The 268585-nt window shown below is 42.5% G+C and overlaps 5 protein-coding genes and 1 non-coding gene across 13 annotated transcripts; 2 read left to right on the forward strand and 4 right to left on the reverse strand.

The window, feature by feature from the left end:
• The first annotated feature begins 1716 nt into the window (after positions 1-1716).
• ranbp3b (RAN binding protein 3b) lies at positions 1717-73193 on the forward strand. 5 transcript variants are annotated; one of them, XM_060906181.1, is made up of 17 exons: positions 1717-1773; positions 36944-37002; positions 42630-42666; positions 43525-43608; positions 43921-43992; positions 48511-48576; positions 49784-49897; positions 53491-53591; positions 56021-56137; positions 56232-56329; positions 56449-56524; positions 56676-56769; positions 61016-61167; positions 61426-61546; positions 61674-61816; positions 63473-63683; positions 71864-73193. In XM_060906181.1, the coding sequence occupies exons 1-17, from the start codon at positions 1752-1754 to the stop codon at positions 71911-71913; spliced, it is 1617 nt and encodes a 538-aa protein (XP_060762164.1). In that variant the 5' UTR covers positions 1717-1751; the 3' UTR covers positions 71914-73193. The 5 variants fall into 5 exon arrangements, with proteins under 5 accessions (XP_060762164.1, XP_060762163.1, XP_060762165.1 ...); XM_060906180.1 differs by having other exon boundaries at positions 1718-1773; positions 56018-56137; XM_060906182.1 differs by having other exon boundaries at positions 1719-1773; positions 49796-49897; positions 56018-56137.
• A 471-nt stretch (positions 73194-73664) lies between these two features.
• capsla (calcyphosine-like a) lies at positions 73665-78709 on the reverse strand. The gene is made up of 4 exons (XM_060905338.1): positions 78473-78709; positions 78106-78283; positions 77747-77956; positions 73665-73932 (listed from the first exon to the last, which is right to left on the reverse strand). Exons 1-4 carry the CDS (start codon positions 78544-78546, stop codon positions 73831-73833), a joined length of 564 nt encoding a protein of 187 aa, XP_060761321.1. The 5' UTR covers positions 78547-78709; the 3' UTR covers positions 73665-73830.
• A 25250-nt stretch (positions 78710-103959) lies between these two features.
• LOC132871222 (artemin) lies at positions 103960-186267 on the reverse strand. Of its 2 annotated transcripts, none has more exons than XM_060905340.1 (4): positions 185577-186267; positions 142409-143030; positions 106128-106398; positions 103960-105430 (listed from the first exon to the last, which is right to left on the reverse strand). In XM_060905340.1, the coding sequence occupies exons 3-4, from the start codon at positions 106369-106371 to the stop codon at positions 104994-104996; spliced, it is 681 nt and encodes a 226-aa protein (XP_060761323.1). In that variant the 5' UTR covers positions 106372-106398; positions 142409-143030; positions 185577-186267; the 3' UTR covers positions 103960-104993. The 2 variants fall into 2 exon arrangements, with proteins under 2 accessions (XP_060761323.1, XP_060761322.1); XM_060905339.1 differs by lacking the exon at positions 185577-186267 and adding an exon at positions 143338-143699.
• Positions 186268-193023: 6756 nt separating this feature from the next.
• Positions 193024-216557, reverse strand: abhd8a (abhydrolase domain containing 8a). 3 transcript variants are annotated; one of them, XM_060905343.1, is made up of 6 exons: positions 216301-216557; positions 211177-211205; positions 199192-199967; positions 198639-198809; positions 196644-196860; positions 193024-194074 (listed from the first exon to the last, which is right to left on the reverse strand). In XM_060905343.1, exons 3-6 carry the CDS (start codon positions 199947-199949, stop codon positions 193841-193843), a joined length of 1380 nt encoding a protein of 459 aa, XP_060761326.1. In that variant the 5' UTR covers positions 199950-199967; positions 211177-211205; positions 216301-216557; the 3' UTR covers positions 193024-193840. The 3 variants fall into 3 exon arrangements, with proteins under 3 accessions (XP_060761326.1, XP_060761325.1, XP_060761327.1); XM_060905342.1 differs by lacking the exon at positions 211177-211205; XM_060905344.1 differs by lacking the exons at positions 211177-211205; positions 216301-216557 and adding an exon at positions 204603-204690.
• Positions 216558-218259: 1702 nt separating this feature from the next.
• LOC132871731 (cathepsin Z) lies at positions 218260-243549 on the reverse strand. Its single transcript, XM_060906187.1, is given in 7 exon segments — positions 218260-219023; positions 223380-223545; positions 225945-226095; positions 226404-226583; positions 238707-238870; positions 243334-243476; positions 243478-243549. Coding segments are annotated over 7 exon segments (990 nt in total). The 3' UTR covers positions 218260-218909.
• A 7163-nt stretch (positions 243550-250712) lies between these two features.
• On the forward strand, positions 250713-250876 carry LOC132871999 (U1 spliceosomal RNA). The gene has a single exon (XR_009651365.1). It is a non-coding gene; the product is annotated as a U1 spliceosomal RNA (small nuclear RNA).
• The last annotated feature ends 17709 nt before the right edge of the window (positions 250877-268585 follow it).

Below are 268585 nucleotides of genomic sequence, written 5' to 3' on the forward strand. Positions count from 1 at the left end.
GCAACTAACTAGCCAATAGCATTTCAGAAATATGGCCCCGTGTTAAGGAAAAAAGCCCTCCTTGATTGACCAATCAGAATTGAGTAGTTTGGCCCTATGTATTATTATTATTATTATTATTATTATTATGATACAGGGGGCGGCACGGTGGTGTAGTGGTTAGCGCTGTCGCCTCACAGCAAGAAGGTCCTGGGTTTGAGCCCCGGGGCCGGCGAGGGCCTTTCTGTGCGGAGTTTGCATGTTCTCCCCGTGTCCGTGTGGGTTTCCTCCGGGTGCTCCGGTTTCCCCCACAGTCCAAAGACATGCAGGTTAGGTTAACTGGTGACTCTAAATTGACCGTAGGTGTGAGTGTGAATGGTTGTCTGTGTCTGTGTGTCAGCCCTGTGATGACCTGGCGACCTGTCCAGGGTGTACCCCGCCTTTCGCCCGTAGTCAGCTGGGATAGGCTCCAGCTTGCCTGCGACCCTGTAGAAGGATAAAGCGGCTAGAGATAATGAGATGAGATTATTATGATACATACTCTTCATTTCAGCAATGTATAATAATAATAATAATAATAATAATAATAATAATCTCATTACCTCTAGCCGCTTTATCCTGTTCTACAGGGTCACAGGCAAGCTGGAGCCTATCCCAGCTGACTACAGACAGAAGGCAGGGTACACCCTGGACAAGTCGCCAGGTCATCACAGGGCTGACACATTCACATGACACAGACAACCATTCACACTCACATTCACACCTACGGTCAATTTAGAGTCACCAGTTAACCTAACCTGCATGCCTTTGGGGGAAACCAGAGCACCCAGAGGAAACCTATGCAGACACAGGGAGAACACGCAAACTCCGCACAGAAAGGCCCTTATCGGCCACGGGGCTCGAACCCGGACCTTCTTGCTGTGAGGCGACAGCGCTAACCACTACACCACCGTGCAACTTAATAATAATAGTAGTATTGGCTGGCTTTTCTCGTGGTCTATCAGCTATATTCCATTCAGCTACCATGATATTGAACTTGTCTTCGATTCGCTAAATATCATGCTAGCTGAATGGAATATACTGTATCTGATAGACCATGAAAAAAGCCAGCCAATATTATCTAAATATTCCATTAAGACCAAAATCAACCAAAATAGATACTTTTAACTGTACACATACATGATATACTGTATTAAATCAGGGGTTTAATAATGAAAGGAATAACCATGTGCAGTATACAGCACATGTTCAAATGTTCAGCATTATATTATGTACACTTGCAGAATTGCACCACCTAGTGGTTGAGAGGATAAATGCACACATAGCTCCTCAAAATATCCAGTATGATGCTCTGCACTTCAATTTTAAACGTGATTTATGGAAGAAAACTCCAAAAGATTTTTTTAAAAAATATATATATAATTCATTAATTAATTAATTTTAAAAAAATCACAAACATAAAAGTAACATGCAAACTGCAGGCTTTAAACCTAACGCTTTAAACTTATCACACTGAATGAGAATCGAGTCAATAGAAGTACAGAGGTAAATTAGTTATAAATTGACTCATTTTTTAGCCAGAATAAATGCAAGCGCACTGTAGGAAAAAATATTTATCGAATGGAATATTGAAACTGTACAAAAACCTAAATAAATAAGAATAAAGCCGATTAAATATCTATTAATCTCTGTTTCTCGTTCAGCTTTTGTTTCTCTGCTAGAAATAACGCCCGTGTGCCGCGGTGCATTGTGGGTGTGCGCGGAGAAGTAAAATGGCGGACTTGGCAAACGAAGGTAGGCAAATGGGGCGAAGCAATGAAGCCACAAAACAAAAACATAAATGACTTTAAGAAGTGCAGAAGCAGATGTGTGTATGTTGTAAGAGTGGTGCGTTTGTTTTGGACTTCGGTTGTAAGATTTGGGTTTGGTTTGTTAGCCGGTTGCTAATTAGGTGGAGATGTTTTAGCTAGCATGGTTAGTGGTAACCTGTTAGCTTTAGCCTGGCTAAGTGAGTTAGCAGAGGTGCTAGCTCTGGTGAAATAGCCTCCTCCGGAGCTAGCTAATGTTCCGGGCCTTCCTTTCTGATTTTCTTTGATTTTAGGCGGGTACGGCTCTTTCACTAGTTCACACCGAGCCACTTGATTTAGTAGTCTAGTATTTATTTTATGTATTTCTTTTGGAGCATAGACACGCTTTAATGCAATGCAGGAACAAATGGTATGTTTTAAAACGGCGTGAATGTTGTGTTTTGTTTTAAAGGGTGTATTTGAGGTTTCGCGATGAATCGGTGATGTCAGGTGTGTGTGTGTTTGTGTGTGTGTGTGTGAGAGAGACAGACTGATTTGCAAGCGGTTTAACACCCAACAAGAGCGTATTATTATTATTATTATTATTGGTTAATATCTATTATTAGTTTGAAACCTGACTTATCTCCCAGACAGGCTTGCTTGCTTGCTTAGCTCTTGGCGAACATGAGCTGGATTAATGAATTTGTACTTGATCAAACCAATTCACATTTCTTACTGAATCTCAGGAAATGATCTTTAGTGTCTCAGGGTTTGTGATGTTAAATGGGAGGTAGGTGGGTGTTACTGATCATTAAATTAACCAACCAGACAGTCCAACATGTGTGCACACTTTTTTTTTTTTTAAATCTTTTTGATAAACGCGATCAGATTTATGATCAGAGGTATAAAGGAGCACTTTTGCATAGTTCACATAAACACGCTGAGTTTATTTTCTGAAATATGGAGCTCAGCTTGTGGCTAATCTTGTAGCTGCTTTTTTTTTTTTTTTTTAAGCTGGCTATGAGTGTAATAATACCCTCCCAGGTTGAACTAGGACATAAGATACGAGTTATAATTTGTATTAAGGGTGGTTGTGGCTCAACAGGTTAAGGTTCTGTGTTACTGATGAGTGGATCGGGGTTCGAGCCCCAGTGCTGTCAAGCTGCAACAATTGGCTGCTTTAACTCTATCAGATTCTATTTTATCTACACAGGATGTAAGAAAACTGACTTTTTTTTTTAAGCTGACTTTTTTTGTTTTATACATGACTTGCAATAGCAGCACGGTGGTGTAGTGGTTAGCGCTGTCTCCTCACAGCAAAAAGGTCCGGGTTCGAGCCCCGTGGCCGGCAAGGGCCTTTCTGTACGGAGTTTGCATGTTCTCCCCGTGTCCGCGTGGGTTTCCTCCGGGTGCTCCGGTTTCCCCCACAATCCAAAGACATGCAGGTTAGGTTAACTGGTGACTCTAAATTGACCGTAGGTGCGAATGTGAGTGTGGATGGTTGTCTGTGTCTATGTGTCAGCCCTGTGATGACCTGGCGACTTGTCCAGGGTGTACCCCGCCTTTCGCCCGTAGTCAGCTGGGATAGGCTCCAGCTTGCCTGCGACCCTGTAGTACAGGATAAAGCGGCTAGAGATAATGAGATGAGATGACTTGCAATACAAATCACTGTGTAAAATGAGGAATTTTAAACAGACTGTCACAAGACAGACGAGTCCTGAAATGTTGTCTGCCTGTCTAAAGGCCCGATCTCAGGCCCCGGAAGCTGAAGGAGTTTGGATGCCTGGAGATGGTTTCTCAGCTATTTCCAGACATATTTTTGTGATCTTCAAAGGCCAAATTACACTGGAAATTGAAGATAATTTGCAAGAAGAAGCCTTTGTCACATGCACACTCAAGCACATCCTCTGCATTTAACCCATCTGAAGCAGTGAACACATGCATGCGTGCACACGCATACTCAGAGCAGTGGGCAGCCATGCTGCAGCGCCTGGGGAGCAGTTGGGGGTTATGGCCCTTTTCCACTACCCTTTTTCAGCTCACTTCAGCTCGCTTCAGCTCACTTCAGCCCGACATGGCTCGCGTTTCGACTACCAAAAAACAGCACGACTCAGCTCGCTTCAGCCCTGCTTAGCCCCTAAAACTCGCACCGTTTTGGAGTGGGGTTGAAGCGAGCCAAAGCGAGCCGAGTGAGGCTGGAGGCGTGAGCAGACACTCCCCTGTGCGCTGATTGGTGAGGAGGAGTGTCCTCACATGCCCACACACGCCCCGCGAGCACGCTGGGATCTGTAAACACCGCAAACCCGGAAGGAGAAGAATTACGAATTACGAGAATTTCTGAAGCCTTATGTGCCTCACCTCATCTATACGCTCTTGCCAGTATCTGTTGGCGTTGTCGGTGACAACAAGCCACAGAACCAAGACCAGCAACACTAACGACTCCATGTCCTCCATGTTTATTGTTTACTATTCGGGTCGTGAGACTACCGCTTAAAAGATCACTGATGTCACTGTTTGCGCTGCTTAACGACATCACCTGACGTCCACCCACTTTCGCTAACTCCACCCAGTGTATCCACCCACTTCCAGCCAGCACGGTTCAGCGCGGTTGTAGTCGAAATGCAACTCCAACAGCCCCGCTCAGCCCGACTCAGCACGGCACGGCTCAGCCACGTTTGTAGTGGAAAAGCGGCATTAGATTCCTTGCTCAAGGGTACTTCAGCCCATGTTAACCTAACCGTATGTCTTTGGACTGTGGGGGCAACCGGAGCACAGGAAAGGCTGCTGGGTTCGAACCCTGAACCTTCTTGCTGCGAGGCGACAGTGCTAACCACTACACCACCGTGCTGCCCATGGTAGGGCTGTGCGATATGGGAAAAAATGAATATCCCGATACATTTTCTCCATTTCACGATACACGATATATATCTTGATATATTTAAATGTCCTCTAAAAGGACCCCATGAAATCTAACTTTTACTCTTTACTGTTTTCACTACAATCCCTGCAGATTAAATAACGTTCTTGGTTAACTTTACAGGTGGTTTTCAACAACACATTTTAAATTTTCATGTTAGTGATTAATCACAACTGAATTGAAATAAGACTATTTTTATTCAACAAAGATGTGGCACAAACTGCAAAAACAATCTTGAAAATTGCAACAAAGGGGCAATACAATACAGAGCTGCTCAGAGCTCAACCCAATAAAGTGCAAGCTCAACACGGAGAGACATTTAGCTTAAATAAGAAAAGTGCTCATTCATGAAATTATTTTAAAAAATAGATCTCCAAGCTATTAACCTGACTACTGAGAACCACTGGAACATTCACAATAGAGAGAGAGATTGAGGGAGAGAAGAGAGAGATCTGCAAAACATAATTTTTCTCTTTGCGCACTTTTGAACTGAATGTTTTCTGGCTCTGCCTCTCAGATGTGTATAATTCCGGTATTGCCTTCTCTGTAAAATGTCTGCGACCAGGCAACTCGTATTTGGGATCGAGTGTGTTTAGTAATTTTTGGAAGCCTGGTTTTTCCACTATACTAATTGGGATTATGTCTTCGGCAATGATGTTAGTGATTGCATCCGTTATAGCTCTCCATCTCTGACTCATTTTCTCATATGGGGTGGCTTTGGAGAACGAGGCCGCTATGGTCATTTGTTTAGCTTGTGGGGGGGTTAGCTCGTGGGCAAGTAGTTCAGAGTTTGAGACTCTTCATACTGTACCGGGTGAGTTTTCAGGTGATGGAACATATTTGTCGTGCTGCTGCCTTTCGTGATGACAGGATTTTTTGCACACTTTACAAATTGGCATTTGCTGTTCCACGTCCTCCTCGCAATATCCAAAAAACGCCAGATGACTGACCCCTTACTAGTTCTTTTAGGAACCAATTCCTCCGCTTCCATTTTTAATTTGTCGCTGAAATTGACAGCGCTTACACGGTAGCCTGTGCAGCACCAGCGATTGCACGAACTGAGTCAGCGCTGTAAACCGGAACTAGGAAATCTTCCCGCCGGCAGTGTTGCCAGATACTGCTGATGTTTTCCAGCCCAAAATATGTTCAAAACCCACCAAAATGCACTTAAAACCGCCCAATCTGGCAACACAACCAAAACCGAAATCTTCCCGGAAGTTCCTTTCAGCACCGAGATGTCGCCCGGGATTGGTTGGCGAGTGCATGATGTTATTGTTTTCTTTACCCTTAGGCAGCCTCTCACGTTACTGCCTGAGGGACAGGGAGAAAACCATCGGAAAATGTTTTAAACAAACGCAAGTCGGAAGATGACCATAAAATACTCGATAGTTACGATAATTTTATGTATCGCACACAGAATTTTCGGCGATATATCAAGTATATTTGATATATTGCACAGCCCTAGCCCATGGTGTCAAAATGTCAGAAGATTCAAGAAAAACGTGCTGAAAGTTCTACCCAAGAAAACAGTAGCACACACCGGTCAGTTCCATGTCGAGAAAAAAGTATGGGGAGCAGGGATGTTCCAGTTGCTTACAACTTACTGGTACTTCTATATAGGTACTATAATAGCACTCAAACGTTGTCACAAATGATTTTTTTTAATATGATGCTTATAATAAGTCTATAAGAAATGTAGTAATTACTAACAGTGCAACTCTTCTTACATAGAGTTAAAATTTTGAGTACGAGGTTTCAAGTAAGTTTGTAAAAAAATGACTCAAAACTAGACATAGTCATATCATTTGGTGTTGAAATGAAAATCTGCTGGACTAGAACTTAGAAAATAAAAACTATTAAAATATAAATCTACATCCTACAAAGCACATGTTAAGATGGAAAAAAACACTTCGTCAGGTTTCAAAACCTGTAGTAGTCTATTTTCTTTTAACGTTAGTAGTAAACCTACCCAGCTGATAACCGCGTCATGTGGCGTCAGGCCAGAATGCAGTCCGACTCTGATGAGAGGCGACTTGTCATTCATCTAGAGAGTGTCCGCAATCGGCCAATCACAGACTGTGTTACGACATAATATATTCGCCCAGTGTAATGTTTGGAAGAAATCTACTTCTAGTTTCGACCCATATCTTTACAATTTTCCATGGGCCATCCGGTTTGATGCTTTTCAAATACAGACAGACAAATGCGAAAATTACCAGTCAATGTCCATCGGTCGGGCCTTATTTCCCACACTGCAAAGTACTGTATCCGATCTGTAGATATCAGCATCCCAAGTGCAGGCCATTTTTCTGTAATGCTATTTGGATAACGAACATTAATGCTCCTCAATTTGGCCATGAACTCTGAGTATTCATGCACATGAGCATCCGGTCTAGCTCTGAATTCATTACTTTGCAATGAGATCTTTTTTTTTTTGCACCGGCCACTTAAAGTATTGCTGCAATAATGTCAGCTGCCTCTGTGTGTGGTGACAGGAAGGCTGTGTGTTTCTGGGTTGATGGGGAATCCATATAAACCAGTGCTTAGAGGAAACAAATACTGAGAGCATCCAATACACTGTTTACAAACCAAGTCACTTGGAGAAGTGTCCATGCAAGTGATCACAGACAGAACCTGCTGGTGTATACACTGTTCAGTTTGTAGTTTAGTTTGCATGAAAGAGCAACACCGGTGAAATCTGATGGGAAAAATATACAGCAAGAACACTTCTGATTATGGTCTTATCTGAGTCGAGACCAAAAATAATGTTTCTTCAGGGGAGAGAATAAAGCTGTGAGTTAACTTGGCACTAAGGGTGCTTGCACATATGAGTCTGATTCATAGAACAATTGCTTAAAAAAAAAAAAGAGACGCCACATGTTAGCCAAGGGGGGCATACTTGTGTGAAAATCTGATTGTTTTAGGTCATACAGTGGTGCTTGAAAGTTTGCGAACCCTTTAGAATTTTTCTATATTTCTGCATAAATGACCTAAAACAACAACAGATTTTCACAAGTCCTAAAAGTAGATAAAGAGAACTTAGTTAAACAAATGAGACAAAAATATTGTACTTGGTCATTTATTTATTGAGGAAAATGATCCAATATTACATATCTGTGAGTGGCAAAAGTATGTGAACCTTTGCTTTCAGTATCTGGTGTGACCCCCTTGTGCAGCAATAACTGCAACTAAACGTTTGCGGTAACTGTTGATCAGTCCTGCACACCGGCTTGGAGGAATTTTAGCCCGTTCCTCCGTACAGAACAGCTTCAACTCTGGGATGTTGGTGGGTTTCCTCACATGAACTGCCCGCTTCAGGTCCTTCCACAACATTTCGATTGGATTAAGGTCAGGACTTTGACTTGGCCATTCCAAAACATTAACTTCATTCTTCTTTAACCATTCTTTGGTAGAACGACTTGTATGCTTAGGGTCGTTGTCTTGCTGCATGACCCACCTTCTCTTGAGATTCAGTTCATGGACAGATGTCCTGACATTTTCCTTTAGAATTCGCTGGTATAATTCATAATTCACTGTTCCATCAATGATGGCAAGCCGTCCTGGCCCAGATGCAGCAAAACAGGCCCAAACCATGATACTACCACCACCATGTTTCACAGATGGGATAAGGTTCTTATGCTGGAATGCAGTGTTTTCCTTTCTCCAAACATAACGCTTCTCATTTAAACCAAAAAGTTCTATTTTGGTCTCATCTGTCCACAAAACATTTTTCCAATAGCCTTCTGGCTTGTCCACGTGATCTTTAGCAAACTGCAGATGAGCAGCAATGATGTTTTTGGAGAGCAGTGGTTTTCTCCTTGCGACCCTGCCATGCACACCATTGTTGTTCAGTGTTCTCCTGATGGTGGACTCATGAACATTCGCATTATCCAATGTGAGTGAGGCCTTCGGTTGCTTAGAAGTTACCCTGGGGTCCTTTGTGACCTTGCCGACTAGTACACACCTTGCTCTTGGAGTGATCTTTGTTGGTCGACCACTCCTGGGGAGGGTAACAATGGTCTTGAATTTCCTCCATTTGTACACAATCTGTCTGACTGTGGATTGGTGGAGTCCAAACTCTTTAGAGATGGTTTTGTAATCTTTTCCAGCCTGATGAGCATCAACAACGCTTTTTTCTGAGGTCCTTAGAAATCTCCTTTGTTCGTGCCACGATACACTTCCACAAACGTGTTGTGAAGATCAGACTTTGATAGATCCCTGTTCTTTAAATAAAACAGGGTGCCCACTCACACCTGATTGTCATCCCATTGATTGAAAACACCTGACTCTAATTTCACCTTCAAATTAATTGCTAATCCTAGAGGTTCACATACTTTTGCCACTCACAGATATGTAATATTGGATCATTTTCCTCAATAAGTAAATGGCCAAGTATATGAGTTTTGTCTCATTTGTTTAACTGGGTTCTCTTTATCTACTTTTCGGACTTGTGTGAAAATCTGATGATGTTTTAGGTCATATTTATGCAGAAATATAGAAAATTCTAAAGGGTTCACAAACTTTCAAGCACTACTGTATTTATGTAGAAATATAGAAAATTTTAATGGCGAATAAAGGTCACCCCAGACTCGCCTTTCTCGGTGAGTGGGGTCAAAACGATGGGTTCCTACCTAGTATTCATGTAAAATCCAAGAAATGTTCAACAAAAACTCCTTCCTCGTGCATATTGGGGGCCGCCATTGCAAAATGAAAATGAAACCAGAAATGACTGGAATCAGCGAGTGTCAACTTTGGGCATGTTCGACTGGCGCTGCTTGTGGGGAGAGATCGTTTTTAATTTGACCAAATTACATAGAAAATCTATCCTCGCACTTGCCAGATATCCTTTCCGGGGGGGGGCACATTTTAAAAATTTCATCTTTTTTGGTGCAATGTGGTGACTTCTGGAGCTGCAATTGAGCCTTCAAAAGGAATGAAAGAAAGCATTAATTTTAAGTGTGAATTATATTTTATTAACACAGATTTTATTTACTAACTTAATAAAGTGTTTATAACAAAGTTTAAATTTAGTTTCTTATTCATGATCCAGAACTTTACAAATCACTGTAATTATTAGTGGTGTCAACAATAATCGATTCGGCAATGCATCGCAATGCGGGGCATGGACGATTCAGCATCGATTCGGCAACATGCCAGATCGATTCAGCGTATTTAAAAAAAAAAAACTTCCGTGGGCATTTCTGGAGCAACATCACAGACATGCGCGGTCTGTAGCTGCACGCCAGTCGAGAGAGCACTAACTTAGCAAGATGGCTGAGGCGGAGGAAGAGGACTGCGAGAGACAGGTTATTATTAATGCACCCAAAGCTTGGAAAGCTGACATCTGGGCACATTTTGGATTCTACGAGGTTGATGGGAAAGTAGACAAGACCTGTGTGTAAAAAAGAAAGATCTGGTCTCATTCAAAGCACTAAAAAGCTGTAATTTGTTTTCTTTTTCATATTTGAAACTCTATAACATTCAATTTTATTTTGTTTAAAACAGGAGTGATACACACAACAGCCAATAAAATGTTGTTCAGTATCTGACTGCTTGTATTGCCTCATGACTACTGAAAAATTTGCCTTGCTTTCAGTAAAATTTTAACGCATCACAATGCATCGTAGAATCGGATTGAATCGAATCGTTACCCTCCGAATCGTAATCGAATTGAATCGTGAGGGCTGTGCCAATGCACACCCCTAGTAATTATCAATAAGATCTTCTACAAATTCCTGCAGTAAAAGCAGAAACCTTAAATTATAATTTGTAGTGCACTTAAGACAAAAATACAAATTGCTGCAATCGAGTCCTGTTACACAGAATACATCTTTACTATAAACAACAAAGATGACAAATGAGATTCAGCCAACTCTTAAGATTAATATTATGAAAAAATATATTTTTATATATATATATATATATATATATATATATATATATATACACAACTGAAAATAATAGATACCTGTAACAGGTTTTGATTTTATGAAATATACATAATGCAAAATGTTAGGAATAAACAGGAGTTAAAAATAAGTGAAATTGAAGTTACAAATGGAAGGAAACTTTCCTGTATTTACCTGAAATGTAAATACTGTTAACAAAAAAATTCAATAATAATGGTAGTTATGAAAGTACTATTTAAGATAATGTAAATCTTGGCGAAAGAGAAACCAATGGAAACTGAAAGCGTGAAAGTGATTATCATGCCATTACCACGTGAATAGTTTTTTATGAATGCGGAAGTGGGCTCTGAGCATGCCGAGTCTGGTGTGACTGAGGAAGGGGACAAGTTTTATGTTTCCTCTAATTTAAGTCATTTAAAAACCTATAATATTATTTGGCAGTGGGCACATAGGAAAGTGTAAAGTATAGTTTCTGTCAATATGTTTTATCATTCTTGTATGATTAAAAAAACTCGCAAAGATATTTATCTTCAAGTTTTAGAATGAGTACATGACCTACTCATTCTAAACCTGCCGAGCTTCGCTGGCGAAGCTCTTAAAAACTCGTAGTGTTTTGCTTCCATTCAAGCCTCGTTTCGAAGTCTGGCCAATAAGAACGCTACATTTTTTGCGGTAAATTTGATTTTCTCGATTTAACTTGCATGTATGAAAAGCACATGCCCCAGGAAACTGCTGACCAATGACAAAAATGTCCACAGAAATGCACAAAATTACTTCACAAAAGAGCAAAATTTTTGTTAGCACGGGTTAGTATAAAATTTATAGGCTGTGTTTGGGGATTTACCTGTTACCTGTCCTCCTCATGCCTGGTGGCACATAGGGCCTTCACATCGCTTTTCCACTTTTCCCTGTTCGCTGCCTTTGACCGCACCTCCTCCCAGGTCCTCCACCCCGCCTCGCCTCTCTCCTTCTCCACAGTCCTTCGCCATGTTGTTTTTGGTCTTCCCTGTTTCCTTTTGCCTTCTGGTGCCCAGGTCAATGCTACGTTGCAGTCGTTCTCTCTATCCTGCCTCAACACGTAATGTTCTGACATTCCAATTATCAATTCTCATTGCGTGTTTTGGGTGGACCAATGGCCTTCTCGGCCCAGGGGCGTCCAGATGGCTTTGGCCTCTGTGCGTCATACAATCCCTTCCATGAGATGCAGCCACGGTCTTCCCCCTATTAAGTAGATTTGCTCTGCTTCTGGTTTCTGTGATAGACTTTTTTTTTTATGGGAGAGGGTTATCAACCCTTTGCCCAATTCCCAACCTGGAGGACCAGGGGATCACTCTTCGTCTGGCCCCTACCTTTCGACCTGTCCGGCACGGGTGACCCTACCAGGAGCATAGCTCCAGCCAACATAGCTCTAGAGGTTACTGGGGCACGCAAACGCCCTCACCACGGTAAGGTGGCGATCCCAGTCGAGCATGGTTTGGGGATTTATGGCCGTGTTTTCTGATAATTGGCCATGTAAAAAAACGACTTGCTAGGTAAGCCTATGTTCGGTAGCCTGGCAAGCCAGACTAAATGTGAATATTTAGTCTGGCCTCGATCCGTAGACATTTCCGACGGGTGTGGGAGGAACAAACCGCTGTCTTTCAAACTGTCTCTGTGCCTATAGGCCAATGCTCTGACCAATCAGCGCAACAGTGACTGTGACGTAGTCAGAGCGCGCAGTGGGGGAGACCTTGAAATAAATAATTTTTCAAAATGCGTATTAATAAACAGGTTCTAGATATTAAGAAGTTTGGAGATAATGACCACAAGTTTGGAGTCTGTACCACATACTTAACATACACTTATTTTTTTCAAGTGTTTTGCAAGGGTTTGCTTAAACTGTTTTTGAGTTTTTATTTAGTGGTGTTTGGTGAAATAATTTCCCTTAAATTTAAAATAACGGGAAAATAAGAAACCAATCAAAAAGTAATGTTTCAAAGCTGATTATTAATTCTTCGTACTGCACAAACTAGCCCCATCCTTTTGGCTACGAGCGGAGCCAGCTGGTAGATCAGACTTTTGCCATAGCCGGTCAGCAAAACAGCGAAAACGTCCTTCTTGAAAAGGAATGAGCGGAGAGCCTCTTCCTGCTCATGTTTCAACGAAAACTCCAAGTCTAATTCTTCTAAAACTGATTCCAAAGCGGAGTCAAACGTGCGCTGTTCACTAGCCGTAGCCATCTTTCCTGTTGCGCTTTCTCCAGCGTCGCGCAGCTTTGTTGTCACTCCTGCAAAAGCCCGCCCAAAGAATCCAAACAAAAACCCTGCGTTGTGATTGGCGGGCATGATTTGATGCCCGGGGTGTTTTTGTTTATATGGTGCGAGGCTAGACCCACTCGCTAAGCAAAAATATTTTTGGCCGCTAGGCGGGTGGGTCTAGTTTACTAGGCTATATGTTCGGTATAGAAATCGCGATTTAAGCATGAGTTTATCGTAGTAGACCCACATTTTATTTATTTTATTTATTTAAAACATCATCCCATCTAGGACCCCTGTCCTGAAGATTTTCAGCATCCAAGGTCAGTGTGTCAGGCCTGTCAAAACAAAAGGGTAAGTCAGCACAGGAAATGATGAGAAATAACAAAATTATGAATGGAAATGTATTCTTATTGGATGGAAAAAAAAAGTCAAGATGTGTAAAACAAGTATTGGAGACAATACCTGAGCAGTTTTTATCAGTTAATTTATTTCAGCAATTTAAAAAATGATTAAGAATGAACACAGTGCTATCAAATGACATTGAAATATACAGAATCCATGCATCTGAGAGCTTTTTAAATGGACTCGCTGGCAGATCCAGAAACGTTGCAGTTTGTATATAGCACGGGGTGGTTTATCTAAAGTGTCCAAAAAACCCACCAGGGATCTCATGGAGCTATTCATTTGTTCTAATACTCATTTAGTTCATACATAAAGGAGTTAAGTTATATGGAACTTAAGAATACTTTATGAACAATTGTCAAAATGTCCTACACGTATACCACACACACAATTAAAGGGGAACTGAAGTCATTTTTAAACTTGCTTTATTTCTTAATTAACGTGTTATTACATTTTCAGTTTTATTAACCTTATATCGTGACTTGTATTGGCATATTATATTACGCTTATTGGCCTTTTTGGTTTTTAGCCACGTTGAACGTAGTTCGTATGGTCCACGGCAGGCATCGCTTATCCGCGTGATCTTCACGAGACTTGCGCGAGACTTCAAACGTGATGTGTCCGTGCTGCCATTTTGAAAACTGTTTGTTTACCCAGCGGCCAGATCGCCATATCATTCCAATTTAGATTAATTTCGAGACTTGCCAACTTCATCAGTGATGGAGATTATTCCATACGACTTCGAATCAACATGGAGTCGAGAAGAGTTGGAAAGACGACAGGATAAGGATGAGTCCGTCACACTGGTATTTACGCCATTCCTGTCACACAATTAAAACCTGCCAGATCAGGCGGCTGGTGGGTTTTCAAAATAATAAATACATGCATGTATTTTTGTGATAAATACATATTCTACTGAGCGTATTTCCCACATAATCCTCACTAAGTTTTCGGACAGCACTACAAAATGGCGTCCCCACTATATAGTAGGGGTGGGTATTGCCAAGGACCTCACGATACGATACGCATCACGATACTTGAGTCACGATACTCATCTCATCTCATCTCATTATCTCTAGCCGCTTTATCCTTCTACAGGGTCGCAGGCAAGCTGGAGCCTATCCCAGCTGACTATGGGCGAAAGGCGGGGTACACCCTGGACAAGTCGCCAGGTCATCACAGGGCTGACACATAGACACAGACAACCATTCACACTCACATTCACACCTACGGTCAATTTAGAGTCACCAGTTAACCTAACCTGCATGTCTTTGGACTGTGGGGGAAACCGGAGTACCCGGAGGAAACCCACGCGGACACGGGGAGAACATGCAAACTCCACACAGAAAGGCCCTCGCCGGCCCCGGGGCTCGAACCCAGGACCTTCTTGCTGTGAGGCGACAGCGCTAACCACTACACCACCGTGCCGCCCGAGTCACGATACTATATTGCGATATTCTACATAATTCACTGAAAAATGTAAACTGCATTATGCATCTTAAAATCCGAGTTGTATGTACATCAGATGATAGTGATAATTCATGGGACAAACGGAGTCAAAACAATGTACCGTATTTTTCGGACTATAAGTCGCACTTTTTTTTATGGTTCGGCTGTCCATGCGACTTATACTCCGGTGCGACGTATATATGTTTTTTTTTTTTTTCACCGCGGAATAACTGGAGCTGATGCTGAGTCTGACGACAGCCACGCAGAAGAAGAGGAAACGGCGCTTCATCTGCCGCTGGAGTTGGCAGAGTTGTTCAGAAGCGACACCGAGGATGAGGAATTCAATGGATTTGCTGATTTGGAGTGAAATCGTCAGCTTGATAAACTTGATTGACCTGTGTTTTATTATTAATGATAGGCCTATAGTTATTTAAATAAGTTATGTAGTGATTTTAGGCAGTGCTTAATTTGTGAAGTGGGAGGTCCCAGAACGCAGGAGGTGGGTGGGTCCGGCGACTTTAAAAAAAAAAAAGGCGGGGGATGGTTTACTATAACTTTACGCACACGCGCTTATTGTGTGTGTAAAATAATAATAATAATAATAATAATATCAGACATTATGATTTTAGAAAACGCTTTAGTGACAGTTACAGACAGTAATATGTCGTGATATTATATTATAAAATATTAATTTTTATTAGTCTATATATTAAATTATATATTACATTTATCTTCTAAAATAACAGACTGTACTCATCACAACCGGTTTATTTCACCATTGGAGATCAGATCACACAAGACATGAGTTAAATGACTCATTTCAAGGATTTAAGTAGGGGATTTAAAAGCGGTTGTTGTTTTTTTTTTTTTTCACTAGACGGTTGTTTTTCCTACCGTACCTGTCTTTGGAGATGATAAACCTATAGCCTACTTGACCTCTGATTTGATGAAATAAAATTCGACAAAAATGAAGAATGACACTCCTCGATGATGACTACAGCTTTAATAACACAGATGAAAGAGCCATGGGGCGATAATAAGCCCTACCGGTAAAAATATTCTAAAAGCAAACTGATTAATGCATCAGTAATAGGCTACTAATATTAGTTATAATAATAATATAGGCTATTAGTAATAACGATAGTGATAGTATTAAAGATAGTAGTAGATATTTAAAATAATCAGACTAGGCTACTTACAGGGCAAAGGGCGCGTTATCACTGCTCAGCTGTTCGTTTATTAAATAAACAATGCAGTCGCGCAGTAACCACGCGCCGCTTATCAGATACAATCACAGATTCTATGGATAGAATAACCCTTCAAAAAAGTGCGACTTATAGTCCGGTGCGACGTATATATGTTTTTTTCGTCTTCATAATGCATTTTTTGGCTGATGCGACTTAAACTCCGGAGCGACGTATAGTCCGGAAAATACGGTAATTCAAATTTTCCATGCCATTTTATTGTAACTATACAAGCGCAAGTTACAACATATTTGCAGGAACAACACACTGTCTGGAACACATTGAAAAGTGCAGTGTGCATCTTAGTCTCCCTGAGCACAATTATGAAACAAAGCGCAGTGTGGGTCAGTGTCCACACACTGAAACTGAATTGAAACCTCAGTGAATCACGTTTCTTCTGAACTTTGAGTAAATACTCAAAATAAAATGCAGTGTCTCACACACTAAAATTGAAAATGCAAAATAAAGTGCAGCTTCTTGCCTTTGGCCTTAAATGACAAAATTAAGTTCACAGTTACAGTAAGTCACACATCACTGAAGTAGACGGGAGGACTTTAGCGCTGTCCAGTGTAGTTTGCTTCGGGTCGGGTTTCGGTGGCTCCGGCTGAGCTAATATGTCGGGGTGGTGTCGTGCTAAGTAAGTTCGCAAGTTTGTTGTGTTACCTGAATATCTAATTGGAGCAAAACAGGTTTTTCAAAGTGTGTACTCTTTGTCCAGCTCACTGTTTTTTTTTCTCCTTTCCTTTGGAATCCAAAGTGCCTCCAAACATCTGCCTTAAAGTTCGGCGGCGTCTCTAGGTTTACGTTAACAGCCATGCTTGCTTGTTTTTTTTCCTCACTGCAACCACCGGGAAAAAAAGAGAAGACGAAGAGTGCCTTGCAGTGAGGTAGCGGCACAGCGACACCTTATGGAGTGGAGGTGCGGAAGTCATACTGGATTTACAACCCGTCTGAAACATGATTTATTATTTGAAAAAATATCGATATTCAAATTTTGAGTATCGATATTGAATCGGAAGACAAAGTATCGCGATATATCGCCGTATCGATATTTTTGCCCACCCCTACTATATAGTGCCCTATATAGTGAGTAGGGAGCGATTTCGGACACGGAAAACTTCCAGCTTGATTACGTCAGCATTCAAAAGAAGGCGCGCGCGTCTTTTGACAACGTTGGCAGATGTTGGTCACTTTGATTTCTGCTGTACGTTTTACTTCCGTCCTACGATGTCTCGCACAGGTCTAAGCGAATCTCGTTTACGGCCATTGCTTTGACATATGGACTGATATTACAGAGCATATTTCAAACACTCATAACTTGCTATAGCAGTGACAAAATAGCTATCAAAAATGCATTCCGATATTTAATAAAATGAGAAATGGAATTTTGATGATGATAAATTTGCCTTCAGTTCCCCTTTAAGTCACGTACGGGCCTGATACATGTGATGAGTGTTCAGCAGGTTTGCCGAGTGCTTCCTGAGAGGAAGAAATAAAAAAAAAAAAAGTTAGCCAATACGCTGTCTAAGCACCACTGAATATGATCAGTGTAAATCTCAACTGCAGGTAGTATTTTATTTATTTACTTTTTCCACACACGTAGAGATTAGTCAATTTGAATTTAACTCTGACGTATGTTTCCCCTCGGCGCATTTCATTTCTGCAGGTGAGAACACAGTTTTCACACTTGGACCAGAACAAGCATTCTGAGCCCGTCCAAACTCTCACTTGGTTCAACTGTCGTGAGAAAGTGACATGAACCAAAGAATGGTGTATGTTTTTGGTTGTGTAAAGCATTTCTGTGGAGATGCAGGCTACCAAACTGATCTGTGAGATGCAAACTGTAATGTAATGTGTTCTGGATGTTTGGATCGACAAGCAAAATTTAAAAATAAATGCTGGCTGGAATACCTAAACCTCACTATTTATTTAGCAATTTATTTAATTTATTCAGTGTTTGCTGTGCTCACTGTTTTGGGTGAAGGTTTGTTTACCTTTTTCCATCGCTGTATGTTTGTTTGACTTATGAATGCGAGTTTTACAGGAATGTTTTTACTTCCAAGGACTCTACAACCATGTTTTTTTTTTTTTTTTGGTTTGTATGTGAAACCAGTTTCACTCTGACTCAGCTGAATGGATGAATAGTTGTGAAAGGGCTCTTAAACACTATGCTATTATTGTAATTATAAAACAGGCATACAAGTGATTGGTAGTCTGTCAAAATGCATCATTGTGCAAACTCCTCTATCTGCTTTCAAATGGCATTAAGTGCGAGATAGCAGTTTGAGGTTTAACTACAGGACTCAACATTAACGGTAGTCCGACTGTCCAGGACAACCAAATTTTTGCGCTGGACAAGTCAAATCCTCTTCTGCATGTCCGACGGGACAAGTTGAATATTTGTTGAAAATCGCCGTATTTATTCCAGAGTTACAACCCCGATTCCAAAAAAGTTGGGACAAAGTACAAATTGTAAATAAAAACGGAATGCAATAATTTACAAATCTCAAAAACTGATATTGTATTCACAATAGAACATGGACAACATATCAAATGTCGAAAGTGAGACATTTTGAAATTTCATGCCAAATATTGGCTCATTTGAAATTTCATGACAGCAACACATCTCAAAGTTGGGATAGGATAAGAGGCTGGAAAAGTTAAAGGTACAAAAAAGGAACAGCTGGAGGACCAAATTGCAACTCATTAGGTCAATTGGCAATAGGTCATTAACATGACTGGGTATAAAAAGAGCATCTTGGCGTGGCAGCGGCTCTCAGAAGTAAAGATGGGAAGAGGATCACCAATCCCCCTAATTCTGCGCCGACAAATAGTGGAGCAATATCAGAAAGGAGTTCGACAGTGTAAAATTGCAAAGAGTTTGAACATATCATCATCTACAGTGCATAATATCATCAAAAGATTCAGAGAATCTGGAAGAATCTCTGTGCGTAAGGGTCAAGGCCGGAAAACCATACTGGGTGCCCATGATCTTCGGGCCCTTAGACGGCACTGCATCACATACAGGCATGCTTCTGTATTGGAAATCACAAAATGGGCTCAGGAATATTTCCAGAGAACATTATCTATGAACACAATTCACCGTGCCATCCGCCGTTGCCAGCAAAAACTCTATAGTTCAAAGAAGAAGCCATATCTAAACATGATCCAGAAGCGCAGATGTCTTCTCTGGGCCAAGGCTCATTTAAAATGGACTGTGGCAAAGTGGAAAACTGTTCTGTGGTCAGACGAATCAAAATTTGAAGTTCTTTATGGAAATCAGGGACGCCGTGTCATTCGGACTAAAGAGGAGAAGGACGACCCAAGTTGTTATCAGGGCTCAGTTCAGAAGCCTGCATCTCTGATGGTATGGGGTTGCATTAGTGCGTGTGGCATGGGCAGCTTACACATCTGGAAAGATACCATCAATGCTGAAAGGTATATCCAGGTTCTAGAGCAACATATGCTCCCATCCAGACGACGTCTTTTTTTTTTTTTTTTTTTTTTTTTAATTTAAGGGAAGACCTTGCATTTTCCAACATGACAATGCCAAACCACATACTGCATCAATTACAGCATTATGGCTGCGTAGAAGAAGGGTCCGGGTACTGAACTGGCCAGCCTGCAGTCCAGATCTTTCACCCATAGAAAACATTTGGCGCATCATAAAACAGAAGATACGACAAAAAAGACCTAAGACAGTTGAGCAACTAGAATCCTACATTAGACAAGAATGGGTTAACATTCCTATCCCTAAACTTGAGCAACTTGTCTCCTCAGTCCCCAGACGTTTACAGACTGTTGTAAAGAGAAAAGGCGATGTCTCACAGTGGTAAACATGGCCTTGTCCCAACTTTTTTGAGATGTGTTGTTGTCATGAAATTTAAAATCACCTAATTTTTCTCTTTAAATGATACATTTTCTCAGTTTAAACATTTGATATGTCATCTATGTTCTATTCTGAATAAAATATGGAATTTTGAAACTTCCACATCATTGCATTCCGTTTTTATTTACAATTTGTACTTTGTCCCAACTTGTTTGGAATCGGGGTTGTACATCAATAAAGTTCTAACAAAACTAGTTCGGTCCCCTCAGTGATCTGGCCGTGCTATCGTTTATGAAATTCTGGGGAAGCCAAGTTGTGTGTGTGTGTAAAAATGACCATGTCGTGATATCTAATTATGGATTATTAGACTCTGAAATTAATGAAAATCGGTCAAATGGCACTCAGATACCTCAATAAAATAAATATGTTGAATCTTCATGTCATTCAGACTTTTTATTGTATTTTTCTTTTTTTATGGCTCACATTAACCATCACAAATGTTGTAAAATATTTTGTAGGAATTTTATGACTGTGTCAAACTCGCTCACGGCCTTTCATTCACAACGTGATTTGTCACCCTTGTCATGTCCAACTTGTTTTCTTTGTTTCATTTTGTCAAAAGTAAGTGATAGACACCAATCCCAAAAAGATAAAGGGACAAATAGGAACCAAACAGTCCTAATGAAAAGAAAAAAAATACAAAGTAGCTCACCTGGTGACCACAGTGATGTCAAATTTCCTTGAACTTTTACTGGATTAATCAAGATTTAACTTTATTAGGTTCTAAAAACACACGCACTATTCTGGGATGCTGGATAGTTTTTGTTTATTGTTCAGTTAGTTTGAGTTTTATTGAAATTATGAAAGAATAGTGATAATCGTAACTCTATCTGCTTTTTGATAAACTTTGTTAATCGGGTTCACTGAACTAGTAAATACACAGTAATAAAAAGGTTATGGTCAGGACAAGTGAAAAATCTTGCTGCTTGTCCGACTGGATAAGTGGATTAAAAAGTTAAAGTCGAGCCCTGAACGAGGGTTCACCAGTTGAGAGATTCACATTGAGACATGATGTATTTGGATTTGTTTGAAAACATAACTTGATGTAAAAGTGTTCAACCCACAAAAACGTTCAGGTTAACCTGGTAAGGCCATTATTAAAAAATGTTCTGTTTCCGGTCCACCGGCCGGGTGAGTGCCGTTTGTGCGGTTGAAATTTTTTTTAACGCCGGTTTTTCAACATTTTTTTTCGAGTTTGTAAATCTAAAATCGAACTTGACGTTTACGCATTCCGTGCAGAATATAGAATCGAATCAGCTCTGCGCATGCGCCGTGCGGCACAGAAAAATGGCAGCCACCATGAAGGAAGGAGATCCGGAGTTTTCAAACATTTGCTTAAGTGTGAAATCGCAAAATGGTATTCTAGCGAACAACAAAGTAGTAAAGATTCAGAAAAACAAATCATTCAGTGATCATTTTAATAGTGTAATTTCATCCGAACTAGGCCTAACGGTTGATTTAGAACTACAAAAAGTCCGTGTGTCGGACCATCACAAACCGTTACTGGAAAATTCGTTTGATCTTGATCCATCCGAGACATTACAAACAGCTTTTGAGTTTTGTTATGCGAAATTCATTACCTACTTTGTTAATGACCCTGACAGATCTGTAGGAGAACCTAATAATAGATCTATTCAAAATGAGAAGGGAACTGAACAAAAAAATGCGTTTACGGAACTAATGCAGGTTGGCTGGACAGAATTAAAAACTGTGTCTGTAGCAAATAAAGTTTTTGTACAAGTTTCAGTTGATTAAACTGTCATTTTATTAAATGTCTGCTTTTGTAATAAAGTACTGAAAGAAAAAGCAAACACAGCATTGCGATTTCTTATCCATCCATATATAAATCCCTCCCTCCCTACTGAAAATGTTTTTGCTCACCCGGTGGACAGGAAATGGATTTTTTTTTTTTTTTTTAAGCATGGCCTAACATAGTCAGGCATTCAACTGTGCTCAGAATTAAAGAATCACATTAAAACTTGTATTCAAAAGTAATTATTATACACCAGTTGTCAGTGAAGTGATTCAGATTAAATGCAGATAGAGAAAGCGTTTCTGTAGGGTTTTTTTTTTTTTTTTGACACCATCTTGGTTTCATCTGACTGCTGAAGCCACAGTTTACCAAGAGCTCACAAACCATGTATGGGATCTCGTTCTTGAATACGTCAATCAGGAGAACACTGAAGGCCATCAACAAGTGGAGAAAATGGTACACCACAGTGAAATGACCAAGAATTGACTGAAGGACAAGATGAAAACTTGTCCGGGAGGCTGCTAAGAGACCTCCAGCAATAATAAAGGAGCCGCAGGAACATCTACAATTGCTGGTTACTCCCTGCATGTGGCAACAAGCTCTTGTGTTCATGTGTCTGGGCTATGGGGTAAAGTAGCCCTGAAGATAGAAGTCCTTTCTCACCAAAAAATCCATCCAAGGCCACAGAAATCACCCTAAATCATGTGGCAAATCAAGACAAAATATTTTGGACTTGAGACAAAAAGATGTTTGATGCAAAAACATGACCTCACCCAAAGAACACTATAGTTGCAGTGAAGCATGGTGGTGGAAGTAGGGCTGCTCGATTATGGAAAAAATAATCACGATTATTTCAGTCAATATTGAAATCACGATTATTCAAACGATTTTTTGAAACAATGCATTTATTCAGCATTTCTCTTTAAAAAAAAAACCTCTGTTATTGATCATTTACGTTCACCTTTCTTTCAAACTGAAGAATATAGTCTAGAAAAACTGAAGTTTGCGATGTATAAAACAAAATAAAAATATTCTTTTGACATAAGACAGAGAAAAACAAATGTACATGGCTGCATGTCTTTGGCTAAATAATATCCGATGGATGCTGAGAGTGCGTTGTGCCTCTCCGAACTCGTGGCATTGTAGAGAGTGGCTGAAATGGATGGCTGCATTGTCTTGCTGGTTGTGGCGGCATCGGCTTTATCTTTTTGCTTGTTTTTTATTGTTTCGTCGTGAATAACTTTATGGCTCAGTTTCAGGTGGTTGAAGAGGTTTGTAGTGTTGCCAAGAGGTGCAGATACTACCTTATTGCAAATCTTACACACGATGCGCTTCTGTTCCACGTCGGATTCTTCGAATCCAAAGTGATCCCATATTACAGATGTTTTTCGTCCCTTTTTGTCGACCAACAGATTCTGCCCTCCTTCTGTCATCTTGCGAGCCTACCTCGCGCCAAACAATTCACAATCTCTCCTCCTTTCAGCTGCATGAGTGGAGAGCCATAGAGACACACACACACTGCTTCCGCCGCGTGAGTGTTGTCGGCAAGTCTGCGCATGGGCCCGCGGGAAGGAAACGTATTGCGTGTGCGCGTCCCCGACAAATGGCAAAATAATCGTTTCAACTCGATTATATTAATTTTGAGATCGTTTGACACAAAAATCAAAATCGTGATTAAAATTCGATTAATTGCACAGCCCTAGGTGGAAGCATTATCCTATGTAAGCTGCTTCCGTTCAGCTGGGGCTGAGACTGTACTCCTGACAGAGGGAATCATGTACCCCATTCACACACTCTCTGAAAAGTGTTTATTTACTGCTGTAATGGTGTCATGTGGGAATAGGAGCAAAACGGTAAAGTCCTCATATCCTTAATGGGAATCTTTTGCCACAGCTCCAGTGGGAATTGGAACCATGGGACTAACGTTGCTGGTGGTGACGATGCATTTCCTACAGGTCTGAAATATACTAGTGGTTTCCTCTGGCAGAAAGAGCTGGTGTGACCTGCCAGCACAAAACTGGTCTACGCCACGTGATTTAACATCGTGTTGGAATCTGCTCCGCTTGTTTATAATTTTAATTTTTTTTAACTTGGAAGAGAAACACAATCTGGTTTTAAATTTTGAACTTGCGATTTCTGATGATGATGATGATGATAAAAACAAAAATGGCCTATTAATTTCTGTTGTTGACTCAAATAGAGACCAAATGTCCAAGGACCGTTGAGGTTCTTTTAAAAGTGTGTTAAAAAGGGGGGGCATTTTTAGAAAGCTGAATGTGCTGACTGGACTCAAGAGCTTCGTGTTGTCATGGTAACATTGATAATAACTTTTGTACACAGCTCTCTGTTTATGTGGTTGGCTATTTTGCCAAGCCTTCCAGCACAACTCGGTTCTTTTCAGTGTTCCGGTTTGTTGTTGTTATTTTGTTATTTTTATTTTTCGCTCTCAGAATGTTCTCGTTCTTCACTTATTTTCGCCAAATTAAAGTCCTGTCCACCCAAGTAAAGTCTATGGCTGAATCCGAATAATCGTTATAAACTAACATTGATTAACTACCTACTACCTGACTGTTACTGTATGTTCAGATACGTTTGTATACTACGAGCTGAGTAGATCATCCAGGTACCATTCAGTTACTATTAAATGTGCAGATTGTCTGAATATTATGACCTACTGATAAGGCAGTACGAGTATTCGGATGCAGCCTGTGTTTGGGAAACGCTATGCAAATGACGATGCAGTCATATTGCGACAGAACTACTGACACCTACACAATCTGAATACTCGTACCGCCTCACTGTAAAGCGACTGGCTGCAAATTTAAATCAACAAGGAAAGAAAACATTGGCAGATATGGCTGGAAACGGGAATGAATCATGCAAGTATGATATGTGGTCTCGCATATTTTACACGTTTTGCAGAGATGTGTGCTCCATCGCATCCCGTTAAATACAGTCAGGTGGGAATAAACAACACCCGTTACTGTTATGGATGACTGAGCCGAAAGGAGAATTATCATTTATCCCGTGGTGTTTTTTCCTGATACGTTAACAGGTTTTGTATGTGAAAGGGGCTGTGAATAGCTCCAAGAACCAGTACATTGTGGCACAAAACCAGCAGGTCTCTGTTAGACAGCTGAAGTTGAAGAAAAATGTCACCTTCCAGTATGATCTTGACTTGTAGCGCAAATCCAAGTCAGCTTCAGAAGATGACGATCAGAGGTGTGTGCACAGGAGATCCGCTCATAATTTGATTGATCTGGAGCAGTTTTGAGCGGAAGAGTGGAATAAAACTGCCAAATGTTAGTAGACTTTTACCCAAAAAAAACTGCTGTATTACAAGCAAAAGGTGCTTTACCAGAGTATTAGTTAAGGGGTGCAAACTGGTTATTGTAAGTTTTTAATTTTCCTTTTTTTTTTTTAAAACAAACCCTAAAACTTTTTTTTTTCAGTTGAATTTGCTGGGTGCAGTGTCACCTTTTTAAAGGTGGAAAAAGATCTGACATAACCTACACTTATAACATGGACGTGGAGACACTTTTTATAGGTCCTAGACAATGGTTGGAGGTGAAACATAGAATATCAACTTTAGAAGAACGACCCAAAAAGCAAATTCAATCTTCCTAGTGTCTAATTTGCACCTTTAAAATTGAATAAAACGGTTAAAATATACTGTTTTGCCCAATTTCTGAAGGTTTGTTTACATCTCACTTATGTGCACTTTCACCGCCAGGGGACCGTCGTCGTGACATCATTTAAGCCAAACAGACTGGGGGCAGTTCTGTGTTTACTTGCGAACCGAGCACACGTGTACGGACTTCGGTGGTGAGAGGTTGTGTAAAATATCTGAAAGCGATAGCAATTTTGAAGTAGGAACTCTCCAAATTGAATATCGAGAAGTGAAACCATAGATGTATGAACCTATGGCCGTCTTGAAGCAATCGGTGAACGTAGCTCACTGGTTTGACCGTGCGGCTTTGGAATCAGACAGCGACTCAGCCGACTCTGATCGCGGTGACCCCGGACCTCAACAAGACTCGCGCCCAAACGATTTATCCTGGTAGTTATGATAAATTCCTACTTTCGTCATGATACTAAATAACAGCCCTTTTGAAGAATAATTAAACCGCCCTCCCTAGTGGATATAGGGAATGATTACTTGACAGTGCGCCGGTAGGCCACATTAGCCTGCCATCTGTGGCATTATACTATTTATAGCCCACTTGAAGCAAGAAAATATCCCTTTGTCTCATTCCCACAATGATTGTACAGGATCCCTCAGGATTCTTGACTTATCAATTGCAAGCAAAAGTAAAAATGTTTACCTCCAATCTTCTCCTTTTTGCTTGAGCGTTGCTGCTGCGTTTCTTCTTTGACTGCTTGATTTTGTTTCCCGTGCACAATCCACTCTCTCCGCCTCGTCTCCTCTTCTGGAAAAAAACGACCCTCTGGCTTCATGCGCACAATCCACACACTCCGCCTCGTCTCCTCTTTCGCAAAAAGCCAACCCCGTCTCTCCACCTCTTCTCCTTTTTCAGAAAAAGCCAATTCTCTTGCTCCGCCTCTTCTCCTTTTTTGGAAAAAGCCAACCCTCTCGCTCCGCCTCTTCTCCTCTTCCGGAAAAAGCCAATGCACTCTCTCTGCCTCTTCTCCTCTCTCGGAAAAAAGGTAAAAACTTCTTCCTGAACCGGTCCCGTTGTTACAGTTCACTGCACAACAATAAGGCGTTTTTTTTTTTTTTTCTTTGGAAATTCCTGAGCGCACATCTGCACTCAAGCCAAACAGCAATGTAAGTAAACGGAAGTGGACTCAACTCAAGCGGTTTGTTTGTCTTGAATAACGTCACGCGCCGAGTGGTCACGAAAATAGCTGAACAGAAATTCGCCACGAACCGCGCTGTCGCCTCACAGCAAGAAGGTCCTGGGTTCGAGCCCCGTGGCCAGCAAGGGCCTTTCTGTGCGGAGTTTGCATGTTCTCCCCGTGTCCGCGTGGGTTTCCTCCGGGTGCTCCGGTTTCCCGCACAGTCCAAAGACATGCAGGTTAGGTTAACTGGTGACTCTAAATTGACCGTCGGTGAATGGTTGTCTGTGTCCGCCCTGTGATGACCTGGCAACTTGTCCAGGGTGTACCCCGCCTTTCGCCCGTAGTCAGCTGGGATAGGCTCCAGCTTGCCTGCGACCCTGTAGAACAGGATAAAGCGGCTAGAGATAATGAGACTTATTAACAATACTTCTTGGGACCAGAAGAAAATTACAGAGGGTTTTTTAACATATAAAGTTTCAAATGTGCATAAAATTAAAACCGTTGCCTATGAGCTTTAATGTATGACCAATAGGAAGCCATTTAAGACTTGCCCTGTGGTATTGCTTGGTAGCTAAAGTTTAGCTAATCTGGATTTTACAGTCTATTTCCTTTGCAGCTCGCAAATAATCATTTGGATCAGTGTTTAAGCCAAAGGGGAAAAATGTATTAATGTTTTGCTCTCCTTTCACATTACCAAGTTCCAAAGCAACAGACGACTGTTAAATTTGTGTGTGCATGTGAGAGAGCTTTGATTTCAGCAACAGTGCAACAAGTGACATTTTGAAATGAGATTTTCTCAATTCCGTGTTAGCTACGTTAGTACTTACCTGCTATTAGTTCTCTCTTTTTTTTTTTTTTTTTTTTTGTCTGACACAGTGGTTTCATCTTATCCTGTCCAGCAAAGACTCATTAATATGTGTATAGAAACTTTACAAAATAAAGCTTGGAAGGAAGTAGCAGAGATTGTTGGTGCCTCTGGTCAGTGGATGGAGCTCGTACAAGTAATCTGGCAACTTATTGCCATTTTTCACACTGGTCAGTGGATTGTTTGTGTTGGTTTTAGGAGCTTATACATGTGTGTGTATTTTTTAATGTGTGTGTGTATATATGCACACATTATATTTGTGTGTGAGAGATATGTATGCGTGTTATATATATGGTTTTCCGCAAAGCGTTTTAGTGTATCGGGCCCGATACGCTTAGTCGCTTTAGTTAAAATCCGATACGCTTAGATTTATACCGATACATTAAATTTCCTACCCACAAGTAACTAGATACATAGGAGAGCAAATAACATATCCATTTACATGATTGATTGATATTCGTGTTAAACAAGCGGTCTTTTTTTTTTTCCAATGTTTGTGTTGATTCTATCAAAGTAATATGTCCGCGTGGTATGATGTAAACAAACTGTAATCTCTTGGCTATGTCAAGATCACGTGTTCAAACCTTCCAATAAAAACATCGAAAGAAAACATCAGACATCCCGGAATTTTCCAATTCATTATAAGCGATCTCATTGGCTGCCGGTGTTGTCCCCCACCAGCCGGACAAAGCCGACTGATTTTAATCACAAAAGTTTGACCTAGTCTATTATCGTTATGGCTTCAATCAAAGATTGGTTGACTAAACATCAACAAACCCACGTGAGTGATGGCGCACAAAACCAGACAACTGTCACGACAACGAAAACGTCGTCAATTTTGATCACAGCGACTGGCTCAAAAAGTACTCGCTGGACAATTTGATCCACATCAGCATGGATGACAGCGAGATGGACTATGAGAGGGTTGCCCATCATTGGGCCAAGCAAAAGCCAAGGAGAATTAATCTGCTTTAAAGGAGCAGAAAACTTCATTCATTAGTTTGGGTTTGCAGAAAGATTATGTACTTAAACACTCTCATGAAGTGAAGTTGTCCAAATGTGTCAAATATACAGTAGCATAATTTCAAATAATAATCATAAGCATTTTTGGCAGTGTGATGTCACTGGGATCCATTTAACAAAAGGCGGCTCCAGATTATTGTTTTGTTAAAGGCTCACAGTGACATCACACTGCCAAATACGCTTATCATTATTATTCCAAATTATGCTACATTTTGGCACTTATTAACAAATTCTCTTCATGAACGTGTTTATAAGTACATAATCTTTCTGCAAACGTAAATGTATGAATTAAGTTTTCTTTTCCTTTAAATATGTTTTAATCTTGATCTAGTCTATTTAATAAAGTGCCAAATTTTAAACTTTATAATATGCAGTTGCCTTACTTTTTCTTTTCAGTATATCTTAGTTATACGTATATTATGGGAATTGCATCAGAAACATTCTAAATCATTACAGTTATAGTAATACAGCAACTTATTTTAAAGTGGTAGTTCTTGGGTTCAGATCCCTTTGTGATCAACAGGAGGTCATGATGATCGATTCTCTTCATTGGATTGTATAAGACGGAGCAAACCACTGTTCATATTTTCATGCACATTTTTGTTACAACACTACTTGATCATAGATAATTAAGGGATCCCTGTAGATTTTCAATCCATCATATACGTATATATCGTACGTATGGATGTGTATAGTTATAGGTAGGTGTATATGTATGTACTGTATATATGTATTGTCTGTGTGTATATATGCATAGCATAAGTATTTGTGTGTGTATATATATATGATTTGATTTGGGCGATATTATACCATGTTAGTATGTCTTGGTATGTTGGGGGTTTTTTTTGGTTTTGCTTTCTTTTGTATGTATAGTTTATGGTGGAAAGTGATGTTTGATTAACGGTGGTATAGAGGGTTAGGATTTGATAAGTTATTTACTTCTTCTTAATCCTTTCTGAACATTGTTATTGCCTTGTGGCTACGCTGTTCTGTTTGACGATGTTTTGATGATTACTTTTTTTTTTTTTTATATCTTCTTTACTGTTCGGAATAAAGCAATCAATCAATACCTCAGTAATCTGTAACAAAATAGTTTAACTTGCATGTTGAACTTTAAGGTGAAATTTCAAATGTGTATACATTTAATACTATTTAGGTCAGAAATCATTGAAACTCTGGTAAAAATCTATCCGATAATCATGTATCTAAAACCTCTCAGAGACCCTGAAAATGCACCTGAGAGCATCTATTTTCAAAAAATTTTCTGGGGGGGCATGGCCCCGGACCCCCCTAGTTTCACTTTGCGCCTTCGGCGCTCGCTTTCATGCTGTTGGCACTCAATTGTCTGTGTGTTATCATGCCAGAATTTAGGGCTTTAATTTTTTTCTGGGGAAAACACTAGTGATTAGCACTGTCGCCTCGCAGCAAGAAGGTTCAGGGTTTGAGCCCAGCAGCCTTTCCTGTGCTCCGGTTGCCCCCACAGTCCAAAGACATACGGTTAGGTTAACATGGGCTGAAGTACCCTTGAGCAAGGAATCTAACCCCCAACTGCTCCCCAGGCGCTGCAGCATGGCTGCCCACTGCTCTGAGTATGGGTGTGTATGCGCATGCATGTGTTCACTGCTTCAGATGTGTTAAATGCAGAGGATGTGCTTGAGTGTGCATGTGACAAATAACGGCGGCTTCTTGCAAATTATCTTCAATTTCCAGTGTAATTTGGCCTTTGAAGATCACAAAAATATGTCTGGAAATAGCTGAGAATGTATACAGTACTGGGCAAAAGTCTTCGGCGCATGTAAAGAAATACTGTAGACCAAAAACGGCTTTAAAAAAAAATGACGTTTTAAATATTATAAACGGCAGTAACCCATAATAAATGAAAGTCAGTATTTGGTGTGAGACGACCCTTTGCTTTGGGGGGAGGAATAGTAGTCTGAGGTACAATGAGTGCAGCTTTATAAGGAAATGAGCTGTAGGTTTTACTGAGCATCTTATGCCCCTTTTCCACCAAAGCAGTTCCAGGGCTGGTTCGGGGCCAGTGCTTAATTTGGAACCGGGTTTTCTGTTTCCACTGACAAAGAACTGGCTCTGGGGCCAGAAAAACCAGTTCTAGGCTAGCACCAACTCTCTGCTGGGCCAGAGGAAAGAACCGCTTACATCAGCGGGGGGGGGCGGAGTTGTTAAGACCGACAACAATAACAAGACCGTGAAAGGTCGCTATTTTTAAGCGACGAGAAGCAGCAGCTGTACAAATGCGAAGTCATCCATTATTATTGTTGTTGCTGCTTCCGCGTTGTTTTTGCTTCGATATTCGCGCCAAGGTTTATGCAAACGTAGCGACGTAACTGACGTATACAATGACATAACTGACGTATACAGCGATGTAATGACGTGTCTTCTCTTAGCACCGTGAGCTATGGAAAAACAAACTGGTTCTCAGCTGGCTCGCAAGTTGAACGAGTTGTGCACCAGCACTGGCCCCGAACCAGCCCTGGAACTGATTTGGTGGAAAAGGGGTATCACAGAACCAGCCCCAGTTCTTCTCGACACGTTTTGACTGTCACACTTGCTTCTTAATTTTGCACCAAAACCTAGTAGCCTTCATTATGTTTTTTCTTTTGTAATATGCTGCTCTGATACAGATGTTTTTTTGTTTTATGTTTTTTTCCTGTAACATTTTAATTTTGTGCTGGTAAATGAACGTTTGGAATTCTAAAATGTTTTTGTACTGACTTGATAATGTAGAAGTCATAAAATAGAAATCTATAACAAAGTTTGTGTGTGGGGGGGAAAAATAGGGTGCCTAAGAGTTTTGCACAGGACTGTGTATGTATGAGATATATATAATATAAAAAAATCCTGTCTAAATTTACACCCGCATTTTGAACCACGTTGACTGAACCTGGTCATGTAGTATAAGCTTTCATTTACAGCAGTTACAGCAACAGATGTATTACTACTGCTGTTAAAAATATCACATCAGGTCAGGCTGATCATGTGTCTTTGTTTATTTACAAAATGCAATGTGTATTCTAATCCCTTTTAACCATGCCAGAGTTTTATTAGGGCCATGGGTCATTCCTCGTGCTTAAAAAAAAGTTTACTTTAGAGGTCACTGGAGGGTTTGCTTTATGGCTTTGTGAGTAGGAGATTGATGGAGTTTGGAAAGTTAGGTATTAGGGCCTCTGCATGCTCTTGCGACAAGGCTTTCACAGATAGCTTTTCGCAGACAGTTGTAATTTATCGTTGAGCGGGGAGTAATAGGCGTGCGCGATGTTATTCACCGCCACAACGCAAGGGGGCGCGAAGTCGCTAGGAGTAGTTGGTGGGTGTGGTTAGTGGAGTGTTTATCCTCCGGTTACTTATAATGACTAGAACTGGAGTCGTATAGATGTACGTACTTCCTCACTTCCTCGATCAACCGCTCTTCGTGCTGCTCCAGCTTCGCTCGTGTTTTTAAAAATGGCGGTCGTGAAAACAAAACAAACCGGGAAAGTAGGGAAGCGGAAGTGCGTGTACAGCGGATGTAGAGTGGACCAATCAGAGCCCTCTTGTCTGCGACGCTGTCTGCGAGGCTTCTGCGGTGGTCACAATTTTTGGGAGGTGCGCGCAGAGCGTCTGCGAAGGTGGGGGGGGCTGCGCAGACACTATCTGCGACGCCATCTGCGAGGACTGCGTTGTCAGCATAAATTGGCCTTTAGTCAACTGCAGTGCAAATTCTGCATTGCATGCATAACTACTAAATGCGATATCACACATTTCCATGATGCACATCATATTTTTGCGTCATTACATCCACAGTGTTCCCGAAATATCGTCGGACACCAGTCATGACAGACGAAAAATTCAGTTGTCCTACATAATTAACATAAACGTCAGTCAACCTGACTGATAGCTATTGTAATTACTAATATAAACATCCAAATCTAAAACATGCCTGAATTGAACGTGAGGAAAAAAACCGCTCACAAATATCGTATTTATCGCAACTTAATAAACAAAGTTCTAATACTCCATGCATCGATGTCTCTACGCGGTTTCGCATACCTTAAATACACATCAGTGGTGCAGTTTTCTCGCAGCGACCTACTTAGTTCATTGAGAAGATACGTTATCGATCGATATGCTGTCTGAATGCTTTCGCACCATATTTGTTTACCTTGTCACTGTATGGATGGCTCTGATTGGTCTGTCTATTGAGGCCTCTCCCTTTATCCGATCAAAAGTCGCCTTACTACCTCTTTTGGTTGCTCGCTGTCAATGTCCATGCTGAATGCGGCCGGTAAAAGCGTGCATTTGGTTTTTTGGAAAAAATGCAAAATCGGACACCATCAAACCGCAAGTTGCTTTCAAAAGGAAAACATCTGTCAATTCTGAAGGGGGGGAAGCAGCATGTCGTCATTTTCAAGAGGCATGGCGAGTTGGGAGGCCTGATCTTGATGCAGGCTATGAGAGCTTTGATGAGCAGGATGAGGAAACCAACAACCATCTGCTTGAGAAATTCAGAAATGAGCTTTGATGTGTTCAATGATAAACTGATACAAAAAATATCATCAGTAACTGATCGTTTCAATGTGCTGGAAAGGACATTGTCGAATAGGACATTGTGGAATAAATAATAGTCCTTGATTTTCTTGCTTGTTTTCATTCATTTTACACAAAGCTATAATTGTCTGACAAGTTCTGAAAATGTCTGACATAGATCTGCCCAACGTCAGACAATATGACTGATGTTAAGGAAAGTTTTTCAGGAACACTGCATCCATATTAGGTGTCTGTGATTGTGTATTTTTTTTTTCTGTTTTTTTTTTTTTCTTTTTGCTTCCAAAAGTTCACAGTTCAGTAGTTTAAAGCCAGTACACACTGCATGTTTTTTTTTTTTTTTCTTTCTTCTTTTTAATTTTCAGTCCCCTTTCCAGTTGTGTCTCACTGACTGCCTCCAAAACTCCCCACTTCCCCATGTGAACCGTTCAGTTCCCAGAAAATGAGATTTTCTGAATCTGAGAGCAATCAGCAGGGCGCTGATATTGTCAAGTGTGTTTGATGTTTTTTCCTGATACTGTAAATCAAGTTGCAAGTACAGGGATCAGGAAACGATTAATGAGAGTCAGCGAGGAAATGAGTTCACCTGGAGTTATGCGCAGCAGATCCCTAAATCCAGTTTATCCTCTATCTGTTCATGTGGAGGGTGAGGGCGATGTGTAAGGGCAGTAATAACACTTCTATAAGAAATTATTCGTGATGCAGTGCACAGCACGCATCACTATTGTTCTACTATGTGTTTCTTCTTATTATTATTCATCTTCTGTACAAATTTTGATTGCGGATAACTCAGTAACCGTACATCGCACACCAGGCTTTTAGGCAGGATTTTTTTTTAGGGAGTCTAACTTTTTTGCAGGTGTCACTGTATGTGGCGAGGTGTAGCGGCGCGTTGAGCGCCGCTGGCACGAGTGTTTTAGGGGGTTCCGGGGGTACTCCCCCGGAAAATTTTGAAATTTCTAATGCTCTCAAATGCTATTTCCTTCATTTTGACAGCAAATTTTGAGCAATACAGCCAAGTGTTTTTGCCTTTGTTACAACATTCTTGTATCAATAGTAAGGCTGGACTGGGGGGAGGCATGTGTGCATGGAAAAATTCAAGCCAGATTCATTTTAGGTAAAACAACTTTCTTTAATGTCTTAATGTAAACAAAATGGTTTCACTGCAACAGTCCACTGGCAACAATATGTTTACAACCGCCTGGGGGCCTTGAGGTAGAATGACCCCAGTACTAATTCTAAACATTTCTATCTTGGTGGAATTGAGCAGCGCCCTATGGTGGCTGAGATATGACGAATGTGACAACCATAACTTGTGACAACCAACCCCGGTCATCCCTATTTATTCATGCAAGAAACCTGGCTGTCTAGTTATGGGATTGTGATAGTTTTTTGACATTCCAAGCCTATCAACAGTTACAGAAGAAAAAAAAAAACTTACATGAGTTCTCTTCTGAAAGAAGTTGGAAATCGTTGTTTGCCTTCCTCTTTTCTTCATTTTCTTCCTGTCATGCCCAAAAAACTCAGAAAAATCTATCTTCTATCTTCCTTACCAAATATCCCACGTGTTCGTCCTTTTCACGTGCGTTCTTTGGAATCCCAGCATCCTTTAGAACGTGTCGTATTTGATTATTGTTTAGCCTACTAGAAATACTACCCGCCGGCTCGACTACCACACTCTCCACTACGTAGCCTGTAATGTTGGGAAAATCTGCATGAAAATGTGTTATTTACTGTTAAAAGGATTTATTCGGGATAAATAACATGTCAGGTAAGGCCGGTTTTCTATAGACTACATTCCACATTTAGCTGCGGCAATATAGTCTACGGCTATATTGTCTGGATATTTATGCCAGTGTCTCCTAGGCATACATCTTTTCCCCCTCTGCTCTGGGAACGCATATTACAAGTGCTTTGTACACCAAATTTATTTAATAACCCATTTATTTATAACGAGGGCTCTCACAACTTTGAAATTAGTGCAGCCATAGAAACGCGTGTTTCTGTAGCTCTGCGGCGGGTGCCTATATTTTGTACTCTGGGCTCGTGCTGTTGCTATGGTAACCCTGGGCGTCTTCGGGAAAGACAGCTGTCAAAGCGAGACTTCTGAAATTTCCAAAATGGCGGTGTCAACAAAGCTTGTAGATCCTCGGAAAGCTCAGACTCGGCGATTTTTTAACATATTCAGCTAAGTTACCGGACATAACACGGGCGGAAATATTAGGGCGTCTTTAGGGCGTCGTACTAAAAAGTAGGGCGTCCAATTTCTTGTTTTTTTCAGTACAGGGCGTCGAAAAGACGCCCAGACGCCCCTCTATCTAAAAGCCTGTCGCACACGGACAAGCAATACATCAAAACGTGCGGCTCGATCGGACTCGGTGTGCTATTACTTCATACTTTATTTCCCATTCATTTCTATGGAGTTTCTTGAAAAACTGCACACATGCGTCTGAAACTTGGCACACTGTTACTTGACACACTCACGGTTCCTCTCAGTCAGTTTCAGCCCACTACCTCAAACTCTCTAGCGCCACCAACAGCTCGATCTCGCAGACTTGGATTATGAATAACTCCATAGCCGTTCATCGCATGCGGACAGGCAATATATCAAAATGTGCGGCTCGATCGGACTCGGTGTGCTATTACTTTGTACGTTATTGTGTGTGTGTTTTTTTTTTTTTTTTTTTTACGGCGTGAAAAAATCACCCAAAATTTCCCATTCATTTCTATGGAGTTTTTTGAAAACCTGCACATATTCGTCTGAAACTTGCCACACTGCTTCTTGACACACTCAACATTCCTCTCAGCAGCTTTCAGCTCACTACCTGCACCTCTCTAGCGCCACCAACAGCTCAAACTTCCAGATTTTGATTGCGAATAACTCAATACCCGTGCATCGCATGCAGGCAAGCAACATATCAAAACGTGCGGCTCGATCGGTCTCGGTGTGCTACTACTTCATAAGTTACTGTGTGCTTTTTTCGCGCCATAGGCGCGAAAAATCACCGGCTATTTCCCATTCATTTCTATGGAGGTCTTTGAAAAACTCCACACAATCGTCTGAAACTTGGCACACTGTTTCTTGCCACACACAGGGTTCTTCTGAGCAAGTTTCAGCTCACTACCTCAAACTCTCTAGCGCCACCAACAGCTCAAACTCGCGGGTGCATTTCAGCTTGTAACTTTTGAGCCGTTCGCCCGCCCGTTGGCGTGTCCTCACAGGACCTGGCTAAGCGCGCTGCATCACTCTCACGGTTTCCCCCAGGGGAACTGTTGCCTCTAGTTTGGCATGTTATACTCATGGTTGTTCAGGAACAGCAAAATATGTAAACGAACATGATTCATGCTGGTATACAGAATAAAAATGGGTACTTTTTTGCACTGTACTGTAGCTCCTTTGCAGAACAGAGTCCTTGCTCCTTCCTCCACATTTTTTTTTCTTCTCCAGTATTTTCTTCCGTTTCTGTACAAAATGGGGATATAGTCGCAAAGCCACATGATGGATAGCTCTCATTTTTATTTTCATGAGAAGGTAGATTTGGGGATAAAGCATGCTTTAGCAGGGGGACTGTATGTCCTGTATGGCCATGAAACAGTTGATGGTACACGAGTGAAGTTGTGTAGTGTGAATGTGTCAGCGATTCGGAGATTTTGAAAGTCATGTTGTGCGCATTCTGTTTAAACCGTGAGCATTTAATGCGTCCACCAGTGGAACAGGGGTTGAGTCTGTTTAATCTGTTCTTCTCATCTCCCAATGACGATTGGTCATAATCTGTAACCTTTTCTGATTGACAGCTTTTGAGAACGGACAAGTGCTGGTTGAAATAAACCCGGAGTCTGATTTAGGAAAAGGTTGCAAGCAGGCAGGATGAATTTAAGCACCCATGAATACTCTGTAAATTTGAGCAGAAAGATTCGTGCTCATGGATGAAACGATTGTGCTCTCAAATTTGTCATGAAAATAATCAGAACCACCAGACTTTACATTACATTTGGCGTTCTTGTTATGCCTATGAACAGGAATTATGCATTTGAAAGTTAAATGACTTTGACATTGTTGATTAGTGCATGCCAAATGACCCGATTTTAAACTGATGGTCACTTTTCGTTTGTTTGTTTGTTTTTGTTTGGTGTTTTTTTTTAGGAGAGAAGCCTGCCATAGCTCCTCCAGTATTCGTGTTTCAAAAGGACAAGGCACAGAAGGTAGGCTTGCTTTTAATTGTCTTTTTTTTTTTTTTTTTCCCTTCTATGAATTCACAATTTGGAGGTAAGAAAAGTGGAATGGGTTTACATTTTATGCCCTGGATGCTCTTAGTGGTTGTTCTTGCCACAGATCTTTGTGGCCTCAACGTGGACGCCTTATGTAAAGCTACTTTGCCATAATGACTTGCATAACAAATAAGGCCAGTAAAATGGAAATGAAATTCTCTAAGCAATAAATCTGAATAATTAGATTCTGTTTTTTGTTAAATGAATAAAATCTTACTTCAGCATTTGCCTTGATCCAGGAACGTTCATTAGTTAAGGCACAATGATGATTTGGTTTGGTTGAAGAGGTTATGAAGCACTCTGCTAAAGTCTGTCATGTTTTTAATGGTTATTGCTTGTCGCTCGGGTGCAGTCAGCGTGTTAGTAATATTTATCTAATTTCATATTGCAAAACTGTGACATTGATTTATAGCCTATATTATTAATCTCATCATCAATATCAAGTGAGGGCAGATTCAGTCCAATAGCAGTGAACATGTGACCCAATCAGAGCCTGTCTACATGACGACAAAACTACCTAGAAGGTAGGGCCTCCGATTTTCCGCGATCGCAGAAAACGGAGGGAAATCGCGGAAATTGGGGTCAGAAACGGAATTAGTGCTCAGAAACAGAATCTACAGAGTCCCTCTGGTGACATGGATGAAAAAAAAAATTCCGTGGCCATGAGTTAATAACGCATGAAAACGAGATGATTATTGGGTGGCCATGAATTAATAACGCGTGGCCATGAGATGATTCAAGTAGAGCCCTGCACTCCCGCGGGAGTCCCGCGAGACCCGCCACAAAGCAGTGCGGCGCGGGACAAATTTTGAAAGCTCATTGCGGGCGGGAGTGCACAATGTGGGCGCGGGCGGGAGCGGTGATGAGCTGCAGTCCCGCTAACTAAAAACGTGTTTAAAATAAAATTTATAAATTATTAATTTATGTCTGTCATATATAATTTGTGCTGGATATTTTATTTGGCATTAATAAAAACATTTTAAGATGCCTAAATTTGCAGAGAGAGTCAGATTGCCATTGATCACCCTAACGGGCAATCCTTTGATCACTCTAATGACTCGCCGTTCACACCCAGCCTCCAGTGACCCACACTAACATGATGCCTCAATGACACCTTAGATGAGCTGGTCATCAGAATTCTGATTCTGATCCAGGAGAGGATAAATATCTCTCGTACATTTCTGATTCCTTTCCTCTTCCGTGTTTGAGATCTCCAATCATGGCAGAAGAGCAGAGCTCTACGCACCACGGGAGAGCGCATACTTAAATGATTAGCCTACTTAAATTATTATTATTATTAGGTCTACATGCTGCCATTTCAACATTCCGAATTCAGAAACAAGGTAAATAATAACGAACGTGAGCTGTAGATATTTATGCTCAAATCCACTCAAAGTAGGGGGCGGGGCACCATCACGCTGTGTCAAGACAAGAACTTTCCTGAGAAGTAACGCGAACGTCTGCATCATGCGGGATTTGCAGGCGGGAGCGGGACAAAATATGGCGGGAGCAGGACTGAAAATCATAATTCTTTGCGGGAGTGGGCGGGAGCGGGACTGCACAATGCGGGTGCGGACGGGAGCGGGACTGAAAAATCCGACCCGCGCAGACCTCTAGATTCAAGTCCCAGCCTGATGGGATGATGTCGTTTTTGAGCGGCCGTCAATTGTGCAATAAATACAGGATTTATCCTGTATGATGAAATCTATAACTTCCCCGAGGTCAGCATATTGTCTACGTTTGAGCCCGTGCTTTTTGAGCAGCCGAATTAAGTGTCTCTTACTCAGAATTACTCCATGTCTAACTGCAGGTGGTTTAAGGATATCATTATAATTCATTCCTAGATTAAAATAAAACGAAATCAGATCGAACTTGTCCATATTTGCGGCTGAAGCTACTGATGCCAGAAAGTCAACAGTCTCAGTGTTGAAATGACTAACACTTCTCGTGGCCACGCGTTATTAATTCGTGGCCACCTAATAATCCTCTCGTTCCCACGCATTAAACAAGTCGTGACCACGGAATAGGATCTCGTTCCCACGCGTTATTAACGCGTGGCCACGGAATATTTTCAAGCACAAAGGAACTCCTAATGCTGGATTATAATGGTGATCTTGAAGGCAGATTTTGAACAGTCAGATTTCCATTAGTAGTTTGCACCAAGGCTTTTCAGTTTAACATTATATAATAGCAACTGATTATTTTCATGATTTAATGGTTTATGTTCTTAAATAAGAAGTTATGTTCCGAAGAATGATTTTCTATATAAAGAGTTTGAAGACTTGTGCATTATTAAATGAATAATTTACAGGCAAAATGTAAATTAAACTAATAATAGAGTTAACTGTTAAATAATTTGAATCATTTAAAGTATATATTAAATGGACACTGTCACACACTGTTAGACCTGTCGTTGCACTGAAAACATTGTAAGCATAACAAGGAATAAAAGTTTGAAAAAAATGGATAAAATGATAATTGAGATTTTTATTTAAATGTACATGTATAAAGAGTAAGGATAAAAGTATTAATATACAATATAAAGTTTTAAAGAAAATAGCAGGAGCCAGTCAACAATCAAGTTAACAGCAGTAATTAACTACAGTCTTAAATAAATGAAAGAAACGCATTTTCAGTGAAGTGAAATTTAGTGTTGATTCTAAGGTGCGTTAAGATATTAGACTGTGTACAGAAAGTTTAAAGCTTTTATATGAAGTTGTACTACAGCAGGCCAGTAAAGCAGGATTACAGGGATAGATGCACAAGGACAACAAACATGCAGATGCCTCCCAACACCAGTTACCTGAAACATAAAATTTCATGCATTTATTACCTGTACTTAAGAATTCTGATTCTGAATTATATATTTTATATGTTGAAAATCTAAAAATGCCAATTTAGTTGTCATTTGAGCATATAACTGAAACAAATAGTCTGAAATGGAATTAGCCATTCTCTGAAACGGAATTTAATGTTTTTTGAAATGGAAAATAGGAGGCTCTAATGGCCCTTTTCCACTACCCTTTTTCAGCTCACTTCAGCCCGACACGGCTCGCGTTTCGACTACCTTAGAGCAGCACGACTCGGCTCGCTTCAGCCCTGCTTAGCACCCAAAACCCGCACGGTTTTGGAGTAGGGCTGAAGCGAGCCAAACCGAGCCAAGTGGGGCTAGGGGCGTGAGGAGACACTCCCCTGTGCACTGATTGGTGAGGAGGAGTGTCCTCACATGCCCCGCGAGCACGCTGGGATCTGTAAACACCGTAAACCCGGAAGAAGAAGAATTACGAATTACGAGAATTTCTGAAGCCTTATGCGCCTCGCCTCATCTATACGCTCTTGCCAGTATCTGTTGGCGTTGTCGGTGACAACAAGCCACAGCACCAAGACCAGCAACACTAACGACTCCATGTTTGTTGTTTACTATCCGGGTCGTGAGACTACCGCTTAAAAGCTCACTGATGTCACTGTTTGCGCCGCCTAACGACATCACGTGACGTCCACCCACTTTCGCTAACTCCACCCAATGTGTCCACCCACTTCCAGCCAGCACGGTTCAGCGCAGTTGTAGTCGAAATGCAACTCCAACAGCCCCACTCAGCTCGACTCAGCACGGCACGGCTCAGCTCGACTCAGCACGGCATGGCTCAGCCCAACTCAGCCGCGTTGGTAGTGGAAAAGCGGCATAAGAAGGGTGCTCAGATACCCCGGTTCCAGGGCTGGTTCGGGGCCAGTGCTGGTGCTGGTTCACAACTCGTTCAACTTGCGAGCCAGCCGAGAACCAGTTTGCTTTTCCATAGCTTGCGGTGCTAAGGGAAGCCATGTCATTACGTCGCTGTATACGTCAGTTACGTCGTTGTATATGTCATTACGTCGCTGTATACGTCAGTTACGTCGCTACGTTTGCATAAACCTTGGCGCGAATATCGAAGCAAAAACAACACGGAAGAAGCAGCAGTGGCAACAACAATAATAATAATGGATGACTTCGCGTTTGTACAGCTGCTGCTTCTCGTCGCTTAAAAATGGCGATCTTTCGCGGTCTTGTTATTGTTGTTGGTCTTAACAACTCCGCCCTCCCCCGCTGACGTAAGCGGTTCTTTCCTCTGGCCCAGCAGAGAGTTGGTGCTAGCCTGGAACGGGTTTTTCTGGCCCCAGAGCCAATTCTTTGTCAGTGGAAACAGAAAACCCAGTTCCAAACTAAGCACTGGCCCCGAACCAGACCCGGAACTGCTTTGGTGGAAAAGGGGCAAGAGAGTGCAGACCTGACTACTTGTGTATCCCAGAGGATTACTGGTGCATCCTATTTCTACACTGACTGTTTTGTGACTATTGAACTTTTCTGCAATCTACTGGCATTGTTGAGCTCCGACTTCAAGGCCAAATGCCGTGTCTCACAATGTTGAAACTAAATTCGTGGATCTGCTCCAAACCTTAATGGGTTCTTCCTTGGTCCGTGGTACACCCTTTCACCAAGTTTCATGGAAATTGTGTCTATGTTTTGCGCAATCCTGGTTCCTGGCAGACAGACAAACTGCACCGAAAACATAACCTCATTGGTGGAGGTAACCATTGCTTCCTAGCTAGCAGGGGAATATGCTCCGAATTTGGATTTTCCATTGTGGTAATCCATTGGCAATCCTCAGATGTCATCCTCATTACAGGTCCCTTAAGGACCGTTTCAGATTTCCACAGTTGAGCTAGCTAGCTATTGAGATTATGTGGGTGAGAATATTGATTGATTTGGTTATTTGTCTTCAGACTGATATTCTTTACTAATATCCTTTTGCTGCAAAGCTGTTATTTAATTTGGCACAGTATTTTATGGAGTCCTCTCCGCTGTCTGGCATTTCGTCTATAGAGCTTGTCTATAGAGAACCAGTTTGTCAGAACTGCTTCTATGAGCAAGGGGTAATATGCAAAAGTGTTTAGGTTTTTTTTTTTTTTTTTGGTCCTATTTGGGGGGGGTTTGTTGACTTGGATGATGGTGCTGTTTGTGCTGTGGTCTCCTCAGCCAGTGGAACCATTTCTCTCGTAACCAGATGGACTGGGACCATCACCACACTGTACGGTCCAAATTCAGCTGACTATTGGCACAGATTGTGGGATTGTATGAGACTCGGCACAAAGGCAGCACTTGGTCAATTGTTTATTTGCAGGCAGGAAATGTTTGGCCTTGTACTGTGATTTATTGAGCTTTATACGGATTTATGCTTGGATGCTTGTAGTTTGTCCAAATGGGTACAAAACATGCATGTGTCCTTGAATTAATTTAATTCACTACCACCTTTTCATGTGTGAAGTGTGTGTGTGGGTTGGGTGGGTTTTTTTTGGGGGGGCCCTTTAATATTAAAACTGTCAAATGTAATAAAAAAAAAAAAAGCGAACATCTGCATTAAGTAATCAGTTCATTTGATTTCCATGTGGGAACCAGATACTTGTTGTTGTTGATAGATGGTTGATAGGAGCATAATATCTGGACACATAATTGCAGTGTTGGTTGGGCTTACAATTATATATTTTCTCATTAATGCCTCTCTCATGGCTTATTTTCTCCATTGCAGCGATCTGCTGATGGGTCCAGCGCAGAGGATGGGGAAGGTACGTCTGCTTAATTTTCTCTCTCAAGCCACATTTAGAGTTGGTTAGTACATTGTGTTACAAGCAATTATTCTGGCTTTTCAGAAACATTGATGAGGGACGTGCCAAATGTTATCAACGGTTTGTTCAAAGGGTGATGTTAAAGAAGTGGATAAATTCTCCACCACTCCGGTCAAATTGGCCATGCAGAGTACAAACGGAGTGTGTAGAAATCTGAGATGAGTTCCTGTTTGAGATCATAGACCGTATGTTCAAAATGAAGTTCCCTTCTTGAGCTTATTTCAGATATAAGAAATGTAGGAAATCTAGGTGGACCAACGATAACCGTAAGCATGGCACTGGGTTGAATGGTTTGGTTTAGCAGTCTAGTAGATAGACCCTGATATCACACTGCAGAATTTAAGCTGTTCGTTTTACCTTTGGTAATTGCAATGGTGGCCTGGCTTCGTACCTCGAGGGTCCCTGAGCTCAGGTTACTGTCTGTGTGGAATTTTGTTCCCTCTGGGTTCCCTGGTTTCCTCCTACCTCCCAAAAACATGCTTCTAAGTGGATTGGTGATTTCCAGTTGCCCCTTGGTGTGAATGTGTCTCGGGGATGAACTGGTGTCCCAACTGGGTGCATGCTCCAGATCTCCTGGGTCCCAAGCAGAAGATTAATGAATTAGTAAATAGCATTTTCACATGACAAAAGTATCAGTACAAGTCCTATTTTGTGAACTACTCCACTGATCAGCTAGTTAGGGACAGATCGTACAAACCAACCTGATTTAAGTTATGCATGCATCTTAACATGGTGCCAAAAAGTGAAATGTAATGTTATAAGCATTCTGGATTATAGTGGGTTTGTCTTGTCTTTTAGACTCAGACAGGGAGGATGAATACTGTCCTCCAGTGAAGAGAGAGAGAACCTCGTCCTTAACACAGTTCCCACCTGCACATTCAGGTAACGCAGCAACTGTAACATCGCTCAGATGAGCTCGTGATGTAATTTGATGTTTTGCTCCTGTACTCGGGTCTGACAGTGTTAATGTGTATTTATGTAAACGTCATGCTAATGCAAATATTGTTCTGTCGGTGAGGAGCAGCTCAATTCTTTGTTCTGTTTCTACAAGGTTCTTGGCCCTTCAGATGTGTGTTATTCTGATGTGACTTCAGCTCAGTGCTATCTGTCAGAAGTGTTAGCTCATTGTGATGTCCTACTCTCACTGTCTCTTCGTGTGTGTGTGTGTGTGTGTGTGTGTCTCTCCTGCTGCAGTTTCCAAGAATAATGTGTTTATGCCATCAAGTTTCTGTCAGTCTCCAACAGGCAACTCAGACTCAGAACCAGGTAAGACAGCATGTGAAGATATTTTTCCCATGTTACTCGGACTAGCTAATGCAAGTCAGTAGGTATAGACTGTTTTTGCTCTATTTTAATCTTATTCAAGATCAGTATGAAGTGATAGAAATTTTAATTGACTTTGCAGTTATATAATTGAGTTTCCTGTTAGTTTCACAGTGCCATACAACCCCAATTCCAAAGAAGTTGGGATGCTGCGTAAACTGTTTTATAAAAAAAAAAGAATGCGGTAATTTGCAAATCATGGAAACTCTATATTTCATTGAAATTGGTACAAAGACAACATATCAAATGTTAAAACTGAGATTTTTTTTGAAAAATATGTGCTCATTTTGAATTTGATGTCAGCAATACGTTTCAAAAAAGTTGGGACAGGTGTATGTTTACCACTGTGTTGCATCACCTCTACTTTTAACAACACTCTGTAAACGTTTGGGAACTGAGGAGACCAATTGCTGTAGTTTTGAAAGAGAAATGTTGTCCCATTCTTGCCTGATTATACAATTTCAGTTGCTCAACAGTTCGGGGTCTCCTTTGTCATATTTTGTGCTTCGTAATGTACCAAATGTTTTAAATGGGAGACAGGTCTGGACTGCAGGCAGGCCAGTTCAGCACCCGGACTCTTTTTTTGCTACAGAGCCGTGCAGTTTTATTATGTGCAGAAAGCAGTTTGGTATTGTCTTGCTGAAAGAAGGAAGGCCTTCCCTAAAAAAGATTTTGTCTGAATGGCAGCATATTGCTCTGAACCGTGTATCTATCATTCAGCATTAATGGTGTCTTCCCAGATGTACAAACTACCCATGTCATGTGTACGAATGCACTCTCATACCATCACAGATGCTGGCTTTTGAACTGTGCACTGATAACAAGCCGGATCCTCTTTAGCCTGGAGGACGTGGTGTCCATGATTTCTAAAAAGACTTTCTATTTTGATTTGTCAGACCTCGGGACAATTTTCCACTTCGCCTCAGTCCCATCATAAAAGAGCTCGGGCCCAGAGAAGGTGGAGGTGTTTCTGGATATTGATTATATCTGGTTTTAACTTGCATTTGTGGATGCAGTAATGAACTGTTTTCACAGACGATGGTTTTCTGAAGTGTTCCTGAGCCCATACAGTGATTTCCACTACAGACACGTGTCTGCTTTTAATGCAGTGTCTCCTGAGGGTCTGAAGATCACAGGCAACCAATGTCAGTTTTCAGCCTTGTCTCTTGCATACAGAGATTTCTCCAGATTCTCTGAATCTTTTAATGATGATATGTACCATAGATGCCAGTTTAGCACCCGGACTCTCTTACTATGGAGCCATGCAGTTTCAGTATGTGCAGAAAGTGGTTTGGTATTGCCTTGCTGAAAGAAGGAAGGCCTTCTCTGAAAAAGATGATGCCTGGATGGCAGCATATTGCTCTGAAATGTGTATATATCCTTCAGCATTAATGATCCCTTCCCAGATGTACAAGTTACCCATGTCATGTGCACTAATGCACCCTCATACCATCACAGATACTGGCTTTTATTTCTGACAGACTCGGCCTCTCTGGCATGCCCTTTTTTATACCCAATCATATTACTGACCTGTTGCCAATTAACCTAATTAATGGGGGGGGGGGGGGGTTGTTTTTTTTTTTTTTTTGCATCACACAACTTTTTCAGTCTTTTGTTGCCCTGTCCCAACTCTTCTGAAATGTGTTGCTGACATCAAATTCAAAATGAGCATATATTTTTCAAAAAAACAAAAACATTTCTGTTTCAACATTTGATATGTCGTCTTTGTACTATTTTCAATTAAATACAGGGTTTCCATGATTTGCAAGTTATTGCATTTTTTTTTTTTAAACAGTTTACACAGCATCCCACCTTTTTTGAAATTGGAGTTGTATGATGAAATTATTTTGAAATACGCACACCATATTTGTTCTGCTTTGGAGAGGAATCAGTGCTTCTCATGAAATGTACTCATTTTAGAGCAATGTCAGATGCAACACTTATCAACGACCTGTGTATGGCATGCTATAATGAAAACCAAAACCTTTTCACATCACTTATTCCGTATACCAGGCATGTCCAAAGTCCGGCCCAAGGACCAATTGCGGCCCGTGTTCAAATTTCCACCGGCCCGCAGCCTCTGTAATGAAATCAATAATAATATAAAATACACACGTACAAAAAAAGCTATTTTATATTTCACCAGAAGATCACAGCAGACCTGTGGCCGCACTCTCGCCGCGTGACCCTTGTGTGAACCTTTCCAGCCCATTTCTAAAATGGCGACTATAACTTAAAAAAAGGAAGATTGACAGCGAGGGCCGCCGCTTCCGGGACAAGTAGAAATTGGAGTATTTTTTTCACTGACATACGAAACAACTGTCTGCCTAATTTGCCAAGAGACTGTCGCTGTTTATCAAGAAATTCAGTATCGAGGCACTACCAGACGAAACGTGCTAACTCAACATGGCTCGACATACTTGTGCGAGAAGACATTCTCGGTTATAAACCTTAACAAGAACCGCGTGAGGACAAGACTAGGTGACTCTCACCTGCGTGACATCTTGCGCATCAAAACCACTGTCTTTGAGCCAGACCTGGCCTATTTACTGCAGTCGAGATCTCAGTATCACCCTTAACATTAGTGCAGGCAAGTTATTTGTTTAGTCTTCTGAGGTGAATAAATTCTAAAATCTCAGTGAATTGATTTGATTTTTTTTTTTGTGATGATCAAAACCACAGTTTTGAATATGCACGGAGTCTTTTCAATCCGTATATGATTTGTTCTTTCGTTTTTCAATTGACAATTAAACCGGGTCTCGTAAACCCGACAAATTAAATATTAAATCCAAATTCGTTCCAGCAGCACGTTTTTCCATTACGTATTTTTGATCCGAGTCTAAAATTTAAATAATGAAAAACGCGGCCTTTTTCGTTTTTGATATCCGACTTAAAATCAAATAACATTTTCGTTTTTGGATTTTTGATTGTCAATTGAAAAACAAAACAACAAATGATATACGGATTGAAAAGACTCCGTGCATATTCAAAACTGTGGTTTTGATCATCACAAAAAAATCAATTCACTGAGATTTTAGAATTTATTCACCTCAGAAGACTAAACAAATGACTTTTCTATGGCCCTCAGTGTTTTGTACTTCTGAATAAGATAACTGTTGGTGTTATTTTCCTGTTCACATGTTTTGAATTTAGAAGTTTACAGTGAGCATTTAACAGTGAATAATGTGTAATGTTTCAAATGAACCTAGATATGTTTAATCTCCCCGAAAAGTTTTTTTTTTTCCTGTCAGACTTCATTTTATGTAGTCTTCAAATATGAAAGGCAGAGTGATTTTGGTAAAAACTTGTTTAGATTTATTTGTGTTCTATGTGAAGAAATGAAAAGTATGCCATTTGCAATAAAAAATTTCATTAAATAGTTCATTTGCATTTAATGTTAATGGTTCAAAGAATGTCCCCACACATTTTCATCTCACCAAATCTGGCCCTCTTTGCAAAAAGTTTGGACACCCCTGCTGTATACTAAGAATACAACCAGCAAGGATTTGACAAAATGCGATGTAATCCACTTGGATATATTGTATGTAACTGGGTTCTGCCTCACATGAGCCAAAACTAAACGGCAAGTGCTTCACTGCGTCCTCCACATAGTATTATAGTCTCATTTTAATCACATGTCATAAGCGAATATAAACAATGCAAGCACAATGCCAGGATTAATTTCCTGTATCTGTTCCATCCAGCCAGCTTTTTATTTTTACACACTGATATTTCTGGCTGTCTTTGTAATTGAGGCAGCATGTTGTATGTAAAAAGACATTTTGAAGTTTGTGACAGTCCAAAAAAAGAAGCAAACTGATGTTCCATAGCAGCCAGACACATCTGTTCTGCAGAACTGACTGACTAATACATTTTGACATGACTCCTTGTTGATTGCATTTTCCTACGCTGCAATTCAATGAAATGCTTAACATTTATTTTAGTCTCTTTTGATGCTTTTTCTTTTTGTATGCTGCACGTGTTGTATTTCCTATTTTCTGCTGATTGTGCAAGATGTCTTTGCAGTATTTTTCCTTACTAAGCTAGTTTTATGCAGGAAAAGGCAATATCAGATTGCTATTTTGAAATTATCTCAAACACTTGTCAGGGCAATACTCATGTTTATTATCTTAGTTGTGACATGATTGCTCAGATTTGTACACGACCCAGAAATCGTTTATTGGTGAAGTAGGGAGGAAAATGCAAGAAGTGTTCTAGTTCTGTGGCTTCTCTGAGCAAACAGGCAGAACCAAATTATGCCTGGTTACCATTTTCGAGAGCGCAGGAATGTACTAAAGTAGGTTTCTAGCTCCAAAGGCTGTCCTTTTTATTTATTTATTTATTTATTTATTTATTTAATATAATGGAATTGACTAGGAAGCAGTAAAACTGTGATCGTTTGTAAGACAAACATGGTCTAACGCTGTCTTTTTGGTTTCTTTGCTGCTCTGACCCTTTTAGAGGAAAAGCCAGTTGGATTTCGGTTGAAACCTCCAACTCTGATCCATGGGCAAGCGCCGAGTGCAGGTAAGACTTGGTCATGTTTAAGTCAATTAACAGGAAGGGGTGTATTCGTAAAGGTTTCATGTCGATCGTGGGGGTATTTCAGTGCTGGTGGTGATATTCACCACACAAGTAATACAATACCACCATGGATTGAATTTGCACAGTTCTCAGTGAAGATGTACTGCATATATCATCCAAGAGTCACGTTTTAGAATAACACAGGCTCATACTGCTATTACCAGTTCATTTCGTAGTATTGGTGATGGGATTTTTCTTCACTGAATATCGACAGCGATTGGCCAAGGTCTGCGTGCTAAACTAATAAATGAAACTTTACTGCATGATGTGCTTCAAAATTAAAGACATTTAAAAAAAAAAAAAAAGGATGAAAATAAGCGTCACTGGTTTCATACCGCATGGGGACAAAAATCAAAATGCTTATGTGTGAGATCCTTTTTTTTTCCTTCTCATTTTCATTTTGTCTACACTACAGCAAAGACTGCCACATAAAGACTATGTAGATTGATAAGCTAATTAAATACAAATCCTGCCATTAATACACGATATAGATTTGCCAAGTGTGAGCATTGAGGTGTTTTGTTTTTCATGTACAAAATCAGTGACCTATTTATTTATGAAATTTTGTGTTTAGATTTTGCTTGAGTTTATATCGCATTTCCTCTTCGGTTTGGAAGTAGGAAAAAATGTCTGATTTAATTAGCTTGACCTCAGATTGAGAATATGAGAAGCGATTGGCACATTTGCATTTAGTACTTTGTGCTACCTCCATTTGCCAACATAAGAGCACTGAGTCTCCAATACTGCTCGATGAGAATACATCCAGAATACAGTGTTTTGCTGCCAAAAAGCTGTTTTCTTTTCCTGATTTGAACAGTTGCTTTGTGGTTAAATGTAAGAAAAGGCTTGCCCAGGGTGCCAATAATTCTGGAACTGAATGTGTATTAGTAGAATAACATAAATTGGGTATGCATTACATGATGCACAAATTCCGTGTGTATGTACTGTATGTATATTTTTATATTATATATTTTATATCTAATAAAGCAAATCTATTTATTATTGTGTCCCAGTACCTTTTGACAAGTTGTCATTATAATCATCTATGGCTGCTTTTGAATAATAATAATAATAAAAGGCTTCTCTTGTAGATTCCCAGCATTGGCTGGCTCTTGTAGGATGTTTGGTTTCCATTCCAATCCATTAGTAGGCTGTTTTTCAGGTGTACCCAGTCAGAAACCCAAGGAACAGCAGCGCAGCGTCCTGAGACCTGCGGTCCTGCAGGCTCCGCCCACCAAGACCCTCCCTGAGCCCAGCAAGAGCAGTGAGTGTACACACACGCACAACCAGCCTGCTGTTTCTCCATGTCCTTTACTCCCATACACCATATAGACCTCTTGCAGTCACGTGACCGAATCCCGGCTGGAATGTAAACAGCCGCCATCTTGTCGGTCAACAACACAGCTGAATATTGTTGCACTCGTATACAAAATGGATCAATTTCAACCGACGGACTGCACGGCTCATTTTTCTAATGAACAGATAACTAGATATATGTCTAAAATAAACGACCTACAGATTAGTGACCCTTATCGATTACCGGATGTAGTTTTCACGACCGTGTCAGTGGATATTGAACTGCCAGAGGTGGAATACCCAGACATGTATAATTACCTCATTAACTTTCCTTCGCTGTTCAGTGGTGAAGCACTGCATGCTTATAAATCTCTGGACAGTTATCTTTACAGAAATTCAGGATTTGTTAACCCCCCCTCAGATGTGGCGTCTTGTAAACAAGAAAATAACAATCCTCATTGGACGGGTAAGTCACTTAAGTATTGAGTACTAGTACTGATACCACATGGATATACTGGAATAAATACATGGCGAACCTGAGATGAAATGGTCACTGCACAGGCGCCAGTGATCGTTCTTTCCAGTCGATACCCATGCCTTGTTGTTGTTGTTTGGATCGGCCCGGCTAATAGCAGCAATCCACTTTGCACGCCTGTCAGGGTCCCGTGGCAGCCTATGAAACTTTCTTCCCGATTTCTGACCTCTCCTGTTGTGGCATTTATATGCCATACAACTCTCCGGCATTGTGGCACGGTAATATTTGCAGATTTGGGCGAAAAACAACGAAAGTCAGTGTCGGTAAATTGCGATGGCGGAAATATGGCGTTTGACCGACAAGATGGCGTCTGTTTACAATCTGGATCGGCTGTGACGTCACATGCAAGTGGACTATTCAGCTCTTCAGTGCTGTCTGTTTTTATTAGATTCATTGTAAAAGCTTTTTGGGAGGAGAAAAAAGATCACGAGGTGACAGTTCTCTCAAAGTAACCTTCCACAAAGTGCGATCGCTTGCAGAACATTCAGTGCTTTTGTTACACCTTGTAGGTTATTGTTCACTGTAGGTCTGAATGATTACATCTGCCTCAGTATTATATGATACACCGTGTATTGCTTTGTCATTGCAGCCCAAGGAAGAACATCGGGACTGTGGTGGCCATATAAAGTGTCTGATCATGTTAAATTAGCAATGACGGGCCATTTTTTTTAAAAAAGTAGCTGTCACTGTGTTGTGCAAGGTATTAAATTAAAGAGCGTGGAGATCTGAATTGAAAACTTAAGTTTGTAAATATGTCTTTAAAAAAAAAAAGTTATGAACGTTTGAAAATCCAGCATTTTTATAAAATTTCCATTTCTGTCCGTTGCCCCAGTCACAAACCAGCCATCATTTTCCATTCATGAAGAGAAAAATGCTGTCTGTTTTTATTAGATTCATTGTAAAAGCTTTTTGGGAGGAGAAAAAAGATCACAGTGGGGCAGCACGGTGTGGTGTAGCGGTTAGCACGGTCGCCTCACAGCAAGAAGGTTCTGGGTTCGAACCCAGCGGCCGGCGAGGGCCTTTCTGTGTGGAGTTTGCATGTTCTCCCCGTGTCTGCATGGGTTTCTTCCGGGTGCTCTGGTTTCCTCCACAGTCCAAAGACGTGCAGTTAGGTTAACATGGGGCGGCCTTGGGCTGAAGTGCCCTTGAGCAAGGTACCAACCCCCAACTGCTCCCCAGGCGGTGTGCGTGTTCACTGCTTCAGATGGGTTAAATGCAGAGGATGAATTTCACTGTACTTGAAGTGTGCATGTGACAAAGGTTTCTTTCTTTCTTCAAAAAAAAAAACCCTCAGTCAGAAATTAATAGACCAAAAAGCCAAAAATAAACAGATTTAGAATTTTGAGTATCAGGATAAGAATTGCAGATAAAGGCTGCTTCTTGTACGTCACAATTATGCACCTAGAAAGATTAAAAGTAATGCATCGATGAAATTGGTCCATCCTTTGTGTTTAAACATAAAAGCCAGAATTTACCGGGTATGTCCACTTTAAATTGTGGACACCGAGCATGACTACTGATGGTGGGGCTCGAATGCGCTGTGTATAAGAGGGTCAAACTTTTTGTTAATTCTCTTCAAAACAGTATTACTGATTTATTTATACACCACCTCATTTTTTTTCCTCCATGAAATAAATATTAGGAAAATCATTGATTTTTAGGAAGGATGCAACATTTACAAATTGTGAACACCGAGCATGACTAATGACGGTGGGGCTCGTATGCGCTGTGTATAAGAGGGTCAAACTTTTTGTTAATTCTCTTCAAAACAGTATCACTATTTGTACACCACCTCATTTTTTTTTTCTCCATGAGATAAATATTAGGAAAATCATTGATTAATTTTTAGGAAGGATACAACATTTTCCTCAGTGATCTGATCTTTCCCAGGCACTAGACAGGAAAGTGTCCAGATTTTATTGGAAAAATCAAGTCAGCATGAGAGATTCAATCACTAGGTGGGAATCACGAGTTTCAAGCTGATTTGAACCAACAGTGAGCGAGCTGGATGCAACAACAAACCACACGGACTGGTGACGAATATCACTAAAAAAGCCAAGATGGTGGCGCCCGTGAATTTGGTGTATTCCATTACGCAATGTTAAACACTTAAAGTAAAAGCTCATCACAGTGCCGCACAAAATTAACAATATATTCTGTAAATGTTGTTTATTCTTAAATTGACACTAGTTTTATGTAAACACTTTATGTAAAAACATGCTGTCCTCCCATACAGATGTATGGGAGGTTCATCAGTGCAGTGGCGTGCTGTTGAGCCTAGTTAAATACAAGTTGTTGGACATGATTGACTGTGGCATCAAGCTTTCATGCTATAAAAGTGGCATGGAGTATTTTTAATAAAAAACACGTTTTAGTTAGGGCAGCACGGTGGTGTAGTGGTTAGCACTGTCGCCTCACAGCAAGAAGGTCCGGGTTCGAGCCCTGTGGCCGGCGAGGGCCTTTCTGTGCGGAGTTTGCATGTTCTCCCCGTGTCCGTGTGGGTTTCCTCCGGGTGCTCCGGTTTCCCCCACAGTCCAAAGACATGCAGGTTAGGTTAACTGGTGACTCTAAATTGACCGTAGGTGTGAATGTGAGTGTGAATGGTTGTCTGTGTCAGCCCTGTGATGACCTGGCGACTTGTCCAGGGTGTACCCCGCCTTTCGCCCGTAGTCAGCTGGGATAGGCTCCAGCTTGCCTGCGACCCTGTAGAAGGATAAAGCGGCTAGAGATAATGAGATGAGACGTTTTAGTTAGAGACTTGAAGTCTGACCCTCTGGACAGTCGCATTCATTTTTGAGTTGTTATTCTCCATAGAGAAGCAGTATTAGTAAATTATCACCCAAATAAAGTCTGTGATGACCTGACGAGTTGTCCAGGGTGTACCCCACCTCTTGCCCATAGTCGTCTGGGATAGGCTCCAGCTTGCCTGTGACCCTGTACAGAATAAGCGGCTATAGATAATGGACGGATGGATACCCAAATTAAGTTGTATATACAGTATTAACTGGTGACTTTTCCCTTAATAGACTCGAGCTGTGGAACAAATGGAGTGGGCAAGTTTTCAGAGGCAGCTACAGAAGGCCGGGCGATTTTCCTGAACAACACTGAGAGCTCAGACAAATCACCGGTGAGCCTTTTTTTTTTTTTTTTTAACTGCTGTAAAGACTGGAGACCAAAGAAGGAGAGAAAGACCTGTATGTACTAGCTAGGCAGAGAAACAGGGAAGCGAGGGATGTACAGCAGGTAAGAGTGATGAAAGATGTAAATGGAAATGTGCTGACAAACAGAGTGCATTAAGAAGGTGGAAAGAGTACTTTGAGGATTTATTAAATGAGGAGAATCCAAGAGAGAAAAGGTCAGATTCATTGGAGACAGCAAATCAGGAAGCAGAGTAAGGATGAGGTGAGGGCGGCCGTGAAAAGAATGAAGACTGGAAAAGCAGTTGGACCAGATGGTATCCCGATTTGAGACTTGGAGATGTTTGGGTGAGATGGCTGTAGAGTTCCTAATGAGATTAGATTAGATTAAACTTTATTGATCCCTTTGGGTGGGTTCCCTCAGGAAAATTAAGAAAAAAAGCCCTCCTGGTAAATCCGCTGGTTGTTCAGAGCGGAAAGCTCGTCGACCTTATTCGGCAGCGAGTTCACATTCCCCATAATAACGGAGGGAATGCGTGGTTTGTAGCACCGCCGGTTGTCCGCTAGCCTAGCCTGTAGCTTAGCTCCAGCCTTGCAGCCCCTGGGTTTCCTCCTCAGCTCGGCCGGGATGGGGTGTCGTATCCCGGCTCGTCCCATTGTTTTCAGGGCCAGCAGCTCCTCTCTCGAATAAGTGAGAAAACTGGCTCCTGGTTGCGTGTTAAAATTAAATATATCCATGTTATATAGTAAAACACAGTCTTTGTAAGAAGAGCAGAAAAGTAAAAAAAAAAAAAAAGATGGAAAAAGAGGTTTAAAGAGCTAAAAACTACAGACCTACTGGAGAGGCAGCCATCTCACATAGTGCCCGGCTTGTCCTTGTATTAAACAGTTAATTTTAATAAGATCCTAGAGAATGAGAAAATGCCAAATGAATGGAGAAAGAGTGCGCTAGTCCCAATATACAAGAATAAGGGAGATGTACAGAGCTGCAGTAATTACAGAGGAATAAAATTGATGAGCCACACCATGAAGTTATGGGAAAGGGTATTGGAGGCGAGATTGAGAAGAGAGGTAGCAATCTGTGAACAGCAGTGCGGGTTTATGCCAAGGAAGAGCACGTTGGATGCAGTTTTTGCTTTAAGAATGTTAATGGAGAAGTACAGAGAAAGCCAGAGAAAGCTACACTGTGTGTTTGTAGACCTGAAGAAGGCATACGATGGAGTGCCGAGAGATGAGTCATGGTACTGTATGAGAAAGAGTAGAGTGAATGAGAAGTATATCAGAGTGGTGCAAGACATGTATGAGAACAGTGAAACAGCAGTGAGGTGTGCAGTTGGAACGACTGAATGGTTCAAGGTGAAGGTGGGACTCCATCAAGGATCTGCTTTGAGTCCTTTCTTGTTTGCCATAGTGATGGATAGCTCGACAGACGAAGCGAGGCAAGAGTCACCATGGAACATGATGTTTGCGGATGATATTGTGATATGTGGTGAAAGTAGAAAGGAGGTTGAGTTGGGTTTGGAGAGATGGAGGGATGCATTGGAACGAAGAGGAATGAAGGTGAGCAGTAGCAAAACAGAATACATGTGCATCACTGAGAATGGGGATGAGAGTGTAGTGAAGATGCAAGGAGTAGACGTAAAGAAAGTTGGTGAATTCAAGGGTCAACTGTGCAGGAAAATGGGGGCTGCGATAGTGAGGTGAGAAAGCGAGTGCAGGCAGGGTGGAGCAGTTGGAGAAGGATTTCGGGAGTCATTTGTGATAGGAAAGTCCCAGCAAAAGTGAAAGGTAAGATGTATAAGACAGTAGTGAGACCAGCTGTGATGTATGGATTGGAGACCGTACCCTTAACGAAGAGACAGGAGGCAAAGTTGGAGGTGGCGGAGTTGAGGATGTTAAGGTTTGTGATGGGAGTGACGAGATTGGACAGGATAAGGAACGAGCACATCAGAGGGACAGCAGATGTGGAGAGCTTGGGAATTAAGCTAAGAGAGATGAGACTGAGATGGTTTGGGCACATCCTGAGAAGAGATGCAGAGCATGTTGGAAGGAGAATGTTGAGGATGGAGCTGCCAGGCAAACGAAAACGAGGAAGGCCAAAGAGGAGATACATGGATGTGGTAAGAGAGGACATGAAAGTGGTAGGTGTGGTAGAGAAGGATGCGGAAGACGGAGCAATGGAGACGAAAGATCCGCTGTGGCGACCCCTAATCGGGAGCAGCCAAAAGAAGGAGGAAAAGCTCAACACACTGGCTCATAAACACACACACGCACACGTTTTCACTTGTCAAATAAATTGCTTAAACTGCTCGTGACTCACAGTATCTAACAATTCTATTGTTTTTGCTGTCTGTTTGTTTTTTCCTTGCATCATTGTTTTGTAAAATTCTGTTTCTGAAATGTAACTTTCTTGCAGAAGAAAGACAAGGAAGGAGGAGAGGATGACTTTGGAAAGACGGAGGAGAACACACAAAAGAAGGATGTTGTGGTTGACCCAGGTTTTGTATTTGGGCAGAATATCAAAGATCGAGCAAAGGTCAGTGAGGACTTGTGGACACTGGTGAAGTAACAAACCCGTATGATTTTATGCAGAATTTTTTTTTTTTTTTTTAATTTAATTTTCTCGGCAGTTGGACGAGAACAGCGCAGTCAGTGAATCTAAAGATGCCACACAGGACTCTCAGTCTGGGAGTACTAATTACTTCCTGCAGTATATGGGCACTTCAAGGTGACTCCTGCCTATCTGTTTGTCTTTATGCCTTTGGGGTGGTTTTTGGTTTTTCACATTCTGATTTAAATAGCGGTTTCTCAGTAATTGTCTAATTCTGATCATGTTTGGCTTCCCAGCTCTCTGAATGCCACGAACAACACAGACAAAGGAGCCAAGTTTGTGTTTGGCCAGAACATGTCTGAGAGAGTGCTGGTAGGATGAATGTACTACTGCAAAAATGTTGGCAACACTTAGTGGTTCTTGCTTCTAAATGTTACAAAAACAAAGAATCGAAATGCTGTAGCTTTTAGAGCAGCTTGACATGAGTGAATCTGAGGATCGTGTGTATGTGTGTGTGTTTCAGAGTCCTCCAAAAGGCGGTGAATCAGCAGCAGAGGGCTGTAAAGACACAGCTTCAGCATCAGAACCCTCGTCACAGGAGACCACCCCAGAAAAGAGTGAGTGCTCTTGGCTTTCATATTAGCTATATTAAAAAAAAAAAGACACATATTGTAATCGGGGACGGCTGGTCATGGCAGCATTTCAGTTCCATAAACATTAGAGATGCACCGATTGCAAAATTCTTGGCCGATACCGATTTCCGGTTTTTGAGGGGGTCTGACCTGCCAAAACCGGTTTTACCGATACCGATTTTCTATCTAAGAAATCATTATAATCATACAATAGACACCATGTTTACTTGGCTTGAGAATAAAACATCAAAAATAAGATATAGTGAGTTTCAACAGTGCCCCCTGAGCAGATTTATTTAGAACACTGACCATAACATTCAGTCCAGTTTACAGGTCAATATAGGAAAAAAACTAAAATATTAAGACAAACAAAAGATAAAGTGCACCATGCACACTTGAAAACTGGTTCTCTAAGTAAATCACATTTTAGGCCTTTTATTTCTTTTCACATAATAAGTGCAGGATTTAATATAGGCCTAGGATAAAAAAAATAAAGTGCACCACATGCTCTTGTCAATTGAAACTGGTTCTCATAACATTTTTAACATTTGCATTTGACCTCTCTTGACATCTCTAAATAAAAAAATAACATTGAAATTAACAGGTAGCTTTAAGTTGTGAACAAAGTGCTCTGTCCCACCCCCAGTGCAATCACTCAACCATCAATGGCAGGTTCTTCTTCACAAACAGCAGCATTTCTGCCTTCTCCCCAGAAAGCCTGTTTCTTTTCTCATCAAGGACATTACTAGCCAAGCTAAACAAGCGCTCACTATCAATACTTGTGCATGGAGCAGAGAGGTATGCTTGGGCAAGCGGGGCAAGTGCAGGGTAGTGTGTTTTGTTTTCACGCCAGTATTTTAGTACATCATTTACAGTTTCATCCTCAGATCTCTTGATGGGCAGCTCTGAGAGGTAACGCTGTAACTGAACAGATGCAGGGCGGCCTAGCAGGTGTTCCTCCTCATTGCTAGCATTCTCCATCAGTATCTCATCATGCACAGAAAGCAGTAGGCTTGCCCTTTTGGTTGGAGGTGCGATGGCAGGTTCCTCAGGAGGCTGATCAGGTGTGGGTCTGATGGCACTGGTGTCCACTCTGTCCAGCATGTTCAGAAGTACCCTTTTCACTTCATTTTTTGTTTCTGCTGAGAAGTAGCAAGTTTTGTATCTGTATCAACAGACAAAAGGATTTTTATATTACACAGACACATCAGCCAGACATAAACATAAATATTGTGCACTCTGTACATAGGCTACTGTACATAAGCAGGCATTAAAATGGCAACAAAAAATATGTTTTGACAAATAAAGGCTTTCTATTATTTTCTACTGGGCTAATAAACATCCTTAGTAGTAAGTTGTTACTTGCCTAGGATCCATAGCAGTGGCCACAAGGTACAGTGGATTCTTCTCGATGTCTGCAAACCGTCTCTGGACCGCTTCCAACAGCGTGGCCTTGGCAGTGCCCACACCACGGTCGGTGTCTGCTGCTCTCCCCAAAAGGCGCTTCAGTGCAGTGATTTCAGGGATGACGGACGAGGCGGTGGCTGACGAGGAGCTAATTGTCTTTGTGAGTTCCTCAAAAGGTTGAAGGATGCTCAACACATTCTCAATTAACTCCCACTGGTGTGTGGTGAATATTGTCGGCAGCTCGTGTTCTGTTGCGTATAAGCTCAAGGCGCGTTTTTGTTCCAACAGCGACTGCAACATGTAAAACGTGCTGTTCCAACGTGTCGGAACGTCTTGTTGCAAGCGTTTCTTGGGTTGACCCAACTCCTCCTGGATAACGTGGAGTTTCGAGTAGGCTAGCGGTGAGTGTTTGAAGTGCGTGACTATTCTCCTGCCTGTTGCCACGGCGTCGGTGATTGCGCGTTGAGATTGCAGTCCCTCATTCACCGCTAGCTGGAGTGTATGTGCCATGCACGGGAGACTGGCGAAGTTGCAGTCATCCAGTGCCTTGGTCATATTCCGAGCGTTGTCACGCAACACGACATGAACCCTCTTCTTGTCGATGTTCCACTCTGCCATCATTTTTTCAAATTTGGCTCGTAAATTGTCCGCAGTGTGGGAACCAGGGCATTCTTCACAGTATAGCAGGACTTGATGTAGCTCAAATTCATCATCCAGCCATTGAGCGGTCAGACTCAACATTGACATTAAGCTCACGTTAGAAGTCCAAATGTCCGTCGTGAAACTGATCGGAGATTTGGTGGCGTTGAGTAGCTTGCGTATATGGCTTGAAACCTTCTCAAACAACTCTGGCAGCGCTGTATCAGAAAAGTATCGCCTACTTGGTAATTTGTACCGTGGACTCAGGTGTTTAATCAGGTTGACGAAGCCTTTATCCTGCACTACGCTGAACGGCTGGTCGTCCAGTGCCATGTACTCCATTATTTTTCGAGTGGTGGCATTAGACTTCTCAACACTCGTGTCGAACATAGGGGCGACGGTGGGGTGTTGTTGCTGTGACTCAGGTACATCCCTCTTAGTCTTAGCACTAGCAGCCGTGTCTTCTTTATACTTGCTAAACAAGCATGGGTGTTTCTTTTCCAAGTGGCGTCTTAAGTTGGTTGTTCCATAAGTCTTAGGCGTTGATCCTCCACGGCTTACTTTAGACTTACAAGCATTACACATAGCCTGTTTCGGTTCGTCCTGGCACACGGTAAAATATGTCCAGATCAACGACATCTTTGTTTTGCTTTGGTTCAGTTTTGAGCCGTCCGCGTTGAGCTGCTGCGCATGCGTGTCAGCGTGACCGGCCAAAAACCGGAAATGACGACAGTGACCGGCCGGTCACCGATTGGGCCGATTGGATAGAAAACCGGCCTTTTTGATCGGCGGCCGATTGACCGGTGCATCTCTAATAAACATGCCAATGTGTCTTTGCGAAAAGCTGCACTTGCGGTTAGCCCTAATGCATGCCACATCTGCCGGGGGACAAGTATATCATCAAGTGTATAACTTGACATGACTGTAACTGATGGGCTACATGAATCTACAGTCTGGGCTAGAAAGAAATCAGCCGTAGCCTCTACTTCATACCATTTTGTGTGTTTTTATTTGCAGCAAATGGCAGTGCTGTTCTTGGTTCCACAAAAAGTCAGTGTTCGTACAGGTCCTTAAAGTCCATAAAAGTCCTAAAAAAATGAATTTGTAAAATTAAGTACTTAATTATCCATAAAATTGATGAAAATCTGTTAAAGTCAATAAAAGTCCTTAAAAATCAGGGTTTTTTTTCCGTCTCCCTTCTAATAACACATTTTTAATTTCCGAAAACGCTGTTCCCGCTGCCCCGATTCGCGCAAACGACCCTGTTTCACAGGCGAACTGCACTAGCGGTCAGGGGCTGAACAAAGTGTATAGTGGCGACCCCTGGTGTCTGCTTTTGAGAATAGCCCGGAACCACGTGGCGCTGTTCGGGATCAGTCCCGAACAGGGTCACGTGACTACTTCATATCAGCTCGGTCGCCCGCCATTGATGCGTATTAATGGAAACATGGATTAACAAAACATACGACTTTCAATCTGTCTATAACATGTATAGAAACATGCAGACTCATTAGAGAATTTATTCCATAACATAAGAATAGCAAGGGGGGGGGGTTCTGGGCCACCCTGTGTCAATTTAATACTTTTAGTTTCAATTGTTCCTGAACAAAATGAAAATCTTGTGAAATAAATTTTACTCTAAATGGAATGTTCTTTATATTTTTTATTTTTAGCCACTAACCATTTCCTCACCCACCGTTGAGGTTTTCTTAAAATCGTTTTAAATATCAGACATATCAGGAATTGCTGCACTTGTTGCAAGATTTGGTCAAGAAAAGTCCTTTAAGAGTCATAAAGAAAACAAGCAGACGAAGTGTGGGAAAACAAGCAAGTGATTTGTTACAATAGGCAATTTCACACCAGTGATATTCAGTTTTGGTCATTGGGTCCTTAAAAAAATGAAAATTGGTCCTTAAAAGTCATTAAAAAAGAAGCCTGAAAAACTGTGGGAACCCTGAGTCAGAAATAATCCACTTAGCCATTTGCTAGCGGTGAATAAGATGATGCGAATGTTGAAAACCTGAGCCTTATTTTGATTTATTCTTCTTGAAAGAGAGGGAGGGCTCAGCTCATGTATACCTTGACTAAAATACTGATTTAATACTCAATACTATGGGTTTTGATTTGACTAAAAGGATCTTAATAGGACAACAATGTGCATTCCCTCACTCTACTCCTATTCAAGGTGCATCTGAATACTGTGTGTGTCCAGATCACAACGTGACCGAATCTCTAGAGGAATCGGCAGCAGCGTACACCAAAGCCACGGCCAAGAAGTGCATTTTGGAGAAAGTGGAGGTCCGCACTGGTGAGGAAGCAGAGAGCAACGTGCTGCAGGTAAACTGCTACTTTCGTTTTGACGCAGAAAACCCCGTACTCATGTTTGTGAATGTTCAGAGTATGTGGAAATGTACTTGATTTTGTTTCTGTCAGTTGAAGTCAGCTTTCACTTCCTGAAAAGCAGCAGTTATGGATTTAGGCCAAAAAAGAAATTAAAAAAATCAAATTGCTGGCTTGTCAGCACCTGTGTGAATAGCAGCTTTTAGTTTAAAATATGGATTTATATCTTTCTCTTGTCCCGTCTTTGATCGACAGATGCAGTGCAAGCTGTTCGTGTTTGATAAGCCAGCTCAGTCGTGGATCGAGAGAGGTCGAGGGCTACTGAGACTCAACGACATGGCCTCTACCGACGATGGCACACTACAGTCCAGGCTAGGTCGGAGCGTCAGTGTTTTTGTAGCTTTGATTAAAAGCAGATGCAAGTTTTGGATTTTTGAATATGAGAAATGCATTTTCTCATCCTGTAAGACCTGAACGTATTCTTCCTCCACTTTTTGTTACAGTGATGCGCACCCAGGGCAGTCTGCGGCTGATTCTGAACACTAAGCTGTGGGCTCAGATGCAGGTGGACAAGGCCAGCGAGAAGAGCGTCCGCATTACTGCCATGGACACAGAGGACCAGGGAGTGAAGGTCTTCCTCATATCGGTATGCTCAGCACCTGTGTTTCGGTCACTGCTCCAAGAGAAGCAAGTCGATGGTCAATCAGTCAATGTTCTTTAATTAAATAGGACAAATATACATATTTTACATCACAAAATGTATACAATAATAAACACAAAATTCATAGATGCCAGGAATCAAAAAACACTTGGCAAATTCTATACACTGATACTTAAACAGCTAATTCATATTTAAATATGATTCTATTAAAACTGAGTGCTTAAATCTATCTGTATTAACTTTAGGGCATTGTGACTGGTTGTTTTCATAAATTGTATGTAGTCATCTTAATTCGTACAAGCAGAGGGTATAATGGGTGATTGTTCTTCACGTTCATCGTCATGTTGTTGGATCTTGCAGGCGTTTTACGTGGTCGTTAGGTTTAATAAGGCATGTTAGAATGTGCACACCCAATCGCAGAACATGCTAACTTTCAGAATGATTAATGGATGTCGGTTGCTGTTTTTAAGCCCCTTAATCTGTATTGATTTGTGTAGCTTATCTGTAATTCAGTAATCTGTTGAGGTTTTGTAGGATTAGTTTCTGTGACGGTCTGTTTATCGGCAGAGGAATGCAGTAAATATTTCCTCATCTATTTTCCTGGATTCCCTGATGGCTTGTTTTAATAATGTTCAAACATCCCCAAAATTTGAGGACAGAAACTGAAAATAGAACTGCAGGAGTTACAGTATTGGGTGAACCCTACACTTCAGAGTCCGTCACTTCCTCTGTCCAACACATTTGATTGCCAAGACATTGAAATGAACCGTACTGAATGAATCTGATACAGTGGTGCTTGAAAGTTTGTGAACCCTTTAGAATTTTCTATATTTCTGCATAAATATGATCTAAAACATCATCAGATTTTCACACAAGTCCTAAAAGTAGATAAAGAGAACCCAGTTAAACAAACGAGACAAAAATATTATCCTTGATCATTTATTTATTGAGGGAAAACGATCCAATATTACATATCTGTGAGTGGCAAAAGTATGTGAACCTTTGCTTTCAGTGTCTGGTGTGACCCCCTTGTGCAGCAATAACTGCAACTAAACGTTTGCGGTAACTGTTGATCAGTCCTGCACACCGGCTTGGAGGAATTTTAGCCCGTTCCTCTGTACGGAACAGCTTCAACTCTGGGATGTTGGTGGGTTTCCTCACATGAACTGCTCGCTTCAGGTCCTTCCACAACATTTCGATTGGATTAAGGTCAGGACTTTGACTTGGCCATTCCAAAACATTAACTTTATTCTTCTTTAACCATTCTTTGGTAGAACGACTTGTGTGCTTAGGGTCGTTGTCTTACTGCATGACCCACCTTCTCTTGAGATTCAGTTCATGGACTGATATTGGAATGTCAGTGAAATATTGGAAGCCTGTGACTTCGAATTAGCTTCATGCAAACTGCATGTCTGTATCTTCACACTTCAGTGATCTTGTGTGTAAAACGGAAGTCTCTTATTATTTTTTTTAAATACTATTTGAGGCAATAATTGTGACTTGATGATGATGATTCTATGATGCTCATTTATTCCATACAAACTGAAACGTGAAAGCAATCCCCATAACCGGTATTGAGAATCTCTTCTGCAGTGTGTTTTGGTGAGGTATCCCCTGATGAATGTAATCCTTCTCTTGCAGGCCAGCTCGAAGGATGCAGGGCAGCTGGCAGCAGCACTCCACCACCGCATCCTGGCCCTGCGGAGCCGCGCTGAGCAAGAAGCAGAGAGCACAGTAGAACCGCCCCACACCGAGATCACGCAATCCAATGAAGATGACAGCGATGATGATGTCGAGCTGGCTAAAAACAACAGCAGCAGCATCACCCCTACAGGAAATACCACCGCCAGCGGTACACTTCTTCTTCTCTCCGTCTCTACTTCCTTTCACACTGACTATCATTCTGTTATCTGTTTTCGTTGAGTGAGATTGTTTGTTTCATATATATATATATATATATATATATATATATATATATATATATATATATATATATATATATATAAATATAAACTCTCTCAGCACAGAAATTACCCGACCGTTTAGTAGGTTTTAGGATTGTGTCGCATCGAGTTATGTACTTTATATGATCACACTATTGAATTCTCAAATCTGATTGGCCAGAAGGTGTTGTTTTCTATAACAGGAACTTTGCAGTGCTACCTGGAATTCACATCACACATTTTATATTAATGTATTTGCTCAATACATTTAAAAAAAAAAGTATAAATATACAGTTGACTATAGAAAATCACGCATATTGATTGAGAAATTCAGACTATTTCTCGATAATCACTCCAAGTGACTCGGCAAAATGGCGGCCAAGCGCTTTGTCACCGTAAGTGAAGAAGAATTACAAATTATGAAAGAAAATGCTGTTCCGAAAAGCACTAAAGATGCTACGAAGTTTGGTCTAAAACTATTTCAAAGGGGGCGGCACGGTGGTGTAGTGGTTAGCGCTGTCGCCTCACAGCAAGAAGGTCCGGGTTCGAGCCCCGTGGCCGGCGAGGGCCTTTCTGTGCGGAGTTTGCATGTTCTCCCCGTGTCCGTGTGGGTTTCCTCCGGGTGCTCCGGTTTCCCCCACAGTCCAAAGACATGCAGGTTAGGTTAACTGGTGACTCTAAATTGACCGTAGGTGTGAGTGTGAATGGTTGTCTGTGTCTATGTGTCAGCCCTGTGATGACCTGGCGACTTGTCCAGGGTGTACCCCGCCTTTCGCCCGTAGTCAGCTGGGATAGGCTCCAGCTTGCCTGCGACCCTGTAGAACAGGATAAAGCAGCTAGAGATAATGAGATGAGACTTCAAAACAAAGTATTTCATGTGATTCGGCGTAGATAAGTGATACGAGTCTGCACCGCGCCGTTATTACGTTTGCATGATGCTTTTGAAGTTTGAAATAAAGGGTTTTTTTAAGATGATTTTTTTTTTTTAATGATCACCTGTGTATTTGTATTAAAACAAGTAAATCAACTTCATTTCGGTTATTATTAACTACTTATTAACTGAGCATGAGATCTATACAGGAAAATATCAGACCGAGGTCTGGACAATATGGACCGAGCCATAGGTTAATAAGGAGTTTATTACATGCCTTTTTATATTTTTAAGTTTAAAATAGAAGCTCATTATAATGAGGTGTGACTCTGCTTTCAGTCACATCATATCTGTAATGTAGTTGAGTCACGCATGCAGAATAAACGGCTAGCGGTTTCAAAACTGAGTTTCTGTTAGCGGTTTCTGAATGCTCTTCGTTGCTCGTTTCTTGAGTAACTTGGTGACTCTTGTTTGTCTTTCAGCCATTTTTGATTGTTTTGATTTCCAATTAATCTTTTTTTTTTGTGTTTTGGTCATTTGTTTTTGTTTGTTTTTTGCAACATTCCAAGCTGGCACCTTGGAAAGAAAGTCCGTAATCGCCCACGGGCATTATGGGAAAATGCAGCCCACAAAGGAACCAGTGGGAACACACGATTTTACCAGAAGTAGCTCGTGCTATATGATCACTGATATTCACTTCACCTCCAGCGAATGATTGTTAAATACCAGTGCTAGTTTTATTAACTAAGGCTAATAAACAGATTTACAAAAGTGTAATAAAAAAAAAGTTTAATTTTTCGTGTGGTGAAGCTTTCTGTAAGGAGTCTCAAGTGTAAAAGCATTGTAACAATCAATAAGTTTTCTGCTGCAGTAGTATATTGCGCTATCCGCTTTCTAGGTAAAATGACAAGCTGGGTTTTGTTTTGTTTTGTTTTTTCAGCCTGTCGGCTTACTTCTCTTAAAATTCAGAAGACTGTTTGTTTGTTTATAGCCGTCATACTGTAAGTGACCAGAGGAACTAACTCCGCTTGAGGAAGTGTCATAACATTTAAAATGTGACAACAGAAATGGTACTGTGTGTACTTCAGCTTGAAAGTTTTTGTGAACCCTTTAGAATTTTCTATATTTCTGCATAAATATGACCTAAAACATCAGATTTTCACACAAGTCCTAAAAGTAGATAAAGAGAACCCAGTTAAACAAATGAGACAAAAATATTACACTTGGTCGTTTATTTATTGAGGAAAATGATCCAATATTACATATCTGTGAGTGGCAAAAGTATGTGAACCTTTGCTTTCAGTATCTGCTGTGACCCCCTTGTGCAGCAATAACTGCAACTAAACGTTTCCAGTAACTATTGATCAGTTCCTGCACACCGGCTTGGAGGAATGTTAGCCCATTCCTCCGTACAGAGCAGCTTCAACTCCGGGATGTTGGTGGGTTTCCTCACATGAACTGCTCACACAACATTTCTATCAGATTAAGATCAGGACTTTGACTTGGTCATTGTAGAACATTTAACTTTTTCTTTAATCATTCTTTGGTAGAACGATGCATGTGCTTCAGGTTATCTTTCTGCATGACCCACTTTCTCATTCAGGTTCAGTTCATGGACAGATGTCCTGACATTTTCCTTTAGAATTCGCTGGTATAATTCAGAACTCATCATTCCATCAATGATGGCAAGCCGTCCTGGCTCAGATGCAACAAAACAGGCCCAAACCATGATACTACCACCACCACCACCATGTTTCACAGATGGGATAAGGTTCTTGTACTGGAGTGCAGTGTTTTCCTTTCTCCAAACATAACACTTCTCATTTAAACCAAAAGTTCTATTTTGGTCTCATCCGTCCACAAAACATTTTTCCAATAGCCTTCTGGCTTGTCCACGTGATCTTTAGCAAACTGCAGATGAGCAGCAATGTTCTTTTTGGAGAGCAGTGGCTTTCTCCTTGCAACCCTGCCATGCACACCATTGTTGTTCAGTGTTCTCCTGATGGTGGACTCATGAACATTTAGCCAATGTGAGCGAGGCCTTCAGTTGCTTAGAAGTTACCCTGGGGTCCTTTGTGACCTCGCTGACTATTACACGCCTGGCTCTTGGAGTGATCTTTGTTGGTCAACCACTCCTGAGGAGGGTAACAATGGTCTTGAATTTCCTCCATTTGTACACAATCTCTGACTGTGGATTGGTGGAGTCCAAACTCTTTAGAGATGGTTTTGTAACCTTTTCCAGCCTGATGAGCATCAACAACGCTTTTTCTGAGGTCTTCAGAAATCTCCTTTGTTCGTGCCATGATACACTTCCACAAACATGTGTTGTGAAGATCAGACTTTGATAGATCCCTGTTCTTTAAATAAAACAGGGTGCCCACTCACACCTGATTGTTATCCCATTGATTGAAAACACCTGACTCTAATTTCATCTTCAAATTAACTGCTAATCCTAGAGGTTCATATACTTTTGCAACTCACAGATATGTAATTTTGGATCATTTTCCTCAATAAATAAATGACCAAGTATAATATTTTTGTCTCATTTGTTTAACTGGGTTCTCTTTATCTACTTTTAGAACTTGTGTGAAAATCTGATGATGTTTTAGGTCATATTTATGCAGAAATATAGAAAATTCTAAAGGGTTCACAAACTTTCAAGCACCAAATGTAATTGTAATCGACGGCAAGTTTCTGTGATATAATAGGAGTAACACATTGGGACATGCTGTTATAGGAAACTAATCAACTTCAGAATGGTCTGACGCAAAGCAGAGTTCTTTGTTTTACTGTAGCAGCATGCCCTATTGTATTGGGATCAGCTTCTGGAAGTCTATCAGCACATACCAGTGTGTGGTGGTTTCCCTTCCCACCCCCCCCATTTCCCCTCCTTTAAGCCAAAGTAGTATTTTTTTCCCCCTCCATTTTTCCTTAGTTAAAACGATCTAACACATTTGCTTTGACAGTCGTATCCCTGCACTGGATGTATGCCAATAATCTGAAATATAATGCATCAGGATCATAAACATGCATGGTATTGTTATTCAGATTATCATCACAGCCCCTGTGTTTTGTTTGGCATGGAGGCTGCCACTTTAAGCTGCAGTTTGTGATGTTATTTGCGTTCTCTGAAATCTCTGAAGCTATCATTTAACTCAGATGCAGTATCGTATAAAGACAGAGTTCTGTAGGAGAATACAGCTTGTATTTAGACTCTTTTTAATCCAATTTTTGTGATGGCAGACTACCATAAGAGCTTGTGATCTGAAAATGCAACACATGACTACTGTGCATGCTTCCCTTTTTATATACAGTGCTCAGCGTAAATGAGTACACCCCCTTTGAAAAGTAACATTTTAAACAATATCTCAATGAACACAAATTCCAAAATGTCAACAAGACAAAGTTTAATATAACATCTGTTTAACTTATAACGTGAAAGTAAGGTTAATAATATAACTTGGATTACACATTTTTCAGTTTTACTCAAATTAGGGTGGCGCAAAAATGAGTACACCCCACAACAAAAACTACTACATCCAGTACTTCTGTATGGCCTCCATGATTTTTAATGACAGCACCAAGTCTTCTAGGCATGGAATGAACAAGTTGGCGACATTTTGCAACATCAATCTTTTTCCATTCTTCAACAGCGACCTCTTTTAGTGACTGGATGCTGGATGGAGAGTGATGCTCAACTTGTCACTTCAGAATTCCCCAAAGAAAATAATTTCTTTACACCACAAAGGTGAAGGCTACAAAAAGATCAGCAAAGCTTTACTCATCAGTCAGAATACTGTAGCAAAAGTGGCACAAAAATTTAAGAAAGATGGAACTGCAACCATCTCACAGAGACATCCAGGTCGTCCACGGAAGTTAACACCTCGACAGGAGCGTCTTCTGATGAGAAGGGTTGAAGAAAATCGGCATGCGAGTTCACTGCAGTTATCTAAAGAAGTAGAAAGCCAAACTGGGGTGACTATTTCCCGTGACACAATATGGCGTACACTGCAGAGGAATGGCATGCATGGATGCCGTCCACGAAAGAAGCCTCTCCTAAAGCCCAGGCACAAAAAAGCCCGCCTAGAGTCTGCCAGGGTCCATGCTGACAAAGATGAAGACTACTGGAACTCTATACTCTGGAGTGATGAGACCAAGATAAATGTTTTTGGAACTGATGGCTTCAAAACTGTATGGCGTCGCAAAGATTAGCTAGATAGATTAGATAAAACTTTATTGATCCCTTTGGGAGGGTTCCCTCAGGGAAATCAAAATTCCAATAGCATCATTACAGATAAACAGAGAAAAGAAATTGAGAAAAACTTCTAGATAAATTAAAATAAAGTATTTACATATACAAATATAAGAGAATAAGATATGGGGAAGGGGGGAGAAGTGGGGTTAGGGTGTGTGGGGAAGCAGGAAAGATATTGCACATTTATATTGCACATTGTCCGGTATTGCTTATTGTTAGGCTAGGCTAGGCTACTGCTCCTTCCCGTCCTCTGTCCTCCTGTTACCCCTCCTCCCCCCCCAGAGAGGAGTTGTACAGTCTGATTGTGTGAGGGACAAAAGGAGTTTGAGTCTGTTCATCCTGCACTTGGGAAGAAGCATTCCGTCACTGAACAGGCTCCTCTGGTTGCTGATGACAGTGTGCAGAGGATGACTGGCATCGTCCATGATGTTCAATAGTTTGTCCATAGACCTCTTCTCTGCCATCGTCACCAGAGAGTCCAGCTTCATGCCGACCACAGAGCTGGCCCGCCTGATCAGTTTGTCCAGCCTGGATGTGTCCTTCTTGGATGTGTTGCCTCCCCAGCACACCACGGTGTAAAACAGGACACTGGCGACCACAGACTGATAGAACATCCACAGGAGTTTCCTGCAGATGTTAAAGGACCGCAGCCTCCTAAGGAAGTATAGCCTGCTCTGTCCCTTCCTGTATAAGTGATTGGTGTTACAAGTCCGGTCCAGCTTGCTGTCCAGCCACAGCCCGAGGTACTTGTAGGAATCCACAGCCTCCACCTTGACTCCCTCGATCATAACTGGTCGTGACCTTGGTCTGGACCTCCCAAAGTCAATGACCAGCTCCTTGGTCTTTGAGGTGTTGAGCTGCAGATGGTTCCTGTTGCACCACACAACAAAGTTCCTCACCAGGCTTCTATACTCCTCCTCTCTGTCGTCACTGATACACCCAACGATGGCTGTGTCATCGGCAAACTTCTGAATGTGACACAGCTCTGAGTTGTAGCAGAAGTCCGCGGTGTACAGGGTGAAGAGAAGAGGGGCCAGCACCGTGCCCTGGGGTGCTCCAGTGCTGCTAATTACAGTGTCAGACGAGATGTACTGCGGCCTGTCAGTGAGGTAGCTGGAGATCCAGGTGACCAGGCAGGGGTCCACTCGCATCCTGTTCAGTTTGTCCTGAAGCAGTAGGGGCTGGATGGTGTTGAAGGCACTCGAGAAGTCCAAGAAGAGGATCCTCACTGTGCCATTTCCCTTATCCAGATGCGAGTGGGCTCGGTGTAGCAGGTAGAGGATGGTGTCTTCCACACCAACACCTGCCCGATACACAAACTGCAGACAGTCCTGGGCATGTTGTACCTGGGGTCTGAGGAGGCTGAGGAAGATCCACTCCAACGTCTTCATCAGATGTGAAGTGAGTGCCACCGGTTGGAAGTCGTTCAGCTCGCTGGGCCGATTCTTTTTGGGAACTGGAACAATACATGATGTCTTCCAGAGGCTTGGCACTCTCCCCAGCTGTAGGCTGAGGTTGAAGATGCGTTGGAGTGGTTCACCCAGTTCAGCAGCGCAGGTCTTCAGTAGTCGTGGACACACCTTGTCCGGGCCTGCTGCTTTCCTGGGGTGAAGCTTCCTCAGTTGACCTCTGACCTGGTCTGCAGTAATCCATAGAGGAGTCTGTGTGGAGGAGGGGGCTGCTGTGATGACTGGGGGGAGGTGTGTTGAGGGAAGAAGGAGAGATGGCTGCAGTGAGGGTGGGGGGGACGTGGGCTGGTTGAACCGATTGAAGGTCATTCAACTCATTCGCCCTCTCCACTGTCCCCTCAACGACTCTGGTCTTTGTATTGTGGCCTGTGATGGTTTTCACACCTTCCCAGACCTCCCTCATGCTGTTCTCCTCCAGCTTCTGCTCCACCTTTCTCCTGTAGCTGTCCTTAGCTTCCCTCATGCAGCGTTTCACCTCCTGCTGCGCTGCTTTCATCGCCTCACTATCCCTGCTCCTGAAGGCTGCCTTCTTCCTGTTGAGGACAGCTTTGACTTCCTGTGTTACCCATGGCTTGTTATTAGGGTAACACCGTACAGTCTTAGCGGGGGAGACCACGTCTGCACAGAAGTTGAGGTAATCTGTCAGACAGTGTGTCAGCCCCTCTATGTCCTCACAGTGTGGGCTAAGCAGCACATCCCAGTCCATGATGTCATAGCATAGGTGAGGAATACAAAGAAAAATACATGGTGCCTACAGTGAAACATGGTGGTGGCAGTGTCCTTATGTGGGGCTGCATGAGTGCTGCTGGTGTCAGGGAGCTGCATTTCATTGATGGCATCATGAATTCACAGATGTATTGCTCTATACTGAAAGAGAAGATGCTACCATCACTCCGTGCCCTTGGTCGTCGTGCACTTTTGCAACATGACTAAACACACATCTAAGGCCACTTAGATGGAACAGGGTGAAAGTGATTTCAGTGGCCAAGTATGTCTCCTGATCTGAACCCAATCGAACACCTATGGGGAATTCTGAAGAGACAAGTTGAGCATCACTCTCCATCCAGCATCCAGTCACTAAAAGAGGTCGTTGTTGAAGAATGGAAAAAGATTGATGTTGCAAAATGTCACCAACTTGTTCATTCCATGCCTAGAAGACTTGGTGCTGTCATTAAAAATCATGGAGGCCATACAAAGTACTAGATGTAGTAGTTTTTGCTGTGGGGTGTACTCATTTTTGCACCACCCTAATTTGAGTAAAACTGAAAAATGTGTAACCTAAGTTATATTATTAACCTTACTTTCACGTTATAAGTTAAACAGATGTTATATTAAACTTTGTCTTGTCAACATTTTGGAAATTGTTTGTGTTCATTGAGATATTGTTTAAAAATATATAAAAAAAATTTTTTTTTTCTTTTTTTTTTTTTTTAAAGGGAATGAAGTGCTTGACAACAATAACACCACCTCTTTTCTTCCCCTCCCCATCTTCAGGCACTTCTGAAACCTCTGCCGAGGCACCACCGGCAGCTGAGAGCACATAACACCCTGGCTAGCTGCCTGACTAAAAACTGCTCAACAGGGTTTTTTTTGTGCAGGCATCAGGGTGGACAGCCTTAACCACCGCAACTCTTTCAGCCCAGCGCTGTGGGTCCTTCAGCTCCAGCCCTGTAGCAGAGCTCCAGCGTCTGTCACTTACAACTCGTAGTTCATTATTATTTTTTTTTTTTCTCCACCCTCCCTTCCTACATTTATTGTGAATCTGGAATTCAATATTTTTGTTTTTATCATTTTGTTAGCTTTTTTGGTTTTGTTTTAGTTTTCCAGGACTGCAAACAAACTAAAAAAGAGGGAAAAAAAATAAGAGAAACAGACTTTTTCCATTTAAGGGTTTGGACTTGGCTGCTCATCATATTGATGAGTGTGAGGGTATTCCTCTCTCTGTGTTAAGATACGGCACATGTAACCGCTGCAATTTCTACTACAGGATTTGTCTCTTACTTTCTTGCTGTCCCTCCACCCCCGTATTATTTTCTCCTAATCTCTCGTGTTCAGCTTCAGACCACCACTGTATGACGTTATCACTCAAAATTATCCAACATCCATTCAGTAACTTTATGTCCTCAACCCAAAACCTCTCTGGACGGACCTCAGTCACTCTCTCCTCTCCTTTTTTTGGGAGGGGTGGGTGGGGGGGGATCCAAATCAAACTCATTTCCAGTGGTTTCCCATAAACCAGTACTCCTACTAGTCTGCTATGATGGTAGTTAGATCTCTTACTGATGTAATGAATAAAGGACTAAACCAACACACGGACTGTGCTATTGTGGATCTGTGCTTCTCCAATGTTCCACCACTGAGAAGAAGATAAGAAAGGTAAAAGGGAATTAACTTTGACCCCTTCACCATTATGGAATCACCAGAATCTGCCCTTTTAACTTTTCTTATGGACAGATATGGTTATTTCTGTTGATTTGAACAAAAAAAATACAGAAATTTTAAACCCACATCTCTGCAGATATCCATGTTTATTTTCCATATTCTGAATGTTTGTAATATGTTACTTTTTTATTGTTTTATTAACATTTTTTATCCATTTCCATGTCATTGGAGACAGTACAGTGGAGATGATTTTTTTTTTTTTGTGTGTGTGTGAAATACTGAGTGCATTTAGAAACGTGAATACAGAACTTCTCATGTAAATTTCTATGAATATATTATCATTTACTAGAACGTGTCTCCAATCTCCTTTACAAAACAAATAGAAAAAAGTCAAAGTTCAAAAAGGAAAAGCTTTGAAATAAATTTTTTGTGTAATGTCAAATGTGGTCCATCATTTACCTTTTTATCGGTCTTGATTTGTCATTGAAAATCCAAGTGCTTTGTAACATTAAAGCAGCAGACTGTGAATTAAAACCTGGTAGTCATCAGTTAACTTTTGTTTACAATATTAACTGGGCTTTTTGTTCAGTGTTAAGAGTTGGTTTTTGTTTAATTGTTCTTTCAAGGAAGGTGCATACTACTCATTTAATCTGTAACGAGAAATAACGGCACATTTATTGGGTCTAATTTTAAATGTGTGCTGATTTTATTATTCCTCAGCATGTCTGGGATTTTTGATGCTTTTTATAACTGTTGTAGTACATTTGTGTGTCCACCAGGGGGTGTCAGATATGCCATTTATTTTTGAACCACTGCTACAATGTGATATCTGGGAAATAATTGCACTGCTCTTGGAAATGGAAATCAATTTTGGGGTCATTAACATTTATGTATTTTATGGTTTATTGTTTAGGTAGAGGAAAACAATTACAATTCAATTGTACAGATACAATTTTTAAGCATGTTCAATTTCCAGGAACTGAAACATATTTTAGACAAAAACATCATTTGCTATTACTATTTCAAGTGAACAGTTTAAAATTTATAGCTTTCCACAGAAGAGATAAGAGCCGTGGTGTTTACAGCTTCCATGCGTTCTGCATCATGGTGACAAAGTAATCATCGCTGTCGATGGAGGCACTGACTCCGCTGTAGTAATTCACAAACTCATCCAGAGTCACCTGCCATGAAGAGGAGCATGTGTTGAGTTACTACTTCAGCTGCACAAAGTCTGCATTGCTAGTTATTCAAGGAACTATATGAAAATATATTGCGCAGTGGGTTTTATATAGCCACTTAATTAGTTGTCCATTTAATAATAAATTGTATCTACAGCTGTAAATACTAGCCACTTGAAAACTATTGCATCTACATATACACTGATCAGCCATAACATTAAAAACACTGATGGGTAAAGTGGATTACATTGTGTTGTTACAATGGCACCTGTCAAGGGGTGGGGTATATTAGGCAGCAAGTGAACAGTCAAGTTCTTGAAGTCGATGTGTTGGAAGCAGGAAAAATGGGCAAGGGTAAGGATCTGAGTGACTTTGACAAAGGCCAAAGTGTGATAGTGGTATGACTGGGGCTGAGCATCTCCAAAATGGGACATCTTGTGGGGTGTTCCCAGTATGCAGTGGTTAGTACCTACCAAAAGTGGTCCAAGGAAGGACAACCAGTGAACCGGAGACAGGGTCACGGGTGTCGAAGGCTCATTGAGTTGCATGGGGCACAAAGGCTAACCCATATGGTCTCATCCCACAGAAGAGCTACTGTAGCACAAACAGCTGAAAAAGTTCACGCCGACCCCTTTCTGTTTTAGCCAACATGAACTTTTTCAGCCGTTTCTGCTACAGGAGCTCTTCTGTGAGATTGGACCGTATGGGCTAGCCTTCATGCCCCATGCGACTCAATGAGCCTTCAACACCCATGACCCTGTCCCTGGTTCACCGGTTGACTTTCCTTGGACCACTTTTGGTAGGTACTAACCGCTGCATACTGGGAACACCCCACAAGATGTCCCATTTTGGAGATGCTCAGCCCCAGTCATATCGCTATCACACTTTGGCCCTTGTCAAAGTCGCTCAGATCCTTACCCTTGCCCATTTTTCCTGCTTCCAACACATCGACTTCAAGAACTTGACTGTTCACTTGCTGCCTAATATATCCCACTCCTTGATAGGTGCCATTGTAATGAGATAATCAATGTTATTCACTTTGCCTGTCAATATTTTTAATTTTATGGCTGACTGATGTATGTGGACTTTGATTTTAAACATTTACTGACTGCAGTTCTTCAGTTAATTGAAAGAGAACCAGTGACAAATCATTTGGGTGATAGAGCAAGAGCTTGACATGGTACTGTGACACGATAGTGGTGTGATGGTGTATGTGCTCCTGGTATAAGTGTGTCAGGCTCAGTGTCTCTGCTAACTTACACAACAGTCCAACTAACAATATGATGAGTTGTGCAAAAGAAAAGATGAGTTACTGTATATACTCTACCTCAAAACCTGCAAGGTGCACTGTGTTTTTTAAAGTGATCAGTTGAAGTGTGCGTCAGGACTGAGGTCCTGTGAGACTCAATAATAAAGTCACAAGAGTGGCATCGCCTGATATGAAGCTCACAGGACAAAGAAAGGTCATATTCATTGACAGAAGCTTACTTGACATGACATTTATGTTCAGTGTTCATTCATTCACCTTCAGTAAAATCGTCACCATTTAACTCTGAGTGATCTTGACCAGTTTAAAGCAGTTCCTGAACATGTATAAAAGATCATGGTAAATGTATTACACAGTGCTGCACAAGTACTCAATACACTCCCATGTAATATATCTGGAGCATGACTTTTCTTTGTTCTGTGAGCTTCATATTTGACCACGGGGTCTGGTGGCATTTTTTGCTGGGTCCCGGTCCCCATGCACATCTCTAATTATTTGTACATAATTTGCATTCGAGAACACCATGAGCAGGCCAAAACGAAAATAATATTCTCTTCCTGAAGCTCTTCCTTCAAAGCTAACTTGAAAACTTTTCTCTTTGCCTCACACTACTCTTCCTAGTATGGCCTTTTTTTTTTTTGTTAACTCCTGTGTAAAGCGTCCTTGGGTTTGTGAAAGGCGCTATATAAATTGAAATTATTATTATTATTAATACTTGCGATAATGTGTGTGATTGGTCAAATTTTCTGTTGGAGTGGGTAAGCTGAGAGCAGGAGGAAGACTACATGTTGTAGTTCATGGAATTCATAACGTGTAGTCAAGAACAAATTCAATAACCCATTAGTCATATACCCAGTGTGGGGAAATAAGGTCAGACCGGCGGACATTGACCAGTAATTTTCGCGTTTGTCCATCTGTATTTCAAAAGCATCAAACTGGATGGCCAATAAAAAATAATTCAAATGTGTCAGTCTTTATTTCAAAAGCATCAAACTGGATGGCCCATGAAAAAATTTTAACGATATGGGTCTAATTTTCTTCCAAACGTTACACTAGGTGAATACATTGTCATAACACAGCCTGTGAAACGGGCCCCTTTGGACCCGACTAAAAATTCATAACTTGGCCACCCAAAGTCCTAGCCCCGCCAACATTTACAGGCACATCCCTCTCCCCGAGCCCTTTCAAATCAGCCCAGGCATGGCTCAGTACGATCACAGCTTGGCCCACTATTCGTCCCAGATCCCCCTGAAAACTTTAACTCGAGCCAGCCTTTAAAAATTCATAACTTGGCCACCCAAGTCCTAGCCCCACCAAACTTTACAGGCACATCCTTCTCCCGGAGACTTTTCCAACAAGCCCAGGCTTGGCCCAATCAAATGTCAGGACCGAGCGTGGATTACGGAAAGCTTTAGCACGAGCTCTTGCTCCAGTGGCTCACACGTGGGGGGGTGGGGTGGGGGTTTAAAAATTCATAACTTGGCCACTGACCGTCCGAGCCCCACCAAAATTTACAGGCACCTCCGTCTCCCTGAGTGGCACACTAAATAAGACAATAATAATACACTCCATCCAATTCACCATTGTTTTTATTGCACAAGGCAGTTGAACTGGTGTTTTAGTGTTGACAGTATCTGATTGATTAAGAGCTCAGTTTACATGAAACTTTGCAGCACAGTGTTATGTTACGTGTCAAACTGCCAATCAGTGGTTATGTGCATTTTTTTTCATTCATAATAAGAATGAATCATAGTCATATGCTTTGGAGGATGTAGAGTTATATTTTAATAGAGTTTTTGTTTTCTTCTATTTTCTAAGTTCTAGTCCAGCAGATTTTAGCCTGAATGCCAAATGATATGACCATGTCTAGTTTTGAGTCATTTTAAAAGTCGTTTTGTGACAAAGTTACTTGGAATCTCAGACTCAAAACTTTAACTCCATGATGTAAGAAGAGTTGTATTGTTAATTACTAAACTTCTTATACACTTATTATAAGCATAGTATAAAAAATTGTCATTGCTGACATAATGTTTCATGAGTGTTATAATACCTATATACAGTATGAGTACCAGTAAGTTGTAACCAACTGGAACACCCTTGGCCCCCATACTTTTTTCTTGACATGGAACTGACCTGTGTATGATACTGTTTTCTTGGGTATAACTTTAAACATGTTTTTCTCGAATCTTCTGACATTTTCTTGTAAATTGTATCCAATTTGCGGTGTAATTTGGCCTTTGAAGATCACAAAAATGTGCCTGGAAATATCAGAGTGCAGCCATCTCCAGGCATCTAAAGCCCTTCAGCTTCCAGGGCCCTAAGGTGGGCCCTGCATCCCTGGCCACATTGTTCCAAGCCTTTGGCCCATCATTTGGACAAGCTGAAATTTGGACGGACAGACATCATTTCAAACGTATCTGTCCTCTAAGAGTCTGCTTAAAATTCCTGATTTCCCACACTATATACCTCATTTCTTCTAGCTTTAGAATGACCATATTTGAGCTACAGTCCTGCAGTTGATATCAAAAAATAACTACAGCAAAACAAGACCTTTCCATCTTTCTCATATGGTGAGTCGAAGCTGTCGAGGAAAGAGCGGAAAACTTGTTCCTCGGTCCACTCGCCGCTCTTGTACTTGGGGTGATGTTTGCTGTTGTAGACTCCTTGTAAGTCATGTATGGTTACCACTCCATCACCGGTACGGTCCAGCTTCTGGAAGGCCTGTTTGATCACCTGCTTTCTGACACTGGACATAGGGGGCTGGGGACACATGATCTGACATGAGCTAACACAATAATTTGTCTGTTGCTCATTTGGATGATTCTAATAACTTATTTTCTGGGACAAAACTAGATCCCTGTTGTTACCTTCGGAGAAAGCGATTGGTGTCTTTACACTTGGTCTCTTACCCTTAGTTTCTCAAGAAATTCATCAAAGTCGATGGTACCGCTTTTATCTTTGTCCACTAAAATGAAGATCTCCTTGGCCTTTTCCTTTCCAAGATGCAAACCATAGGTGTCCAGACCTTTCTGAAACTCATCCAGGTTTAAAGACTTACTGCCATCATCATCCATGATGCGGAAGGTTCTGGATAAACAGTGGTATTATCAATATTGCATTTCATTGCCCATGTATTGTAGGAGTAAACCACAGAGTTACTATACTAGAGTGTCACAATACAGCTGGTATGTATACTACTTTCATATACTATGAAGCATAATAGTATGTTGTCATGTGTGTAATTATGTGCATGAAAAGAAAGATGCAGTCTCTTGCCTTGCCAGGCCTTTAATCCCAGCTACTCCTCTACTCAGGCACTGTTGTCTCAACTCCTCCAGTGTCTCTGCCATCCTCTCTCTTCCAGGCTTCCTTGTTTGGACCCTTGTTCCAAATGATCCAAAAGAGCTAGACACTTGCCAGAGAGTGTGTCACTCAGTAGATTAAAGTAGCTACACTTTGATTCAAATTGTTTCTTTGTGGTTTGGCTATACGCAGCAATCGTACTTGTCTGGTTCTATTGTAATCTGAGTGAGAAGCTCTGAAAGTCCATGGTGCTTGCAGGTTGGCATGGGAACAAAGGAGTCACGTGAGCAAACAAGTAGATACCCTGAGGACTTGGTTGACTTGGAAACGAAAATGCAAATAATGTTACTGGGTAACTATAACACAACGAAACAAAAAAGAAAAAACCTGTCTATCCTTGTTCAAAGTCTATTCAAGGTGTTTATCTGTAGTAGGTAATGCTTTTCAGAACTGTACAACACCATAGAAATGTACAACACCATAGAACTATTCAAAACAGCTCTAGTATGTAGTACATGGATATTCATCAGTCTGGGTAAAAATCAAGTAGCAAACAAGAAAGCTGTTATTTACACAAATTGGTGGTTGGCTGTTGGTTGCCTCTATGACGACAGGTTAATTATTGATTAGGCATGGCTATAAATTAATCTATCGAGGCAACGAGTTTTGAGACCACAGACCACATACAGTATTAAGTATGAAGTTACAACAAAATGCTAAGATGTGGGCTCAAGTTACCCAATTCATGGTTACATTACATTACAGGCATTTTTAGCAGACGCTCTTATCCAAAGCAATGTACAGCATACCCAGAGCAGCCTGAGGAGCAGTTGGGGGTAAGGTGTCTGGCTCAAGGGCACTTCAGCCATTCCTGCTGGTCCAGGGAATCAAACCAGTGACCTTTTGGTCCCAAAGCTGCTTCTCTAACCTTCATGGCTTCCCATTCAAAGTTACAACTTTGGTATCCATGAATTTTGGCTGGAACAGGTAAAGGTCTGTTCACATTGGTGGCATGGGATAATGTCCATGTTGGAAAGCCTGGAACACCAGTTTGTCTTTCTGTGGCAAGTGTAATGTTATTGATCATCTCCATAATCTGTGGCCACAGTGGTTCAATAGATTGTTCTGTCTTTCACCTATTTGAAAACACAATAATTACCACAAGTAAAAATAAATAAAAGTAATAATAATGAATATAACCATATGACCTCCATGGTTCCGAAATTCACAGTTTTCCCAGATGCTCTTGTCATATTCTTGCCTCTCTACTTTTGAAGGAACTCTATTGGGTGCTTCCTATGTCAATCATGAATGAAACGCTTGAGACGGTGCCATTGAGAAATTTTTCATTTTACTTCAGGAAATGTTTATACATTATTTATATGACTATGTTTAAAAATACAACCCCAATTCCAAAAAAGTTGGGACACTGTGTAAAACATAAATAAAAACAGAATGTGAAGATTTGCAAATCATGGAAACCCTATATTTTATTGAAAATAGTACAAAGACAACATAACAGATGGTGAAACTGAGAATTTGTACTGTTTTTGTGAAAAAAAAAATGCTCATATGGCAACAAATGACTGAAAAAGTCGTGTAATGCTGAAAAAAAAAACTAATTTGGTAAGTTGGCAACAGGTCAGTAACATGATTGGGTATAAAAAGAGCATCCTAGAGAGGTAGAGTCTCTCAGAAGTAAAGATGGGGAGGGGTTCAACGCTCTGTGAAAGACTGCGTGAGCAAACAATGCAACAATTTAAGAATAACATTCCGCCGTGTAAAACTGCAAAGAATTTCGGGATCACATCATCTATGGTACATAGATATGATCCAGCTACTGGGGGTGCATAAGCATACTCTTGGCACCGGTCCCAAGCCCAGATAAATTGGAGAGGGTTGCGTCAGGAAGGGCATCCGGCGTAAAACCGTGCCAAATCTAACATGTGGATTGAAAAGAATACCATACCGGATCGGTCAGGGCCCGGGTTAACAATGACCGCCTCAGGTACTGCTGGTCAACAGGGTGCCAGTGGAAAGTATGCGACTGTTGCGTTAAAACAGAGAAAGAGATGGGAGAGGCATGTTAGGAGAGAGCGTGAAAGATGGAAGGGAAGGAGCTTAGAATTGAGGGTAGGAATACTGAATGTGGGAACATTGACTGGCAGAGCGAGAGAGTTAGCAGGTATGATGGAAAGAAGGAAGTTGGACATTTTGTGTGTGCAGGAGACGAGGTGGAAGGGAAGCAAGGCCAAGAACACTGGAGGTGGATGCAAGTTGTTTTATTATGGAGTCGATGGAAAGAGAAATGGTGTTGGTATTGTTTTGAGGGGAGAGTTGGTCAACAGTGTGATTGATGTGAAGAGGGTGTCAGAGTGATAGGCATGAAGTTGGAGATTCAAGGAGTGGTAATCAATGTTGTGTGCGTACTCCCCACAGGTTGGAAGAGAAAGTGTCTTTCTGGGAAAAGATGGAAGAATTGATAGAAAGTATACCGAGGGAGGAGCGTGTGCTGATAGGAGCAGATTTCAATGGACATGTTGGCAAAGGGGGCGGCATGGTGGTGTAGTGGTTAGCGCTGTCGCCTCACAGCAAGAAGGTTCGGGTTCGAGCCCCGTGGCCGGCGAGGGCCTTTCTGTGCGGAGTTTGCATGTTCTCCCCGTGTTAGGACTTGGACTGTTTTGGCCTCTAGAGGCCGCTGTTATTTCCTTTTCGTGTCATATTTATTTTGGCCTCTAGAGGCCGCCACTGTTCCTGTGGGTTTTTTTTTTGTTTATTGCCTGTTAGTCCTAATTATCTTCACCTGTGTCCTTAATTAGTTTGTGTATTTATACCCCTGAGTTCAGTCCTCTTGTCACGGAGTCTTTGTGCTGTTATGTTTATCTCCAGTTTCCTTTGTACTGTGTTTTGTGGATCTTCTGAGCTTTTGCATTTTTGCCTTTTTCTTTTTGAATTATACTCTTTGTTTTTGTTTTTTTTGTTTTGCCCTGGATTGTATATAGTGTACATAGTATAAATAAACCTTTTGTTACTTTTTCTACTTCCGCCTCACGCCTCTGCATTTGAGTCATTCCCCTGGTGGCCTAGTGGGGGTTTGCTGGATCATCACACCAACGAACCAGGTTCGAATCCCAGCAAAACCCTAACAGAAAGACTCCGTCATGACCAACTCAGCAGAGGCTGCTTCAACTGTCTACCCGGCCAACCTTCAGGGAATTATGGCAGCTTTGACACGCTTCGGAGCGACCATGGACGCTCATGGACGTACGCTCACCAGCCAACGTGAGGCCCTTGCTCGCCACGAGGAACTGCTTCAGCAAATTGGGAAAACCCTGGCACAGCTGACATCTCTGCCTGCATCTCCTGCTCCTGATCCAGTTCCTGCTCCTGATCCAGCTCCCACTCCTGCTCCAGTGCCTCCTGCCATGCTGCCTTCTTCACCTCGCGAACCCAGCCTTCCTGCACCACAGAGGTATGACGGCAAGCACAGTGAGTGCCGAGAGTTCCTTACCCAGTGTCAACTCACCTTTGAGCTTCAGCCTACCACCTACACTACGGATCGCCGCAAGATTGCCTTTGTGATCACCTTATTAGCTGGTAAGGCGCGAGCCTGGGCTACTGCTATCTGGCAAAGACAGGGACCTGAGTGCTTTGATTTCCAGCTGTTTTCTGAAGAGATGCTTCGGGTCTTCGATCAGGCAGACATCAGTACCGACGCAGCCTGAAAGCTCATGTCCATCCGGCAAGGAGGAAGCGTCGCAGATTACGCCATCTCGTTCCGAACACTCGCAGCAGTAAGTGGATGGAACGAGACTGCCCTGGTGTCAGCCTTCCACCATGGTCTGTCTGACCCCATCAAGGACGGTCTGGCCTCTATTGGATGCCCAAGTGACCTCGAAACCCTCATCTCACATGCTATTCGTCTGGACAACAGGATGAGAGAACACCACCAAGCCTTGAGCCCCTCCCAGCCTCCCTACCTCTACCTGGAGACCGTCTACCTCCTTCAGTGACTGTCCAGAACCCATGCAAGTGGGTCGTACTCGCCTCTCCGCATCTGAGAGGGAGCGCAGAAGGAGGGACAAGTGCTGCATCTACTGTGGCAAGCCTGGTCACTTCCAAGCATCATGTCCCGAACTCTTGGGAAAAGGACCGCCCCGTCCAGCCGAGGGAGGGTTGTGACGGGGCCTACCCTCTCTCCCGGACTCCCTGGCCAAGGAATCTACATCCCGGTCTCCATCTCCTGGGGTGAGTCTGTCCACTCTTGTCAAGCTTTGTTAGACTCGGGGCGGCTGGGAACTTTATGGATATTCACTTCGCCCAAAGCATCAATATACCTACTGCACCTCTTGAAGTCCCTCTGTCTGTGTCTGCCCTCGATGGCCAAGTGTTAGGTGATGGAAGAGTCACTCAAGTTACTTCTCCAGTCTTCCTCCAGTCTCAAGGTCACAAGGAAGAAATATCCCTGCACCTGATTCCTTCACCTGAGTTCCCAGTTATTCTAGGCCTTCCTTGGCTTACTTGCCACAACCCTCGCATAGACTGGGTAACAAGCCAGGTTGTGGAATGGGGCCCTGCATGCCATGCCTCTTGTCTTCTCTCTAGCTCTCCTGTGTCTCCTGCCGAGCCCCCTGATCTCACCGAGTTATCTCAAGTTCCCACAGAGTACTGGGATCTCAAGGAGGTATTCAGCAAGAGCAGGGCCGCCGTTCTTCCTCCGCACCGGGCCTACGACTGTGCCATCGACTTGCTCCCTGGGACTACCCCTCCTCGTGGCAGACTGTTTTCACTCTCTCAGCCAGAACGCAAGGCCATGGAGGAATACCTCAAAGACGCCCTGGTCTCTGGGTTCATTCGACCCTCCACCTCACCTGCTGGTGCCGGCTTCTTCTTTGTCGGCAAGAAGGATGGGGGGCTCCGACCATGTATTGACTACAGGGGCCTGAACAAGATCACTGTGCGCAACCGATATCCCCTTCCGCTGATGTCCACTGCTTTCGACCTGCTCCAAGGCGCCACCGTCTTCACCAAGTTGGACCTACGGAACGCATACCACCTCATCCGTATCCGACGGGGAGACGAGTGGAAGACTGCCTTTAACACCCCGTCTGGGCACTACGAATACCAGGTGATGCCCTTCGGACTCACCAACGCACCAGCTGTTTTTCAGGCCCTAATCAACGACGTCTTAAGGGACATGATTAACCTGTACGTCTTTGTCTACCTTGATGACATCCTTATCTTTTCCAAGACCGTGCAGGAGCACCGCCACCATGTCCGCCAGGTTCTCCAGAGGCTGCTACAGAACAATCTGTTCGCCAAGGCCCAGAAATGCGAATTTCATGTTCCCGAGGTCTCCTTTCTGGGATTTATTGTACGGACAGGCCAACTCCAAATGGACCCTGCCAAGACCCTGGCCGTCCGGGACTGGCCTACTCCCAAGTCCGTTAAGGAGGTTCAGCGGTTCTTAGGATTCGCTAACTTCTACCGCAAGTTCATCAGGAACTTCAGTTCTGTGGCAGCACCCATGTCAGACCTCACCAAAGGGACAGGTGGATCTTATGGCTGGTCTCCTCAGGCAGAAAAGGCGTTCAAAGACCTCAAGGCCCGCTTCTGCACGGCACCCATTCTGGTCCTCCCGGACACCTCCCAACCATTCATCGTGGAGGTGGACGCCTCGGACAGAGGTGTCGGCGCGGTACTCTCTCAACGTTCGGAAGGAAAGCTGCACCCCTGCGCTTACTTCTCCCACCGCCTGAGTCCTGCGGAGTCCCGGTACGATGTGGGGGATCGAGAACTGCTAGCGGTCAAACTGACCCTTGAGGAGTGGAGGCACTGGCTGGAGGGAGCGCAACATCCATTCCTGGTTTGGACTGACCACAAGAACCTGGAGTACCTCCAGCAAGCCAAGAGACTGAACCCTCGACAGGCTAGGTGGGCCCTGTTTTTCAGTCGGTTTGACTTCACCCTCTCGTACCGTCCCGGCTCCAAGAACACCAAACCTGACGCACTGTCCAGGCTGTTCTCTGCCACTAACAGGGAGAATGAAGTCGGGCCTATTATCCCGGTGTCCCGGATTGTGGCCCCTGTCCGCTGGGGTATTGAGGAGGCTGTTCGACGAGCCCAACGCCAGGACCCCGGTCCTGGGACGGGGCCACCGGGCCTCTCGTACGTCCCACATCAAGCCCGGGCCAAGGTTCTCCAGTGGGGTCACTCTTCCCCTCTTACCGCCCACCCGGGAGCTCGGAGGACCCTGGACTTCCTGAAAAGACGCTTCTGGTGGCCTAACATGGAGCAGGAACTAAGGTCATTTGTCCTGTCCTGTGAGGTTTGCACCAGAACCAAGAACCCACAACAGCGTCCCCAGGGTCTCCTGCATCCTCTAACGATTCCCCGGCGTCCCTGGTCCCACGTGGCAGTCGACTTCATCACGGGTCTCCCTGAGTCACAAGGTAACATGGTCATTTTGGTCATTGTTGACAGATTCTCCAAGGCCTGCCACTTCATACCTCTGTGCAAACTCCCCTCTGCTCTTGAAACAGCGAAACTTATATTTAATCATGTCTTCCGAGTCTTTGGTCTTCCACAGGACATCGTCTCAGACCGAGGGCCCCAGTTCTCCTCCCGAGTGTGGCACGGGTTCTGCAAGGTCATCAGAGCCACTGCCAGCCTCTCCTCTGGGTTTCACCCACAGTCCAATGGTCAGACGGAGAGGCTCAACCAGGACCTGGAAACCACCCTGCGAGGCCTGGCTATGGATAACCCGACATCGTGGAGCACCTGGCTGCCATGGGCAGAGTACGCCCACAACACCCTGCAGTCATCGGCCACCAAGCTGTCGCCATTCCAGTGCCAATTCGGGTTCCAGCCACCTCTGTTCCAGGAGGAGGACGCGGGGGTGCCCTCGGTCAACCAATATGTGAGACGGTGTCGCAAGACCTGGAGCAAGGTCAGGAAGACCCTCATACAGACCTCCAGAACCAACCAGACTCAGGCCAACCGCCATAGAAGACCTGCACACACTTTCCGCCCTGGGCAGCGGGTTTGGCTGTCCACTAAGGACCTTCCGCTGCGGGTGGAGAACCGCAAGCTTGCTCCTCGCTACATTGGCCCCTTCAAGGTGGTGCGCAGGGTGAACCCTGTCTCCTACCGGCTCCAGTTGCCCCGGACTCTGAGGATCAACCCCACTTTCCATGTTTCCCTGTTGCGGCCTGTACTGACGTCTACGTATGCCCCTGCCCCTAGGAACCCCCCACCCCCCCGCATCTTCCAGGGGCAGACTGTGTTCACTGTGCATCGCCTGCTTGACTCCCGCCGGGTCCGCGGCGGGTTGCAATATCTGGTGGACTGGGAGGGCTATGGTCCTGAGGAGTGCTGCTGGGTTCCTGCTCGGGATGTCCTGGATAAAGAACTGTGTCGGGACTTCCATTCGGCCCATCCGGATCGCCCTGGGAACGTCAGGAGACGCTCCTGGGGGGGGGGGGGGGGGGTCCTGTTAGGACTTGGACTGTTTTGGCCTCTAGAGGCCGCTGTTATTTCCTTTTCGTGTCATATTTATTTTGGCCTCTAGAGGCCGCCACTGTTCCTGTGTTTTTTTTTTTTGTTGTTTATTGCCTGTTAGTCCTAATTATCTTCACCTGTGTCCTTAATTAGTTTGTGTATTTATACCCCTGAGTTCAGTCCTCTTGTCACGGAGTCTTTGTGCTGTTATGTTTATCTCCAGTTTCCTTTGTACTGTGTTTTGTGGATCTTCTGAGCTTTTGCATTTTTGCCTTTTTCTTTTTGAATTATACTCTTTGTTTTTGTTTTTTTTTGTTTTGCCCTGGATTGTATATAGTGTACATAGTATAAATAAACCTTTTGTTACTTTTTCTACTTCCGCCTCACGCCTCTGCATTTGAGTCATTCCCCTGGTGGCCTAGTGGGGGTTTGCTGGATCATCACACCAACGAACCAGGTTTGAATCCCAGCAAAACCCTAACACCCTGTGTCCGCGTGGGTTTCCTCCGGTTTCCCCCACAGTCCAAAGACATGCAGGTTAGGTTAACTGGTGACTCTAAATTGACCGTAGGTGTGAATGTGAGTGTGAATGGTTGTCTGTGTCTACAGTATGTGTCATCCCTGTGATGACCTGGCGACTTGTCCAGGGTGTACCCCCGCCTCTTGCCCATAGTCAGCTGGGATAGGCTCCAGCTTGCCTGCGACCCTGTAGAAGGATAAAGCGGCTAGAGATAATGAGATGAGATGAGATGTTGGCAAAGGAAACAGAGGAGATGAGGACATGATGGGCAGATATGGTGTAAGAGAGAGAAATGTGGAAGGGCAAATGGTGGTTGATTTTTCAAAGAGGATGAATTTGGCAATACATACTTCGAGAAGAAAGAGCAGTACAGGGTGACATTTAAGAGTGGAGGAAGATCTACACAGGTGGACTACATACTCTGCAGAAGGGGTAACCTGAAGGAGATTGGAGACTGTAAAGTGATGGCAGGGGAGAGTGTAGCTAGACAACATCGAGTGGTCGTGTGCAGGATGAGCTTGAAAGTGAAAAAGAGGAAGTGTGAAATAGTGGAGCCAAAGATTAAGTGGTGGAAACTAAAAGAGGTTGAATATCAGAAGGAGTTTAGGGAAGAAATGAGACAAGCATTGAGTGGTCATGGAAGTCTGCCAGATGATTGGAATACTACTGCTGTACTAGTAAGAGAGGCAGCAAGGAAGGTGCTAGGGTGGTCATCGGGAAGGAGGAAGGAAGACAAGGAGACATGGTGGTGGAACAAAGAAGTGCAGGAAATTATAAAAGAGAAGAGGCTAGCAAAGAAGAATTAGGATGATCAGAGAGATGAAGAAAGCAGGCGGTTATATAGAGAGACGAGACAGAAGGCAAAAAGAGTGGTAGCAAAGGCGAAAGCAGATGCATACCAGGAGTTGTACAAAAGACTGGAGACCAAAGAAAGAGAGAAAGACCTGTACATACTAGCTAGGCAGAGAAACAGGGAAGCAAGGGATGTACAGCAGGTAAGAGTGATGAAAGATGTCAATGGAAATGTGCTGACAAACAAAGAGAGTGTATTAAGAAGGTGGAAAGAGTACTTTGAGGATTTATTAAATGAGGAGAATCCAAGAGAGAAAAGGTCAGATTGGTTGGAGACAGCAAATCAGGAAGCAGAGTTGGTTAGTAAGGATGAGGTGAGGGCGGCCATGAAAAGAATGAAGACTGGAAAAGCAGTCGGACCAGATGGTATCCCAATTGAGGCTTGGAGATGTTTGGGTGAGACGGCTGTAGAGTTCATAATGAGATTGTTTAATAAGATCCTAGAGAATGAGAAAATGCCAAATGAATGGAGAGTGTGCTAGTCCCAATATACAAGAATAAGGGAGATGTACAGAGCTGCAGTAATTACAGAGGGATAAAATTGATGAGCCACACCATGAAGCTATGGGAAAGGGTATTGGAGGTGAGATTGAGAAGAGCGGTAGCAATCTGTGAACAGCAGTACGGGTTTATGCCAAGGAAGATGCAATTTTTGCTTTAAGAATGTTAATGGAAAAGTACAGGGAAGGCCAGAGAAAGCTACATTGTGTGTTTGTAGACCTGGAGAAGGCTTATGATAGAGTGCCGAGAGATGAGTTATGGTATTGTATGAGAAAGTGTGGAGTGAATGAGAAGTATATCAGAGTGGTGCAAGACATGTATGAGAACAGTGAAACAGCAGTGAGGTGTGCAGTTGGAACGACTGAATGGTTCAAGGTGAAGGTGGGACTTCATCAAGGATCTGCTTTGAGTCCTTTCTTGTTTGCCATAGTGATGGATAGCTTGATGGACGAAGTGAGGCAAGAGTCACCATGGAACATAATGTTTGCAGATGATATTGTGATCTCATCTCATCTCATTATCTCTAGCCGCTTTATCCTGTTCTACAGGGTCGCAGGCAAGCTGGAGCCTATCCCAGCTGACTACGGGCAAAAGGCGGGGTACACCCTGGACAAGTCGCCAGGTCATCACAGGGCTGACACACAGACAACCATTCACATTCACACCTACGGTCAATTTAGAGTCACCAGTTAACCTAACCTGCATGTCTTTGGACTGTGGGGGAAACCCATGATATTGTGATATGTGGTGAAATTAAGAAGGTGGAAGGAGGTTGAGTTGGGTTTGGAGAGATGAAGTTATGCATTGGAATGAAGAAGAATGAAGGTGAGCAGTAGCAAAACAGAATACATGTGCATCAATGAGAATGAGGATGAGAGTGTAGTGAAAATGCAAGGAGTAGACATAAAGAAAGTTGGTGAATTCAAGGGTCAACTGTGCAGGAAAATGGGGGCTGTGATAGTGAGTTGAGAAAGCAAGTGCAGGCAGGGTGGAGCAGTTGGAGAAGGATTTTGGGAGTCATTTGTGATAGGAAAGTCCCAGCAAAAGTGAAAGGTAAGATGTATAAGACAGTAGTGAGACCAGCTGTGATGTATGGATTGGAGACCGTACCCTTAACGAAGAGACAGGAGGCAAAGTTGGAGGTGGTGGAGTTGAGGATGTTAAGGTTTGCAATGGGAGTGACAAGGTTGGACAGGATAAGGAACGAGCACATCAGAGGGACAGCACATGTGGAGAGCTTGGGAATTAAGCTAAGAGAGATGAGACTGAGATGGTATGGGCACATCCTGAGAAGAGATGCAGAGCATGTTGGAAGGAGAATGTTGAGGATGGAGCTGCCAGGCACACGAAAATGAGGAAGGCCAAAGAGGAGATGCATGGATGTGGTGAGAGAAGACATGAAAGTGGCAGGTGTGGTAGAGAAGGATGTGGAAGACAGGGAGCAATGGAGACGAAATCAGGAGCACCCAAAAGAAGAAGATCATCTGTGGTACATAATATCATTAAAAGATTCAGAGAATCTGGAGAAATCTCTGTATGCAAGAGACAAGGCTGAAAACTGACATTGGACGCCTGTGATCTTCAGGCCCTCAGGAGACACTGCATTAAAAGCAGATACATGTCTGTAGTGGAAATCACTGTATGAGCTCAGGGACGCTTCAGAAAACCATTGCCTGTGAAAACAGTTCATTACTGCATCCACAAATACAAGTTAAAACCAGATATAATCAATATCCAGAAACACCGCCACCTTCTCTGGGCCTGAGCTCTTTTACAATGGACTGAGGCGAACTGGAAAATTGTCCCGAGGTTTGACGAAACAAAAGTAGAAATTCTTTTTAGAAATCATGGACACCACGTCCTCCAGGCTAAAGAGGAGAGGGACCATCCGACTTTTTATCAGTGCACAGTTCAAAAGCCAGCATCTTTGATGGTATGAGAGTGCATTCGTGCACATGACATGGGTAGCTTATACATCTGGGAAGGAATCATTAATGCTGAATGATAGATGCACGTTTCAGAGCAATATGCTGCCATTCAAAATCTTTTTCAGGGAAGGCCTTCCTTCTTTCAGCAAGACAATGCCAAACCGCTTTCTGCACATATTAAAACAGCATGGCTCTGTAGTAAGAGTCCGGGTGCTAAACTGGTCTGCCTGCAGTCCAGACCTGTCACCCATTGAAAACATTTGGTGCATTATGAAGCGTAAAATACGACCAAGGAGACCCCGAACTGTTGAGCAACTGAAATTGTATATCAGGCAAGAATGGGACAACATTTCTCTTTCAAAACTACAGCAATTGGTCTCCTCAGTTCCCAAACGTTTACAGAGTGTTGTTAAAAGTAGAGGTGATGCAACACAGTGGTAAACGTACACCTATCCCAACTTTTTTAGAACGTGTTGCTGACATCAAATTCAAAATGAGCATATATTTTCTAAAAACCAATAAAATTTCTCAGGTTCAATATCTGATATGTTGTCTTTGTACTATTTTCAATGAAATATAGGATTTCCATGATTTTGCAAATTATCGCATTCTGTTTTTATTTACAGTTTACACAGTGCCCCAACATTTTTGGAATTGGGGTTGGACATACATTAACATTTTTAGGGGACCTTTATTACACCATTCACAACTAACTTCGACATGTAAGTATGGACAAAAGTTGTATTTTCTGGTACATTGGTAAGGTGAGTATCTTGACCTGTTTGTGAGAATACGATAACTTTAGTGAGTTGCATTATTCAGTAACTTGCTAGTTAATTATTTGGAATCTAATACCTTAGTTGTGGCATTGCATAGCGTACTTAAACCATTACTTTGACTTGGAAGTCACAATAAAAGCAACATTGGAGATGCATTTTAAGTGTTGACCTCAAACTTTAGAACAATGTCTCTTATTACTGTCTTGCAAACGGATGAAAGTTCCCGTGACTGTGTTTGACTGCTAATTTAACTACAGTCAGTATGTCTCCACTGGCAGTTTTATATCAGGATACCTGAATGATTTTTTTTGTCACCAGCGCCCCTTAAAAGAAAAAAACTTACCCTCGGTGCAGATTTATTTTAGAGCATAATCCAGTCTGTTCAAATACTAGCGTCATTATTTAAACATGTAGCGTAATGTTTTAGCCATTTATCCCTGAACATTCCATCAATAGGACACATTTTTATTAAAATTGTGTACTCCAGGGTGTATTCCACATTTCACCCAAGGTCAGCTGGGATTGGCTTCATCTTCCCCTGTGACCCTACGCAAGAAAGATAATGGATGGATGGATTTTACATTTATTCATCATTTACTGTTTTATCCTGGTCTGGCTCACCATGAGTCTCGAGTCTATCCCAAGAACACTGGGAACACCAGAATATGTTCATGTTCACAAAATATCAAATGAGCACCTGTCTTCCAACAAGAACTAAATCACATTGTTGAGCTGGCTGAATTTGACTTTTCATGACAGGGTTTCTTTCCGTCAGGTTTGCTAGTGCCTAGCTACAGTCATGTACGAAGATGCTACAAGTGATCCTACAAATTAAGATTCAATGATATGAATAAACTCCAAGCAAGGTGGGAAAATGGTTACTGTATGGATGTTTCTACACAATAAATATACATGCATTATTTGAATTTTTATCTAATCCACCTCAAATCACCAGATTTCAGAAAATGTTCCCGCCTGACCAAGTCAGATTTGCTTCATACTTTTAAAGATGAATGGCCCAATAAACAGTGTGCAAAATTTCAGCCCCACATTAGTTAGTTTTTGAGACATAGGGGCATGAATCAAGGGGCATGGTTCAAATTTTACTGTACAAATGAGTGCTATAGAAATAACTCAAGTTCTATAAGCCATAACTTTTGAACTGCATGAAATTTTCAGGAAATGTTGTTAAATACAAGATAGCTTTAAATACTGCAACTGAAGATCCACAATTGCATATTTACCACTTTATGTATTGTTGAAATCTGTTAAAAAACATATATATTTGTGCTTTGGAGCACTTTTGGCCCTTTGTTTCTCCACATGTAAACATGTCAGAGCTTTCACATCAAGTTATTTATTTCTCATATTGTAGTACTGTTTTGGTAACTATGTATTTCTCTGAAAGAAATCAAACTTTGAGTTATGAGCCATTAAAAATAAAAAAACAAAAATCATTTTGCACCCATATTCCAAATGCATATCGCTCTTGTATGTCACAGCCTACGCTAAAAAGAATTATACCCCTGGAACAAGCAGGTCATCATTAGCATAGGGACAAAATATGAAGTTGGTCCCTTCAACCAAACTATATTTATTAAAGGGAAATTTTTTCCTTGATTTACAACAGACAGAAATGTAAAACAGAGGCACACTTCTTATAATACAATCACAAAACCATATCAGAGAACTAATATGTATTTGATGTCTAAATATTCAATTTAAGGGGTGGCACGGTGGTGTAGTGGTTAGCGCTGTTGCCTCACAGCAAGAAGGTCTGGGTTCAAGCCCCGTGGCCGGCGAGGGCCTTTCTGTGCAGAGTTTGCATGTTGTCTGTGTGGGTTTCCTCCGGGTGCTCCGGTTTCCCCCACAGTCCAAAGACATGCAGGTTAGGTTAACTGGTGACTCTAAATTGACCGTAGGTGTGAATGGTTGTCTGTGTCTATGTGATGGCCTGGCGACTTGTCCAGGGCGTACCCTGCCTTTCGCCTGTAGTCAGCTGGGATAGGCTCCAGCTTGCCTGCGACCCTGTAAAACAGGATAAAGCGGCTAGAGATGATGAGATATTCAATTTATTTTTATTCTATTATATCCAGTTCTAAAATTTGTTTATTAGGACTAATGACATTAACCTTTGGAAGTACGAAGCAAATCTGACATGATCAGTCGGGAGGCCTTCAGGGATATCACATGGATTGATCCCACTACTATGCAGATAACATGATGTGTTAAACATGCATTAGCAAGTGTGGGTGAGTATGTGGTTAATCCAGTCTCCTTCTCAGGAGTCGGCCTGTCGTCAACACCCAATTCATGTTTACAGGATTTCCATAGACCTCTTGCAGTCATGTGACTGGAATGTAAACAGCCGCCATCTTGTCGGTAAAAAACACAGCTGAATATTGCTGCACTCGTATACAAAATGGATCAATTTCAACCGACAGACTACACGGCTCATTTTTCTAATGAACAGATAACTAGATATATGTCTAAAATAAACGACCTACAGATTAGTGACCCTTATCGATTACCGGACGTAGTTTTCATGACCGTGTCAGTGGATATTGAACTGCCAGAGGTGGAATACCCAGATGTGTATAATTACCTCATTAACTTTCCCTCGCTGTTCAGTGGTGAAGCACTGCGTGCTTATAAATCTCTGGACAGTTATCTTTACAGAAATTCAGGATTTGTCAGCCCCCCTCATTTTTCTAATGAACAGATAACTAGATATATGTCTAAAATAAACAACCTACAGATTAGTGACCCTTATCGATTACCGGACGTAGTTTTCACGACCGTGTCAGTATGTGGTTAATCCAGTCTCCTCCTCAGGAGATGTGGCATCTTGTAAACAAAAAAATAACAATCCTCATTGGACGGGTAAGTCACTTAAGTATTGAGACCCCGCTGGTCTCGCTATCTCATCCAGAATGTTGTGCATGCGATGGAAATCGCTACAAACCGTCATTTTCTGCTGGAAACCAATGTCCAGTAAGTCCATACGGTTGTAGTGGATATTGAAGTCCGGTACAGACGAACAACACGCAAAAATACACACAAAAAACATAAAAAACGTGCACAGGTAGGGAGAGCTTGTAGTCGCAGCATCCCCATCATGTGCCGCCATATCCACTATTATGGTTGAATATTTTATATTATCAGTTAGATCAAGTATCAGTAGTCTATCACTATTACTGTATATATGGTATACCTGATAGCAGCAATCCATTTTGCACGCCTGTCAGGGTCCCGTGGCAGCCTACTGTCAAGTGTATGTGAGCATCATGGGTTTCCCACACTTGAAAGGGAAGGACTCGGACACAGGATTCCACTCGTCTTATGTTTTATTGATTTTCAGTGGAGTTGACGTTGTAGTAGAATTGTATATAGTAGGGTTTTCCAGAAGAAAAGGTAGAAGTAGAAGTAGAAGGCGGAAATATGGCGTTTGACCGACAAGGTGGCGTCTGTTTACAATCTGGATCGGATGTGACTTCACAGGCAAGTGCTCCATACCCATGTAGTAAAACGTCTCAAACTTGGTGAAAGATGGTCTCATTAGGAAACTCATTACACAAGAAAGAGTAAATGGTGAGCAACTGAGCGTTGTGGAATTTAAAGTGGTTCTGTTGTAATGGTTTGATGATTGTCTGAATGGTATGACCCCAAGTGGAGTCGTTTGATGTACTAATAATTGGTTTCATGTGTGGAGCATGAATAAACATGAGGTGATAAGTTTGCCTAAACCTTTCCAGTAAAATTCCATTTCCAGTAAAATTCCACCCTGCAATTGATGGTATTAACCCTGTAGGTGGTATTTTCTGTATTTTAAATGCAGAAAAGACATGGCCTAAAGGTTAGAGAAGCAGCTTTGGAACCAAAAGGTTGCTTGTTTGATTCCCTGGACCAGTAGGAATAGCTGAAGGCACCTAATCCCCAACTGCTTCCCAGGCTATCCTGGGTATGTTGGACGTTGCTCTGGGTAAGAGCGTCTGCTAAATGCATGTAGTGTACTACTGTACTAGGTTATTTACTAGCTCGAGCTACTGGTGGTAAGTTGAGGTTGCTAAATGTGTTAAGTTACACACTGCAAGACCATAAGTTGGCCTAGTGGTTAGCGTGTCTGCCTCTTGACTGAGAGATCATGAGTTCTACTTGTGGTTGGGTCATACCAAAGACCATCATAAAAATGGTAACTACTGCCATCTGGTGAGGCACGCTGCAATACAGATGTGAGTAAGGAGTCAAACTCTTGCAGTTACCAGAGGACTTGCCCCCCCATCGTAACCCTAGCTATGTAATAGGTGAGAGGTCAAGAGCTACTGAAACAGAGATTGATGCTGCCCAATGGACCTTAAAGCAGATACGCAGAACCTTTATTTTTCAATAAATTTCTGAGTGGATAGTATCTCCATCATTGACTCTTGTATGCTGCATAAATGGGAATAAAAAATATATATATTTTTTGAGAGTTAAAATTGACCGCAAAGTTGGCATTTGAGCTGCCCCGCTGAGCCAGCCATCCCTGAGTGTGTGACGTCACTTCGGTAACCAGTTTTAAGGCCGAGGCCTTTTACACCTATAGACCAAAGTCATATAAATAAAAATTTATGGTGAAAATAAGAAATATCGTTACTGACTTGCTCAACTAAGACTGATTTGACTTCATTGATTGTGGGTTGACTCTTATTAAAACAGGATAGGTGTTATAACTTATGCAACATACATGTACATGCATGCATTTTCACTGATAAAACGTAAAAGGATAATTAAATAATCAGATGAACTGCGACAATCACATTCTGAAGCAAATTAAATAATCTTATACCAGTAACTTAAACACAATACAAGTTACATGTATTAATCTAAATGCAGGTAAACAACGTGTTGTTTTTGTTGTTTTTTATCCAAATGCGAGTCAGAGCTTACCTGTCTGTGTTCTCGCTTCTTGAAGGCCGAGCTTGTGGCCGATTGTTTTGAAACAATCTGACTTTCAGTTGTTCGTTCAGTTCTCCGTTCATTCACTTCTTCCACAGAAGGGGGAGATGACAGCAATATCCAGTTTAGAAATAAGACGGCTGGTTCATTCATTCTCTCCATACTGTGTATTCTGTCATTACTGCTCGGCTCAGGCAATTACTAAAACCTGGGACGGAACGGGACGTCACCGGGTTCAGCAACAACCGCAGGGAGGTCACTGCCCAAGCGATATGTCCCGTTCCCTCCCGGGTTTTAGCAACAACCCTCGGCTCATGCTCCAGGAGGACTGGTGCAACTGAACTCACTTAAAAAATAAAATAAATACTTTCATTTTTCTTGTTTTATTTTTCTTTAATTGTTGGGACTGCACCCTCTTTCAATACGGGCTTATAGCCAACGCTCCTCAATAGACCAGAGGTCTTGTACGAGTCTTCAGTAAAATGTGCAGAGCAGAGGAGAGACCACTTCATAGGTGTCCAATGTGCCCGTGAACTTCTCGCAAAATACATCCAAATCTTTGCAGTTTGAACATTCTTGGATCATGAACAGAGGTGGACGAAGTACCCAACTTCATTACTTAAGTCAAAGTACAGATCCCACTGGTCAAATGTTACTCCAATACAAGTGAAAGTTGTACAGTCAAATTTTTACTTAATTTAAAGTACAGAAGTACTTGCTTTTAAAAATACTTAAGTATTAAAAGTACATTTTCTGTCAATGCATTGTTGTATTATTGCCACAACGCTTACAAAACCTAATGCTGTTACCAAAGACAGAAATGTGAATTCACGAAATGAACACATGCTGTGCCATTATGGTGATTTAACGTTAAGCTAGCTAGTCAGTGAAGCTCCACCTGACATGCTAGCAAACACTTTTCAAACTTAAAATCATATTGGGTGGCTAATGCTACTAGAAAAGAAAAATTTCTACATTCTGTTTATTTGGCAAGATTATGCTAAAACATATTTCTGAAAGGACTTCAGATAAGTTAACGTTATTCACGTTAGCGTAACTCCATTTTTATATGCTAACTAACAGTGCCCAAGTTAACTAGCTATGTGTTAACATTAGCTGTGGACAAGGCTATGGCAACTTGGTGAGCAAATCCATAGAAAGTCATTTGACTAACCAGACTGCATGGCTATTGCAATGTTATCGCTAGTTCTAAACGCACAGACAACTTCACTGCAAGCTTTCTCTTGGAATAAAACGTTTATATACCTCAATATGCTTCTGCAGGTTAGATGGTGAGTTTTTGTAGGCTGTGATGTGGTTTGTTTTCGGCAAACAAAGCAAACATTTAAAATTAAATGGATCTTTAATCCTTTCAGAAAACTGAAACATGGGTTCTAAGTAAAGCCACGGCTGTGTGCATTCCCCAGAAGAACCACCTCCTTCCATTCTGCCATCAACTGATCATGTTCAAATAATGCTGATGAGAAATCACTGAACTTGATTTTATAGTCTATGGACGTGACGTGACCCTAGTGATTACTGACCGGCTGTCTCAGTGTCACCTGCGAAAAAAAACCCCAATCACTTTTTAGAAAATAAAGAAAAAAACATCCACTTTCAAAGCCGCTTCATAGTAACCAGTAATGAGGACCTTGATAGAAATGTAGTGGAGTAAAAAGTACGATATTTGCCTTTCAAATGTAGTGAAGTTAAAGTCATAAGTTTCCAAAAAATATAATACTCAAGTAAAGTACAGATACTCAAAAAGTGTACTTAAGTACTGTACAGTACTCAAGTAAATGTACTTCGTTACTGTCCACCTCTGGTCATGAATACAATGTAAATCCATGTTCTGTCGTGTTGCTGCACCGGCCAAAAACACATCTACGTGGCACGGTGATAAATTAGCTCAAAATGGAGAATTGGAGTTGCAGTCAGCTCTGTGTTTTAGTATAGCGGAAATGGCGATGAGACCGATAGCCTTCCTGTTGTGACGTTACAGATGTCAAGGTCATTCACTCAGACCGCTACCTATATAAATCACTTTAATCGTAAAAATTACTATATTAGATTTATTGTTAATGCTTAAAACTATTCCTGTGCCGTTCTTGAGGTCTCAAGGCATTTATAAACGAAAGTGAGGCCATGGCTCTGCGTGTATGCTTTCAGAAAACTGAAACATAGGTTCTAAGTAAAGCCACGGCTGTGTGCATTCCCCAGAAGAACCACCTCCTTCCATTCTGCCATCAACTGATCGTGTTCAAATAACGCTGATGAGAAATCACTGAACTTGATTTTATAGTCTATGGATGTGACGTGACCCTAGTGATTACTGATCACTATGTAAAATGCCTTGAGACCTCAAGAACGGCACAGGAATAGCTTTAAGGGCCTGGTTAGTACTGGGACGGGAAGCTGCCTGGGAAGACCAGATCCTGGCATGGGGACCTTGATTTGACTTTTTTTTTTACACACTGCAAGCACACAACAGAGCAAGCATAGTTTCCTCACTATGGTAATTGTTTATTGCAGAGAGCCATGCTTGTATTTCTTGACATGTTTCAACAAAGCATATGTTGTAATAATTTCTTTTTTCTTTTACTTTTGTATGAATTCAACTTATGGTTGATGGATGAGCTACTTGTGATCGTACAAACATTTTTCCCCACCAATAAACTGCTTTTGTTCAAGTTGGGATCTTGGGGGGGAAAAAAGATATATAGTCTAACTGGAATTTTTGGAGCTGATGTAATGTCCATACTAATGAAGGTGTTCACTAATGTGTCTGGCTTCACTCAGACAGTAAAGACCACCTCGGAAGAGCTACTTTAAAAAAAAAAAGTGGCTCATTGGTTCTCTTCAACAGTGCACTTGCAAAGAGTTCTTTAACCATGTTTTTTGGGGCTTGGCACATTCATTTATGCCATGTTTATTATTTTATCGTTAGGGATGACGCAGTTGGCCTGGCAGTTTGCAATCTTCAGGAACAGAAAGGGAACACTTGGAGCGTAGTGACAATCAGAATGAAGACAAGCATTGGGGTTTTTTGTAAAGCTGAGTATGTTTATTCAGCAGTTACTTAGGAATAGTGGATTTGATAGAAAATACATTTGGCACAAGCTGGATTTTTCTTAAAAATAAATAAGTCAATATCTCTCTTTCGAGTAAAATATCTAAATAAATATGCATACCACTGTCCAATAAATATCGATTATTCACAACAAAGATGCACTGCATCAACATTTATGCTGTTGGTATGAAAAGGTCCAACGCAGCCAAATCTGTAAGTTGTTAACATGGGGAGAAGCTATGCACATGTACACACATAGTACTGCTTCTTTCAGGTCATCTTTACACAGAGGTACGTAGATTGATATGAAACAAAATACTTTATACTAAGAAACAATCCATTCCATCAATAATAAACAGATTTAACACAAAAACAAAGTATCACCCTCCAAAAAAAGCACTTGAAACCATTGTTTTTTGAGACATACAGTATTTGAAAGAAATACAGAATATGAATATATTAACATACATGGCATTATTGATAAGTTGCAATATGATAAATGTGGATTGAAATCCCGTTGCATCACATTCCCCATGAAGTTGAGTTTGCCAGAACTTATATTTTACATCTGATATTTTAGCATCCAGCTCACCTTTCCCCCTATCCAATTCATTGTCTTTGTTTACATACAGGGCAAAGCACATGACTGCTATTGTGTCTTAAACTTTCCAACTCTGTTAGCTCTCTTCACACACGCTCACCCAGCTGAATACCGAGCCTTCACACTGTCAGAAATAGGGGTACAGTAGGAGTCCATTTCTGTCCCCCAAGTTACAGTCTACACTAATGTACCCTGTAGGGCTCATGATTAGACCTCAAGGTAACTATGTGTACCTTTTTAGGGCCAAAAAAGTGCATATATGTTCCCAATCAGTATATGAAGGGTAAAAATGAGTACCTTAGACAGTCGTCATCATTATCATCAGCTGTCCATCACTAGCAATGATGACTACTTCATTAGGATGTGCAGAAACACAGATGGGCTGCAAAGCCCACCCCAGATCGACAGAGTCGTCTGCAGCGACGGCATGAATGGCCTGGCCGAGCCACCACAGAATGTCTGGTCTCATGAGCTCCCGCACACTATTTTCCTCTCCTAATGAAGCGCCTTGCACAGTAAGGTAAGACGAGCGATGTCGTGCCCCCATCGTGTTGTCTCTCTGGACCTCCAGACCTGATGCCAAGTGGTGCACAAAAATGCCCCAAACCTGACAGGTAAGGAATTTGCCCTGCAGTGACAACTGACTTGCCGAGTGATGCCATCCATTGGCCATTTGAGTGGCTCTTCCGCATGCCATCTGGTGGTGCACCATTGACCCTGTTGGATTCATCTACCACATTACACCAAAAAGTGCCCTGCTGCCAGCACCTTATTGGTGACATACAGTTTAACCCATAGCTGGAATCCAGGCTGGTGCTACCACTCCAGGTCAGAGCAGACCTGGGAGCAATGGCGATTAAGGGGTAATTCCACTTTCCCCAATACTCAAGTCCTCCTGGACCTGAGACCAACCATCGTTTGCAGTTTAAAGTCATACCTTAGACAGTACTGCCCCAGTGACAAGCCATTGCACCCCTAAAGATACAGTATACTGTATATATTATAATGTAATGTGCTTTAATTTCTGAGAGTGTACAAGAAATCTTCTGTTAATGAAAATGGAAGGCATTGCCTTGGAAGAAGATTATAAGGAGTTTGAGTATCAGCGGAGATGTAGAAAAGACCAGAATGAACCTCATGAACAACAGTGTTTTTTGAATGTAACACATTGGAATATCGATGGCATCAAAAATGGCAACTCGCCATTTACTTCACACAGAGGTTTCTGAGAAGGGTGAGCTGGATCCTTCAGTGATTAGCTTGGGAGAATTCATAATATTTGTAATATCCCATTTGCAAATTTATAAATATATTTATTAAAAAATATGAAGCGTATTAGCTCATGGTAAAAAGCATCTACTGATTATTTGATTTTTTTTTTAAATAAGTATCGGGTACAATTAATTTCTTGTCCATCAATTGAAGCCTCCAGACATTTTCAGTTTGGTTTTGTTTGTGTGTATGTTGTAGATAAATCTGCCTGTCTCTGGTGCTATAGATGTTTTGCACCATCATGTGACCCCCATAGCAACGGTAACTATGTTGCCATGACAGGAGGCAGCTTGTAGTGCTTCATTCAGACAAGTTAGTTGTTATTGAATAGTATGGGAAGGTTTTGCTACATTTTTGGATGTGCAAATCATTTTGAACAAAACAAAGACATCAGATTTTTTTTTATTTACACTACCGTTCAAAAGTTTGGGGTCACTTTGAAATGTCCTTATTTTTGAAAGAAAAGCACTGTTCTTTTCAATGAAGATCACTTTAAACTAATCAGAAATCCACTCTATACATTGCTAATGTGGTAAATGACTATTCTAGCTGCAAATGTCTAGTTTTTGGTGCAATATCTACATAGGTGTATAGAGGCCCATTTCCAGCAACTATCACTCCAGTGTTCTAATGGTACAATGTGTTTGCTCATTGCCTCAGAAGGCTAATGGATGATTAGAAAACCCTTGTAGAGTGGGGTAATACGCCCCCGTGGGGTAATACGCCCCCGGCCTGTTTTACCCAAAATAACCACCAGATGGCGCAAAGTTACATTTCTATTGTTGCTATGGACTGGCTTGACAACGGGGATATACAAATATCCACTGTGGATCGCATATCAGCAACGCAGCGGAGAGAAATCAAATTTCATGGTAAGTGATATAATTTTCAGATATCAGTAAAACTGTATTTAGATAGCTGCTATTTCGTCAGATATCACAGCTGTGTATGTGGTATGAGTAGACAAGTCAGTACATTAAAAAAATACATTAGGTATAAAAAGTTGAATCACATTTTGAAAGTAAGACCCTTTTTTGTAAAAGTGTAGTCTGTGGGGTAAAACGCCCCCTTAATGGTGGGGTAAATGGCCCCCAGGGGGCATCGTTTCCTTTTATCATAATTACTGTATTTCATACATTTCTGAATAGCAGATACATAGTTTTTAATAACATCTCGCTTACCTGGTTGAGTAAAGCAAATAATTTGAACTTAATATTAAAAATAATTGAAATTTTAAAAAATTGAAATTAAAATGCGAAATATAATAAAATAATGCATCTATTCATTAATTCAGGGATATTTTCTTCTTTCTTTCACATTATAGGCTTAAGTAAACACTTTTGCTATCCAAACAGCTTTTTTTGATTGAGGGGGCCTATTGCCCCACCTCAGGGGGCCTTTTACCCCACTGGGGGGGGGGGGGTTAAAAGGCCCCCTTGGCACAATGTTTGTTTTTGTTAAAAAAAAATGAAGTATTAACTTTAGGCAAACTTTAGGTGGCATTATTGTTCATGTCACTGTTGTCAAAAACTATGATTAAAACTAAACACATGGTTCATTTCAACTTGGAGAAAAACTGAATTTTCCTTAAGGGGGGCTTTTTCCCCCACTCTACTCTACAATCATGTTAGCACAGCTGAAAACAGTTTAGCTCTTTAGAGAAGCTATAAAACTGACCTTCCTTTGAGCAGATTGAGTTTCTGGAGCATCACATTTGTGGGGTCGATTAAATGCTCAAAATGGCCAGAAAAATGTCTTGACTATATTTTCTATTCATTTTACAACTTATGGTGGTAAATAAAAGTGTGATTTTTCATGGAAAACACAAAATTGTCTGGGTGACCCCAAACTTTTGAACGGTAGTGTACCAAAAATAATTCATCATTGGGGGAAAAACTAGAGAGATTTCTAAACATACTGTAGAAGGGAAAAATGGCTCGCAAACATTCAGCGGGACTCAGTGTTGAACAGAAAGGTCCAAAACTCAATGGTATGTTTATTTCTACAAAGGTAAGAATTCCAGTAATAATAATAATAATAATAATAATAATTTCAGAACTGCAGCGAGGTGCTCATTCTTATCCAGTGAAGTGAACATGAGTGTAAGAGACAAAGTGCAGCAAGGTGCTCAAGCTTATGCTCACATCTCTGTATAAGAATGAGCACCTCGCTGCACTTTGTATGTTTGCGAGCCATTTTTCCCTTCTACACTTAGAAATCTTTCTATTTTTCCCACCTGATGATGAATTACTTTTGGTAAATTTAAAAATCCAATGTCCTTGTTTCATTCAGAATGAATTGTACATCCAAAAATGCAGCAAAACCTTCCCATACTGATCAATAACAACTAACTCATCTGAATGAAGCACTACAAGCTGCCTCCTGTCATGGCAGCATAATTACCATTGCTATGAGGGTCATGTGATGGTGCAAAGCCTCTATTGCTTTGTTTTCACAGTAAGTCAATTAGATTTTATGGCAGGTTGTTTATGGCAGGCTTGATAGCTCTGTATATAATTCAGGCACAGTCAGTCTATGGTTGTGTATTTAATCACCTCCTGTATATAATTTAACAAACCTTCTAGCAACCTGTAGAGGGAAAAATCACATAGTGAAAAACTTTAAATGTGGATGTTATTTAGCTGTTCTGTTATTTATGGGTATTTCTGGCCAATTTGATTTAAAGGGAATTCAATGTTAATGCTGTGTACAGTGGGCTAAAAATTTGGGACAATCCAATATGCACAAGTCTCACTTAACCCTCACCTCTTAGATGTACTATAGCATAATCTTTAAGACTCATGAGCAGGTTGAACCTTTTAAGCTATAAATGAGCCACATACTTTTGGGTAATAACAGTCCATAAAAAGCAGCACATTTGATTGATAGTTGCATATTTCAGAATCAATATGACAGATAATACAGACGACTTAACAATTATTCCATGAAATCGAGTCGTGCATGAGCATAGCGCCGAGTTGGCTATAAGCCATGTACGACAAGATTGAGTGGAATAATTGTTTTATTCTATCCACATTCACCGGATTTTGAGAAACAGAGCATTTTTATTTTTATTTTTTGCAAATTCAATAAATAAAAACTTTATACAAAACGTCAGACAAAATCATTTCCACTTAGGTGGACTTCTTAAAAACCTATCAATGGCTGCACAAATTGACTTGTTTTTTTTGTTTTTTTTTTTGTAGAAAGTGCCGTCTTACTGTCATGCTGAGGTACAGAATAGCTTTAGAAAATTATTTAATTCTTCCTTGGACATTTCAGTGATGTAATTTTCAAACTTCTTTAAGCTTTTGAACCAGTCTAAAAAAAATTCAACAAATTTTAATGCTTAAAGAAGAAGAATGTAAACAAACTGGCAAAATGACAGGAACAATTTGTGAAAAATGTTATAATAATAATAATAATTATTATTATTATTATTATTATTATTATTATTATTATTATTGAAAAATTAAAAAAAATATGTTCTTACCATCAAGTACTTTCATTCCATATTTTTTTGCTTTTTTTTATTTTTTAGGGTTTTGTTTTCAAGAAGAGTTTTTATTTCATCCTCGGTTGGTTCAGCAACACGCTCTGCCATTTTGTTTTCTCTACTCACGCTATATGAGCTGATAGCCTACTAATAGAGTAGCCAATCAGAGTGTGCAATTGCTCATATCCAGCGAATGTGAATATAATAATTATTTTATCACATCAACAGAAGTGTCTCAGACATCACAGTGTTCATGACCTACTACAAGGAAGTAGCTCTGTATTTGGATTGGGGATGAAATTAATTTAAGAGAAGCTGGAGAAAATGAAATGAGAGTGAAAGTTGATGGGTTTTCACTTCAAGTAACCGTGCATGCTGGTATTATTTACAGTATTTGACCTGAGAAGACTGTCTTTTTAAACATTTGTAGCAATGAATAGTTGACCACAAGGGAATTGGTGTGATGCATTTTTCTGTAACCAAATACAAATGAGGTAGTTGTGGATAACTTCATACTTGAATGTACAGATATTATTTGTTACAAAAACAAACAAACAAAAAAAACCCACCACTTTCCTATACTGCTTTAGTCCATATGGAAATTTCTTCTTTAAAATTATTCTGGATTTTCATTATTGCAGTTGCCACTCGGTGTAACAGTTTCATGTCTTCAGTAAAAGGCCAGTGTTGTGTCTTAGCACTGAAGGTTGCTACTTTACAAGCCATCAAATCAGTAAAGCATTTTTTTTTTCTTTTAAGCTCAAAATCATTTTTGACTCTGCAGAAACCCTTAAAAGCATAATCACAAAACTTCCATCTTCCTACCTTCTGCACTGCCAGAGTGTCAGACACAACCTTTGAACCTGTGGCTTGGATTATGAAATGCATGGATTCTCTAAGTCAGTTTTCATGGATATGGTGCACTTTTCACTTCCACCTAATTGACTCAAGCCTCTTTCTGAAGCTCCCATCCATACATACATGTATGCTTAGATAATCCCATGACTGGCGTGATCATCTTAGCAAACCTTTTATTGTCACACACAGCCACACTTTCTAGCTGACACGTATGGAACAGTGAAGAACTTTGCCTTATTGTCAAGGAATGAAAGGAATGACATGTTCTCGTATTTGATGGGCCGGCAACAGCGGCTGTAGGGTGCGCTTTCGATCGTAGCAGCGCCCCCCTTAGTGGCTGTGTCTTTCTCAGTTGCCTTGTTCAGGATCAGGTTTTTCAGCACCATGTCATAGTTGCTGAGGCGTCTGTTGCACTTCCCTCTGCAGTAACGGAAGTGCACTGTCTCATCGCTTTCATAGCCCAGGCCCAGCTCACTCACTGTTACCACCACCTGGTGCAACGAGCAGGCCTCTGGGTTTTTCGCCCGCTTGGTTCTTCTCACAACTTTCCTCTCCACTAGTGATCTGATGACCCTCTGCAGCTCACTCTCAGTGAAGCTCTGAAACAGGTAGGAAACTGAAAAAGAGCAAAAACAAAACACAAATAATAAATAAATAAATACATACATACATACATACATACATACATACATACATACATACATCTGTAGATTAGCACTAAGGTAAAGCAATGAGATGGCAAGATACACATGTTGGTGCTGTAGATGGCGGAGCGGTACTGACATGCTTTTGGCCTGAATTCAACACCTTGGGAAACTTGTAAAGAGGGATTATGTTTCCGTTTTTCATAATGGACTCTTGACTGATATCTTGCTTTTGAACATTGAAGCTTGTTCAGCAACATGAAGCCTTAAGGATCAGGGAAGTGTATATTTATTGATTCACTCACGGACTTAAAAATAATTTAAAACCACATTAACACACCAAGAGAGTTTTTGTGAACTCTTTAAGAGCTGAATTTTCATTCGGTATCTAAATGTGTGGATTTTGACTCAGTGACTTCTTGGAATTAAAACCATAATACTCTCACTAATGTTGATATCTCACCATCGGTTTATAATTGGTCTGATTCTGAGACTGGGATCTTTTATCACCCTAAAATCTGGCTCATGCCTTTGAGACCTGACACGAGGTGTGATGTGAGTGAGATGTGTAAATGAACCAGAACGAATGGCTGAGCAGTACACTAATCCCCCCGCCGGTTTATTTTTAGACCAAGTAATCCACAGGAGAATAGTGTGTGTTTATCTTACACTCAGATAGGAAGGAACCCATGTCCTCAGATGCTCGGACCACCCGCTGATGACTGGTCACCTTGGGCAAAAATGATGATGGTGGTGGTGGTGGTGGTGATGGGGCTATTGTTGAAGGATGTACAGACACAGTTGATGCCCAGGGAATGATGGACTCAGTGGGTATCATTGTTACGATGAGCAGGAGAGGGAAAGCAGCACTAAAGAGTATAAAGGCAAAAATGGCCTTTTTCCATAACTTCATTTTAGAGCGGCGTGGAGCATTGAAACTCTACAAGACAAAGAATAGAGGATCATACATTAGGCATTGTTATGTAAAGCCAAGGCCAACACAATACTATACTCTTTCCTTTCAGGAAGACATCAATAGCAGGTACTACCATTCAGATGCTCTGAATTAACATTTGGACCTACAGTGTCTTGCAAAAGTATTCATCCCCCTTGGTGTTTGTCCTGTTTTGTCGCATTACAAGCTGGAATTAAAATGGATTGTTGGGTGGTTAGCACCATTTGATTTACATAACATGCCTACCACTTTAAAGGTGCAAATTGTTTTGTTTTTTTTACACAAACAATAATTAAGATAAAAAAAACAGAAATCTGGAGTGTGCATAGGTATTCACCCCCTTTCGTATGAAACCCCTAAATAAGAGCTGGTCCAACCAATTCACTTCATAAGTCACATAATTAGTTGATTAAGATCCACCTGTGTGCAATCAAAGTGTCACATGATCTGTCACATGATGTCTGTATAAATCAACCTGTTCTGGAAGGATCCTGACTCTGCAACACTACTAAGCAAGCAACATGAAAACCAAGGAGCACTCCAAACAGGTCAGAGACAAAGTTGTGGAGAAGTATAGATCAGGGTTGGGTTATAAAAAATATCCCAAACTTTGAATATCCCACGGAGCACCATTAAATCCGTTATAACAAAATGGAAAGAATATGGCACCACTACAAACCTGACAAGAGAAGGCCACCCACCAAAACTCACAGACCAGGCAAGGAGGGCATTAATCAGAGATGCAACAAAGACACCAAAGATAACACTGAAGGAGCTGCAAAGATCCATAGTGGAGATGGGAGTATCTGTCCATAGGACCACTTTAAGCCATACACTCCACAGAGTGGGGGTTTATGGAAGAGTGGCCAGAAAAAAGTCATTGCTTAAGAAAATATATTTGGAGTTTGCCCAATAGCATGTGGCAGACTCCCCAAACACATGGAAGAAGATTCTCTGGTCAGATGAAACTAAAACTGAACTTTTTTGGCCATCATGTGTGGCGCCATGTGTGGTGCAAACCCATCACTTCCCATCACCCTGAGAACACCATTCCTATAGTGAAGCATGGTGGTGGCAGCATCATGCTGTAGGGATATTTTTCATCTGCAGGAACAGGAAAGCTGGTCAGGACTGAAGGAAAGATGGATGGCACTACATATAGGGCAATTCTGGAGGAAAACCTGTTTGAGTCGGCCAGAGGTTTGAGACTGGGATGAAGGTTCACATTCCAGCAGGACAATGGCCCTAAACATACTGCTAAAGCTACACTGGAGTGGTTTACAGGGAAACATTTAAATGTCTTGGAATGGCCTAGTCAAAGCCCAGACCTCAATCTAATTGAGAATCTGTGGCATAACTTGAAGATTGCTGTACACCAACGCAATCCATTTAACTTGAAGGAGCTGGAGCTGTTTTGCCTTGAGGAATGGACAAAAATCCCAGTGGCTAGATGTGCTAAATGAATAGAGACATACCCCAAGAGACTTGCAGCTGTAATTGAAGCAAAAGGTGGCTCTAGAAAATATTGACTTTGGGAGTGAATACCTATGCACTCTCTAGATTTCTGTTTGTTTGGGGGGGGGGGGTTCATCTTAATTATTATTTGTCACAAAAAAACCACACAATTTGCACCTTTAATGTGGTATGTACAGTTAGGTCTATATATATTTGGACATTGACATAAATTTTGTTTTTTTACCTGTTTACTGAAACATATTCAGGTTATAGTTATATAATGGACATGGACATAAAGTCCAGACTTTCAGCTTTCATTTGAGGGTATCCACATTAAAACTGGATGAAGGGTTTAGGAGTTTCAGCTCCTTAACATGTGCCACCCTGTTTTTAAAGGGACCAAAAGTAATTAGACAATTGACTGAAAGGCTATTTCATGGGCAGGTGTGGGCAATTCCTTCATTATGTCATTCTCAATTAAGCAGATAAAAGGCCTGGAGTTGATTTGAGGTGTGGTGCTTGCATTTGGAAGATTTTGCTGTGAAGAAAACATGCAGTCAAAGGAGCTCTCCATGCAGGTGAAACAAGCCATCCTTAAGCTGTGAAAACAGAAAAAACCCATCCGAGAAATTGCTACAATATTAGGAGTGGCAAAATCTACAGTTTGGTACATCCTGAGAAAGAAAGAAAGCACTGGTGAACTCATCAATGCAAAAAGACCTGGACGCCCACAGAAGACAACAGTGGTGGATAATCGCAGAATAATTTCCATGGTGAAGAGAAACCCCTTCACAACAGCCAACCAAGTGAACAACACTCTCCAGGAGGTAGGCGTATCAATATCCAAATCTACCATAAAGAGAACTGTATGAAAGTAAATACAGAGGGTTCACTGCACGGTGCAAGCCACTCATAAGCCTCAAAAACAAAAAGGCTAGATTGGACTTTGCTAAAAAACATCTAAAAAAGCCAGCACAGTTCTGGAAGAACATTCTGTGGACAGATGAAACCAAGATCAACCTCTACCAGAATGATGGCAAGAAAAAAGTATGGCGAAGGCGTGGTACAGCTCATGATCCAAAGCATACCACATCATCTGTAAAACACGGCAGAGGCAGTGTGATGGCTTGGGCATGCATGGCTGCCAGTGGCACTGGGTCACTAGTGTTTATTGATGATGTGACACAGGACAGAAGCAGCCAGATGAATTCTGAGGTATTCAGAGACATACTGTGTGCTCAAATCCAGTCAAATGCAGCCAAACTGATTGGTCGGCGTTTCATAATACAGATGGACAATGACCCAAAACATAAAGCCAAAGCAACCCAGGAGTTTATTAAAGCAAAGAAGTGGAATATTCTTGAATGGCCAAGTCAGTCACCTGATCTCAACCCAATTGAGCATGCATTTCACTTGTTAAAGACTAAACTTCAGACAGAAAGACCCACAAACAAACAGCAACTGAAAACCGCTGCAGTAAAGGCCTGGCAGAGCATTAAAAAGGAGGAAACACAGCGTCTGGTAATGTCCATGAGTTCAAGACTTCAGGCAGTCATTGCCAACAAATGGTTTTCAACCAAGTATTAGAAATGAACATTTTATCTCATCTCATTATCTCTAGCCGCTTTATCCTTCTACAGGGTCGCAGGCAAGCTGGAGCCTATCCCAGCTGACTATGGGCGAAAGGTGGGGTACACCCTGGACAAGTCGCCAGGTCATCACAGGGCTGACACATAGACAGACAACCATTCACACTCACATTTACACCTACGGTCAATTTAGAGTCACCAGTTAACCTAACCTGCATGTCTTTGGACTGTGGGGGAAACCGGAGCACCCGGAGGAAACGCGGACACGGGGAGAACATGCAAACTCCGCACAGAAAGGCCCTCGCCGGCCACTGGGCTCGAACCCGGACCTTCTTGCTGTGAGGCGACAGCGCTAACCACTACACCACCGTGCCGCCCCAACATTTTATTTACAATTATTTAATTTGTCCAATTACTTTTGAGCCCCTGAAATGAAGGGGTTGTATTTAAAAAATGCTTTAGTTCCTCACATTTTTATGCAATCATTTTGTTCAACCCACTGAATTAAAGCTGAAAGTCTGAACTTCAACTGCATCTGAATTGTTTTGTTCAAAATTCATTGTGGTAATGTACAGAACCAAAATTAGAAAAATGTTGTCTCTGTCCAAATATTTTTGGACCTAACTGTATGTTGTGTAAATCAAATAGTGCTAACTCCCCCCAAAAAATCCATTTTACTTCCAGCTTGTAATGCAACAAAACAGGACAAACACGAAGGGGGGGTTGAATACATTTGCAAGACACTGTATTGCTGAACTGGTGTTTACTTAAGATCCTTCATCGTTTGTTTTCTTCCTCTCATGATGTTATCAGTGCCCTTTTTGATGACTAAAATAAAAAAAAACTCAGTTTGTCATGAAAGAAACAGTTTTTAACAGATTTGCACTATTAGGATTTGTGCTCATTATAAATTTGGGGGGATGAGTCACTCTTTTTCCCCATTAGAAACTTTTCCCATCCTGTATATCTCATTTTTGTCTTGCTTTTCATTGCTACTGTACCCTTCTCTGTTTGCTCAAGATGAATGCACAGAGAGGTTTTTTTTCTTTTGATGCCATAGGTCATACTATACTCTTTTTGTGCTTCTTTTCTCAGTTTTGAAGAGGGTGTAAAACATCCGCCAGGGTGGGGACCCTACATCAGTATTTATAAGCATGTCCAAACATTCAGCCTCAGTATTTGTAAAAGTGAGAACCCAGTGCAGTCCCTCTCTGTCTTACGAAACTGTTGATTCAGTGAACTGGAGCAGATTTGACCTGACAAACATAGTTACTCCTGTTGACATGACTGTGCGTGTGTGTGGTGTGTGTGTCAGAGAATTATGAGTGACATAACAGACATCACTTTCCCTCAGCTATATATTTGCTATACTAACATGACTGCACCTCCTGTACTTTTCTTTCAGAATCTAAAAAGACATATGTTCATATGATCATACACATTGTCATCACCGATCCTTTTCAAGATACCTAGTCATATTACCCCCTATGAATAGTGGTCGTCCACCCAGGCTATGCCATCTACTGCCTTCCATGATCGTCAAGAGGAAAACATTTCCCCAGATCAGAAAGTAGGAGATGTGTAGCAGCTAAGAGCAAATCCAGACAAGCTGTACAGTAAAGTGTTTTGGCACACTTGCTCTGTGGTGGTCTGTGTGGGCTGTGAAGTATGAGCTGTTTAGCCTTGGTTGATACAGATCTAGAAATGGATATGCCATATAGAGACGGAGAGTTTTGTTAAACAAATACTTTAAAAGCAGAAGCTTGTGAAGGAAGACTCACAAGACCACCCTTACTATCCATGTGTGTATCTTTAAAAGTGAACCCAGTGTTAGTTCTGTAACAGACAAGGCACTGTGTATGTGACAGCTAAACTGATTCGTATGTTAGTGGTAAGAAATACAGAAGATCAACTCTTCAGTGTGAACATGAATTAACACTAATCATGCATATTCACATTAAACATCAATAGGGAGAAAAATGTAATTGCACTGACTTTGACCATGGCATGGTTACTGATGCCAGACAGGCTGGTACAACTATTTCAAGAGCTGCTGACCTCCTGGGATTTTTTTTTTCTTGCAGCAGTTTATAGAGTTTACCCAGAATGTTGTGAAAAACAAAAAAAGTGTGACCGTCAGTCCTGCAGGTGCAAAAACCTTGTTGATGAGAAAGGTCATAGGACAATGACAAACTGGTTTGAGCTGGCATGAAGGCTAGAGTAATTCAAACAAGACCGTCAATGATGGCGTAGCTCACTCCAGCCTCGTCTAGTCCAGAAGGAACGATCTACAGTGGGCCACCTTGCATAATAAATGCTGCAAGCTATATACAGTATATACAAGCTATATATAGAAGTTATATACACCCTAGGAATACTGATCTATTTGCCAGAAAGAATCCAAAACGGCTAGGAATTGACCGAGAAGAAGCGATTTTTGTTGAACTGCTCATTAAGGCTTAATTAGTCCATCACATCATTAATAATTGTAATTATGCAAATCTGGGTAGAAGTTATATGCACACTAGGTACCCCTACCTTCCTGCCAGAAAGAATCAAAATTGGTGAAGAATTAAGGAAGAAGAAGCGATTTGTGTAGAAATTGCTCATAAGGGTTTAATTACTCCATATCTTCATTATTACTTGCAATTATGCGAATGTGGGTAGAAGCTACAACCCCGATTCCAAAAAAGTTGGGACAAAGTACAAATTGTAAATAAAAACGGAATGCAATAATTTACAAATCTCAAAAACTTATATTGTATTCACAATAGAACATAGACAACATATCAAATGTCGAAAGTGAGACATTTTGAAATTTCATGCCAAATATTGGCTCATTTGAAATTTCATGACAGCAACACATCTCAGAAAAGTTGGGACAGGGGCAATAAGAGGCTGGAAAAGTTAAAGGTACTAAAAAGGAACAGCTGGAGGACCAAATTGCAACTCATTAGGTCAATTGGCAATAGGTCATTAACATGATTGGGTATAAAAAGAGCATCTTGGAGTGGCAGCAGCTCTCAGAAGTAAAGATGGGAAGAGGATCACTAATCCCCCTAATTCTGCACTGACAAATAGTGGAACAATATCAGAAAGGAGTTCGACAGTGTAAAATTGCAAAGAGTTTGAACATATCATCATCTACAGTGCATCATATCATCAAAAGATTCAGAGAATCTGGAAGAATCTCTGTGCGTAAGGGTCAAGGCCGGAAAACCATACTGGGTGCCCGTGATCTTTGGGCCCTTAGACGGCACTGCATCACATACAGGCATGCTTCTGTATTGGAAATCACAAAATGGGCTCAGGAATATTTCCAGAGAACATTATCTGTGAACACAATTCACCGTGCCATCCGCCGTTGCCAGCTAAAACTCTATAGTTCAAAGAAGAAGCCGTATCTAAACATGATCCAGAAGCGCAGACGTCTTCTCTGGGCCAAGGCTCATTTAAAATGGACTGTGGCAAAGTGGAAAACTGTTCTGTGGTCAGACGAATCAAAATTTGAAGTTCTTTATGGAAATCAGGGACACCGTGTCATTCGGACTAAAGAGGAGAAGGACGACCCAAGTTGTTATCAGTGTTCAGTTCAGAAGCCTACATCTCTGATGGTATGGGGTTGCATTAGTGTGTGTGGCATGGGCAGCTTACACATCTGGAAAGACACCATCAATGCCGTACAGTATATCCAGGTTCTTGAGCAACATATGCTCCCATCCAGACGACGTCTCTTTCAGGGAAGACCTTGCATTTTCCAACATGACAATGCCAAACCACATACTGCATCAATCACAGCATCGTGGCTGCGTAGAAGAAGGGTCTGGGTACTGAACTGGCCAGCCTGCAGTCCAGATCTTTCACCCATAGAAAACATTAGGCGCATCATAAAATGGAAGATATGACAAAAAAGACCTAAGACAGTTGAGCAACTAGAATCCTACATTAGACAAGAATGGGTTAACATTCCTATCCCTAAACTTGAGCAACTTGTCTCCTCAGTCCCCAGACGTTTACAGACTGTTGTAAAGAGAAAAGGGGATGTCTCAAAGTGGTTAACATGGCCTTGTCCCAACTTTTTTGAGATGTGTTGTTGTCATGAAATTTAAAATCACCTAATTTTTCTCTTTAAATGATACATTTTCTCAGTTGAAACATTTGATATGTCATCTATGTTCTATTCTGAATAAAATATGGAATTTTGAAATGTCCACATCATTGCATTCCGTTTTTATTTACAATTTGTACTTTGTCCCAACTTTTTTGGAATTGGGGTTGTATATGCACCCCTGGCAGACCCACCTTCCTGCCAAAAAGAATAAAAATTGGTGAAGAACTGAGAGAGAAGAAGCGATTTTTGTGAAATACCGACGATGCGGGACAGACGATGGACAACACATGATGGCATAAGCTCGTCGCCTGTTGGCCGGATGAGCTTATAACCGTTCTTTACAACCATGATGAGCCAAAACGCATCTCAGAACTCGCATCATCCAGTCTCAAACTTTGAGGTGGATCTGCTACAAGAGCCAGATGTTCTACAAGAGCCTGAACCACTTCAGATTCCACGTCTGTCAGCCAAGAACAGGGAATCTGAGGCTACAGTGTGCACAGGCTCAACAAAACTGGACTGTTGATGATTGGAAAAACATTGGCTGGTCTTTTTCCAATTTGTAAACATTAACTGAAGCACTTGACCTGCATTTGCATGAGTTTATGCATTGCACTGCCATCACATCATTGGCTGATTAGATCATTGGATGAATGTGCAGAGGTACAGGTGTTCCTATTAAAGTGGCCAATGGGTGTCGAATCACTGTTTCGTTTAGTTTTGTTGGTTGGCCAGTCTGCAGTCTTTTGCAAGTCACTCAGGATAAGATCATTTGGATAAAAGCAGCCTTAGTTTTGGAAATCTCATTTTCTAAAATATCATCTGAAGCCTGAAAAATAATATCTGGTATTACTTTACCGTACAAAATAAATCACATTATTTATTCTCCTTAGTGTCTTTCACATAGAACATTTGGTGTGAGATATCACTGAAGGTTGCTCTGAATGTTCTTGAGACACTTATCTCCATTTATGAGAAACATGCTCCAATTTTGGATCCATTTTTATCTCCTGTTCTGTGTGTTTTGGATTTGGTACCACCTCAAATAAACTGCACTGCTGAATCTTGTCCACTCTGAGGATGGAAAATGCAGTACTGTTTTGGCAAGCTTTTAATCTCTGTTTCTCAAAAAAATGAAGATAAATTGTTTATAGTTATTTATTCGTACAGCCAAGCACTTAAGTATTTCTTGACCCAAATCCCTATTAAGCCAGATTGCGTAACGTCTTAATAAATTAAAAATGATGGTATGTCAATAAACATCTCCAAAATTGGAACGTATTAGCCGATGGACTGTCATTAACTTTGCTGGAAATCCAGTAATACTTTCTCCTCTTTTATTTTGTCACTTGATTGCAGGATGAATAATCAAACACTAAGCTTGATTGATTACTTCTTGATCTGCATTGCTACTACCATCACCACCACCTTTAACCACTTTTTTGCAATTAATGCATTAGGCTTGAAGCATTATAGGCACCTGGTGTTCATCGGTATTTATGTACTTATTATTAGTGTTGTAATTAACTGGTCTATGTACACAAACTGTGAGGATAGCTGGAAGAGTATGATATATAGCCTAAAAGCTGAAGTCATGACAAAGTAAAATTGGCAATTTAACAGTTATTCCATGAAATCGAGTCGTACATGAGCTGATAGCCGACGATGTGCGTAGAGACGAGATTGAGTGGAATAACTGTTTTATTCTAGACACATTCACTGGATTTTAAGAAACAGAGCATTTTTATTTTTGCAAATTCGATAAATAAACACTTTATACAAAATGTCTGACAAAATAATTTCCGCTTAGAATGTAAACAAACTGGCGAAATGACAGGAGCAATTTGTGAAAAATGTTATAATAATAATTCTTGAAAAAGAAAAAAAGACACGTTCTTACAATCAAATACTTTTATTCCATATTTTGTTGCTTTTTCTGTATTTTTTGGCAGTTTTGTGTGGACGGGTGTGGTCTGGGCCGGACGTCCCGCACACTCAAGGGAGGTAAAGCATCTCAAATAGCCTCTTCCTCCAGGTGTAGTGATTGCTGCAGAGCCACTCTGCAGAACTTCTGTGCAGTTAGTTACTTGCACATAGCCCCTCCTACATTACTGTGCCCATAGCAACACCTACTCTTGGTGTCCCTGTTCTTGCAAAGTTTGCTATGTTCTGGCGCAACCGAGTGCCCGACAGTATAACTGGGTTGGGCAGACTGGGCTCATCAGCCTTGGATGGCAGCCAGTCTAGGAGAAGGAAAACTCTGACTCCAAACCCTCGAAGTGCCTAGGCATGCAGGACAGTTTCAGCACGTGAAGACCCTGGGTCCAAAGACGTGCCTCAAGCTTCCTGCAGCTACACCCTACCACAGGTCATGGCTCTCTGCCTTGAGGGACATCTCCGGGAGGAGAAGAGGCTATGGGAGTAAACCCAGACAGAAAATCTGGAGCGGAGACCCTAAGGCAGCTGGTGGTCAACACTGACTTCCCTCCGGCAGCTCCTGCAGCCAACCTGGTGCCAAACGTATTGCTCTTCTTTCCTTTGGACCTCACTAGTGAGGCTGAGAGGGGGATCCTGATGTTTGGGCAGCCCATGTTCTCCATACATCCCGCCCAGGCTTGTGCCCTGGAGAGGTCACTCCAGTGCCGCTGACCACAGTGACAGAACAATACAGGAGCCAGCAGTTACGAGTGATAAGCCCCACACTGACTGGTGTAGGAAGGAGTGCTATGGGCTGATTCCGACAGTGGGAGGGACCATCACGTCCCACTGGTCAGCTACTGCCCACCTCAAGCTGGGCAGCCCCCAGCTAGTAAGGTGCTGACCTGCCACAGTCTGTCTGCTTCACTGGGTGCGTGGAGCTAAGAGACAACTTGAAGCAGACTGTAAAACACTGCACCAGGCAAACAACTAAATAAAAACTACAAGGGGAGGCCACACTCCCAAGCCCTATGGCTAGCAACATGGAATGTCAGGACCATGTGCCCTTGCCTTTCCAATGATCTGCTCCAGGTCTCTGACACCAGGAAGCCCGCAATCATCAACCATGTGCTGAACAAGCTAAATGTTGACATAGCTGCACTGCAAGAGACCAGGTTGTCATCACAGGGTAGCCTCAGGGAGCAGAATTACACCACCTTCTGGCAAGGAAAGGAGCCCGAGGAACCTCGACAACATGGCATCGGGTTTGCAGTACATAACAACTTGCTCTCTGCCACAGAACCTCCATCCAGCAGATCAGAGCGAATCCTCTCCCTCAGGCTATCAACCAACTTGGAGACCATCAACATACTAAGTGTATATGCTCCAACTCTCTGCTCCACTACCGAGACCAAGGATCAGTTTTATGAAGTCCTTGACGCAAGTATAAGAGGTACTCCCACAGCTGAACACCTGTTCCTCTTGGGCGATTTCAATGCAAGAGTAGGAACTGACCGTGAATGCTGGATGATCTGCTTAGGGCACTCAGGCATTGGTAAACTCAACGAGAACAGGCAGAGACTTCTGGAACTTTGCTCCTGCCACAATCTCTGCATCACCAATACGTTCTTCGCCAACAAGCCCCAACACAGAGTCTCCTGGCGTCACCCAAGATCTTGGCACCAGTTGGACCTCGCCATCACCAGATGGCCTGCGCTGAACAACGTGCTTGTCACCCACAGCTATCACTGTGCAGATTGCGATACTGAACACTCCTTGGTCATGAGTGTAGTGCGTATCCAGTCCAAGAGGATCCATCGCTCCAAGCAGAAAGGCCGCCCATGCATCAACACCGCCAGAACCTCTGACCCTGACCTGCTTGGCCGCTTCGCTGACTCAGTCAGCCAGGCTCTCCAGGACTGCCCTACAGGAAATGCTGCAGAGAGATGGGAACATATCCATGAAGCCATCTACACCTCAGCAATGGACACTTTTGGCAAGAAAGAACGGAAGAACCCTGACTGGTTTGAAGCTAGCTTGGCCCAACTGGAACCCGTGATTGAGCCCAAAAGAATAGCTCTCATCAACCATCAGTGGGACCCATCTGAAAAGACCCTAGCTGCCCTCTGTAAAGCCAGAAGTGATGCCCAGCAGATTGCTCGACGCTGCGCCAACGAGTACTGGCTGAACCTGTGTCAGAGCATCCAACTCTCTGCTGATGTTGGCAACATACGAGGCATGTATGACGGCATGAAGAAGGTGTTCAGGCCTGCCATCTCCAAGATTGCTCCACTGAAATCTTCCACAGGAGACATCATCACAGACCGCAGCAAGCAGATGGAAAGATGGGCAGAGCACTACCAGGAACTCTATGCCAGGGAAAACATTGTCACCATGGCTGCCTTGGACAGCATCAAGGACCTTCCCATGCTGGTAGAACCTGGCACTCCTCCTACTGAGGCTGAACTCATCAAGGCCATCGACTCACTCGCCTGTGGCAAAGCTCCAGGAAAAGATGGCATCCCACCTGAAGTCATCAAGGCTGGCAAGCAGACCGCCATGCTTCAACACCTGCATCAACTTCTCTGCCAGTGCTGGGAGGAGTGATCAGTACCTCAAGAGATGCAGGACGCAAACATCGTCACCCTGTATAAGAATAAAGGCGACCACAGAGACTGCAACAACTACAGAGGCATCTCTCTCCTCAGCATTGTCGGGAAAGTCTTTGCCTGGGTGGTGCTCAACAGACTTCAGACCCTTGCTGACAGAGTCTACCCTGAAGCTCAGTGTGGATTCCGGGCTGGAAGATCTACTGTTGACATGATCTTCTCACTGCGTCAGCTGCAGGAGAATTGCAGAGAGCAGCAACAGCCCCTCTACATTGCCTTCATAGACCTGATGAAGGTATTTGACCTGGTCAGCAGGAAAGGATTGGCTCCCCACCAAAGCTCCTCCAGATAATTACATCCTTCCATGAAGACATGACAGGCATGGTCCTCTTCAATGGGTCCACATCTGACCCCTTCCCAATCAGCAGCAGAGTCAAGCAGGGCTGTGTCCTAGCACCCACCCTCTTCGGCATCTTCTTCTCCCTGCTTCTGTCCCACACCTTTGCTGCATTTGAGGACGGCGTCTTCATCCACACAAGGAGCGATGGCAGCATGTACAACCTGGCCCGTCTATGCACAAAGATCAAGACATACCAAGCCCTGATCAGGGAGATGTTGTTTGCTGATGCTGATGCTCTGACTGCACACACTGAAGCAGCCCTCCAGAGACTCATCAAGTGCTTTGCAGCTGCCTGCAACACCTTCGGTCTGACCATCAGTCTGGAAAAAACCAACATCATGGGCCAAGACATCAGCACTGCCCTGAACATCTGCATAAGCGACTACACATTGGAGGTGGTCGAAGAATTCACTTACTTAGGCTCCATCATCTCCAGCAACCTCTCCCTTGATTCAGAGCTCAACAAGTGCATTGGCAAGGCAGCCACAGCAATGACTCACTCATCCAAGAGAGTGTGGGAGAACACCAAGCTGACCACCAACACCAGGCCTGTGTGCTCAGCATGTTGCTCTACGGCAGTGAGTCCTGGACACTCTACGCCCACCGGGAAAAATGGCTCAACACCTTCCATCTCCACTGCCTTAGAAGAATCCTGGGCATCACCTGGTAGGACCACATCTCCAACACATCTGTCCCGCAGCAGGTGAACATACCAAGCATGTTCGCTTTGCTCACCCAGCACCACCTGCGCTAGCTGGGCCATGTGAGCCATATGGAGGATGGACGCATCCCCAAGGACCTGTTGTACGGCGAGCTAGCCAGCGGCACGAGACCTGTGGGCAGGCCAACTCTGTGCTATAAAGACATCTGCAAGTGGGACATGAAAACCTGCAACATCAACTCATCAACCTGGGAGAAGCTGGCAGCTGACCACAACGGCTGGAGGATGACAGTCAAGCTCGGCGTCCAACAGAGCGAACACAAGAGACAGGAGCAGTGGACCCAGAGATGACAACAGAAGAAACAAAGAGCAGACTCACCGCCCTCTGAGATCTTGACATGCAGCAACTGCAGCAAGATCTGCCACTGCAGAATTGGACTGTTCAGCCACAGCAGGCGCTGTACCTCTACCGCTGACTGACCCAAGGCACAAAAGTCCATTGTCTCCTGAGAGACAATGGACTTTTTTATTTCATCCTCGGTTAGTTCAACAAAATGCTCCCCCCTTTTTTCTTTACTCACGGTATAAAGCTGATAGCCTAGTAGTAGAGTAGCCAATCAGAGTGCATGGTTGCTCATATCCATTGAATGTGGATAGGATAAAAAAGACTATAAAGCCTCACTTCATCACTAAGTCATCTGTTTGCATTGACATTGCCAAGAGACAGAAGCTATTGATAGGCACATCCATCTTGTAAGTCCTTCCCGACCAAACGTTTAACAACCCATAGTCAAAATGACATGTGATTATAGTATAGTGCTTTTAATTAAAAAAAAAAAAGCCACAAATTTCCAAAAGTTAACTGCAGCACTCCTGTAGTTAAGTCACATCAAAAATACATACTACAAGACAGTAGCTTATGTGCACCTACCCTTAGGGGTACTCAGAGTTATTCCAAAGCACACTTCACAGGTAAGAAAAATTGTAATGATGTGCTAATATTTCTGTGAATGCAATTAGGATTACTAATATGACTCAAACTGATTTAATAAGCAAATAGAAGGGCACTTGGTAGAGTGCATACAGTACCTCCATCAAGCCATATATTTGGATTTACATCAAAAGCTAATAAATTGTTCCTTGTCCCAAGGCTCACCTTTCCTCAGAATTTCATCAGAATCCATTTTCTACTTTTTGAGTTATGCTGGGAACAATTAAACAAACAAACAGAGGTGAAAACATAACCTCCACTGACAAAGTTAGCAGAGGTAATTACTCAAGGATTACTGAGCACCAGAGTGTAATTGAGACATGTTGCAACAACAACATAACCAGCATAACACAAACACAGGTGGTTACTAAAAAAACAAATCACATGCCTTTTACACAAAACCGCAACCGAAAGTTAAAGATACAGACAGTTTTAAGACAAGCCCAGATCGGGTTGCGTTGAATCCAGAGCCTATTCTGAGAGTACTAAGTGTGAGGTGGGAATACACCCTGATTGGGATGAGATGCCAGACACACATTCATTCACAGGACAATTCAGTGTCATCAGTCCACCTACCAGCATGTTTTTGGGAGGCAGGAACCCAGAGGGGTGGCATGGTGGTGTAGTGGTTAGCACTGTTGCCTCACAGCAAGAAGATTCTGGGTTTGAGTCCAGTGGCTGATGGGGACCTTTCTGTGTGGAGTTTGCATGTTCTCTCGGTGTCTGCATGGATTTGCTCCGGGTGCTCCGGTTTCCCCCACAATCCAAAGACATGCAGTTAGGTTAACTGGCTACTCTAAATTGTCCAAAGGTGTGAGTGTGTGCGAGTTCGCAGAAAGGAACTGGCTACCCTATTGTTGCAATTCTGCCCAAGTCAACCAAACATGGTTTGCCTCAAGCCCAGATTGGGTTCGGCAGTGATGACGACGAGGAATCCAGAGGAAACCCACACTGGGAGAACATGCACAGGAACTCTACATAGATAGTAACCCAAGCTCACGATCAAATATCATTCCATTGAATATTCCTTTTATAGCATCCAACTTTACAGTTTCCTAAAAATATATTCTGATAAAGCGCTAGTTGACTGAAAAAAGATAATTGAAACGGGGTACTATTAAAAAGGAAGTCTTAATCTTTAGTCTTACCCTAGGCTGACACTTGCACGACTTTTGGCCACGATTTTGTTGTGGCAAGTCGTGCCATTTTGGGGCACGAACTGGGAGGCTCCCGCACTGTTCACGACTAATTCACGCATAGTTCACGACGAGTTCACGAATGCGTGCCCGTCCACATTCACGAACTGGCACGACGAGTTCACGCATAGTTTGCGCATAGTTTACGCACTTCCCGCATTGGCACGACGAGTTTGCACAATTCGGACGGTGTCGTGCCGACTTGGGCACGCCTGTGTCATGCACAACCTCATCCTCATCAGATACCCACACGCAATTTCAGAAGTGGACCGCAAAGATCCGGACACACATTATCTGATCCCTGGTGGATGGAGGACTGACCGACACCTGCAGGGGCTGCTGCCTCTAACCGGCCATCATACCCAGAAGGATGCAAAGGATCAGCGAGACTACCTGTCACATTACTACATGTCCCCTGCTGGTGCTGTCCCTTGGCAAGAAAGAATGGTAGTAGCTTCATGAGCTGCATCCACAGTTGTTCCATTTTTGAAATAAAAGAAACGAAACTCCCCCCCCAAAAAAAAAAGTCATGAAGGAATAGAAAATAAAAGACATTAAAGAAAAAAGCAAGAAAAAAAATTGCAAATGGCGAGAAGTGTCCGGGAAGCCCTATATATACCCCCGCACCAACGCGAGCGCCACTGTCGCGCAGTAGTCGTGAACTGCTCGTGAACTGCTCGTGAACTCGTCGTGAACTGCTCGTGCCATGCGCAAACTGTTCGTGAAGTGCGTAAACTAGTCGTGAACTGCTTGTGCCATCAATGTGTGACCGTGTCAGTGGGAAGGCACGGCCACGCACCAATTCGTGAACATGTCGTGAACTACTCGTGAACTCGACGTGAGCTGTTCGTGAACTATTCGTGGCAGTTCGTGACAGTCGTGGCATGGCGCGCACTTCCACGCACTGGCACGCATCCTCCCGCATCGTCCTGACGAGTTCACGATGAGATCATGAACAGTTTGCGCATAGTTCACGACCCGGTCGCAAAATTTTGTCGTGACCAAAATTTTGAACATTTCAAAATTCTCGTCCCGACATGGCACGCAGTCACGACGGGTTTACGCACACTTCACGCCAGTTTACGACTAGTTTGCGCTCTGGTACGACTCGAGTCGTGCCAATGCGTGCCACGGAATTGTGCAAGTGTCAGCCTAGCCTTAGTCTTGACATGGTGTTGGAAAAAGCTATGCCACATTTCTGTAAGTGTTAAATCCAAATGATTGCATTATTGTACGTGGGAATTCACTCAAGCACAGCATGACAATAAGGAGACCATCAATGACGGCGTAGCTCACTCCGACCCTGTCTAGCCCAGAAGGAACAATCTAAAGTGGGCCACCTTGCTCAATAAATGTTGCAAGATATATACACTATATACAAGCTACAACCTCGATTCCAAAAAAGTTGGGACAAAGTACAAATTGTAAATAAAAATGGAATGCAATAATTTACAAATCTCAAAAACTTATATTGTATTCACAATAGAACATAGACAACATACCGTATCAAATGTCAAAAGTGAGACATTTTGAAATTTCATGCCAAATATTGGCTCATTTGAAATTTCATGACAGCAACACATCTCAAAAAAGTTGGGACAGGGGCAATAAGAGGCTGGAAAAGTTAAAGGTACAAAAAAGGAACAGCTGGAGGACCAAATTGCAACTCATTAGGTCAATTGGCAATAGGTCATTAACATGACTGGGTATAAAAAGAGCATCTTGGAGTGGCACCGGCTCTCAGAAGTAAAGATGGGAAGAGGATCACCAATCCCCCTAATTCTGCGCCGACAAATAGTGGAGCAATATCAGAAAGGAGTTCGACAGTGTAAAATTGCAAAGAGTTTGAACATATCATCATCTACAGTGCATCATATCATCAAAAGATTCAGAGAATCTGGAAGAATCTCTGTGCGTAAGGGTCAAGGCCGGAAAACCATACTGGGTGCCCGTGATCTTCGGGCCCTAAGACGGCACTGCATCACATACAGGCATGCTTCTGTATTGGAAATCACAAAATGGGCTCAGGAATATTTCCAGAGAACATTATCTGTGAACACAATTCACCATGCCATCCGCCATTGCCAGCTAAAACTCTATAGTTCAAAGAAGAAGCCGTATCTAAACATGATCCAGAAGCGCAGACGTCTTCTCTGGGCCAAGGCTCATTTAAAATGGACTGTGGCAAAGTGGAAAACTGTTCTGTGGTCAGACGAATCAAAATTTGAAGTTCTTTATGGAAATCAGGGACACCGTATCATTCGGACTAAAGAAGAGAAGGACGACCCAAGTTGTTATCAGCGCTTGGTTCAGAAGCCTGCATCTCTGATGGTATGGGGTTGCATTAATGCGTGTGGCATGGGCAGCTTACACATCTGGAAAGACACCATCAATGCTGAAAGGTATATCCAGGTTCTAGAGCAACATATGCTCCCATCCAGATGACGTCTCTTTCAGGGAAGACCTTGCATTTTCCAACATGACAATGCCAAACCACATACTGCATCAATTACAGCATCATGGCTGCATAGAAGAAGGGTCCGGGTACTGAACTGGCCAGCCTGCAGTTCAGATCTTTCACCCATAGAAAACATTTGGCGCATCATAAAACGGAAGATACGACAAAAAAGACCTAAGACAGTTGAGCAACTAGAATCCTACATTAGACAAGAATGGGTTAACATTCCTATCCCTAAACTTGAGCAACTTGTCTCCTCAGTCCCCAGATGTTTACAGACTGTTGTAAAGAGAAAAGGGGATGTCTCAAAGTGGTTAACATGGCCTTGTCCCAAATTTTTGAGATGTGTTGCTGTCATGAAATTTAAAATCACCTAATTTTTCTCTTTAAATGATACATTTTCTCAGTTTAAACATTTGATATGTCATCTATGTTCTATTCTGAATAAAATATGGAATTTTGAAGCGTCCACATCATTGCATTCCGTTTTTATTTACAATTTGTACTTTGTCCCAACTTTTTTGGAATTGGGGTTGTATATACATCCTAGGAATATCTACTTATTTGCCAGAAAGAATCTAAAATGGCGAGGAATTGACTGAGAAGAAGCGATTTTTGTTGAACTGCTCATTAATTAGTCCATAACTTCATTAACAATTGTAATTAAGCAAATGTGGGTTGAAGTTATATGCAACCTAGGTACCCCTACCTTCCTGCCAAAAAGAATAAAAATGGGTGAAGAATTGAGGGAGAAGAAGCAATTTGTGTGGAAACTGCTCGTTAGGGTTTAATCACTCGATATCTTCATTATTAATTGCAATGATGCAAATTCGGGTAGAAGCCATATGCACCCCAGGCAGACCTGCCTTCCTGCCAAAAAGAATAAAAATCGGTGAAGAATTGAGAGAGAAGAAGTGATTTTTGTGAAATACAGATGATGCCGGATGGACGATGGACAACACATGATGGCATAAGCTCATCACCTGTCAACCGGATGAGCTAATAATAACAAACATACAGATTTAACAAGTTGTATTTCTGGAGTTGTAAAACCTTTTAGTATTTACAGTATGTATACACAGCACATTCACTCACTGGTCACTTTAATCTGTACACTTGGTCATTCACGCAATTATCCAATCAGTCATTCATGTGCCAGTAAGAGACAAAGAAGATCAACAGTCTTTCCTGCAGTGGGACCGAGGTGATGTAATGAACTTTCCGTTCCTATCTGAACAGCATCTTGTGCTGTGTTCAAATACAGACTCTTCAGTGTGCACATGAATTAAGACTAATCATGCACAATCACGGGTGGAATGGTGGTGTAGCAGTTAGCACTGTCGCCTCACAGCAAGAAGGTCCGGGTTCGAGCCCCGTGGCCGATAAGGGCCTTTCTGTGTGGAGTTTGCATGTTCTCCCCGTGTCCGCGTGGGTTTCCTCCGGGTGCTCCGGTTTCCCCCACAGTCCAAAGACATGCAGGTTAGGTTAACTGGTGTCTCTAAATTGACCGTAGATGTGAGTGTGAATGGTTGTCTGTGTCTATGTGTCAGCCCTGTGATGACCTGGTGACTTGTCCAAGGTGTACCCCGCCTTTTGCCTGTAGTCAGCTGGGATAGGCTCCAGCTTGCCTGCGACCCTGTAGAACAGGATAAAGCGGCTAGAGATAATGAGATGAGATGAGATGCACATTAAATATTCAAATGGAGAAGAATGTGATCTCAGTGGCTTTGTTGGTTGTTGGTGCCAGATGGCAAGGATGAAGGATTTCCACATGGCACAGTTTCTATACAGAATGATTGGGGGGACTAGAAGGGCACTCAGTAGAGCGCATACCTCCATCAAGCCATATATTCAGATTTGCATCAAAATCTAGTCAATTGTTTCTTGGCCCATGGCCCAAAATTTCATCAAAATCCGTTCACTGCTTTTTGAGTTACATTGGGAACAGACCAACAAACAAACAAACGAAAGTGAAAACATAACCTCTTCTAACAAAGTTGGTGGAGGTTAAAAAAAAACATCCATTGAGTGGCAGTTCTGCCTTGTTGATGAGCAAGGTCAGAAGAGAATAGCAAGACTGGCTTGAACTAAGAGGAAACTCTTTACAGCTGTGTTGGGTTTGCGGTCATTTAGCATGAAAGTATTTTTGCGCATATCTAAAGTCCTTTCACACAAGTTCTAAGAGCATTTAATCTTTATTATAAACACCTCCTGATCATGTTTAAAGATGTTTCATGGATTTTTTTTTTTTTTTATGGAAGTTGCTGGGATTCCGATCAAATGCAAGCAATTGTATTTTCCACTCCGCCATCTTGAAACCACCATGTTCGATGTAGCCCGTATGTTAGTCATGGTGTGGCCATTTCCGTAACACCAAAAAGGAGGACACTTTGCAAAATTCAGTGAAGCCAAGACAGAAACGGAAAAATAATCCCAAACCCATAATGAGACCAATGGATGTACCATGCCAAAGTCCCTCCCATGCTAGTATCTGGTCTTCCCAGGCAGTCTCCCATCCCAGTACTAACCAGGCCTTTAAGGCGCACCAATCTCCACTTCTATAGCCCTCCCTAGTTCTCTGGTAACCGCGAGAGTTTGACTCCCCACTCACATCTGTATTGCGGCATGCCTTGCCAGATGGCAGTCAGTACCATTTTTACGATGGTCTTTGGCATGACCCGACTGCGAGTAGAACTCATGATCTCCCGGTTGAGAAGTGGACACGCTAACCATTAGGACAGCTCGTGGTGGACTTACCATGAATTATGTTTATTTTTGGTCATTCCTGTCACCCATTTTGCTATGAATGAGTCAGTGTAGATCTCTCAGACAACTTTTAATCCATAGTCAACACTCCTGTATGACTGGTGATGTTTGACTGCATGATAAAGTTTATAAAGCTCCACAGTGGAGATCTTGTCATCTTTAGGTAATGAAGCTTGACGGAAAAATGATAAAAGAGAAGAGGCCCCTGAATTCTGACTGTTGCCTTTGTGCTTGTCTCTGCATTATGTTACTCTATTGCGCTTTTCTCTTTGCTGCTTACATCCACATCACAATGACACAACGTATAGTCAGCATGGAAGTTATCCTTTCTGCTTTTTACAATGAATTGATGATCTTTCATCCATTCAGGATTAAACGAAGTTTCTCTTTTAGGCATTTTTATTACATTAGAATTTGGCTAAACTGGGGCTGGAGCTAACTTGGCATGATATGACCTCAAGCCACATGGCTAATCTGGTTATGTTCAACCAATGAAATTTCAAATATTTATTTGGCACCTTCATCTAAAGACTTCATTTCCTCTCATCTCATCTCATTATCTCTAGCTGCTTTAGCCTGTTCTACAGGGTCTAGATCAAAAGTTTTTATGGAGTGTATAATTAGACATAACCTATGTATTAATACCATTATTCATTTACTTTTTGTTCAGGCTTATTTATTTATTTATTTATTCATTCATTTATTTATTTTATACCATTAGAGAAAGTATGAAAAAGAGATGATCTCAAAAGGAGGACAAATGAGCATCCAGCTCAAAGCTGCGCTGATAGACGCTGCAGCTCACCTGGTCTACAACCTCCCTCATTCTTCCCATGCCACCCCTCTGCTTGCCAAACTGCACTGGCTACTTATCGCAGCTCGCATCAAATTTAAGACATTGGTGTTAGCTTACCAGGCTCTCAAGGGGTTAGGGCCAGCATACCTCCAGAGTCTGAGCCACCCCAACAGGCCAGCCAGATCCCTATGCTCTGCTACTACTAGTCGCCTGGCCTCTCCTCCTCTCTGCTCCTGCCCAGCCCGCTCAAGACTGCTGTCTGTCCTGGTTCCCTGTTGGTGGAACGATCTTCCCATTGAGGTCAGAACTGCAGACTCTCTGACCACCTTCAAGTGCAGATTGAAGACTCACCTCTTCAGGCTGCACCTCTCCCCTTCCTCCCTGCCCACTGTGTAACTACGTTTTGGTCTAGACCAACCCATGCTGTGTACTGTCGAGCCTGGGGTTAGCCATTTGAGTTCTCTATTTAGTTGTACTTTATATGGTTGGCTTGTTTCCTTGGCTGTTTGAGTATTGGTACTTCAACAGCATATTACACTAGGTATTGCTGTCACTTGTTCAGTTGGCACTAGAACTTTCTTGTCTCGAAGTTCAGCACTTTTGCACTCATTGTACAGTACATCACTCTGGATAAGAGTGTCTGATAAATGGCATGTAAATGGATATGTTAAGTGTAAATGTAGCCTTGACCTTGCTCTATGTATAATCTAGTGATAGAACGATCTGTAGTTGTGTGGACCTCTGCTTTTATACTCATCGGATGGATCACAAGCTTCTTTGAAAAATTCTTAACTGAGTGCTCGATTTAAAGGGAACAATAGGATTGCAAAAGTGAAAACTTTTACCATTGTTCTTACAACAACAGTTTTAGATAATTCGGTGATGGTGAAATTTGCAATGGATGATGCTGCGGCAGGTCATTAAAACTTTTAACTTTGGCACGTGAAACTTTGATGTTTGATGTCATAGCAACACTTGTTTCTCGCACATGCTCAATTAAAAGGAACAATAGGATTGCAAAAGTGAAAATTTTCACCATCTAGGGAGTTTAGATTTGTGCTAAATGACTTGTGCAAAACGACTTCTGTGCTAAATGACCGAATACCCTGTGATGAGCAGAAAAGTATATCAGAATGCACAACATTGCATTTTAAAAGGACATCCAGGATGTGCTCGATAAGTGTGTGTACAATACAGGGAGGGTAAATCACACAGATGTGTTCATTAGTCAGATTAAAAATTGGAAAAAAAAATTCCATTAGAAATGAGTTCCAATTTGAAATTTTCCATGTCAACCCACATCAGTTTGATGGGTAATTATTTTCCTCTTTGGACATGACTACGTGCCCATGGTGATTTGATTATGAAAGCAAAATCAGCATAATGTCTGTCATTAAGCACCTTATGTGTTAGTATCGTGTTAGAATGTAGTGCAGGCTGTCAATTTCATCACTGCAGCTGGTTGTAATTGGTATTATAGCTGACCTCATGAGGCTACAAACACACTGAGTTTGAATACATTTGTTTCACATGGTTTTCCTCCAACTATCACAACAAGCTAGTCATAGTTCTGAGAAAAAACTCAGACTTTCCAAAACTAAATTCGAGAATTTGGTTTGTGGTGGTCATGGTACTTAGTTATTTATTATTTGAACAATAAGATAGTGCAGATGAGATGCATATGAGTCCACACATGGGTTCTAGCTGAAAGCTCTCATGTTGACACTAGGATTAGGGTTAAGTGCATTTATTGAGGAGACTAAATAATAAAAATTCTGCATTTTTTTTCAAGAACGCGTTCCTCTGATACACTTTCCGGTGTGAGACCCTATTTGGTTTCTTTCTACCTCTGACTTCTTCCTTCCTTCAAGAAAAACTGGAGGCATACGGAATACCACCTGAAATTGTGAGTGCCATCAAAATTATGTATCAAGACACATCTGCTAAAGTCATCACACCAGATGGAATGACGGACCCCTTCAATATAGATACAGGCATCCTACAAGGTGATCCACTTGCACCATTTTTGTTTATCATATGTCTTGACTATGCCTTAAGATTTTCAATTAGCAATCTAGATGGACTTACTCTTCACCACCGTCGTAGTCGTCGCCATCCTGCGGATGTTCTGTCTGACCTTGACTATGCAGATAACATAGTACTTCTTGAGGACTCAATCAAAGCTGCACAGGACCTACTTATCAGGGTGGAGAACGCTTGTCAAGATATCGGCCTATACCTCAGTGCCCCAAAGATGAAATATATGCACCTGAATCCTTCTTCACATGATCTGTTGCTTTCTTCAGATGGCTCCACAATTGAATGCGTTGATGACTTTAAGTACCTAAGTGGCGACACCAATACTCAACATGACATGGACGTCTGAATTGGCCAGACATGGAGCGCACTCCACTCGCTACAAAAAAATCTGGAAAGCTCCCATCAAAAACAACACAAAGACCAAAGTATTTCAAGCATGTGTTGAAACTATACTCTTGTATGGTTCTGAGTCCTGGACACTGAATGCTGCTTGTAGAAAGAAGTTAGACGGCACATACACAAAGGTGCTGCATTTCATTTATGGCATCTCTTGGAGAGACCATATCTCAAACAAAGTGTTATATGGTTCACTCCAGCCTGTCTCCACCATCATGCAAAAGTGATGATTGGCATTACCTGGACATGCCATCCGTAGTAATGAACCTGCTGGCAAACTTCTTCTCTGGAAACCAGATACCCGAAGGAGAATTGGTCATCCTTATGTGACTTTGAAGAAAATCATAGAAATGGAAACAAATCTTGATTGTGAAGAACTGAAAACCGCAATGACTGATAAGAATTTTTGGCGCTCCAACTTCATCATGGTTTCACCATTGCCTCAAGGCATCAGATAAGTCAAGCCAAGCCAAGTCAAGAAAAAAAAAAATTATTAATCACATTCAAAAGTTAAAGTCAAAGTCTCTCCCGTGCCAGGTCCTGGTGATCCCAGGCAGTTTCCCATCCCAGTACTAACGAGGACCTTAAGGCACATTGGGCAGTGCCAATCTCCACCTCTATTGCTGGGTTTTAGTCACGTGACTTTTCTTAGTGGTTTTACTGGAAGTAAAATAGCTGGTGGTCTAAATGGCAGCCGTAATGCAAAGAACTAGTGATGACTGACAGAGAAGTGATCACGGCGCATTGTAACTGAATGGCTGGGTAAGAATTTTGTTGTGACCTTCATGCATATGGACTTTGTGAGGAGTGAGGAGTAAACAAAGGAACAGCTGGGGACTTTAGTGCTTCATGACTAAAAAAAGGACCATAAAATAACGACACATAGTAAGAAAAGTACTTGGAAAACACTAAGGACATAGCTGAGAGGGATATACAAACCTTTCGCCTACCACACAGATTTAATACTTGTCATTTTTAGGGCATACCTAACAACGTGTTTTCTTTCTCTCCCCCCCCCCCCCCCCCCCCCCATCTGTCCCTCTGAGTTACATGTTGATCCTGGGATTGAGATGCTGGCCTCTTCTGCCCCTCGGACCTGCTTGATCCATCCTGGTGCCCTGTGTCTGGTCGGAGTTTTATCGCCCCACTCCTGTGAAGGACGGCCCCATGAGGACAGTTGAGGGTTATACCTGTTAAAACTGTTAATATTATAGTCAGGCTGTCTGTTGTTGCCCAAATGAGGATGGGTTCCCTTTTGAGTCTGGTTCCTCTCGAGGTTTCTTCCTCATGTCGTCTGAGGGAGTTTTTCCTTGCCACCGTCGCCACAGGCTTGCTCATTGGGGATAGATTAGGGATAAAATTAGCTCATGTTTTAAGTCGTTCAAATTCTGTAAAGCTGCTTTGCGACAATGTTTATTGTTAAAAGCGCTGTACAAATAAACTTGATTTGATTTGATTTGATTCACCAAGTGATCACTGCAAACTCAAGTAGGCTTTGACTTGGCTCCTTTCGATTTAAGTGAGCGGTTCAAAAGCCACCTTTCTCGACGTCTTTTTGTGAAATCCTGTGTTCATTCACCTTTTTTTATTAGTTCACAGGGAACCCTCAAGAAACTTTTTATCAGCTTCACAGTTTGATTGATTCGAACAACCTAAAACAATGCAAGCGTAAGGCATTTTTCATGTGAGCAATGCACCTTCTCCATACAAACGCTTTGTCAACTGAGCTTTGGTAGACCACCAGCTAAAGTTCTGAATAACTAATGAGGCGGATGTGATGTCATGTGAAGCCCAGCAATAGCCCTCAGCCTCTCGCCTATAGACCCTTTTCACGTGACGTCACGACAAACGCGGCCGCCATTTTGGACATGTACTACCAGTAGTTTACCACAGCCAGCATTGAGGAACGGCAGCAAAAAAAAGTGTTTATTTTCAGCAAGACTTCCATCATGCCACTATATTGTTGTGCACCTGGATGTAGTAACCATCAACAAACAAGGCAAGGGTTATCATTTTATCGGATCCCGACGGAGAAGATGGATAGCGGCCATTAAAAAAAATTAACAGATTGGCAGCCCTCGGCATACCAGCGCTTGTGTAGTGACCACTTTGTTGGAGGTAAGACGAATAAAATTAGCCAGAAAAGGCATTACATTGCTGTTAACATTCTGTGGCGGCGAGTGTGTAACCAAATAGGCTAAAATAACCCATTGTAACCTCTTTGTTCTTCTGTAGTAGCTATTAGCTAACGACATTAGCTAGCGTTGTGTTCCTTTGCTGTTGGTAGACTGTAGGACAGATCAGAGGCAGTGTCCTACAAACAGTGCTTAATTTGAGGGGGAGCAAGCCGGAGCGCGCTCCGGAACCTCAGGCGTTGGCTCCGGCAGCTATTTACACTGGATCCGGTGATCCGACACCTCTTTTGACTATGTAACAAAAAAATAAACAACCCAAATAATTAAATAATAAAAATGCAAGTTTATTTAGTGTTAATGTCTGATTTTGATATCTGTCTTGTTGGTGATTTCTCTCATGAAACGACATCCACAAAATATCTGCAGATGAACTTAATTTGCAGTGTTATTACAAAACATGCCCAGAAGCGCAGCGCCCCGCCCCCTTTTTTCCGCACCGGAGCCGCTCATCCTCTGCGCTCCGGACCTCCCACTTTACAAATTAAAGCACTGCCTACAAATAAGTGTTCAAAACAATAGGAGCATGTATTTGTCTCTTAAATCCAGGCCGTTCCCTGTAATCTGTAACACTGGATTGGAGAAAGTAATGGCAAATAGCGAGTGCACAAGCCATAGAAGGTAAACTGTACACAGCGCCAGGGCAGTGTGATGGTATGTCTACTTTTAGATTGTGTTAGCTTATCAATGAACACACTTGTCACTCGACGAGTTTCACGTCTTTACGACGGATACTTAAATGTGTGTTAGGTATTATTGTTGCAGTCTAAGCAGTCATTGTAGCAGCTAGATGAGCGAGAACCGAAAGGGTCTGTGCCATAAACCGTTATTTCTGTACGGCGTTGCTAATGTGTCGTTACTCTTGTTATTTCTCCCTCTGCTCGCCCTGTAAATGCCCTACGTCGCTGGATAGCGAAGGTGTTTTCTGCATCTCGCTCCTTTTTCTTGTATGTTCTCCGTTTGTCGCCTTCCTCGCATTCAAACCAATTCGAGCCGAAGTCCGCTACATGTCCAAAATGGTGGTCGCGTTTACGAAGGTCACGTGACTGAAAAGGGTCTATACAGCTAGGGTTACAGTGGGGGAGCTGGTTCTCTGGTAACTGCAAGAGTTTGACTCCCCATTTGCATCTGCATTACAGCGTGCCTTGCAAGATGGCAGTAGGTACCATTTTTATGATGGTCTTTGGTATAACCCGACTACGAGTAGAACTCATGATCTCCTAGTCGAGAGGTGGACACGCTAACCACTAGGCCAACTCACGGTCATTAATCACATTACACAATAAATTAAAATAAAATGTAACTTCACTATAAAGCAACAATAAGTATTTTTGTAAATAAAATGAATTACTGTTAGGCTATTATTATTATTATTATTATTATTATTACAGCGATTATTTTCCCCAGGGACTGAAAATACAGTCCGTGCAAAACACATGGATGGCATATTTTACTTAGTTGGGTCCAGCAGGCCAAGTGTTGGACCAAATGCCGGGGCTGTGTAAAATATTCCGCAGGTTGATTCATGGGCCTATGAAAAGAACCTTGCAAGTTCAAACAGAGTTGACACAGGACAAAGATCTTCATATGTGTATGTGTGTGCGTGAGTATGTGTGGCAATACATTTTGTCCTAGAATTAAGGTTGCATACTCTGTTCCAGGGAACTAAGCTATTGTACTGTAAATAAACAAATAAATAAATAAAAGTCTTTGTCACTCTATTTTTTTAGTACAAACCTTTTTTTTAATAGATTTTTCTTTTTATCTAGTCAGTAGGGCGGCACGGTGGTGTAGTGGTTAGCGCTGTCGCCTCACAGCAAGAAGGTCCTGGGTTCGAGCCCCGGGGCCGGCGAGGGCCTTTCTGTGTGGAGTTTGCATGTTCTCCCCGTGTCCGCGTGGGTTTCCTCCGGGTGCTCCGGTTTCCCCCACAGTCCAAAGACATGCAGGTTAGGTTAACTGGTGACTCTAAATTGACCGTAGGTGTGAATGTGAGTGTGAATGGTTGTCTGTGTCTATGTGTCAGCCCTGTGATGACCTGGCGACTTGTCCAGGGTGTACCCCGCCTTTCGCCCATAGTCAGTTGGGATAGGCTCCAGCTTGCCTGCGACCCTGTAGAAGGATAAAGCGGCTAGAGATAATGAGATGAGATGAGATCTAGTCAGTATAAAAATATTTTAGCTTTCCAAATATTAGTTTTCCAGCACAAAATGAAATGCTACAGAACATTTTTTGGATGCCAGTAAAGAAAGCAGGATATTAGAGACCATGAAGGTTACTGGTTTTTGCTGCAAATTTAAGTCGCAAGTGTGACAAAGTGTCCAGAAGAACTGTGGCTGGTTCTGCAAGATGCTCAGTAAAACCTGCAGCTCATTTCCTTATAAAACTGCACTCACTGTACCTGAAATTATTATTTTCAAAGCAAAGGGTCATCACAACAAATATTGACTTTTTACTTTTTTTTAAATTTATGACTGTTTACTGGATTTTATAGTAATTTTTTAAACGTAGACTGCATTTAAGATTTTTCAAGTTTAGGTCATAAAAAGAATTTTCCTTGACACCCAATTATTTTTGTTTAGTGGACCAAAAGCTACTGAATTTGAATCACAGACTTCCAGTTTTATTAGGTGTTTTGTTTTGTTTTGTTTTGTTTTAAATAGAACAATTAATGAATTCAGGGCCACATGACCCTAAATTCTCCACTATTTTTCCTGCTTCACCATGACCCAATTCAAGATACTACATCATGCATCACATGGTGGGCTTTTCCCGTTCGCGCAAGGCATTATGGGATGCAAATTTGAAACAGGAGACTATAGTAACAGAAAGCAAGATGTTATGTTGTGAAGGAAAGAAAATGCAGGACCAAACGAATAAATATCGGCGGTCAGCGAGCACCTTGGTGTGATCAGCTGTTCGTTTAGTGACAGAATGATGTAACTGTCAGTGGATGGTCAAAGGTAAACCTGTAGATGGCAGTAATGCAACAGTGAACGCCAGCTGCCATAAAACCCAAAAGAAGAAGGAAAAGAAGAAACGGGTAAACCTACGCATGCGCACACGGACTTTCTCTGTCTGCTTGACTGCACGAAGTGAGCGATTTCATGTACATTATTTGCTCAGGAATCCCCTCAAATTAAATAACTTCCCAGCCATAGAATGGCCTTTTTCTTTTTTTTGAGATATTACAGAAATAAACATATATCACAATGACCAAATTTCAGAGGGAACTAAATTTCACCAATTTTATGAAATCGAAAGACTATACAGCTTTAAAAATAGAAATGTAATTTCATTATTTTTAAAGCTGGTTAGCGCTGTCGCCTCACAGCAAGAAGGTCCGGGTTCGAGCCCCGTGGCCGGTGAGGGCCTTTCTGTGCGGAGTTTGCATGTTCTCCCCGTGTCCACGTGGGTTTCCTCCGGGTGCTCCGGTTTCCCCTACAGTCCAAAGACATGCAGGTTAGGTTAACTGGTGACTCTAAATTGACCATAGGTGTGAATGTGAGTGTGAATGGTTGTCTGTGTCTCTGTGTCAGTCCTGTGATGACCTGGCGACTTGTCCAGGGTGTACCCCGCCTTTCGCCCGTAGTCAACTGGGATAGGCTCCAGCTTGCCTGCGACCCTGTAGTACAGGATAAAGTGGCTAGAGATAATGAGATGAGATGAGAGATGAGAACTACCATTTAAATATTTGTCTTGTGCCTCAACCACTAACATACCACCTGAAGAGTTATGAATTTTTAGGAATGGATCTCAAAACAGTAGATTCCAAATCTCAACCAATAATTAATGATATCTAATAAGGTCTGATGAAGGAGATGAGCATTTGTTGTTGTTGTTGTTATTTTAACTTTTAAAAAGTGGGTCATGGTTCACTGTTGGCTTTCTCCTGTCCTTTCAGAGAATGTAGCGGAGCAGTAGGGGAATGGAAGAGAAGTGTTCTGCAAAGATCAGCACAGGATTAGCACTAATGCTGTCTGCTTTATCTACAGTCACATGGGCAAACACCTGGGATCATCTCTCTCTCTCTCTCTGGGAAGGAGCCAGAGATGCTAATCTGGCAGCTTCCTCATTTGACACCACACATGGTGCACCCACATATGCTAACCATCTCAGTGCACCTTCCTCTTACAAAAAAAAAGAAAGAAAGTTAAATGTACCCCAAGTCAAAAGTTCGCACCACGTTGCTTGAGTATCTTAACTTGCATCTCATTTCCCAGAAGCTTTGAATTATGTCTTGCTTATGTTACAAACTCATTGAGTTTCCTTTGTGCTTTCAGTAAAAGTTTTTTAAAAAGTTATTTCCCCTTTCTCCTTACTAATTCTTGATCTGCTCCCTCAGGCAATGTTGAGACAGATGGCTGGACTTCTCAAATCAGAACTGTTTTTTCCTGTCGGTTTTAACATAATCACATTTGTGTATTATTTTTTCCCAGGTTAGCAGTCTGTGAAAGTTTTTCTGAAAAGCTTTGGAACAGATATCACAGAGCTGGCGTGTACAAGCTACACGCCAGCTCTGTGATTGCAGAATTAATCCGTATACAAAAGGGGTCCAGAGCTGAATGAAAAAGATGTGAATGTTTGAGGGGTTTGAAGCTAAAGGAATAGGTCTATTATGTGCTGGATTTCTGGAAACCTATTATGTTTCACAGCACAGATGTTACAATGGGGAAAAACATACCAGATTTACTTACAGGCTATACGTATAGTGACAATCCGGTTCCTCTGTACAGCTCCTTGGATCGACAACGGGGACAAATTTGACTGTGGTACATAATTTGATTCTTGTCAGTTTGCCTGGTTTGATAAGAAGAATGAATACACTGTATTCTGATAGTCAGTGTTGCTTAATTCATGTATGCCACAGAGTGAATCTTGTTTTTGAGCGATCTGAGGTCATGACAGAATAATCAGAGCTCACTTGAACCCTGCTACTGCAGCCCAATTCTCACAAAGCCAAGCCTTGTTGACTGTCACAGGGCTAAACTGTGGCATATATTCCATCCATCCATTATCTGTAACCACTTATCCTGTGCAGGGTCACGGGCAAGCTGGAGCCTATCCCAGCTGACTATGGGCGAGAGGCGGGGTACACCCTGGACAAATCGCCAGATCATCACAGGGCTGACACATAGAGACAAACAACCATTCACACTCACATTCACACCTACGGTCAATTTAGAGCCACCAATTAGCCTAGCCTGCATGTCTTTGGACTGCAAGGGAAACCAAAGCACCAAGAGGAAACCCACGCAGACACGGGAAGAACATGCAAACTCCACACAGAAAGGCCCCTGTCAGCCACTGGGCTTGAACCCAGAACCTTCTTGCTGTGAGGCGACAGTGCTAATCACTACATCACTGTGCCGCCCATGGCATATGTTAAATACTCTAATACTTACTAGCCATGGAAGATCATGTGAAATAATGCATCATCCCATTTTGTCCCCTAGCCATGACACATTGACAATATCTTCAGATGTCAGCTGGGCTACTGAACTACTAATCTCTGTCCACAAGGTGGCAAAATAAACATTGCAAACCCCCCCCCCCGCATACACCAATTGTTAGTATGATTATGCCATGCAGTGATCAGGGTGGGGCAGCACAGTGGTGCAGTGCTTAGCGCTGCTCACGTCACAGCAAGGAGGTTCTGGGTTTGAACCTCACAGCCAACAAGGGGCCTTGTGTCTGTGTAGGTTTCTTTCAGGTGCTCTGGTTTCCCCCCACAGTCAAAGACATGCAGTTAGGCTAACTGGAGACTGTAAATTGTCCATTGATCAAGCTTGGAGAGGTATGGGCTCTACCAAGTTTAAATGCTCTAAACACACCGATGACAGATTATTAAAATATCATCAGTGGTGCCCATATGGCCCTTCCTGGCTATGGGGAGAAGAAGAAGGGATAAGGATATCTGGTAGATCATGTGTTAGGTTACTTGGCCACCAGTTGAGCCAATATAGCGAGGCATTCTTGCTTGATATTACTGACTAAATCTAGAGTTATATCTAACGTCATGTTTGCGCTGTTATTTTGGAGGCCACTACAAAGTAAGCACAATCTTACTTCTTTGGAAGATGCATGAAGATTAGATCACCCAATTTCCATTGTATCTTGATGCAGTTATCTGCAAATCAATCATGTAGAAAAAAAAGTGCTGTGCTATTTGTGTGAGATGGACTTGAACTTAAGTCTCTATCCATTATTAGCTTATCTGGCCAACAGGCGATGAGTTTATGCCATCATGTGTTCTCTGTCCGGCGTCGTCCACATTTCACGAAAATCGCTTCTTCTCTCTCAATTCTTCACCAATTTTTATTCTTTTTGGCAGGAAGGTAGGTCTGCCTGGGGTTCATATAGCTTCTACGCAAATTTTCATAATTGCAATTGATAATGAAGATATGGAGTAATTAAGCCCTCAGTGAGCAGTTTCCACACAAATCGCTTCTTCTCCCTCAATTCTTCATCAATTTTGATTCTTTCTGGCATGAAGGTAGGGGTACCTAGGGTACATATAACTTTTACTCAGATTTGCTTAATTACAATTATTAATGAAGTTATGGACTAATTAAGCCTTAATGAGCAGTTCAACAAAAATTGCTTCTTCTTGGTCAATTCCTCACCGTTTTGGATTCTTTCTGGCAAATAGGTTGGTATTCCGAGGGTGTATATAGCTTCTATATAGTATATATAGCTTGCAACATTTATTGCACAAGGTGGCCCACTTTAGATCGTTTCTTCTGGACTAGATGGGACTTGAGTGAGGTACGCCATCACTGACAGTCTCATTACATTACAGGTATTTAGCAGACACTCTTATCCAGAGTGACATACAACATACCCAGTTGGTTGCAGGGAGCAGTTGGTGGTTAGGTGCCTTGCTGAAGGGCACTTCAGCCATTCCTGCTGGTCTAGGGAATCGAACCAGTGACCTTTTGGTCTCAAAGCTGCTTCTCTAACCATTAGGCCATTATCTATACCGCTTATCTAATTGGGTCGCAGTGGATGCTGTCGCCAATCCCAGCTGACTTTGGATGGGAGGCGGAGTACAACCTGGGCAGGTCACCAATCCATCGCATTGGCTAACACAGAGACGAACAACCATTCACACTCACACCCACACCTCTGGGCAATCTAGAGTAGCCAGTTGACCTAATCTGTATGTCTTTGGACTGTTGGAGGAAACCCATGCAGGCAAGAGGAGAACATACAAACTCCACACAGAAAGGTCCCAGTTGGTGGCAGGGTTCAAACCCAGAACCTTCTTGCTGTGAGATGATAGTGGTAACTACTGCACAGCCGTGCCACCCAGTCTCGAGACAGTATATACAAAAATCTGTTCTATTTACATTTATCTACATATAAGCCCCACTTTACGAGACTACATTTTTACTTTGTTCCATAATGTTGCTCCTGAGAATATGTTCATGAAGGCCTGCTGTAGATACAATGAAATATCACACAGCTTTCTGTGATCTATCATCCATAAAATTAAAACCAGCTTCAAAGCTGTATATTTTAGAAATGGGAAAACTGGCATTGGTGAGGCTGAGGCCTTTATCAAAAGGCACGAACAGCGATGTTGGAAGGTTTTTAATTTCGAAATAAAGTGAAATTTAATCAAAATATCATCTTGTAAGTACTAGTCTGTTTATAGTCACAGGGCTAGTGCATATTAAATACTGGTGTGTGTCTGACTGGAACAGATTGTAGTCATGTACATAAGTGTGTTAACCGAGTTAACACCTGGCTTGTCTAACCAGTACTTTACCTTTGATAAACAGGTACAGATGTTCCATGTAGTCTGGCTGTCATTCAGCAAGAATATTTGCAGTGCAGCGTTTTACATTTTCACCACGTGCAGTGCAGACTGTGTATACTTTTAAAGTCATAAGGTTAGGTATCTAATGCAGGCAGTATAATTTGTAGATCCATGGAGGTTACTGGAAGAGGAATTTGATATTTTTACATGACTGCCTTCTCAAGATTTTTCGACACCCAGGACCGTTGAAGAACCAAGAAAGTTCTTGACCCCTTTCCATCACTTCCGTTTATTTCTGTGCACTTGTTAAAATGTTCCCTGTGGAAGAAACCAGGATATCATCTCACACATAAAAGCCTGGGTGCACAGACAAGACCCAGTGTGTGAATCTACAGCACAGATGATGGGGACATGGAGAACATCTTGAGGGAGATACAAAATGAATATATACTCAAACTTTTACATTGTTTTTGAATAATGATTATAATATTGGTTTCCTTTAAATGTTATTAATATCCTCAATATACAAATGGACATGTTGCCATAAATGATATCCTCCTTTTGGTTTATTTCATAGTCTTCATTCATCTTTAGTAACTGCTTTATCCTGGTCAGGGTCACAGAGCCTCTCCGAGGAACACTGGAATTCAACCCAGATAGACCTACATGCATGTTTTTTTAGGGTTATTTTTGTATCAATATTATATTTACTTTTGCTGCAATTTTTTAAGGGTGACTTTTAAATAGAGGCATTTTAAAATCAATGCTGAATTCTGAATAGATTATTAACAGTTATTCCACGAAATCGAGTTGTCGTACAGGAGCTGATGGCTGACAAGACGTGTAGTGCCTAGTTGGCTGTAAGCCATGAACGACAAGATTGAGTGGAAAAACTGTTTTATTCTATCTGCATTCATGGGATTTTGAGAAACAGAGCATTTTTATTTTTTGCAAATTCAATAAATAAAAACTTTATACAAAACGTCTGACAAAATCATTTCCGCTTAAAATGTAAACAAACCGGCGAAATGGCATTAGCAATTTGTGAAAAATGCTATAATTCTTGAAAAATAAAAATAGATATGTTCTTACCATCAAATACTTTCATTCCGTATTTTATTGCTTTTTTTGTATTTTGGGGGGTTTTGTTTTCGAGTAGAGTTTTTATTTCATCCTCAATTGGTTCAGCAACATGCTCCGCCATTTTGTTTTTCTCTACTCACGGTATATGAGTTGAGCCTAGTAGTAGAGCAGCCAATCAGAGCGCATGATTGCTTATATCCAGTGAATGTGACTAGAATAAATATTGGATATTACATGGTGGTGTGTACTTCATATCTTCGCACCTCTTTATAATGTTCTTTATATATATGGACACATCTACAAGTAAAATACACAAGTTAATCAAAAGCATTTTAAATTTGAATCGATTTCCTCACAAGTGACATATAGAGATTTATGTTACGGTTTTGGATCTCCATGTCCTGGATGTAGCTCGTATGAAAAATACGGGTGGTGTATTTCCCAGTAAAACACTCGTGTCCATATATATATATATATATATATATATATATATATATATATATATATGACAGGATCTGTATACAGTGAAGAGGTCACACTCTTACAAAACATCCAAAGTTTAAATTTTGTTAGATATGATAGCAGCTTAAAAGCCTAGTTTAAGAAGCCTTGGCTACAGCTAAATACAGTTCCTTGGAGCATGTCAGAGCAGGGAAGGTAGAGAAAACAAACTTCAAACACATCAATCTAAACCATGCAGGCATCAAAACAAATTGCCAAAGCACAAGGTAGAGTCATGCCGCACATGGATTGGGCTGGTTTAAAAATTTCACCACCTGCTAGAGTTGAAGAATAAGTGAAAGCATTTAAGTGCATTGCGACAGGTTTTGTAGTGTGATTAAAAGACCTTCATTCATCCCTCAAAATAAACTAAACTGAATCCCAGGTTACAGGAGAATGAAGGATATTAACTTTAACCTCTTGTACTACTACCTGTCCGACAATGTACCACTCAGTGTTCTCACCAATAATATTACCAATCTAGCACAGTATAGTTTGACAGCACAATAGCAGATGAACCAGTCCGAGTCAGAACATGAGTAACTGATTCTATTGGTTCAAAGATGAGACTGAAAAAATTATTTCTCCCTCTCTGATCTATAGAAGTAAAAGCTATTAAACACACAGGTAGACAAATGTAATGACGTAATTATCCCAACTTGCATTCAAGTACACCCTACCTTTTAAAGTATAAAGGTATACCATGCCCTACAGTGCAAGGTTGAGAGTGGATGACTCACAGGAAGTTAACAATAACTGTGGATCCTCTACAGGGATTTATGTCTGGGAGTATTTTGTAGAAACCAGCAAACATACATTTCCTGTCTAAGTTAATCTAACACTCTCAGACCTCCTGTTGGTCTACAGTTTTATACACAATAAAATCTTCCCTAGGCATCCCCATGCAATCATTGGCAGATAAATCCTTGTGTATACAGAAACACAGCAGTCTTTGGCTAGTAATGTGCATGCTCTGGCACATTGGAGACTCTTGGGGCTTGAGCTATCTGTGGAGTTTACCCCACAGACTATAAGGAGCAGCTTATGTTAACAGAAGAAGATGTGTCCTTACCGAGTGCCCCGCTAAGCCGGACTTATCAAGGTGGCCTTGTGTTGGGTTGACCTCAGGAAAAAGGTTGGGAGTGGAAATCCCTCATTTTGTTTTGTAAGCCAGGATTGTGGACGATAGATCATGCTCCCTCTGTGCCCTTTACCTCTATGTATTCTGGAAGGAAAGAAGGTAGGAAAGACGAAAGGAAGGAAAACCCCTTAACTAAGCTGGGCTCCTCTGGGCTGGTTTGGGTTGGTTTGGGAAGGGTTGGGTTGTCCGGATGCAGGATGCAGTATAAATTGTAGACACAGTTTACTACTGAAGCTTCCTCGTCATGGTAATGCCATTTCCAGACTTTTCTTGAGTGCTTACATCATTCAGATGAGTCAGGATACCCTGGAGGAAATCTAGGATCTCTCATGTCCTTTGGCCTGGGCATGCCCAGGGCTGGCAGAGTGAAGTTTTCTAATCTTATTTAATATGTAAATTGTATGTTTAAAAGCAGTAGAGCGTTTATAAATCCGGATGTCCTGGGTACCTCTTAGGTTGGTAAATGATGATTCCTCAGTTATATGAGTTTGGACTTCAAAAGGAATATGAAGCAGGACTTCACCAATCAGAAAGTAAAAGGAAGATCATTCATCTGAAAGAGTAAATCAAGAACAGAGTCAAGAAAGAATTCCCAAACATTTAATTAATTAAAATATTTTCAATTATTTGTTGTAGATTTGATTGAGGAAAAACTATGTAAACCCAAATTATGAAATTGTTTTAGCTTTATTCTCTAGTCCTGTAGCATATATATATATATATATATATATATATATATATATATATATATATATATATATATATATATATATGAGAACAAACTTCACTTACAACACCATTATCCATGTGACAAGCAGCTCAATGAGAAAGAACCACATTTCTTTCATAATTTCACTTACCTCAGTGAGTAAGAAGAGCTTTGCACGCCCTCACTGCATCTCCTTTGGTGTAGCAGATACATTCACAGGATAGGCTGTAAGCCTCTGTAAATATCTGAGTGTATTGGAGTGTAAGGATTAGACTGTGTGAATATGTGTGCTCCTCCTGGTAGCAGTCCTTCTCTCCTCCCTGTGTCCAAGGCTCCACCTCAGACAGACCAGCAATCACACACTAGCTCAGATTACTGTTGTTTTACTAATCACTTGTGGCATTGCCCTGTTCAGGTTCAGGCAGAACATGTTGCCCAGAGGCTTCTCGTACGTACTGTATGTTGTAGTCTCACAAATACAATAGTAGGCCAGGTTTTGGTGGCAACTTTGAACCTGTCATAATGGTGGTGATGGAAGCTGCATTGTAACCTGCCAGTACGGATAAGCATTGGCATTGTGATTTAGACTGGATGGACCTTGTAGATTTCTCCACTATTGCGCAAGGCACGAGCATGCATGGCCTTCAGCTGTGTTGGCTAATAAGGAAAGTCTTCAATCACATTGGAGAATGATTCCTTCTGGAAGCCATTCCAAAGTAAAACATCTCACAAGCTGAGGACATAACCCAGAGGAGATGTTTGCCAGAGAGAGGGAGAGAGAGAGAGACATTGACACAACTCTTTTGAAAGAGGCCCGCTCTTTCTTCTGTGTGACTATTGGGTGTGTAAAACGTAGCAAATGGCGAACAGATGGAGGGCTTATGGGCAGCCGTCCAGCACTCTAATCTTCAAAATAAATAAGTACCTGATTGTAGCATGAAATATCCGAGCATAACACTCAACGATCTTCCAACGAATACGCTGTGACAAGGGTCAATGCCAGAAATTAGTAACGTCTCTAGTTCCTGTCAACTTCACTAAGCTCCTTTTTCATGTCAGACAAAGCATTTGCTACTACTTTCATTCTCATGTCAATCTCTCATAGCAGCAAAGTATTTGAGATTGTGTAATGGAATATTTCATGTTCAGTTCAATAATTCATCTTGAACTACAAATCCCTAGAGGAAATAAAACATATTAGGTCAGATTAAAATAATCAAATTTGTATCATTGCATTGACTTGACTTATACTTTGTGTTGAGTTTCATTTCCCTTCAATCAGTGGAATAGTGACAAAATTCCATTGCTCTCTTCATCTCCTTGTTTGTCTTTCATGTTCTTTTCACACTCTAACGATCCTGATGCTTGGCTCTAAACTTTAGCCATACTCCTTTATTACCTAGCTTCCATTTGTCTAAGACTACACATCATTCATGCAATTATTTATTATTATTCCATTATATAATAAAATTAAAGACAATAAGTCTGCCTACTTCTTGTCCAGCACTATTGCCAGGTTGGGGTCCATGTGGACCCTATGGATCCATGTCATATTAATTGGAGCATAGTTTTACACCTGATGTCCTTTCTGCTGCAACCCTCCCATTTCTGGGCTTGGGAAACAACCATTCACACCTATGGGCGATTTAGAGTAGCCAGTTAGCCTAACTGCATGTCTTTGGACTGTGGGAGGAAACCAGAGCACCCGGAGGAAATTTGTGCAGACGGGGAGAACATGCAAACTCCATACAGAAAGACCCCCGTTGGCCACTGGACTCAAACCCAGAACCTTCTTACTGCGAGGTGACAGTACTAACCACTATACCACCCACAATAAGTCTGCTGAATGAGAGAAAAAAAAATTATAAAGTCAAAAAGAAGTATACTTCAAGTTCATTAAGTATACTTAAGTAAAATTAAAGTATGTTTCCTTAAGTATACTTTTGTGGACCAAGTATACTGATATCAATGTACTTACAGTATACTTGTAAGTAAACTAATCTAATACTTCTTGGGACTAAATTGGCCCACTTTTAGTTCATAAAAAGTATACTTTAAGTCTAAGAGAAGTAAACTCTGAGTATACAACTAGTATTTTTTATTTTGTACTGCAAGTATAGCACAAGTAAACTTATATACTAATAGTTTACTAGTGCTATATTTGTAGTCTACTCTTTAGTTTACAAAAGCATACTTCATAGTATACTGGAAATATACTATGAGTTTACCTGTTTTATGCTTCTAGTCCACTTTTTAGTTTACTAAAGTATACTTTATAGCATACTGGAAATATACTATTAGTTACTGGTTATATACATCTAGTCCACTTTTTAATTTTAAAGTATACTGCAATTACCCTTCTAGGTATACTATTAGTTTTCTAGCCCTAACCCTTACCTCATGCACACTACCAGTAGACAACTTAAGTGTTTTGTACCTTAAGTTGCAATGAAGTTATAAAGGTAAGAATTCACAGAATAACAACGGATACTCAGGATTAAGAACATATTCATTTTCTTTAAAAATCAAAATTTAAAGCAACATTGTATTAAATGCCAAAGTATAAAAACATGGCAATGACAACTGAAATTTGACATCCAAGCTCTAAAGAAAAATAAATAAATAAATAAATAAATAAATGCCTTTAATTATCCCACTCAGGAGAAATTAAAAAAAAAAATTATATGGAACCACAGACATACCTAAGAGTCAACAATACTGTCTAACCCAGCAAAGAGCAGTGACAGAAAACATGCTGCCATATATCACAAAGAAGCCTATATGTGTGAAAAAGAAGTATTTTTTAGGTTACTATCAAAAGGATAAGCACAACTACAGGGCAAATACACTTAAACATAAGGCACAAATATTTTAATACTTTATTACACTTTTGTTAAGTATATTTTGATCAAAATTTTAAGTATAAGATGAATATACTTAGACTTTTCTATATACAGTGGTATGCAAAAGTTTGGGCACCCCTGGTCAAAATTGCTGTTACTGTGAACAGTTAAGCAAGTTGAAGATGAAATGATCTCCAGAAGGCATAAAGTTAAAAGTGACTCATTCCCTTTATATTTTAAGCAAAAACAATTTTTTATTTTCATCTTTTACATTTTCAAAATGACAAAAAAGGAAAAGGGCCCGAAGCAAAAGTTTGGGCACCCTGCATGGTTAGTACCTAGTAACACCCCCTTTGGCAAGCATCACAGCTCGTAAACACGTTTTGTAGCCAGCTAATAATCTTTCAGTTCTTACCTGGGGGATTTTCACACATTCGTCCTTGCAAAAGGCTTCCAGTTCTACAAGTTTCTTGGGCTGTCTTGCATGCACTGCTCTTTTGAGATCTATCCACGGATTTTCAATGATGTTTATGTCATGGGACTGTGAGGGCCAGGGCATAACCTTCAGCTTGTGCCTCTTGAGCAGTGGCGACTCCTGAATTTTTTTTCAGGGGGGGCAATTTTCCCCTGTTATGTCTACACGGACCATAAATGTCCACAGGACTGAAGTAAATTGACCTAGGTAGCAAGTCAACTGTTCTACAGAATGTTCTGTAAATAGATTTTGTACTTCAAACTCCATGACCAGCAAGAATTTTACAGACTGTGCAACTTAAGGACAAACAGGAAAGTGCACTTACTGTAACAAAACATTGTAAATAGTTGGCTAACATAACAATAGCAGTTGAATAAATAGATGAGTGGATCTTTAGATCTTGCAATTACTGGTATTTACCCAGGATATTACCAAAGTGCTAACTCTCAGAGCAAAGTGTGGCAAATATAAAAATGCACATTGAAAACATCAAAAGTGAACGGATTCTGTGAGTGTGTGTGTGTGTGTGTGTGTGTGTGTGTGTGTGACGAAGTCAACCAAACCCAGAAAAACACCACGGTGACTGGAGCCCTCAGTTTCGTCTTTGCCTCGTAGAGCTAACTCGAACACTCCACAAAATTTCACGCATTGGATGAGCCGGTTTAATACGTGCCTGTTCTTGCTCACCTCATCGTTGTGGCGGTGAACTGCTAGCCTGTAGCCCTCATCCAGCTGTGTAGCGATGTTCACTCTCCCAAAAGCTGAAAATTTCAGGCAGCTGCCCATGTGAATCTTTGATGACTCATGTTTTTTTATTTTCTCCGACAAATGATGCATGTCTGAAACTCCAGTGACCATCCAAGCAGTGTTGTCCGTGGAGCCACCTCCAGGGTGGAAAAGTAAGCAGGGGGAGCAGAAAACTGCTGAGGCGTCCTCGCAGCCAGCTCGCCAGGATTTGCGCTGGGACCATGTTGAAGTAAAACCTCAAGTATATGATTTCCCCCCCTTGTCGAAATTTGTTTTATGTTTAGATTTGGTTGAGGGGTTCCAGCTTGTTTTGTTGCCAATTTAGCTCGATTTGATCGCTGACTAAATGGAACTTCTTTTAAGGACCGCACTGAATTGCTTTCCGCATCCATCTCACCTCAGAAACTGAGCGGCTTGAACGCAACTTTGCCGCGCTTCGCAGTGACGTAAGCACATTAGGGCAAGCCCCCCCGGAACCCATAGAGATTGCGTTGAAGTGTCAGTCAGGAGAAAAAAATATATTAACATGGGACTCTATCAGTGAACTCTTGGGCGATTTTCAGCGTGACTGAAATCGCCCCAAAAGGGGCGGTACTCTAGAAGCAAGACCACCCAGGATTGGACAATGATACCCAGAGACAGATTAAAATGGCCTCGAGCAGCGCTGGTGAAAGTTTGTTTTAAAAAAAGAAAAAAAACTTTTTTTCGTTTTGGCAGTGCGTCTCCCAATCGCCCTTATACACCAGCCGCCCTTGCTCTTGAGGTACTCCATTGTAGATTTTGAGGTGTGTTTTGGATCATCGTCTTATTGTAGGACCCATCCTCTTTTTAACTTCAACTTTTTTACGGATGGTGTGATGTTTGCTTCCAGAATTTGCTGGTATTTATTCAAATCCATGGTTCCCTCAACCAGTGAAATGTTCCCTGTGCCACTGGCTGCAACACCCATCAATCCACACCCATGCTTCAGAGTTGGAGAGGTGTTCTTTTCCTGGAATTTGGCACCCTTTTTTCTCCAAACATAACTTTGCACATTGTGGCCAAAAAGTTCTATTTTGATTTCATCAGTCCACAGGACTTGTTACCAAAATGCATCAGGCTTATTTAGATGTTCATTTGCAAACTTCAGACGCTGAATTTTGTGGCTAGGACCCAGGAAAGGTTTTCTTCTGATGACTCTCCCATGAAAAAAGAAAGAAAGAAAGAAAGAAAGAAAGAAAGAAAGAAAGAAAGAAAGAAAGAAAGAAAGAAAGCACAACTTTATTCATCACACACTTGTGAAATTTCCTCTCTGCATTTAACCCATCTGAAGCAGTGAACACACACATGCACACACACATGAGCAATGAGCACACACACATACCCAGAGCAGTGGGCAGCCATGCTAACAGTGCCCAGGGAACAGTTGGGAGTTAGGTGCCTCTCTCAAGGGCACCTCAGCCCAAGGCTGTCCCATATTAACCTAACTGCATGTCTTTGGACTGTGGGGGAAACCGGAGTACCCGGAGGAAACCCACGCAGACACAGGGAGAACATGCAAACTCCGCACAGAAAGGCCCTTGCCAGCTGCTGGGTTCGAACCTAGAACCTTCTTGCTGTGAGGCGACCGTGCTAAGGTCATATTTGTTCAGGTGTCGCTGCATAGTAGAACAGTGCACCACCACTCCAGGGTCTGCTAAATCTTTCTGAAGGTCTTTTGCAGTCAAACAGGGGGTTTTATTTACCTTTCTAGCAATCCAATGAGCAGTTCTTTCAGAAAGTTTTCTTCATCTTCCAGACCTCACCTTGATCTCCACTGTTTCTGTTAACTGCCATTTCTTAATAACATTACGATCTGGGGAAACAGCTACCTGAAAACACTTTGCTACGTTCTTGTAGCCTTCTCCTGCTTTGTGAGCATCAATTATTTTATTATTCAGAATGCGAGGGAGTTGCTTAGAGGAGCCCATGGCTGTTGATTTTAGGGACAAGTTTGAGGAGTCAGAGAATTTATACAGCTTTGAAATCTGCATCATCTGACCTTTCCTAACGAAGAATTTGAACAAGCCACAGCTCAATAAGCTAATTAAGGTCTGGAACCTTGGTAAAAGTTACCTGAGAACTCAAATGTATTGGGGTGCCCAAACTTTCGCATGGTGTTCCTTTTCTTTTTTCACTCTCCAATTGTACAAAACAAAAATAATACACAAATCTTGCAGAAAACGCTGAAAAGAAATGTGTCGTCTTTACCTTTATGCCTTTTGGTGATCAGTTCATCTTCTGCTCACTTTAACTATTCACAGTAACAGACATTTTCAGTAAGGGTGCCCAAACTTTTGCATGCCACTGTACTTTTCAGTATAAGCCAAGTATACTTACGTATAACTTTATTAAGTATATCTCTGATAAGTAAATAAATAGTAAACTGAAAGCATACTCTTTTATTTTTAGTTTAAAAGAAGTATACTAGAAGCACACTTGAATAAACTTTTTTGTAAGGGTATTCTTACTTATCTTTGTGACAAATGTAAATGATGGGAAACAGACATTTGTTGAACTGACATACCCCAGCTGAAATGAGTCAAATAGTAAATGGTCAATATTTTTAGCCATCTGAACCACCTCTTAAAATGTTCACCAAAATTTGAATTGTTTGGTGGCTTTGACAATCATGTTTAGCAAGAAATCAACTCAAGCTCAAGTTGACATAAAATATAAACAAAAGAAGCAGACAAAATAGATGACAAAATTCTTAAAATGAGCTCTGTTTAAGCTCATAGAAGCAAACCATTGTTCTGTATACACTGAGAAAATATTATGAATACAGCAAAAGATGACTGACAAAAAAAAATTTAAAAAAGATTGGAAAGAAATGAAAACTGTGATAGGATCACAGAATAACTGCACCGTGGGAGTCGCTCTGGGTGGTTTTAATTCAGTGAATGTCTGGTTGATAAAACTCAGTGGTTTTTAATCAAATATGTGATCATTGTGATTTTACTTCACAGGTGATTGAGATTCAAGAAAAGACCCCAGCTGCCCCAGCATTTCATATTGATGTGAAGAGAATGATTAACATCTTCATTACACACCTCGTTGGCTATCATGTATGACGAGATTGGGTGGAAAGATTGTTTTATTTTGTCCACATTCACTGGACTGTGAGAAACAGAGCGTTTTATTTTTTATTTTTTGCAAATTTGATGAATAAAAACTTTATAGAAAATGTCTGATAAAATCATTTCCATTTAGAATGTAAACAAACCAGTAAAATGACAGTCACAATTTGTGGAAAATGCTGTAATAATAATAATAATAATAATAATAATAATTCTCGAAAAATGAAAAAGATACTTTCTTACCATCAAATACTTTTATTCTATAATTTGTTGGGGTTTTTTGTATTTTGGGGGGTTTTCTTCTTCTTTGGGCTTTTTTTTTTTTTTTTGGAGGGTGGCAAACCAACTTAAAGGTGCATTACTGCCACTGCCTGGGCTGGAGTGTGGAACAGGAGCTCATCTCTAGCCGCTTTATCCTTCTACAGGGTCGCAGGCAAGCTGGAGCCTATCCCAGCTGACTACGGGCGAAAGGCGGGGTACACCCTGGACAAGTCGCCAGGTCATCACAGGGCTGACACATAGACACAGACAACCATTCACACTCACATTCACACCTACGGTCAATTTAGAGTCACCAGTTAACCTAACCTGCATGTCTTTGGACTGTGGGGGAAACCGGAGCACCCGGAGGAAACCCACGCGGACACGGGGAGAACATGCAAACTCCACACAGAAAGGCCCTCGCCGGCCACGGGGCTCGAACCTGGACCTTCTTGCTGTGAGGCGACAGCGCTAACCACTACACCACCGTGCCGCCCGGAACAGGAGCTATTGGGGGAAACAAAACAAAAGAAAAAAACTATATTCTTTTAGCATTTTCTGTTTATTTTAAATACTTGATAACAAAGCCGCCATTTTATTTTTGTCTACTCATGCTGATAGCCTAGTAGTAGAGTAGCCAATCAGAGCACACGATTGCTCATATCCAGTGAATGTGGATAGAATAATTTCAGATGTACGAAGACTAAGAGCCCAGGACCTAACAATATCTGTAGTCAGGTACTGAAATTTGTGCAGACCAACTCTGTAGCATCTTTCAGTATATTTTTACACAATTTCTTAAGCTGCAGAAGGTCCCCAAGCTTTAGAAACATTCCATTATTGTCCCTGTTGCCAAGAGTAATACCCAAAAGTGTTAAATGATTTCAGGCCAGTACCCTTGACTTCTTTTATCAAGAATGAAGTTTTAATGCAGGTCGCCAAGACCCCAAGACTTATGCCAGACTCTTATTTATTGATTTCTCTTCTGCGTTCAATATCATCCAGCCATTCCTGCTTGCAGAGAAGTTCATTTGCCACTTTAAACTCCATCCTAACCTGATTGGTTGGGTAGTGCACTTTTTAACTGATAGATCACAGTGTGTGACAGTTAACTGATTTCTCCATCCAGCTCGACTCATCCACTGGCTCCCCTCAAGGTTGCTGTCTATCCCCACTTCTTTACATCATGTACACTAATGAGTGAAACAACAACTCTAAGAACAACCACATATGAAGGTTTAATGAGGAGTCTGTTATTGTAAGCCTTTTTAAAAGGAAGGAACAGGATCCAGTGTTGGATGACTTTGTGGCTTGGTGTGATGAGTCTTTCCTTTATCTGCACTCACCGGTCACTTTAATAGGAACTTGTTCTTGATTCTAAGAGTCCTGTTCTTGGCTGCAGGAGTGGAACCCAATGTGCTCTTTTGCTGTTGCATGCTGAGATGCTTTTCTGCTCACCACGGTTGTAAAGAGTGATTATATGAGTTGCTATATCCTTCTTGGCAACACGGTGGTGTAAGTGGTTAGCACGGTCACCTCACAGCAAGAAGGTTCTGGGTTTGCGGCCAGCGGGGGCCTTTCTGTGTGGGGTTTGCATGTTCTCCCTGTGTCTGCGTGGGTTTCCTCCGGATGCTCTGGTTTCCCCCACAGTCCAAAGACATGCGGTTAGGTTAATATGGGACGACCTTGGGCTAAGGTGCCCTTGAGAGAGGCACCTAACTCCCAGCTGCTCCCCAGGCGCTGTTAGCATGGCTGCCCACTGCTCTGGGTATGTGTGTGTGCGTGTGTGTTCACCGCTTCAGACGGGTTAAATGCAGAGAGGAATTTCACAAGTGTGTGATGAATAAAGTTGTGCTTTCAAACCAATCTAGCCATTTTCCTCTGACCTCTCTCTCTTATCAACACGGTGTTTCCACCCACAGAACTGTCGCTCACTCACTCAGTGTTTTTTGTTTTTCACACCATTCTGTGTAAACTCTAGAGACTGTTGTGTGTGAAAACCCCAGGAGGTCAGCAGTTTCTGAAAAACTCAAACCAGTCCATCTGGCTCAAACCAACACCCATGCTACAGTGAAAGTCACACTTTGAGATCACAACTTTTCCCATTCTGATGTTTGAAGTGAACATTAACTGAAGCTCTTGATTTGTATCTACATGATTTGATGCATTATGCTGCTGTCAAGGGATCGGCTGATTAGAGAACTGCATAAAACAGTAGGGGCGACACGGTGGTGTAGTGGTTAGCGCTGTCGCCTCACAGCAAGAAGGTCCGGGTTCGAGCGCCGTGGCCGGCGAGGGCCTTTCTGTGCGGAGTTTGCATGTTCTCCCCGTGTCCGCGTGGGTTTCCTCCGGGTGCTCCGGTTTCCCCCACAGTCCAAAGACATGCAGGTTAGGTTAACTGGTGACTCTAAATTGACCGTAGGTGTGAATGTGAGTGTGAATGGTTGTCTGTGTCTATGTGTCAGCCCTGTGATGACCTGGCGACTTGTCCAGGGTGTACCCCGCCTTTCGCCCGTAGTCAGCTGGGATAGGCTCCAGCTTGCCTGCGACCCTGTAGAACAGGATAAAGCGGCTAGAGATAATGAGAGAGAGAGATATAAAACAGTAGGTGGATTGGTGTTCCTAATAAAGTGGCCGGTGAGTGAATATTATGTCAAAAATGAAAGACATTATCATTGAGCTCAGAAAGTCACCACCAAGTCCCTTGCCAACTCTCATAAAAGGTGTTGACACTGACCTTGTGGACTGCTACAAATATTCGGGTATTATTCTTGATAAATTTGGTTTGAATCCTATGTTGATGCTACCTCTAAAAGATCCAGCAAAGACTTTTTTTTTTTTACTGAGGAAATTAACTCATTATTTCTAATGAGATGATGACTCTTTTACATTAGTTTCACTGAATCTGTTTTAACCTTTTATATTACTGTTTGGTTTGGAAACCTTGATTTAGCCAATAAGAATAGATTTGGGGCGGCACGGTGGTGTAGTGGTTAGCGCTGTCGCCTCACAGCAAGAAGGTCCGGGTTCAAGCCCCGTGGCCGGCGAGGGCCTTTCTGTGCGGAGTTTGCATGTTGTCCGCGTGGGTTTCCTCCGGGTGCTCCGGTTTCCCCCACAGTCCAAAGACATGCAGGTTAGGTTAACTGGTAACTCTAAATTGAGTGTGAATGGTTGTCTGTTACCCCTTTTCCACCAAATCAGTTCCAGGGCTGGTTCGGAGCCGGTGCTGGTTCACAACTCGTTCAACTTGCGAGCCAGCTGAGAACCAGCTTGCTTTTCCATCGCTCGCGGTGCTAAGAGAAGACACGTCATTACGTCGCTGTATACGTCAGTTACGTCGCTACGTTTGCATAAACCTTGGCGCGAATATCGAAGCAAAAACAACGCGGAAGAAGCAGCAGCAACAACAACAATAATAATAATAATAATAATGGATGACTTCGCATTTGTACAGCTGCTGCTTCTCATCGCTTAAAAATCGCGATCTTTCGCGGTCTTGTTATTGTTGTCGGTCTTAACAACTCCGCCCCCCCACTGACGTAAGCGGTTCTTTCCTCTGGCCCAGCAGAGAGTTGGTGCTAGCCTGGAACCAGTTTTTCTGGCCCCAGAGCCAGTTCTTTGTCAGTGGAAACAGAAAACCCGGTTCCAAACTAAGCACTGGCCCCGAACCAGCCCTGGAACTGCTTTGGTGGAAAAGGGGCATGTGTCTATGTGTCAGCCCTGTGATGACCTGGCGACTTGTCCAGGGTGTACCCCGCCTTTCGCCCGTAGTCAGCTGGGATAGGCTCCAGCTTGCCTGCGACCCTGTAGGACAGGATAAAGCAGCTAGAGATAATGAGATGAGATGAGAATAGATTTGGAAATCATGTTAAAATAGCTAGTAAGAGCTCAGGAAGGAGTCAGGGAAAACTATTGGTCATTTATAAGAGGCAGGTCCTTTGGAGGGTTAATGTTATATTGGATTACTAGGACCATCCACTCCAGAGAGAATTTAAGTTATTGCCCTCAGGCCATCATTTCAGGGCACCTATTTGGAAGATCAAAAGACTTTATGTCTCTTTCATCCCAAGTGCTATTGATATGCTCAGTGGTAGTTAGCACTCTGGCTGGGCGCCATGGTGGTGTAGTGGTCATCGCTGTTGCTTCACAGCAAGAAGGTTTCAGGTTCAAACCTCATGGCTGATGGGGGCCTTTCTGTGTGGAGTTTGTATGTTCTGCCCGTGTCTGCGTGGGTTTCCTCCGGGTGCTCTGATTCCCCCCACAGTTCAAAGGCATGCAGATTAGGTAAAATACCCAGCCACTGGGGTTGTACAAGACAGTGCATACTTAGTGCCAGTCCCAAGCCTGGATAGACCGGGGAAGGTTGTAAAACCTATGCCAAATCAAATATGCGGAACAGATACACTGTGGCAACCCCAAACGTACCGGAGCAGCCGAAAGAAGAAGACGACTCTGGCTACATTCCTTTGACTACCCTGGCACACTTGCACTTTTGTACTTGGACTGAATTTCCATTTTCCTGCACTAATTTTGGAATTTATTGTTGGTGTTTTGGTTGAGGTTGTCCCTTTGTACAGTGGTGCTTGAAAGTTTGTGAACCCTTTAGAATTTTCTATATTTCTGCATAAATATGACCTAAAACATCGTCAGATTTTCACAAGTCCTAAAAGTCGATAAATAGAAGCCAGTTAAACAAATGAGACAAAAATATTGTACTTGGTCATTTATTTATTGAGGAAAATGATCCAATATTACATATCTGTAAGTGGCAAAAGTATGTGAACCTCTAGGATTAGAGGTCTATTGTTAAAAGCGACAATGTCTATTGTTAAAAGCACTATACAAATAAACTTGACTTATCCAGAAGTATGATTCAGCAATAATTAAATCATTAAATAATAATTAAGCCAGTAATTAAACTTAAGCATGAAAAGAAAGTAAAAGAAATCGTCATGCATCTTGGTGCATATCGATTTTTGTTTTCTGTATAATTATGATTTTCCTCCCAGGATAACTGCTTCACTTTATTTGTCACTAAACTTGTCATGTCACTACTGGCCTTATTTCAAAACACTCACACTATTTCCTAGGACTGTCAATCATGTCACAGCCTGTATGAATTAATAACACTCCATTTTCATAGATCCTCACCCAGCAAGCAATCTGCAGCTCTGATTTCATTATGTGACCCATATTCTGATTACTAATGATGCACACTATTTTCCACTCATTATTGTCCCTTTCATTATCTCTCACCCCAGCTTTCTGCCGGTGACAACATTTGGTTTGACATTTTGATTTTGACTTAGTTCTGTCTAATGTACAAGTTTGCCTATTTTAACAATGGACATTGGCACAAAACCAGAGGCAAAGTGGCAAGGAAAAACACCCTGAGGCAACAAAGAAGAATCCTTAAAAGGAACCAGACCCAAAAGTGAGCCCATCCTCTTCTGTGTGACACTGGATAATTTAATTTATTCTATCCACATTCACTGGATATTAGCAATCGCATGCTCTGATTGGCTCCTCTATTACTAGGATATCAGCTCATATACTGTGAGTAGAGAAACACAAAACAGTGGCTTTGCTATCAAGTATTTAAAAGAAACAGAAATACCTAAAATAATCTAGTCCCCCCCAATATCTCCTGTTCCACACTCCAGCCCAGTCGGTGGCAGTAATGCACCTTTAAGTTGGTTTGCCAAACTCCAAAAAAAAAAAACATAAAGAAGAAGAAGAAAATGGCGGCGTGTGTTGCTGAACTGACCAAGTATGAAATAAAAACTCGACTCAAAAACAAAACCCCCCAAAATACAAAAAAAGCAACAAAATATGGAATTAATGTATTTGATGGTAAGAAAGTATCTTTTTTATTTTTCAGGAATTATTATTATCGCATTTTTCACAAATTGCTACTGTCATTTTGTCAGTTTGTTTACGTTCTAAGTGGAAATGATTTTGTCAGATGTTTTGTATAAAGTTTTTATTTACCGAATTTGCAAAAAATAAAAAAATTTAAATGCTCTGTTTCTGAAAATCCAGTGAATATGAATAGAATAAAACAGTTATTCCACTCAATCTCATCATACATGGCTTATAGCCAACTCAGTGCTACACGCCTCAGTCTCGATTTTGTGGAATAATTAAATAATATCGTCTGGCTTTGAGTGGTCTATTAGATATATTCTATTCAGCTAGCATGATATTGAATGAGTCAAAGACGAGTAGCTGAATGGAATATATCTGATAGATCATGGAAAAAAAAGTCAGCCATTATTATTACTTTTATTATTATTATTATTATTATTATTATTATTATTATACATACTCTCTTCATATCAGCATTCTCGAAGGCCAGCACGAGCTTACCTGCAACTTGGTGCTGTTAACACGGCAGTCCAGTTCCCTTCTAGCTGGCGTATGTGCTAGCGCAGGCCAATGCTAGCGCAGGCTAATTCTTGCGCAGTCAAGCCAAATATTATTATTATTTTCCCTGTGTAATTTACTGAGTTACTTTTAAAATCAACATCAACAACTACACACAGTGGAACGACCTGGCAGCCAAAATTCTCTCAAAATCTTCCACTTTTACTGAAGCAAAATTCATAACCATGTTTGTTTACAAACAGTCACTCGCTAGCATGGAAGTTTAACATTTTCGGCGTGTCTCTTTTCCAGTTTTTCGACGTTTGTTGGTTTGTTTTTCCTCTTATAAATATGCGTGAAGAATATATAATAAAGTTTTGGTAGCCTTTCGGGTGTTCAGCGCATCTTCAGTTTCCAGTTTATTTATTTAGTGCTTAAATCTACAACCCCGATTCCAAAACAGTTGGGACAAAGTACAAATTGTAAATAAAAACTGAATGCAATAATTTACAAATCTTAAAAACTGATATTGTATTCACAATAGAACATAGACAACATATCAAATGTCCAAAGTGAGACATTTTGAAATTTCATGCCAAATATTGGCTCATTTGAAATTTCATGACAGCAACACATCTCAAAAAAGTTGGGACAGGGGCAATAAGAGGCTGGAAAAGTTAAAGGTACAAAAAAGGAACAGCTGGAGGACCAAACTGCAACTCATAGGTCAATTGGCAATAGGTCATTAACATGACTGGGTATAAAAAGAGCATCTTGGAGTGGCAGCAGCTCTCAGAAGTAAAGATGGGAAGAGGATCACCAATCCCCCTAATTCTGCACCGACAAATAGTGGAGCAATATCAGAAAGGAGTTCGACAGTGTAAAATTGCAAAGAGTTCGGACATATCATCATCTACAGTGCATAATATCATCAAAAGATTCAGAGAATCTGGAAGAACCTCTGTGCGTAAGGGTCATGGCCGGAAAATCATACTGGGTGCCCGTGATCTTCGGGCCCTTAGATGGCACTGCATCACATACAGGCATGCTTCTGTATTGGAAATCACAAAATGGGCTCAGGAATATTTCCAGAGAACATTATCTGTGAACACAATTCACCGTGCCATCCACCATTGCCAGCAAAAACTCTATAGTTCAAAGAAGAAGCCATATCTAAACATGATCCAGAAGCGCAGACGTCTTCTCTGGGCCAAGGCTCATTTAAAATGGACTGTAGCAAAGTGGAAAACTGTTCTGTGGTCAGACGAATCAAAATTTGAAGTTCTTTATGGAAATCAGGGATGCCGTGTCATTCGGACTAAAGAAGAGAAGGACAACCCAAGTTGTTATTAGCGCTCAGTTCAGAAGCCTGCATCTCTGATGGTATGGGGTTGCATTAGTGCGTGTGGCATGGGCAGTTTACACATCTGGAAAGACACCATCAATGCTGAAAGGTATATCCAGGTTCTAGAGCAACATATGCTGCCATCCAGATGACGTCTCTTTCAGGGAAGACCTTGCATTTTCCAACATGACAATGCCAAACCACATACTGCATCAATTACAGCATCATGGCTGCGTAGAAGAAGGGTCCGGGTACTGAACTGGCCAGCCTGCAGTCCAGATCTTTCACCCATAGAAAACATTTGGTGCATCATAAAACGGAAGATACGACAAAAAAGACCTAAGACAGTTGAGCAACTAGAATCCTACATTAGACAAGAACGGGTTAACATTCCTATCCCTAAACTTGAGCAACTTGTCTCCTCAGTCCCCAGACGTTTACAGACTGTTGTAAAGAGAAAAGGGGATGTCTCACAGTGGTAAACATGGCCTTGTCCCAACTTTTTTGAGATGTGTTGTTGTCATGAAATTTAAAATCACCTAATTTTTCTCTTTAAATTATATATTTTCTCAGTTTAAACATTTGATATGTCATCTATGTTCTATTCTGAATAAAATATGGAATTTTGAAATTTCCACATCATTGCATTCCGTTTTTATTTACAATTTGTACTTTGTCCCAACTTTTTTGGAATCGGGGTTGTAGCACTGGATTAACCTCATCTTCTTTCTTACCCGTCTGACAAAGAAATGATTGTGCGCACGCGCAGCAGAAAAGTTTTGTCATTGGATCTTCGCATGAGTTCTGATGTGTGATGTCGTGTTGTCTTGACAGCGTGCAATATTGTTATAAGACAGCATGAAGTCAAGACAGCACGACGTCAAACATCAGAACTCATGTGAAAATCCAATGACAAAACTTTTCTGCTGTGTATACGCACAATCATTTCATTCTCCATTGGGGAGAGTGGCATAATACATGGAGGATAAGTGATATGATAACAATATTACATGCCATGAGTAAACCCACTAGAAGGGAATAGAATCTCATCTCATCATCTCTAGCCGCTTTATCCTGTTCTACAGGGTCACAGGCAAGCTGGAGCCTATCCCAGCTGACTACGGGCGAAAGGCGGGTGTGGCAGCGGGGGCGTGGCCAAGCAGCAGTCTGTGAATGGAGGGCGGGGTCGGGGAAGGTAAGTGGCTAGGTAATTACACCTGATGCTAATTTGTGTGTGTGTGTGTGTGTGTGTGTGTGTTGCAGGGATGGAGTATAAAGGGAGGGGGAGAGGAGAGAAGAGTCTCGCTCCCCAACCAGATGACTGATGGGTGTGTGCGTGTCTGTGTGACTGGGAGTTTGTTAAAAAAGCTGAAAAGCTGCAAATAAAGAGTTTTGTGAAACTCAATTCTGGCCTGCCGTACTTCTGTGCTCCACCCACCCGCTCAACATACTACAGTGGTGCCGAAACCCGGGACACACAGAAGGGAACCGCCCCATGGAGTCCTCCCCGTTCAAGGAGCTCATCCTTGCCCTCGCTACCGCCCAGCAGAACCAGCATCAAGAGCTGATCACCCTCCGGAAGGAGCAGCAGCAGCGCTTTGAAGCCTTGATGCTGGCCCAGCAGGAAGATCGCCAGGCGTTCCGGCACCGGCTCACGTCAGCAGGGCCGCCGGCCCCCGCTGCCACCACCCTCACGAAGATGGGACCACAGGACGATCCGGAAGCGTCCCTTGCTCTCTTTGAGCAAACAGCCGAGGCGTGGGGGTGGCCACTGGAGCAGCGCGTGACGCGCCTCCTCCCGCTCCTAACTGGCGAGGCGCAGCTCGCAGCGCAGCAGCTCCCTGCTGACAGCCGGCTGGTCTTTGCCGACCTGAGGAAATCCATCCTGCAGCGGCTCAGCTGCTCCCCGGAGCAACACCATCAGCGCTTCCGGACGCTGACACTGGAGGAGGTCGGCCGGCCGTTTGCATTCGGCCAGCAACTCCGGGATGCCTGCCAGCGGTGGCTGAGGGCGGAAGACCGCGACGCCGAGGAGATCATCGATCTGGTGGCACTGGAGCAGTTTATCTCTCAGCTTCCGGAAGGAACGGCGGAATGGGTCCAGTGTCACCGCCCGACGTAGCTGGAATGAGCCATCAAGCTGGCAGAGGACCATCTGGAGGCGGCGCTGATGGCAGGCAGACGAGGCGCCTCCCCTCGCTTCTCTTCCCCGTCTCTCTCTCCCTCTCCCTCTCCTGTCTCTTGTCCCCCTCCCCACCCTGTTCCCCTGCCATGAAGGCGGCGGCTGGCTCCTCCCCAGCCGGCCCGTCGCACCTGTGGTGTCCTCCTATCTCCCTCTTCTGTGTCTGTGTTGTCTCCTCCTCAGGTGAGTGACACCCATAACACCAGTGCAGAGGGAAAGCCTGGGTCGGTGTGCTGGCACGGCAGGGAATCGGAGCGTCTCCCGAATCAGAGCCCCACAAAGGAGGTGGGGGCTGTCATCCGGATCCCTGACGCGCCAGAAACCGCCCCTGATCGGGCCGGAGCATATTGCGTACCAGTGAGTATTCAAGGGGATACATATCACGCTTTGGTGGATTCCGGTTGCAATCAGACCTCAATTCACCAACGCCTGGTGCAAGGTGAGGCATTGGGGGGAGCACAAGCGGTGAAAGTGTTGTGTGTGCACAGGGATGTTCACCATTACCCTCTAGTGTCTGTCCATATTCTATTCCGGGGCCAAACGCATAAAATGAAGGCGGCGGTTAATCCTCGTCTTACCCACTCGTTGATCTTGGGTACTGATTGGCTGGGATTTAAAGAATTAATGGAATATTTAACACGCAGTGGGTCCTGCCCTAGTAGGTCACGGGAAGATCCTGGTGTGGCATTGGCTGGAGAAGCTGTCACAGAGCCGTCTGCGTCAACACCGCGTCGGAGTGAAGAGCACTCCGCTCCTCCTCCCTCTCTCAGGGATTCCCTTGGGGATTTCCCGTTAGAGCAGTCATGAGACGAGACTCTGCAGCATGCGGTTGACCAAGTGAGAGTAATCGATGGTCAAACTCTTCAGCCGAGCGCGGCGCCAACCTTCCCCTATTTTGCTATTATGAGAGATAGATTGTACTGAGTGATGCAGGACACTCAAACCAAGGAACGAGTAACCCAGTTGTTAATCCCAAAGAGCCGTAGGGAACTCGTATTCCATGCGGCTCACTTTAATCCCATGGCTGGACACTTGGGGCAAGACAAAACACTAGCCCGAATAATGGCCCGGTTCTATTGGCCTGGGATTTGCGGGGATGTCCGTCGGTGGTGTGTGGCGTGCCGTGAATGCCAATTAGTAAATCCCGTGGCCACTCCAAAAGCGCCGTTGCGCCCTCTTCCTCTAATCGAGACCCCGTTTGAGCGAATTGGGATGGATCTCGTCGGGCCATTAGATCGGTCAGCACGGGGATATCGCTTTATTTTAGTTCTGGTGGACTATCCAACACGATATCCGGAGGCAGTGCCTCTCCGCAATATCTCAGCACGCAGTATTGCGGAAGCGCTCTTCCGCGTTATCTCCCGGGTCAGGATTCCAAAAGAAATCCTGACAGACCAAGGCACCTCGTTTATGTCACGCACACTGCACGAGCTGTATGGGTTACTGGGGATTAAGTCCATCCGCACCAGTGTATATCACCCACAAACGGATGGATTAGTGGAGCGATTCAACCAGACACTCAAAAACATAATCCGGAAATTCGTTAGTGAAGATGCACGTAATTGGGATAAGTGGCTCGAACCCCTGTTGTTCGCAGTACGAGAGGTCCCGCAAGCCTCCACAGGGTTTTCTCCCTTCGAATTATTATATGGGCGTAAGCCGCATGGCATTCTGGATGTGCTGCGGGAAAATTGGGAGGAAGGACCTTCACTGAGTAAAAATGAAATCCAGTACGTTCTTGACCTGCGCGCAAAACTCTACACTCTCACGCAATTAACACAGGAGAATTTACGGCAGGCACAAGAACGTCAAAGCCGGCTGTATGACAGGGGCATGCGCCTTAGAGAATTCACGCCGGGAGAAAAAGTACTCGTATTATTGCCCATGTCGAGTTCTAAATTAGTCGCCAAGTGGCAAGGGCCCTTCGAGGTCACACGGCGAGTTGGGGATGTCGACTATGAGGTAAAGCGAACGGATAGGGGCAGGGCACTGCAAGTATACCACCTTAACCTTTTAAAACGCTGGAATGAGGGGGTCCCCGTGGCGTTTGCGTCGGTCGTCCCAGAGAAGGTGGAGCTGGGGCCGGAGGTAAAAAAGATAACATCGCGGACCACTCCGGTCCCTTGTGGAGACCACCTCTCGCCGACCCAACTCACGGAGGTAGCCAGGTTGTAGAAGGAATTTTCCGACGTGTTCTCACCCCTTCCGGGTCGTACCCACCTCATAGAACACCACATTGAAATGCCCCCAGGGGTGGTAGTGCGTAGCCGCCCTTACCACTTGCCCGAACACAAGAAAAAGGTGGTTCAGGATGAACTCAAGGCCATGCTCGAAATGGGCATAATCGAGGAGTCCCACAGTGACTGGAGCAGCCCAGTGGTCCTGGTTCCCAAGACTGATGGGTCGGTCCGGTTCTGTGTGGACTATAGAAAGGTCAATGCGGTGTCTAAATTTGACGCATACCCAATGCTTCGTATTGATGAGTTGCTTGATCGGTTAGGCGCTGCTCGCTTTTATTCGACACTGGATCTAACCAAGGGATATTGGCAGATCCCCTTGACTCCTCTATCCCGAGAGAAAACAGCCTTTTCCACACCGTTTGGTTTACACCAATTCGTCACGCTCCCCTTTGGGTTATTTGGGGCGCCCGCTACGTTCCAGCGGCTTATGGACAGGGTCCTCCGCCCTCATGCTGCCTACGCAGCCGCCTATCTAGATGACATAATAATCTATAGTCATGATTGGCCGCAGCACTTGAAACACCTGAGGGCTGTTCTAAAGTCGCTGAGGCGAGCGGGCCTCACAGCTAACCCAAAAAAGTGTGCGATTGGGTGGGTGGAAGTACGGTATCTGGGTTTCCACTTGGGTCATGGGCAGGTGCATCCCCAAATTAATAAGACTGCAGTGATTGCGGTCTGCCCGAGGCCCAAGACCAAAAAGGAGGTGAGGCGGTTCTTGGGGCTGGCTGGCTATTATCGTAGGTTTATACCTAACTATTCGGACGTCACCAGCCCGCTAACCGACCTCACTAAAAAGGGGGCTCCAGATCCGGTCCAGTGGACGGAGCAATGCCAACAGGCCTTCTCGGAGGTAAAAGCTGCACTGTGTGGTAGGGATGTCCGATATTGGCTTTTTTGCCGATATCCGATATGCCGATATTGTCCAACTCTCAATTTTCGATTCCGATATCAGCCGATACCGATGTCGATATGTGGGTTATTTTTCCTCAGAACTAATTTAGGTAACATCACATATCTCCTGTTGTGGAATTAACACAACATGCTTAATGTTATTGTGATGCCCCACTGGATGCATTCTTGAATGCAACAAGGCTTTCCAAATGTTAACATTGTCTGTGCAAAATAAGAAAAATACTTCAACTTAATTTAGGGAAAAAGTGCCATGTTTATTTTTTTTTTAATTGTCTCAAACAACAGTTTGGATTACACTCTCCCTGAGATAATCTTGACAATGCCCACAACAAATAGGGCAAATTTGACTTCTTCACAAATGATAAAACATTGTACCTGAACAACTATGTGCAACATAGCAGCATCTAAAGTCAACTAAAATAACAGGCATAGTGTATGACAGGCTACTCTTTTTTCTGTGTTAAATGAGCCTGCGTTTGTAGGATGCCTCATGAACTCTTTCTTTAACTAAAACTCAATCACCTTAATTGAATGAATGCACAAATATGAGTCAATTACAATGTGGCAACTATACTGCACAATTTTGAAAACTGCACATTTGTTTGAGCTACAAAAAATACTTCAGGCTTGAGGTGAAGTACAAAAAATGAAACATTTTAAGGTGTAAGCAGCCTGTGTCCCTAGCCCATTACTTGGGCTAATGCAATCACTGAAATTATAAACTGGGCTCAATCAGCACTGCTCTACATGAGCAACAACAAAGATATGCAACATTAAGGTAGTGTGCAATAAGAACAAGGAAGGCGCAAAGTTTCAGTCCAGACCTTCCAGAGTAGTAAACAACTTTAACGTTCGAAGGAGACACTTGAAAATAATTCCAAACCACAGACATAATGTTGAAACAGAGCGAGCAAGTTTGTCACTGCAGCCATCCACGCTTGTTTGTACGCTTCAAGACGCAGCTTGATGAGGTCATCATCTTTGCGCCGGTAAACGCTTCAGGAGCGCATAGGCACTATTTGGGTGTAACGCAAGCATTATTTTATCGGTTTTAAGGCAAAAAAAATCCAATAACGATATTAACAGATATTACATTTTTATGTTAATATCGGGCCGATAATATCTGTTAGCTGATAATATCGGACATCTCTACTGTGTGGGGGGCCACTTTTACACTCCCTTGACTTCTCTCTCCCCTTTATTTTACAGACTGATGCATCGGACAGGGGGCTGGGGGCCATTTTGTCCCAGGAGGTGGAGGGTGAGGAGCGCCCGGTGCTGTACATCAGCCGGAAGCTGTCGATGCGCGAGAGCAAGTACAGCACAACTGAAAAGGAGTGTCTAGCCATCAAGTGGGCGGTCCTAGCCCTCCGATACTACCTGCTGGGGTGCCCTTTCACTCTCTGTTCGGACAACGCGCCCCTCCAGTGGCTCCACCACATGAAGGATGCCAATGCGTGGATCACCTGTTGGTATCTCGCGCACCAGCCATTTAAGTTCGAGGTGATCCACAGGCCGGGGGTGCAGATGGTGGTGGCGGACTTCCTGTCCCGTCGGGGGGGAGTCAGCTTCAGGCCGGATGGCTCCCCGGCCTGAGTCGGGCGGTGGGGGTATGTGGCAGCGGGGGCGTGGCCAAGCAGCAGTCTGTGAATGGAGGGCGGGGTCGGGGAAGGTAAGTGGCTAGGTCATTACACCTGATGTTAATTTGTGTGTGTGTGTGTGTGTGTGTGTGTGTGTGTTGCAGGGATGGAGTATAAAGGGAGGGGGAGAGGAGAGAAGAGTCTCGCTCCCCAACCAGACAACTGATGGGTGTGTGCGTGTCTGTGTGACTGGGAATTTGTTAAAAAAGCTGAAAAGCTGCAAATAAAGAGTTTTGTGAAACTCAGTTCTGGCCTGCCGTACTTCTGTGCTCCACCCACCTGCTCAACATACTACAGCGGGGTACACCCTGGACAAGTCACCAGGCCACCACAGGGCTGACACATAGACACAGGCAACCACTCACACTCGCATCTACGGTCAATTTAGAGTCACCAGTTAACCTAACCTGCATGTCTTTGGACTGTGGGGGAAACCAGAGCACCCGGAGGAAACCCACATGGACAGAACATGCAAACTCTGCACAGAAAGGCCCTCGTCGGCCACGGGGCTCAAACCCGGACCTTCTTGCTGTGAGGCGACAGCGCTAACCACTACACCACCGTGCCACCCAGGAATAGAATACATGTTTGTATTCCATGGAAAAAGTGGCCCGTATGTATAATAATTGTTAATATTTAGTTTGGCCATACCAATATATATACACTAGCTGGGAAATCACTACAGCTTGCGCCAATTAAAGTGGCTCCATTGTACCTAATTTGCATGTCTTTGATCTGTGGGGGAAACCAGAGGACACCCACACAGACAGAACATGCAAACTCCACACAGAAAGGGCCCCATCAGCTGTGAGGTTTGAATCCAGAACCTGCTTACTGCAAGGCAATAGTGCTAACCACTGCACCACCCATCCAGTGTGATTACTTTATCTGCCTGCTTTTAGAAGATTTTAGATGTTCTAAAAGCCAGGCTTTTAAAACATCCATAACCACTTATCCTGCGCAGGGTCACAGGCAAGCTGGAGCCTATCCCAGCTGACTATGGGCGAGAGGCAGGGTACACCCTGGACAAGTCACCAGGTCATCGCAGGGCTGACGCATTGATGGCTTGACTACTTGATCTTTTAATAATCTTGCATTTGCATCCAAATCGTGTGTAACCTCCTGGCAACACTTCACAAGACAAAAAAGAATCTGATTAAATTATATTCAATTGTTTTCATCATATTAAAAAATTCAAAGGAAAAAAGGTAGCTTCGAAGAATCAGTTGTGTTTGTTTTACTTGTTGCCTGTTGCTTACGAACACAACCTGTTCCTCATCTTCTGTTGTCACCTGAGCGTTTACCATTGTGTTTATCTCTTGTCACGTCAGGTACATTGTTATCTAAATACTGTTACATGGAATTTGGAGTGCATGTTTGATTATAGGTGTTCCAGAGTGTTCTTTGGAAATCAAAGTGTTCCAGCTAAGTCACAGAACAAGACAGTATCTCATCTCATCTCATTATCTCTAGCCGCTTTATCCTTCTACAGGGTCGCAGGCAAGCTGGAGCCTATCCCAGCTGACTACAGGCAAAAGGCGGGGCACACCCCGGACAAGCCGCCAGGTCATCACAGGGCTGAGACATAGACACAGACAAACATTCACACTCACATTCACACCTACGGTCAATTTAGAGTCACCAGTTAACCTAACCTGCATGTCTTTGGACTGTGGGGGGAAAACGGAGCACCCGGAGGAAACCCACACGGACAACATGCAAACTCCACACAGAAAGGCCCTCGCCGGGACTCGAACCCAGGACCTTCTTGCTGTGAGGCGACAGCGCTAACCACTACACCACCGTGCCGCCCCAAGACAGTATCATTTTTACCATAACTGACAGCAATCATGGGGGTAGCTTTGAGCAGAGAAATGCTAGAGACAAGGATAAGGGTGGGAGGTGGGGGTTGAATAAAAACATTATAAACCCAAAAGGTTCAAACTGATAAGTTTTAAATGGACTTGTATATGCAGTAGACTGTAAACAAAGAGGTACAACAACTCAACATCAAATAAAATTTTTGTGGAATGCATGAAATGTTAAAAATTTATGTTTGTGGGATTTTTTGTTTTGTTTTGAATTTGCTATGGAATCAGATTTGTCTTTAAGTAGTGTCATAGTCAAGACCACCTAAACCGAAACTAAGTAATGACCAAGACCAAAGTATATCGAGACCAAGACAAAACCAAAACTTTAAGGGGTTGAGGTCAAGTGACGACCAAGACAAAGGCAGGGTGAGAATGAGTCGAAACCAGGACCACACAAGTGTGTAAGAAGGCGGGTGGGGAGGGGTGACAACTGTTAACAATCCAGATTACAACCCCTATTCCAAAAAAGTTGGGACAAAGTACAAATTGTAAATAAAAACGGAATGCAATAATTTGCAAATCTCAAATACTGATATTGTATTCACAATAGAGCATAGACAACATATCAAATGTCGAAAGTGAGACATTTTGAAATTTCATGCCAAATATTGGCTCATTTGAAATTTCATGACAGCAACACATCTCAAAAAAGTTGGGACAGGGGCAATAAGAGGCTGGAAAAGTTAAAGGTACAAAAAAGGAACAGCTGGAGGACCAAATTGCAACTCATTAGGTCAATTGGCAATAGGTCATTAACATGACTGGGTATAAAAAGAGCATCTTGGAGTGGCAGCGGCTCTCAGAAGTAAAGATGGGAAGAGGATCACCAATCCCCCTAATTCTGCGCTGACAAATAGTGGAGCAATATCAGAAAGGAGTTTGACAGTGTAAAATTGCAAAGGGTTTGAACATATCATCATCTACAGTGCATAATAGCATCAAAAGATTAAGAGAATCTGGAAGAATCTCTGTGTGTAAGGGTCAAGGCTGGAAAACCATACTGGGTGCCTGTGATCTTCGGGCCCTTAGACGGCACTGCATCACATACAGGCATGCTTCTGTATTGGAAATCACAAAATGGGCTCAGGAATATTTCCAGAGAACATTATCTGTGAACACAATTCACCGTGCCATCCGCTGTTGCCAGCTAAAATTCTATAGTTCAAAGAAGAAGCCATATCTAAACACGATCCAGAAGCGCAGACGTCTTCTCTGGGCCAAGGCTCATTTAAAATGGACTGTGGCAAAGTGGAAAACTGTTCTGTGGTCAGACAAATCAAAATTTGAAGTTCTTTATGGAAATCAGGGACGCCGTGCCATTCGGACTAAAGAGGAGAAGGACGACCTAAGTTGTTATCAGCGCTCAGTTCTGAAGCCTGCACCTCTGATGGTATGGGGTTGCATTAATGCGTGTGGCATGGGCAGCTTACACATCTGGAAAGACACCATCAATGCTGAAAGGTATATCCAGGTTCTAGAGCAACATATGATCCCATCCAGATGACGTCTCTTTCAGGGAAGACCTTGCATTTTCCAACATGACAATGCCAAACCACATACTGCATCAATTACAGCATCATGGCTGCATAGAAGAAGGGTCCGGGTACTGAACTGGCCAGCCTGCAGTCCAGATCTTTCACCCATAGAAAACATTTAGCGTATCGTAAAACAGAAGATACGACAAAAAAGACCTAAGACAGTTGAGCAACTAGAATCCTACATTAGACAAGAATGGGTTAACATTCCTATCTCTAAACTTGAGCAACTTGTCTCCTCAATCCCCAGACGTTTACAGACTGTTGTAAAGAGAAAAGGGGATGTCTCACAGTGGTAAACATGGCCTTGTCCCAACTTTTTTGAGATGTGTTGTTGTCATGAAATTTAAAATCACCTAATTTTTCTCTTTAAATGATACATTTTCTCAGTTTAAACATTTGATATGTCATCTATGTTCTATTCTGAATAAAATATGGAATTTTGAAACTTCCACATCATTGCATTCCGTTTTTATTTACAATTTGTACTTTGTCCCAACTTTTTTGGAATCGGGGTTGTAAGTTAGTGGGGTCAGCACGGTGGTGTAGTGGTTAGCGCTGTCGCCTCACAGCAAGAAGGTCCAGGTTCGAGCCCCGTGGCCGGCGAGGGCCTTTCTGTGCAGAGTTTGCATGTTCTCCCCGTGTCTGCGTGGGTTTCCTCCGGGTGCTCCATTTTCCCCCACAGTCCAAAGACATGCAGGTTAGGTTAACTGGTGGCTCTAAATTGACCGTGAGTGTGAATGGTTGTCTGTGTCTATGTGTCAGCCCTGTGATGACCTGGCGACTTGTCCAGGGTGTACCCCGCCTTTTGTCCGTAGTCAGCTGGGATAGGCTCCAGCTTGCCTGTGACCCTGTAGAACAGGATAAAGCAGCTAGAGATAATGAGATGAGATATAAGTTAGTGAAGAGGAAACTTCATTAGGGAACTTGGAGCTGTGATACAGCAGCGCTACCTGCTTTTTGGTAGGTGCATTTTACACAATTTTTGGTTACCAACAGTATCTGTGAAAATGTCTTCATAGATGTTTGTCATCAAAGAGGTTTGTGTATTTTTATTGTGGTTACAGTACATGCAAGATATCACTGTGTGGACTGGTTTTCTGATGCCTCAGCTTTCTGTTGTCTTTAAGAACCAACATCCTTGTAATCAAAACATCAGTAATCCTAAAATCAAATGTTTTCCATGTCATTCAAGAGAACAAACCCATTGTGAGCATCTGTGGAGGAAAAATGTCTGGGTTAACCAGAGAAGCCTACTATACTGGCTTTCTGACAATTTTTCTGTTCTGGAGACAAAACCTCAAACATTGACCGAACAGATCCTGAACAATTCTCAGGGTGTAGCGAAGAATCGCTTCAAAGGCTTTTAGATTTGGCATAAATAAGAATGGTCGGTTCATTCAAGATTCAGGTAACATGAAATGCAAGTTCATTCTTTTGGTAGCAGACACAGGAGTGGAAAGTTACAGAGAAACTGTTCTTGAGTAGAAATGTCAAAAACTTAAATAGAAGTAAGAGTATGGAGCCAAAAGTGTACTTGAAATCAAACGTATGAACTGTAATTAAAAATAAACTGAAAATTAGTAATTGACATGAACTTGTTGCTTTTTATTAAATATTTAAATAATATTGGCTGGGTTTTTTTATGGTATATCAGATATATTCCATTCAGCTAGCATGATATTTGAACGAGTTGAAGATGAGTTCAATATCATGCTCGCTGAATGGAATATATCTGATACACCGTGAAAAAAAGCCAGCCAATATTATTATTATTATACATACACATTCCTTTCTGGTGTTCAACGCATCTTTCTCTTTCAAAATTCTCTCAAAATCTTCTGTATTTAAAACCGGTGGCCATGTTTGTTTAGAAATTGTCACAGTCGCTCATAAACGTGGAAGTTTTACGTCTCCAACGTGACGTCATGTTGTCTTGACAGCCATGCAAAATCATAAACCATATTCAACACTCATTCTCCATTGGATAGAGTGATCAAATACACGTAGGATAAGCGATACGCGAACAACATTGCATGCTATCAAGCCAAATGAATGGAACCTGCTAGAAGGGAATAGAATACGTTTTTATTCCATCGAAAAAGTGTCCTGTATGCATAATAATTTTTAATACTTTGCCAGAATTTAGCTCGCTGGTTAGCTAGCACTTAATAAATGGTGAGTAATCTTTCAAACTCTTTTTTTTTTTAATGAATACTGATTGGCATTGCAGCTGAACAAGAGAAATCATGGCAATTGAAATTAAGTTTTAAAGTCACAATGAAAATGTCAAGAGGACTGAGTATGTATTTCTATTGTAAATACACTTGAGTTAGAGTACAAGTATTCAATTTCAATAATACTGAGTGAAGTACATATTATACGCTCTCAGAAGTTAAAGTACATTATTGTACCTTTATGGGAAGAATGGCTTAGGTACTTATTTGGCTCAGGTACTTCTAAGATACTTATTTGTACCCTTTTAATATACTGCTTGGGAACATTTATGTATCTTTTTGGCCCTAAAAAGGTACACATAGTTAGTTACCTTGAGGTCCAATAACGAGCCCTAGGGGGTGCATTAATGTAGATTGTACCTTGGGGACAGAAGTGGACTTCTACTGTACTTTCTGACAGTGTACATATAGTATTTTGTACTATTTTATATGTACAATATATAAAATAAAGGTAGAATATATTTACAGCAAAGCACTTACATGGAAAAACCATTCCACAAGATAAAAAACAAACAATAGCATCTACAGAGCAATCTACTTGGCCAAACAGATCAGGATGAATTCTACAGTAGCACTTTCTTTGGTGCAGATGCAAAGTTGTTGAGATACCAAGTCAAGTGCAAGTCACAAGCCTGCACTTTATCAATCTTGATGGTAAAGCTGTCTGAATGTGATCAGATAGTGACTACAGTAGGTGCTTGGCAAAACGACAAGTTTGCACAGGATGCCAGTGCTGTACATTGAAAGTAATTCATCCAAGTTATAAACATGGCATCTATACTGAACATAAAATATTTTATAACTTGATCTTTATATAAAGTTAATTGCAGTTTTGAAACAGTTCCTCGGATATGGCTACCCCTGCCCCCAACCCCATTACCAATGCCATTTCATATCCAGTGTTCTGGACGACAGAGCCAAAACAGCAAATATACAACAGTCACAATCATTTGAGTCGATACTACAATTGCTCCTGTAAACCCAGAGTCATTACAAAGCCAGTGAGGATTGTGATTTGTTGACATTCTCAAACATAACCGCAATAGACTCTGCAGTTTTTCTGAGCCATGTGTTTTCATCCTCATTTAATACTAGTTAAATGACAGTACAATGGCCCTTTGTTGCGCAATAGAGGTGGTAATATGAACTGGTGAAAAAGATTTGCTCACAAATTGTAGTGGAAGAAGCACTGATCCAGACAAAGCTCGGACACAGAACAGACCTTTGCCTGATCATATATACATTTATGAATGCTTCCTTTCTGTGTTTACATTAAAGGATAGTGTTCAAATAAGGCGATCTGTTATTTCCACAGCACAAGAACCCATGAAAACTCTAAAGTGTTGAGCAGATGTGTCACTTTTGCTACATGCAAAAAATTATAGAGACTGTTTTTGACTTGTATTCAGCTCGTGTGACTTATTCCAAGAGAAACTTCTCATCTATGTCATCTAGACTCCTGAAGTCATTTAATGTGGGCCAAGAAAACCAAAATAATTTGTTCATTAGAGTGGCTATATTGTTTCTGCTATGACTATTTATAGCTTAGAGAACAGGGAGTAAGGGTAAGTAAGTGTAAAGTAACCTGATTCTTTTGTATGCACTTGTGTTAAGGATGTAATTGAATATGACTACATTATTCTGAATGAACAGATAACATGCTCTGAATGGATACAAATACAGATATGAATAGGAGGTGCACTATTTCCCCCCTTTTCAGAAAGCTTGCCAAGGCATCTGGGTGAGACTAGAGGTGTACATTGATACTAGGATCCTGTGGGATGTAACAAAAATAACACACAAGTGAGAGGTTTTTACTTTCAAGGGTGGCTCAAAGTTTAAGGCTCTGCATTACTGATCAGAAGGTTGGGGGTTCAAGCTGCAGTGCTGCCAAGCTTCCACTGTTGGGCCCTTGAGCAAGAGACTTTAACCCTATCTGCTCCTGAATCATGGCTGACCCTGAACTCTGACCCAAGCTTCCTAATAAGGGGAGATATGTGAAGAAAAGGCTTTTGCTGTAATGTATAAAGGCTTCTTCTTCATCGTTATGTGCACAAGAGATGCAGGATGAACAAAGACCACTTTAAAGATATGGAGAGATATACAGCTCTGGAAAAAATTAAGAGACCACTTTAGTTTTTTCTTAAATCAGCACCTCTATGTTTTGTAGCCATTTCATTCCAGTGTCTGTGCTGGAATTCCAACACGAGCACACCTCATTTTACTGTGGCAGCGGGGGCGTGGTCAAGCGTCGGTCTGTGAATGGAGGGCGAAATCAGGGAAGGTAAGTGGTAGAATCACTGCACCTGATGGGAATTCACCTGTGTTTGTGTGTCTTCCCCAGTGACCATGCCCTATAAGAGGAGAGGGAGAGCAGAGGAAGGGGGCTCTCCCCAACCCAAACACTGGTGTGCATGCGTGTGGCTGGGAGAGTGAATGTTGAAACGCTGAAAAGCGAGTAAATAAAGAGTTTTGTAAGACCTCAGTTCTGGCCTGCCGTGCTTCTGTGCTCCACCCACCTGCGGGGGTTTTACGGTGGTGCCGAAACCCGGGAGAATCGGAGTGCAGAAGGGAACAGCCCCATGGAGTCCTCCCCCTTCAAGGACCTGGTCCATGCCCTCGCCACGGCCCAGCAGAGCCAGCACCAGGTGCTGATCGCCCTCCGGAAGAAGCAGGAACAACGGTTCGAAGCCCTGGTGCTGGTGCAGTAGGAAGATCGCCAGGCGTTCCGGCACCTGCTTGCATCGGCGGGGTCCACCCCCACTACCGCCGCAGGTCCTCCCCACCTCAGCCTAACAAAGATGGGTCCACATGATGACCCCGAAGCCTTCCTCGCGCTCTTTGAGCAGGCAGCAGAGGCATGGGGTTGGCCAGTGGAACAGCGCGTGACACGCCTCCTCCCCCTGCTAATGGGCGAGGCGCAGCTGGCCGTGCTGCAGCTCCCCACTGACAGCTGGCTGGTCTACACGGCTTTCCGCAGGGCTGTCCTCCAACGCATTGGTCGCACCCCGGAACAGCAACCGTAACGCTTCCGCGTGCTGCGCCTAGAGGAGGTCGGCCGGCCTTTCGCGTTTGGGCAGCAACTCCGGGACGCCTGCCGGCAGTGGCTGAGGGCTGACAACTGCGACGCCGAAGGAACCGTCAACTTGGTGGCGCTGGAACAATTCATCACCCGACTTCCGGAAGGAACAGCAGAGTGGGTCCAGTGCCATCGCCCAGCGTCGCTGGATCAGACAATCGAGCTGGCGGAGGACCATATGGCAGCCGTTCTGACGGCAGAATAGCATGTCTCCTCTTCTCCCCTCTCTTCTCTCTCTCCCTCTCTCTCTGCTCCCCGTCCTCGCCCCATTCCCCCACCGCAGAGGTGGGGGCTGGGTCCACCCCAGCTGGCCCGCCGCACCCGTGGTCCCCTACCGTTTCCTACTTCCTTGTCTGTGTCTTCTCCCCCTCAGGTGAGTGATGTACGGAACACCGGCGCAGAGGGAGAGCCTGGGCCGGTATGCTGGCGCTGCGGGGAACCGGGGCAGCTCCAGCATCAGTGCTCGGTGATGGAGGTGGGTGCGGTGGTCTGGATCCCTGATGCACCAGGGACCGCCCTCAATCAGGCCGGAGTGTATCGCATACCGGTGAGTATCCAAGGGCATACATACCAGGCTTTGGTGGACTCCGGCTGTAATCAGACCTCAATCCACCAAAGCCTGGTGCAAGATAAGGCACTGGGGAAAGCACAATTGGTGAAGGTGTTGTGTGTGTGTACGGGGATGTTCACAACTACCCTTTAGTGCCAGTCCACATTCTATTTTGAGGGGAAGAAGTTAGAGTAAAGGCGCCGGTTAATCCTCGCCTTACCCACTCAATAATTCTGGGGACTGATTGGCTGGGTTTTAGGGAATTAATGGTGCATCTAGTGAAGAGTGGGGCCTGCCATAGTTTAGCGAGGGGAGGTCCCGGAGTAGCATTGGCGGGAGCGGCTGTCACAGAGCCATCTACGTCATCACCGCGTCAGAGTGAGGAGCAGCCTGCTCCTCCTCCCTCTCTCGGGGATTCCCTTGCGGATTTCCTGTTAGAGCAGTCGCGAGACGAGACTCTGCGGCATGCGTTTGACCAAGTGAGAGTAATCGATGGTCAAACTCTCCAGTCAAACGCTACACCGTCCTTCCCCTATTTTTCCATTATTAAGGATAGATTATACCAAGTGACGCAGGACACTCAGACTAAGGAACCAATAACACAGCTTTTAATCCCAAAGAGCCACCAGGAATTCATATTCCAGGTGGCTCACTTTAATCCCATGGCCGGACACTTGGGGCAGGATAAGACACTAGCCCGAATAATGGCCCGGTTCTGTTGGCCAGGGATTCGCAGCGATGTCCATAGGTAGTGTACAGCATGATGAAAATGCCAGTTAGTAAATCCCGCGGCCATTCCAAAAGCGCCTTTGCACCCTCTGCTGCTAATCGAGACCCTGTTTGAAAGAATCGGGATGGATCTTATTGGGCCATTAGATCGGTCAGCACGAGGATATCACTTTATTTTAGTTCTGGTGGACTATGCAATGCGATATCCGGAAGCAGTGCCTCTTCGCAATATCTCAGCACGTAGTATTGCAGAAGCACTCTTCCGCGTCATCTCCCGAGTCGGAATCCCCAAAGAGATTCTGACTGATCAAGGCACTATGTTTATGTCACGCACACTGCGCGAACTGTATGGGTTACTGGGAATTAAGCCTATCCGCACCAGCGTTTATCACCCACAAACGGATGGCTTAGTCGAACAGTTTAATTGCACCCTCAAGAATATAATTAGAAAATTTGTCAGCAAAGACGCACGTAACTGGGATAAATGGCTCGAGCCCCTGTTATTCACAGTGCGAGAGGTCCCGCAAGCCTCCACGGGGTTCTCCCCGTTCGAATTATTATACTGGCCTAAGCTGCATGGCATTTTGGATGTGCTATGGGAAAATTGGGAGGAGGGACCTTCAACCAGTAAAAACGAAATTCAATATGTTATCAACCTGCGTGCCAAACTCCAGACCCTCACGCACCTAACCCAGGAGACTTTGCAGCAGGCCCAAGAATGTCAAGTCCATCTGTACGACAGGGGAACACGCCTCAGGGAGTTCACACCAGGAGATAAGGTACTCGTGATGTTGCCCACGTTGAGCTCCAAATTGATCGCCAGGTGGCAAGGACCCTTTGAGGTCACACGGCGAGTCAGGGACGTCGACTATGAAGTGAGGTGAACGGACAGGGGTGGGGCATTACAGATTTACTACCTCAATCTGCTAAAACGCTGGAATGAGGAGGTCTCTGTGGCATTGGTGTCTGTGGTTCTGGAGAAGGCGGAGCTGGGGCCGGAGGTTCAAAAAGGAAAATTGACATCGCCCACCGCTCTGGTCCCCTGTGGAGACCACCTCTCCCTGACCCAGCTCACGGAGGTCGCCCAGTTGCAGACAGAATTTTCTGACATGTTCTCACCCCTGCCCAGCCGCACCCACCTCATAGAACACCACATTGAGACGCCCCCGGGGGTGGTAGTGCACAGCCGCCCTTACCGACTACCCAAACACAAAAAAAAAGGTGGTTCAGGAAGAGCTCGAGGCCATGCTTGAAATGGGCATCATCGAGGAGTCCCACAGTGACTGAGAGCAGCCCGGTGGTCTTGGTTCCCAAGGCCAACGGGTCGGTCCGGTTCTGTGTGTGGACTATAGAAAAGTCAACGCGGTGTCTAAATTCGACGCGTACCCAATGCCTCGTATTGACGAGCTGCTAAATCGACTAGACACGGCTCGTTTTTATCTGACAATGGATTTGACAAAGGGATATTGGCAGATCCCCTTGACTCCTCTATCCCGAGAGAAAACGGCCTTTTCTACACTGTTTGGCTTACACCAGTTTGTCACACTTCCTTTTGGGCTGTTTGGGGCACCTGCTACACTCCAGCAGCTTATGGACAGGATCCTCCGCCCCCACACCACCTACGCGGCTGCCTACTTAGACGATATCATTATTTACAGTAATGACTGGCCGCGGCACCTAGAACACCTAAGGGCCGTCCTTAGGTCGCTGAGGCGAGCGGGTCTCACAGCCAACCCGAAGAAGTGTGCGATTGGGTGGGTGGAAGTACGGTATCTGGGTTTCCACTTGGGTTCCACCGGAGCTCTTATTTTATTTCTTTTTCTATTTTTTTTTCTTTCCTGTGTGCTTGTGTAGTTTGGTGTTTGTTTGAGTGTTTTGTCCACCGGTTGTGGTGTAGCTCCGGACCCAGTTTGGGGTGTCGGTTCCCTCCAGGCCTTGGTTCGCTGTGGGTGATGCCTGCACTCCCAGCTGTGGACTGCAGTGAGCCTGTTGCTCATTTTACATCATGGTTGTCCAGCGCTCTGTGCTTTAACGCTTGGCGTGATGTTCCGAGCGATGTTGCTCGGTGGTGTCGTAGCGGCTGTGCAGGCGGTTTGGGACACATCAGCGCTCTGCGTGGCGGAGCTTTTCTGCTCTCTGTGTGGATCCATGGCGTGGTATTCGAGCGATGTTGCTGATGGCGTCACGGAGGCGGTGCTGGAGATGTGGGACTTGTTTTTGTGCACCTTTTGGTGGGACTGTGGCTGCTACACCACGGGAATTACATCCTGACCCCTACTTGGTGGACTTTTCACTTTTTATTTTTTATTTATTTATTTTTTTCTTTCCTTGTCTATAATTGTAAAGCGTCCTTGGGTTTTTTGAAAGGCGCTATATAAATTTAACTTATTATTATTATTATTATTATTATTATTATTATTTGGGCAATGGGCAGGTGCATCCCCAAATTAATAAGACAACAGCGATTGCTGCCTGCCCGAGTCCCAAGACCAAAAAGGGGGTGAGACAGTTCCTGGGGCTGGCTGGCTACTATCGTAGGTTTATACCTAATTATTCAGACATCACCAGCCCGCTGACTGATCTCACAAAAAAAGGGAGCACCAGATCTGGTCCAGTGGACGGAGCAATGCCAGTGGGCTTTCTCTGAGGTAAAGGCTGCACTGTGTGGGGGGCCACTGTTACACTCCCCTGACTTTTCTCTCCCGTTTATTTTGCAGACGGACGCATTGGACAGAGGGCTGGGGGCTGTTCTGTCCCAGGAGGTGGAGGGGGAGGAACGTCCCGTGCTGTACATCAGCCGGAAGTTGTCAGTGTGTGAGGGCAGGTACAGCACAATAGAAAAGGAATGCCTTGCCATCAAGTGGGTAGTCCTCGCCCTACGCAACTACCTGCTGGGGCGCCCTTTCACCCTCTGTTTGGACCACACACCCCTGCAGTGGCTCCACCGCATGAAGGATGCCAATGTGCGGATCACCCATTGGTATCTGGCACTCCAGCCGTTTAAGTTCAAGGTGGTCCACAGGCCGGGGGCGCAGATGGTCGTGGCGGATTTCCTCTCCCGTCAAGGGGGGGGAGGGGGGAGTCGGCTGCAGGCCGGACGGCTCCCTGGCCTGAGTCGGGCGGTGGGGGTATGTGGCAGCGGGGGCATGGTCAAGCGTCGGTCTGTGAATGGAGGGCGGAGTCAGGGAAGGTAGGTGGTAGAATCACTGCACCTGATGGGAATTAACCTGTGTTTGTGTGTCTTCCCCAGTGACCGCGCCCTATAAGAGGGGAGGGAGAGCAGAGGAAGGGGGCTCTCCCCAACCCGAACACTGGTGTGCATGCATGTGGCTGGGAGAGTGAATGTTGAAATGCTGAAAAGTGAGTAAATAAAGAGTTTTGTAAGAACTCAGTTCTGGCCTGCCGTGCTTCTGTGCTCCACCCACCTGCAGGGATTTTACATTTACTTACTGAGGTACTGATTAGATGATCACCTGAACCAAAGCTTATTTAATGATGAAAAGTATAAAAACCACTGCTGTGGTCATCACTATCCTCTTGCAATAGGACCAGTTTGGATGGCAAAAACAGTACTAGTAGTACCTTAAATTTAAACATATCTATTCACCATGCCAAAAGAGTTATAAAGAAGGGTTCAATTCTAGATTTAATGGCAGAGGAATACAGTGAGTGTGAGGTTGATTCCATCCTCAAAATTTCAAAGATGGCAGTTCATAAGAACAAGGTCAAGAAGCAGACACTGGGGACAACAAAGTTACAGACTGGCAGAGGACAAAAACAACTCTCCACTGACTGGGATGATCAACTCCTTCGAATGTCACTCAACAACTGTACAATGGCATCTACAAAAAGAAAGGCAAATGACAGCTGGGGTTAAGTGCACAGCAAGGACAGTTTGAAACAGGCTCCTCCGGGTGGGGTTGAAGTTGTGCAAAGCTAGAAAAAAGCCCTTACACTACATGACATTACATGGCATTTAGCAGACGCTCTTATCCAGAGCAACATACGACGAGTGCAAAAGTCAGGTACATGAAGTGCTGAACTTCTAGACAAGAAAGTTCTAGTGCCAACTGAACAAGTAACAGCAATACCTAGTGTAATATGCTGTTGAAGTACCAGTACTCACAGCCAAGAAAACAAACCAACCATATAAAGTATAACTAAATAGAACTCAAAACGGCTAACCCCAGGCTAGACAATGCACAGCCTGCGTTGGTCTAGACTGAAATGCAATTACACAGTGGGCAGGGAGGAAGGGGAGAGATGCAGCCTGAAGAGGTGAGTTTTCAGCCTACGCTTGAAGGTGGTCAGGGAGTCAGCAGTTCTGACCTCAATGGGAAGGTCATTCTATCAATGGGGAACTAGGAGAGACAGACAGTCTTGAGCAGGCTGGGCAGGAGCGGAGAGGAGGAGGGGCCAGGCGACCAGTAGTAGCAGAGCATAGGGATCTGGCTGGCATGTAGGGGCAGAACAGACTCTGGAGGTACAGTATGTTGGCCTTAACCCCTTGAGAGCCTGGTAAACTAGCACCAATGTCTTAAATTTGATGCAAACTACGATAAGTAGCCAGTGCAGTTAGGCAAGCAGAGGGGTGGCATGTGAAGAACGAGGGAGGTTGTAGACCAGGTGAGCTGCAGCATTCTGGATGAGCTGTAGGGGTCTGATGGCAGAAGCTGGAAGCCCAGCAAGGAGAAAGTTGCAGTAGTTCAAGCAGGAGAGGATTAGCACTTGGACCAGGAGCTGAGTAGTGTAGTTGGTAAGAAAATAGAGGCAAAGAAGCACCAGGCTGAGGTTTGCTAAAGACCATAAGGATTGGACCATAGAGGCCTAGAGTAATGTCATCTTCTCTGATGAGTTCAATTTTCAGCTTTTCCCATCATCCGGTCGTCTAATGGTTAGATGGAGACTTGGAGAGGCTTGCAAGCCACAGTATCTCACACCCATTATGAAATTTGGTGGAGGATCAGTGATAATCTGGGGGAGCTTCAGCAAGGCTGGAATGGGGCAGGTTTTTGTTTGTGAAGGATATAGGAATCAAGCCATGTACAAGGTTATCCTGGAAGAAAACTTGCTTCCTTCTGCTTTGACAATGTTCCCAAACTCTGAGGATTGGGTTTTCCAGCAGGACAGTACTCTATGCCATACAGCCAGGTCAGTCAAGGTGTGGATGGAAGACCACAAGATCAAGACCCTGTCATGGCCAGCCCAATCTCCAGACCTGAACCCCACTGAAAACTTCTGGAATGTGATCAAGAGAAAGATGGATGGTCACAAGCCATCAAACAAAGCTGAGTTGATTGAATTTTTTGTGCCAGGAGTGGTATAAAGTCACCCAAGAGCAACGTGAAAGACTGGTGGAGAGCATGCCAAGATGCATGAAAGCTGTGATTAAAGGCCAGGGTTATTCAACTAAATATTGATTTCTGAACTCATTAGTCCATAAGTTCAAACATTAGTACTGTGTTGGTTAAAATTGAATATGATCTTGATTTCTGTGCATTATTCAAGGTCTGTAAAAACACTTCATCTTTTTTGTTATTTTGACCAGTTGTCATTTTCTGCAATTAACTGCTCAAAGTGACAATATTTGTACATGGCATTTGGGGAAAATGTTGTCAGTAGTTTATGGAATAAAACAGAAATATTCATGCTCCTCAAACCCATACATATAAATAGTAAAAACAGAGAAACTGATCATTTTGCTTTGCTGTCTCTTAATTTTTTCCAGAGTTGTAGACAGTGGCACCGTGTTCCACCTCTAGTGTGTGTCAGTCAACGCAATATGTTCCTTGACTTGTGCATTCAAGTAAAACCACTTACGTTTTCCCGCCAAGATTAAAGGTGACAGTTTGACATGTGAGATGATACATACCTGCTTTTGTTTTCATCTCTCTCTTTTTCTTTTTTTTTTACTATGTGACTGTTCCGTTTATTCAGCTATTTGATTCCTGGTGTGTTTTTATTGCATCAGGATGTGGTGCAGAAGTTGGATTATGTTATGGCTTCTGTCTCAAGGGTTGTGGCCAAACAAAGGCATGGCTATCACATGACCATTTCTATTGAATTCTATACATTACAGTGATTTTGTCACCACTAACAAAGGCATGTTTCCTTGGCAAGTTTAAGCAAACCTTCATAAAAAAATCATATGTGTTATCGACTGGAGTAAACAAACGATGGAACCAATTACTTGTAATGCAATCCAGTACTAACGCATATCCAGAGGAATCTACAGGCATTTTTACTAAACTTTAAAATGTTTATTTCAATTTCTGCATAACTTAAGGAGTTCACCAAGGACTTCTTGACATGACTGTGGTTGATGCTCCTGGAAACATTTCTGTTTAATTAAGTAAAACACCATGAAAGAAATGTGTTCCTTGTGCCTTGCAACAAACCTGCTCCAGACTATTTCTTATTAAATTACCGCATAAGGTGAAAGTGTTCGATATGAGTTTTACCGATGTGGCTGAGTAAACACTATGAAATTATATAATTGAAATGCCATGTACTGCCAAAAGGGAATTCCAGGTGACATAGTCATAGCTTTGCTTTTCCCTGTGCGAGTTGAGAGCTGACTTCATATTTGATGATTTACTAAGTGCAAAAATATGCACGAGGGTGGGGTGATCATGTGGCCAAGCGTTCAATATAAAGGAAACACCCCAAAGCTGTTGTGATGACTGCTCCAAGAGTGTGGAATATAAATATTTGGCCATTTCTTGTGATTCAGCGTTTCCTGATGGCCATTTCACGTGTGTCTATAAAATTTAGGCTTAACCGCTAATTCCAAACGCTCACAAGGAAGCGACTTGAATGATGTAAGCTCTGTCTGAACTCTTAATATGACAAAAGACCCCTCAGGTGGGTCCAGATCTTTTTTTTTTTATCTATGAATATTTCCTACAATGTTCACTGGAGACAGTGCAATGTTTAGAATAGCTAATGAACAGTCTGAGATTAACTGGAGGTGCAGTGGTTAGGACTGTCGCCTCACAGCAAGAAGGTTCTGGGTTCGAACCTGGTGGTTGACATGTTCTCACCTGCGTGGGTTTCCTCAAGGTCCTCCAGTTTCTTCCTACATGTGGATTAGGTCAACCAGCTACTCTAAATGTCCCATAGGTATGAATGAGTGTGTGTGTCTCTCTGTGTTAGCCCTGGGACTGGCTCCAATATTGCCTCCCTACAGCCCATGATGGATAAGTGGGATATGAAATGAACAAATAACTGAACAAACAGGGAGTTTAAGGGTTTAATATACTGAAGTCTCAGAGAGGTGGCACGGTGGTGTAGTGGTTAGCGCTGTCGCCTCACAGCAAGAAGGTCCTGGGTTCGAGCCCCGTGGCCGGCAAGGGCCTTTCTGTGCGGAGTTTGCATGTTCTCCCCGTGTCCGTGTGGGTTTCCTCCGGGTGCTCCGGTTTCCCCCACAGTCCAAAGACATGCAGGTTACGTTAACTGGTGACTCTAAATTGACCGTAGGTGTGAATGTGAGTGTGAATGGTTGTCTGTGTCTATGTGTCAGCCCTGTGATGACCTGGCGACTTGTCCAGGGTGTACCCCGCCTTTCGCCCATAGTCAGCTGGGATAGGCTCCAGCTTGCCTGCGACCCTGTAGAAGGATAAAGCGGCTAGAGATAATGAGATGAGATGAGAAGTCTCAGAGAGCTGCAAGCAAATAAATGCTGTACAGGGTTTCTCTGTCAGCAGCGCCCCCTAGTGGTAACCATCCAGCTTTTCTCATTGTGCTTATTTTTGTCCACCCTTTATGTGGTAGAATGCAGATTTTTGCTGTTGGTCTTCATTTTAGCCTACAACTAAGCTGCACAGGCAGATTAATTAAAGGAAAAAAAATCAACTGTAGCCAAGATTTATTTTATAATTAAAATCTTAAAAATATTTTATAAGTAAAAAGGTTTACATTTATTTTTTCCCTTTTCATATACTACCTCAGTATGCATACTCAGCTCTGCACTTTATGTTGTTTGTGTAGTTTATTGTCTGCAATGTTTGCACTCGTTACCCTCTGCACTTTATGTTGTATTGTAGATTGTAGTCCTGTGTAGCACCATGGTCCTGGAGAAACGTTGTTTCGTATTAACTGTGTCCTGTACCAACTGTATATGGTTGAAATGACAAATAAAAAAAGCCTTGACCTTGAAAATCAGTTTCGGTTTCCTACATTACCCACAATGCTGTTCAACTACCAGCTTGTGCCAGTGAGACTTATCCCTTGCTTCATATCTACCTCATTAGAGCAATGCAGCAGCGCTTTAGCCCTTTTAACCTGTTCAGCTCTCTCTCACCTTCTCATCTGTACACTGTTCACTCAAACGGATCAAACTTCAGCTATCATGTGATACACTAACACCGTGTTAACTACCTGAGCTGGAACACAAATCCATCATACACTGTATATGGGTAGTTCTTTGATAGAGGAATTACATTCATAGCAAAATGTGGTAACTTTTTTTTAGTTGCAGTACTCAAGGTAATGGCATTAAATAAAAAAATTCAAACTGTATGTGGTATCTTTTGACCCTAAAAAAGCATAGAAAAAAAATTGTCCACGTTTAACTCTGAATGCAAAATCTTTTATGAGGAAAGAAAAGTCAGTAACGGAATTACGTCAGGGGAAATAAACCCTGAACTTTCATTTCTTAAAATTCAAACTAAGATTTCTCTGAAGCGACATTGCTATAATTGGGGTGATGATTTTTACATACGGTTTTCAGTACATTTTGTCTTGGATTCCATATGTTCGCAATATCACTGAGCTGACAAGTTAAGGCAGTCTCAATAATTTCATAAGTATGGCCTCTCTGCTAAACAATTGCCCGTATATGTAGCTGCACTGCATTCTGGATCTTTGAGTCCAATGTTTGCTGTCTCCATCCCTGTGTCTGAAATCACTCACTACTCACTATATAGTGGACTATATAGTGAGTTCACCATTTTGTAGTGTTGTCCGAATGTATAGTGAGAATTATTACACCTTATATAGTAGACTCATAGTATCCCACAATGCATTGTGAAAAGTAGTGTACAACTGATGACCACTAACCAAGTAATATATGCCATCATGCATTGCAGTTGCGCTGAAAGGGGGAAAAAAAGTGTGTTGGGGTGAATGGACGGAGGAAGAAACACATTATAAACGGACAATCAAGTACAATTAAAAATAGTTAGAGAACAGAAAATAAGCTAAAGTAGAATAAGACAGATAAAATACAAGAATAAACGTTATAGTGTAGAGCAAGGAATTAATCAAAAGCCGCAAATTTGATTTAATAAAAGGCAGCGGCAAAGAAGAAAGTATTCAGCCTCGATTTAAAAGAACTGAAAGATGCAACACAAACAAAGTACTTTGTATTTACAGTATTAATGTATGAAATAATGGGCGGCATGGTGGTGTAGTGGTTAGCGCTGTCGCCTCACAGCAAGAAGGTCCGGGTTCGAGCCCCGTGGCCGGCGAGGGCCTTTCTGTGTGGAGTTTGCATGTTCTCCCCGTGTCCGCGTGGGTTTCCTCCGGGCGCTCCGGTTTCCCCCACAGTCCAAAGACATGCAGGTTAGGTTAACTGGTGACTCTAAATTGACCGTAGGTGTGAATGTGAGTGTGAATGGTTGTCTGTGTCTATGTGTCAGCCCTGTGATGACCTGGCGACTTGTCCAGGGTGTACCCCGCCTTTCGCCCGTAGTCAGCTGGGATAGGCTCCAGCTTGCCTGCGACCCTGTAGAACAGGATAAAGCGGCTAGAGATAATGAGATGAGATGTATGAAATACACTCAGTATAATATGTATTTATTATTTTGAAAACCCACCAGCCGACTGATCTGGCACGTTTTAATTGTGCGACAGTAATGACGTAAATAACGGTGCGGTGGAGTAGTGCCCGAAAGTGCTTTTTCGTTTTACCAATGAGCTCACTATATAGTCCTCTATATAGTAATTCCCTAGATAATGAGTAGGGAGTAGTGAATGAGGTGAGTGATTTCAGACACAGCCCATGACTTTTTAACAGGATCTGGAAAATGATGACTGAGAAGCTGCTGTTGCTCTGCTCTTTTTAAGAGCTAACAAGGCACAAAACATTATCCCATATGTGTGAGACATCTTTCTGCGATGCCAGATCAGCACACAACTAACAACTAGCGAAAATACAACACCAACCAAAGTAGCAGCAGATTCCCAAACACATCGTAAATATTTCAGTAGAAACAAATTTAATGAGTGGAATTTTCCTTTAATATCAGAAATACAAAAGAGGGACATAAAATACTCACCATTTGTAAAGATGGATCCATTCTTTTATCTAAAAACACTTCATTTGTCTCCAAGCCATTCAACATTCACACAGCTGCTTTTTTATAGAGGTTTTGTTTTTTTATTGTTTTATATATCCACACATTTCAGGCAGTGTGTATTTCATAGATAGTGTAACATAAATCTCTGGCATAGATTGAACCACAAATAGTAGTACGCTGGAGCACTGACACTGCGCACACACACACACGCACACACGCACTGAGAAAGAGCAGGAGGCCGAGTCTTTCATCTTGAATGTCAGAACTGATCTCCTCTCTTCGTTCTTTCTCTGTCTCTTTGGCTCTGCTTGATGTTCACTTGTTCTTAACGAGAAACTTCGCAATCTTTCAACACCCTCTTACAGTATGCAGTCCTTCTTGTTCAGTCAGTGAGCATCCAGTTCCTTGTAGAGACATGTACTCAAACTGCACCTGACACTTTTGCAATCGATAAATATTTAGCACTCTTTATTATTGTCCATGTCCAGACTAAAATTGCATTTAGTTATTTCCACGTTTTTCTCCCAGAAGTTCACACTTAAATCAAATGTTCATACTTGGCATAATTGTTAATCAGTAGTAGAAATTTAGAGGGGAGTCATTATATAGTTTTTGGAGTTTTTTTTCTAGTCCCCAAAACATCATGGTGGTGATGAAGTAAAATGAGACATATTTGTCCTGGCAGTTATCATCACATACACTGTCTTGCAAAAGTATTCATCCCCCTTGGTGTTTGTCCTGTTTTGTAGCATTACAAGCTGGAATTAAAATAGATTTTTGGAGGGTTAGCACCATTTGATTTACACAACATGCCTACCACTTTAAAGGTGCAAACTGTTGTTTTATTGTGACACAAAAAATAATTAAAGATGAAAAAACAGAAATCTGGAGTGTGCATAGGTATTCGCCTCCTTTCGTATGAAACCCCTAAATAAGAGCTGGTCCAACCAATTCACTTCATAAGTCACATGTGCAATCAGTGTCACATGATCTGCCACATGATGTCTGTATAAATCAACCTGTTCTGGAAGGACCCTGACTCTGCAACACTACTAAGCAAGCAACATGAAAACCAAGGAGCCTCCAAACAGGTCAGAGACAAAGTTGTGGAGAAGTATAGATCAGGGTTGGGGTATAAAAAATATCCCAAACTTTGAATATCCCACAGAGCACCATTAAATCCATTATAGCAAAATGGAAAGAATATGGCACCACTACAAACCTGACAAGAGAAAGCCGTCCACCAAAACTCACAGACCAGGCAAGGAGGGCATTAATCAGAGATGCAACAAAGACACCAAAGATAACACTGGAGTAGTTGCAAAGATCCACAGCGGAGATGGGAGTATTTGTCCATAGGACCACTTTAAGCCATACACTCCACAGAGCGGGGCTTTATGGAATAGTCAATAAAAAGTCACTGCTTAAGAAAACATGTTTGGAGTTTGCCAAACAGCATATGGCAGACTCCCCAAACACATGGAAGAAGATTCTCTGGTCAAATGAGACTAAAATTGATCTTTTTGGCCATCATGGGAAATGCCATGTGTGGTGCAAACCCAACACCCTGAGAATACCATTCCTACAGTGAAGCATGGTGGTGGCAGCATCATGCTGTGGGGATGTTTTTCATCTGCAGGGACATGAAAGCTGGTCAGGACTGAAGGAAAGATGGATGGCACTAAATACAGGGCAATTCTGGAGGAAAACCTGTTTGAGTCGGCCAGAGGTTTGAGACTGGGACAAAGGTTCACATTCCAGCAGGACAATGGCCCTAAACATACTGCTAAAGCTACCCTCGAATGGTTTAAAGGGAAACATTTAAATGTCTTGGAATGGCCTAATCAAAGCCCAGACCTCAATCTAACTGAGAATCTGTGGCATAACTTGAAGATTGTTGTACACCAATGCAACCCATATAACTTGAAGGAGCTGGAGCAGTTTTGCCTTGAGGAATGGGCAAAAATCCCAGTGGCTAGATGTGCTAAGCTAATAGAGATATACCTCAAGAGACTTGCAGCAAAAGGTGGCTCTACAAAGTATTGACTTCGGGGGGTGAATACCTACGCACACCCCAGATTTCTGGGGGTTTTTTTTATCTTAATTATTGTTTGTGTCACAATAAAACAACAATTTGCACCTTTAAAGTAATAGGCATGTTGTGTAAATCAAATGGTGCTAACCCTCCAAAAATCTATTTTAATTCCAGTTTGTAATGTGACAAAACAGGACAAACACAAAGGGGAATGAATACTTTTTTGCAAGACACTATAGTAGTGTTTATCAGACTGTAGAAAAAAGGTATTGCTGCACTCCCCCCCCCAATCCCCGTCATGAACACATGAACAATCATTTGTGATTACCCAAGTCTTTGTATACAGAAGTTAAGGAAGGATGTACATTGGAACACATCCATGTATCTGAAAGAATTCATCATTCCAGGTTTAAAAACTGAAATTTGGAAAATTAGGGAAAAAAAAATCCCATGATACCAAGAATTCATTTTCTAACCGAAACCACTTGCCATATTGTTAAAACTCCAGTCTAATCCGTATGGCGTGGCTCACCTTGGAATATAACAATCAGAAATGCCATGATTATAAACTTATAAACGTTACTTGTGTTTCAGCAATGGTTTCACATCACAAGGTTCTAAGAAAGAGGAATAAATAGAATAGAATAGAATAGAATAGAATAGAATAGAATAGAATAGAATTCATCTTCATGGGTAGATATACACCTAGATCTGCTCTGAGCATTGTTCTTAAATTTGGCATGCATAATAATAATTCTCTTACAAGTGATTCTTGTACAATAACTTTTAAAAAAATAATTTTCACAAGTACTTTTAATAGTGTAGTGACTGACATTCTTGAGTCACTGATATTAATGCTGTCGAAATACTGTGTTTGAAATTAAGTTATCATTTGAAAGAAACTTTTATACTTTATATCTATCTCCGATTCTGTTTCCATCCTCTCGCTTTGGCTTTCTTAATTCTCATTTTGAAGTAATCAATGTGTATGTGTGCATAAAGGGACAAACAGACAGACAGTGTGCCCTTGTTTACACTCGGTTTTAAAATGTGTCTTGGATGATCAGATTACAAAAGGACAGCCGAGACACATTACTGTTTATACCCGTGTCGATCATGCGTCTTCCAGCTAGAAGGTCAAAGGAACGCGTGAACAGTTATTACGTCAGGCCTGAGCACCAGATTTCCTTAACTCACCGGCCACTTTAATAGGAACTTGTTCTTGATTCTAGGACTCCTGTTCTTGGCTGCAGGAGTGAAACCCAATGTGTTCTTCTGCTGTTGCATGCTGAGATGCTTTTCTGCTCACCACAGTTGTAAAGAGTTGCTATGAGTTGCTATATCCTTCCTGGCAGCTTGAACCAATCTGTCCATTTTCCTCTGACCTCTCTTTCTTATCAACAAGGCGTTTGTTTCCACCCACAAAACTGTCACACACTCAGTGTTTTTTGTTTGTCGCACCGTTCTGTGTAAGGTGTAGATATTGGCGTGTGTGTGTGTGTGTGTGTGTGCGTGCGTGCGTGCATGCGTGCGTGTGTGAAAACCGCAGGAGATCAGCAGTTTCTGAAATACTCAAACCAGCAGTCCATCTGGCTTAAACCAACACCCATGCTACAGTGAAAGAAAGTCACACTTTGAGATCACGATTTTTCCCATTCTGATGTTTGAAGTGAACATTAACTGAAGCTCTTGATTTGTATCTGCATGATTTGATGCATCGTGCTGCTGTCAAGGGATCGGCTGATTAGAGAACTACATCAAACAGCAGGTGGATGGGTGTTCCTAATAAAGTGGCTGGTTTCAATTGCACTCTAACCACATACATCAGTGCTCCTCTCTATGTTTTTCCAGCACTGGCACACTGGCACCAAAACAACCACCATATCCTGCATTTACAACGTATTTTCCTGTTACATCCTTGTCGAGGACGCGTCAGTGTTTACACTACAAAAGAAATGTGGTCAAATGTGTCCTAGACCTCCTCAGGAAGAGGTTTGAGTGATCGAGTCACACTGCGTCATCAGACTGGTTGTTAAAAACCAAGGTCATTAAAACCAAGTGTAAACAGGGTCTTTGTGTGGTTTCTGTCGCTTTCTCTGGATTTTTCCTGCATCTTATTCATTGCATTCACCTGACAGTAAAGAGAAAAGCAGTCCCTGGGATGGGGCCATGTACATTGCGTTCATTTGTTCATATGAGATGTTTTTGGCTTTAAAATAACAAAAGGAATAAATAATGCAAAAAGCTGTTATATTTCTCCTTTGATTATTTATTTATTTTTTACTATTTCAGATTCTTTAAGAGACTAAAATTAATAAACGGTCATCAATGTCCTGGATGTGTATCAGCAATTACCTACTAGTTAGCTACTCGCAAGAAGAGTTTTTGTCTGATGTAATGCTAATCTGGACCATGACATGCTTTTGAGAAATAGCAATGCGAGATGTTAAAGGTAGACTGCCTTTCAGATTTTTCAGCTGTAGGTCATAAAAAGAATTTTCCCTGACACCCATTTATTTTTGTTTAGTGGACCAAAAGCGACTGAATTCGAATCACAGACTTCCAATTTTATTCGTTTTTTAAAGAGAACAGTTAATGAATTTAGGGCCATGTGGCCCTAAATTCTCTGCTATTTTTTCCTGCTTCACCAAGATACTACGTCATGAATGATGTGGTGGGCTTTCCCCGTTTGTGCAAGGCATCATGAGATACAAATTTGAAACAGGAGAGAAAAATGGAGGATGCAAATGAAACGTGAAAGACTGACTACAGTAACAGAAAGCAAGAAGAAAAGACGTTATGTTGCGAAGGAAAGGAAACGCAGGACCAAACTAATAAATATCAGTGGTCAGCGAGCACCTCAGTGTGATCAGCTGTTCGTTTAGCGACAGAATGATGTAACTGTCAGGGCACGGTCAAAGGTAAACCTGTAGATGGCAGTAATGCAACACTGGATGCCAGCTGCTGTAAATCCCAAAAGAAGAAGAAGAAAGTAAGCCTGCGCATACGCACACTGACTTCCTCTGTCTGCTTGACTGCACGAAGCGAGTGATTTCATGCACGTTATTTGCTCGGGAATCCCTTCAAATTAAATAACTTCCCAGCCACAGAATGGCCTGTTTTTCTGAGGTATTTCATAAATAAACATATATCACAATGACCAAATTTCAGAGGGATCTAAATTTCACAGATTTTACAAAATCAAAAGGCCGTCTAGCTTTAAAGGAGGATGACATTGCGGATAAAAATAAAAAATTCAGGTGGTGATATTTGAGAAGATTTTAAATCACCTAAAATGTATCACTTGCATACCTTGCTCCCAGTGTGTGCCAAGAAAAACATTACATTCCAGGCATTTAGTAGATGCTCGTATCCAGAGCAACATACTTAGAGCAACCTGGAAAGCAGTTCAGGTTCCTTGCTCAAGGGCACTTCAGCCATTCCTGTTGGTCCAGGGAATCAAACCAGCGACCATTTGGTCTCAAAGCTGCTTCTGTAACCATTAGGCCATGGCTTCCCCAAAAAACAAAGCAAAACAAAAAATCAGATTTTTTGTTTTTGCATTTTCATTTCAACTAAAAAAAAAAAAACACCAAAGAACAAATGAAGGCAACACACATGGACAGGTTTGGGTTTTTTCTTTTTTTCCCCTCCTATGCAGTTCCTACACCAGTCATCTCACACTGACCAAGGCTTCATCCTTCATCTTATTTACCATGTGCGCATTTTACCTTCTGCTGTTATGGCAACCTTCATATAGACCCCTTCGCAGTAAACGTCATTCATACGAAAGCGGAAATTGCGCGCGCAGCCTGGACCCAAAAAAGACTCAGAAATGCCTAGTTGTTGTGCTGTCGGGTGTCAGAATCGTAGCAGTGATGGGGTTAAAATGTACAGAATTCCAGCAGGATCTCACCCATTCCAAAAAAATCGCCGACGTCTATGGCTACAAGCCATCAAACGTGTAGACTGGGATGAAAGCACTATCAAAAATGCGCGGGTTTGCAGAGCCCGCTTCATCACAGGTAAGATCAGGCTATTTATTAAATCTTTCTTTTTTATTCTTTCTAGTCTTCGTTTATTGATGTAGCAAAATACTTTGGTAACGTTTGTCTGATTAGCTGGGTCATAGTTACACAATGTAATGAATATTGTTAGCATGTTAACTTAGCTTTGCATGCAATTTTGTTTGTAGGAGAGGTCTCGCTTGACTCATCATTATTTGTGTATGCTGAAAATCACAATTTTAAAGCAAGGATGGAAAGGTAAAATTGTGTGCCCTCACTCTAAATGCCAACTTACTGCTCTAACCTAGCTCCCGCCCCGTTCAGTTTCATTTCTGCTCTCTGCCTCTCGCTTTTTACGCAGCTCTGATTTCTCTTAGCTGCACTCTTTACACTATCATTCCTTTCATGCCATTACCTCCTGCAAATTGCTGTTTAGTGTTGGTATTTGCTGTTGTAGCTAAAGCCACATTGCCATCACATCACTGGCATAATTTGATTAAAACAATTTCAGTGTAAAACATGTTCTGTACATGCCCGCACATAACAATCATATGCGTCTAAAGACTTGTAGGCACGAAGTTTTTCGTGGGTGTACACTGAAGTCTTGTCAATAAGGTACGAGTATATATCTGGCCATTGTATACCAGGGAACTTACTAACATCGTCCGTCCACTCTTTAATTAAATGCGGATCCGGTAGGCGATGTCCACTTGTTAGAGTTAAATTATTTATGTAGCATTCTCGATCTTGTAATGACAATTGTTTGGCATAATCTGACAGCTCATAATGCCGGTCTATGAGCAGCGCCATTGTTTCTGGGTCCAGGCTGCGCGCGCATCCTGGCAACGGTCGGTTTGTTTACAAACATGCGAAGGGGTCTATATCCCCAATCTGTGCCTTGCTCATGAGTCATGATCTCTGTGCTTCTGTTTATTTCCGGAAGTCATGCCCTGTCCCGCTGCATAATCACTCGATGTGCGTCAGTTTACATTTAATAAGAACACTGTAATAGGACACTGATTTTATTTTACATCTCCATTAGCATCTCGGTGTAGGTCACTGTCTTCGTGTTTGCATACCAGTGTTAGGATTGTATTATTATTATTATTATTATTATTATTATTATGCTGTTCTAGCTTATTTCCTGGGTGTTATTACAGCACCAAAACTCTCTCTCTCTCTCGCCCTCTTTGTAGCAGAGCTGTGAATGCACCACTAACACCACACCAATTTCCTCCAGTTTCTCGTTGCTAGGAGACATGAACTTGCTCCTGCTGACAGAATTTTCAGCTCCCTGCGTTTGTGCTCGCCCTTCGGCCCTGCACTTAGCCACAAATCTGCTTCCTTTGTTTGTTTAAAGAAAACAGATCCATTCATTGCAGTTAATGCTTGTCATAGCAGGTTATTTAACTGGAACAGTGATATGTTAGTATTTTAATTACGTTTGACATAACAGCTTCAATCATTCAAGGGGTACTGAGGTAATGCCTTCACATTAAATATGCTCGTTCCAGCTTTCTCTTCCTCCCCTCTGTTTTCTTTTTTATCCTCCTAGGGCTGTAGGCGTGTGTTACATGGGAAGACAATATCACTACTCGCTCTTATTTTTTCCTCGTTATAATTATTGGTGTTACTCTGAACAAATAACAATGTTCAGCAAAAGCATGACACTTAGATTTGGCTCTAGGTGCTATTTCTCTCCTCGCTTTGATGCACTCATGTGGCTTGGATCACAATAGAGCACACGATAGATTTACAAGCACGGCATGAGCATCGGGACACCTCTGTAATCCAGCTAAAAAATGAGTTTGTAATTTCCAGTTGGAGCTCGAGCACTAAAATTGCCTCGATTTCACTGATGACAGAGCTTGAGTCATTTTGTTGATACACCATACACAAGAAGAAAAGATATTTTGTCCAAAGGTAGCAGAGAGATATGACACCAATGAAATGTAATAAACCACGATTTCTGGTCTGAAATTAGGTTTATGCATTCATTTTTTTTCCCTTTTTAACCTCTGGCCTGTATCGTCAGAGTCTCACCTCTTGAACCGTTCTTGCCGTCTTGGTGCAACTCGCTCGAACATGTAGCTCAATCTTCAGCTCCAAAAAATCAGCCTGGGTGATCACTCCACCTCATACACCCTGCCATCAAGAGCCTTCTGATTGGTTTGCCCTACGAAAACACCACTCTTCATCTGTTATTTGTTTACAGGCTTGCCGGATTTTTGTGTGCTAGTGTTTTCATCATTCGTGGTGTCTGTAGGAACAGTCGGAGTCGGAGCGACAGGTGTATCATCCACACAATCCTTTCTGGTGATGTCCGGCTCCCAGAGAAAGAACTCATGCAGAAGTGTGTTGACCGTGTCTGGGCATTCCATCATGACCATGTGACTGCCTTCCTCGATCACTTTCAAGAAGGCAAAAAGGAGAATCTGGAAATACACACAATATCAGATTTTTGGTAAAAAAAAAAAATCACTGGCATGACTTGATTTGCGATGCCTGTACGCCTGTTCATTCGTGCAATTATCCAATCAGCCAATCATGTAACAGCAGTGTATTAGCAGTGCCAGATGGGCTGGTTTAAGTCATTCAGAAACGGTTGATAGTGTCTTGCAAAAGTATTCATCCTTCTTGGTGTTTGTCCTGTTTTGTCACATTATAAGCTGGAATTAAAATGGATTTGGGGGGGGTAGCACCATTTGATTTACACAACATGCCTACCACTTTAAAAGGTGCAAAATGTTTTTTGTTTTTGTTTTTTTTTATTCTTACACAAACAATAATTAAGATGAAATAGGTATTCACCCCCTTTTGTATGAAACCCCTAAATAAGAGCTGGTCCAACCAATTCACTTCATAAGTCACATAATTAGTTGATTAAGAGCCACCTGTGTGCAATCAAAGTGTCACATGATCCGTCACATGATCTCTGTATAAATCAACCTGTCCTGGAAGGACCCTGACTCTGCAACACTACTAAGCAAGCAACATGAAAACCAAGGAGCCTCCGAACAGGTCAGAGACAAAGTTGTGGAGAAGTATAGATCAGGGTTGGGTTATAAAAAATATCCCAAACTTTGAATATCCCAGGGAGCACCATTAAATCCATTATAGCAAAATGGAAAGAATATGGAACTGCTACAAACCTGACAAGAGAAGGCTGCCCACCAAAACTCACAGACCGGGCAAGGAGGGCATTAATCAGAAATGTAACAAAGACACCAAAGATAATACTGAAGGAGCTGCAAAGATCCACAGTGGAGATGGGAGTATCTGTCCATAGGACAACTTTAAGCTGTACACTCCACAGAGCGGGACTTTATGGAAAAGTGGCCAGAAAAAAAGTCATTACTTCAAGAAAGTTTGCTTCAAGAAAGTTTGCATATGGCAGACTCCCCAAACTCATGGAAGAAGATTCTCTGGTCAAATGAGACTAAAATTGATCTTTTTGGCCATCATGGGAAATGCCATGTGTGGTGCAAACCCAACACCCTGAGAACACCATTCCTACAGTGAAGCATGGTGGTGGCAGCATCATGCTGTGGGGATATTTTTCTTCAGCAGGGACATGAAAGCTGGTCAGGACTGAAGGAAAGATGGATGGCACTAAATACAGGGCAATTCTGGAGGAAAACCTTTTTGAGTCGGCCAGAAGTTTGAGACTGGGACAAAGGTTCACATTCCAGCAGGACAATGGCCCTAAACATACTGCTGAAGCTACACTGCAGTGGTTTAAAGGGAAACGTTTAAATGTCTTGGAATGGCCTAATCAAAGCCCAGACCTCAATCCAACTGAGAATCTGTGGCATAACTTGAAGATTGCTGTACACCAATGCAACCCATATAACTTGAAGGAGTTGGAGCAGTTTTGCCTTGAGGAATGGGCAAAAATCCCAGTGGCTAGATGTGCTAAGCTAATAGAGGTATACCCCAAGAGACTTGCAGCAAAAGGTGGCTCTACAAAGTATTGACTTTGGGGCGTGAATACCTACGCACACTCCAGATTTCTGGTGGAGGGGATCTTAATTATTGTTTGTGTCACAATAAAACAACAATTTGCACCTTTAAAGTGGTAGGCATGTTGTGTAAATCAAATGGTGCTCACCCTCCAAAAATCCATTTTAATTCCAGCTGGTAATGTGACAAAACAGGACAAACACAAAGGGGGATGAATACTTTTGCAAGACATTTGTACTTCATTATTTTTATCACCCCATACTAAATCAGTATAATCAAAAAGTGGTAATATTGTAAAGTGTCGAGCAAGCGCTGAGCAGTACTAGATGCTGAACGAGGCACAATATGCCAAGTCTCTGACAGGATTTCGTGCTTAGGGCATCTATAAGATCAGACCAGGTCATACTTAGTGTAACACGTAAATACTTCAAAGATTCTTTGCACTCCAGTGTCTGACAATTACCTCCAAGTGAAATATTCCTAAAAGAGTTAAGCTTACATGTACTAACGAATATTAAAATTTTACATTTGTCTACATTTGTCATTAATCTTTTGTCACTTGCATAATAATCCGAGATCAACATTCAGATAATCTTGGAGTTCCTTACTATTGGACGGGGAGCAGTAGATAGCTGAAACAACTGTTTCTTGCTAGATTTAGATTACGTCAGGCATCCAGCATAGAAATCCCTGTGAATTAGCTGCTCTTATAAAAATGTAACTGAGAGTTACCACTCCTCAGTAAAATAAAAGAAAGCCTTTGTTTCATCCCGTAACCATCTGCTACTTCTGCGGGGGCATCTGCGTATACGTAATGCTCCTTAATGAACAATACATTCATTACGGCACAGAGATCTAGTTGTTTATGGTCGTCTGGTCATCTACAGTAGAGTGCTAGCTTTAGGGTATTGGTTAAAAAAAAAAAAACACCATGACCTTATTATATAAAACAAGAAATGGAAAAAAGTATGGATTTTGATAAATGTACATTTTTATCTATATTATCTTATTTACTGATTATCACCATATATTTCACCATACCTCAGCCATTCGCTGGTCTTCATCCATGGGCACAAACTTGTCATAGAGGCCATGCACAAGCAAGATGGGGACGGTGAGTTCAGCATGGTACACCTCGTCTCCCTCAGGCCAGTACTGACCACTCATCATGGCCCGCAGTACAAATGGAGACACCTTAAAGGCGTTGCCCTCCTTTAGCAGCTGCTTCTCTTTAGCTCCCTGTCTGGCAAATCCAGCCCTGGGGGGGGAGTGAAGTGAGAGAGAGAGAGAGAGAGCAAAGTCAAACAATTAACACAATATACTAGCATAATGGCTTTATACTGGTGCAGTAAATAAGACTTAATAAGCTATTAGTTGCAGTTATTAGTGCATTACTTTTATTTAAATATCTATGTGATGTGTAGAGAGTAAGCTTTAATTACATATACGGTGAATAAAGAACAAAAATAAGGACCATTACAGTACAATTTATTTGCTTAGCTACTATTTTCATGACGGTCATTACATTACTTGATAATGTGATGAGTCTGTATTTCAAGAAGCCCTCTATATAACAATTATTCCACAAAAACGAGTCGTACATGAGTGCCGAGTCGGCTAGAAGCCACGTACGACAAGATTGAGTGGAATAACTGTTTTATTCTATCCACATTCACTGGATTTTGAGAAACAGAGAATTTTTATTTTCATCTTTTACAAATTCGATAAATAAAAACTTTAAATAAAATGTCCGACAAAATCATTTCTGCTTAGGCGGACTTCTTAAAAACCTATCGATGGCTGCATGAATTGACTTTAGTGTTGGGTTTTTATCCCCTGCTGGCTGAAAGGCCTGAAGGGGGATCATGTTGTGGCGACGTCCGTCCGTCTGTCCCGGGAAGGGTACTCACATTCTGAAATTAACTCCTCTCATAATTTTTGGAGGAATTTCACGAAACTTGACAGGATTCTTTGTTATATATCGGTAATACGCATATTGCAATTTTGTTCAATTCAGGAGCATTTTACCAGAGTTATGGCATCATTGCCAGCAGGGGATATTGTGCTCTCAGAGCACTCTTGTTTTGTTTTTCGTAGAAAGTGCCATGGCGGCACGGTGGTGTAGTGGTTAGCGCTGTCGCCTCACAGCAAGAAAGTCCTGGGTTCGAGCCCCGGGGCCGGCGAGGGCCTTTCTGTGTGGAGTTTGCATGTTCTCCCCGTGTCCGCGTGGGTTTCCTCCGGGTGCTCCGGTTTCCCCCACAGTCCAAAGACATGCAGGTTAGGTTAACTGGTGACTCTAAATTGACCGTAGGTGTGAATGTGAGTGTGAATGGTTGTCTGTGTCTATGTGTCAGCCCTGTGATGACCTGGCGACTTGTCCAGGGTGTACCCCGCCTTTCGCCCGTAGTCAGCTGGGATAGGCTCCAGCTTGCCTGCGACCCTGTAGAAGGATAAAGCGGCTAGAGATAATGAGATGAGATGATGAGAAAGTGCCATCATGTTGTCATGCCAAGGTATAGAATAGCTTTAGACATTTATTTAATTCTTCCTTGGACATTTCAGTTCTGTAACTTCCAAACTTCTTTGAGCTTTTGAGCCAGTCTAAAAAAATTCGACCAATTTTAATGCTTAAAGATGAAGAATGTAAACAAACTGGCGAAATGACAGTAGCAATTTGTGAAAAATGCTATAATAATAATAATAATTATTGAAAATTTTTAAAAAAGATACGTTCTTACCATCAAATACTTTCATTCTATATTTTGTTAGGGTTTTTTTGTGTATTTTTTGGTGTTTTGTTTTCGAGTAGTTTTTATTTCATCCTCGGTTGGTTCAGCAACCTGCTCCACCATTTTGGTTTTCTCTACTCATGGTATATGAGCTGATAGCCTAGTAGTAGAGTAGCCAATCAGAGCGTGCGATTGCTCATATCCAGTGAATGTAGATAGAATAAAAAGGTATTGAGCTCAGCGGTAAATGTTATCTTAACTACACACAACATCATTTTAGGGTTTGCACATTTTGTGTGACTCGTACTTGAGGAAGCTCCACGCGAGGCAAGGCGACAAGCAGTGCAGGACACAAGAGGGCAGCTGGAAGATGGAACAGAGACTTGGCTCCAGTGCTGTGGGGCCTCCGCCGTTTATCATAACCACCTTATGTACCTGCTCTGGGTACTCGTGTGCCAGGAACGTGCAGAATGACACCCTGGAATGAGGACAGTAGGGGCTTGGATTAGATGTCATTTCCTAAAATGGATAATGGTGTCTAAAATGACCATTGTCACTTTTCTGACAGATTTTAAAGTATGCAAAAATGCAACATTGCCCTTTTATAAGACTGTACTGAACATTCTATTTCTCATCTCTGAAATTTCCCTGAACACTATCGCTCCTCTTCATCCTTGCTTTCTTTTCTCCTTTTTTTGGCTAAAAGCCCTTAAAAATATTAATTTTTTCACTATTTCTAGCCACGTCTGTATGCAGCCATGAAGAGCTGATCCAATGTCAGCACTTTTTTCTCTGGCACATTTGAATTAAATGCATGCTTGTGTATACATGTTTCCTGAGAGCCTCATGCCTCAGCTCACCCGTATGAGTGGCCAATCAGGATGTTGCGCTTGCGGGCATATCTCTTGAAAATGGCGCGCAGGTCCTCAGCTAGGGCGTAGAATGTGTAAGCAGCTGCTATCTGAGGGGCCGTACTGGCTCCATGCCCTGCCAGATCTGGTGCGATGACCTCATAGCCCAGTTTGGAGAAGAAGTCCAACTGACGAGCCCAGATATCCAGTGAGCCTCCAACACCGTGGATGAAGAAGAGTGCCACGTCCGAGTGCGTCCCCTTACAGCTGCTGATACATCTCTCTGAGTCAATGAGAACTGTGCGCTTGGGCTTCCTCCTGCGCCGTCTGGGTGGTGGAGCTGGTTTCTGTTGGTCTGAGGCCAGAAGAGGAGGAGGAGGAGCTGGTTTGGGTTCTGGGGAAGAAGGTGCAGTGAAGTAATCAGCAAGCTCCACTTCGACAGTGCTGCACTGCTCCACTTCTCCATTGGGGCAATGCAGAATCTCAGAGCGCAGCACATCACCCTGGTTCTCAATCACCAGTTGCCCATTGCGGTAGACAGTGATCTTGCGCTTGCAGTGCACACTAGTACCCTGTTCCTGCTGCAGCTCAGGATCGGCAGGACGCTCAGGCAGGACATGGCGCACACGCAATACACGGCCTGGCTTCACCTCTACAAACTCGAACCCATCGGAAGGGGCAGCGTCTGATGGTTCCACAGGAAGCACTGCATTTCCACTTTTGCCTGTCAGGCAGCACAGGATTCCCTCTGTGATGCTAGTCAGCATGGTGCCTGTTTACCTGGACTAAGGCATACAAAGTCTGATTAGTGTCATTGACACATAATTGCAGGATTGAAAGAATGACAAATCAACACATATGGCCTGATTTTAAACATAGAACTATAAAGCCTACACTGTCCAAGTAATCTGGACATATCCACATCCAATGGCCAAAGCTGTGTCGTATAAATAGCTGTTTTGGTTATGCAGGAACACTGTGTACCATTCTGATTCTGACTGGACAGAAGGTGTTGATTAACAGCATGGCTCTTAAGGTGATGATACACGGGGCAACTTTTTGGGCAGTGTTGTCGGGCAATTGCATGTCAACATTTTCCCATTAAAATTGGGCAACATAATTTCTATCTGAACGATTTTGACTGTTTGTTTTAGAGAACTTTTTAAGATCGTCCAATCAGAGTGCTAGCAGCAAATCACATGACCACCTGAGAGCTTCTGAAATTTTCAACAAAGATGGCGATGTCTCAACGGCAGTGGAGCGAAGAAAAAGAGAGACAGCTTATATCTTTTTATGCTGGTGAGTAGTTATGAGTAAACCGAAAAAGGTGAATTTACCTCATCAAATGTTAGAAAACCAACAGACATCTATTTTTATGTGCTCAGGTTGGAATTAAGACATTGTGATTGTGATTGAGGCTAGTAGCATTTTTAAAGAGATTTAAAAAGTGTTTATTATTAACAGAATAATGTGGTTATTTTGACTTATAAATATTAAAATAATGGCAAATTATCCTTTGACCAGAGTATCTATTCAGTTTTGTTCCAGAAGTGATACTTACTTGAGTGAAATAAAGGCTGAAGCCAAGACAAAAGTGATATTTATGATGTCTGTCTCCTTGGCAACAGATTTCCTATTATCTGATTGGTTGTTGCCAATTGTCTGTTGCCCTAATTAGTTGCCCTGTGTCTCACCTGGTTGCCTGTTGCCAGCAACGATGCCTGGAAACATTGCCCAAAAAGTTGCCCTGTGTATCATCACCTTTATAGTATTGCTTCTATGATAGCAAATTACATACAGTGGTGCTTGAAAGTTTGTGAACCCTTTAGAATTTTCTATATTTCTGCATAAATGTGACCTAAAACATCATCAGATTTTCACACAAGTCCTAAAAGTAGATAAAGAGAACCCAGTTAAACAAATGAGACAAAAATATTATACTTGGTCATTTATTTATTGAGGAAAATGATCCAATATTACATATCTGTGAGTGGCAAAAGTATGTGAACCTTTGCTTTCAGTATCTGGTGTGACCCCCATGTACAGCAATAACTGCAACTAAACGTTTGCGGTAACTGTTGATCAGTCCTGCACACCGGCTTGGAGGAATTTTAGCCCGTTCCTCTGTACAGAGCAGCTTCAACTCTGGGATGTTGGTGGGTTTCTTCATATGAACTGATCGCTTCAGGTTCTTCCACAACATTTCCATTGGATTAAGGTCAGGACTTTGACTTGGCCATTCCAAAACATTAACTTTATTCTTCTTTAACCATTCTTTGGTAGAACGACTTGTGTGCTTAGGGTCGTTGTCTTGCTGCATGACCCACCTTCTCTTGAGATTCAGTTCATGGACAGATGTCCTGACATTTTCCTTTAGAATTTGCTGGTATAATTCAGAATTCATTGTTCCATCAATGATGGCAAGCCGTCCTGGCCCAGATGCAGCAAAACAGGCCCAAACCATGATACTACCACCACCATGTTTCACAGAAGGGATAAGGTTCTTATGCTGGAATGCAGTGTTTTCCTTTCTCCAAACATAACGCTTCTCATTTAAACCAAAAGTTCTATTTTGGTCTCCTCCGTCCACAAAACATTTTTCCAATAGCCTTCTGGCTTGTCCACGTGCTCTTTAGCAAACTGCAGATGAGCAGCAATGTTCTTTTTGGAGAGCAGTGGCTTTCTCCTTGCAACTCTGTCATGCACACCATTGTTGTTCAGTGTTCTCCTGGTGGTGGACTCATGAACACGAACATTAGTCAATGTGAGAGAGGCCTTCAGTTGCTTAGAAGTTACCCCGGGGTCCTTTGTGACTTCGCCGACTATTACACGCCTTACTCTTGGAGTGATCTTTGTTGGTCGACCACTCCTGGGGAGGGTAACAATGGACTTGAATTTCCTCCATTTGTACACAATCTGTCTGACTGTGGATTGGTGGAGTCCAAACTCTTTAGAGATGGTTTTGTAACCTTTTCCAGCCTGATGAGCATCAACAATGCTTTTTCTGAGGTCCTCAGAAATCTCCTTTGTTCGTGCCATGATACACTTCCACAAACATGTGTTCTGAAGATCAGACTTTGATAGATCCCTGTTCTTTAAATAAAACAGGGCGCCCACTCACACCTGATTGTCATCCCATTGATTGAAAACACCCGACTCTAATTTCACCTTCGAATTAACTGCTAATCCGAGAGGTTCACATACTTTTGCCACTCACAGATATGTAATATTGGATCATTTTCCTCAATAAATAAATGAGCAAGTATAATATTTTTGTCTCATTTGTTTAACTGGGTTCTCTTTATCTACTTTTAGGACTTGTGTGAAAATCTGATGATGTTTTAGGTCATATTTATGCAGAAATATAGAAAATTCTAAAGGGTTCACAAACTTTCAAGCACCACTGTAGGGACTTGTATAGTGGATGTTTAGCATAAACAGGTTTAAAATTAGCATTAGCAAACATAAGCAAAAGTGAAACTAAATTCGTGGATACGACCCATGATTTGGATCAGCTCCAAAACGTAAACGGTTCTTCCTTGGCCCAAGATGCACCCTTCCGCCAAGTTTCATGGAAATCAGGTCAGTAGGTTTTGTACAATCCTGCTTACAGTCAGACAAACAAACCGCACTGAAAACATCAGAGGGGAACCGTCAAGGCCATCTAGGCCTTCAGAGAAGGCCCAAACATATCAGCATTTCAAATGTTTTATATTTAATTTCTTTCATTATTTAATTTCTTTCTGGGGCGGCACGGTGGTGTAGTGGTTAGCACTGTCGCCTCACAGCAAGAAGGTCTGGGTTCGATCCCCGTGGCCGGCAAGGGCCTTTCTGTGCGGAGTTTGCATGTTCTCCCCGTGTCCGCGTGGGTTTCCTCCGGGTGCTCCGGTTTCCCCCACAGTCCAAAGACATGCAGGTTAGGTTAACCGGTGACTCTAAATTGACCGTAGGTGTGAATGTGAGTGTGAATGGTTGTCTGTGTCTATGTGTCAGCCCTGTGATGACCTGGCGACTTGTCCAGGGTGTACCCCGCCTTTCGCCCGTAGTCAGCTGGGATAGGCTCCAGCTTGCCTGCGACCCTGTAGAAGGATAAAGCGGCTAGAGATGATGAGATTTCTTTCTTAATTCCATTATAATTATTCTCTTCTCATTTTAATTTGGTCTCATTTTCTATCAAATTTGCTTCAGAAATGAAAGGGTTACTGTCCTGAAAACATTAAAATCAAGATATCCAGTGAGTTTTTTTGTTTGTTATCTCTAGGCTGAGAAGAGTTTAGAGCTGGCTCACTCACTGGTTAGAACTTCATTGCCAGGACAGAAAGTCAAGGCAGTGTATGTTTATGTAGGAAGTGAGAGATAAATTAACCAATCAGATTTTGATTTATAGTGGGAGGGACCAAAAATGTATCGTCCCCGGCCTTCTCGAAGGCCAATGCGAGTTTAACCATGACTCGGCGCCATCAGCACAGCAGTGAAGTCACCTTCTAGCCGGTGTAGCGTTCATCAGTAGTGTTAGTGAATGCTAATAAAGCAATCAAGCCAGTGCTATCAAGAGCAAGTAGCACAGGCTAACGACTGAGAAACTAAGATTTCTGTCTCCAGACTCTTCTTCCACACTGCACACTCGCGACAGTATTTTTCACTCAGACTCTTAAAATCAACATCGACAACTACACACAACGGAGTGATCTGGCAGCTTGCCGCTAATCCTTTGCCCTGTTGCTTTTTTGGTGTGTCTGGATAAGTTTTGGCTGAGCTCAATTCACAGCTCTAATAGTAACGGTTCACCACTGGAAAATATAATCAACTTGGTGGAAGTAACAAGTAATCTCAAGGTACCCTGGGGAATTGGTGGCTCAGTGGTTAAGGCTGGTTGTGAGTTTAAACCCAGAACTACCAAGCTGCCATAGTTGGGTCCTTGAACAAGATGCTTAACCCTCAACTGTATCCTCAATTGGATCCTGTCTCAACTGTAGGTCACTTTGGATAAAGGCACCAGCCAAATGAGATAATGTAAATGCAATGATCTCAACTAGAGAATATGTATATATTTTTAAAAATCCATCATTTGACTCTCCTCAATATGTCTCTGACCTAGTTTCAGCTACAGTACAGTACACCAACACTGGAACTAAGCAATTATTCTGCAGCGTGGGCTTTTATGTTGTGCCCTAGAAAAATCCAGGCACAGTGACTCACACAAGAGAAGCTGCATGCGATTGCTGATGCGGTGCCTGACTGCTGCTGTCATCTTCCAGAGTATAAGGACATTCGTATTCGCTAGTGCCTGCAGAAAGCAAGTCACGCTCATGCAGATAAAAATTCCTCACCTGCTTTTGGTTTAAAAATGCATCTATAGTGAATGAATATCTTGTCATATGCCCACTACCAGTAACCGCATATTGAGACCAAACACTCACCCACATAAACAAGGTCTGATTCCATTCTCATTAGCTGTAATGGTAATATAATATGGAGCATGTGGATCAGTTGTGCTGTATGTGAAAGACACATCAATTCACAGTTGGACCTTGACACTGGTCTAAATATACCCAGGGCTGCTACAAATCCACCATGTGTCTTTTGGGCGTTGAGAGAAAGCAGCCTATGGCACTACTGCACAACTGACATACAAATGAAGGCTATTCTGGATTGGAATTCATTCAATTGTGAATGCCTGTCTGCATGCTGTTGTGTAATTAAGCCACTTGTACAGGCAGACAATGGTCAAATTGGATTTCTGCCAAGCTGGCTATGTGTCTGTTGTATGGGTGTTGCATTTAAAGCACCGCATATCATAATAGTTTCTGGCTCTAAAATGATTTGACTGCAGTAATTTTTCTTTTTTTTTCATACATACCTCTTATTGTGTTTACAATTTTACACAGATAAATACAGGAAATATCAAGTATTATTCTATCCACATTCACTGGATATGAGCAATCGCGCGCTCTGATTGGCTACTCTACTACTAGGCTATCAGCTCATATACCATGAGTAGAGAAAAACAAAATGGCGGCGCGTGTTGCTGAACCAACCGAGGACATGACTAGAACTCTACTTGAAAACAAAACCCCCCAAAAAATACAAAGAAAAAGCAAGAAAATATGGAATAAAAGTATTTGATTGTAAGAACGTATGTTTTTTTAAATTTCTCAACAATTATTATTATTGTAGGTGCAATAGGCTTATCAAATCAGTCTCATGTAAAAAGGGATCAGTCTCATAAATTAATTAATCATGAATTCAAGTGTCTAATAATTTATAGGTAAACTATTACAATCAATGGAATAACTTAGTGGCAATGTTGCTATAGTTTTAGTGAGTATTGTAGCTCTAATGTAATAAGTTTGCTCTAGATCTATAACACTCATATAACAACCAAATAGGCAAAGGCGATTAGAATACTTGTTTGGCAGAGGTTGGCACTCAGTGAATGTTGTAGCAATAGACAGGACACAGTTTATTCCAAAGATACCATTTATTGAAATAGCTGACATGGATTAGCAAACTAATACTGATCAGATATAGCAACAATAGCAGCCAAGGAATAATTCAATATAAATGGTGATATAATGTATACAGGTAATAATCAGTAGTGTATGGAGCAATAGTCAGTAATAAGTAGAATAACAACCAATAGTAAACAGAGTAAGAAATCAGTAGTGTATATGATGATAACTAAGGCACTAAAGGTGATTAGAAGTAATAGGCTATATGCAAGTTTACAGTGTAGGGGCGAGTGGATGTTAAAATGTGAGAGAGAAATCACGTGTTTATGTGTGAGTATGTGTGTGTGTGTGTGTGTGTGTGTGTGTGTGTGTGTGTGTGTGAGAGAGAGTAGGCATGTGCGTGCGTATACGCAGCTGCGCACTAACAAGATGTGGAGGAGCTAGGGAGAGAGGGCGTGCGCAGGCGCACGACAAGGAGGAGGGGAGTGAGGCTGTGCGCACGCGGGCGAGATAGGTGTGTGTGTGTGAGTATTTGAATATAATGCGCGAGCCTTGTGCTAGGCCTTGCCTAAAAGTGGATGGGCAACAAGGAGAGTGCACGAGGGAGAGAGAGAGACAAAGGATCTGTAGTTTAAAAACTAGTCTCAGCTAGGCCTTAAACCCAACTTCTACTCAACCCTTAGCTACTCCTGAAATCCCAATGTTGAGGGGTGTAGTGTGATGGAGGGAGTTAAAAAGAGAGAGAGAGAGAGAGAGAGAGAGAGAGAGAGAAAACGCATGCATGATCTAACTAAATACAGATAGTAAACAAAGCAAATCAAACAACACGCGGTCTAAGACCGACTTTCATGTGAATCAAAATGCATACATTTAAACCATGAATGAATTCAAATAAACAACACTCTTCACATTAACTAGCCACAACTAAGACTAACAATTGCCCAGATGCCAGCCTTACTTGAGATCGCTCTTGCTTGGCGACTGAAAGTGCGCCATCTGTTATCCGAAGACAGCATGGAGTGCAGGTCCAGGGATAAAACAGTTCTGTTCCTTTTGCTTTTACAGCTCGTCAGCTGAAGATCTTCGGTGTCCTGTCAGTCGTCGGATGATCTGGAAGGAATCTTGTTTGTAGTTCGTCAACGTTACGAAAGGGAAAAGGGATCCGGTCGCCTTTCCTCTTTAAAATACTGCATGGGCTGCAGTAACTAACCGGTTCAGTTATTATTACAACTATGCGATGATCAAATACATTGAACTTTGGCTAAAGGTCCGGTATCAATAGCTCATTCTTTGTTCTCTGTTCTTTGTTCTTTAGCACAGATGCAACGACGTCTCTTTCACGCGTGGAATCCACCGCCAGAGAGAGGGAATTTCGATTTCGCCACGGGTTTTAAGCACAGTCGTGACGTCACTGTATTTGGCATCCGGTATCATCTCTGTATCCAATAACATTATAGGGAGTCAGAAGAATGGGCAGAGATAGAACATGGCATCAAGTACAGGGATTGGTGTGTTCAATGCTGTACAGTGAAAGGGAATTGGTTACTATGGCTACAGCATGGCAGCCCCCCCTACATTATTATCACATTTTTCACAAATTGCTACTGTCATTTCGCCGGTTGGTTTACATTGAAAGCGGAAATTATTTTGTCGGACGTTTTGTATGAAGTTTTTATTTATTGAATTTGCAAAAAATAAAAATGCTCTGAATGTGCATAAAATAAAACAGTTATTTCACTCAATCTCGTCATACATGGCTTATAGCCAACTCAGTGATGCGCGCCTTGTCAGCTGTCAGCTCATGTACGACTCGATTTTGTGGAATAACTGTTATTCCACATTCTATCCACATTCACTGGATATGAACAATCACACAACCTGATTGACTACTCTACTACTAGGCTATCAGCTCATATACCATGAGTAGAGAAAAACAAAATGGCGGAGCATTTTGCTGAACCAACTGAGGACGAAATAAAAACTCTACTTGAAAACAAAACCCCCCAAAAAATACAAAAAAAAGCAAGAAAATATGGAATAAAAGTATTTGATGGTAAGAATGTATCTTTTTAAATTATTTTTCAAGAATTATTATAGCATTTTTCACAAATCGCTACTGTCATTTTGCCGGCTGGTTTACATTCTAAGCGGAAATGATTTTGTTGGACGTTTTGTATAAAGTTTTTATTTATTGAATTTGCAAAAAATAAAAATGCTCTGTTTCTCAAAATCCAGGGAATGTGGACAGAATAAAACAGTTGTTCCACTCAATCTCATCGCACATGGCTTATAGCCAACTCAGCGTGTATCAGCTCATGTATGACTCGATTTTGTGGAATAACTGTTAATTATTCTATCCACATTCACTGGATATGAGCCATCGCACACTCTGATTGCCTACTCTACTACTAGGATATCAGCTCATATACTGTGAGTAGAGAAAAACAAAATGGCGGCGCATTTTGCTGAACCAACCGGGGATGAAATAAAAACTACTCGAAAACAACCCCCCCCCAAAAAAAGCAACAAAATATGGAATAAAAGTATTTGATGGTACGAATTTTTTTTCAAGAATTATTATTATAGCATTTTTCACAAATTGCTACTTATTGAATTTGCAAAAAATAAAAATGCTCTGTTTCTCAAAATCCAGTGAATGTGGATTGAATAAAACAGTTATTCCACTCAATCTCATCGTACATGGCTTGTAGCCAACTCGGCGCTACATGCTTCGTCGGCTGTCAGCTCACGTACGACTCGATTTCATGGAATAATTGTTAATTATGTGGTCTTCCACAACCCCAGAACAACTTTCCTCCTATTTAACACGTTAGCACTTCATTTCTCCTCTGTAGTGTGCACCTGCTCACCAGTAGCTTGGAGCTGCATTAGTCAGCAGCCTGGCTTTTGTAAGTGCTGATGAGAGCTGACAGGCAAACGATTAGACTGAGAGAATGCAGAGTCGCGAGGCCTGTCAATCAACATTCACAAACAACATTCAGAGCAGCAGGCAGAAAAATGAGCATTTATCAGACTCTTTCTGTCTGCCTTTTTTAGGACAGCATAATAATAAACACCTGCATCTATCATTAGTCTTCGCCCCTGTTATTTTCCCCAGCTGTGTCTCTTCCAGCCACCTCCGCTCTTTTTTCTACGTTCATAATGACGTGCCATGCATTATTTCGAATAAATGGCAGGTTTTTGTTTGGAAATTATTTTAAATTGAACAGGAACTTACCAAAGCATGGCTTAAAATAAGTCCAGCTCCTGGGGGACTAAAGGAGAACACTGGAAAGGAAAGTGCTCGGATGCTTTTATTTAATGAGGTCTGATTTCCTCTCCTCTGGCACTCAGTATTATTACGTTGGTTACTGCAGGGCAAGAATCCCCTTTACTGGATTCGGGCCAATAGAAAATGCTCCAGATCGTCATTTAGTCGAAGAAAATGTTGGACCAGCCTATCTAAAGGTTGAAGATGTGTTCACAAAAGCTTGGTGTGAATTTCATCACACTTCAGATCTTGTCAAAAGAAGTCATTTAAAATTGTGTTTAAGATGAGAATGGTTTTGTGTGTTTCAGTATATAAGGATGGACAAAGTAGATTTGGTGTCCTGGCTATTTTTTTTTTTTTTATTAATAGTTACCTGTTAGTTAAGTAAGTTCAAGAACTGGAGGAAGAAACTACTTCCTACTGTGGTTTGCAAAACAACAGTTATTATTTGCTATGTACACCGATCAGCGATAACATTATGACCACTGAGAGGTGAAGTGAATAACACTGATTATCTCATTACAATGGCACCTGTCAAGGGGTGGGATATATTAGGCAGCAAGTGAACAGTCAGTTCTTGAAGTTGATGTGTTGGAAGCAGGAAAAATGGGCAAGTGTAAGGATCTGAGTGACTTTGACAAGGGCCAAATTGTGATGGCTAGATGACTGGGTCTGAGCATCTCCAAAATGGCACATCTTGTGGGTTGTTCCCGGTATACAGTGGTTAGTACCTACCAAAAGTGGTCCAAGGAAGGACAACCGGTGAGCCAGCGACAGGGTCATAAAACAGAAAGGTGTCAGGATTAACTTTTTCAGCAGTTTGTGCTACAGTAGCTCTTCTGTGGGACTGGACCATATGGGCTAGCCTTCGTGCCCCATGTGAATCAGTGAACCTTTGACACCCATGACCCTGTCACTGGTTAACCGGTTGTCCTTTGGAACACTAATCACTAAGTTGGTACTAACCACTGAATACCAGGAACACCCCACAAGATGTGCCATCTTGGAGCTCCAGATCGTCATTTTGTAGAACAAAATGTTGGACCAGCCTGTCTAAAGGTTGAAGATGTGTTCACAAAAGCTTGGTGTGAATTTCATCACACTTCAGATCTTGTCAAAAGAAATCATTTAAAATTGTGTTTAAGATGAGAATGGTTTTGTGTGTTTCAGTATATAAGGATGGACAAAGTAGATTTGGTGTCCTGGCTATTTTTTTTTTATTAATAGTTGCCTGTTAGTTAAGTAAGTTCAAGAACTGGAGGAAGAAACTACTTCCTACTGTGGTTTGCAAAACAACAGTTATTATTTGCTATGTACACCGATCAGCAATAATATTATGACCATTGACAGGTAAAGTGAATAACAATGATTATTTAATTACAATGGCACCTGTCAAGGGGTGGGATATATTAGGCAGCAAGTGAACAGTCAGCTCTTGAAGTTGATGTGTTGGAAGCAGGAAAAATGGGCAAGTGTAAGGATCTGAGTGACTTTGACAAGGGCCAAATTGTGATGGCTAGATGACTGGGTCTGAGCATCTCCAAAATGGCACATCTTGTGGGGTGTTCCTGGTATTCAGTGGTTAGTACCTACCAAAAGTGGTCCAAGGATCCAAATGACAACTGGTGAACCAGCGACAGGGTCATGGGTGTCAAAGGCTCACCGATTCACATGGGGTACGAAGGCTTGCCCATATGGTCCAATCCCATAGAAGAGCTACTGTAACACAAACTGCTGAAAAAGTTAATGTTGGCTAAAACAGAAAGGCATCAGCATTAACTTTTTCAGGTGTTTGTGCTACAGGAGCTATTCTGTGGGATTGGACCATGTGGGCTAGCCTTCGTATCCTATGCGAATCAATGAGCCTTCGACATCCATGACCCTGTCACCAGTTCACCAGTTGTCCTTCCTTGGACCACTTTAGGTCGGTACTAACCACTGCATACCAGGAACAACCTACAAGATGTGCCATTTTGGAAATGCTCAGACCCAGTCATCTAGCCATCACAATCTGGCCCTTGTCATAGTCGCTCAGATCCTTACGCTTGCCCATTTTTCCTGCTTCCAACACATCAACTTCAAGAACTGACTGTTCACTTGCTGTCTAATATATCCCACCCCTTGACAGGTGCCACTGTAATGAGATAATCAATGTTATTCAACTCACCTGTTAATGGTCATCATGTTATGGCTGATCGGTGTATGTTGAAAGCTTAATGGGAGTCAATGCATGTTGATGCTGTAATTATAACACATGCTTCCAAGTCCCACCATCTTCTGCACATCGGCTGAGGCAAAATCTGTTTGATAGTAGAATGTTTTTACTTGGCATATTATTTGGACAGTCTTTTCAGAATCAGGAACCTGCAGGTATGTGGAAGCACTGACCAAACTGAGCAAAATAAAGTGCATAGCAAAGCCATCATAAAATGCTCCTGCTAGCACAATACGCAAAATACATCACCTTGCAGAACATAAAGAGGCTAACAGTCTCAGATAATATTTTTCACCTTCAATGACAGGAAATAACACCACAGCTCACACACATTTACTTGCTTATAGATACTGCAATGCATGTTCTCAACTATTGATCAGCAAAAGAGGGCATCCTCTGAGGTTCCCATACCAGCATATAAAAATCAATGCTATGGGCAGCAAAAAGGGCAGAGTTTTACGCAACCAAGCTTCCGCACTGCCCTGACAAAACAAGAGTAACCTTCTAACCCACTTGCAACCATAATTCTGCACTTTCAGAAGATACCCTTAAAACCCAAATCCTCTGCATAGTCCCTAATTTGATAGTGCCATAATAAATGCATATAATCAAAAGCCACTTTGCTGTAATCAGTGTTGTAGTCGAGCTACTAAACCTAGAGTCCGAGTCCAGTCTTGAGTTCCCAGTGTTCAAGTCCAAGTCATTAAAGGGCATATCCTGGACCAATTTCAGGTTTTTTTATATGAAAGTATGTCCCTTTACACACTCATCCAGAAGGGCAATTTTGCACAAGGCCATCTGTCTACAGCAGAAAAAAATAAAATAACAAAACGTGTCTGGAAAAATCCCAAGGGAGTCTGGAGCCAGAATCGTGACATTATCTGCGGAAGCGCGAGCAGGCTATGCGAGCTTTGCACGGTTTAAGTGCACAGCCTGTGTAGACCAAGCGCTCCCATTTCTTTCTCATTGTCTGGTCTTTTAGAAAACGATGAGTACTAATCCCATCATGATTGGTGTTGCTACACCCTCCTACGATACATCTGTTAACCATTTTAATAATTACACGATAACGTTGAAGAAATTTGCAGAAAACCACCAGGTCTCTCATCTCTAGCCGCTTTATCCTTCTACAGGGTCGCAGGCAAGCTGGAGCCTATCCCAGCTGACTACGGGCGAGAGGCGGGGTACACCCTGGACAAGTCGCCAGGTCGTTTTCTCATAAACAAACCAGCGCTGATGTAGGATTCAGAAGGAGGCGTCCCGCAGATGACGTCACGAAAATCAATGTTTCCCGGGAAATCCAAATGCCAAGTTTTTTCAGAGGCGGACCAATTCGCCTCAAATGGCTTAATTTCAACTGAATTTTTCTGGTATTGCGCAAGGTAAAAAAATTACAGAGAATGCAAAACGTTACAGATATTTGACCAAAGTTTAATATAAAATAGAAGAATTACATTGATCTTGCTCCTGAATTTACCCGTGATATGCCCTTTTAAAGAAAATTTCGAGTCGAGTCCACAATTGCTCCGAGTTGAATCCAAGAACAAGACTCCAACCACACCATTTGACAGTGGCTGTTTTAGCACCATTAACATTAGTTTGTTCCTGAACATGACGTATGAACAGGTGAATGTGCATTCTCTTTGTCAAGGAGCGCAAAGTATTCTGTCAGAGATGGTTGGGAGATGGATGTAAGTGCAGAAGGTGTGTTTATTAATACAAGTGAAGACAGGTAAACAATCCAGAATGGCAGATAAAATCATAAAACGGTGAACCAGGCAATAGGTCGAGCGAGGCACAAACAGGCTATCAGAGACTACGCAGACTCAAAGACAAGAAACAGGAAATCAGGGATCAGGAAACCAAACAAGAAAATAAAGCTCAGTAATGTGTCAGCAACGCAACTCAATACTTCGCAAAGTAAGTGTGTTTTCACAGTTTTTATACAGGCGTGCTGATTGTGCCTAAATCCTGTGCAGGTGCGAGTTGTTTACAGCACGCGCCTGAGAATCTGCTTGGTGCGTGCGCTGTCCGGAGCGCGCCCGAGAGTCTATCTGATGCACATGCCAAGGCATGCAGGTGTGACACTCTTGTACAAAATTAGTACAAAAATTAATGTAGATATAAATATCTTATGCCAAATTATGGCATGTTACAAAAAATAAAGAAAATATCCAAGTCCTCGTCTCCAATTTACGAGTCCGAATGCAGTTAATGCACGAGTCTTTAAAATTAAGCCACTAGTCGGACTCAAGTACTACAAGCCTGGCTGTAATACTACACCTGTTGAACGAATTGCTGGCTGCAAGTTCATAATGGGACACAATTATTCTGCTGATGATTATTCCAATGCTGATGATACAAGATTCGATTTAGCAAATAAAGTGAGATCAGATTATCCTGCAGCGAGTGCAGTTCACCCATTTCCCATGGGGAATCTCAATACGAGTTGCACTTAGATCAATACTGCAGGTAGACAGTTAAGGCCAGAGCACAAGGACAGGGGAGGGTTTATAGAGGCAAAAGAATCCGTCAATCACAGCTCCACAACAACTCATGAACCTCCTGACGTATCTTTGAACCACAAACAAAAGGCAGTGTTAAATTCAGCTGTCTGTTTTAAACCTCAAGGTCAACTGAAAAAACAGAATATCTTTACTGTTATTGTTGTACAAGTACAACGAAATCAACTGATTACATCTTTTGTTATATGAATAGAGAATATCTCATCTCATCTCATCTCATTATCTCTAGCCGCTTTATCCTTCTACAGGGTCGCAGGCAAGCTGGAGCCTATCCCAGCTGACTATGGGCGAAAGGCAGGGTACACCCTGGACAAGTCGCCAGGGAATAGAGAATATGAGTATGATAAAAAAGAATACTGTACATAACAGGAAGAGTTATTAAGCATTATACACTTTGTGCAAGTTATAAAGGCAGCATCAATCATTAGTGCAAATAATATTATAGTGACAGTATATTCAGAGGCAATCCGCTGGTGCCACATCATGTAACAGGGTATGTAACGTGTAACGTTACATATGTAGTATGTAGAGGTAGCAGGATGGTTTTAATGGTTGTAGTATATTCATAAATATATTCATAAACATTTTACTAACAATACAGTATTGGGATACTGCTAGTACAACTACGAGTCCTCTGTAGAAACAATGCATATTGTTTGAAATGTACCTGATTTAATTTAAGAATATATTTTCTATGCACTACTCAGCTCAAATAGTTTGTAGGAACGTGTGAGGATGTCCGTGAAATCCTAAATGTCCCTTTATATTTACCTAAAGGAATGTAATTCTTTGTTCTGCAGTGTGTAGGCACACAGAACCAAAATGGGTAACACGCATGGGAACATAATGTACACAGCCACATTCATTCCTCGTGTTGTTGGCACTGTTTTTCTGATGTCTGTTTTGTGCAAAATCGTACTTTACACAAGAATGTGTGTCATAATTATGACTTCTAAGAATGACTGTTTCATTAATAATGAAAACATTTTCTCAAAATTATGACTTAATGGCTCATTAATATATGAGACAGTAAGTCATTATGAGATACTAAGTCATTATTATGAAATAGGGTCTCATTATTATGAGATAGAAATTCATAATTATCAAGTTCAAGTCAGCTTTATTGTCAGTTTCTTCATATGCACAGGTCATACAAGGAAATTGAAATTACGTTTATATTTCATTACGAGATAGCAAGTCATAATTATGAGATACTAATTCATAATTGTGAGATACTTTCTCATATTTCATTATGAGACAGCAAGTCATAATTATGAAATACCTTGTCATGTTTCATTATTATGAGATACTAAGTCATAATTATGATAAACTTTAACATATTTCATTATGAGATAGCAAGTCATAATTACGAGATAGTAATTCATAATTATGAGATACTTTCTCATATTTCATTATGAGATAGCAAGTCATAATTATGAAACACCTTGTCATATTTCATTATAATGAGATACTCAGTCATAATTATGATAAACTTTCTCAGATTTCATTATGAGACAGCAAGTCATTATTATGAGATAGGATCTCATTATTATGAAATTCTGAAATTGAAAACCAAAATTTCTTAATTCTTAATTCCCCTGAGGAAATCCCTCAGGGGTCCCTCCCAAAGGGATCAATAAAGTTTTATCTAATCTAATCTAATCTAATAATAATGACTTAGTATCTCATATCTTGGGATCTCTTTATTATGAGATAGCAAGTCATAATTATTAAATACTTTGTCATATTTCATTCTTATGAGATACTAAGTTATAATTATGATAAATTTTATATTTCATTACGAGATAGCAAGTTATAATTATGAGATACTAATTCATAATTATGAGATACTTTCTCATATTTCATCATGAGACAGCAAGTCATAATTATGAAATACTTTGTCATGTTTCATTATTATGAGATACTAAGTCATAATTATGATAAACTTTATCATATTTCATTATGAGATAGCAAGTCATAATTACGAGATAGTAATTCATAATTATGAGATACTTTCTCATATTTCATTATGAGATAGCAAGTCATAATTATGAAATACCTTGTCATATTTCATTATAATGAGATACTCAGTCATAATTATGATAAACTTTCTCATATTTCATTATGAGACAGCAAGTCATAATTATGAGATGGAGCTCATTATTATGGAATTGAAAATCATAATTATGTATTTCCTATCTCATAATAATGACTTACTATCTTGTAATTTTAGGATCTCATTATTCTGAGACAAAAAAAAAGTCATAATTATGAGATACTTTCTCATATTCTATTATTATGAAACAGCATCTCATTATTATTATGATCAAGTTGTTCATATTTCATTATGAGATATAATAATGAGATCCTATCTCATAAATATGAGATATTAAGTTCTTTTCATCCTTCTGTGCATGAAGCATTGATGTATAAAGTCTTACAGCATGTGTTCTGGCATGTTTGAGCTTCATGTTTGTACCAGAGGCATGTTTTATCCTGCTGGAACAAACGTGTCAGTGGTATTGATCGCTTTCTGCGCAACATATGTTGCAAAGTGAACTGGATGCAGATCTCAGATCTGGAAATCATTATATCTCCTATAGTCTAGCATGAAATTATTGTTATTATTTTTAATGCATTAATATCATAGCTCACCTGGGATGCTTATTCCTTAGTGACGGCTTCCAGCTCTGCAGCGATGCAGTGACCGACCCATCCGCTCATGGGGAAAACACACACACACACCACTACTACCAGTTAGGATGTTTCTAATGTGCGTGCAATCCAGTACTGCAGACATGAGAAACCACTGGCATCCCTCACATCCAAGTGTGCATTATACCCAGAAGTGCATCATGATCAATTATCCAGAGACTTCCGCCGAGACAGGGGCGCGTCTCTGCTCAGCATCCCCGTTTCGCAGTGCACCCAGGCTGGGTTACTTACCAGCCCAATGCCCTTGTTTTCTGCAGTCCGAGGGGGCGGGGCTTTTGCGGCTCACGCTTAATGGACACTCAGGGTGTCCAATTACTGACCGAGTGGCGGAAGAAATTAGCCAATGAAACGCGTCTATAAGTCTGTTGCGAAGGTCGTCAGCCAATAGGAAGCCGCACGCGACTTCCTCAGCACTCTATCTAGGGACCGGTACATGCTAGCACCTAGCACTGAGAGAGGAAACTGTGCTGAGGCACCAAACATTACAATGTGTGTTCATTTAAAAAAATAACTATATATATATATATTTTTTTTTTTAAAAAGAGACGATATCCAATTAAAACCACTGTGTCAGCGTTTAAAATGAATGTGTTAAAATGAATGTCGTGTTGTTTAAAAAGGAATATTTTTGTATTAAAATTGTTAATATGAATGTGCTGTGTTAAAATTAATATGTTGTGTTGTTTATAGACTAGCATTTTTATTTGATACAAGCAACAATTAAACCACCAGAATATGATCTTAATGTGCTTGAGTAATTTTTAAAAAAAATACATCTTGAAAACAGTTTAAAAGTTAAAGAAAGTGCAGTACTTATTTTTCTTTACAAGAACAACTAGAAGGGCACTCAGTAGAGTGCATATCTCTGCCAAGCAACATATTCTCAAGATCAAAATCAAATCACTTGAACCTAGGATAACACTAAAGGTGTACGCCAAATTTCATCCAAATCCGTTCATTACTTTTTGAGTTACGTTGGGAACAGACAAAAAAAAAAATCCTGGATCTGCATACATATCTGGATTTGCATCAAAATCTAATCGGTTGTTCCTTCGCCCATGACCCACCTTTCCTCAAAATTTAATCAAAATATGTTCACTGTTTTTTGGCTTATGTTGGAAACAAACAAACGAAAAGTCGTGCAGAGGATGATACTTGCGAAAATCACAACGAAACAGAAGTTATGGCCGATTAGGTGTTTTTACAAGATTTGACCTTGGTGACCTTGACCTGCCAAAAACTAATGATGTCTTTGTGAGACCCTATGAGTTGTCCTGTGCATTTTGGTGAAGATTGGTCAAGAAATGACGATGCTAGAGCACCAACAAACGGACAAACCAACATCCATCCATTATTCGTAGCCACTTATCCTGCTCTACAGGGTCGCAGGCAAGCTGAAGCCTATCCCAGCTGACTATGGGTGAGAGGCGGGGTACACCCTGGACAAGTCACCAGGTCTTCGCAGGGCTGACACAGAGACAACCAACCATTCACACTCACATTCACACCTACAGTCAGTTTAGAGCCACCAATTAGCCTAACCTGCATGTCTTTGTACTGTGGGGGAAACCGGAGCACCCAGAGGAAACCCACGCAGACATGGGGAGAACATGCAAACTCCGCACAGAAAGACCCTCGCCGGCCGCTGGGCTCGAACCCAGGACCTTCTTGCTGTGAGGCGACAGTGCTAACCACGACACCACCGTGCCACCGAAAGATCAACATACTTGCGAAAATCTCCGATTTTTGCAAGTAACAAACAGAGGCAAAAACATAACCTCCAACAAAATTGGCAGAGGTAACAAGAGTACTATTATTAAGCATTAATTAACCATTAAAAATAAATAAACAAACAATATTGTGATCACGCTCCTAAAATTCAATCAATTGCAATTATATACACATAATACAAAAATACTTTATTTTGTACAAAACAACAACTTAAGACTGACTCCTCGAACTTTTCTACATTTTGCAGTGTCACAACCTGGAAATTAAATGGATTCAACATCATGAACCTACACAAAATAGTGCAGCAATTGTAATAAATAATAAAGCAAACTATTAACTTTTCCCACCACTTCAGTATTATTGGTTATTTTTCTAAATTCATGACATATAATCCCAGGCAAATCCACTCCACTTCCAGAATACAGTAAAGTTCAAGGGGGTAAATACTTATGCAACGCAACAATGTTTGTAGTAGTTCTGTTACTGTGTCGAACTTATTTAAGGAAAATATGCAAGTGTAAAATACACATAAAATAATAATTTAAAACAAAGCACATGGTCTATGTTTTAATTAAAAGCAAATCATTTACTATTAGTATACAATAATAATCCATAGACAAACAGTATTGTGATAGAATTGCAGGGTTTAGAGAGCACTATGACAGCAAATGTATGTTAATGCATTTTATGTCACAAAAAATGAATTCCATTACTAACACCATCCCAGAACACTTTTATAAGGTCTGTAGTAAATGCTGCTCTCAGTTGGATTCCACTCTGTACATGTGGACAGAGCTGCTCTAACAGTTTCTCTTCCTCTAGGCCACTATGGGGTCTCCATATGCACAGGCTTTCTCAATGGCAAGATTGTACCAGTTCCCTTTACCCTCTTTATACGCGCTGGTGACTATCCGGGCCCAGCCTGCCTCACCCTGTGGACAAAAGTACAAATCACAGCGAATATATCAAGTTCATATTAAAACCATTAACATTTTTCATTACACTGTGTGATGCTAGATAAACAAGTCTGAGTTGCTTCGTTTCCTTTTCTGACATTAAGCTTTTACTGGAGTTTTAAGCTTTTGATGTTTTGCTGGACTAGGTTACAGCTGACCCAGAGCACAGGGTTAGGAAGTAAAACCAGCAATAAAAACAAGGGTCTTTATGACTGTTTTTTTGTTTTGTAATACACACGACCCAGTTCATATACATAGAGGATATTACACCGTGGCGTTAAGATATGAAATTTATCTTCGAGTGATGAATGGATATATATTTTTCAACACAAGATACACTTCATATCTTTGCACCACTGTGTAACGTTCTTTATATTATATAGACACATCCACAAAAAATACATAAGTTAATCAAAAGAATTTTAATTCTGAACTGGTTCGCCATTGACAACGCGCGTCTAGTCAGCGTGAAAACAATGGGAGTGACGTCAGCTGAGTGCAATATCGGAAATTATTATCCATACCGGACACTTTATCGATTGAATAAAAACATGTATTCTAGTCTATAGCAGGTTTCATTCATTTGGTTTAATAGCATGCAATATCGTTATCATATCACTTAGCCTACATGTATCACGTCACTCTACCCAATGGAGAATGAGCGTTGAATATGGTTTACGATATTGCATGGTTGTCAAGGCAACAGAATGTCACACATCAGAGTGCGAATATCCAATGAGAAACTTTTCTGCTGCGCACGCGCACAACCATTTCTGTGTTTGCCGGGAAAGAGGAAGGCGCATTGAACACCTGAAAGGCAACCAAAACTTCATTAGAAATTCTTCACGTATATTTACAAGAGAAAAACAGACCAATGGACATTGAAAAGCTGGAAAAGAGAGTGTGTATGTCAGTGGCAAACCGTTACTGTTAGAGCTGGGACTTGAGCTCAGCCAAAACTTACCCAGACACCAAAAAAGCAACAGGGCAAAGGATTTTGTAAGGGATTAGTGACAGGCTGCCAAGTCGCTCTGTTGTGTGTAGTTGTCAATGCTGTTTTTAAAAGTAAGTCAAGTCAACTTTATTGTCAAATATTATGCTATACATGCTCGACATACAGCACAGATGAAATTTCAGTCCTCTCTGACCCACGGTGCAAACAGGCAATGCAATAAATAAAAATAGAATAATTGAAAAAAAAAACAATATAAAAACAGTATAAACACTAGATAGGAACTAGACATAGACTAAACACTCAGACAATATAAACAGTGTAAACACTAGATAAGAACTAGACGTAGACTAACACTCATACATACATATTATTTTTTATATATATATATATATATATATATATATATATACACACACACACACTATATATATATATATATATATATATATATATATATATATATATATATATAGGGCGGCACGGTGGTGTAGTGGTTAGCGCTGTCGCCTCACAGCAAGAAGGTCCTGGGTTCGAGCCCCAGGGCCGGCGAGGGCCCCTCTGTGTGGAGTTTGCATGTTCTCCCCGTGTCCGCGTGGGTTTCCTCCGGGTGCTCCGGTTTCCCCCACAGTCCAAAGACATGCAGGTTAGGTTAACTGGTGACTCTAAATTGACCGTAGGTGTGAATGTGAATGGTTGTCTGTGTCTATGTGTCAGCCCTGTGATGACCTGGCGACTTGTCCAGGGTGTACCCCGCCTTTCGCCCGTAGTCAGCTGGGATAGGCTCCAGCTTGCCTGCGACCCTGTAGAAGGATAAAGCGGCTACAGATAATGAGATGAGATGAGATATATATATATATATATATATACACACTGGTTCAAATAAACAAACAGTCAAGGGCACTTGAGGTATAGCAGGTAAACATGAAATAAGCAGTATAAACAAACTAGCAGCTGTTAAGATGAGGTAGTGCGGAATAGTGCAAATGAGCAAGGTAAAGTGAGATGTGCGGTCCCTGAGTTCAGTGTGTTAATGAACGATGAGATGTGTGTGTGTGTGTGTGTGTGTGTGTGTGTTGGGGGGGAAACTGTGAGGATGACATGTCAGATGCTGAGGGGGGGGGCAGGGGGGAGTGCGAGCAGAATCTGTAGCAGGGGGCAGAGGGGGGAGGAGGGGCAGAGGGGGGAGGGAGTTGAGCCTCCTGACCGCCCGGTGAAAGAAACTGTTCTTGAGCCTGCTGGTTTTGGCCTGGAGACTCCGCAGTCTCCTCCCCGACGGCAGCAGACTGAAGAGGCTGCGAGATGGGTGGGTGGGTGGGGTCACCTGCAATCCTGATGGCTTTGCGGGTGAGGCGGGAGTTATAAATATCCGTTAGAGAAGGGAGAGAGACACCAATGATCCTCTCAGCTGCTCTCACGATGCGCTGCAGAGACTTGCAGCAGGACACGGTGCAGGCGCCGTACCACACGGTGATGCAGCTGGTCAGGATGTTCTCGATGGTGCCTCTGTAGAATGTGTGTATGATGGGGGCCGGGGCTCTTGCTCTCCTCAGTTTGCGGAGGAAGTACAGACGCTGTTGGGCTTTTTTGGCCAGTGATGCGGTGTTGTTGCTCCAGGACAGGTCTTCAGAGATGTGCACACCCAGAAACTTGGTGCTGCTCACCCTCTCCACTGCAGCACCGTCGATAGATAGTGGAGCATGCTGGGTGTGCTCTCTCCTGAAGTCCACAACAATCTCCTTCGTCTTCTTCATGTTCAGACGGAGATTGTTGTCCTTGCACCACATGGCCAAGCGGCTCACCTCACTCCTGTAGATTGTCTCATCGCCGTTGTTGATGAGACCCACCACAGTCATGTCATCTGCAAACTTGATGAAAAGATTTGAGCTGGATGCTGGTGTGCAGTCATAGGTCAGCAGAGTGAAGAGGAGGGGGCTCAGCACACATCCTTGGGGGGCCCCCCGTGTTCAGTGTGATGGTGCTGGAGGAGTGGCTGCCGACCCATACAGTCTGTGGTCTCCTCGTCAGGAAGTCCAGCAGCCAGTTGCACAGGGAGGTGTTGAGTCCCAGCTGGTCCAGTTTATGAATGAGCTGCTGAGGAATGATTGTGTTGAATGCTGAGCTAAAGTCTATGAACTAAAGTCTATAAATTACACAGAGCTAGTGTAAGTCTATAAATTACACTGAGCTAAAGTCTATAAATTAGACAGGGTAATGAATACTTAAGTATGAGTGAAAAATACTGTAGCAAGTGTGCGTGGAAGAAGAGTCTGGAGACACAAATCTTAGTTTCTCAGTTGTTAGCTTGTGCTATACTGGCTTGACCACTTTATTAGCTTTCACTAACACTACTGATGAACGCTACATAGGCTGGAAGGTGACTTCACTGCTGCACTGATGGCGCCGACTCGCGGTTAAGCTCGCGTTGGCTTTCGAGAAGGCCTATAGCGATATATTTTTGGTCCCTCCCACTATAAATCGAATTCTGATTGGTTAATTCATCTGTCACTTCCTACATAAACATACACTGCCATGGCCTCCTGTCCCAGCAATGAAGTCCTAACCAATGAGTGAGCCAGCTCTAAACTCTTCTCAGCCGAGAGACAACAAACAAAAAAATCTCATTGGATAACTCGACTTTAATGTTTTCAGGACAGTAACCCTTTCATTTCTGAAGCAAATTTGAGGCCAAATTAGAAGAGAATAATTATAATGAAATTATGAAAGAAATTAAATAATGAAAGAAATTAAATACTAGAAAAGCACTCGGAGAGCGCAGACCTCCGCCAAGAATCCTTTAAAAAAATCCGGGATCCAGAAGGTGATCCGGATCACCGCCAAAATTTAATGGATTGTTACTTGTGCCCAGTCACACCTCTGGAAAAAATTTCAGAGCAATCCGTTCATAACTTTTTCCGTAATGCTGCTAACAGACAAACCAACAAACAAACAAACCAACGCTACCGAAAACATAACCTCCTTGGTGGAGGTAATAACATTTGAAATGCTGATATGTTTGGGCCTTCTCTGAAGACCTAGAAGGCCCTGACGGTTCCCCTCTTCTGTATGCATAATAATAATAATAATAATAATAATAATAATAATAATGGCTTTTTTTCATGGTATATCAGATATATTCCATTCAGCTAGCATGATATTGAGCTCGTTTTCGGCTCGTTCAGTATCATGCTAACTGAATGGAATATATCTGATATACCACGAAAAAAAGCCAGCTAATATTATTTAAATATGTCACTCAGATCCACGATGTATTTCGTATGAAAAATACAAGTGGTGTATTTCCCAGTAAAACACTCGTGTCTATATAATATTATGTCTTGCGTTTCTGACTGTACAGAAAAGATGAATGAGTATCTCACCCAAAACTCGCCCCAGGAATTCCTGACTATCCAGTACTCTGCTCCATCATGAGTGACGCCCCAGCCCGCCACAGATACGATGTGGTTCATGAGTGAGATGACATGAAACTCTGCAAACACACCTCCCTCATATGCCTCAAGACCTTTAGTTGCCATGATTCCACAGCTACCGTGCAGAGAGGATGGAGGAGAGAGAACAGGCTCATGTGAACATGTGATTGCACAAAATCACTTAAGTGAGTGCTTACTGAAATCATATAATCAAGTAATAGACTGGTACCAAAATCCAGAATTGTGACACCCAAAGGTATTTTTGAGACAAAGTCGGCAAACAGTCTTATTTTGTCAATTTGGGTGTGCCGAATTCAAATCTGCAATATGCCGAGCTCTATCTGACCTCTGTTGACCTCTAGAGGTCATTGAACTTTGGGCCTGTAAACGTCTCAGCTGAACCCAGTTTCTCAGCTTTCTAAGGAATGAAATGTACTCAAATGATTAATGAAGTTAGCAAATGGCCTTGTTTGTTAAATGTTTGGGTGCTGAATTCATTTTTCATTTGTAAAACGACATATGACCTCTGACAACCTCAAGGTCATTAAACTTGGCCTATGGACCCTTTTCACGTGACGTCACGACAAATGCGGCCGCCATTTTGGACATGTACTATCAGTAGTTTACCACAGCCAGCATTGAGGAACGGCAGCAAAGAAAGTGTTTATTTTCAGCAAGACTTCCATCATGCCACTATATTGTTGTGCACCTGGATGTAGTAACCATCAACAAACAAGGCAAGGGTTATCATTTTATCGGATCCCGGTAGATGCTGACCGACGGAGAAGATGGATAGCGGCATACCAACGCCTGTGTAGTGACCACTTTGTTGGAGGTAAGACGAATAAAATTAGCCAGAAAAGGCATTACATTGCTGTTAACATTCTGTGGTGGCGAGTGTGTAACCAAATAGGCTAAAATAACCCATTGTAACCTCTTTGTTCTTCTGTAGTAGCTATTAGCTAACGACATTAGCTAGTGTTGTGTTCCTTTGCTGTTGGTAGACTGTAGGACAGATCAGAGGCAGTGTCCTACAAACAGCGCTTAATTTGAGGGGGAGCAAGCCGGAGCGCGCTCCGGAACCTCAGGCGTTGGCTCCGGCAGCTATTTACACTGGATCCGGTGATCCGACACCTCTTTTGACTATGTAACAAAAAACAAACAAACAAATAATTAAATAAAAAATGCAAGTTTATTTAGTGTTAATGTCTGATTTTGATATCTGTCTTGTTGGTGATTTCTCTCATGAAACGACATCCACAAAATATCTGCAGATGAACTTAATTTGCAGTGTTATTACAAAACATGCCCAGAAGCGCCGCGCCCCCCTCCCCCCCTCTTTTTTTCCGCACCGGAGCCGCTCATCCTCTGCGCTCCGGGACCTCCCACTTTACAAATTAAGCACTGCCTACAAATAAGTGTTCAAAACAAAAGTAACATGTATTTGTCTCTTAAATCCAGGCCGTTCCCTGTAATCTGTAACAACGGTTGGAGAAAGTAATGGTAAATAGTGAGTGCACAAACCATAGAAGGTAAACTGTACACAGCGCCAGGGCAGTGTGATGGTATGTCTACTTTTAGATTGTGTTAGCTTATCAATGAACTCACTCGACGAGTTTCACGTCTTTACGACGGATACTTAAATGTGTGTTAGGTATTATTGTTGCAGTCTAAGCAGTCATTGTAGCAGCTAGATGAGCGAGAACCGAAAGGGTCTGTGCCATAAACTGTTATTTCTGTACGGCGTTGCTAATGTGTCGTTACTGAGGTTATTTCTCCCTCTGCTCGCCCTGTAAATGCCCTACGTCGCTGGATAGCGAAGGTGTTTTCTGCATCTCACTCCTTTTTCTTGTATGTTCTCTGTTTGTCGCCTTCCTCGCATTCAAACCAATTCAAGCCGAAGTCCGCTACATGTCCAAAATGGTGGTCGCGTTTACGAAGGTCAAGTGACTGAAAAGGGTCTATAGGCCTATGCATTTAACGGCATTTTTAAACTGACTTTACTCCCCCAAAAGGAATATGAACAGACAAAAAACAAATAGAAAGGAACAAATACAACATTAATTGCCAGTCCATGTACATGTTTTTGTCTGTTCATATTCTTTTTGGGGGAGTAAAGTCAGTTTAAAAATGCCGTTAAATGCATAGGCCTATAGGCCAAGTTTAATGACCTTGAGGTTATCAGAGGTCATATGTCGTTTTACAAATGAAAAATGAATTCAGCACCCAAACATTTAACAAACAAGGCCATTTGCTAACTTCATTAATCATTTTAGTACATTTCATTCCTTAGAAAGCTGAGAAACTGGGTTCAGCTGAGACGTTTACAGGCCCAAAGTTCAATGACCTCTAGAGGTCAACAGAGGTCAGATAGAGCTCGGCATATTGCAGATTTGAATTCGGCACATCCAAATTGACAAAATAAGACTGTTTGCCGACTTTGTCTCAAAAATGCCTTTAACTCCTTAAATAAGCACTTTTTTGAATTTTGGTACCAGTCTATAAGAAACTTGCCTTATTGGGCCATTTTTGTAGATCTCAGCTTTCATCTGGTCTCGTCCTGAAACCTCACCGTAGTCTCCAACTTTCCACAAAGTGTAGTTCTTCACAACAGAACAGGATCCAAAGAATGAGCAGGTGCCACACTGGTTAAACAGATCACACTCTGCACGCACAGAAATTGGAAAGAGGAAGAAAACGATGCCAACCTCACGCTGTTACAACATGTTTGTTCAGCTACCTACTGCGAGACATGACCTGCTGGAAATCCCTAATGAAATTACGTCATTATTGATTTATTACTGTGTTGTACAATATTATATTTAAATGTAATACAGTAAATTCATGAGTTGCAACTCATTCCTTAAACAAATCTGATACTTTTTCACAATAATGTTTATGTAAACACATGTACGGTATGTATTATAATCATACAGGTGTATACTGACGTATATGGATTCTGTAACTACTTACTTTGATTTCTGGCTTGATAATTGTTGCAGGTTTCATCTGGAATGCCCTTGTCATGTGCGTAAGCATACACACCCAAGTGATCACCTCCAAAACAAGACCCTGACCCTCCACAGTCAATTACGTTCTGGACGGACAGGTATGCTGATGGCCACGCCCCTTTCCTTTTGATGTTTATACGATCTTATGAGGAGAAACAACAAATGCTCATCTCATCTCATTATCTCTAGCCGCTCTATCCTTCCACAGGGTCGCAGGCAAGCTGGAGCCCACCCCAGCCGACTACGGGCGAAAGGCGGGGTACACCCTGGACAAGTCGCCAGGTCATCACAGGGCTGACACATAGACACAGACAACCATTCACACTCACATTCACACCTACGGTCAATTTAGAGTCACCAGTTAACCTAACCTGCATGTCTTTGGACTGTGGGGGAAACCGGAGCACCCGGAGGAAACCCACGCGGACACGGGGAGAACATGCAAACTCCACACAGAAAGGCCCTCGCCGGCCCCGGGGCTCGAACCCAGGACCTTCTTGCTGTGAGGCGACAGCGCTAACCACTACACCACCGTGCCGCCCACAACAAATGCTTTGTTTGCAAAATTATTTTTTCTTCTCTTGCACACACACACACACACACACACACACACACACACACACACACACACACACAAAAAAAAGCAGCTTTACATGTTACAGAGAAACCAGAAAGCATATTCTGCTCTGTCCTGACTTTCCCATGGTGGAAAACTTACTGTCTGTTACACCAGAGACGCCTTCCATCACCATATTAAGGATTATATGTTTTTCTGTGTTAAATAACAGCCATTTTATTATTTGTCTTAGATTACGTAGCTAATCCACAGATTTACTGGAACGACTGTCACAGCTGCTGCTACAGAAAATTCATCCAGACCTTCTGGCCAATCAGATTCATGCATTCCACAGCGCTGTGGTCTAAGGGTGTATTCAGACCAGGATAGTTCACTTGCTTTGGTCCGAACCAAATGTTTTTTTTATTTTTTCATTTTGGTGCGGTTCGCTTTCACACTGTACATTTTACTAAGCGGACCAAAATCTGTCAACAAAGCCACGCGCCCTGAGGTCGTTCAGCTATTGGTCAGAGACGACACGCGCACAAAGCGTTAAGTTCAAAAGTAGTCATGGAGGCTTTCCGTGCTGTTATTCTTTTTAATGTCATCAAAGCTATATGTTTTTTCCAGTTTTTACTGTTTTCACAATTGTGCGATTACTATGCTGTTGTACAAGTAATTTATCAACGACGACGACAAAGGGCAAGGCGGCTACGGAGGATAGCGCTGATGAGCGCACATCATGTTGTGACAGTTCTGGCTCTTCACGCAAGACGGAGGAGGTACGTGTCGGGATATTCGCCTTATCCATCGTAATAGATGAATTTCTTTTTTGCGTCACTAGTACCGCCACTTTTTGAAAGAATGTCCCTGATTTTAATGTAGGTCTGACGGAGTTTCTTCACTTTTAGCCGACATTGTTCTGGGGAGCGCGTGAACCCCTTCTCCTTCATTTTCTCACTGAATACAGCAAACACGTCGCCATTTTTGTGTGTTCTCTCCAAAAGCTCAGATATGTGGACATCTGCCCATATATCCACAAGGGTACGCGTTTCTTCCTCGGCCCACGTTTGCCCCCTACTCATTTTTTATATTCTGTAGTCTAGCCTACCACTGGTCTGAATGACTGAACGACTGTTGTAAGGTTCCCTTGGCAACCGAAACAGTGTTTGCACTTTGCGGTGGAGTGTCAAGACTCTGTTTCCCATAATGCTCGACAAACAACGGAAGCTCCTGAGGTACAAAAAAGCAAAACTGTCGGATTAGGTCCGGTCTGCTTTCACACCTCCAAAAGGTCCGCACCAGAGTTCCTTTGTCCCGGACCGAGTTCGACCTTGCAGCTCGGTCTCGGTCCGTTTGTTTGGTCCGGACCAGAGTTCGGTGGTTTGTATTCAGACCAACCCACAAGGTCCGGACCAAGGGAAATTTGGTTCGTTTGGTCCGGACCAAACAACGTAGGTGTGAATACGCCATAAGTTTCATGGTGTAATATAGACCAGGGCTTCTCAACCTTTTCTACTTTAACGCTGTAACACTCCCTACGTGTGGGTGGAGCACTGAGGACGGCAGGACAGAGATCAGGTTTGGGAAAAGGCTTTATTGCCACACTTTTCAGTGAACAATCGTTACGGTGACTAGACAGACACACACACACAGCCAGCGTCTAGTCCGGAGATCCCCCTCTGCTCTCACTCTCCCTCCTTAAATAGGGCGCGGTCACTGGGAAGACACACACAAACACAGGTTAATCGTTCTCAGGTGTCGTGATTCTGCCACTTACCTTCCCTGACTCCGCCCTCCTGTCACCGACCGGCGCTTGACCACGCCCCCGCTGCCACATACCCCCACCGCCCGACTCAGGCCGGGCGGCCGTCCGGCCTGCAGCCGACTCCCCCCCCCCTTGACGGGAGAGGAAGTCCGCCACGACCATCTGCGCCCCCGGCCTGTGGACCACCTTGAAATTAAAGGGTTGGAGCGCCAGATACCAACGGGTGATCCGCGCGTTGGCATCTTTCATGCGGTGGAGCCACTGGAGGGGCGCGTGGTCCGAACAGAGGGTGAAAGAGCGCCCCAGCAGGTAGTACCGGAGGGCGAGGACCGCCCATTTGATCGCCAGGCACTCCTTTTCAATCGTGCTGTAGCACCCCTCACGCACTGACAGCTTCCGGCTGATGTATAAGACCGGGCGATCCTCCCCCTCCACCTGCTGGGACAAAACGGCCCCCAGCCCTCTGTCCGACGCATCCGTCTGTAACATAAAAGGGAGAGAGAAGTCAGGGGAGTGTAAAAGTGGCCCCCCACACAGTGCAGCCTTTACCTCCGAGAAAGCCCGCTGGCACTGCTCCGTCCACTGGACCGGATCTGGCGCCCCCTTTTTAGTGAGGTCAGTCAGCGGGCTGGTGACGTCCGAATAATTAGGTATAAACCTACGATAGTAGCCAGCCAGCCCCAGGAACTGTCTCACCCCCTTTTTGGTCTTGGGCCTCGGGCAGGCCGCAATCGCTGCTGTCTTATTAATTTGGGGACGCACCTGCCCGTTGCCCAAGTGGAAGCCCAGATACCGTACTTCCACCCGCCCAATCGCACACTTCTTTGGGTTGGCAGTGAGCCCCGCCCGTCTCAGCGACCTAAGGACGGCCCTCAGGTGTTGCAGGTGCCGCTGCCAGTCGTTACTATAAACGATAATGTCGTCCAGGTAGGCGGCCGCATAGGTGGCGTGGGGCCGGAGGACCCGGTCCATCCGCCGCTGAAACGTAGCGGGCGCCCCAAACAGCCCAAACGGAAGTGTGACGAACTGGTGTAAGCCAAACAGTGTGGAAAAGGCCGTTTTCTCCCGGGATAATGGAGTCAAGGGGATCTGCCAATATCCCTTCGTTAAATCCAGTGTCGAGTAGAAGCGAGCCGTGCCTAGTCGATCGAGCAGCTCATCAATACGAGGCATTGGGTACGCGTCAAATTTAGACACCGCGTTGACTTTTCTATAGTCCACACAGAACCGGACCGAGCCGTCGGCCTTGGGAACCAAGACCACCGGGCTGCTCCAGTCGCTGTGGGACTCCTCGACGATGCCCATTTCGAGCATGGCCTGAAGTTCTTCCCGAACCACCTTTTTTTTGTGTTCGGGTAGTCTATAAGGGCGGCTACGCACTACCACCCCCGGGGGTGTCTCTATGTGGTGTTCTATGAGGTTAGTGCGACCGGGCAGGGGCGAGAACACATCCGAAAACTCGGCCTGCAACTGGGCGACCTCCGTGAGCTGGGTCGGGGAGAGGTGGTCTCCACAGGGGACCGGAGAGGTACGTGATGCCAAACTCTCTTTTTGAACCTCCGGCCCCAGCTCCGCCTTCTCCGGAACTACCGACACCAACGCCACGGGGACCTCCTCGTTCCAGAGTTTGAGCAGATTGAGGTGGTAAATCTGTGGCGCCCCACCCCTGTCTGTTCGCCTCACCTCATAGTCGACGTCCCCGACTCGCCGTGTGACCTCAAAGGGTCCTTGCCACTTGGCGATTAATTTGGAGCTCGACGTGGGCAAGAGTACGAGTACTTTATCTCCCGGTGTGAACTCTCTAAGGCGCGTACCCTTGTTGTACAGGCGGGCTTGCCGTTCCTGGGCCTGCCGCAAGTTCTCCTGAGTTAGGTGGGTGAGCGTGTGGAGTTTTGCGCGCAGGTCCATAACGTACTGAATTTCATTCTTACTTTGTGAAGGTCCCTCCTCCCAATTTTCCCGCAGCACGTCCAGGATGCCGCGCGGCTTACGCCCATATAATAATTCGAACGGGGAGAACCCCGTGGAGGCTTGAGGGACCTCTCGCACTGAGAACAGCAAGGGTTCGAGCCACTTATCCCAATTACGTGCGTCCTCACTTACGAATTTCTTAATGATATTTTTGAGGGTGCGGTTGAACCGTTCTACTAAACCGTCCGTTTGTGGGTGATATACACTGGTGCGGATCGGCTTAATCCCCAATAACCCATACAGTTCGCGCAGTGTTCGTGACATAAACGTAGTGCCTTGATCAGTCAGAATCTCTTTCGGGATTCCAACTCGGGAGATGACGCGGAAGAGTGCCTCTGCAATACTGCGTGCTGAGATATTGCGCAGAGGCACTGCTTCCGGGTATCGCGTTGCATAGTCCACTAGAACTAATATAAAGCGGTACCCTCGTGCTGACCGATCTAATGGCCCGACGAGATCCATCCCAATTCTTTCAAACGGGGTCTCGATTAACGGTAGAGGGCGCAATGGCGCTTTTGGAATGGCCGCTGGATTTACTAACTGGCATTCGCGGCATGCCGTACACCACCTACGGACATCGCCGCGAATCCCCGGCCAATCCGTCCCCAAAATTAACGAGTGGGTAAGGCGAGGATTAACCGCCGCCTTCACTATAAATTTTTCCCCTCTGAAAATAATGTGGACCGACACCAAAGGGTAGCTGTGAACATCCCCGTGCACACACAACACCTTCACCCCCTGTGCTCCCCCCAATGCCTCGTTTTGAACCAGGCTTTGGCGAATTGAGGTCTGATTACAACCAGAATCCACCAACGCCTGATATGTAGCCCCTTGGATACTCACCGGTATGCGATACGCTCCGGCCCGATCGAGGGCGGCCTCTGGCGCGTCGGGGATCCGAACCACCGCGCCCACTTCCATTGCTGTGCACTGCTCATGAAGGTGGCCCGGCTCCCCGCAGCGCCAGCAAACCGGCCCGGGCTTTCCCTCTGCACCGGTGATCTGGGGCTCACTCACCTGAGATGGGGGAGAGACAGACACAGAAGGGAGACACGGGAGGGCACCGCGGGTGCGGCGGGCCGGCTGGGGTGGAGCCGGCCCCCGCCTCCGCGGTGGGGGAATGGGGCAGGGACGGGACACAGGAGGAGAGGGAGAGAGAGAGAGAGAAGAGGAGAGAAGAGACGATGCCATCTGCTGTCCTGCCGCCGGGACAGCCGCCAGATGATCCTCCGCCAGCTCGACTGCCTGATCCAGCGACGCCGGGCGGTGGCACTGGACCCACTCCGCGGTTCCGGCTGGTAAGCGGGCGACGAACTGTTCCAGTACCACCTGGTCGACGATTCCCTCGGCGTCGCGATTGTTGGCCCTCAGCCACCGCCAGCAGGCGTCCCGGAGCTGCTGGCCGAACGCGAACGGCCGGCCGACTTCCTCCAGTTGCAGCGCGCGGAAGCGCTGGCGCTGTTGCTCCGGTGTGCGCCCCACGCGCTGGAGGACGGCCCGGCGGAGGTCCGCGTAGGCCAGCCGGCGGTCGGCGGGGAGCTGTAGCGCGGCCAGCTGCGCCTCTCCCGTGAGCAGGGGGAGGAGGCGCGCCGCGCGCTGCTCGATCGGCCACCCCGAGGCTTCGGCGACCTGTTCGAACAACGTGATGAACGCCTCGGGGTCGTCCTGCGGGCCCATCTTGGTGACAATGAGGGGAGACGGGCCCGCGGCCGGAGCGCTGGTGGACCCCGCCGACGCGAGAAGATGCCGGAACGCCTCGCGATCTTCCTGCTGGGCCAGCACCAGGGCTTCGAAGCGCTGCTCCTGCTCCTTTCGGAGAGTGACGAGTGCCTGGTGCTGGCTTTGCTGAGCCGTGGCGAGGGCGTGGACCAGATCGGTGAACGGGGAGGATTCCATGGGGCTGCTGGTTTGGTGCTCCACGTCCCGGGTTTCGGCACCACTGTAACACTCCCTACGTGTGGGTGGAGCACTGAGGACGGCAGGACAGAGATCAGGTTTGGGAAAAGGCTTTATTGCCACACTTTTCAGTGAACAATCGTTACGGTGACTAGACAGACACACACACACAGCCAGCGTCTAGTCCGGAGATCCCCCTCTGCTCTCACTCTCCCTCCTTAAATAGGGCGCGGTCACTGGGAAGACACACACAAACACAGGTTAATTGTTCTCAGGTGTCGTGATTCTGCCACTTACCTTCCCTGACTCCGCCCTCCTGTCACCGACCGGCGCTTGACCACGCCCCCGCTGCCACAAACGCCCATCTATTCATACTTCTAATGAGTCGGGGCCCGTTAAAAAAGATCCCCAATTATTTTAGCTCATCTATTCTATTAGAACCTAATAATCTATTGTAAAGTGTATTAATGGGATGCAACATCACTTCCTGTTACAGATGGGAGCCCAGGAATTAAATAAATGCAATAAAAACAAACTTTTTCATTGTAGGCATTGTATTTAAAACTGTATGGATGTGCCAGAAACCAAACCATGCATGCGGGTCATTCTCAGTCAAAAGGGATTAATGATCCAAAAAGTGGAGTCTGGTCCATTAACACAAGAACTTACTGCCATGTTTGTGTTCAGCAAACAAGCAAGTTATTAAAACCAAGAAGTACACTCAAAACAAGTGGATACAGAAACCACTTAATGGGATTAGATCATTACATGCTAACGAAGGATTTTTCCTAGGAGTTGGAAAATTATCCATCCGTTGAGTTCCCCGACATCTCAAACTACCTGGTGCTGCAGACATCGTTCTACACGGACACACAGATGAAAACCTGGAAGAGCATGGAGGCGTACAACTTTTTATATGTGGCTGGGGTAAAGATCTGGTAGAGATGAAAGTGGAGCAAAGAAAAAAGCCCTGAACTTTTGAAAGTCAAACTAAGATATTGGGGGGGGATATTTTAATAACATAACACACAAACCCCTGCATTCTAGTGCATTTTAGTACTTATTTTCACTAAAACAAGTTATAACTTTTAAGCCTTTTTCTTTCATGTACATTAGGGTGCATCAGTTGCCCTCACTTTCATAAAATCTGATGCATTTTTGTTTGGGTGTTCCTTTTCACCAATAAAGACATCCTGTAAAATTTTTTGACCATATTCAAAAGTCTAATGGTGGCACCATGAGGTTCATTTTTTGCCAAAAAACGCTTATTTTATGTTTTCGTGTAAGGTTTGAATCACAATGTTGGACTCCATTTATTGATTTCTTGTGACGCAGAGATCATGTTAAGAACCTTTGCAAGGGATTGAGAAGCATTAATGTGATTCATAATACATTTGTATTGTTTAAAAGTAGTTGAACAATGATTCAATGAACAGCTAAAACTCAAACTGTGCTTGATAATATATTTAGAATATGTACTAAAAATGTGTATCTAAGATATTTGGTATACTATATAAGGTGCCATAATGTTTCATGAAAAGTGATCGAAATTTTGTCATAAAAGTCATAAAATAGCAGCTTTTTCCATAACTTTGAGCTCCTGGTGCCACCATTAAACTTTTGAATTTTGTCAAAATATTTCACCCAGTGTGTTTTCTTACCAAAAGGAACATAAAAACAAAAATGCATCATGATCAGAGGAACTTTTCATTTTTAGGGGCCAACTGATGCACCCTAATGTACATTAATGATTAACATGTCAAAAATATCTAATTTAATTCCCCTAGTTAATGAGTAATTTTCAGGAGTGCATTTAGAAAACGCAGTGATTTTCCTGCTACACAGTTCATTACTTTGAAAAAAATCAGACAGTTGAAGGTAAACTCAGCAAAATCCCAAAACAGTCCTGTTAAAAAGTAAAGGTCTGTTAGAGTTTCTAAAGCTTTCAGGTTTCAATGTTGGGGACATCGAGCCTCGTTTGTCAATCTTTTAGTAGAGTTGTGCGTTTGCATAAGCTAAAGTGAACTAAAAATTTCCAATTCATATTTATGCGCGGGCGGCACGGTGGCGTAGTGGTTAGCGCTGTCGCCTCACAGCAAGAAGGTCCGGGTTCGAGCCCCGTGGCCGGCGAGGGCCTTTCTGTGCGGAGTTTGCATGTTCTCCCCGTGTCCGCGTGGGTTTCCTCCGGGTGCTCCGGTTTCCCCCACAGTCCAAAGACATGCAGGTTAGGTTAACTGGTGACTCTAAATTGACCGTAGGTGTGAATGTGAGTGTGAATGGTTGTCTGTGTCTATGTGTCAGCCCTGTGATGACCTGGCGACTTGTCCAGGGTGTACCCTGCCTTTCGCCCGTAGTCAGCTGGGATAGGCTCCAGCTTGTCTGCGACCCTGTAGAACAGGATAAAGCGGCTAGAGATAATGAGATGAGATGAGATATTTATGCGAATTGAAACCAATTGTTTACATTAGCTTGTACTGTCTGTAAATTTAAACACACCAATGAATACCAAATTTCTCATGTAAATCAGGGGCGTAGGGTGTGTGTGTGTGTGTCACACACTGACTGGCAGCCTGAGTACATTATGTAACAAAAAATAATTACCATTGCTAGTTTTAGGCAGCTTAGAAACCGGCTCTTCCATTATTGCTGTTTCTTCCACGTTTTCTTGATGTTGTGTTCTAGAAACGGCACTAAAACTTAGCTTCGAAACCACAAAATGCAACTTTGATGGAAAAAAAAAAAAAATATATATATATATATATATATATATATATATATATATATATATATATATATATATATAATAAATTGCTTACCTCTCTTCACGTCGAAAGAAGGAGGAAAGTTTTGTTTGTTTTGACATGGCGAATTATTAACACGAGAAAATACTCGTAATTCGCAACTAAAAAGACTGCAGCTACACTGGCAGCTTGAACATGCTTTCTAGTGCGATTGTGTTGTGCAGAACGGTGTCAGTCCTGCGCGCCTTAGCACGTGCACCTGAAGGCGCGCCTAACGAGCTCCAGCATGCACGCCGTTAAAGAACACCTGTCTTTAATCAATGAACTATGTTCGGGCTATTTAAGGACCGCGCCCATGCAAGGACGATGCGAAGTATTACGCCGCGTCTAGGAACGCGAAAAATCCGAAAAATAAATTTCTCCATTCGGAAAACCGGAGATTTAAGAGTTTTGTCAAATATCCAGATTTCCGGGTATTTCCGGAAGACTTGTCATTAGCGGAAAAAATCCGGAGGAATTTTTATGAAAATCTAAAAATCCGGAATTCCGGAACACTTTCATGACTAATCTGGGAATCAGGACACTACAAGATAAATACTGTATCGTTTATGCCCGGATAAGGAGGAATTTTTGTACGCGTCTTTGTGATGATTGCTAGGATGCTACAAGTTTTAGTGTCAGGTGTAAACAAACGACAGCTGCTCGATTCTCAATCTTCTCTGATCTCCTCTCCAGTTAAATCATTCACAAAGATCCACAGAAAGACCCTTAAAGACCTGGGTATTACATGTATTATATACGCGTTAGTTTTCAATATGGCGACCACGATCAAACAGTAAACAAAAACACATCTGAGGACTTAAGTGTCTCCTGAACTTCAAAACATCACGAAATAACTGAAAATGGTGAGAGAAGTGATTTGCGAATCCAAGCAAAATAAATCAGATGAGTTTACAAACAAGTGATCACTGCAAACTCGAGAGTTCTTTGACTCGGTTCCCTTCCACCACAGCCAGTGAAAGGTTCAAGAGCCACCTTTCTCGTCATCTTTTGGTAAAATCCTTTCACCCTTTATCGCTTCAAGGGAAACCCGGAAGAAACTTATCAGTTTCATGGTTTGATTCGAGCAGCCCAAAACAATGCAAGCGTAGGGCATTTTAATGACTAGCAAGGTACCGCAGCAATAATAACCCTTTGTGAACAGTGAGCTTAGCTGACCACCACTTCATGTCTGACATATCTAATGAGGTGGATGTGACTCTGGATGCAGCACAGCAATTGTACCCTACTAAAAATTAGCTTCAACTTGGGGGGAAAAAAAAAAATAAAAATTTACGGCCCACAAGATGGCGCTTGGCCCAGTGGTTGAGAAACGCTGATCTATAATACAGGCCCTTTTCTCCCTTTTGCACAGGACAGTGCAATGTTGATTGGTCAATAGCAGCTGTTGGTTTTGCTAGCATGTTTAGTTGCGATATAATGTACTTCATTCCTTCTCTACACACACTGCATAATGTATGATATACATGTTCTGCACATTAGGTACAGGCTAGCTCTTCATGCCCGACAGGGATCCATTTGGGATTCAGCCTGTGTCAATTATCTACGCAAGAGCTACACAGGCTAGCAATGAAAGGGTTAAATGATACGCAATATATCCAGTAGGTCATCATTTAGGATCCAGCTTATGTTAAATATTTACCTACAACCCCGATTCCAAAAAAGTTGGGACAAAGTACAAATTGTAAATACAAATGGAATGCAATGATGTGGAAGTTTCAAAATTCCATATTTTATTCAGAATAGAGCATAGATGACATATCAAATGTTTAAACTGAGAAAATGTATCATTTAAAGAGAAAAATTAGGTGATTTTAAATTTCATGACAACACCACATCTCAAAAAAGTTGGGACAAGGCCATGTTTACCACTGTGAGACATCCCCTTTTCTCTTTACAACAGTCTGTAAACGTCTGGGGACTGAGGAGACAAGTTGCTCAAGTTTAGGGATAGGAATGTTAACCCATTCTTGTCTAATGTAGGATTCTAGTTGCTCAACTGTCTTAGGTCTTTTTTGTCGTATCTTCCGTTTTATGATGCGCCAAATGTTTTCTATGGGTGAAAGATCTGGACTGCAGGCTGGCCAGTTCAGTACCCGGACCCTTCTTCTACGCAGCCATGATGCTGTAATTGATGCAGTATGTGGTTTGGCATTGTCATGTTGGAAAATGCAAGGTCTTCCCTGAAAGAGACGTCGTCTGGATGGGAGCATATGTTGCTCTAGAACCTGGATATACCTTTCAGCATTGATGGTAGCTTTCCAGATGTGTAAGCTGTCCATGCCACACGCACTAATGTAACCCCATACCATCAGAGATGCAGGCTTCTGAACTGAGCGCTGATAACAACTTGGGTCGTCCTTCTCCTCTTTAGTCCGAATGACACGGCATCCCTGATTTCCATAAAGAACTTCACATTTTGATTCGTCTGACCACAGAACAGTTTTCCACTTTGCCACAGTCCATTTTAAATGAGCCTTGGCCCAGAGAAGACGTCTGCGCTTCTGGATCATGTTTAGATACGGCTTCTTCTTTGAACTATAGAGTTTTAGCTGGCAACGGTGGATGGCACGGTGAATTGTGTTCACAGATGATGTTCTCTGGAAATATTCCTGAGCCCATTTTGTGATTTCCAATACAGAAGCAGCCTGTATGTGATGCAGTGCCGTCTAAGGGCCCGAAGATCACGGGCACCCGGTATGGTTTTCCGGCCTTGACCCTTACGCACAGAGATTCTTCCAGATTCTCTGAATCTTTTGATGATATTATGCACTGTAGATGATGATATGTTCAAACTCTTTGCAATTTTACACTGTCGAACTCCTTTCTGATATTGCTCCACTATTTGTCGGCGCAGAATTAGGGGGATTGGTGATCCTCTTCCCATCTTTACTTCTGAGAGCCGCTGCCACTCCAAGATGCTCTTTTTATACCCAGTCATGTTAATGACCTATTGCCAATTGACCTAATGAGTTGCAATTTGGTCCTCCAGCTGTTCCTTTTTTGTACCTTTAACTTTTCCAGCCTCTTATTGCCCCTGTCCCAACTTTTTTGAGATGTGTTGCTGTCATGAAATTTCAAATGAGCCAATATTTGGCATGAAATTTCAAAATGTCTCACTTTCGACATTTGATATGTTGTCTATGTTCTATTGTGAATACAATATCAGTTTTTGAGATTTGTAAATTATTGCATTCCGTTTTTATTTACAATTTGTACTTTGTCCCAACTTTTTTGGAATTGGGGTTGTGTATCATAGTCCAGGTTGTATACCTGCCAAGGCACTGGTGGAGCCCATGGCCCAGCAGGAGCCACAGTACTGAGGGATATGCTGATTGCGCGTCACACTCACATAGTTCATCCCATCAACGTTACGCCAGTCCCAGGAAGCAGGGAGCTCAGTGATGTTCAAATACTCATGAGGTCTGGGATATGTTCTACAAAGCATGAACATAAGAAATAAAATTAATGCATTTTAATGCAAAGTACCCTGTGAAATGATCTGCGTATTACTTCTGTCTTAGATTCATAATAATACGAGTAAATAGACTGACTGATCATATAAGTGATGAGTGCTGTAATGGAGAAAATCACAACAAAGTAGTGTGATGCCCTGAAGTTGATTATTTTCCCATAACAGCATGTACCAAAGTGTTTTATTCCTCTTGCTGCAATTTGTCAATGATTACATTCTATAACTGATAAACAAAACAGAATATTTTGTCTCAAGTTATACTTAATATCACAGAATGTCCATAAAACAAGATAGTTCCTGGAATCAACTCAGCTCTGTAAACATCTCTCTCTCTCTCTCTCTCTCTCTCCACATCCTCCAGTTTAGTTGGCAGTACAACATTGGGGGTCTAGCAGCGAAGCTGCAGAACCCCATTGTGTTTCTATGTATTCTTATTTATTGTTCAACTTTCTTCCGTAATGGAAGTCTATGCACACACATTGGGGATGGCACCCTGATTAATGTGACCAAGTTTCATGTATGCAAGTCAAGCGGTCTAGCGCCACCAGTGGCTCAAATTTGGAGTTGCTTCCATGAGTGTAACTTTTGAGCCATATGCCCGATTTTCAAAAATCAGGTACCGTTGGAATCCTTGGGTCAAGCCGAGTTCAACGCACCCTATGACGTCATTTTCCGCCATGTTGGATTTTCCGCCATTTTGGATTTTGTTGAAAGTGAAACAAAATTTTCAGGGGTCGCAAATTTAGCCCGCTTGTCATGAAAATTGGAACACACGGTCTTCAGGCCATTCCCCACAAAACTTACTTATAGCCATTTAGAAATTCCAAAGCGTTTGCCTGCCACAGCCAAATGAAAACTGCGGCGAAGCCGCCAAACAGGAAGTGAGATCATATCCCAGGAACGGTTTGACGTTCCAAGTTCAAACTTGGTACATAGACTCGAACCCATCCTGAGGGCACTCATTAAATATGGTGACCTTTGACCTCTGGGGGTGCTATAATTAATGAAAATGTGTTATAGCTCAGTAACGCTTTCACGTGTTGAAACCAAATTTGGTACATGGATGGATTATTCAGTTAAGACTATGAAACCATTATATGGTGACCTTTGACCTCTAGGGTGCGCCATTTTCCGCCATATTGAATTTTATCAAAAGTGAAAGCAAATTTTCACAGGTCACAAATTTTGCCCAATTTTAATGAAAATTGGCACAGATGGTCTTCAGGCCATTCCGCACAATCTCTACTCACAGCCGCTTTGACATTCCAAAGCGTTCACCCCTCAGAGCCAATCGAAATTGGCGGCGAAGCCACCAAACAGGATGTGAGGTCATATCTCAGGAACGCTTTGATGTACCAACTTCAAACTTGGTATATTGACTTGGGTCCACATCCTAGTGGGGCTTAACAAATCTGGTGACCTTTGACTACTGGAGGGCACTATAATTTGTGAAAACTGATTTTTTTCACAGGTCACAAATTTTGCCCAATATTAATGAAAACTGGCATAGATGGTCTTTCAGCTATTCCCCACAATCTCTGCTTATAACAGTTTTCACATTTCAAAACGTTCAAATTTGGTTATAAATAGGGCTGTCAAAGTTAATGTGTTAATAGTACGTTAGAGCAATCTCAATGTCTCGCGATTAAAACAAATGTTGCCATTAACGCAGGGTGTTTAAAACAGTGAGTTAGGCTCATTTTGGTAAAGAACAATGCAGATTTTGGCGGGTGACTGGCATGCAAAATAAAGCTAGTTATAACATCAACTTTGTGGTAAACTGTAGCTCTACAACTTCAAATGACCCCTCAACATGGCCAGTTAAATTATGTAGCCTGCATATGCGATGCAGTGCGAGCTTACCTTACCTTCACCTGCATGCAGACGTTAGCCTAGTGATTCCCAAATAGCCTACTGCTTCACTTGACTGAACTGTCAGGTGTCAAACTACTTCCTCTTTGCTCTATGAAGTGCAAGTGTAGCTTGCAGCCATTACAGATAAGCAAATAGAGTCTTATTTCTCCAAGTACTTTCCATATGCGGGCGGCACGGTGGTGTAGTGGTTCGCGCTGTCGCCTCACAGCAAGAAGGTTCCGGGTTCGAACCTCATGGCCGACAGGGGCCTTTCTGTGTGGAGTTTGCATGTTGTCCGCGTGGGTTTCCTCTGGGTGCTCCGGTTTCCCCCACGGTTTAAAGACATGCAGATTTGGTACAATGGGGCCACTGTAATTGGCGCAAGCTGTTGTGGTTTCCCATGCCATGATGTATGTACATATATATAGATCTTCCTATGGCAAAAGCTAAATAAATTATATGCCTAATAAATGTCTGAAATATTATTTTGGAAAGAATAGGCTATACTAGGATAGACATAATAAACCCAAAGTCCAAATGCACATCTATAAAACTGTCTATCATAGAGAAGATGAGCCTTATTGTGGGCTAAGTCTTGGTTCTGTCTTGCGCTTTAATGTTTGTCTTGTTAATGTCAGTCCTATGTTTGTCTATGTCTTTACATGGGATAGAGAGAAACGCAATTTCAATTTCCTTGTATGACCTGCGCATACGAAGAAACTGACAATAAAGCTGACTTGACTAAGTGACATGGAACATACAAGCATATATTCAAGAAGTTAAACTGCTATGGTGTAGATAAAGTCTGCTGTGATGTTCAGAGCAAACATTTTCTATAGAAATGTACAATTTAAACAGATGGTGAGTGTTTTTTTCATTGCGATTTAGCGATTAATCACGATTAACTACATAATTATGAGATTAAGTGTGATTAAAAATGTTAATTGTTCAACAGTCCTAGTTTTAAAATGTACAGGTATTGCTGAGATGTAAGCCGTTTTCACAAATTATAACGCCCCCAGAGGTCAAAGGTCACCATATTTATTGAGTCCCACGAGGATATGGACCCATCTTCACACACAGTACACACACACACACACTCTCTCTCTCTCTCTCCCCGAACACACACACTCCAGTCAGCCATCCCTGCTCCACACACACACTACACAGGCATGTGCGCTCACACACAAATATTTGTAGGCTAATACCCAGAGAAACCAGCCTAACTGGGCAGTTAAATTCCGCTGTTTTTCCAGCTTGAATTGTAAATAATGAAGTATGTCATGTACTTCTAAACTTAACATTCCATCATTCAGAATTAGTTTTTTATTTCTAATGGACAATGGGGGGAAAAATTCTATATTTGATGGCATATCACATGTTAAGGAACCAGGGTACTTGTTTATTATTATTATTATTGTTCCCAGCATCTCATCTCATCTCATTATCTCTAGCCGCTTTATCCTTCTACAGGGTCGCAGGCAAGCTGGAGCCTATCCCAGCTGACTACGGGCGAAAGGTGGGGTACACCCTGGACAAGTCGCCAGGTCATCACAGGGCTGACACATAGACACAGACAACCATTCACACTCACATTCACACCTACGGTCAATTTAGAGTCACCAGTTAACCTAACCTGCATGTCTTTGGACTGTGGGGGAAACCGGAGCACCCGGAGGAAACCCACGTGGACACGGGGAGAACATGCAAACTCCACACAGAAAGGCCCTCGCCGGCCACGGGGCTCAAACCCGGACCTTCTTGCTGTGAGGCGACAGCGCTAACCACTACACCACCGTGCCGCCCTGTTCCCAGCATTTATTTTCCATTTATTTTGTATTAAAAAAATTTGATTTAGAGGGACTTACAAAAAAAAAAAAGGAAAAAAGTTTTTTTTTTATTGTTCCCAGCATTTATTTTCCATTTATTCTGTGTTTAAAAAAAAAAAAAAAAAACTTGATTTAGAGTGATTTTTAAAAAAAGGGAAAAAAAGATTTTTTGTTCCATTTTCTTTGGTACATTTGCACTGTTTCAATGTTAAAAAGTTAACATTGTGTTAAAAATGTCATTAATTTAAATAAATGATTACATTTGCTATATTCTCTGATTCTATTATTCTTTTCCTTGTACACTAACAGATGAAAAACACCTACATTCTCTGATAGCTGGCCTGCATTTCATTTTTTTAACATTATGTTATAAGACCATATTTTATAGGTCACACATTTTCTTATGAAATTGGTAACAGCTGATCTTCAGACCAATCCTCACAAAAGGTACCAATTGTCACAGTGTCAATTTTTAAAGCATTTTCCCCCAAACCCCCCGGGCAGGAGAGAAGCTCACATCTCTGAGAATCTTTGGCTGTTTGTCATGTAACATGCAGTCAGTGTTGCAGCTGAAGAGCACTGCGGACGCTGCCATTTCTGCTCCAACCCCACACTGCTGCTTGCAGCTACAGTTTATACCGTTAGCTTTTACTTACTGAAGGAACAATGTAAATTATAACCGAGATTATTTATAAAATGTAAACAATATTACTATTTAAACTCCCCCCAAACCTTTAGCTACCTTATAAACGCGGGTCTGCTGAACTGGACTGGTTTGTAGCAAGAACGGGAGATTTCCTCAACAGCGCTTACTTTCCAAACCTGTTCAGAAACATCCAAAACAAATAACAGCCAGAAGAAAATACTAAGGACGAGCGCCATGATGGGATTTTAAACCCTCTCCGCTGCCGCCTATCAGGGAGAGACGACCAAAGATGCAAATACGAGGCATTAACATCCAGAATGCACTGCGCGTTCAGGTCGAGCTGAAGCAAGAGCCGAGTGAAGCCTCGGTTAAAGAGCCGAGTGACGACTCGGTTAAAGAATCGAGTGAAGCCTCCGTTAAAGAGCCGAGTGAAACCTCGGTTAAAGACTCGAGTGAAGACTCGGTTAAAGAGCCGAGTGAAGCCTCGGTTCAAGAGCCCAGTGAAGCCTCGGTTAAAGACTCGAGTGAAGCCTCGGTTCAAGAGCCGAGTGAAGACTCAATTAAAGAATCGAGTGAAGCCTCGGTTAAAGAGCCGAGTGAAGCCTCGGTTAAAGACTCGAGTGAAGACTCGGTTCAAGAGCCGAGTGAAGCCTCGGTTAAAGACTCGAGTGAAGCCTCGGTTCAAGAACCGAGTGAAGCCTCGGTTCAAGAGCCCAGTGAAGCCTCGGTTCAAGAGCCGAGTGAAGCCTCGGTTCAAGACTCGAGTGAAGACTCGGTTAAAGACTCGAGTGAAGACTCGGTTCAAGAGCCGAGTGAAGCCTCGGTTCAAGAGCCGAGTGAAGACTCGGTTCAAGAGCCCAGTGAAGCCTCGGTTCAAGAGCCGAGTGAAGCCTCGGTTCAAGAGCCCAGTGAAGCCTCGTTTCAAGAGCCGAGTGAAGCCTCGGTTCAAGAGCCGAGTGAAGCCTCGGTTAAAGAGCCCAGTGCAGCCTCGGTTCAAGAGCCGAGTGAAGACTCGGTTCAAGAGCCCAGTGAAGCCTCGGTTCAAGAGCCGAGTGAAGCCTCGGTTAAAGACTCGAGTGAAGCCTCGGTTCAAGAGCCGAGTGAAGCCTCGGTTCAAGAGCCGAGTGAAGCCTCGGTTCAAGAGCCGAGTGAAGCCTCGGTTCAAGAGCCCAGTGCAGCCTCGGTTAAAGAGCCGAGTGAGCCTCGGTTCAAGAGCCGAGTGCAGCCTCGGTTCAAGAGTCCAGTGAAGCCTCGGTTCAAGAGCCGAGTGAAGACGGTTCAAGAGCCGAGTGAAGCCTCGGTTAAAGAGCCCAGTGCAGCCTCGGTTAAAGAGCCGAGTGAGCCTCGGTTCAAGAGCCGAGTGCAGCCTCGGTTCAAGAGTCCAGTGAAGCCTCGTTTCAAGAGCCGAGTGAAGACTCGGTTAAAGAGCCGAGTGAAGCCTCGGTTCAAGAGCCCAGTGAAGCCTCGGTTAAAGACTCGAGTGAAGCCTCGGTTCAAGAGCCGAGTGAAGACTCAATTAAAGAATCGAGTGAAGCCTCGGTTAAAGAGCCGAGTGAAGCCTCGGTTAAAGACTCGAGTGAAGACTCGGTTCAAGAGCCGAGTGAAGCCTCGGTTAAAGACTCGAGTGAAGCCTCGGTTCAAGAACCGAGTGAAGCCTCGGTTCAAGAGCCCAGTGAAGCCTCGGTTCAAGAGCCGAGTGAAGCCTCGGTTCAAGACTCGAGTGAAGACTCGGTTAAAGACTCGAGTGAAGACTCGGTTCAAGAGCCGAGTGAAGCCTCGGTTCAAGAGCCGAGTGAAGACTCGGTTCAAGAGCCCAGTGAAGCCTCGGTTCAAGAGCCGAGTGAAGACTCGGTTCAAGAGCCCAGTGAAGCCTCGGTTCAAGAGCCGAGTGAAGCCTCGGTTCAAGAGCCCAGTGAAGCCTCGTTTCAAGAGCCGAGTGAAGCCTCGGTTAAAGAGCCCAGTGCAGCCTCGGTTCAAGAGCCGAGTGAAGACTCGGTTCAAGAGCCCAGTGAAGCCTCGGTTCAAGAGCCGAGTGAAGCCTCGGTTAAAGACTCGAGTGAAGCCTCGGTTCAAGAGCCGAGTGAAGCCTCGGTTCAAGAGCCGAGTGAAGCCTCGGTTCAAGAGCCGAGTGAAGCCTCGGTTCAAGAGCCGAGTGAAGCCTCGGTTAAAGAGCCCAGTGCAGCCTCGGTTAAAGAGCCGAGTGAGCCTCGGTTCAAGAGCCGAGTGCAGCCTCGGTTCAAGAGTCCAGTGAAGCCTCGGTTCAAGAGCCGAGTGAAGACGGTTCAAGAGCCGAGTGAAGCCTCGGTTAAAGAGCCCAGTGCAGCCTCGGTTAAAGAGCCGAGTGAGCCTCGGTTCAAGAGCCGAGTGCAGCCTCGGTTCAAGAGTCCAGTGAAGCCTCGTTTCAAGAGCCGAGTGAAGCCTCGGTTCAAGAGCCGAGTGAAGCCTCGGTTAAAGAGCCCAGTGAAGCCTCGGTTAAAGACTCGAGTGCAGCCTCGGTTAAAGAGCCAAGTGAAGCCTCGGTTCAAGAGTCCAGTGAAGCCTCGGTTCAAGAGCCGAGTGAAGACGGTTCAAGAGCCGAGTGAAGCCTCGGTTAAAGAGCCTAATACAGCCTCTGTTAAAGAGCCGAGTGAAGCCTCAGTTAAAGAGCCGAGTGAAGACTCGGTTAAAGAGCCGAGTGAAGACTCGGTTAAAGAGCCGAGTGAAGCCTCCGGTAAAGAGTCCAGTGAAGCCTCGGTTAAAGAGTCCAGTGAAGCCTCGGTTCAATAGCCGAGTGAAGCCTCGGTTAAAGACTCTAGTGAAGCCTCGGTTAAAGAGCCCAGTGCAGCCTCGGTTAAACAGCTGAGTGAGCCTCGGTTCAAGAGCCGAGTGAAGCCTCGGTTCAAGAGTCCAGTGAAGCCTCGGTTCAAGAGCCGAGTGAAGCCTCGGTTCAAGAGCCGAGTGAAGCCTCGGTTAAAGACTCGAGTGCAGCCTCGGTTCAAGAGCCCAGTGCAGCCTCGGTTAAAGAGCCGAGTGAGCCTCGGTTAAAGACTCGAGTGCAGCCTCGGTTAAAGAGCAGAGTGAAGCCTCGGTTAAAGACTCGAGTGCAGCCTCGGTTAAAGAGCCGAGTGAAGCCTCGGTTAAAGAGCCCAGTGCAGCCTCGGTTAAAGAGCCGAGTGAGCCTCGGTTCAAGAGCCGAGTGCAGCCTCGGTTCAAGAGTCCAGTGAAGCCTCGGTTCAAGAGCCGAGTGAAGACGGTTCAAGAGCCGAGTGAAGACGGTTCAAGAGCCGAGTGAAGCCTCGGTTCAAGAGCCGAGTGAAGCCTCGGTTAAAGAGCCTAATACAGCCTCGGTTAAAGAGCCGAGTGAAGCCTCGGTTAAACAGCCGAGTGAGCCTCGGTTCAAGAGCCGAGTGAAGCCTCGGTTCAAGAGCCGAGTGAAGCCTCGGTTCAAGAGCCGAGTGAAGCCTCGGTTCAAGAGCCGAGTGAAGCCTCCGGTAAAGAGTCCAGTGAAGCCTCGGTTAAAGAGTCCAGTGAAGCCTCGGTTAAAGAGCCCAATGAAGCCTCGGTTCAAGAGCCGAGTGAAGCCTCGGTTAAAGACTCGAGTGCAGCCTCGGTTCAAGAGCCCAGTGCAGCCTCGGTTAAAGAGCCAAGTGAAGCCTCGGTTCAAGAGTCCAGTGAAGCCTCGGTTCAAGAGCCGAGTGAAGACGGTTCAAGAGCCGAGTGAAGCCTCGGTTAAAGAGCCTAATACAGCCTCTGTTAAAGAGCCGAGTGAAGCCTCAGTTAAAGAGCCGAGTGAAGACTCGGTTAAAGAGCCGAGTGAAGACTCGGTTAAAGAGCCGAGTGAAGCCTCCGGTAAAGAGTCCAGTGAAGCCTCGGTTAAAGAGTCCAGTGAAGCCTCGGTTCAATAGCCGAGTGAAGCCTCGGTTAAAGACTCTAGTGAAGCCTCGGTTAAAGAGCCCAGTGCAGCCTCGGTTAAACAGCTGAGTGAGCCTCGGTTCAAGAGCCGAGTGAAGCCTCGGTTCAAGAGTCCAGTGAAGCCTCGGTTCAAGAGCCGAGTGAAGCCTCGGTTCAAGAGCCGAGTGAAGCCTCGGTTAAAGACTCGAGTGCAGCCTCGGTTCAAGAGCCCAGTGCAGCCTCGGTTAAAGAGCCGAGTGAGCCTCGGTTCAAGAGCCGAGTGAAGCCTCGGTTCAAGAGTCCAGTGAAGCCTCGGTTCAAGAGCCGAGTGAAGCCTCAGTTAAAGAGCCGAGTGAAGACGGTTCAAGAGCCGAGTGAAGCCTCGGTTAAAGAGCCTAATACAGCCTTTGTTAAAGAGCCGAGTGAAGCCTCAGTTAAAGAGCCGAGTGAAGCCTCGGTTCAAGAGCCGAGTGAAGCCTCGGTTCAAGAGCCGAGTGAAGCCTCGGTTAAAGACTCGAGTGAAGCCTCGGTTAAAGAGCCCAGTGGAGCCTCGGTTCAAGAGCCGAGTGAAGCCTCGGTTCAAGAGTCCAGTGAAGCCTCGGTTCAAGAGCCGAGTGAAGCCTCGGTTCAAGAGCCGAGTGAAGCCTCGGTTAAAGAGCCTAATACAGCCTCTGTTAAAGAGCCGAGTGAAGCCTCAGTTAAAGAGCCGAGTGAAGACTCGGTTAAAGAGCCGAGTGAAGACTCGGTTAAAGAGCCGAGTGAAGCCTCCGGTAAAGAGTCCAGTGAAGCCTCGGTTAAAGAGTCCAGTGAAGCCTCGGTTCAATAGCCGAGTGAAGCCTCGGTTAAAGACTCTAGTGAAGCCTCGGTTAAAGAGCCCAGTGCAGCCTCGGTTAAACAGCTGAGTGAGCCTCGGTTCAAGAGCCGAGTGAAGCCTCGGTTCAAGAGTCCAGTGAAGCCTCGGTTCAAGAGCCGAGTGAAGCCTCGGTTCAAGAGCCGAGTGAAGCCTCGGTTAAAGACTCGAGTGCAGCCTCGGTTCAAGAGCCCAGTGCAGCCTCGGTTAAAGAGCCGAGTGAGCCTCGGTTAAAGACTCGAGTGCAGCCTCGGTTAAAGAGCCGAGTGAAGCCTCGGTTAAAGACTCGAGTGCAGCCTCGGTTAAAGAGCCGAGTGAAGCCTCGGTTAAAGAGCCCAGTGCAGCCTCGGTTAAAGAGCCGAGTGAGCCTCGGTTCAAGAGCCGAGTGCAGCCTCGGTTCAAGAGTCCAGTGAAGCCTCGGTTCAAGAGCCGAGTGAAGACGGTTCAAGAGCCGAGTGAAGCCTCGGTTAAAGAGCCGAGTGAAGCCTCGGTTAAAGAGCCTAATACAGCCTCGGTTAAAGAGCCGAGTGAAGCCTCGGTTAAACAGCCGAGTGAGCCTCGGTTCAAGAGCCGAGTGAAGCCTCGGTTCAAGAGCCGAGTGAAGACTCGGTTCAAGAGCCGAGTGAAGACTCGGTTCAAGAGCCGAGTGAAGCCTCCGGTAAAGAGTCCAGTGAAGCCTCGGTTAAAGAGCCCAATGAAGCCTCGGTTCAAGAGCCGAGTGAAGCCTCGGTTAAAGACTCGAGTGCAGCCTCGGTTCAAGAGCCCAGTGCAGCCTCGGTTAAAGAGCCAAGTGAAGCCTCGGTTCAAGAGTCCAGTGAAGCCTCGGTTCAAGAGCCGAGTGAAGACGGTTCAAGAGCCGAGTGAAGCCTCGGTTAAAGAGCCTAATACAGCCTCTGTTAAAGAGCCGAGTGAAGCCTCAGTTAAAGAGCCGAGTGAAGACTCGGTTAAAGAGCCGAGTGAAGACTCGGTTAAAGAGCCGAGTGAAGCCTCGGTTAAAGAGTCCAGTGAAGCCTCGGTTAAAGAGTCCAGTGAAGCCTCGGTTCAATAGCCGAGTGAAGCCTCGGTTAAAGACTCTAGTGAAGCCTCGGTTAAAGAGCCCAGTGCAGCCTCGGTTAAACAGCTGAGTGAGCCTCGGTTCAAGAGCCGAGTGAAGCCTCGGTTCAAGAGTCCAGTGAAGCCTCGGTTCAAGAGCCGAGTGAAGCCTCGGTTCAAGAGCCGAGTGAAGCCTCGGTTAAAGACTCGAGTGCAGCCTCGGTTCAAGAGCCCAGTGCAGCCTCGGTTAAAGAGCCGAGTGAGCCTCGGTTCAAGAGCCGAGTGAAGCCTCGGTTCAGGAGTCCAGTGAAGCCTCGGTTCAAGAGCCGAGTGAAGCCTCAGTTAAAGAGCCGAGTGAAGACGGTTCAAGAGCCGAGTGAAGCCTCGGTTAAAGAGCCTAATACAGCCTTTGTTAAAGAGCCGAGTGAAGCCTCAGTTAAAGAGCCGAGTGAAGACTCGGTTAAAGAGCCGAGTGAAGCCTCCGGTAAAGAGTCCAGTGAAGCCTCGGTTCAAGAGCCGAGTGAAGCCTCGGTTCAAGAGCCGAGTGAAGCCTCGGTTAAAGACTCGAGTGAAGCCTCGGTTAAAGAGCCCAGTGGAGCCTCGGTTCAAGAGCCGAGTGAAGCCTCGGTTCAAGAGTCCAGTGAAGCCTCGGTTCAAGAGCCGAGTGAAGCCTCGGTTCAAGAGCCGAGTGAAGCCTCAGTTAAAGAGCCTAGTGAAGACGGTTCAAGAGCCGAGTGAAGCCTCGGTTAAAGAGCCTAATACAGCCTCTGTTAAAGACTCGAGTGAAGCCTCAGTTAGAGCCGAGTGAAGCCTTAAAGAGCCGAGTGAAGCCTCGGTTAAAGAGTCCAGTGAAGCCTCGGTTAAAGAGCCGAGTGAAGCCTCGGTTAAAGAGCCGAATGAAGCCTCAGGTAAAGAGGCCAGTGAAGCCTCGGTTAAAGAGCCGAGTGAATTCGAAGCTGTTTATGGAGCTGTGGATGAAATTCATGTCCACGCGGCTTTTTTTTTTAATTCACATTAATGAATTAATTTTCACAGTTAATGAGACTGTACCGTGGTGATAATATTGATGTTAGTAAAGTGATTTAAAAGGTTTCCATAAATTCCATGCAAACTTGCTGCGCAAATTATTCACTGGGCCTATAATTTAATTTTGTGGAGCTTGTGGTGAGAAGAGTTTCTTTCTGTTTCCAACAAGGCTGAAGTTTCTGAAGAGAATTGTTCAATTCACCTTAAAACGCGACTGAAGTAACACCATGTCACCGGTAGATGGAGATAGAAGCGAGGACTTGCAGCATGTCAGCCTGCAAGCACAAAATCAGAAACTAGAAATAGACTACTGAATTGTGAATAATTTGAATAGCAATCTACAATACAATCCATCCATCCATCTTCTGCCACTTTTCCGGGTCATGGGGGTAGCAGCCTAAGCAGAGCAGCCCAGACTTCCCTCTCCCCGGCCACCTCCACCGGCTCTTCCGAGGGAATACCGAGGCGTTCCCAGGCCAGCTGTGAGATGTAATCTCTCCAGCATGTCCTGGATCTGCCCTGGGATCTCCTCCCTGTGGGGCGTGCCCAGAGAGCCTCCCCTGGGAGCCATCCAGGGGGCATCCTAACAAGGTGCCCGAACCACCTCAACTGACTCCTTTTGATGCATCTACAATACTATTCTTATTATTACAGAGCCTTATTTCTGTTAATTTCTTCATAGCCACAACTTAATAGCATACTTACCTGGCAGGGGCAATACTATGATCAAGAAGGTGGTTTGCCCAAAATGGGGCCCAGCCATTGCACTCAGGCTGTGCTGACCTTTGCAAAGCCCTCAAATGCAGGAATCTCGACTGCATAGTGTCTGATAGTGGGGGACTACGTTCGCACTCTCCCTTTTCACATAACTCTATGGTTGGCATGGTGGTGTAGTGGTTAGCACTGATGCCTCTGGGTTCGAGCCCTGCACCTGACGGGGGCTTTTCTATGTAGAGTGTGGATGTTCGCCCCGTGTCTGCGTGGGTTTCCTCTGCATACTCTGGTTTTCCCCACAGTTCAAAGACATGCGGTTAGGTTCACATGAGGCAGCCATGGCCTGAGGTTGGGTTGAAGTGCCCTCGAGCAAGGCACCTAACCCCCAACTGCTCCACGAGCGCTGTAGCACAGCTGCCTACTGCTCTGGGTATGTGTGTGTGCTCATTACTCACTTGTGTGTGCATGTGTGTGTGTTCACTGCTTCAGATGGGTTAAATGCAGAGGTTAAATTTCACTGTGTGCTTAAGTCTGTGCTTGAGTGTATGTGTGATAAATAAAGGCTTCTTGGCTTGGCTTGATTTTGGTATTAATAATAATTTAAAACAACAACAACAACAACAATAATAATAATAATAATAATATAGCTGACCTGTTTAGTCCAAGCACTCACAAATAATGCCCCCATTAGCCAGTTCTTGCCAGGACAGAGGAGCTCGATTGCTTTGGTAGTTCTTGTAGTACCTTATGTTATCTCAACCCTAGAGCTGTACTTTTGTTTTTTGTTTTTAATTTACATTACTGCCCACGTGCCAAATGGCATGAGCACTTATAAATAAAATCTCCTGCACGTTTTTACTCTGAGTCTGCTGTGTTCTCTGAGCATCATACTCTTACAAACATGATCTGTATTCAGGAATTATATCAACAACACTTAGTTGTTTATATTCTATTCTCTCTTCATGATGTTCACTCTTTTTAGTTTCTAAATAAAATTCCAGTTTATTAAGGTGGGATTTAATGTCGGCTTGATGTTACTACAGTCAGCCACCTCAACAGGAACGGTCTGCTCAGACACCACGATTACAACAACCCTCCCACCTCCCACATTTCCTCAAAGTGTGTACTGGTCAAAAGTGTGGACATACTTATTCATTACTATGAATGAGTGTGTCCAAACTTTTGACTGGTACTGTATATATGTATATATATACACATGTATTCTCATGTTTCTCAAACCATTCCTGAATACTAATTTGTTGAATAGTGTTGCAGGGCACATACAACCCTGATTCCAAAAAAGTTGGGACAAAGTACAAATTGTAAATAAAAACGGAATGCAATAATTTACAAATCTCAAAAACTGATATTGTATTCACAGTAGAACATAGACAACATATCAAATGTCGAAAGTGAGACATTTTGAAATGTCATGCCAAATATTGGCTCATTTGAAATTTCATGACAGCAACACATCTGAAAAAAGTTGGGACAGGGGCAATAAGAGGCTAGAAAAGTTAAAGGTACAAAAAAGGAACAGCTGGAGGACCAAATTGCAACGCATTAGGTCAATTGGCAATAGGTCATTAACATGACTGGGTATAAAAAGAGCATCTTGGAGTGGCAGCGGCTCTCAGAAGTAAAGATGGGAAGAGGATCACCAATCCCCCTAATTCTGCGCCGACAAATAGTGGAGCAATATCAGAAAGGAGTTCGACAGTGTAAAATTGCAAAGAGTTTGAACATATCATCATCTACAGTGCATAATATCATCAAAAAATTCAGAGAATCTGGAAGAATCTCTGTGCGTAAGGGTAAAGGCCGGAAAACCATACCGGGTGCCCGTGATCTTCAGGCCCTTAGACGGCACTGCATCACATACAGGCATGCTTCTGTATTGGAAATCACAAAATGGGCTCAGGAATATTTCCAGAGAACATTATCTGTGAACACAATTCACCGTGCCATCCGCCGTTGCCAGCTAAAACTCTATAGTTCAAAGAAGAAGCCGTATCTAAACATGATCCAGAAGCGCAGACGTCTTCTCTGGGCCAAGGCTCATTTAAAATGGACTGTGGCAAAGTGGAAAACTGTTCTGTGGTCAGACGAATCAAAATTTGAAGTTCTTTATGGAAATCAGGGACGCCGTGTCATTCGGACTAAAGAGGAGAAGGACGACCCAAGTTGTTATCAGCGCTCCGTTCAGAAGCCTGCATCTCTGATTGTATGGAGTTGCATTAGTGCGTGTGGCATGCGCAGCTTACACATCTGGAAAGCTACCATCAATGCTGAAAGGTATATCCAGCACTGCAAAAAATAAAAATCTTAGGAAGTTTGTCTATTTTCAAGTCAAAACATCTAGCCACCCTTATTATAAGACATAATTGCCCAACAAGCAAAACCTCATTTAGCTAGAAAGGCTAGTATTTAGACAGTCCATCTTGAAAATCTTGTATAGACAAAATGTCTTGAAAAAGTCTTATTTGGAGTACCTTTGAAAATAAAACAAGGTTTTTTTTTAAACAAGTAAGTACATTTTGGACATTTGTCAAATGCGGTTCATCTTGTTTCAAGGAAAAAAAAGTATGCTTGTTTTGGGAATAAATGAACTTTACTGAAATCTTTGAATCTTCATACATTTCAAAACATATGTGAACGAGTCAAAATGTGTAGATGTTTTGTCAGCTCACATATCCTAAGTTTACTGCGGCTGTTTTCTCAGTCATTCAGAGTGAGGTCCTTCTAGATGCTGTACATACTCTAGACCAGACAAGTGCCTTCAAAAAGGCTATGAGTGAGTGGAGGACAAGTTCAGTGGTTTGTTTTTTCCCACCCACTCTTGAGGTTTTTGTTTGTGTATGAGGGGTTTACAAGATCAGGCACCAAACAAACAAAACAGTCAGTGCCCCCAAAATGCATTGTTGCTTTGGCGTTGTGTAAGCACTGTAAGTCAAAATGCATAGACGTTTGGTCACCTTGCATATCTTAAGTTTACTGCGACTGTTTACTCAGTCATTCAGATTGAGCTCCTTCTAGATGCCGTACATACTCTAGACCAGACAAGTGGCTTCAAAAAGTTTGAGTGAGTGGAGGGCGTTTAATGAGGTCTTTTTGGAATGCTGTGAGTTAAGTTCAGTTTTTTTGTTTGTTTGTTTGTTTTTGTGCCTGATCTTGTAAACCCCTCGTACACATGAATAGTCAGTGCCCCCAAAATGCACTGTTGCTTTGGCGTTGTGTAAGCACTGCAAGTCAAAATGCGTAGACTTTTTATTTTATTTTATTTTTTTTTTTTGGTGCCTAAGGTCCTGGGGAAGTGGAATCTTAAGAGATGTTTTAATGTTTGAATGTTGAAATGGGGAAAAAAAAAACTTGTTGCAATGCTACACGTGTCGTCAACTTGATTCAAGATAGTCTCTGGTCTCATATCTAGAGTATTTTACTAATTACAGGTCACAAAAGGAGAATCTTTTAAGCTAGCAATGCTTAGTTATAGAATTTAACAATCCTAATATTAGTATATTTATCTTAAATTCAGTTTTTACTGCTAAGACTTTGTCATGAATTTAAGTGAAATACCCTTAAAATGAAATAAATAAAAATGACTTGAATGGTTAAATGTAAGAAGTACGATCTTGTTATAAGAACTATTTTGATTATTTTGAGTTAATCAGATCTCGCATAATAAGTTCCCCAATCTTATTTTGGAATTATTTAATCTAAAAACAAGTTAGATTTTTCATCTTACTTTAAGAAATCTTACCAAGTCAAATTTGACTAGTTCCATTGGCAGATTTTTTTTCACCTGATTCAAGCAAATCTGCTTTGTTTTAATCTTTTATTTCTTATTTTTGAAAGGCCATTTTTTGCAGTGAGGTTCTAGAGCAACATATGCTCCCATCCAGACGATGTCTCTTTCAGGGAAGACCTTGCACTTTCCAACATGACAATGCCAAACCACATACTGCATCAATTACAGCATCATGGCTGCGTAGAAGAAGGGTCCGGGTACTGAACTGGCCAGCCTGCAGTCCAGATCTTTCACCCATAGAAAACATTTGACGCATCATAAAACGGAAGATACGACAAAAAGACCTAAGACAGTTGAGCAACTAGAATCCTACATTAGGCAAGAATGGGTTAACATTCCTATCCCTAAACTTGAGCAACTTGTCTCCTCAGTCCCCAGACATTTACAGACTGTTGTAAAGAGAAAAGGGGATGTCTCACAGTGGTAAACATGGCCTTGTTCCAACTTTTTTGAGATGTGGTGTTGTCATGAAATTTAAAATCACCTAATTTTTCTCTTTAAATGATACATTTTCTCAGTTTAAACATTTGATATGTCATCTATGTTCTATTCTGAATAAAATATGGAATTTTGAAACTTCCACATCATTGCATTCCGTTTTTATTTACAATTTGTACTTTGTCCCAACTTTTTTGGAATCAGGGTTGTACAATATACACACACACACACACACACACACACACACACACACACACACACACACTCGCTGGTCACTTTATTAGGAACACCCATCCACCTGCTCTTTGATGCAGTTCTCTCACCAGCCGATCCCTTGGCAGCAGCACGATGCATCAAATCATGCAGATACATATCAAGAGCTTCAGTTAATGTTCACTTCAAACATCAGAATGGGAAAAATTGTGATCTCAAAGTGTGACTTTCATTCACTGTAGCATGGGTGTTGGTTTGAGCCAGATGGACTGGTTTGAGTATTTCAGAAACTGCTGATCTCCTGGGGTTTTCACACACAACAGTCTCTAGAGTTTACACAGAATGGTGCCAAAAAACAAAAAACATCGAGTGAGTGACAGTTCTGTGGGTGGAAACATCTTATTGATAAGAGTGATCAGAGGAAAATGGCCAGGCCTGAGTTTCCCAAAAGCATCGCAGCACAAAGATTATTGTTAAATGGTCGAGCGAGCAGCATAATGAGCACTCTCTCTCCTCGTTAAGATGCTCTTAGCTTTAAGAGGCTTTTGGGAAACCCACCCCAGATTGGTTCAAGCTGGCAGCAAGGATATCGCAACTCAGAGTAAGTCTTTACAACCGTGGTGAGCAGAAAAGCATCTCAGCATGCAACAAGAGAAGGCCACATTGGGTTCCACTCCTGCAGCCAAGAATAGGGATCTTAGAATCAAGACCAAGTTCCTACTAAAGTGGCCGGTGAACAGATATATAGATAGATAGATGACAATAATATTGTATAGCAGAATCAGTAGCAGTAGTAATAGTAGTAGTTGTATCACTAGTAATAAAATAATTAAAATTAAAAATATGTCTTATTCTTACAACATTCCTACTAGACATGATTCATCATCAGTAGTAGTTGTAACAGAGTTAGTCAGAATAACATCAGTAGTAGTAGAGGTATCAGTGGTACTTGTACTATCACGAGCACTTTCTCTGAATTTTGCTGCAGGCCTTATAGAGAATATATTGCAGTTGTTGTCTATACTTTTGTATAATTAAATTGTTCTTATTGGTATAATAGCCTCGGGTCATTAGTTCACTTTTTGTCCAGTCAGCAAAGTGCCTTGAGTTCAGATTGCCATGTGATTAAATTAAACACTCAGAACTCCCCTTAAAGGCAACCCATCACAAGCTCTTTCCAAACTTCTCCTGTAATATAATGAGAGTAACATAATCATCGAACATAAAATGGAATCCTATGGTAAAAGCTCACAAGGAACTAAACAGTAATAAGCAGGACTGTTTATTAAGGTATAACGAGAAAATTAGATTTGGCTGTCAGTGAGGTAGTGGGAGTTAGGGGTGCATTACACAAAACTCTTTAGCTTGAAGTCAATGAGGAATATAGAATAGAATATATCTTTATTGTCATTGCACATTGTACAACGAAATTGGATGCAATCCTACCAGTGCAACATTTGCTTCTAGATAGATAGATAGATAGATAGATAGATAGATAGATAGATAGATAAAAGAATGTATGAATGAATGTACGTCCATATAATATTTATTAACAACTCTAAAACTCTAAAAAGACAAACACACACATACGAGACATTCACACTCTGCTGTTTTTAGCTCATCTAGCTGTATGGCCAGACCAGATGAGCTTATGTGATCACACGCTGTCCGTCCATTGTCCATTGTCGTCCATCCACAATTTACAAAAATCGCTATTCCTCCTACAGGATTGATCGAATTTTGATCAAAATCATATTTAATTTTCCCCATGTTGGTATGTAGAAAAGTTGTCAAGACGGTGGTGCCACGATTTTATGGCGTCTGAAATTTTTGGGTGACTCGTTATATTAAACACTACTGCTCATAAACTGCTCGGATGTTTTCACTGAAACTCACCCAGAAGACTCTAAAGACATATTCCAACAAGAGTTGTTCACCAGGTGGCGCCACCTACCATGGATGAGGAGACAGAGGGGTCACGTAGTAATTTCACGAAAATCACTACTCCTCCTACAGGAGTTATCAGATTTTGATCAAACTCATATTTAATGTTCCCCAGGTTGGTATGTATAAAAGTTGTCATGATAGTGGTGCCACCTGTCATATTTACGATTTTATGGGTGTCTGAAATTTTTGGGTGACTCGTCACATTAAACACTACTGTTCGTAGACTGCTAGGATATTTTCACTGAAACTCACCCAGAAGACTCTAAAGACATATTCCAACAAGATTTGTTCACCAGGCGGCACCACATTCTATGGCTGCGGCTACACAGGGGTCAGATGCAATTTCACAAAAATCACTCCTCTTCCTACAGGAGTGATCAGATTTCAAACTCACACACAGCAACAGTGGCCGGTATGAGCTATAGGCTCATTGAGGCTATTTTTTAATTGCACAGTCCCTTTAAAACAAGCAGCGTTTAGTGCAGTTATGGATCTTGGGTAGAAGCTGTTTTTCGGTCTATTTGTCCATGTCTTAATTGACCTGAACTGTGTGCCCGAGAGCAGCAGTTCAAACAGAGAATGTCTGGGGTGGGATGGATCTTTTAATATACCCTGGGCTCTTTTGAGGCAGTGGGAACTGTAAAGCTCTTCCAAGGAGGGGAGAGGGCATCCGATGATCTTCTGGGTGGTGGTTACGACCCTCTGGATAAAGGGTTATTAATAAAATATAAATATAAAGGGTTTATAAAAGATAAAGATAAATATAAAGAGTTTTTTATGAATTGTCAACAACTGTCAAAATAACTTGTCAATTTGCTTTAGTTGAAGCAGAATTTTGTTTTTAGATCTTTTCTGTACTGAAAGAATAGTTCTTGACTTCACATGATGGATTATCACATTTTTAAGAGGAAGTGACACAGCCGTGAAAAACACACTTGTTATGAAACACAGTTTGCAAAACTTAGTAATATTTGCATTTCTTCATGAACACTGATGTATTATATTAGGCAGTATTTTCATAATGTTCAGTAGGTCAGAGAACTGCATGATTCAGCTGTGTGGTTTATATTTATGGATTGTGATTCACTACCGAATGACCTTATTTGACGTTTTTGGTACATTTAACATAAGCAATGTCTTGATCCTTTGAGACGATTAAATAATGTTGTGGAAGGGGTGATATGAAACGGAATGAAAATAGGATAAAGAGGATACATTTGGGGCGGCACGGTGGTGTAGTGGTTAGCGCTGTCGCCTCACAGCAAGAAGGTCCGGGTTCGAGGGCCTTTCTGTGTGGAGTTTGCATGTTGTCCGCGTGGGTTTCCTCCGGGTGCTCCGGTTTCCCCCACAGTCCAAAGACATGCAGGTTAGGTTAACTGGTGACTCTAAATTGACCGTAGGTGTGAATGCGAGTGTGAATGGTTGTCTGTGTGTCAGCCCTGTGATGACCTGGCGACTTGTCCAGGGTGTACCCCGCCTTTCGCCCGTAGTCAGCTGGGATAGGCTCCAGCTTGCCTGCGACCCTGTAGAAGGATAAAGCGGCTAGAGATAATGAGATGAGATGAGGATACATTTGGTTAAATATCTTATTTCTACAACATGTTGTTAGATTCTTGGTTCGGAAGGTCAATAGGTGTTCCTATTAATGTGGCCAGTTTATATTAATATTATCATTCTATAGTTGTAATACACATCACTTCTAGAGTAATACTTAATTCACAGGGACTTGGTTGGCCAATGCTCCATCTAAGCTAATAATAACAAATTAATTTAAAACTGTAGTGCAGTGGTTAACACTGTCACTTCACAGTAAGAAGGCTCCAGGCTCGAATCTCACAGCCGATGGGGGCCTTTCGGTGTGGAGTTTGCATGCCTGTGTGGGTTTCCTCCCACTTCAAAGACATGCAGGTTTGGTAAAAATACTTGAAATTGGTGTATGTCGCTCTGGATAAGCGTGTCTGCTAAATGCCTGGAATGAAATGTATTTTAAAATGACAACATCATGTATACAACAACTGTATATGTAGTGAAGCTTGGAGATGTTAGTTTAGCATTTTTTGGAGGAGTTTCGAAGGTCAGCGCTATATAACACTCTTAGAGAAAGCTGTAACTTTAAGTTTCCACCACAGGGAAGTCTTCAAGACATTGGTTTGCGATTTCTCTGTAACATGACAGAAGCTTTTGTTTGTTTGTTTGTTTGTTTGTTTTATTAATTTCACAAAGGAACAAAAATGAAGGCTGTCGAAGAAATTGTTGCTTATATTAACAAGTGTTGCCAGGCAAAACTAACCTCGCCCAGCAGCACTTATTTTATACCTACAGTGATGCTTGAAAGTTTGTGAACCCTTTAGAATTTTCTATATTTCTGCATAAATATGACCTAAAACATCATTAGATTTTCACACAAGTCCTAAAAGTAGATAAAGAGAACCCAGTTAAACAAATGAGACAAAAATATTATACCTGGTCATTTATTTATTGAAGAAAATGATCCAATATTACATATCTGTGAGTGACAAAAGTATGTGAACCTTTGCTTTCAGTATCTGGTGTGACCCCCTTGTGCAGCAATAACTGCAACTAAACGTTTCCGGTAACTGTTGATCAGTCCTGCACACCGGCTTGGAGGAATTTTAGCCCATTCCTCCGTACAGAACAGCTTCAACTCTGGGATGTTGGTGGGTTTCCTCACATGAACTGCTCGCTTCAGGTCCTTCCACAACATTTCGATTGGATTAAGGTCAGGACTTTGACTTGGCCATTCCAAAACATTAACTTTATTCTTCTTTAACCATTCTTTCGTAGAACGACTTGTGTGCTTAGGGTCGTTGTCTTGCTGCATGACCCACCTTCTCTTGAGATTCAGTTCATGGACAGATGTCCTGACATTTTCCTTTAGAATTCGCTGGTATAATTCAGAATTCATTGTTCCATCAATGATGGCAAGCCGTCCTGGCCCAGATGCAGCAAAACAGGCCCAAACCATGATACTACCACCACCATGTTTCACAGATGGGATAAGGTTCTTATGCTGGAATGCAGTGTTTTCCTTTCTCCAAACATAATGCTTCTCATTTAAACCAAAAAGTTCTATTTTGGTTTCATCCATCCACAAAACATTTTTCCAATAGCCTTCTGGCTTGCCAACGTGATTTTTAGCAAACTGCAGCCGAACAGCAATGTTCATTTTGGAGAGCAGTGGCTTTCTCCTTGCAACCCTGCCATGCACACCATTGTTGTTCAGTGTTCTCCTGATGGTGGACTCATGAACATTAACATTAGCCAATGTGAGAGAGGCCTTCAGTTGCTTAGAAGTTACCCTGGGGTCCTTTGCGACCTCGCCGACTATTACACACCTTGCTCTTGGAGTGATCTTTGTTGGTCGACCACTCCTGGGGAGGGTAACAATGGTCTTAAATTTCCTCCATTTGTACACAATCTGTCTGACTGTGGATTGGTGGAGTCCAAACTCTTTAGAGATGGTTTTGTAACCTTTTCCAGCCTGATGAGCATCAGCAATGCTTTTTCTGAGGTCCTCAGAAATCTCTTTTGTTCGTGCCATGATACACTTCCACAGACATGTGTTGTGAAGATCAGACTTTAATGTAATTTTAAGATAACTATTAAAATATATATTGTTAGTTAAAATTTGTATAACAGCATACCCTCTGTTTTATTCCTGACACAATATTATATTCTTTTTTTCTTTTAGGGGGTGTCGTGGCTCAGGTGGATAAGGTGCCATACCATAAATCCGGGGACCAGGGTTTGATTCTGACCTGAGGTTGTTTCCTGAGCCCTCCCCAGCGCTCTCTCTCTCTCCTGCTCATTTCCTGTCTCTACACTGTCCTATCCAATAAAGGTGAAAAAAGCCCCCCCCAAAAATATTATATTCTTTTTCACTTTGAATACTGCTTGTTCCTTGGTGGCCATATCATATTACACCAATGTTTAAAATGTCTCATCTCATCTCATTATCTCAAGCAGCTTTATCCTGTTCTACAGGGTCGCAGGCAAGCTGGAGCCTATCCCAGCTGACTACGGGAGAAAGGCGGGGTACACCCTGGACAAGTTGCCAGGTCATCGCAGGGCTGACACATAGACGCAGACAACCATTCACACTCACATTCACACCTACGGTCAATTTAGAGTCACCAGTTAACCTAACCTGCATGTCTTTGGACTGTGGGGGAAACCGGAGCACCCGGAGGAAACCCACGCGGACACGGGGAGAACATGCAAACTCCGCACAGAAAGGCCCTCGCTGGCCACGGGGCTCAAACCCAGACCTTCTTGCTGTGAGGCGACAGCGCTAACCACTACACCACCGTGCCACCTTGTTTAAAATGTGTAATTTGTTTTCAAGTTGATCAGGATAACTCAATAACTGCGTGTTAATAATTAAATAAATTGATAATGTCCGAGCTTCTAAGTCATGGATTTGACCAAATGGCAGCTTTTTTGTCTCATGACAATATAGTGTTGAATTTTTGATCCTCTGTAAATCCACAACTCAAGGTACTTTTTTTATTTTTTGATTGCTAAATTCTCAAACCTTATGAAAAGATATTTGATTTTAAAACATAAGATATTGAAACTGTTTTTAACCATTTTTATTATGATTTGATTAAATAGAGAAAGTTAAATACTTAATCAAAGGAAGCATCTGGAAGATACCATTTGTTTTACTGCACTGTAATTTGGATAATTATCAAGTTTTTGCTTAGCTTTTATGTTTTGTTTTATTTTGTTTTGTTTTAATTTTGTTTTGTTATTGTTTTTGTAATGTTTTCAATGCCCACTGTCATGGCTTTTGGAATGTGCCCTTAAGTTTGAGAAAGGCAATATGGTATTTTTTACTTCAGCCACCTTTGTTGGAGGAGATTATGTTTTCGCCTTTGTTTGTTTGTTTGTTTGTTTGTTTGTTTGTTTGTTCCCAGTGTAAGTCAAAAAGTAGTGAATGGAGTTTGATGAAATTTTGAGGAAAGGTGAGCCATGGGCCAAGGAACAATTGATTAGCTTTTGATGCAAATCCAGACATGTATGCAGATCCAATTTTTTTTTTGTCTGTTCCCAACGTAACTCAAAAAGTAGTGAACGGATTTGGATAAAATTTAGTGTACAGCTTCAGAATTATCCTTGGTTCAAGTGAATTGAATTTGATGTCGATAATTTGTGGCTTGGTGGAGGTACGCACTCTACCATGTGCCCTTCTAGTTTATTCTTATTACTATTTTGCCTTTATGTAACATATTAGTAATTTTACTTGCGTCTTGCCAAATATGCATGTCCTTTATCCCCCCAAATTACTTTGCCTTGACCAAGTTATTGACGCAGCTACAACCCTGATTCCAAAAAAGTTGGGACAAAGTACAAATTGTAAATAAAAACGGAATGCAACGGTGTGGAAGTTTCAAAATTCCATATTTTATTCAGAATAGAACATAGATGACATATCAAATGTTTAAACTGAGAAAATGTATCATTTAAAGAGAAAAAATAGGTGATTTTAAATTTCATGACAACAACACATCTCAAAAAAGTTGGGACAAGGCCATGTTTACCACTGTGAGACATCCCCTTTTCTCTTTACAACAGTCTGTAAACGTCTGGGGACTGAGGAGACAAGTTGCTCAAGTTTAGGGATAGGAATGTTAACCCATTCTTGTCTAATGTAGGATTCTAGTTGCTCAACTGTCTTAGGTCTTTTTTGTCGTATCTTCCGTTTTATGATGCGCCTAATGTTTTCTATGGATGAAAGATCTGGACTGCAGGCTGGCCAGTTCAGTACCTGGACCCTTCTTCTACGCAGCCATGATGCTGTAATTGATGCAGTGTGTGGTTTGGCATTGTCATGTTGGAAAATGCAAGGTCTTCCCTGAAAGAGACATCGTCTGGATGGCAGCATATGTTGCTCTAGAACCTGGATATGCCTTTCAGCACTGATGGCGTCTTTCCAGATGTGTAAGCTGCCCATGCCACATGTACTAATGCAACCCCATACCATCAGAGATGCAGGCTTCTGAACTGAGTGCTGATAACAACTTGGGTCGTCCTTCTCCTCTTTAGTCCGAATGACACGGCGTCCCTGATTTCCATAAAGAACTTCACATTTTGATTCGTCTGACCACAGAACAGTTTTCCACTTTGCCACAGTCCATTTTAAATGAGCCTTGGCCCAGAGAAAACGTCTGCGCTTCTGGATCATGTTTAGATGCGGCTTCTTCTTTGAACTATAGAGTTTTAGCTGGCAACGGCGGATAGCACAGTGAATTGTGTTCACAGATAATGTTCTCTGGAAATATTCCTGAGCCCATTTTGTGATTTCCAATACAGAAGCATGCCTGTATGTGATGCAGTGTCGTCTAAGGGCCCGAAGATCACAGGCACCCAGTATGGTTTTCCGGCCTTGACCCTTACGCACAGAGATTCTTCCAGATTCTCTGAATTTTTTGATGATATTATGCACTGTAGATGATGATATATTCAAACTCTTTGCAATTTTACACTGTCGAACTCCTTTCTGATATTGCTCCACTATTTGTCAGCGCAGAATTAGGGGGATTGGTGATCCTCTTCCCATCTTTACTTCTGAGAGCCGCTGCCACTCCAAGATGCTCTTTTTATACCCAGTCATGCTAATGACCTATTGCCAATTGACCTAATGAGTTGCAATTTGGTCCTCCAGCTGTTCCTTTTTTGTACCTTTAACTTTTCCAGCCTCTTATTGCCCCTGTCCCAACTTTTTTGAGATGTGTTGCTGTCATGAAATTTCAAATGAGCCAATATTTGGCATGAAATTTCAAAATGTCTCACTTTCGACATTTGATATGTTGTCTATGTTCTATTGTGAATACAATATCAGTTTTTGAGATTTGTAAATTATTGTATTCCGTTTTTATTTACAATTTGTACTTTGTCCCAACTTTTTTGGAATCAGGGTTGTATATTTCTCACTTAAATCAGCCAAATAATTCAAAGGTCAAGTTAAAGCAAATGAGACAACAAAATGTGTATAATGATCTTTCAACCCACCAATCCCCAACACCACTGGCACCATCTGAGTATTAAACATATACACATATTTTATCTTCATATCATATCTTCAGAAATTGATATTTGTGTGTGTGTGTGTGTTTGCACTGTTACAACAAAAGAGCAATATCCTCAGACCTTCAGGTGTAGAGAAAACTGTAATTTCTGCTTTGACAGCGACAAAAATAAATGAGAAATAAATTATTGAAATGGTTTCATATGTAATATTTCAATATTTTGCTTGAATGTTTCAGTGCTGAAGGTGATGCCGACTGCTGTGTTATGGTGTTCTCACAGCTCTTCTTTAAAAAAAAAAATCACTACATGGATTACAATTGTGGATTAAATTTGACAGTCTTGGGTGGCATGGCGGTGTAGTGGTTAGCACTGTTGCCTCACAGCAAGAAGGTTCTGGGTTCGAGCACAGTGGCTAATGGGGGCCTTTCTGTGTGGAGTTTGCATGTTCTCCCCGTGTCTGCGCGGGTTTCCTCCGGGTGCTCCGGTTTCCCCCACAGTCCAAAGATATACAGTTAGGTTATCATGGGGCGACCTTGGGCTGAAGTGCCCTTGAGCAAGGCACCTAACCCTCAACTGCTCCTCTGGTGCTGTAGCATCACTTCCCACTGCTCTGGATATGTGTATGTGCTCATTGCTCACTTATGTGTGTGTTCACTGCTTCAGATGGGTTAAATGCAGAGGATGAAAAAAAGTCACAATGAAATACAGTATTGTTATTCATTATTAAGCATATGAAGTGTTGCTTTTCCTTAAAAATCATTCCATTATTTATGTTCAGTAGAAAAAAAGATATTTTCTGCCAGCATTTCTATGTTTTAATGACTGTTTATTCAATAAAGTTTGAGTAGCAATATTAAAACCATAACGATGATCAACCCAAACTCCTCCCACTTTCAAATCCATGTCTGTAGGCTCCTTGTGTGTGTTCTGTTTTACTGTGTTGAAATGTATCAATTGCTTTCGTGTGGATAAATGCAGTTTGTTCTGAGTACTATGACTTGCTCCAACTCGTGAGTTTAGTAGCTGATCATTGGAAGCTTTGTTTTGCAGCACTTGGGCCATGCTCGATGCTTGGATTGGATCCTGCTTTGGATAAAAGCGTTCGCTCATTTTGAATGTAAACTTTGATATTAACTGTACGACTGAGGTAACTTTATAGTACAATGTTGTGTGATAAAGTGTGTTAAAAGCTTTGAGTGGCTCACTCTTAAGTGCAGATTTTCATTGTATAGATAACCTTCAATAATGGAGATAATGATGGGAAGCTCTAATGCTCAGGAAGTTAACAAGACATCATGAATGTTTTACATATGATGGTGAAGATGATTAAAATGACAAAGTCACAGGAATCCACACATACGATGAATTGGGGCGATTGAGATATTAGGTTATTAATAATACTTTAGTGATTGAATCTAAGAAGTAAGAAAGTTGATATCCAAACCAAGCATTACCGAATTAATAGATATGAAGTGATGGCGCTTTACTAGTTACAGTAAGAATTGTTTTTATTCCCATATCCAAATTATATTGTCTGTAAATGCTGGGGACCATCCATCCATCCATCCTCTGTAGCCACTTATCCTGTACAGGGTCACAGGCCAGCTGGAGCCTATCCCAGCTGACTATGGGTGAGAGGCAAGGTACACCCTGGACAAGTCGCCAGGTTATCGCAGGGCTGACACATAGAGACAAACAACTATTCACGCACACTTTCACACCTACGGTCAATTTAGAGCCACTAATTAGCCTAACCTGCATGTCTTTGGACTGTGGGGGAAACCGGAGCACCTGAAGGAAACCCATGCAGACATGGGGAGAACATGCAAACTCCACACAAAAAGGCCCTCATTGGCTATTGGGTTCAAACCCAGGACCTTCTTGCTGTGAGGCAACAGTGCTAACCACTACACCACCTGTTGGGGACCAGTAAACTTGCTCAACTTGTTAATGACTTTGCATTTTCCGGGTTCCAACAGATACCTTCCAGCCTAATCAAAAGATCAATTGCGATGTGTTTTGTGAACCATCATTTACAATCAATGCCTTGTGCATTAAATAAGAGTCTCGTGATCAATCATCTTGATGTTTATGGGAGATGGGTAATCAAAGTTCACAACCTTTGCCAAGGAAAGAACAGGAGTCAACGAAATAGTGGGCATTTTGCTTGCGAGCTTAACATCTCCTAAATTATGGATCACAGATTATTGTTTCCTGGTGTCTGTTAGTCACAAGGACTTGGCCTTTGGAGAATAGCCTTAAAAACTATCAACATCAATCAGTAGATGCCACTTTGTGTGGTATTGATTGACTTTCTGCCACTAAAGCAGCATTGTTGGTCGTTTGCTTCCTGAAGAGAATTGCCTGAGTAAAGTAGCTGTGTTAACAGGAGTAAACGAGATCATGCTGATCTGTATCAGTCAGACATGGCAGCTGCTTCTACAAACCCAAATCAGAAAATGTTGGGATGGTATGGAAAATGCAGATAAAACAAAACAAAACAGTGATTTCTAAATGTACTTTGAATGATGTATTTCATTGCAGACAGTATAAATCCAAGATGTTTCATGTTCCATCTGGACAACTTCATTTCATTTGTTAATAGACATCCATTCCTGTGTTTCAGGCCTGCAACACATCCCCAAAAAATGTTGGGACGGGGCAATTTAGAACTAGTAATGGGGTAAAACAGACATAATAATAATTATATGATTTGAAACAGGTGATGTCAACAGGTGACTGTAATTATGATTTGGTACAAAATCAGTATCCCGGAAAGGCCTACGCTGTGTCCAAAATCACTCACTACTCAATATATAGTGGACTATGTAGTGAGTTCGTCATTTTGTAGTGCTGTCTGAATGTACAGTGCGAATTATTACACCCTATATAGTGGACTCATAGTATCCCACAATGCACCATGAAAAGTAGTGTACAACCGATGGTCACTAACCAAGCAATATATACCATCATGCACTGCAGTCATGCTGAAAGGGAAAAAAAAAGTGCATTGGGGTGAATGGATGGAAGAAGAAGCACATTATAAATGGACATTCAAGTACAATTAAAAATAGTAAGAGAATAGAAAAAAGCTAAAATAAATAAAATAAGACAGATAAAATACAAGAATAAAAGTGACAGTGCAGAGCGAGGAATTAATCAAAAGCCTCAAATTTCATTGAATAAAAGGCAGCAGTAAAGAAGAAAGGATTCAGCCTCGATTTAAAAGAACTGAAAGATGCAGCACAAACAAAGTACTTTGTATTTATTAATGTGGGAAATACATTCAGTATAATATGTATTTATCACAAAAATATGTGCATGTAGTTATTTTTCCGAAAACCCACCAGCCCATTATATCTGGCACGTTTTAATTGTGCGACAGTAATGACATAAATAACGGCGCGGCGGAGTAGTGTCTGAAAGTGTTTTTTTTTTTTTCATTTTACCAATGAGCTCACTATATAGTCCTCTATATAGTAATTCCCTAGATAGTGAGTAGGGAGTAGTAAATGAGTGAGTGAGTGATTTCAGACACAGCTCTGGTCTTTGAGGAGCAAAAATGGACCGAGGATCTCCAGTTGGTCAACAAATGTATGAGAAAATTACTGAAATACTTCCAAAACAATGCTGTTTGTGATGTACTTTTAGAAAATCTCCATTGACGTTCATGTCTTGACTAGAAGTATATCTTTGACTAGAAAGTAACATCAGAATTTTTTTTAAGTTTAATTTTATTTTTTTGTATAGATGAATAGATTGAGGAAGCCTTTGGTATTTGGGAGTCACTCTAGCTTGCAGCCTCTAAAGACAGTACTGCAAACCATGTAAGACTTACCAGCCACTTTAACCCTCATCCTACCATGCTATTTTACACCTTAATCTTACCATGTGGGGTCCGTTTGGACCCCAATACTTTTCTTTAAAATTAAAGCTTATAAAGACAAAATCACCAGATAAGTTTTGTTCAGAACATCTTGTATTAATAACAGCAATACACTAAAGGGCCCAAGGCATAAAGAACACACTTAACCTTCATCCTACCAGCCAATTTTACATACACAAACTACCAGGCGGGGTCCATATGGACCCCAGGAGGGAATACCTTGAAATCAATGCAGTAAGAACCAATTCAATGCAGCAAACAGACATAACTTTATTGAAGAACAAAATCCACTATGGCTGAATATCAATGATGTATTATAAATGCAATAACATTGCAATAATATTGCAATAACTAGCATACATGTAGCAAATTATAGCGCCACAAAAAAAATTGGCATTATATCCATGATTTTTGCAGCTCATGCAGCTGTAAAACATTCTGGATTACAACTTAGGTCTTTTCTTACAGAATTTAAAACAAAAAAGTAATTGTAAAATAATTTAGGGCTTTT

Source organism: Neoarius graeffei, chromosome 23, assembly GCF_027579695.1.
Source record: "Neoarius graeffei isolate fNeoGra1 chromosome 23, fNeoGra1.pri, whole genome shotgun sequence".
Taxonomy (NCBI): Eukaryota; Metazoa; Chordata; class Actinopteri; order Siluriformes; family Ariidae; genus Neoarius; species Neoarius graeffei.

Excerpts from the sequence above, each read along its gene's own strand:
- ranbp3b (XM_060906180.1), top strand. The coding sequence starts at position 1,752 with ATGGCGGACTTGGCAAACGAAG. Across the intron at positions 37,003-42,629 it reads AAAAGGACAAGGCACAGAAG|CGATCTGCTGATGGGTCCAG; the intron begins GTAGGCTTGCTT and ends TCTCCATTGCAG. Across the intron at positions 56,770-61,015 it reads GGAGACCACCCCAGAAAAGA|GTGCATCTGAATACTGTGTG; the intron begins GTGAGTGCTCTT and ends CTCCTATTCAAG.
- capsla (XM_060905338.1), bottom strand. The coding sequence starts at position 78,546 with ATGGCAGAGACACTGGAGGAGTTGAGACAACAGTGCCTGAGTAGAGGA. Across the intron at positions 77,957-78,105 it reads AATTTCTTGAGAAACTAAGG|CCCCCTATGTCCAGTGTCAG; the intron begins GTAAGAGACCAA and ends ATGTGTCCCCAG. Across the intron at positions 73,933-77,746 it reads CATATGAGAAAGATGGAAAG|GTGACTCTGGATGAGTTTGT; the intron begins GTCTTGTTTTGC and ends TCTTCATGGCAG.
- LOC132871222 (XM_060905340.1), bottom strand. The coding sequence starts at position 106,371 with ATGAAGTTATGGAAAAAGGCCATTTTTGCCTTTATACTCTTTAGTGCT. Across the intron at positions 105,431-106,127 it reads GGGTTCCTTCCTATCTGAGT|TTTCCTACCTGTTTCAGAGC; the intron begins GTAAGATAAACA and ends GCTCTTTTTCAG.
- abhd8a (XM_060905342.1), bottom strand. The coding sequence starts at position 199,949 with ATGCTGACTAGCATCACAGAGGGAATCCTGTGCTGCCTGACAGGCAAA. Across the intron at positions 198,810-199,191 it reads CTGATTGGCCACTCATACGG|GGTGTCATTCTGCACGTTCC; the intron begins GTGAGCTGAGGC and ends TCCTCATTCCAG. Across the intron at positions 194,075-196,643 it reads AAGACCAGCGAATGGCTGAG|ATTCTCCTTTTTGCCTTCTT; the intron begins GTATGGTGAAAT and ends GTGTATTTCCAG.